Source organism: Lampetra planeri, chromosome 29 (assembly GCF_965212315.1).
Source record: "Lampetra planeri chromosome 29, kcLamPlan1.2.h2, whole genome shotgun sequence".
Classification (NCBI taxonomy): domain Eukaryota; kingdom Metazoa; phylum Chordata; class Hyperoartia; order Petromyzontiformes; family Petromyzontidae; genus Lampetra; species Lampetra planeri.
This window is the reverse complement of record NC_136135.1, coordinates 6,123,550-6,345,247: the sequence shown is the minus strand read 5'-3', so window position 1 is coordinate 6,345,247 and position 221,698 is coordinate 6,123,550. Positions and strand designations below refer to the sequence as shown.

Genomic DNA, 221,698 nt, shown 5'->3' with positions numbered 1-221,698 from the left:
TAAAATTGTACAGCAGTGGCTGGATTATTTGTATTAATACAAAAGTTATGTGTGGACCAATGACATACATCATACATTTATCATGATCTTATGATCTATCTAACAGAGAGGGTCCTTGCCAGACATATATCTGGCAGCTAGCATTTTCTTTAGACTCACCTTGCCGATGAGACACTGGATGTGGAAACCGGTGGAGCGTTTTACGTGTCTTAATTTTGGAGCTTTCGTGACTGCATGTGTGTTGACCCGACCATATTTTGTTGACCTAACTCTTCATTCTTCAACACGTGATTCAGATGGAACCATAATATAGCATACAGTAGCGACAAAATATAACGAATGAGTCACGGTAGAGACAATCATTAAACTAGTGTAGGAATTAAATGCAGGTGCAGCACAACAAATAATTATACACCCCTGGAAACAGCATTTATGGGGTGATGAAGAAACTGTTTTAGATGTCACACCTGAAGAGGTGAATAATAAAGGAAAGCTCGTGTATCAGATGGAATAACTACAGACGTAATTAATTCATCAGAACCGACTGTTGGAGCAATATTCGATATATATTTACACAAATTAAATACCACAATTGTGGAATGATAGACAATTTAATATTTCTGTTGGAGGAAAACCACTGGAAAATACCTCAAAGTGTGTATACAGTTATTGAAGGTGTGCTGGATTAATAGCGATGATTTAAATAGGCAGATGAAGGCATCCTGGAGTGCTGTTCAAAAACTTAAATCAATATTGGAAAAACAACACACCTATGTGTGTGTGTTTTAACCAGTGTATATTACTTGCTATGACATGGAACAGAAACATGGACAATTAGAAATAAAATAGAATCAAAGCTGAAACGTGTGCAAAAAAGCATGGGGATGTCATGCTTGGAATTACAATGAAAGACAGCGAAACACAATTTGGAGACATATAGTGACTGTTAAAAAAACGTGGACCAAGAATAGGTCCATGTTACATTGCTCGAAAGTGGCCGCCAAAGGTGGGAACATGCCCAGAGGACGTCCATTTCAGAGATGGAGTGATTAAATCAGCTTGGGTGCAGGAACTTGAGGGATTGTTGCCCCACAATACACACTCCGAGGTGTTTTCCAGTGGTGTCCCTCCAACTGATATATTGACTGGACATCTGTGACAAAGAGCTTCATAGTTAAATAGACTTCCTCCAGTAACACATTCCTGCGGAGGGAGCTGGTAGGTTGGGTTGCTCGGTCAATGGCCAGGGTCAACGGCGGCGTGGTGTATTCCGCAAATATGGCCGACTGTGAGGGCGGGCACAAGCCGGCGCGAGTAGGTTAAACGTTGAGTTTTATAAGGGCACCACGGGGTGACCAGCCCCTCCCCACCCAGCCCCACCCCTCCCTCCCTCCCACCCCCCCACCCAGCCCCACCCTCCCCACCCAGCCCCTCCTCACCCTCCCCACCCAGCCCCTCTCCACCCAGCCCCACCCCTCCCATATTTGGATGTACGACGGACGGACGGACACAATAATCCCCTGTGGGTTGGTGGAACCAGGTGGTTCCTACCAATATAAACAAATCCTGTATACTGATTTTGACAATATCGTGAAGGATGGCGACGGCCTTTCTCCAGCAGTGGTTAGATCATGGCTCACGATGATGATTATGTAGCACAATAATCTACAGGAATCAAATACAGTAGTAAGACTGGCCCATCACACTGCTGTTGTTGTATACCTACTCTTGATAAGGATGATGCTCACATAATATATGAAGAGACATTTAAAGCGTTCCCCACGGTCGATACTTTGCGAGGAAAACTACAATGTTGCTTGCACTGTACATACACTTAAAAATCTGATTATATATACGCTGGTCAGCAGTGCACATTCAGAACATGGCATATGACTCAACAGGGATGCTTTAAATACATGGTGTGCAATTTGGGATAATGATCCTTGGCAAGTAAATATCGTAATAACAATTCCCAGCCCTGTTTCAGTCCACCGCTGTTGGGTTTATTTAGTTGTAACATATTTCACCACGATGGTTTGAGATGGTTTAAGGGAGAATCCAAGACCACTTCAGATATCACTTGCCACTGATGTTAACCAGGGCCCGGAATTGAACTCAGGTTCAGAGTTCATAGCGCAGTGTGCAAACCACATAGCAATCGCTCCACCTTCTTGGTACTACACTAATTTGTTTACAATACTTTCGTGAAATAACAATCCTGCAATACTGTTGTGTTAATGTTTTTGCGTGACACTATCGGTCATAGAATATAATTTCTAATTATCTATGAGCCGCAACACAACGATGAAATACACCATTTATCATAAGACGTAAATTATCACACTGTTGTGTGCTATTAGCATTCACTAACAATTATGTTAAATGCTGCTTATTGATGGCAATTATTGAACGTTCCGTGACGTCAGGAGACACGATTATCGTGTTTCATCACGTGGCTTGCATGTATAGATTTCATCTTGTGACCAAAAAGTGCAAGCAAGTGTATTTTTGGCACATTCGCACAAGTAGGCATGATGTCAGAGTGTTTCCAAAGAGTGATACCTATATCAGATAACAACCTTGAAAGAGAATTACACACGCACAAACAATGCGAGGCCTCACGCACGAAGTATGTTACGTTGGTCTTCACACCCTTGGGTAATTAATTGGCGTCTGATATGACTTTGCAAAGCTGGCTGGTTGGATAAAGCAGCTCAAGGGAAATTACCTTCAGTTGCTACCTAATGAAGTGTCATCTCTGGAACATTTTCACTGATGTTTATACAACTGTTCTAAGCTTCCTATGTGTAAGTAGTAGTTGTTGTTGTTTTGATTTACCCCCAGGATTTGATTGTCATCATGATGTTTACAGATGTATTCAAGAATAATTTGTTTTTACATGAAGGTGAATGTAGTAGCCATTTGAGTCAGGATTAACCCATTAAATATAACTTGCATGAATTAAAAACATATATTCTTAAACACGTGATTCAGTGCATGTGTCGTTGAGCTTAATAATCAATATTAATTGATGACTCCATGCATCGTTACACACCTCTCGTAACAAGTCACAACATTCATTTGGAACAAATAAAAAAACGTCACATTGTTAAAGTTTATTTTGTTACATGGATGATCCCGTTAATCCAATTTTCTGGCTATTTAACAAGGGAGATCCGTGATGCGTGAGCATGGAAACAACAACAAAACAAAGACATCAATATTGCAGAGAACGAGTACACAGGCTCCTTAAGGGATATTGCACAACTAACAAAGGAGGTATTTAACGATCCTAAAGGAAACACAAATCAAAAACAGTGCAAATATAATAATAATAAAAAGTTAAGTGGTGTAAGCTTAGTCTAACAGTGACAATAGCCAATGCCGAGGTTAACATGATGTGGATATCTGTGTCAATCTTATTTTTGGCAGATTTGGGCAGTGTTAGTACTCTTCACAGTAGGAAGGGCCATTGTTCTTAACATTAGCCCTTTAGAGTTTATTATTTAACCATGTTTCTGTTAAAAGTCAGTGTTAATTGTGAATGTGGTGAGGATCTAATAATGTACAATTGCAAATAATATCCATTCATACTTTACGTTTTTACCATGGAAGATGTGTAATGCACTTTTGCAAATTCAAAATGTATTTTTTTAAATTTCAATAAGTCAGCTGAGGGCGCATCAATGTGTTTTGCGGGGTTATTCATAGCGATGTCGGTCTTCGATCACTAAAAATAAATGCGTACGAAATAACAACAGCTCCTCCAGAAAAGGTTATGCGTTACACACGTCAATATGTGTCCACTTCACCTTACAACGATGTTTGTTCATTGGCATGAGATCGAGTGTCTTCATCCCCTGGCGTATGGCAAATATTTAGTAGCTTTTTCTTCCTGCCATATTTCTCACTCGTGGGGTCGGGATTCCTGATCCTCTTTCACCATTCATTCCTGTCCTGGGCCACCTTCACGTCCGCGCCACGTGTTTATATAACGGAAATACCATCCAATCATTAAACACGTCCTCATTGGGATACCTGCAAAAATACAGGTTGTAAAGATGACAAGTACAACACACTGTATCATCTAAACTGGTAATTTAAAAAAATGGTTGGAAAAAAGTATTTGTACAAATGTTACTTGTGTTTGCTAATCTGTTTTGACTGGACTGTTGGCTGCTCCATGAAATGTTTTTACTTGGCCTGGCCAATTTCGTATCACGACACAGTCCTTCAAGGACGCCAGCAGTGCCTAGATGTGGCCAGCAAATGCAATCGTGGATGCAACACAAGGGGAGATAAAAAGGTTTTCTTATGCAATGTTTACATCGGAAATTTACAGAGGCGGGTATGTTGATTTTTCAGTTACAAGCGTGACTGTGACTCAGGCACAGCGGAACGCTTTTAATCAGGGTATACTAAAATAGACTGCATTACTGCATATATAGAGAATATTAATTTCATAGAGTTGGAAAAATTCAACACAGTACCGTACAGGCACTGTATAATAATTGAGATCTCTTTGACAAAATATCACTGCATGAAGGCCTAGCCTGTGTTGTCGTCAAGGCGGTTGTTTCGCTATAGACAACACAATGGTCAGTGCAGGCCAGTTGTGAAGGGGGGTCAGGGAAAGGTTCAGATATCACTCACTACTCATGTTCACTCGTGGCTGGAAAATAAACCTCAGGCGGCCAAGTTTATCAGTAAGATATATAAGTAGCAAACACACATTCTCCTGAGCACAGGATGATGGCAACGGCTGTGGTAATCCCAAGGTCGTTGGGAGAGATTAATACTATTACAGTATAGCACTGTAATAGTATTAATCGTCTCAAATTCCATTATGCCAAATGCACTGCGTTGTAGCTTTTCAAGTCACATTGCTGATGTCTGTGGAACATTTTTCACGATTGCATTTGTTACGTACACTCAGTTACACACCGGCTATAAGAAACAAAACTGAGACATTGGTAAAGTTTCAAATTTCTCAAGATTGTCATATTATGTGCCATCAAATATCAAAGTGACCGTACAAAACTGGTTATTACAAATGGTGGACATGCAATTACCAAATAAACCACGTCACCGTTGGCCCAACGTTGGCATTTGGTTGGCCCAAGGTTGAGACATAGTTGGCAGAGTTGGCCAAACGTTGGAATATGTTGGCACAACGTTGAATCAACGTGTGTATGTTGTTGGCCCAATGTAAAACCAACGTTGGCATGCCGGTTGTAACCTTTGACCTAACGGCCAAACGTCCCATTTTTACTGGGTATAGGCTGCAAACACCTTCGTTTGTAAATATATATTTGTATATGTCTAGTTGTATTCACGTTTCACCTTACAAACCTACTAACAGTTGTACACCTATTTTTTATATCATCATCACCAACTCCTTATTTTAGACCAGGTGAGAGCCTTTGGACAGCAAACGATGCTTTTGATAGCATTAAACAAAAAAATACTGGGGCATCATCATCAGTCTTGGTCAATCCACTGCTGGATGAAGGCCTCCCCTAATGTAATATAATAATCCACCTCGTTCCTGCACACGAACTAATTTCATTGCTCCATCTCCTCTCTGGATGCCCTCTCTGGGATGCGTTCCATTCCTTGGATATCAGTTAAATTACGTGACCATCAGCCACCCTCCAAAAGCCAAATACTGTAATATGAGGCCCGCATTCATGTTACAATTGAGGCTTTTGATTTCAAATTTATTTTAAAAGTAATACTGGAAACTATGCACGTGATAATTAATGTGAGTTAGACTGTCTGTGGTTATCACCGTTAATTTAGAAACGTGATTAACATGTCATGTACTATTACATGGCCATGGCATTAAAGGACGCAAAACAAGAAATCAGGATGCATTATCAGCCTTATTTAGGCTACATCCCACGACGTCATTCTACTAATAAGCTACCCGACTAATTAATGCTCCGAGACACACTCCTGTTAGTCACAATAATTGGTAAATTGTGACCTCTGTACAGTGCCATGTGAAAAGTATAATTAACATATCAACATCATGTTCACGTAAATACGGTGTCGCATTAACCATGCTGTATTCTCCATATGTAGAGGCGCACATTTATCCCCCCCCGACCACCGTACATGTAATTTTCAATCACGAGTTGGGGGTGCGTCTTTATAACCCTGCAGGTGAATGTGTGTGACAATCTTTGCGTAACAAAAATAAGAAGATAAGTTTTTGTTTTACCCTTTCAAGCGTTAAGATGTTCAAACGCCAAATAGAAACCCTTTTGCAAGGAACCATGTCTGCATTAATCACACTCACTTGCGGTGAACATGCAAACACAACATATGCTCTGATAATTATGATACATGGCATTGTATTTGCAACTGTTTGGCCTACACTAGAGACAGCAGCCTTCTTTATATCAGAGCAGAGAACGCCAAAAGATGAACAGTACAAAGACAATCGGTTACAAAGACTGCCATATATGATTATCAGAGCATGTTTTGTGTTTGCATGTTCACGACAAGCGATGTGTGTGGTTAATGCAGACTTGATTCCCTGCAAAATGTATTCTATTTGGTGTTTGAACATCGCAAGCCCTGTCATCTCAGTCAGCCGACCCCATGGCACCTGCTGGGTCTGCCCCGACACCTCCGCCTGTCAACAGCGAGCTTTCGACACTTCACGTGGTGGCCTCAAAGTGCACCTGGCCTGGCACAGGCGCCGTGGTGACATTTAGTGGCGAATGACGGTTGTATTGGTATTAGTGGTGGGGGGTGGTGGTGGGGGGTACAGCAGCTGGTGGTGCATTGAGGGGTGGTGGTGGTGGTGAATTGGTGGTGGTGGGTACAGCTGGTGGTGCATCGACCGGTATTCTCATTCAGCCAACCCATGGCACCTGCTGGCTCTGTCCCGAGACCTCCTCCTGTGTCAGCAGCGAGCCTTCGACACAAAATTGATATAACTTTATCGGTATAACTTTATCGGTATAACTTTATTGATACTGATCAAGAGGTTGTGGCTGAGGGGGGAGAAGGGTAGGTTGGGGGGGTGGGGGGAGGGTTGGGGGGGTGGGGGGAGGGTTGGTTGGGGGGGGTGGGGAGGATTAGTTGGGGGGGTGGGGGGAGGGTTGGTTGGGGGGGGTGGGGGGAGGGTTGGTTGGGGGGGGGTGGGGGGAGGGTTGGTTGAGGGGGTGGGGGGAGGGTTGGTTGGGGGGGTGGGGGGAGGGTTGGTTGAGGGGGTGGGGGGGAGGGTTGGTTGGGGTGGGGTTGGGGGGAGGTTTGGTTGGGGGGTTGGGGGGGGTGGGGGGAGGGTTGGGGGGGTGGGAGGGTTGGTTGGAGGGGTTAGGGGGGCATACTCGCTAGTGTACGGTAATCACGTCGCGTTCCTCATTGGGGTGGGGTTGGGGGGAGGGGTTAGGGGGGCATACTCGCTAGTGTACGGTAATCACGTCGCGTTCCTCATTAGCATAACATCGCGAGACTTGGTGGCCACGCCCCCCCCAAGGAGTGCGCGCGGTGGTCTCTCGCCCAACATGGCGGAGTACCTGGCGTCCATCTTCGGCACGGAGAAAGACAAGTAAGTAGTGGCGCCTTCACGAGGTTCTCTCGTCTCCCTCGCTCGGGGCTGTCGCGGCGGAGCGGGCGGGCGAGCGGTCGGTCGCTGTCGGTGGTGAGCGGCTGCCCTCGGCGCGGCAAAGGCCTCGAGCGTGGTGGCGCTCCCCACCACCCCACCATGGCTAGCCTAGCGTAGGCCCAGGCGGCATTCAGTGAATTCAGTTGTGAATATTACGATGATTATTGTTGTTGTTACGAATTGTGGCTGTACTGCAGTAAATCCCCGGGTTGTCCAAAGTCTCGGTGGTGTGCGCGTGCGATACGGAGCCGTCTTTGCAATGGGCGATGTTACGCCACACACACGTGTAGCTGGATTTGCTATCTTGTCGGTCGCCGGTTCCATTTCATCTCCCGATGGGGAAGCTATAAACTAAATCTCCGTACACGCCACGTAGCACTATAATTGCGTGCAGAATATTTCGTGGAGACCACGCGTGGTTTGGCAAAGTGCGTGGTTACTCTCGCCTCGAGCAAAGACGTATCAGGCCAGCGTGGAAGTAAAGTCAATTGTGTTGTCGCTTAAACACGTGGCGCCTTTCTGGCACAAACATCTGCCACCCAAAGCGAAAATTAGTTGAGTGCAAATACCACAAGGCCTCTCTTGAGCTCCCTTCAGTGGAGGCTGCGCTTGCAGCAGGCGCGTGAGCAAACAATTGCACCGAATGTAATAACACCGCATTGTGCCGGTTGTCAGATTTCAAAGGCTATGCATGGTTGAGCCTTGAACGAATATGAATAAGGCTACGCACAGTTGCGCAAACAAATATATCATGTAGCTACAGGTCTATGTAATGGGCAGTAGAGGGCAGTGAACTCTATCGTACTGTACCATTTTGTCTGGCGTTCGCAAACCCTCACTTGCCAGCGTGGCGAAGTCTGGTCAAATATATCCCGCATGTCCGACGCAGCGTGGGGAGGCCTTCATGCAGCAGTGAAGTTGACATAAGGGTTGTAAATGTACAAATAAAAAATCGGGGTGGCCTTCATGCAGCAGTGAAGTTGACATAAGAGTTGTAAAAATCGTCCAAACCATGACCGTTATTAATGTATTAAACAAAAATATTACTCCAGTCAAAGTGTTTCCTCAAAATTGTGGGGCGTTGCTAATCTGTTTAGTCTCAGATTATTCGTATAATAGTGAATACACGTTTCTAATTGCGGAAAAGTCTTCGAAATAATAACCAGTATTGATATCACAAAGTGGCATTTTATTTCATTGACCGCAAAAGGTTGATTCAAGTCTGCTCTCGAATACGATTTGACCTTAAAGATTCTGATTGTGAGCCAAGTGCCTACTAACACCGCTCCACCTGAACGAATATTAATTGTAACATAACATGTACATATTCAGCCCTTTTGTTTACGTCGTGCAGATTGTGGAGGTTATATTGGCATACTCAACTCTCAGTACGGATTGAAGGCAGGGAGCAAATATATAGTACGTTACTGCACAATGGATTTTTTTCTGTACTTTAATCTGCTGTTCACGTAGCCCCCGAGTCCCAATCGTAGTCATGATGGTGAATTATCTAAAAACAATCTGGGCGCAACACTACTCAGCTTTCGAGATTGGGCGAATTCTGTGTGATTTGGTCTTAGACAGCACAACTACGTTGAAATAAAAATACCTTGTAAGACATATCAGTAAATAATGTAGGCTTCCCACAGAGTTGTGTTATTCTAATTGATTGTATTCTGGGTTGAATCAACCACCAACTGGGATTTGAACTCAATACCTCCAAATTGTCACATCCTGTTCTTTGGGTCTTTCGGTAAAGTCACGTAGATAGGTTCAAATAAAACAACAAAAAACTACAACGTTTCGAACGCAACTGAAGACGACCGCTTGTGTTGCGATTTAAACGTAGTTTGTTGTTATTTTCTTGGAACCTATCTACGTGACTTTACCGAAAGACCCAAAGAATATAAATTTCTGCAGTCAAGAAAGCCTTAAGTTAAGATGTGTCACATACAGCTACTCGCAGTGCCTTCCAGCTGGACACTTTAATACAGTTTGAAGACGATTGAGCCAGATGGGTTGATTTTAGGGTTCTCCTGACAATAATCCGTTTAAGTCGCCTGTAATTGTAGCCCAATGCTACAGGTGGCACATGGCGTCAGGATGTGATGCGGGGCATAAACGACCGGGCCGTCTCAGATTGCCGTGTTGGTAACCTGAAGAGGGGTTTCTCGTGTTTCTTTGTCGTGTGCCACTTTGCTTTGTGTCAAGCACAGCGTTGTACGTGCCGCCAAGTGTGTGCGCGCGTGCGATTTCACGGCCAAGCCATTACACTTCGCTTTATGTTGTAGGCCGACCCTCTGCCCATGTCGTGGTCTTTGTTCTCGTGTCATAGTTTGCTTGACATTTCAAGTGCAAATGTTCACCTTATTTGCACGCTATCGGTTCACTGTGTTCTGTTTGAACTAGCGGTGTTAATTTGAATTAAACAAATTGGCGATATTGCATTGGCACTGGTGCTTAATCACAATTAAGACAAACTCTTGACACCTACCTCAATAACACTGGCCTTTCCTTCATTTCACAAACGATGCAGTGCACTTAATTATTTCATTTTCTGATGAAGTACGTGTGTACATCATCAGTTTTCCTTCCGATTCCGTTCAGATGACATACGTGTACGTCATTGGAACGGAACCAGAAGAAAAACTGAAATAAAATAACTTTATTGGTACCGAGACTCCCACAAGGCCATGCGGGAAGGTGTGTTGTGGCACAGTTTGGCGCCATCTATCATAGAGTACGTGCAGGTTGCTACAGTTCTCTGCGGTGAGCATGGCGCTATGCCTCTCTAAATAAAATTAACGCTCAACTGCTTGCGCGTTCGTGAGATTCGACGGTGAACAGGACCCACCCTGCAACTTGCAGTTGTCTCGAAATGAGTAAGGGTTAAGACGGGTATTTGCACTCCATGGCCAGCACTGTGTACACTAACGCACGGATTGCTATTCCACTGTGAAGCCCTTGATGGCTTACGACCGCCCATTTCTGAAAACTGCTTTGCCCCTGTGTATTTTAGTCCACTTTTCTCAGCTGTGACGTCTCTTCTCAGGGTCAACTGCTCCTTCTACTTCAAGATCGGTGCCTGTCGGCATGGTGACCGCTGCTCACGCCTGCACAACAAACCGACCTTCAGTCAGGTTGGACTGGCACAAGCGACTCAAGCTATTTGGTCGTGCTTTTTAACTGCGCTTGATTTAGTGTGTAAAGTGTTGCCAGTGTACGTAATCTTAATTTGATTACTTTATTAACATCGATTCCGACACTCTTGTTACGTGCATCAAATTGTAGATGTATTAATTTATTTATTTGTGAAGATCTTGCTTATTACAGAGAAACCCATCTTATCTGTGCTTATAAGAAGGACAACTATAGGTGGATACTGTTATTGGTGTTTATCCATGTAGTTTAGTACTTTTATCCACGCGAATTATTGCCGATTAACTTTTATAATGGGATGCATTGGCTGCCACTTCCTGGTCGTGCTCGTTGGAGCACAGGTTGAATGACCTTTGGGAAATTCCAGGATCAGATTAAAGTAAAATTTGAGAAAAGTTTGGAACAATTTAATACGGCAGATAATGGGAAGAACGGGTCATGGAGTGGATAAGAGAATGTTTAGTTTATATGCTAATGTTACATTGAGGTTAATGAAACAAAAAAACTCCTACACAGATAAGGTAAAATATAAATGAAATTACAATATGATTTATAAATCTGAAACTTGATCTCAAACTGTGACATATAATTGAATCGTGTGGCCGGTGGATTATTATATGACTAATATATAAAACACCAGGCAACCATTCATGTAACGCCACACTATGTTGAAGATTAGTACCTCCAATTAGCATGGTTGACTACATACGATGCGAAAGAAGTTCTACATGCATGATATGTATACAGGTAGTCCTCTACTTACGATGGAGATGCGTTACGATGACCCCATCGTAAGTAAAAAATATCGTAAGTCGAAGATGGCCTAGCCTACCCAGGAGTCTTAAAGAATGGTGATAATTTAGCAAAATAGAGCAATTTACAGTACCGGACTGTATCGAATCATATACTGTATGTATTATGAATTACAATACTGTATTGCACAGTAAAATGTAAAGTAAAAAAAAACAAGGTAAATTCTTAGCCTACCTATATGAACTGCAATTTAATAGAAAGTCTCTTCAGGAAACAATCCTATCTGCACCACACAAGGCGGGAGATGTGTACATCCCGGCAGCGTCCCAACGTACTGTATCGTACAATTTTGTCGTATCGCCATTGTAAGATCGAAATATCGTAAGTCGGACGATCGGAACTCGGACTATCTGTATATACCAAACCCACCCTGTGGTTTATCTGCTTTAAAAAAATGCTGTTGAAAACATTGATACAGAATGGCAGTAGGCTGACTGACCTCCAGTTAAATGTTACTCTATGTATTTCTTGACAAAACACCCCTCATCTCTCACGTTTTTCTATGCAATGATGTTAATTGTGCAGTGTATGATGACTACGTGTTGTACTAATTGTCATGAGGTGACCCTGTGCAACAGACCATCTGCCTGCTGAACCTGTACCAGAACCCACAGAATGTGGCCCAGACGGCCAACGGGACAACCTGTAAGTACTGCGTCACCGGGGCCTGTACATTTTCAGCGTCGGGGCCCACATTTCGAGACGCACTTGTTTCAACACATCTACACATGATAACCAGTGCAGGGAATTACCAAAGTGTGCCACCTGCTGTGATGTAAATAATGTTTCAGGGTATTTCAGGTTGGCAAGCATATTGTAAATTCCTCTTGATATGCAAATTATTTTGTCAAGGCGCTCTTCCCCCCTCCATTCCAGCTTAAATAGTCGCTCCAAGCGTGGGGTGTGTCATTCAGACTCTGTCTTCTCGACAGACCTGTTCTCCACCTGAGGACGGCTGCTTGCGTTGTGGCCGAAACGTCGTGAGAATTATTTTATTATGTTTTATTATTATTATTTCCATTTTACGTGACTTTATCGAAAGAACCAAGAAGAAGCATATTGTAGTTTGTGTGCTGGGGCCGAGTGATGGGCACCAGAAGGCAGTTGCAGAAAAATAGATTTTTGCTCTGTAGGTCTATGCCCAAACATCTATGCACACTCCACCTTTACCATCCTTCACTGGTCATGTATGGCCCAATAACCCTGAAAACCCTTGAGGCCTTCATCCAGCAGTTGCTTGACAAAGGACTTCACCCACATCCTTTCATATTTTTATTTCCCACATGTGAGAAATGGATGAATGGTATTGGAGTAATTATAGAACATGAGTAAATGATATTGGATAGTAAAATAAATGATACAAAAGAAATGTACGCCCTCTTCTGGACACAACTTTTCCAGTTCTCTTTTAAAATTGGCAAATAGAGGTTGGGTCGTGGACATTGAAGTGTTGTGTTTTGAGCCGCCTTAACACTACCACCCTGAGGCAGACATGCTCATTGCATCTTTACGAACGCATGGACTCCATCATCAGAGCAGAATCGCAATTACTCTCGGAAGAAAACACGTGGAAAGAATCTGTATTTTTCAAGTTTTGCAAACGTGATTGTTATTATTATTGTTATGCTTGTTTAACCAGAAAAGCCTCCGTGAGTCTCAACTCTTTTTCAGGTTGATCCTGCCAAACTTTCGCAGTGGCGATAATCGCTATGCGTAAACGAATTTAGTTATTCGGGGGGTAAAATGAAAAAAAAATTGCGCCATGACACCGACATAAAATTTCTAGCTTTCGTGATGACATCACGGCGTGTTTAACGTTCACCGTTAAGCAGACTGCGCGTATATTTTTGCGGTTAGTACTTCCCCCAGTAATAACCGTGATGGCCATTGGATTGCAACCATGAACCTCAACAACGCACTACAGCTGGGCCATATCGCCGCCCCCTTGTGGGGATTGCATCCCTTTGACACGCGTTTGACACGAGCATGTGACATCTGCTGCAGGTATGATCAGCGATGTCGAGATGCAGCAGCATTATGACGACTTCTTCGAGGTCAGTGAGTTTGCATTTAACTGCGCGTGTGTGTGTGCGCGCGCGATCTACACTTCACGTGGCCTTAATGTGCGCATAACCTGACACAAGTGCCATGGTGACGTCAGCGCCACTTAGTGTTGTACAACTTAAGCATCTTTATTTAGACTGGAGGAATCCGATGAGCTATGAAGCCCTTTTTCACAGATGTCCAGTATGAGCAGGTCAGCAAGTTACAACAGCAAGCAATACAAACAAATGATAGGGAGTGGAAAATCTAGTAATGAATCATAAAGAAATAATGCGTTGATTAATTATATAAGTCCGATTTATCAAGATTTGGAAAGGCAGCAAAAACAACAACAAAACCAGACCACACCAAGATAAACACACAGCCCCTCAATATAAAGGTACATTAACATTGAAGTATAGACACACAGCAATGATCACATTGCCAAATGTTTAAGTAAGCATATAGCTATGGAGGCCTTGCGGTAAACCATATCCATAAGTGACAGTTACCATGCGTATTCCAGCATTTACATGAGCCAAAGGTGCATTAGTTGTCGCTGTTGTATGGGTTTGTAGTCATTTGCAACATTTTGTTGAAAATACTGGCATTGTGTACACAGCTGTCCTGTGATTGTAGTTCCTCCCAGAACAAATTGGAAGGTAAATGCCTCAAGCGCATTACTAGAGATTGTTTTAATAGTCGTTATACTATCATATTACATTGTATTTCATTTTATTTTGTGTAGTACGGTATCATTATCAATAATTTTTTTGAAACAAAAGCCCTCCAACACATTTGTTTTATGATTACGTATGCTAATGACCTTACATATACAGTGGATAAAAAAATATGAATCATTGTCTGAAATAAAATTAAAGCCTGCATAAACAAAGCGATACAGCTCAAGTCATTGTGTGCATGAGGATAATGTAACAATGCTTTGTTAATGCCTTTAATATCTTACTGGGTTTGGCGATTTGTTCCAATTGCACCTGCACAGACCGTAGCCAGGGCATGCATATAGGCCGTCTCTTGTGGATGCACGCTGCCTTGCTGTCCAATTTAATGTATGTACTCGCGAAATGCGTACAATTGGGCATTGCGCGAACGGGTGTGTTGGCGAGTTCAGTAGCCGGCGTATGCGTGCTGCGTTGTGGTCGAGGAGCGGCTCAACGTCATTGTTGCTAATGCCTCCCACCACCGACAGGAGGTGTTTGTGGAGCTGGAGGAGAAGTACGGAGAGATTGAGGAGATGAACGTCTGCGACAACTTGGGAGATCACCTGGTCGGAAACGTCTACATCAAGGTGAGCTCTTCGCCTGCGCAGTGCCACGTAAAGGCGTCGCTCGGCATACCACTGCACGACACGCTGCCACCCACACCGGCTGGCCATTGCCATTGCTCTGAGGAGTGTCTTAGGCTGATGCTTACTTTATTGAATACTGTAATAACACAAAGGTATTGTTGTTGCTCGTGGCCAAATTATGCAGACTACATCCGTTCTTGTCACGTCTGCGAAGCTAACTAGAGTTGATCCTGGGTAATGCTTGGATGGGCTGGGCGACCACCATGCACCAACAGGTTTCCATAGGGCTACGAGGCTTACACTGGGCAGCAGAGAGGGCAGTGCATGTGACTCTGTGCAACAAAGATCAGAGGGCACGTACAGTTGGAGCCAGACAAACACAGACATATGATCAAACAAAGGGAGGAAAACAAATACACCACAAACATGACACACCAAGGTTGATATAGGGCACGGCACAGACTCGCTAATGATTTGCGTAATGTTTTCAAAATCACTCGGAATGTGCCCGATCTTGGAAGGGAAGCATCATTGTTAGTACTCGGATGGGTCATCGCTGTGCACGGCAAATTGTTATGGGTTGTAGAGCTTTGTGATGGGAAGCAAAGGCCAGTGCAACTAAAATAATTGTTCTACTTTACTTCTTGGCTGCCACGTCTATCCTTCCTGTCTTGGCTAACTTCCACCGACCAGTGGGGTTAAAGTATGGTCACAGATAACCACCATGTCTGCATGGTGTGGGGAGGCCCTCATTCAGCAGTACATTGTCTTTAGGAATGCCATAAACACGTTAGAATTAATACGTTATTACAATACATTTGAAATAATATCTCGCAGAATTATGGTTACTTGACAAAAGTGGTTATGGGCAAAGTTACCAATTTGTGTGTGGCCGTCTGTGCTTGTGTGTGGCCATTCGTAGTTCCACTCTGAGGAGGATGCAGAAAAGGCCGTCAATGACCTCAACAACCGTTGGTTCAACGGGCAGCCCATCCAGGCTGAGCTCTCTCCCGTCACCGACTTCCGGGAGGCCTGTTGCCGCCAGTACGAGATGGGGTGAGTCGCACCTGCAGACTCTCCCATATTGGAACTCGCTGCGAAAGCCTTTTAGTCGTCGTACTTATGTTGCCCGTCTTTTACCTGTTTTTAGTTTTTGCGTTACTTATTTTGACTTATTCTCAAATGTAACCATGTGTGACTGAGCCACAATCGTTGCTGTGAGCTCTGAAATGTCCTTGACCGTGTTATCTAATGGACTTTTGTTCCCCCGCCTGCTTGTTTTTGGTATCTGTAGGGAGTGCACACGTGGAGGCTTTTGCAACTTCATGCACCTCAAGCCCATCTCTCGCGAGCTGCGTCGGGAACTGTATGGACGTGGCAAGCGCAAGCGGTAATTACCAACGCGATCTACAAGCACATGTTTTGTTCCAATGAGCGTTTGTGTACTTGAAAGAACAGAGTGATTTCCCGATGCTAAATTCTACAAATACTTGTGCAGTCGTTCAGATGAGGGCCTGCCAACACCGTGCAGGTTGTGACGCTTATTTGACTGTTTTTCACGCTGGTCACTGTTCGGGTTTGTGAAGATGCTGGGTCATGGATGTGGGAGCATACACTTCATCACTTCTCTCTGCTGCCCATTACCTAGCTTGGCAGCTTATAACAACCTCGTGTGCATTGTTTAATGCATGGTCACCCATCCAAGGACTGTAGGCTCAAGCTCCCAAAATCTGACTCATTCTGGGTAATTTTGGCCTTGGTTCCAATTGCAACAATTTGGGGACTTGCAAAGTTTAACTATAAAGACGCTATCGTAGCTGAAACATAAGTGGCAGAGTTGGGCAAGATGACTAGAGAATAAATGTTAATTTCTGCATTGTGTGGTCTGTATATCCTAAAAATAGCTGTGAACTGAGAATGCATTTGAAACTGGAAACTATTTTGTTCCAATAGAGCAGGCGCTAACAGCTGGTGCAGTTAAATCCAGTTAATGACCAATGCTTTGAGATAAATCTGAATGCAGCCATTAAGTATGTACCTTCGCAACTCAAACCACCAAAATGTGCGTAACCTACCACATACCTGGTTGGGTAACTTTGATGAAAAAACTAGCAAAAAGAATGTGTTTGTAGTGGACGGGCGGCAGATAAGCATTGGTGTGCGTGCGTGCGCGCGTGTACAGACGCCGTTCCCGGTCACGCTCGCGGGAACGTCGTCGCTCTCGCTCCAAGGAACGGCGCCCGGACCGCAGCCGTGAGAGACGTCGTTCCAAGGAGCGCGCCGGCCGCTTCTGAAGCAGTGGCTTCCTTGCCTCTCCCCTCCCCTTCTTTAGCTCCCTCCCTCTCTCGCTTGCTGGCTCCCTTCCTCACCCCATCCCTCACTCCTTTTATCCCTCGCTCTCTTTCTTGCCTCCTTCCTCACTCCCACAATCGCTCCCTCCCAGAGGTCCCAAACGGCTTTTGATTCCTTACCTGTACCCGGTCGCACCAGGGTCGCAATCGGGTACCCGTACCCTACCCGATACCCGGCTACCCGTACCTGGCCGGGTATCGGGTAGGGTACGGGGATGGGTACCCGATTGCGACCTCTGGGACGAAGCCATGTTGCAGGCGCGGGTGGGTTGATTCTAGGAACTTGAATTGTGAGAAGAGACAAGACGTTGGGAAATGAGTGACAAACGGTTACTCACCAGTGACTCACGGCCTACCCGTACCCGGCCGCATCAGGGTCGCAAACGGGTACCCGTACCCGGCCGGGTACGGGTAGACGGGTATCGGGTAGGGTACGGGTATCGGGTACCCGATTGCGACCTCTGCTTCCTCCCTCACTCACTCCCATGCTTCCTCCCTCTCGTAGCCTTCCTTGCTCACCTCCCTCCCTCACTCATTCCGCCCCCTCCCCCCCAACTCGCTCCCTTGTTTGTTTACGAGAGAGCAGATTTTACGTAAACTACCAGGGCTGCAAAGGGCTTCTGTCTGCACGTGCACACTCACTCGCAAGCACGACAGCCCGCAAGGCAATTTCTGTACAAATACGAGCATTATACATGCCGCTCCCCACGTGAGCATCCGTTTTTACCGATACCATCTTCACACCACGCATGCGTGCACACAATTTCCGAGGCCGATCTTGAAGGTTGCAGATTTAACTCAAGGTTGCACCAAAGAAAGTTTGGCTGACTTAACTTGGGTCCCTTTGGCTCCCAGCGGCCGGTTGCAGTGGCCGACCTGCAGTGTTGTGTAACGCAAGTTAATTTGTATTCATCGCGAATGAAACAGTTTAACCTTGACTTCAAACCTGCAGTCTTGTTAATTTAAAATGTTGAGTCATACCCCAGCAGTTCGTGTGTGTTGCGTGTTAAACAGTCTAACATGTAGCGTCTGTGTAAGTTGCACTGCGTTGTAGGATTTCATTATAAAATCATAAAAGACCAAAAAAACTGACTGTTTTCCTCTTTTTATTTGCCATTAGGCGAACGTCGCGTGTGTTGTTAATTTTGTATCTGGAGTAATCCACGAATAAAGGCCCATTTGGTGCCGTATGGTTTCCGTCTTAAGTGGATCTATAGCATGATTTCAAGTGTAGTGTGCATTGAAGGATAGAAACCAATAGCAAGACATTTTACGCATGTACGTTCTCCGAATGAATGATAACTGCAATAAAACGGATGATTATATGGGTTATGTATGTTGAACTTATTTCGCACAGTACATAGCCAAACGTGCTAATCGGAGGTGGGGGGGGGACAAACAAAAAAACAAGTAGTTTCAAAGAAATGAGTTTTAAATATAGATTTAAAATTTTATATAAGCGAACGATTCCATGGAAAAGAAACCACAATTTCAACTGCAATAATTTTCAAGTTTCCCATAGTTGGGCCTTTTAAGCCTGGATAACTTGTAAGGCCGCCTCTTGTAATTTTCAGAGGCAATTTGTGGTCTTGATGTCTTCTATCATGTTCAGGACCATGTTCACGGACTGACGCCCCATCATGTACGTCTGACTGAAACACAGGTGCACAGAATCACGCCATTCGTTACCGATGTGGGTCTTCCTAGTTGAGGACATTGATTGAAAGTGCTTGAACTATACAACAACATCTATTGACAAAAGAATAGAATATGCATGTAGGATTTTTAGGATAAAAAATTGCTACGATATTGATTTCCACCATTATAAAACTGTTAATATTTTTTTTGGAGGGCTCGAAAAAGGAGGCTGTGGTCTCACAAACCTGCATTAATCCAGCCCTGGTCACAGCACACATTACAAGCTGTGAAGTTTCAGTGTTTAGATAACACTGGTATTGAGATAAAGTGCAAAGCTGTGTTAGCAGAACACAGCTGTTTGGCGCAGTGTTCGCTGTTAGGTTGTGATGTCGTGAAAGGAGTCGTCCACAAGATGTTATGTCGGTTGCCACGTGGCCCTTGGGAACTTCCCCTCAGTGCATGCTACTCTCTGGGCCCACTTTTTTGAGCCCTTGCCCTTTCTGAATTTCAAATTAAGTTTGATTTGTGACATGGATGGCCCCGTTTAGCCAGTTACCCAGTTATTTGTTACAACGGGGGATCCGTGGCGCGTGAGCACAGCAGCAGCAATAAAATGACACATCAATGTTGCAGAAAATGAGTACGGGGTGCTTAAGGGAGATTTACACAATTGTTAACGAGGTGTTTTAATGGTCGTAAAGGAAACGAGTGAATCAAAAACCAAACTGCTCATTGAATGAGAGCAAAGGTGCCAGAAAAAAAGTTAGGTACAAATTGCAAGTAAGCTCCGTTTTGCTTTTTTAAGGGAAATAAAAGAGGGGAAGTGCAGTGGGGGGGGGGGGGGACCAAGCTGTGGGTGAGGGACAAGGGGATTTGTCATTAACGTGGTGCGGCAGCGCGTAAGGACACTACCGGTGTTTTAGCAGGTGGAATTGTGAGTCGGAATGAGGAGGCGCTTCTGAGGCCATGGGAGGGAGAGGGTCTAAATGATGTGGGTAATTCATCTTCTTGGTTCTTTCGGTAAAGTCACGTAGAATGGAAATAATAAAATAATACAAATCTAACATAATAAAATGATTTTATGTTTAAAATGATTTTATTATGTTTTATTTTTATTACTTTATTATTTCCATTCTACGTGACTTTACCGAAAGAATCAAGAAGATGAATCCCTGCAGTCACGAAAGCTTGAAATCGAAAGATATGGGTAATTGTTGGATTTTTTTAACAGGACCTTTAGGATGAAGATAGCCCAATGGTGGCCTCCCCAGATATCCAGGGGACAGATTTGAGTTCATGTTTTGGTTGCCATGGTGAGTTCGATAGGGGGAGGGGGGGGGGTCAAGGGGCAACACGGAGAGAGCGGAGTGGAACAGTTAAGTGAGACGTTTTAATGAGATTCAGAATTTAGGCGGTAGGTGGTGTTACAAAAATCAAGTATGCGCAGGATGGTGGCTTTATTTCGACGGATAACTGGACAGCATTGGTTTCTGTATAGGAATCCAATGTTGGGTTTCATCTTATTGGCCATGTGGTCAATGTGGTTCTTGAAAGACCGTTTTGAGTCCAGGATAGAGCCGAGAGAGTTTAAGTTATCAACCTGCTCAGTAAGGTGCGAGTCCAGAGCCGCAACGTACATTGGTGGTGAGACATCCATAGAATAACATAACTTTCGTCTTTTTAGAGATGAGGAACAGTTTTAGGGCGTTGTATGTTGATATTGAAGGTTATCGAAGTCCTCTTGTTGATGCCCTTATAACTCCTCTATGGAATTTCCGGTGACCAGAGCTTTGTGGGTCTTAAAGTTTGTGACGTTCCCCAGACAAAACCCCAGATTATAAGAGAGATCTCAAATTCAAACAAAGGAGGTTATCGCATTCTAGATTTGAAGCTTTCGTGACTGCAAGAATTCATACTCTCAGGTTTTTTCGGTAAAGTCACGTAGGTAAAAAATAAATAATAGAAATATAATAATAATGACTATTTCTATTATTTTTCCTATTATTTTTGTTATTTATTTTTTACCTACGTGACTTTACCGAAAAAACCTAAGAGTGTGAGGTTATCGCAGGCTGCTGCGATTCAAGTTACAATTCAACGTCGCCAAAGAGGTTTTTTTTTTAATAGCGCTCTAAATTAATGGAAACATTTTTAATTTAGAAGGAAAGTCCACTGAAAGTGGGGGGGGGGGGGATTAATATGTAAATGGTTTGCCCCACATTGAGTTCGGTAACAGCGTAATGGACGGTCATCTGATGCCCTCTATGGTACTATCATCAGAGTGGCACTTGCAAAAATTATTGTGTAACGCTCATGAACCTGACTGCATTTAAAGTGTCTGGTTATGTATGTACTGTATGCGTGTTGAACTTCTTTCGCACCGTACGTAGCCAACCGTGCTAATCAGAGGTGCGGGATGGAGGCTTTTCCCGTCAGGAGTCAAAGCAGTTACTCACTGAAGCTTCTCTACCACGGGAGACTCGAAGATGCCCGTGATCACACGCAGGACCCCCTCCTCGATGGAGCGAAAGCCTGCCTTCACAGTCTTCCTCAGTGCCTCTTGGTTTAGGGGCAGTTTGGCTGCCATGCCTAGGGTGGGAGAGGAACGGAGAGGGGTGAAGGAAGCTGATAAGGTTTTGTGGGGGCTGTGGTTGAGACAATGTGAAGTTTAAACAAGCAGCCACAATTTTGATACTTTTTTTTTTCTTTGTAGGGGGTTAGGCCACAATGATCGGCCACATTTGTGTCGTAAATACCATCCGCCACACGACACAGCCAAACTTTGAATTGTCACGTGTACAAGCATGTCGCGCGCTAAGAATGACACGCAACCAAATTATGATCGAAATAAGGCCGCAATGATCCGGCCAATCGTCGACTCAGCCTCAAATGAGTGCACGGCAGCGATGTGTAAACATGTGTAAACATCGCCATAATGCTGGCTCACCCACCCCCTCGTGTGCCGTGCGGCCGTCAGAGGTGCTCATCACACATCACTTGCCCCAACAGTCCGTTGTGGCCATACGGGTGATCTTTGTCTTTGTACACACAAATCGCATAAGCACAGCTAACGGTGCGTTTAAACTTCAACATGTCAACTACCCATATTAATTATCCACAATAAAGATTTGAATAACGGTCAATTGTCGTCTACACATATCAACGTACGTGCATGAGTGAGTGGTATTGTCCAAACATCTCAATTTGGAGCCACTTGAAGATGACTCTCGAGACCTCAGCGAGGCCACGTCCTGGGTAAATAATTGGCGTACGTAGTCGCTGTCATGTTCTGTTTCTTTCAATTGTTATAATTATTCACGTTTGTGTGGAAGCAACTGTTCAATCACACCTCTGTTTGGGAGATTATCCTTAAATCGGCGTTATAATTGCACAGTATATCTTAATTATATAGTACTGTCGATGGAAGCATAATTATTTATACATTCCTGTGCATTTATGAATTTAATTAAAACACATTTTTTTTTACCATTAATCTAATGGTAATAAAGCCAAAGTTTTTTTTTACTGAAACTTCGTATATCTAATATTCGCATACAGACACTTCGTACATCTAATATTCGCATATCGAGGCATTTACTTTATAAGATAGACGGATGACTGAGGCTAAGCAGTCCAGTACTCACCTGTAGTCAAAAAGCAAAACAGCAGCACGGCGAAGACCTCTGCTCGTGCCATGACTTCTCTGTTGCAATCACCTGAAAATAAACCACAGTAGGTTCCGAGCAGATGGCATCAAAACCAGATGACTCCCTGTCTCTTGTCATAAGCATCTGTGGTGCGCTGTGGTGGTGGCGGCGTATTATGCACGTAGTGGCCCTTAATCCAGCACTGTGGATGATGGCACGATTGATGCGAATCTCCCTAACCGGTGGGCATTGAGGTGCCATACCCCGGGTCTTTCCAGCAGACGGCAGTACAGCAAACACTCTACCCCACACGTTTGTCTTTGTGCACACACATCGCATAAGCACAGCAATGAAGTCCACCTTCCGCTAATGGTGCGTTTTAACTTCAACACGTGAACTACCCATATTAATTATCCACAATAAAGGTTTGAATAACGGTCAATTGTAGTTTGTGTGGGATAGAGTGTTTAAAACAGAATTTTATTTTGTTTATTTTACCAGGTATGACCCGCTGAGCTACGGAGCTCTTTTCAGAAGCGACCTGGTCATCACAAATGACAGCTCGACGAAGTGGCTTTATATCACGTGGACATTTATATTTCACCTGAAGACGATTACTTGTGTTGCGATCGAAACTTCGTGATTTTTTTTATTTTTCTATCTATTTTTCTATCTACTGTATAGCAGCCAAATACTCGAAACGAACCTTGATTATAAATGTGGAGGCAAAGCACCAGAGGACCCGGAGAAAAATCTACGCGACCACGGGGAGAGAGAGAGCCACGCAAACTCCAAATATACAGCAGGCGTCAGGGTCGGGATCGGGATCGAACCCACGCCCTCTTGTATACCAGGCGAGGTAGTTAACATCTCGCCAAACGTGGCGGCCCTCGCGTCAGTTTTTTGTCCGAGTGCTCCAAGTTCCCTCCCGCCACCCCTCCCCGTATATAAACGCACATTGATTGAGCGATAGCACCTTAATATATAGAGGACGGCAGAGCTTGGGCAATTGCTGGTGCCGGCTCACTGCGTGGCTGCCGTCCTGCTTGTCTGTGGTTCCTCCGAGCGCCTCTTGAGTCGTTCTCTCCCCCACGAGAGTGAGCGAAAACTGTGTGGCTGCGTGTTACACGTTGCATTTTATTGAGTACGCTTTATTGCATTGATAGGTTTTTTTTTAATAACCAAAATCACTCATATCATTCATCAGATCTCGATGCCATAGTGGCTAGATGTTAAATACCTCGCCTGGTATGCAAGAGTGCGTGGGTTCAATCCCGACCTTGACGCCTGCTGTATATTTGGAGTTTGCGTGCCTCTAACTCTCCCCTTGGTCGCGTGGATTATTCTCCGGGTCCTCCAGTTTTTCCCTCCACAATTTGAATCAACATCCACGCGTTCGGAGTATTTCGCTGCTATAAAATGCCACGTGTTGATAAGCTACTTCGTTGGGCTATCATTTGTGTGGCCTGGTCGCTTCGGAAAAAAATATCTGCATATCTCAGCGGGCCTTACCTTGTCATGTGCCTGGTCTCTTCGTATATTCGAAGCGAACGGGATTTGATCCTGGATGGTAATGCTTTGATGGGCGACCACCATGCACAAACAGGTTGCCATATGTCTGTGAGGTTTACACTGTGGGCAGCAGAAAAAAGCAGCGTGCCCTGTGCAACAAAGATCAATGGACACGCACAGTTGGAGCCAGACACGCAGACATATGGCCAAACAAAGGGAAGAAAACAGATACGCCGCAAAACTTGTGACAGACAGAGGTTAATATCGGGCACAGAGCAGAGACAGACAGAACAATCCGCATAATGTGTTCCATGCAGCCTTGGACCAAATCGCCCGGTGAGTGTGCCCGCTCACATCAGGCTGCACAGATGGGTGACCGGCATTCACATGCAGATCGGCATCTGCTGTGTTGGGCAAGCAGAGGGGCAAGTGCACCGAAGCCCATCGTGGCACTGTGTTTCTTGGCTAAGTGCGGTGCGTAAGAAGTGCAACAGACACACACCATCACCAGCCTACACCGACCAGCATGGAGAATGGACCGTGGTCAAATGACCGCCACGATCCTCAAGCATCTTCTTGGTTCTTTCGATAAAGTCACGTAGAAGGGAAATAAGAAAATAATAAAAATAAAACATAATAAAATACAATTTTCACGACGTTTCGGCCACAACGCAAGCAGCCGTCCTCAGGTGAAGAACAGGTCTGTCGGAAAGACATTCAGACGCTGTCTTTCCGACAGACCTGTCCTTGCGTTGTGGCCGAAACGTCGTGAGAATTATTTTATTATGTTTTATTTTTATTATTATATTATTTCCCTTCTACGTGACTTTACCGAAAGAACCAAGAAGATGAATCCCTGCAGTCACGAAAGCTTTAAATCGAGATCATCAAGCACTTACCAGAGAGCGTTTCCCTTGCGTTGTGACCCCCCCCCCCCATCCAAGCTCACGTGAATATAAGCCAGCTCTGGGAACGGACATTCACATCAGCCATAAGAGGTCCCGTGCCAACTAAGCAAGGATTTTGCAATTTGTGGACATTTCCGACCGAAGCTTTGAGTAAGCAAAAGAGATGCGTGCGTTGTTGTGAGTGTACAGTGTGTTTCGTGAGTGCGCTTGTGAGCGTGTGACCGCGTATGAATGCGTCTGTCTGCACACACGTGTAGGCGCATGGTTGGGTGTGTGTGTGTGCGAATGTGTAGAGCAGTGGTGCACTAACCAGTGCACCACTGCTCTGCACATTTGCGCACACGCTACGAACCCGGCCACCCGAGTTCGATTCCCACTCACGAATATTTGAACCGGTCTCGGGCCTCTGCTGGGTCGACTCTGACGAGCACCTGGTATATGTGTACGTTGAACTTCTTTCACACCGTACGTAGCCAAACGTGCTAATCGGAGGTGCGGGCCGAGGACAACAACACTAAACACAAAAATAAGTTCTAAAGAAATTAGTTTTTAATCGAGATTTTGGAGAGACACCGACGGAGGGTGATGCTGGTCACCCTACCCCCTTGAGTTCTGTGCGGCCATTCATAGGTTCTCACCAACAGCACACGACCCAACAGTCTGCTAAGGCGACACGAGATTTTTGTTTTTTTGTGCGGAGCAGTAGCAATCGTGGTTAGCACACTACGAAACCCGGCGATCCGAGTACAAGTTCCTGGCCATGGCTGACATCGGTTACAAATATATGAACTTGCTTCTTGGCCTCACAAACCCTCGGTTGACTCAGCCCTAAATGCGACATCGTTGCGTGTGTGTAGCACATCACCCCTTTCATGCCCCATGCCATCCTGAATTTGTTGCTCGTCAACAGCACTTGCCTTACTATTCTATGTAGGCTGCGCGGGGAGATCTCGGTCCAGTTGTCGTGAAAGTGCAGTGCCCCTTTTAGTCACCATACTCACTCAAGCATCGGTCAGTCAGAGCGAATGTTGAGGTGCACTCGTGACAAACGTGTACATCCGCCAACACTTCATGTCATTTATTTACCAGGAAAGCCCGAGTCTCAAGACTCATTTACAGGAGGCTCCTGCCAAGTGTGGCAGTACCTGGTGACAATTTATATTTGGCTTTACTCAAGTCAGGGCAATTTATCATAATTTGGAGTGTAACGGCGGGACAAATATCCTACCAAAAAAAACTTCATTCGATGTTTCACGTCCACTATAAAGCAGACGGCGTGTATTGTTTTGGCTAATATACCCGGCAGTATTTTCCAGGGCGGCCACTGGGTTCGACCAGGGAACATCTGTACACAAGGGGGAGATGGGGGGGAGGAGGTTGGCAAACGGACGACCGCTCAGCCATGGCACGGCTCCAATCACGTAGGCAAGTCCCTTACAGTGCTTGGGCCAGAGCGGTAATCGGTACAGCGCCACGTAAATGTAGTAACGCTTTAAGCAATTAACATCTACTCATACGGTTACTAAGCGTGGAATTAGTTAATCGCCCCACGCATTTCACACGGTTATCTCGCAAGTCGCTGTTATTGGGCACGGAACGAAATTGCGACCACGAGGGTTACGCCACCTCGGGTGGCGCCGACAAGCGAGATATAGCTGGTCTGGGCTCTTGAACTCAGATCGCTTGTTGAAAAGCAGAACCACCGTTGACGTTTTTTTCTCAATTCCTTGTTTTTGTTCTTGCTGACCGTGCGATTATGCCCTGTCGTCGGTGACCGAAGATGGGTGTTTACATGGCCTTTAATAGCTCCGTCATGCCACTGTCGTAAACGAAAAACACATGACCAGTTTTTTTGTTGTTTGTGCCCACTATCAGAGACTCTGTATGTGTGCTTCATGTGGGTGCGATTGGGTTGTTGGGTGGATGGGAGTCTGGTAAGTGAATGCTGGGACTGCAAAACTTTGGACTCCAGACCACAAATCAATGCAGAGTGATAAGAGACTGTACAGAGAGAAGAACAATAATATTCCACCATGCCACCCTCTCGGCAACCAGGTGAAGCTAGTGCCGGGCCTGTAGCAAATATTATAAAAGCGCCCTAAATAAAAACAAAACACGTAAATATTTTAACGCAAATGTTTAACTTGCATAGTAAAGTTATTGTATTTTTTTCATTTGCTATACAGCCAGATAATACGACAAATCGCTAACCTTAAACACCCAGTCGTTCATAAAAGTTAAAGGCGGTATAGAACTATAGTAATAGAGCAAGTGCAGAATCACTGAACGGGAATTTATAGCTTCGAAGCATTTAGCGCGGGGCCCGTAGCTTCTGCTACTTTTGCTACTCGGATAATCCGGCACTGCACCCTCTTCGAGACACACACCGATGCTTTGTTTGTTCGCGAGTAGCAAAGGTTATGGGTCGGCTTTGGAATGTGAACTGATAATACGTGTTGTCCCAGAGGAGAGGTCTTTAGGTTCACATTCACAACAAACATACACATGTGTTGAACCCAAGTGCAGATGCTCACAAAGCAGAGCTTGAGAGCAGACTACACCCGTACAGTTTGTGGTACTCCTCCTGCCACTGACCACACATCAGAGGTCGCAACCGGGTACCCGATACCCGTACCCTACCCGATATTCGGCTATCCGTACCCGGCCGGGTACGGGTAGCCGTTTGCGACCCTGGTGCAGCCGGGTACGGGTAAGGAATCAAAACCCGTTTGCGACCTCTGCCACACATCGTTGACATTAACACGTGGCATGATGATACATGTTGAGTCTCATCAGCATGGCACGTTGAGATGTTCTGTTCGACATATGGGCGTAGATTCGTTGGCATGGACCCCGGGGCACAAAGGGGGACCCCCCCCCGGTCCAATTTCTTAAATTTGTCTATGCCCGTCGCCAGGGTTCTTCTGGCTTGTGGGCCCCCTAAACGTGCAGTTACAAATACAAGCTGCGCACACGCTCACAACACAAACCCACAATACAATGTCGTTTCACGTGGCATTAAAGTATTAAATAAATCCACAAATGTTATTCGAATGCTTGAAGCTGGGTAATAAGTAATACTAATTTGCAGGCCCTTTGCCAAAACATTGCTGGGTGAGGGTAAGTACACTTATAAACGCGCAACTCTTATAACATAGGTTATCGCGAGTGTGCAATATTCATACATTGTCGGCTCTACGTAAACAGTTCTGTCTCGCGTTTTCTACTGAACTGGTTTTTATGTCTGTGTAGAGTCTCGAACATCGCGCAGCGGCAGTGAGTTCCAGGCAGATACCCACGCTGAGTAGGTGGGTGGGTGAGTAGGTGAGCGAGTGGATAGGTGAGTTGAAGTGCCATGTACTACTGAGTAGGTGAGTGGGTTGGGTGAGTAGGTGAGCGAGTGGATAGGTGAGTATTCTTGGGTTTTTTCGGTAAAGTCATGTAGGTAAAAAAATTAAATTAATAAAAGTAAAATAAAAATAAAATAAAAATCACGACGTTTCGGAGGCAACACAAGCCTCCGTCTTCAGGTGGAACCGTCACAGCACGCTCGCTGTATCAAGTAAATGATCAAGTAAATGATACAGCGAGCGTGCTGACGGTTCCACCTGAAGACGGAGGCTTATGTTGCCTCCGAAACGTCGTGATTTTGATTTTATTTTACTTTTATTAATTTTAATTTTTTACCTACGTGACTTTACCGAAAAACCCCAAGAATATGAATCCTTGCCGTCACGACAGCTTCAAATCTAGAATGGATAGGTGAGTTGAAGTGCAATGTACTGCTGAGTAGGTGAGTGGGTTGGGTGAGTAGGTGAGTTGAAGGCCGATGGATCTCTGACCACGAAGATATGAGGTTCAAATCTCGCTGTCCGAGTGCGCGGAATGCTCAGGTCGTCAAGAGCAGGGTCCAGTGGCGTAGCTAGGATATTTTGCGCCCGGGGACGAACTATAAAATTGCCCCCCCCCCCCCCCCGTTTAAGCACATACCAAAATGTAATTACATGACATGTAGGCTGTGTGTGGCGGGATATATAAACTTTTAGGTTGAGGTGTAGATTTGTGCAGTAGTTTCAGGCTGCCGCGCCCGCCGCAATAAGTTATAATGTAACGTTGTAACACCTAAGAGTATGAATCCTTGCAGTCACGAAAGCTTCAAATTTAGAATTAATCCTCATTTTGGCGCCCCTTTACCTTGGCGCCCGGGGACATATGTACCCCCCTGCCCCCCCCCTAGCTACGCCTCTGCCAGGGTCTCGCCAAACCATGTTGCCCATGGGTGGGGTGACCAGAGGAACTCGGATATCACTCGCCACGAAGATTTGAACTCAAGTTGCAGGGTTCATAGCACATTGTATTCACCATTGCGCCCTCAACCCCCCTCCCCTCCATCTAATACCTGATTTCAGATGCCGTGTATTATACACCTAGTCCTTTAGTGCCATCCTCCCGCAATTAAACCGCATTTGAATAACCTGACTCGGGATATAGGCTATTGTCATTCGACGTAACCACCCCATATTCACGGTGACAGTAACCTTTATCGAGTGGAATAAAGTGATTTAACACGAGGCTCAACACTTATGAGAGTTACAAAACACTAATTGCAGAGGTCATGAATACATGGTGACTGAAACCATCAAGGATGTATTCACTATTACGCAGTATGACAGGATGCTGCATCACAAATAGACATCGCATAGCCCAAATCAATGTCATTACCAAAGAAACAAGAATAAACTCATAACAACCAGTCACATTTACTCATACGACCACTAAGCAAGCCAAAATGCCGTAAAACACAAATAACACAATGAGGATTCAACATGTTTCCCCACAGAAAAAAACAAATCTAAAGCACTACATCTAAAAATCTATACTTCACGAAAGAAAGTTTAAATAAATCTTAGAAGATGCTACGTTACGTGCTAGCTAGTTTTACTTCAGTTAGATAACTGTCCCTCCGTCCACGCCACACGAAAAATGCTGACGTAGGCGGCTAGGACAGCTAGAAGGCTTCGGCGTGTCAAAGAATACGCCCAACATGGCAAACTCGAAATCTGATTGGTTAAAGAATATGACAATCAACAACATCGTCCCCATTTGCTTCAACAGAAGAGCGGATTCACTCGGAATTCTGAAGGCCTCTGGGTAGACTTTTCACCCGGAGACAGCACAGGTGGAAAATCTTTATTGGATAAAAGCTCTAATTTATATGAGCTGCACTGGAAGCAGCGGCAACTGAAGGAGAGAGTAGCAATGAAATGACGTTAATAGACTGATGGCAACGAACTTTGTAAAATACAAATAGCATTAATTCAAATGTATATTAAATTATAAAAATAAAATTTTCTGATTCTGACAATCTCTAGGCCAGCAGAGAAGACCTTGCTGGCCCTGACGGTCTGTCTTTGTTCAGATGTATTCATGCACACGGACTACAATACCAGCCGCAAACATTGCCCGAGTCAGAAACGGCAATTCATAAATGTAATATCTTATCGGGGCGTCAAACATAAATTCCAATGTAAGCGACAGAGTGTAAGTGTGCAGGTTACCTCTGTCGGCCATGCATTACACTGGTCAACAAAAAAAACATTTTTTTCTGGCCTGGACTTTTGCAGCTGTTTAGACTAATTTCAGGGTTCTGATTCCAAATCTGATCTCAGATTTGCTCTATCACATCTCATTTTTATGCTATCGGCATACCCCATTTTCATTGATTTTACCCGAAATTAACTCTGTCACTTATGATTGCAAGTTGTTGCGAGTCAGTGACTGCTTTAGTGTTCAAATATGGTGCTGTATTTTTAGGATAGTGTGTTTATAATATCATTTTATGTAGATATCCACATTTATTTAATATTTTTCTTCTGCAGTTTTTATTGAAAATGCAATATTTGATATCTCAAAAACCTGATGCGATAGACAAAAACTGATGCCAGATTTGGAATCAGCAACCCATAATTACCTTAAAACCGTTGGAATACCTTATGCCAGAAAAAGTGTGTTGACCAGTGTTATCTTATGAGTTCGGAAAAAATAGAATAAGCAAATTAAGGTTTCAAACATACCGATTATATTTTTTTCATCACGTTAAATTTAGTTGTGTGCTGAATATGTGTTTTGAGAATTCGCGAAATGTGAAATTGTAATGTTAAAATCAGTAATGAAAAGTATTTAGCCACGGCTGAGGAGGAGCTTTATCGGTCAGAATTTGATCAACACATCGGTGTGAAAAAATAACATATTCTTGGTTCTTTCGGTAAAGTCACGTAGAAGGGAAATAATACAAATATAAAAAAAAATTAATGTATTATTTTATTATTTCCCTTCTACGTGACTTTACCAAAAGCACCAAGAAGCTGAATTCCTTGCAGTTACGAAAGCTTCAAATCTAGAATATAAATAATATCTTTGTAAACGTGGCAATCTTGTCAGGTAGTGGAGGATAAATGACAATAATGTTGCCATGAAACCTTTACCCGTGGCCTCACCCAAAAACAAAGACAGATCATTGTATTGCATAGGTGTTTGACTATTATGCGACCAACATTACTAATATGTGTGGAAGTCCTGGTAAACAAGTGCTGCCCCCTACTGTGTGGACTAGAAGTCACGTGTAGGGATTTCAGAGGTAGTTCCGTGAAATCCACTTCCGTGGGCCGTTCTCTAACATGAACGGTTGCACCGCTCTGCTGGAGATAGGCCATATCATGAGATTCACGTCTAATATCTCATGAGATGACGTATCCGTATCGATACAAAAAAATCGGGATACAATTGAGAAAGACGTAAAAAAAAATGTTGTCCCACCCGCGCATTGTTAAAGAGACGCAATGAGAACTCTGTCCCGGTTATCAAACCAGCAGTCGCAGTTAATGGTTATATACATACATTTATAAAAAAGAAAACATGCCCCGTATAGCCTGTAGATACTTTTGGAGCAAGTGTTGTTAGCGAGCACCTATTGAGGTGGGCACAGTGCTTGAGAGGGTGGTCTGGGCAGCACCGCATCGACCGCCTTTGTTTCCCCCACCGCTGATGTTTTCACACTGCACCAGGTACTAATTTAGGGCTGAGTCGACCTAGGCAATGCCCAGGACCGATTTCATTATCCGTCACCGCTTGTTAACCATGAGCAGGAATTTAATTCGGGTAGCTGGGTTCGTAGCGCACTAACAAATACGCTACCACTCCCCGCAAAAAACGCTCATAAAGATTCCCCGTGTAGCCTTAACAGTCTGTTGGGGCAAGTGCTGTTAGCGAGCACCTATGAAGGGACTGCACGGCACACGATGGAGTGGGTGGCCAGAACCACGCCCGGCCGCCTTTGTCTTCCTAGTGGCGATGTTTACACAGCGCACCAGGTACTCATTTGATGCTGAGTCGACGTAGGGCAGGCCCAGGACCGGTTCAGATAATTTTCACTGGGTATTGGTCATGAGCAGGGAATTAAACTCGGGTCGCTGGGTTCGTAGCGCTAACCGCCGCACTACCCTCACATGCACACACACACGCACACAAGTCGGATCATAGACACGTGTCAGACTTTGAGAGCAAAGTCCGTTTGGCTGCAGTGACCTCAGTACAGAGTAAAAACACACGCGCACACGCAATTAGCATCCCACACCACACGGCACGAGTGCTTAGGGGTGGCATTGACTGACGGTGCACAATCACTTACAGGGGTGTCTTAGCCTGATTCACGGTGCGTGACACAAACACGCTCATCATTCCACTTTTTTCGCCCAAATGTTCAGTATTTTAATTCTCTATTCAGTGTAAGAGCCACGACGCTGTAGTTTATATACCGTCCAGTTGTTTCATCTCCTCTCAGACATGGACAGGGTGTATGTAACCTGTCATTTTATAGGGCCTTTAAAACAACCAACAATAGAATTCATGCTGACATCATAGAATTACACTCGTCCGCGATTGCGCAATTCATAATGTCCGTAGTGACGCCAACAAACAATGAGCTGTTGTGGTGAGAATGAGTCCGGAAATTCGGGTAGAAGGCCACCTCGAATTTTCGACTGAACACCGTTTCAGCTGGCAGTAGTGAATGAAGGCCTCACCTTCACTAACCGCATCGCTTTATTATTGGGGGCTAGACAAACGGTATGGCTTCTAAAGTTCGTGTTTTTATTTAGTCTATTTTTAAAGATGTACAATATTCCACTTTTTCTTCTTCTTTCTCTGGCCTCTCTGTGCCCCAGAAATTAAGGGCAGTTAGAATCATCCTCTTTGGATCTTTCAGCAGTTCAATCTTGATTTGAAGCTTTCGTGGCTGCAGGAATCCATACTCTTTGGTTCTTTCGGTAAAGTCACGTAGGTAGAAACAAAATAAATCACGACGTTTCGGGCGCAACACAAGCGTCTGTCATCAGGTGGGAAAGCATGGTCTGCTGCTGATGCAGACTTTCAACCTTTTTATTTTATCTTTCAGCAGTTGTTTCGTGATGTGGTTGTCCCACCTGCTTGTGTTGCGCCCGAAACGTCGTGATTTTATTTATTTTGTTTTATACCTACGTGACTTTACCGAAATAACCAAAGAGTATGGATTCCTGCAGTTACGAAAACTTCAAATCTAGATTGGCAGTTAGATTTTGTTTTATTAATGAGATGGTGATCGGGCCCAGGACTGCACTGCTAGGCGGATTGTACCTCGGCTTCACGAGAACAAAAATAAAACCTTCCCACAATGCAATGTGCCAGCAGCATTTTATACATTTAACTTTGTCATATAAATTAGTTATTGTAATAATGTTTTGATTTTTGAGGGGGTTTGTCCGTAACTCGATAGCCATTATTATTATGTAACTGTTCATGTGCCAGTTCAAAAACTGTTAATCAAAAAACATTTTCTTAAATGTAATTCTCCTCCAGCCCCATGGTGTTAAGTGCGGTCACCAACCTTAGCATCAACTCTATCCCTCTGGCCTCCTCTCTATGTATGTGCTATGAAGAAGGAGCATTGCCTGAAACGTCACAAATGATATCTATTTTTCTAGTAAGGCAATCCTATTGACAAACACGTTCAGTCTGTTTTCATATTCATTGTGCTATCGCATCAGCAGCATCACCGCACACTTTGGTCCTTGTAAACGATGTGCAATGAACCGTCGGACATGGCGCCTAACAACACCATGCATGGCAGTACAACTCTCAACAAAGCACGCACATCGGTAGGCGTTGCATCACAACCACTGCGAACAACCTGCGTAGTGAGTGATGTTTTTAATATCATTAGAGTCACCTTGACGGGTAAACAGCACACTCTGCCAATCGTGAGCTGAGATTGTTAATCTGGAATTGAACCATGAACTTTTTACACACCCACACACACGCAGGCTCTTTTTGACACACACGCTGATCAGTAGGGTACCCACAACAGCAATACGTCCATAAAACAGGTGTTTTTGGGTTAGATCGCAGAAATATATAAATGTATCGTTTTAACCACCACGACTCGACACAGTTAATTAGTAAGGTTTGTTACGTTAACAGAACGTGCCAAATTCGTGACTATTCCTTATGAAGCTCATTGTAATTACTGGCTGAACGTCGTACTCAGATTGTAAATGTTGTGGCTTGGCTCTCCAGCACACCGGTGTTGCTGTACGAGTGTAGGGCATCTGCGAGCCATCCTCACGTGCTCGCACCACTCAGACATAGAATCTCAGTCTCTTAGGTTTTTTTTCGGTAAAGTCACGTAGGTAAAAAAATATATATAAATAATTATATTTTCTATTATTATTAATATTCTTTATTTTATTTTAAATAATAAAAAGAAAAATATTTTCTATTATTATTTCTATTATTGATTTTATTTTTTACCTACGTGACTTTACCGAAAAAAACCTAAGAGTATGAATCCTTGCAGTCACGAAAGCTTCAAATCTAGAATGGAATCTCAGCACTCAACATAGCACACATCAATCACACGCACGGGAAGGCACTGGACGGGGGTCAAGGGTTAAAGGGCACTGACGTCACACGGAATCGGCGTGCGAGACGGAGATGTGGATTGGGAACGAGGGTGGAGATGGAGGGTTTAAAGGGGCTGTTAAAGGGCCTGTTCGGGGTTGGTTTTAGGAACCAGTGTGGCTGTGGTTTAAAGGATAAAGAAGCGCTTAACCACTCTCTGACCCCTATTCACTAGTAACGAATTGGCACGTTCTGTTTACGTGACAAACCTTACTAATAGGCTGTGTCGGGTGGTGGCGGGTTAAACGACACATTTATATTTTTTTTATTTAAAGCTTTCGTGATTGCAGGGATTCATATTCTTGGCTCTTTTGGTAAAGTTACGTAGAAGGGAAATAATAAAATAATACAAATATAAAACAATAAAAAATTATCACGACGTTTCGACTGCAACACAAGCAATCATCATCAGGTGTGAAATCTACAGCAGTTAAACATATTTTTTTTTTCCCTTCTACGTGACTTTACCGAAAGAACCAAGAATATGACACATTTATATATTCACGCGATCTGACCCAAAACACCTGTATTATGGACGACATTGGTCGTGAAAGCCTACGTGTTAAACTAACAGCAATACGACTTCTCATGCTTTATTGAAAGACGTTTTGTTGGTACCGCTGAGTATAACCCGAGAAACAAGAGCAGTGTGTACGAGGATTAGCATCACGCTAAAAGCAAGTCATCAAATCGGTATTACATCTTTCGAAAAATTTATTTTTTTCTTGAAAGCGCGTGATCTGACCTGGAGAACGGCCAACGTGTACAATGGGATTATCATTGGAAAGCTACGGGAGCTATGCACTTTTAAATCATCTAGATTTAAAACTCATTTCTTGAAAAGCTGCTTTTCGTGTTTAGTTTGTTGTCCGTTCCCCGCACCTCCCATTATCGGGGCTGGCCAACTACGTACGGTGCGAAAGAAGTTCAACATACATATTGCTCGGCTGTGGTAGCTCGTTAGAGACAACAATTGAATGATGGCTGAGTCATATTTAAGAAATCATCATATTGCTTTGGATTTATATATATTTAAAAAAAGATGTTTGGTTCATCATCACCAAACTAATATTGATGTTTTAAAGATGTTTGCCCATAATTCCACTTTTAACTGGATGTGTCCAAGACATTGGTCCATGCGTTCATCACCAGTTGCGTGTGGACGATTGTAACAGCATCTTCAGTCGTGTGTGCTGTTCACCATCCTGCCCTCCTGTCAGTTCGAGTGCAGAAGCAGCAGGAGTGTGATGACATCGGAGTCGTGAATGATTGTGAAGAGCTGGACAAGCTTCCAGTCTCACGGTGGATCGATTGCAAGCTGTGCACGGCTTTGTAACTCTTACACCGATCAGCACCGTCCTATCTGGCCGATATGAGGGCGCCAACATGACGAGATGTTAACTCCCTCGCCTGGTATACAGGAGGTCCGTGGGTTCGATCCCGACCCTGACGCCTGCTGTATATTTGGAGTTTGCGTGTCTCTCTCTCCCCGTGGTCGCGTGGATTTTTCTCCGGGTCCTCCGGTTTTCCCCCTCCACATTTAGAATCAACAACACGCGTTTAGAGAATTTGGCTGCTATAAATTTCCACACGATAAGCCACTTCGTTGAGCTATCATTCGTGGCCAGGTCGCTTCTGAAAAAGAGCTATACAGCTCAGTGGGCTTTACCTTTAATCGTTTTAAGATGTGCGCGGTACCAGTTTCCACCTACGCCAGTCGCCATCAACTCCCCTGGTTGGCAGCGCACGGAGATCGCAGAGATGACGTCGAGATACGATCCCCGCAGTCTGGCACATCTACTCACCAACTCACCCAGCCACTCACTCACCCACAGAGCCGTTCACTCACCCACCCAGCCACTTACTCACTCACCCAGCCACTCACTCACTCGCAGAACCATTCACTAACCCACCCATCCACTCACTCATTCACCTAGCCACTCACTCACTCGCAGAGTCATTCACTCACCCATCCAGCCACTCACCCAGCCACTCATTCCCTCACGCACCCAACCACTCACTCACTCACTCAGACAGCCATTCACTCACCCACTCACGCACCCAGCCACTCACAGAGCCATTCACTCACTCACTCACCCACTGACTCCCTTCACCCCCTAACCTATCCACTCAGTCACTCACTCACCGAACCACTCACTCAATAATCCACTCACTCCCTCACCCACTAACCTCCCATGAAGTCACTCACTCCCTCACAAAATCACTCACACACTCGTGTGGTCTGGCCCACCTACGTGTCGCTGGCCGCCCCATCAGTCTGCCATTTGTCACCGTGCCAGCGAATTCTACTACAGCAGAGTCAAGTCGTAAATGTTCTCTAGAGCTTAGGACGCATAATGCTGCCACTTTCGTACAACCCTTTGTGCTATGAGAATGGCGCAAACAACCAGTGTACTTGTGTTTTTTTTGCTTAACCGACAGTGGGCCTACCTTTGTAAATACCACACGGTGGTGAGACGGTACCGCCGTAGCTCGTTATTAATATTGGCATTCAACCAGTGGCGGCTCCTGCAAAATCTCTCAGGGGGGGCAAATGTCTGGATGATTGATAAGGATAAGGTCCACCCATGCAATGGATAAATTAACAGCTAAAGCATGTAAAGGCAACTTCACTTCTTTAATATTAATGAAAAATAAAGTGACTCTTACAATACATCTTGTTTGTTTCTATACTCACTATTAAAACAAACCACTCAAGTTTCTTTTATTAAAGATTCCACTAGGTGGCGACAAATTATATTGTTGGATGAAACGTGCTTACGTATGATGACGTAAGCACGTTAGGGCGAGCCCTCCCGGAAGCCATAGAGAATGCATTGCAGCGCCCCCGTTCGAAAAAAAATATCTTTGAATATAAGTCTATGGGACCACTCGGGGCAATTCTCAGCTGGAGGGAAATCGCCCAAAAAGAGGCGGTACTCCACAGAACGTAGCATGACGCTGATTGGACTATATCCAGAGGCACAGTGACGGCTAGCGTGACTCTGTGGTTGAATGACATTGGTGGTGCGTCGCCCAATCGCCCTAATGAAGAAACCGCCCCTGCATTCAACATTTTCCATTTGTTGATCCATACGATGGATTTCTAAATTAAACGTATCTCACTGAATATGATATTATCATAAGCAAGACAAGGACAAATACTCACACCTCCTTGTTATATTTTAATGTCAATCGATCATCTCGCCCAGCTCCAACTGATTATCTATACTCTCCTGGAGGCTCAATATCGAGGAGATATGTTTTCGGGCAGAGACGCGGAGCCCAGCGATAGTGTCCGCCGCTTGTCCTTGTTGCAGAGGTTCACGGTTCGAATCCAGCGGCTTGCCCTGGTTATTCCTGCGCGTGTAAGAGCCACGGTGACACCACGCGCCGTCTGATTCACAGTGGACGTTAGAGATTGCCGTGATGGCATTTGCAAGGGTGGACCATTTTGTGCCAGCGTCAGGGTGAGAATTTGGCAAATTCTAAAATGACATCGCAAATTATTAAATTGGGAGTAATATGTATCTATGCTGTACATGCGTCCCGAGCATAACGCGCGACATGCATTCCTGAAACACAGCGCGTAAGTCGAGTCGCACTCTATGAAGCCTGTTTTCCCATAGACATGCATGTTATAAGGGGGGGGGTGTGTTACTGAAGAAATATGAAGTATCATTTAATTAAATTATTTTACACCTGGATTTACAAAATGCGAATAAGTGTAATACTAATAATATTATTAACATGAGGAAAATACTTAAAAGGGGAGTTTAATAACAAATAATGATCAGAATTAAGGTCACCTTTGCGAATGAGATTATATTATCACGGTATCTCGAGTTCTCGCGCGCTTTGAACAAAACAGAGTTCGAACCTTCAACTCTGCGTATTATCGAGAGGGGGGTATCGATAGCGAACTTGTTTTATATTCATATTCTTAGGTTTTTTCGGTAAAGTCACGTAGGTAAAAAATTTAAATTTTTTTAAAGTAAAATAAAAATAAAAACACGACGTTTCGGAGGCAACACAAGCTTACGTCTTCAGGTGGAACCGTCACAGCACGACTGCTGCATCAAGTGAGAGCTACAGCTATCGTGCTGTGACGGTTCCACCTGAAGACGGAAGCTTGTGTTGCCTCCGAAACGTCGTGATTTTTATTTAATTTTTAATTTTACTTTGATTAATTTAAATTTTTTACCTACGTGAATTTACCGACAAAACCTAAGAATATGAATCCTTGCAGTCACGAAAGCTTCAAATCTAGAACTTGTTTTAGTTTTGTTTTTTTGGGAAAGAACTGGAGCACATTCCGCACCATCACCTTTCTTCTCAAGGATGCCCACCGCATGCCCCCACATCCCGCACAACGCGTGGCTGTGACAGCACACGCACGGGCACACACAGTTTGCTCTGGTCGTTGTGGTGCAAAGCCTTCCAAAGGTCAAGCCGCGTCGGAGCGTTATCTCTGTACTTTGAGCTGCCACGCTGGCTCCGGCCAGATGAATGTTGTAAACACAAACACACACACACATGCACACGGGAATGCATGCACACACACGCACGCACGCCCAGGGCTCATGCACAGGCAATCCACGGTGGTCTTAGAACATGCGTGTCACCAGTGGTTATGTCGGCTTTTTTTCGTGTCCAACTTAGCGAATGTGGCCACTGAATACGTTGACGTGGATCCATTGCCATCAGGCACCCAGTGGCAGTTTCTGTGATGAATAACACAATTATGACGTGTATTCTAAAGGGGGCATTTACGGTCATTATTTGTGAGAGCAACTCCTTTGTTTGCCGGTATGAATGATAACACAAATCCCACGTCCTCTAAATTACAGCCAGCAAAGTTCAAAAGAGACGCCACATCTCTTTGCTTGTTTTTATGATTCATAACGTCGCGCTTTATTACATGGATCAGGCGGAGCAGAAGCACAGTGGTGTACACACTTCGCCACGAACCAGAGGCGTAGCTAGGGGGGGCAGGGGGGTACATATGTCCCCGGGCGCCAAGGTAAAGGGGCGCCAAAATGAGGCTTACAACGTTACATGATAACTTATTGCGACGGGCGCGGCAGCCTGAAACTACTGCACAAATCTACACCTGAACCTAAAAGTTTATATATCCCGCCACACACAGCCTACATGTCATGTAATTACATTTTGGTATGTGATTAAAAGGGGGGGGGGGGCGCCAATTTTATAGTTCGTTTCCGGGCGCAAAATATCCTAGCTACGCCACTGCCACGAACCCGGGGACCTGACTTTAAATTCCCAGCCGTCTCTAACATCAGTGGTGAGTGATATCAAAACCGATCATGGCCCCTTACCTAACCTTCACCAACCCGGACTGACCAGCGTGGTAAATTATGACCAAAACATCCCCGCACCTAACAGGTGTGGGGAGACCTTAATCTTGAAATTGACTGACAAAGAAACTGCACATCATTATGCGGATCATGATTACAATTTACTGTGGAAGTGGCACGTATTGCCACGTCTTTTAAAACGTTACCGTATTGCCAATGAGGATGGCAGGGCTGTAGGTGTCCTCTGCCAGCAGTAAATATATCAACTGGAGTGGAAGATGGCAGCTTTCACGCGACCCACGCTGTTAAGTGAGAAATCACGACTAATGGCATCAAATTATTGGTTCTTTCGGTAAAGTCACGTAGAAGGGAAATAATAAAATAATATTAATATAAAACAATAAAAATTATCACGTTTCGACTGCAACACACCTGTGGATTGCTTGTGTTGCAGTCGAAACGTCGTGAGAATTTTTATTGTTTTATATTCATATTATTTTATTATTTCCCTTCTACGTGACTTTACCGAAAGAACCAAGAATATGAATCCCTGCAGTCACGAAATATTTAAATCAAGATTTAATGGCATCAACGCGAAGACCGAACATCGATCATCGACCTCCTGGTCTCAAGAGCAACAATACAAGCCATGCCAATGGCGCTGTTCAGGGCCAAACAACGTACCAGATAGGCCCTGGGACAAGGATCCTCTAACTGAACATTGAGGGACTCCTCAATGTTCAGTGAACATTGAGGGACTCCTCAATGTTCAGTTAGTGCTAGTATCTCTCGAACATAACGAACACACATCACTTTGATGTCCTAACGCTCCAAGAAATCCACGTCTGGGATGCCCTACCTGCCAGTCGCGTCCAGACCCCTGGATACAACTTCATGATGAGTCACTGCCACCAGAAATATGGATTTGCCATTTACATGAAGAACACCATAACAGAGTTATACACCTTCCCACTAACTGAAAAAGAAGCCACCAGCATGAAGATAGGGGAGCTGCACATCATCAACGTGTACAAAAACCTCTTAATTTTAAATGGCCAAAGCCAGCACTCCCAAGTGCATCAATATTCACAGCCACCATAATATGTGGCGCTATGCAGTAGATCAGGCCGACGGCGACGACCTCACTGATTGGATGTCTGCCAAAGATCTGTTCCTGGTTTTAGATCCCAAGCAACAAGCAACCTTCCGCTCTGCTCGCTGGCAACGCGACTACAACCCTCACCTTCATTCCCAAAGATCAGAGTGGGAGCACACTTCACGCATCCCGCAAAATATTTCCAAGCTTCCCCAGAAGTCATCATAGGTCCATCGTCACCCACATCGACATCGAAATCCCCGTAATTGTGCCAAGACGATTAACACGATGGAACCTGCTAGAATCTGACTGGGAACACTAACACGTTCCTTCGGAGTGGGCAGCGCATTCGTGCGATCCGTGTCACGTGGCGCAAGCTGCGTGGGGCGGCGCGTCACGTGGTGCTGAGCCCGCCGGAAGCGCTCTATGAAATACAAATCGAGGGCGTGGCTATGCACGACAGACAGACAGACAAATTCTCCCTGGTGGGCAGTGTGGAACTGTTGTTCCTACCTGTATAAGGAGGCCATAGAGAGTGGTGAGCAGAATTCCCGCGACACCGGAATGCTATCACCATTTTGTTGGCCTCCTTACTGCAGCCGCCAAGAATAGCATCCCCCGGGGCTTCCGGAAATAATCCACTCCCTGCTGGATAAAAGAGAACTAGGACCTGCTCCAACAGTATAACCAGTCGGGCAACCCACAGGTTGGAAAGGCCCTGTTAGAATCTTTAGACTCAGCCAGATGGCAGCGGTGGACTGAGTGCGTTGAAGGCCCTGGACTTTACACACTCCAACCGCCGTGCCTGGGACCTACTACGACGCCTGGGTGCTGCTAACCCAATAGAATACCGGACCGCGAGAGTCCTACCCAACTCTGTAGACTCCAAACTAGTAGGGAACACAAAAGGACTGCTCGACAAAAACATCAAGCGAGAAATCCATCGCTAATTACACCAGACAATGCCCTAATTTCTTCACAAGACCCCACCATCATCAGCACAGAGGATGTGAGGGAGGATCTGGCTGCAATAAAGAAATGCAAGGCTGCCGGCAGAGATGTTATCACTCCCCCCCCCACCCCCAGAATTATTCCATGAATGAGGCCCTAGGGGACTCCAATGGCTGGCAAAACTGTACATCCCAAAAGCATGGCAGGAGGTGATGGTCATTGCCATACCAAAACCGGGCAATCCAACCGATGACCGAGAAGCTATAGGCCGATATAACTCCAGAAGAAATCCAAGACCGACGCAGCCTTTACGGATTTGTCATTGGCCTATGACACCGTCTGGTTTTAGGGCTTGATGCTAAAGCTTGCAATGACCATTCGCTGCCTCGAAATAATACGTCTGATGTGGACGATGCTGAGCAATTGGCGACTGCATCTTTATTTTGGCAACAACAGATCCAGTTCACTCCGGTTCATCAACAATGGATTTCCACAAGGTTCAGTATTTGCGCAAACACTCTTCAATGTTCACATGAGCGATATGCCATCAACCGGGTTATGCAAATGTTTAAATGCGGATGACCTTGCTCTGGCAAAGCAAAGCGCCACTTTCAACAACATTGAATCATCTCTGAACCAAGGCCTAAACACCACGGGGGAATATTTCTGGAAATTGAGGCTCAAGCCAAATCCTCACAAAACAACAGTCACTGCATTTCATCTTCATAACAGGAGTACCAGGCACACTCTGAAAGTGATCTTCTGCGGCAACGCTGTGCGACACGACCCCACTCCAAGCTGCCGTATATCGGAGTGAAGCTGGACCCTACGCCAACCTTCCACGACCACCTGAGAAAGGTAGCTGCCAAGACCAAAACAAGGGTCAAGCTACATCATGGGACCTCATTTGCCAGTACCAAAATATACTAAAGGTGTCAGTTTTGTTGCCAGAAAAAAAGGGGAAAAACCCTATTAGTATATTTTGGTACTGGCAAAGGAGGTCCCATGATGTAGCTGCTCACCCCGAGCTCTCATTACTCTGGTAGTGCGTTGTCTTTGAACTGTGCGCCTTTTGGCGTCATCTGGTCGAACACCATATGAGACTAGGCTCTAAAGAAAGCTGTCTCTGGTGTGGACCAATCAGTTTCAAAGACAATGCATAAATTGTCAGAGTATTGTTTTTTGTTTGCATTTCATTGCAAGTATTGTGGTTAATGTAAGCATGATTCCTTGCAAAAGGTGTCAGATTTGTTGGCAGAAAAAAGGGGAAAACCCCTATTAGTAAGGGTCAAGCTGGTCCAGAAACTGTCAAGCGCAAGCTGCAGAGCATCGGCACCAGTGCCACGGACGTCAACGATGGTCCTTGTGTGCGCTGTAGCCGAGTACTGTGGCACCAGTATGGACCAGAAGTAGTCACCACTCCACCTGTTGAACACTGCACCGGGGTGTATCGCTGGAACCATAAAGTCGACCCCAACACGCTGGCTGCACTTGCCGTTACAAATCTCTCACCCACCTATCCGCCGCAACGCTGAAACCCTCCGGGAAATTCCTGCGAATCGAGGAAAACAGTCGGCTTCCCATTCATCAGAGCCTCAATAATGTCCCTCGTCATTGCTTGAAGTCACGCAAGCCCTTGTGTGGACCCATGCGCTGAACCTTCAACTATGCGAGCTCAACCCCGATGAGAGCTGAATGGAGTTCAAAAAAACTCAGACACTTCGTGAAAAACCCAAAGCAGAGGTTCCCTGGGTTTGTATCTTTCACGAAGCTCATGGTCACGTGAAAGCACATCCACTGCACGTGCACAGCTGCCAATGTCCGTCAATGATGGATGGGCAGTGTAAATCCTACAAAATCACACATCCATCGGCGAACAGCTCGCAGGTTAAAAGTGGTCACTTTTTTTCTGAGAGCTCGACCGTGGAAGGGTCACGAGTCGTGCGGAGGTTTAAGTTGCACAACCCTCCGGCAAATCAGAAATATGGGGCCAGAAGGAACAGATGCCCCTCGAATCGGTAGACGCACGCACCGTGGCCTCTGCGTGCTCACCCAAAACAATCTCAGACCTCAGGTGGACTTCGGACCAATAGGACTGGCACCATAGCGCGATCACTGTCACGCCAGCTCACCCCGATGTAAACGTTTGCTCGTCGAGGTCAGAGTTTATCAAACGAACCCTATCCAGGGACGAAATGAGCTGCTGCACAATCACAGTCTTGCCGAGGACGGTGTGTGCCCTGTTTGCTCTCGGTCTCTACACTGATATGCAAGGATGCGTTCGTGTTGGCAGGTGAGGAGAACGTCGACACATCAAAACTTCTGGACAGTCCATCGTGTATTTAATAAATTAACCCGTAAAAACAAAGTTTTTCACTATAAATCCTTTATATGCTTGGCATCGGTTTTATTTTATTATTCATTTATGGTTTTCTTGAGTAAGAGTTTCATTTTTATCACATTGGTATTTTAAATTAAAAATGAAAAAAATGTTTTCCTAAAAAGTGGAAAATTTTGGAAAAATGTTTTCACGAAAATAAATTGTCACGCACAACGAGTCTGTGTGCAAAATGTCAGCTCGATTGGATCACGGGAAGTGGGTTAAAAACGATCGAAAGATTTGCACGGTCGTAAGCGCGCAAGCAAGCAAGCAAGTGAACTTAATATAAAGGATTTAATAAAGCACTCCCAACGCGAAGTGTTGCCATTCCCATCCTGTTCGTGGTTACTTTGATGCAAAGGCGCGTTGGCTATGGGGAGGCCACAACAATGAACTTTGTTCACCTAGGAAAGCCTCGCTGAGTATCAATACTTTTTAAATCCTTTATATTAAGTTCACTTGCTTAGGACCGTGCAAATCTTTCGGTCGTTTTTTAACCCACTTCCCGTGATCCAATCGAGCTGACATTTTCCACACAGACTCGTTGTGCGTGACAATTAATGTTCGTGAAAAAGTTGTTCCAAAATTTTACACTTTTTAGGACAAAAATATTATATTTAATTACCAATTGCTTAATGCTGCCATGCAATCATCTGACCCATAGGTGGCAGCCATCTCAAGCCAGAGGACGAGAGGACTCTAGCCGCCACGCATATAAAGGATTTATAGTGAAAAACTTGGTTTTTACGGGTTATTTTTTTTGTTGTTGTTGTTGTTCAGGAAGGTTCTGAATTGTGTCATTGGGCGAATCTTATGAATGACTGTTTGGCATGTGCGAAGAAAGCCGGAGCAGCTGAGATAGCCCACTCATTGGAGAGGGTAAGATTCAGAATCGTTATCTGTATGTATACTGGAGGAATCCGACGAGCTATAAAGCATTGTTTTTCACAGATGTCACTCAAGGCTCCAAACAGGCGGAACTCAAGTATCCAGATGGATTAACGTATCCATCCCTGTACGTCATCTCCTGGCTACTTAACAATAGAAGCCTACAACACATGGCATTCTCAACCAGACTCCCGTCCAGAAAACTAACATGGCTTAATCCAGCTTAGCTTCGGAGGTGCGATGAGATTTCACATTCAGGGGTGATTTGGATGTGCGCACCTCACGCTGTGCGAAACGAAACGACTGATGGATCACGGCAGGAGGCAGGTGCCCTTGCAGCCAATCTGTTTACCCCAATAATGGGCCATGCGCCTTGGCTTAATGAGCACAATCACGGCTGTTGTTTGGGAAACGGTCAGTGTGAGTGTGAGTCTGGAGAAGTCGAAGTAGCCGGTAGCTTTAGAAATCAAGCCACCTTCTTGGTGCCACATCTCAATGCTGTGGGCTCTTACCACTACAACCGCCGCCACCACTGCCACCACCGCCACCACCACCACTGCCACCACCACCACCGCCAACACCGCCACCACCACCGCAACCACCACCGTTACCGCCACCACCGCTACCACCACCACCACCACTACTACCGCCACCATTACCACGGCCGCCACCACCACTACCGCCGCCACCACCGCCACTACCACCACCACCGCCACCACCACCACTACCGCCACCACTACCATGGCCGCCACCACCACTACCACCACCGCCACCACCGCTACTACCGCCACCACCACCACTGCCACCACCGCCACCGCCGCCACCACCGCCACCACCGCCACCACACCACCGCCACCACCACTATCACTGCCGCCACCATCGTGGCAGCGATGTGGAGACACGCGTGAGCACAGCCTCAGCAGCTGAGAGACCCAAGGCAGGGCCGTGAGAATGACGGCGATGCTGACTCGTCGTGCAACGTTATTATTGTGGATTGCGCGACTGCGTAAAAAGACAGACAACATCATGTTACAGGACGGTTAAAGTTTAACCAAATGTTACAATATACGGTGGTCTTTTAAGAAAATATAACCCCAATAGTAATTCTGGTTTACAGCCTCTTCTATACACAGTGGGGGGGCGGGGGGGTGCTGGGTGCTTTCCAGATGATTTACGGCTTGTGTTGGGGAGGAGGTGGGTCAGAGGGCTTCGTCCACCCCTTTACAGCCGCAACCCAACCCAGACCTCCCTCGCCTCGCGATTATAAAACCAGGAGCCCAGCGTCCGTGTCGTTCACTCTTGCGCTGCGTTCGTTCACAAAGTCCGCAAGACACCTCGCACACCCCCGTCCCTCTCCTCGGTGAGTTACAGCGCGAAGTTCTTCCCGGTGGCCTCTGCTCACAGCGCGTGACCACATCCATCATCCTCATCATCAGGCATGGTCAATCCACTGCTGGATGACGACCTCACCCATAAGCCGGCGCCACCTCTCATCGATGCTGATAACCCGCGCAGAAGGGCTCTACTGAAACTCAACGGAACATTTTGTTAGATTGTGTTGCGAGCCATGTATTGATGATTTTTTTTTTACTTTTGCAATGAATGTGATTGCCCTTATTGTTCGCGAATCGCTTTTGTCTGCACCGAAAATTTCATTCCACACATGTGGCACTGGTGGGGGAGACGCGGGTGGTGCATCTGTCTGATCATTTCAGGCGGTCAACCCATGAAGCGCCTGGCTCTCCCCGGTGACCTCTTGTCAGCAGCATCGATCAGGCGACGCTTCACGCGACAGCCTAGAGATGCACCTAGCCTGGCACAAGCGCTGCGGCGACGTCGATGCCACGTGGTGGCGAACGACGGCGGCTGCTGTTGCTGTTGCTGCTGTCGTGTGAGTGTTCTCTAAGTGGCGTTCGCTGTGTTTTTGTTGTTGTTGCAGATCAGATCAAGATGCAGATGAAGGTGGTCGCCGTGGTCGTGGTCCTCGTGTCCATGTTCGTCTGGGGTGAGTCCTCCCAGCGAGGCGCACGCCAATTCTTGACGAGCAGATCCACCAAAGCCATCGCTCGCAATTGCATTTCGTTACCACACTGCTCGACTCTCTGCATCCCCACCACCACCACCGCCCCCACTCCCTCCCACGATCGGCTGCTGGTATAGAACTCTACTCTCCATTCACGTTGCAACCTCGATTACAAAGGCAACGCAATAACCAACGACTGGGGGATTAGTGGATGTTGTTTGTGGTTGAGTGTTTCGACGTGGTTGAGTGAAAACACTGCGCCGTGAACCGGCCGATCCGAGTTTGATTCCTGGATTACGGTGAACGTTTAGTGATACCGAGTGATATCTAAACCGGTCCCGGGATGACCCCCCCGCTCCTCCCCCATCCGCGACTCTCACTTCACCAACCCGCACTGACCGGCGTGGTGAAGTATGGTCCAACAACCGGCACGGTCAGGAGGAGGAGGAGGGCCTTCGCCCAGCAGTGGACTGACAAGAGGGGCAGTAAATGATTCTTGTGTTTTTGACACGAGCGTGATAATTGTCCGCATATGCACGAGGCGAGGGCCAGACATCGCGTGAGTGAGTGCGGTTGCGAACCAATCCTCATCTATAACGGATGCATTACGCGTACGCACACTGCTCCGAGTTTACGGACGATGCGATGGGCAGACCAGTTGGACCGATTGCCCCCGACCGTGGCTGCCAATCGGGTGCTGTTGAACAGGGCCCCGTGTGATTTTTTTGGCTTTTCGGTCCCAGCCTCGGGGCGAGGCACAGCGGGAGACGACTGCCGTTCTGGCCACACCGCACCGCGGATTTGGCCCAATATTGAGCCCATCGGTGGCCACGTCTGGTCAGCTCTGTGGTGGCCACGCGCGCGTTGCGTTGTGTGCGCTCGTGACCGGCACATGACGCTCGTGCTCCGCTTGTGCGCGTGTGTATGTACGTTGAACTTCTTTCGCGCCGTACGTAACCAACCGTGCGAATCGGAGGTGCGGGGAAGGACAACAACACTAAACACAAAAAAGCAGTTCCTAAAAGCAATTCTGCGCGCCCCGAAACCCGGCGGACCCGAGTTCGACTCCCGCTCACGGCCAACATCGGTGACAAATATCTGAACCGGTTCTGGTGGGCCTTCCCTAGGTCGACTCGGCCTCATATGAGTGCCTGGTGCGGTGTGTAAACATCATCACTGGGGAGACAAAGGCGGCCGGGCGTGGTGCTGGCCACCCACCCCCTTCGCGTGCCGTGCCGACACCTTCTTCGTAGGTGCTACTCGCCAACAGCACTTGCCCCCAACAGTCTGTTAAGGCGATGCGGGGGTGTCTTTGTCTGCCTGTGCATCTGCAGCCGAGGCACGCTACGCCTGGGATGAGAACGTGCAGGCAGAAGAACCTGACCAGGTGGGCCAGGTGCGCGACTTACTGATCTCATTAATGCGCTCGCTGACCGACAAGGCACAGGAGGGCATCACCCAAGTGCAGAACAACGAGCTCGCCCAGCAGGCCGGGTAAGTCGATTCAATCACTGGGCAACAACAACAACAACAACCGTCATTAGCCACTAAGTAGCGGTGACGTCACCGCGGTGCTTGTGCCAGGCTAGGTGCACTTAAAAGGCCACGTGAAGTGTCATAACGCCCGCTAGCAGGAGGTCATGGGGACAGACTCAAGTGCCATGGGTTGACAGACTGAGACGGCAGTGACTGAGCACACGCCCTGTCACACACACACACCTCCCTAATTCGCCTTCAAGCCTACAGGCCAAGTGTTATTTATTAGTAAGCATTACGGGTAACATGGTACACAAGAGGGAAATATTGCCAGCAGCGTCCCTGGCCACTTTGTGTCCTCCACTGCTGGTGAGGTGTTCACACCCATCCACACACTGCAGCAGGTAACTCATTCATGATGGAGTTTGTTCAAGGGAAGGCGGCTAGTGTTAACTGCTTCGCATGCTATACAGGTCGAGTGTTAACAACTTTGCATGGTATACAGGAGGTCGTGGGTTCCATCCCGACAGTGACGCCTGTATATTTGGAGTTTGCATGTTTTCCCCGTGGTCATGTAGGATTTTTTCTCGGGCCCTCCCTGATTTTCCCTCCTCACTTAGAAACGTGCGTTTCGAGTATTTGGCTGCTACAAATTTCCGCAAAAACCACTTCGTTGAGCTATCATTTGTGGCCAGGTCACTTCTGAAAAAAATCTGTACAGCTCAGCGGGCCTGACCTGATAAAATAAAACTACTACGGGTTCGGATACGACTCGTCACTGATTTTATTAATGGTCGAGAATTAACAGAGGTAGCTGGATCTGGGGGAAAAGTGTTTTTTGATCATAGTATGAAAGAAAAAAATACACAAAGATTGGTTAACATTGCAGTGTTCTGCCTTCCCTGCCGCTGACCATGATTCTCTTAATTTTCCAGACAACAACTGAAGGATGGTGCTGATGCTGTGACCCAGTACAGCCGTGATTTCCTCTCCAAGCTCTCGGAGTTTTGGTCAACACTGCGCAAGCAGTAGAGATGATACCGCATTGAAACTACACAATGCCCACACACAAATGCAGCACGCATCTCAACCACGGCTTTCATGTACGCACGCACGCACCCACGTAACAGCGACACGGTGAAAACACGAACGCAGGCGAGTCTTTTGACACCTGACTTCCCCAGTGGAAAGCCTTGATCCCAGTCGACACGTGTTTCGCAAGCATGCGAGCATTCTGCACGGATATGGTTCGGACCCAACATACAAACAGTCCAGAAGAAGAAATACAATGTTGTTGTTGTTGTTGCGAAAGTGTACGGTTATCCGTTATAACAAACATTGAGCTTTGACGCTAATGAGCGAATGTTTTAATTAAACACATTTCTAAAACGTCTCTACAATTTGTACTCATTTAGGTCACGGACACATGGACGTAATCGTTTATTAATAAAGTTTGAAATGTTTGCGCCTGTTTGTGTTCAATGCCAATGCGGCTCGAGGTTGGGTTTTTGTTGTTGCATAAGCTTACAGATTGATCAGCTTTCGCAGCACAAGCAGTGCTCGAGAACAAAATCCACTCTTAAGTGCTTCAGTGGAATCTGCTACAAAACATGCAACGCCCCTCAATGCTGCAGTTACTTGCTCTGTTGACCAAACTTAATGCAAAAGGGTTCAAACAAAAGGGTCAAATGGTAAAGTCCTTGGAACATTCATAAATGAAACGTTGAAAAGATAATTCGAATGATTTCATGCAAATTGTGTGCAAATCTGTTTGCAGTACGCGGTGGAGCAAGGCAAACACATTTTCACTCTGTATAACATCCAGAATCAGCTCTTATTTTCCGTATGCAATTACTGTAACAAGAAATGCATTGGAACGTTACAATCTATCCCAACGGTTAAACTGAAATATTGATAGGAACATTCCAGGACACTTAGTTTAAAGCAAAGGAGAGGGTCGAACCCTTCACAAAATAATCCACTAACTGCATTTGGTAATAAGAAATATTTAACAAAAACTAAAAAAAACACATTTATGTATACTCTTTGGTTCTTTCGGTAAAGTCACGTAGGTATAAAATAAAATAAATGTATTTTATTTTTCATTTAATTTTAAAATAAATGTATTTTATTTTATACCTACGTGACTTTACCGAAAGAACCAAAGAGTATGGATCCCTGCAGTCACGAAAACTTCAAATCTACGCTTTTATATAATGTACTAGTAATGGCAGAACTTCACGACTTCAGGAAGTGGCCTCGAAGCTTGCCATAACGTAAGGGACCGTGGCCAATTACAGGCAACGTTAGTTGACCGTGGACAATTAGACCCAAGCCGAAACATAACATATAAAAAAGGTTTAAAAACATATTTTTTATGATAGAATATAGTATGGGCATCAGTATGACATAAGTATACCAAGTTTGCAGTCGATACCACATTGGGAAGTGGGTTAAAATTGGGTTACAAGATTTGAGGATACGACAACAACAACAGAGTGAGTTAATATAAAGCATGTAATAAAAATATCTAAAAAAAAAGTATTTTTATGATAGAATATAGTATTGTCATCAGTATGACATAAGTATACCAAGTTTGCAGTCGATACCACATTGAAAAGTGGGTTAAAATTGAGTTACAAGATTTGAGTATACAACGACAACATCAACAACAGAGTGAGTTAATAGAAAGCGTGTAAAAATAAAGAGGACCGATTCACGTAACGGTAAAGGTTTTTTTGCGTGTAATTTACAGCAATTTTCCAATCCAATGCTGGATGAAAGTCTCCTCATGCCGTGCCGGTCATGGGGGTTAACCATACTTCAACACTTTAATCAGTGCTGGTTGAAGAGGCAGGCCGAATGAGCAAGTTTATTTTGCTGCTATAAATTGCTACATGAGCCACTTCGTTGAGCTATCATTCATGGCCAGGTCGCTTCTGAAAAATAAGCTAATAGGACAGTGGTCTTTACCAGGTAAGAAACAAAAAATTGAGTTGTATTTGTATATCTATTTCTCCCCCCTTGCTCCTCCCCCTTTCTTACCTATATAACCTCTTACCACGGCAACTCTCTCTCCCACTTCAGCAAAAAAATGTCTTGCTGTGGTTTTCCCACCTGATTATGATTGCTTGTGTTGCAATCGAAACGTCGTGATTTTATTTATTTTATACCAACGTGACTTTACCGAAAGAACGAAAGAGTATGTGAAAAAGAGCTGCATAGCTAATAAGATTCCTCCAGTATACATATTCTAATTCTAATATCACTCACCACTTATATAGTTATATGTGGCCCGGAATCGAAACAAAGTTGTCTATTATCATTGCCAGAACGATTGGCTATGTATGGTGTGAAAGAAGTTCAACATACGTATGAGAGCAAATTGCCGAGGCCAGTGGTTCTCAACTGTTTTGGATCCACTGGCCACTCCCTGGAAACCCTCAGGTTTTGTACGGACCACCTTGCAACAATGACATCCAGCAATTCCTCGTTTAAACACGGTATGTTGAACTTCTTTCACACTACACGTAGCCAACCGTGCTAATGGAAGGACGGTAGATGCGTTCCTGAAAAGCGCCACGTTAAGCGATAACAATTACACCATAATTTTACAATAAATTAAGACTGCTCTAAATCGTAGTGTGTGAAACAGTTCTGCAGAGCACTTAAAACGAAACTATTTTATGTTACCAGGTAGGGCTCACCGAGCTAAATAGCTTTTTCAGAGGTCACCTGGCCACAAATGATAGCTCAACAAAGTGGCTTATCATGGTTGAAATTTCTAGCAGCCAAATACTCAACACACATGTCGATTCTAAAAGTGGAGGGGGAAAACCGGAGGACCCAGGAGAAAATTGCACACGACCACCGGGACATACAAACTCCAAATACACAGGCATAAGGGTCAGGATCGAACCCACAACCTCCTGTTATATCAGGCGAGGTAGTTAACATCTCGCCAGGGGCATCCTTCCCCACAGCCTCGCAGACCAGAGGTTGGGAACCACTGGCCCAGGCAACATTCAAGCTTCTAGATTTGAAGCTTTCTTGACTGCAAGGATCCATGCTCTTTGGTTTTTTCGGTAAAGTCACGTAGGTTAAAAAAGAAAACAAATAAATTAAATCACGACGTTTTGGAGGCAACACAAGCCTCCGTCTTCAGGTGGAACCGTCACAGCAAAATTACTTGATACAGTAATTTTGCTGTAACGGTGGCTTGTGTTGCCTCCGAAACGTCGTGATTTAATTTATGTTTTCTTTTTAAACCTACGTGACTTTACCTAAAAAACCAAACATTCAAGCTTGTTCAATAAAATGTGAATTTGGGCATATAAGTTGTGCTGCACTCCTACCGACACACTACTCCAATAATAAATGCGGACAAGTAGTTTTCCACAATTAACTTCATTTATTATAAAGCAAAAAAACAGATAATCGTGTTCTTTAACCTTGTTCTATAAATGACTTGTTAAAAAGTCAGCATGTGGTTTCATGGTGTTACTAGCCGGCCAACAATCTTTGTAGCCTCTACAATGACAATAAATTGTGCTCACAAGAAGCCAGTAAAGTTCTTCAGCTCAGACTGTTAACGTTTCACGTGCAAGTCACCGTTATAATGTAATGTCAATACATCAACCCTGCTGCAAACAACTCAACGTGGTTAGTCTCCTGTGTCTACGACGTCCGTTAGACACAAAGGCAAAACAAAAGTGTGAAATCTGTGTTGTGAATGACCACGTGAGGGTCGTCGTGTGAGAAATCTCCCTGTGCTGGCTTATTTGTAGAACTCGTGCTCTTGTTCATCCTTCTTGATGTTGTTCTTGTACGCCTTCTCAAAGTCCTTGGCCAAGACGATGTATCGGTTTTCCCGCACTGCGAGCATGCCGGCCTGCACAGCACAAGCGATCGCATCTCAGCACACTTATACAGATACTGCAACACTTCCCGATGAGCAGTTTTTCTACGTACGGTGCAAAAGAAGTTCAACATGCATACAACACAGACCAAGTGGCTCATTGGTAGAACGGGTCCCACATTTTAGCACACTTATACAGGTACTGGACACAGGCCAGGTGGATCAGCGGTAGAATGAACGGCTCGCAATTGGAAGGTTGCGAGTTCAAATCCTTGTCGGGGGTCAACTCAGCCCATCATACCTCATGGGTCGTTAAAATGAGTACCACTCTGTGGGCAAGGTCAACAGTGGATGTCCTATGGACATTCACACCAGCTATAGAAATGAGGAATAACCTCCGTGGTGCAGGGATGTAAGCGCACCACCTTAATGCTGTTTTGCGCAGGAAATCACTTTGACTTGACTATACACACTGCTGTTTCACAAAATGCACTTACATTTTTTCCATGCAACAACTTGTATTTAGTGTTTAAATACATGCAATCATTATGAGACTTTAATTGATACAGTTCAACCGATTCACTACCCGAGGGTAATCATGTCACCCCTTCACCCCACCACTCTGACAATCGCTGTCACTTTATTACAAATGCAATATTGGGTTGTCCTTAATGTACACGTTTATTAGCCCTCATACACAGTCCTTTTTGGCAATCTACTGCTGGAAGAGGGGCCTCCCCACCAAGTAGATCGCGTGGGTGATATAACAACTGGTCAATTCAATGCGAGTTGGTAAAAGCAGGGAACATAGAAATGGGAACACAAGACATGCAGTCTCACCAGCCGTGTCTCAACAGGAGCTCCACTCCCCCTATTCCACACCCCTGCATCTCTCCTCCCTGGCTCCTCCCCCCCTCTTACCTTATATAATCGCTCGTTACAAACAGCCCACTACAGTCATTTTTTGTTTCTTACTGTGGTTGTCCCACCTGATGACGGAAGCTTGTGTTGCTTCCGAAACGTCGTGATTTAATTTGATTATTTTTATTCTTTTTTTTTCACCTACGTGACTTTACCGAAAGAACCAAAGAGTCGAGTAAAATGGGAGTTTGCTGCACTGCCCTCTACTGCCCACAATGGCCCATGGTATATGACACCAGTTTTATGCATAGCGGTTTACTATCCTTGCACTAGAGAGAAGACGTGACAGAATTGGGCAAAATGATTGGAGATTTGGGTCATAGGCGTAATGAAAGTCCTCACCTCCTGGCAGATGGAGTTGATGTCGGCTCCAGAGATCTTGTCTGGCCTTGCAACATCTGAACGATGATTCGTTAAGGTAGCCGACATAAAATATTGTAGACCATCTTTCATTTGTATTATCCGTCATTAAGTGTCAACTGTTGCCCCACTAAATCTTGATTTAAAGCTTTCGTGAAGGGAAATAATAAAATAATATTAATATAAAAAATATATCATTATTTTATTATTTCCCTTCTACGTGACTTTACCGAAAGAACCAAGAATATGTTGCCCCACTTTCTAACAAACGCTTAATCTGTTATGACGGGGCCACTATAACTCTTGTAAAGATGATCCAATATGAACCAAACTATACTTTAAAGCTCTATTGCTGTTAGGGCCTTACTATTTTGAAAACTGGAATTATTCACAAATATTGAAATGCATTTTGCCCGGGAAACACTACACGTCGGCTGCCGTAATGCCAATTCTATACTTGCGAAGAGGAACGAATCATGGAAAGCGTGACGTAATCAACTTATTTTAACATCACAAGTCTGGGCTGCACCATTGGAACCTCATTTGCCAGTAAAAATATGATAATTGTTTTTTTACCCTTCTATCTGGCAACAAAACTGACACCTTTTTTTACAAGGAGTCATGTTTACATAGACCACAATACCTGCAGTCATAATGCAAACAAAAAACATAACTCTGATAATGTGCACTGTCCTTGAAGTTGATTGGTCCACACCCGAGACAGCTTTCCTTAGAGCCTTTGGCGTCATCTGGTCCAACCCATGTGAGACTAGGCTCTAAGGAAAGCTGTCTCGGGTGTGGACCAATCAACTTCAAGGACAGTGCACATTATCAGAGTTATGTGTTTTCTTTGCATTATGACTGCAGGTATTGTGGTCTATGTAAACATGACTCCTTGTGTAAAAAAAGGTGTCAGTTTTGTTGCCAGATAGAAGGGTAAAAAAACAATTATCAAGTCTGGGCTGCTTGACAAATCATGAGCCCTCGAGTACAATCCCACGATAGATGAACAGCAGAAGGATACAATCCTCCAGATCGACCTCCTCGGAGAGGTTCATCTTGGCGGTGACGGTGGAGAAAATGAGGCGTTTCTGCCGGCGGTCCGGCATGGGAAACTCGATCTTGCGGTCAAGCCGGCCCGGACGCAGCAGCGCCGGGTCCAGGGTGTCTGCACGGTTCGTCGCCATGATCACCTGACACAAAAACAAATTAAATATTGGGAATCTCAAACGTCGTACTCAAATTGTTAATGTTGTGAATTTACTCTGCAAACACACCGGTAGGCTCAAGGAGTAACTAATTGGCACATTTTGTTTACGTGGCAAACCTTACTGGTTGGCTGTCGGGTGGTGGCCGGGTTAACGACACATTTATACTCATGTGATCTAACCCAAAAACACCTTCATTATGAATGATATTGGTCGCGAAAGCCTACGTGTCAAGTTAGGAATCTCCACCAACAATATTTGCAGAATTCTATATTTGAAGTTTTTGTGACTGCAAGGATCTATACTCTTTGGTTTTTTCAGTAAAGCCATGTAGCGGAAAAGAAAATAAATTAACCAAATAAAAAATGAAAACAACTAAATTAAATCAACTAAATGAAACATTTTGTTGTTTTCATTTCTTATTTATTTTTTACCTATGTGACTTTACCGAAAAAACCAAGAGTAATATTTGCAGAAACCGATCCATTTTTACACGCCAACAAACTCCCCGAAGATCTTCAGGATCGCCTTCTCTTAAGTACTCTGAGGTCAAGGCTCATTTTATTGGGTGATCAGCCATTTGCTAGTACAGCTCCCTGGTTTTGGAGCACTTTGCCTCTGCTAATAAGAGTATTTAGACATTTAAGTCTGTTTTTAAAACTCACCTCTTTAAATTAGCTTTCATTCCCTATTTATGGCCATTTGCCCCAGCTCTGTTTATTTCCTGCTTTCCATACACGGGGGTATATTGGGATCTACGAATTAAATGCGACTTACAAATGTCAATAATACAGGAAGTAACAACAGGTCCACACTGCCCACCAGGGATTATTTGTCTGTCTGTCTGTCGTGCATAGCCACGCCCTCGACTTATATTTCATAGAGCGCTTCGGGCCGGCTCAGCACCACGTGACGCGCCGACACGGATCGCACGAATGCGCTGCCCACTCCGAAGGAACGTGTTTATCAACCGCAATTGGTTAACCATCTCCACTTCTCAATTGTAGTAAGTGCCAAGGTCATGCTCACCTTCACATTGACAGTTTGATCAAAGCCGTCCATCTGATTTAGAAGCTCGAGCAGAATGCGCTGCACCTCTCTGTCAGCTGCACACAAGAGTGGACAATGACATACATCCACAAGGGGCATACGTGTAAACAATCTCGGCAAAACAATACAGGATGGCAATGTCATGTCTGTGCAATGCAGAAGATGCGTTTAATGGCATTTATAATAATTTATTTGTTAACTTTTACAATGTTCTTATTTTCAACAATTTGTACAAATGATTGTACCATTGGTGTCATGTTATCAGGTTTCTATTTGAGCTCTTGCATTCAGATCTTGCGCAGCAGTGCAACTCTTCGTTTAAGAGGATGGCCACGATAAGCAGATATCAGCACATCCCTTCAAGTGACCTCTAGTTCCCACACTAGACGGGAAATGTTCACCACGGGATAAGAACCCTAATATTTGTAATTATCAGAGCTGCAATTTAGCTAGCTTCTGTGCAGAACCTCATTTAACGGGATGGTTATCTGGGTTGTCATTGGTGACGGGACTACCGGTACTTGAAACTAGGATCTCAGCAGTGCCAGCAGATCAGCTCTCTGACCCGAGTTACCCAGTGACATCTAGCACCTACACAATTTTAATGGACGAAACAAATCCTATTGTGCAATTACATTTGGATATGTAGCTATATACTTGGTGCATTCGTGATTTAAGATGACTCAACGTTGTGATATGATCATTTGATGCATTGTTCTAAACTGTATGCGCGTCGCCGGTTTGGGCAACTGCGAGCGAACAATGCCCACCTCCAGTCTGCGCGTCAAATCGCTTAGTGGCGATGGCGTCAATCTCATCGATGAAGATGATGGCTGGGGCGTTCTCCTTGGCCAGACGGAAGACGTCACGCACCATGCGTGGGCCCTCGCCCAGGTACTTCTGCACGAACTCGGAGCCCACCACACGGATGAAGGCCGCTGCACACGGCCAGGAGCAGATTTAAACCATAAATGCCCGCACGTAAAAAAAAAAATCACGCGATGTGCTCCAACGCACCAGGACCACAGACATAAACGATGCACGGACAAATTAAACGTTGCTCTGTACCAAGAAACCACCGCGCCAGATTGTGTCATCTCGACGTATGTTCAGTTTTCGTCAGCTGTCTAGCAATGATGTGCCAATGTCTCCATTGTCAACAATGATCGAGCAGCTTACCAAAGCAATGCATTTCAGCAGTTTTATCACGAGCAAAAAGTCTTACTCAGATTGTAAATGTTGTGGATTTGCTCTGCAACACACCGGTGTGCTGTACTAGTAACCAATTGGCCACGTTTTGTTTACATCACAAACCTTACATGGTTGGCTGTGTCGGGGGGTTGCAGGTTAACGACACATTTATATTTATGCGATCTAACCCAAAAAGACCTATATTATGGAGTTTTTTCATGATGGAATTTGGCCCGTGGTGTTCGATTAAACAGTTAATGAGCAATGTTGAGGTTTTGTCTTTAATATGGAGCCGCACATGTTTACTTGCAAATGACCACGTGCCCAATCGGTTTCGATTTTGGAAATTAAGAAGGGTTAAGTCTGGATAGTCCTTGGATGAGAAAATAACAGGGCATACTAGGGATTGTAGGCTTGATGTCTGGGTTGGCCAGGGGATGGCAATATGACAATTAACTGCCTAAACGTATCTGGCACTGGGTGTTGTTGCTTAATATTTGCGAGTTTCTAGAGGTTTTTTTGCGAGTTTCCTCCAGTAACTCTCATTTCCCAAGATGTAGCACTCACAAATATAAGTCAGCTAATATCCCTTTGCAGGAACCCTCTTGAAATAAGTACCGATGAAGGCCAGCTTAAATGGGCCGGAATGGGCTGCTTACCTGTAGTGTGGTGAGCTACGGCCTTCGCCAGCATTGTTTTGCCACAGCCAGGCGGTCCGTACATCAGCACTCCCCGAGGGGGGTCAATCCCGATCTGGGTAGACAAACACAACTCTGTGAGAAACACTCGATAAATAAAAAAGGGATCTGCATTGGGTATGAATTGTTACGAATCCCCTAAAATCCACACATGCCTTAAGTGGCTTAAGGTTTCAATGTTATTACGTAATTAAGTCAGATGTGGAAAATTAAGATAATGTAACAAATGAAAAACAATCTGTTATTTGCAACGAGTAAGCTGTTCAACAGTTGTAGAGTGTCAGAATGCTGGCACATGCCTGCAACCAAGTGGGTTCTGGTGGCAAGTGTTGGTTTATTAGCACGGTCGGCTAAGTACAGCGCGAAAGAAGTTACACATACATATTAAAACGGATTTGTAAACATTTAAAATCCGCTCGGAGTGGAATTGTAAACCCGGCTGTGCCAAACTCTGAAGAATGCTTTCTCCTCGTACGTGTTGGATTTTCTCCAGGAAATCCGGTTTCCTCCCACATGCAAAAATGCTCCTTAAGTAACAATTAGTAAACAAAACCAAATGCAGCACTCGCCAAACAAACAACCTGAAGGTTTCACTCGTGAAGCCGGACTGGCCTGGAACAACCTGCTATAGTTAGTTGTACAGTAGAAAAGTGTAAGTGCTCTACAGAGGGTAGCAGCTCTGAGCGAGGCACCTGCTTGTAGAGGTCAAAGTGTGTGAGTGGCAACTCCACAGCTTCACGGACTTCCTGCTTCTGGATGTCCATCCCTCCGATGTCCACGTACGTCACGTCCGGCTTTTGATCTGCCAAACGTACAAAGGCGTTCCGTCCTGAGTAAGACCATTTCTTTTCCCGGTGCCTATTTCCGTTGGCATAGCTCACGAGATTGTGATGAGTAGAGCACATTACCCAGCTAACTTTGGATGGCCACCCACCATAGGTGCTGACAAGCACACATTTGAAAATTGTGCTAATCACTCACTATTTGTATCGTTTGGAAGTATTATTATGGATACCTTTAACAAATATCAAACGGGTCCAGACCAGATATTTCACTTGTTGGTTCCGCTTGTGGCGACGTAACTATAGCGGTTCTGAATTTATTTCTGGCCAAATAAAATTAATTACATGGTAGCCATTTGAAATGAGTGGGTTATAAAATAATTCACTCTTATTAGCCATAAAGATAAATTGGTCCTACAAAAGTGTTGCTACCTTACTTAAATGGTAAACATTTCTGCCCTGGTTCATGGATGAAAATATCCCTTCAAGTTACATACATACATACATCTCTCCCATAGGAAGACTGATTTGCTCTGTAAACAATTATAATTTTGGTCACTAGTTTGTCTGTGATAATGGGCAACATAAATAAACTGAAAATGTTCATGCCATAATTGTCAAGTCTGGACCGTGTTACATTCTTCTTGCAAGGTCTCCTATGAAAGATAAAACATACAAGCTGTCACTACATTCCCCCCCCACCCTCCGTTTAATCTTTTTCAGATCAGTTTGTGGCCAGCCACAAATCAGTTCCGTGTTATATTCGCCACGAGAAGCATAGCGGAACGTCAGGGTGCTAGGTGCTGCTGTTCTTGTCGTCGACACACAGGTGCAAGAACCAAAGTACCTGCGGTGAGCATAGTGATGCTGCTGTCAGCCTCGGGGGGAAGCACGTCCACCAGTGCGTTGCTGTGCTTGTGCAGTGCCACCGAGGCACTGGGCTTCAGCAGCTCGCGGTCGATGGTGCTCAAAATCCGCACATAGTAGTTAGATCCTGCATGGCGAAAACAGCAGTGGGTTCCGTTAGCCACGACATCACAAGTAGGTGAATCCAGAGGGTTAACTTACACTGGACGTGGTGGCACACGCTGCGATATGGTACTTAGGTGAAGGTTGGTGTAAAATGTTGATTTGTGAAACAACCAAACCCGCTTTGATAAATCCATAGCTTACAAATGTTAAACGTGCCAAATGAATACAGCGTTCATACTCAGTTCTTTCGGTAAAGTCACGTAGGTAAAAAATGAAACAAAAATTAATAAAAATAAAACAATAAAATCACGACGTTTCAGAGGCAACACAAGTCTCCGTCATCAGGTGGGACCGTCACAGCCAGATATGCTGCATCAAGTGAGGGAGGGAATCAAGATGCAAGCTCTTAAATACCAGTTAATACGTTGCCATTAATAAGGTCACATGAGACACAGGTTCTTAAACGATATTGTGCACAACACCAACCAGTGGTGGAGCCAACGATGCCAGTGTTCTGATCAACGGCTTCCAAGAACTGCCCAATGACGAGGGGGATGCTCTGGATTCTTTTGACCTCCTCCTGCGCATGCAGGTACTCCTTCTTGAGATTCTTCTGCTCATCCTTGATATACTCCTCCTGCACCTCAAGGAATTCCAGCTCCCGCTGAAGCTTCTGCAATGGGCACAAAGAAGAATGTGCATTTTTAGCCAGAGCTAACACATCTACTAGGAATTGACACAAATAACCCACCCGCACCCCTGCTTTAGGAACGGCCTTGATACCTTGAACTTGGAGTAGAGATCTTCCAGATCATCAGGCTCAGGTGCCAGGAAAGACAAACTTGTCTGGGGCCTACTGTCAGGCACCACGGTCAGGAGCTCCTCCTGATATAAGCATACATCACATCAAACAGAAAGTAAAGAGACATCAAACAACACAATTCAACTGTAGTAGAGGCCTGCATTATATAACAGGATTAATACCACAAGCACACTTAAGAAACAGGATACCTAGCAAACAGCATTAAGAACGAAAATAAAACATTTCAGTAAAGTCACGTAGACATAAGAAAAGAATAAAAGAACACGACGTTTCAGTCGCAACACAAGCGTCCGAAACGTCGTGTTCTTTTTTTATATCGACGTGACTTTACCGAAAGAGCCAGAGAGTATGGATTCGTGCAGTCACGAAAGCTTCGAATCAAGATAAAAACATTTCATTTTGCAAAACAATCGGCTGTTTTCATATTGCCAGTTGCTCTACGAGTTTGTTTGACGACCAAAAAAAAATAAAGTAACATTTAGCCGCATCACTGTAGAGGCCTTCTGGATCGATGCTGCCCCGCAGTATTTGTTTAAGCAGCAAATCATGGGCCGGCGTCAAGTTTGTGAGTGTTAGTTATGCTATGAACGTAACACCTCAGAGACCAAACAGGGTTAAAAACATCATGAGGCCTACTATTATATTAGGGTTGAAAAAAAAAATATTCTCCATCGACCACATACTATTATATCATATTCTGGAAAAAAGGCAATGGTTTTTAATTCAGTTTTCAGTTTCATTTATTTGGTATAGCCCTGCGAGCCATTCGGCTCTTGAATCGGGTGCAACCGCAACAAACAAAAACATGAACAAGAAAACATCTTAAAGTGACCAAGTGCAAACAGAAAAATCCAGGAAAAAACTGCTAAATATTCCAGAAATCCAGGAAAAAACTGCTAAATATTCCATTTTTGCTGTGCAAAAATGGCAGTGGGATGCAAGTCAAACCACAACCACAAGACAATTTTGATTTAAGCCATCATTCTTACTCCGTACTAAAACAAACAAACATGGCCATGCGTAAGTGGTGGCTCTAAAAAAGAACTTTTGTGTTGTGCTTTGAGGTCCGAGCTGGGCGTTCAAGCGCGCTCGCCACGGTGTGAAACCCATTGCTGTAGGGCGCCTTATACATCTAAATCATATTTATTACAAACAAAAAGCAGTCAATGAGATACAAGAGTGTATGTGATGCAACACGGATCGGTAGTAAGCCATTACAAGTCTAGATATGAAGCTTTCGTGACTGCAAGGATTCATACTCTTAGGTTTTTTCGGTAAAGTCACGTAGGTATAAATAATACAAATACTAGAAATATTTTTTTTATTTCTATTATTTTAATAATAGAAATATTATTTTATTTAATAGAAATAATATTTTATTTCTATTATTTTTAATAATTTATTTATTTTTAATAATAGAAATAAAATACTTGATTTAATAGAAATAATATTATTTCTGTTCTATTTCTATTATTTAATTTTACCTACGTGACTTTACCGAAAAAACCTAAGAGTATGAAGCCATTACAAGTCTGAGCCCCGAGGGCCGGGCGGTGATGCGGGGACAGCGGCCAAGTCCGGCAGGCGGGGTCGCTAGGAAAAACGTAAGGCTCCGTAGCGGCCTACCGTATGACTTGGCACTTATTAAAACGCGGTGAGAGTGTGCCGAGCGCGGCCTCGCGCTGTGTATCACCGGCAGCGTTAGCTCGCCCGCAAGCGACGCTCGCACGGCGCTGTTGATGTTTCTCGAGAGCTCAACGAGCTCAGCTTTACCTGGACTTTCTCCACCACCACAGGGCCGCTCTCGTCCATTGCTGAGGTGTCTGTCGAAGTCACGTGGGCGTTCGTTTTATTGGTCACTCGTCCGCCACCGGTGGAGGAAGAGGGGGGTTTGGAAGATGCTACCGGAAGATGGCTGTGCGTTTTATTCAGAGTGCGTCTTCTGCCACCGGTGTTGGCACCGAACACGGAAGATCTCCACCGAATACGGAAGATCACCACCGAACACGGAAGATCACCACCGAACACGGAAGATCACCACCGAACACGGAAGATCTCCACCGAACACGGAAGATCTCCACCGAACACAGAAGATCTCCACCGAACACGGAAGATCTCCACCGAACACGGAAGATCTCCACCGAACACGGAAGATCTCCACCGAACACGGAAGATCTCCACCGAACACAGAAGATCTCCACCGAACACGGAAGATCTCCACCGAACACGGAAGATCTCCACCGAACACGGAAGATCACCACCGAACACGGAAGATCTCCACCGAACGCGGAAGATCACCACCGAACACGGAAGATCTCCACCGAACACGGAAGATCACCACCGAACACGGAAGATCACCACCGAACACGGAAGATATCCACCGAACACGGAAGATCTCCACCGAACACGGAAGATCTCCACCGAACACGGAAGATCTCCACCGAACACGGAAGATCTCCACCGAACACAGAAGATCTCCACCGAACACGGAAGATCTCCACCGAACACGGAAGATCTCCACCGAACACGGAAGATCTCCACCGAACACGGAAGATCACCACCGAACACGGAAGATCTCCACCGAACGCGGAAGATCACCACCGAACACGGAAGATCTCCACCGAACACGGAAGATCACCACCGAACACGGAAGATCACCACCGAACACGGAAGATATCTACCAAAAACGGACGATCCCCACCGAACACGAAAGCGCACGGTCTTCCGCCCGTTTCGGTGGACATCTTCCAGACTCGGCAGAGGAGGCGTCCGGGCGCTTCGCCGTGTGTAGACTTCTTCTCCTCACGGTAACGAGTCGCCTTCGTTCGCGCTGACGGGCGGTTAAACAGCACAACGCTAAGACAACAAACAACACAATACACAACGCCAAGTAGCGGCTGTTAATTGTTTAATTTTATTTATATATAAAATCAGTACCCCCCACCCCCTCTCATCGCGGCGCTTTCGCCAGGCTATTGTGGGGGGCTACACAAGGCCGACAGGCAAGGCGCGAGGTGTTTCGCGTGCGACCTCTGGATAAGAAATAAATAAAACGTTTTATCGTTGAATTAACTCGCCGTTTGGTTCATGAATTACCCCTCAGCGCTGTTACGTTAATGTCGCGTCAAGTGCCACGGGGCGGGTTGGTTACGTGGTGGCTAGCCGCTCGTTGTTGTTGTGGTGCCTGGCGGTGCTGGCTTCAATGGCTGAACGTGGGCTCACTGGTGAACGGGAGGCAGTGTTGCTTCATCGCGTTCATTATATTCGTCGGGGTTTCCCCCTGCCACTGAAGACGACGGCAAGAGCTCGACGTTTCGATCTCACGGGCATTGTCAAACGCAAAACAAAATATGGAGGTTTTATACAGCGAGAGAGATTGAGAGAGCGGTGGCGCAGCTGTTAGCGCACTGCCACGAGTTTGGATTTCTATATATCTATGACAGTCACGGCTATCGTGGGTTGGTGGCGCATTCTGTCTTAACCGGTCCCGAACCCGAGGGAGAGAGAGCCATTCACCACTACACAACCCTCACTGACCGGCATGGACAAGAATGGTCAAGTGAATAACCTCCCCCATCTACACCGCGTGGAGAGGAAGCCCTTTAGCGGTGGATTGTCAAACACGGGGGCTGTGAATGACAATTTGACATAGGATGGGGGTGTGGAGGTGGTTTGATGAAGCACACGCAGCGTGCGTGGGTGGGTGGTTGATCGTGCCACGTAGAATAGAAGATAGCGAAGTGAAAGTGAGACATGATAACATTCTCACGAGCCTTGCGTACACTGCAAAGTCAAATGAAATGATTACCAAACTCACCGGCACTCCAGTGAGAAAATCTGCACATTTTGAAATTCCAGTAGATTACTTGAAACACTGAATTCGTCTATGGTCCAAATGTATGTAAGATAATAGAAATGTCAGCTGGCAGCTAAAGTAACAAGAACAACCGCTGTTAAACCACCGAAGTGATGATAACCCTTGTTAGGTGCACATTGATGTTTTGAAGGCTCGCTGGCAAGAATTCGCGGGACAGACCCCCAGGTGTTATGGGATGACTGGCAGATACACCACCAGTGCTCGCCACTGTGCCAACTTTTGCTGCGTTTTCGCTGCCCTGCGTTCTGCTCGTTCTTGTGAGCGTCGCTCCTCTGCCAGTTGTAGGAGGGCGACTGCCTGCGAGAGTTACCACGACAGAGATGGAGCGATGACATTAACTATTGTGCAGGCGCTGCAGGGATATTGCATCGCGGAACCATGAGGGATGGTGGTGGCGTCTGGAGGCCTTTATCCAGCATCTGATGATAGATCGTGACTGATGATAAATTCGTCTTGAGTAAAATCCAGTTTATGCTAATGATGGGGCACCCACTGGTGCAGGCAGCATCAGGCATGGGCTGTTATTCATCAGCCAGCCAACACGTGTGTTTTGCTTGTTTGTTTTACAATCGCATGCAAATTGACTGAATGAGAAGTGGAAAGATAGACGTGCAGTGGAGTCCATTCTTTAATACCCTAGTCATGAGGAAATGCCAACTAGTTGTATGGTTTATAAATACTTTTCACAATACCCTGATTGCCATTACATATGTTGCACATTGATGAGTAATTATTTTATACCATTTACATGGTGGCTAATGAACAGGTAAAATTACGCCACTTGCGATTAAATGAACATGTTTTACTCATCACCATCCCCAGCCATATTCTGTCCACTGGTGGATGATAGCGCACATCTCTAATTCAGTGCTTTGGAGGTAATGGTCAGTGGATCATACACATGTCTGAGACTTAGCAATCCTTTCGTCTGGAGATAGCAATACAGAATGTGACAGGCCATCTATGTGGACATTTTTATATCCTCGTATTTGTGAGTTTTCTATAGGTACTTTGTTTTCCTCTTAACAAGTGATTTTGTCCAAACATCCAAAAGTATAAACTTCCTCAAGTCTTCTTGGTTCTTTCGGTAAAGTCACGTAGAAGGGAAGTAATAAAATAAAAATAAAACATAATAAAATAATTCTCACGACGTTTCGGCCACAACGCAAGCAGCCGTCCTCAGGTGAAACCAGGTCTGTCGAGACGACAGCGTCTGACGGCTGCTTGCGTTGTTGCCGAAACGTCGTGAGAATTATTTTATTATGTTTTATTTTTATTATTTTATTACTTCCCTTCTACGTGACTTTACCGAAAGAACCAAGAAGATGAATCCCTGCAGTCACGAAAGCTTTAAATCGAAATTCCTCAAGTCTTCAGAATTCCTAGATAAGTCGTTATTTGATAACACTGTGGAGATGTAAAAATGTGTTTTGTTCTTCACTTGGTTAGTTTTAAAAGCGATATACCCTTTATCCAATTGATTTGAACAAATGTTTATATTGGAAACTCATTGATTGCATGTTTTTTCTGTGTGGTGGTTACAGCAACAGATAGGCTTGGCTTGGCCTGGCCAGAAGAGAACTGCTGATTCCGCGGACTCCAAACTGTCGGATTAGTAGAGATGAATGACCGTGAGAATAACAACATCTCGACCAACCCATTCGCAGCGCTCTTTGGATCAGTGGCTGATGCAGAGCGCTTTTCAGCCAAACAGGGCCAACAGCATGGTGACAAGATTGAGGGTGAGTGTGAACGAGCAACTCTTAATTATCAGCATTTTTCTCCCCCTAGGTTTTTGCTCCTTAAAGTAGCTGTATTTGATGGAGGGCATGACGATTTGGTGGAACACTGAGACAATTATCTCAAGGTCCTGAATTTAAATCCTGGTTGGTGATGTATAAATCCCCATAAACTGGGGTTAGTATTCCACTTGTCACTGTGTGAGCAGGATGTGATCGCATCTGAATAAAATGAGTCCTGTCATAGACAAGTGGAGATTTATTTATCAGCTCAGGAAAGCCATTTGAGATGAGTGCTGTATAATGCTCATCCTGCAGAAGGAGTGACATGACACTTCATCTGACCCTCAACACTCACCAGTGTATGCAAATATATAGTGGGAAAACCCATTGAGATGCCATGTTCTCCCCCTGGCCCCACATCCCATGCCCCCCTGCATTCTCCACCCTCTCCCAACCAACACCATATGCCAATACTTTGTATACTTCAAAAATGAGACTGGAGCTGACATCACATGCCAAGCTATTATTACAAACAGTATAACGGGTATATAGCACCGGATTTAATAAGCCAAATTATTGGATGAAACATCTTATATGATTAAAATCTGGACCTTATTGTAAAATACATATAAGCTTTTACATGATACCTTTTTTTCTCAAATCCATGTGTATTGGTCTCAGAGTTCTTCGGCAAGCACACGTATGTATGTTGAACTTTTTTTTGCACTGTACGTAGCCAACTGTTATTTGGAGGTGCGATGGAAGGACAACAAACTAAACAAAAAAATCAGTTGTATAACATAACACTGTACATAGCACAATATAATATTTAGCGTTATTGTGCAGAATAGTAACAATAAATAACCAGGCACTATATCTCCTTCATATGCCTGTCCCTCCATATTAAAAACAAAAGTTGTTTTACACTTCCAATCTATCACACATTATGTATTCCTGGAAGGCCTTTTTGGTTGAGTGAAAGTGTAAAATGTACTTTTATTATTAACTAGTTTTACTACCCGGCTTCGCCCGAGACTTGGATTCTTGTCTTGGATTAATAGACGGCCTACGCGGAGGGTTGGGGGGGGGATGCGTGACGTCAGCAGGCACATTGCGTAACGCTGCCGCATGCATCACAGATGTGACGTCACTGCTCACTTGCCGTGCAAAATATATCCATTATTGCGCCCCCCCATAAAATACAAAAGTATATTGTTTTGGCATTGTGTACAGTGGAAGCTGCCCACATGCCAAATTTCAAGTTTGTTGCATGTCGGGAAGTATGCTAAACATTTCGAACAGACACACATATTCACAAATTTCCCTTTTATATATTTCAATGTGGAGGGACACGTAAGTAGTAATACTATTTAAGTAATAGTATAATTGTAATTCACTTATCCAGGAAAGCCACTCTTGAGTAGTACACATTAGCCACTGATTATATCGATATTTTCTTATGCATGATAGCAGGACCACACGTTATCACTTTTTAAATTGCACACCAGTCTGCTGTACATGTGGACGGCAAGTAACGACTTGCACCTCGTAAAACAGATGAGAGCCCCACAGAGGGTTTCACGGAGAGCAGCAGCAGCAGCAGGTCAGAGAGCGCCGACGAGGAGACAGAGGACTCGGTGGAGGCGTGCAAGCGGGATTTCCGCAACCAGCAAGAGACCTGTGTGCACCTCAACCTCAACCACATGATCCAGCGCGTCTTCCTCATCACGCTCGACAGCAGTGAGTCAAAGCAGCGCCTGCCGCACGTTGCCCCGCGCCAAGCAGGGGTCAAAGATTGATTTTGCTCATTGCTAGTAACCTGCGTAAGTGTGCCGGTGGCATTGCGTGTAACGTTTGGAGGGATTCGCCGAGTCGACCGACTTCAGCGTGGCTTTGTGTGCTCCAAAATTACATTTTTGGCTTTGTCAAGCGATGAAAAGTTAATTGAGTTTTGTTTGGTTGAATTTGTTTACCTTCAGTTCAGAAATGACTGTCGTCTTTGCAATGCCCTGGAAAGGGCACTATGTAAATCCTCAATAGAATAGAATGCTGTTTTTATGCAAATTTCTGAATGTATTTTGCAATATTCTTGGTTCTTTGGGTAAAGTCATGTAGAAGGGGAAAAAAAAATATAACACAAAAAATGTATCTGCAACACAAGCAATCATCATCAGGTGTGATGATTGCTTGTGTTGCAGTCGAAACGTCGTGATAATTTTATTGTTTATATTTTTATTATTTTATTATTTCCCTTCTATGTGACTTTACCGAAAGAATCAAGAATATGAATCCCTGCAGTCACGAAAGCTTTAAATCAAAATATTTTGCAATGTTTTGGAATTTTGCCTTTTTTTTGCTTTGGATGCAGAAACAAAAGGCGTCTGCTTTATAGGCCATATAGTTTGTCTTTTTTAAACACTGCTGTTTGATATCACATTATATTTATACCCTGTGCGTCCCTTGCACAAATGTACAGTTGTCTTACTGGTCACTGACCTGGTCATAAATACTATTTATGTACTGTGTATGTTGTGCAATATTTATGGTGTTAGGTTATATCTGTTCATGATTGAACAGCTTACAAAGTGGATGTGCTATCTCCAGCTTGTGTTTTTTTTTCAACATTTCAAAAATACAAAATTCAATGCTAAAATCAAATGTTTCCAAAAACATTATACAGCATACATGTGTGTAGTTGTGCAGACACCTGTGTGGGGAGCAGTGGCACAGTGGTTAGTGCACTGCGCTACAAAATCGGCAACCTGAGTTTGATTTTTGATGCAGTGTGGAAACATCAGGATTGAGGGTGTTGTGCTAGCCATACCACCGCCCCAACGCATCCTTCATAGTTGCTAACAGCACTTAGTCTTAAAGGCCTCCATGAAGGGATATTTATATGTGTGTGCGTGTACAGGTGAACCCAGCACTCGGAACAGCAATGGGATCCCACCATGCTGCGTTTATCTGCAGGAGACAGTTGCGCAGCCAGACGCACAAGATTGGCTCGATATGGACAACTTGGAGCAGGTAAGTGGTCGCATGCAATTGTAGAGCTGCTTTCTGACGGACAACGGAAACGGTTTCCGTATTTCCAGCAGATTGCTTCGTTTTAATATCTCACAGGCACATTGTTGGTACGTGAATACAAATGAGTGCTTACAATGCGATGCTTTTACTTGTTTTGTGTGGCACATTTATTCTGAGTGCCATTGCTCATGATCAACAATTTAGCATTAGCATAGTGCGTTCATGCATCAGTCAGTGCTTGGTCTGCTCTGGAATGGATAATGTGTTCGGAAAAAATGAAGATGTCTGCATGTGTCTTTGAATATGGAGTATATGTTACGTTTTTAATGGTAATTTTTGCATTGCTTCCATATTCACACGTCATGCACTTTCACAATTCAAATGAAACGGAGTTTATTTAAAAGTGCTGTACATTTCTTATGCCAGCATGGTGAAGGATGGTTAAACCACCCCCTGCAGTCCATCACAGGTTTTATAAAGGGCTGTTGATCTATGTGTATGTATGTATGTGTGCTAATTAAATAGTATACCATGTTTCTTGGGTTAATACGGACGGTGCGCATGTGTCTGTGTGGCTGCAGGCATTGTTCACGCGCCTTTTGCTGGTGGATCCGGACAGACATGTGGTTTCCATGACCGCTGGCCAGGCCAATTTTTCAGCGGAACGTGACGCTGGGGAGCACAGCGTGCTGCACTATCTCCTCGCCTGCTACCGGCGCGCCAAGATTGAGGTGCCCGTCCTCACATTCGTGAACGCGCGGGGTGGCAGTACAGCGACTGATTCTTGAATCGGTCCGTGCAGAGCTATGAGCAATATTCCCGGCTGTGTGTGTGTGTCAGTCCTCTTCGGGAACTCCAGGTTCACATCCCATGTGCCAGTCCGCTTATTGGTTAGAATTGGCCAAACATCCAAATACTGGACCCTCATGAAAGTCTTGAGACCTGAGTGGGTAAATAAGTGTATTATAATGCTAAAACAAAACATTTATGTTGGACTGTTAGCAGATGTCTATGCCAATAACCTTTTACTGATCAAATTACAGAATAGCTTGCTTGTGTGCCTTGAATTCTTCTCCACAATTACAATAACAGCTGCAATGTAATGTATTGCAGCATAATAGTATATTCGGACTTAATATGATTGTACAATACGCACAGCACATTGCACAAATGATCTGCGAAATGAATATACAAATATTTTTGTTTGATTGAAAGGAAACAGGACACCCCGCAAAGCCAAATTTACCTCTTGGACGTAATCACAGACACAATGGAGTTTTATTGTCTCACAGCTTTTAATGAACATGAGACAAGCAACAAAAAAAGCAACCCCACTTTTGAAGGCAGTTTTCACACGCGAGTTTGTACGCACACAAAATTAGCGGTGGTGGCGGGAGGTGCGGGGTGGGGGTGGAGTCCTCCTGGTGTGTTTTGTGTGCGTTTGCTTCTCCAACTTTGGTTGCGGTAGTCCAATCGTTAGTGCATTGCGCTTCAAAGCTGACGACCTGAGTTCGATTCCCGCTTGCGGTCAACACCAGTGACGGTCCGGGGCCTCCCCTAGGTCGCCTCAGCCTTAAATGAGAACCTGGTGCAATGTGTAAACATCGCCACTGGGGAGATAAAGACGGCCGGGTGTGGGGCTGGGCCACCCACCCCCTTGTGTGCTGTGTTGGCCTTTATACTGTAGGTGCTTGCTAACAACACTTGCGCCAACAGTCTGTTAAGGTTATATGGGGCACTTTGTCTTGTCTTTGCTTCTCCAGCTGGCCAAAGTCCCGGAGCACTTGCTTGGCTCCGTGGTTCAGTGCCGCAATCTCTGCGTGTCCAACGCGCGAACGAGCCTGCTGACGCCAGAGATCTACCCTGACACGGACACGCATGCCCAGCTGCTGGAACTGCTGGCCGACTCTGCGTCCGTCACCCCCGGCGAGTGTAAACTGTTAAAAAAAAATTCCGTTTCAAATTACAACAGCGGGGCGGTGGGCAGTTGGCTGCAGGGGGTGCTAAACAGCGTGTCGGGAGCATTGGCCCCGGCACCGCTGAGAAATCCCGGGCTAGAAATCGAGGCAGCCGCATGTGATTGTACAGGGTTGTCAAGTGCTGTGTGTTGATGGTTGTCAGCCTGGTAAACAATGGCTGAACAAAAACATTTGATAAAGTTTGTATTTTTTCACCTATTTGGCTGTTTTCCAGCACTGAAGATTAACATATCTTCTGTTTGCTTGGCATACAACGAACGCAGGACAATTGAAGGTTTTGCCTTGGGCCCCTATTGAGGATTAATGTCTTTTGAAGTGACTTTAGAATTAGTTCTATGGCATCATCTTTTCAGGGCTGTTCTTTGATACAGGGTGGTGCACTGCTAGCTACAAGAATTCCAATGTAATATTTCTTCATTGTGTGGCATGGTGAAATTTGCACGATTGGAATATCGATCTAAAGGGTGGGAAGGTGTTACGCTCCTTGCCTGGTGCACAATAATATATGGGTTCGACCCCTGCCCTGTCGCCTGTGTGTTTGGAGTTTGTGTGTTTTCCTCGTGGTCACGTGGATTTTTCTCTTGAGTCCTCCGGTTTTACCATCCACATTGGAGAACACACACACACATTTAGCTTAATTTACTGCAACTATGAATTACCACATGATATAAGCCACTTGGATGACCGTTTGTGGGCAGGTCACCTCTGAAAAGAGCTATTAGCTCAGCAGGTTTTACCTGGTAAATGAATAACTTGTAGATAAAAGCAAGTGAGTTGAGTGTTATTTTCCTTCACTGCCCTCATAATAAACTAAGATGGGTATAGCTGTAACATTAGTAATTTAGTATGAAATCGATAATTAAGTGTTTAGCTAATATATGTAGAGGCAGGGTAGTGAGGGAGACACAGATGCTTTCTATGTTTTATAACGTGACTGGGAATTGGGTTTGCAGATCTCTGCGTAAAAAACGATGGAGGACATTGTAGGGTCATTTCTCTCCATGACAAAATCCTGCACGCATGGAACAAACTACATTTTTAACTTCCGGGGTAGTAAATTTCAACATACCACACTTTTACAAAGTTCTCTGATGTGGCAATGAGCAGAATAACATCTGTAAGATACACTTTTACAAACCAAAATATTGGGTTTATTTCGAACGGCTCATCTAAGATTTGTATGAACTTCAAATGCGGGTGGAAATCAGTCACGTATACAATCAGGGGGAGATGATCTAATACACCCCCCCCCTCTCCCCGGCTGTGTGTAATTTTCCGACCCAGGTGGGGAGCTAGGCGAAGGGGCCGAGTTCATGCAGGCGGTTCTGTCGGCGATGGTCACCGAGGGCGACTCCCTGGAAGACGCCTTTTGGCCAGCGCTGGACGTGCTGCGGGGGCAGCTGGAGACAACGCGTCTGGAGGGACCAGCCCTGCCGCGCTGCTTGGCGGCGCTCAGCGCCTGGGTAGCGCACCCCGAGATGGCCAAGGTGTGCGCGCGGTGGGGCTGGGCAAGCTTGTGGTTGTGTGCGGTGTGTGCGCAACGTGGTCAAGCACACAGTTGTGCAGATGCACGGCGGGCATATTGTTGCGTGTGAACGCGGCGTTACTATAAAAATGGATGCAACTGCGGCAAAGATGATTTAAAATAAAGATTTAGATTGTGAATCATAAAAAATGCTTTGTTATAACAAGCACATGCCGTTATGCTATTATAACATGTGCTTAATGTAACAGATTGCATTACGCGAGCAACGTGTACTTTTGAAGGCATGCCTCCTTCTTGTGAATTTTTTTGTGGTGTTTTCCACGCATGCATTGTGATAAAATGACCACATCTTTTTTTCATCTTTCAGTTGGGTCACGCCACACGTGTTAGCACGTGCTACAATGCAACATTTGTTTGGCTTTGTGTATACGATATGGGGTGATATAGATATTTGACAATCTTTGTGCGACACTCAAGGTGGACGCAGAAGAGATGCAGGTGGACTCGCCAAACTGCATTTAACCGCTGCGTGCGTGTGTGCGCGCGCAGGTGCTGATGCGGCACGTGGCAGTGGCGGATGGCCAGCAGGGCGCGCAGTACGACGGCACGATCCTGGGTGCGGTGCTGCGCCCCTCCTGCCTGCCCCTGAGCCCCTTCGCTCCCCCAGGCCCCTCGGGCGTCGGGCAGCAGCCGTACTTCTCCAACCCGACGCGCATTGGCCCCCACGAGCTGCACATGCAGGAGACCAACATACACCAGGTCCGTGCTTCTACTGATACGCAGGAACACCGAAAGCTATACTGACAGCTTACTTAGCAGCGAGTAATACAGCTAACCAGCCACCCATCCAGCTAAATGCCCATGCTACCACTCTTGCAATATCCAACACTGTGCCCATGGGCGCGTGCATGCAGATAATGCTTTGGGCGTAAAAAAATATATATAATTGAATTGGTATTTTCAACAACAACATTAGGTACAGGAAAGCACATAATTAGGATACATGACATCTATACAACCAGCACAAACAAGCATAACCATAGGAGCCCATACGTATAATGCAGGAATTGAATAGAAGAGCTCTAGAAAGGAAATAGACAAACAGGAGATAGAAAAGATAAAGGAATTGAGAATAGCGATGGGTGGAAGTAGAAGAATCGGCTTTGGACCTTCCCTGATTTCTAAGTTATGTTTTAGCGAAATTTTGTATTTTAGGTTCCCGTATAACAAGGGATGACTCGTTTTTTTAAGGAAATGTGCAGGCCCGATACATCACGTTGTGATGCACATACACCAGAAGGGATAATTACTTAAATAATTTCTTAGTTTTTATTTAAATGAAAACTGCATACAGTAGTTTAGTGGTACACATTGCGGAATGCCCCCTTATGGACCTCAAGGATCACACCACCACCCCATCACCACGAACGAGTGTTTGTTATGTTACGCGAACTCAAGCTATGCAGAAATATTGCTACGTGCATTATTACGCATAACACCGATCCGTATGTTTGCATTTGAACGTGCCTATATATATTTAACATTACTACTGCTATTTCCATCATCATTACTGCATGATAATCACTGTGTTTTTCACCGTGCTCGTGCTGCAGTTGATGTCGCACCTGCAAGAGCAGATGAGCCTGGTACTGCGGACACTCATGCAGAACCCGGAGACGCGGCACGAGCTGCTCTCCTGGCTCGCCGGATGCTTGAGCGCCAATGCCGGGCGGCGCAAGCTCTGGGCCAGCCAGATGCCTGCCCTCTTCCATCAGGTGCGCAACGTGACGGGGCATGCTGTGGCAGGCCCGGGTTACGTTTGTGTGCGTCTCTATGAATTTGGCTCCCCAGGGTTGATTGAGTCTGCAGTGCGAGTACTCGGAGAAGAGCTCCCACTTGGGTCCTTCAGACGTCATGAGTATTATTATGCGGCGAGCGTCCTCTATTTGGTCTATTTAGCTCAGATTAAAATAATAATATGAGATTAAATAGTTACTGATTTTGCTGCTCATGAACCTCGCATGGTGCTAAGTTCATAACCAGTCAGGCTCTAGATTCATATACAGGGATAACAAGAAAGGACCTTTTTTTCATCCGCAAAATCTTTGTTCGTATCATAACAGTTGGTCTATTTCCCATGTTGGGACTCTGCAGTTTCTGATATGAAGGGGTAGAATTGACAAACCATGCCGTGTCACCTTGCTTCCTGACCACCATCCTCACGTCTTTGCAGGGCTTCTCCTCTGATGGTATGCTGCTGAACCTAGGCGGTGTCCTTGCACGCCTCTGCCGTCCGTTCTGCCGCCCGCATTCTCCCAAGTTGCTGGGTTTCGACCCCACGTATTGTGCAGCGGGATCGCTGGAGCCGACCGCGCGTGCGGCACGTGGAGTGCACATGGCTGGTGAGCGAGCGAGGAAGGAGCTTCTGGAGTTGAAGCTTTCGTGACTGCAGGAATCCATACTCTTTTGTTCTTTCGGTAAAGTCACGTAGGTAGAAATCAAATAAAACAAATAACGACGTTTCGATCGCAACACAAGCGATCGAAACGTCGTGATTTGTTTTATTTTATTTCTAACCACGTGACTTTACCGAAAAAACCAAAGAGTAGAGCTTCTGGAGGTTTCACTTGACTTGGGAAGCACTCAGTTGGAAAATGCATCCTCAAAAAATGTTATGTATTTTAGCATATCTTGAGAAATTATTAAAATGGAATGGCCTAAACACACACTTTATGCAATATGTCATGAACCCCATTTCTATTTCATGATGCAGTCGCTCTTATTCTGGGCTTTCAGACACAGTGTACTTAGCTCGTCAATATTGTAAAGCTTGCTTTCAGTTGTAAATGTTTCTACATTTTTGTAAACCATCAAATATATTACAAATCTCTTACCTGGAGTGCTACTCTGTTGAAGGAAAGAACTGATTGTATTATAAAATAACTTGTTCCACAAGTGGTCATGGTTTTATATTTAAATTTTTACTTTAAAAAAATGAAACTTTTGAGGCTTTGTATCCATTCAGATCTCTCAGAACATTGGAACCCTTAACGTGAGAGAAAGGTCCATATAAACCGATATCACAGAAGCTACCTCTGAGATCACTTCAAGTGATCTGGCCTTGCTTCTAATGACCTGGCCTTCTCAGTACAGAGTAGCACTTTCCCACTCACTCTACCACATTGAGAGTAATGTTTATCACAAGACAGTCAAAGCAGATATTGTAATTCTCAGAGCTGGACCTTAAGCACATTAATCACAGAACCAAAATTACTGTGATCTGTTATATTTTGTGCAGTCATTGGTGACCAGGCTCAGACCATCCACTCACTCCACATAAGGACCCAGTTTAATCAGAGGTAGCTTGCCTGGATTAGAGCCAGAGGTCACAAACGGGTTTTGATTCCTTACCCGTACCCGGCCGGGTACGGGTAGCCGGGTATCGGGTAGGGTACGGGTTATCGGGTACCCGATTGCTACCTATGATTAGAGCCCAGCATCTCAGTGGCACCAGCTCAGTGCTCTGACCTCCCGAGCCACCCAGCTACTAAATTGTTGGTTATTTTAATAGGGACGGTGCTTCCGTTGTGTGCTCACAGGACTGGAGAAGGAGACATGCTTGGTGCCGAGCGACCCGGGAGAGACGGCGAATCTGGCCGAGTCGTACAACCTGCTCACAGAGATGCTGGTCATGGCACAGCTGACCCTCAGTATCGGCTTCCACAGGTAGTGCGCACGTGGGCACACAGTGTTGGATATCGCGCAAGAGTGGTAGCATGGGAATTTAGCTGGATGGGTGGCTGGTTAGCTGTATTACTCGCTGCTAAGTAAGCTGTCAGTATAGCTTTCTGTGTTCCTGCGTATCAGTATTTTTCATCTAAATGCCACTAAAGGAGATTTGAATTGTTTTTCAGAGTATTTTTTTTATTATGCAGAAAAGAACATGAAAACGCAGTTAATTTTTTCTCTCGTGATTTTGTCTCTTATTCCCAATTACATTCCAACTGTGGTACCGGCTTAATGGCATTAGAAAATGAAGTACATTTTCATTCGGAACTTTCACAGAAAACAGTGCATTACTCCATGTTGGAGGATGCCCTGTGAAAGATAACATGACAGAATGAATGATCAAATTCTTCAATTGCCTCTTACCCTACCTTTTAATATGTGCTCCAATGAGTCTTCTTTGCATAGCAATCGAACCAATCAATTTTTTGTCCTCAGAAATGAAATATGCTCAACTCAGTGAAAAACGTCATATAGTGGTTTATTTGACAACCATTGGTAACCGGTTTAATTAGAGGCGGTTACTTGGATTCAAACCCAAGTGTCATCAGTGCCAGCTCACTGCTCTGCCATGACATGTGCCCCCTAAGCAACCTAGCCACCTCTCACATCGTTGACATGAATTCTCCCTTTCAGTTCCTTGTCGTTTGAATGACTTTGTTTAATATTTACGTAGGCAACATGAGGAATACATACAAAAGACTACGGTGAAGCAGAAAGAGAAAATTTCGATTTAAAGCTTTCGTGACTGCAGGGATTCATCTTCTTGGTTCTTTCGGTAAAGTCACGTAGAATTGAAATAATAAAATAATAAAAATTAAACATAATAAAATAATTCTCACGACGTTTCGGCCACAACGCAAGTAGCCGTCCTCAGGTGGAGAACAGGTCTGTCTCCCCGACAGACCTGTTCTCCACCTGACTTTACCGAAAGAACCAAGAACAGAAAGAGAAACTTGCGGGTAAACACTGGATGTGCCTCTTGCGGCAGGATGCACGGTGAGCTGGTCAACCTGAATCGGGCTCTGCATCAGCTCCGGGCCGCCTGGCAGGACGCCACGACGGTTGGGTCACCGGCCGCTGCTGGGCTGCAGGAGCGCTTTGAGCACGCCACCTCAGCCTACCTGAGTTTAAAGGCATGGCATCCCAACACATTCCCTAACGCAGGTGGAGCCTGAGCGTGTTGTACTCTTGGACAGTGTTCATCATCATCATCACCGTAATCGGTCTGCGGGGCCACGTCCCTGTGTGGTCCTGTCTTCTCAGCCTCTATTTGTCTACGTCACACCCTCGGCCTTTCTTTTTCAAGGCCTCAATTACTTATTTTGGTCACCTTATTGGCCTGCCTCGTGGTCTTCTCTATCTGTCCCCAACTCAAAATACCATTTTCGAAATACATTTTCCTTAATTCACTTAGTGTGATCATACCTCTAAAAAATTGTTGCCTAAATAACTGTTTCAGCAGCTGTTCTTTTTCTTGCACGTGTCTGATTCAAATGTTTGTTACCCTATACCATATAGTTTTCCCCAAAGGCTATGGTTGTCAATTTGCATGGAAGCTGTCTGTTCATTGATTAACATCGATTATTATGATAGATGCATCGAACTGTAAATATAGAGAATAAAATATTATTGATGTATGCGAATTACATCCAAGTCATATGCTCATGTTGCATTTAGACTGATGGCATGCAAAACAGATCATTACCGAGACAAAAAAAAATTGATTCCTGAATCCATTCCACAACTCCGAATCGTGAGACTTTATCCAATCACCTTTGGGGAGTGATTTTTTTACATGCGTAGATGTTAAAATGTATATTTTTTCATGAGTATTCTGCCCCCATCATCCCTGTGTTTTCTGACTGCAGGCAGCCCTCACTGAGCCACAGGCACTCGGCCACTCCCTGGCCGTTCAGGCCGCCACGGCCGAGCTCTGTGTGCAGTACGCGCTGGGAGAGGGGCGGCCGGGAGAGTACCTCCAAGTGCAGTTTGCCGACGAGAACGATGCGGAGGGCAGCGCCGGGTTGGTGGGCAGCCTCCTCAAACACACACCGGGTATGCTGCAGGGACTGCACGTCAGAATCATAATCTTTATTTTTAGACTGGAGGAATCCGATGAGCACTCAAGCTTTTTTTCACAAATGTCCCACTGTAATTATTACCATCTATGATGTCAGTTTGTCCCTCCGTCCAGCTGTTTTGTACACGGTGTCCATAAAAGGTTTCGTCTATTATTATTGAATTAAGCGCAGCAGTTTGAAATGAGTTGGTAAAACTGTATTCACATGCACACACACTTGGTAGTACAAATATTTAATTACGTGAGTTTCATTCACCTATACCTCCACTTGTTCGCCATGGTGTTTATGAAACACATCATATTGAGATATGAGTGTTTCGCCATCATCTTGGTTGTGATTGTTTTGAATGTGTCTGTTCATAATACATTTCTCAGAGTGATTGTTACTAGTGGCGTATATTACAGATATACAGGAATGTTCTGAGATCGTTATACACGATTCATGAACTGCGCTTTGAGAAATGTTGGAATAACCATTTCCTGCAAAGCATTTTGAATTGACCACATCTCACGACTGCTTTGACCTGTTCAGCAGTTTCTCTGGAAGTGGTGTTGTGCCTGCTTAATGTGTGATTCCATGTCTGTGTCTCATATTTAAACAAAATATGATACCAGCGCAAAATATTATTTGGTCTCAGTGATGTTTTGCTAAACCGTCTTCGGAACGCTCATATAACTTTGCAATTTTACACACCGAATTACACATGGTTCTTCATCTTAAAAGAATGCCATTTTGTTAGATGGGACGTGTCTGACATCTCGTGGTAAAACTCTGTAGTGCATAGTGAATATTTCTCGCATTTCCACGAAGCATTTTAGATCGTCTAGATGAAATAAAAAAACCTTTATGCCCACCTCGTATAGTGAGTGAAGTGTGTATAGCACGTGATCTGTCCAGGTGGTAGTGATGGTGGCTAAGCAATACAAATAACAAAAATAGCAAGTGCACAAAGTTCGTCTTCCGAGGTGTCTTAAAAATCATGAGAACCATACACTAACATTACTATAATCGTATTTACCACCTATATTCATCAACAATTTGTATTGTACTTTTAACTGGAATTCACATTGCGTTAATTTTGGCAGTGCCGTTGTTTCCACAAACTAATTGTCAGTAATTGAGGTGGCTGTAAATATTGATGTAGTGATTGATTTCGGTTTCTCTCTGTGTGCATGTGCCTCTTCGTTTGTATGTTGTGTATAGATGCCTGTGTGGTGTTCCCACATATATATATACCATATTGCATGCTTGATGGTTTGCGCTGCAGAGTTCTTGGTGGACAACCTGGCCGACCTGCTCATCTTCCTGCGGAGGTTTTCTGAAGCGACGCTGGAGGAGACTGGGGACTCCCTACAGGACTTCCTCAACCTCATCACCCTCTTCATGGGCAGCACTCATCGGTATGTACCCACATCTTCTTGGTTCTTTCGGTAAAGTCTAGTAGAAGGGAAATAATAATAGGTTTTATTTTTATTATTTTATTATTTCCCTTCTACGTGACTTTACCGAAAGAACCAAGAAGATGAATCCCTGCAGTCATGAAAGCTTTAAATCGAAATGTACCCACATGTCGCTGCAAGAGATCTGACGTGACGCCGAGAGCATAATCCGGATAAGATTTGGTAAAAAACCTGCTCCACCATGCCTCTCACCACTGCCTTTTTTGCTCATTTGCCCTGCCCCCCGGTGGCACCACCGCATGCACAGTATGCGGAACCCCCACCTGCGGGCACGCCTGGCCGAGGTGCTGGAGGCCGTGATGCCACGCGTCGAGGAGGCGACGCCACCCTCCGGTCCGCCCGTGCCCACGCTGCGGCGCGAGCAGGCCTTCACCACTTATCCGCACGCGGCCCGGCTCGCTTGCGCCCTTCTCAACGTCTTCGTCGACATCGAGTTCACCGGTGAGTGTGACACTGGGCCTGCGAGGTTCCTCCGCTAAGAATAAGTGTAATTTAATACATTTGTTCTTCGTGTCTTTCTCAGAGCACGCAGAGATATAGTAGTTTTGTGGGAGGGGAGGGCAATTTATGAGTCATCTCATTTGATTAATTGCTGTTCATTCAAATTTTAACAACGACTCCATCACACGATTGTCTACCCTGGGAAAGGACGTCACGGGATTTTTTAAGTCCGCTGCGAAGCATGTGTATTTTATGGTTTACACCAGCAGTATTACCCAGGGTGGCCTGCCGGATTCAAACCACAAACGTCTGCAACAAATGAACCTCATGGCGGGACCCCGGGGTCCCATAAGCCCCCGGCTCTCGCGTAAACATATTATAATGTAAACAGAAACTTTGCTCTTTTTCACCAATGGGTTTGAAGGATGGTGGCAAGTGTTGTCTTGTTAAACTATGACTTTAAAACTGACAACTACTTACCTGCAGTACCTCTATTTTAAATACACTATCGAAAAAATTATTTACACCCCTCTTGTCAATCATTGTGTTTCTCAGTGTGGGTTTGTTAACACACCTTGTAAACAGTACATAAAATAGTACGCGTTTTCAATGCGCTGTTCATATTGTAACAAGCGTTTATACCAATGTTACTCTACAGAGTAGTGGGTCGCCGCTCCTCTTATCCGCATTGATACGAGCGGTATGTGGGGACTATGGCTTCACCGCAAAAAAAAACTATCTGCACAGATGCATACGGACAAGAGAAGTATTATCAAACAGGAGGAATTAACGGTGCAACGCATCTCATCTGTTAAATATCTGCAGGTAATAGGATTGTCATCGATTGATCCTGGCTGCAGACATTGGTAGGTCACAAATAATAATGAAGATAAGAGAGCAGTTTCACTGTATTATGCAGACCGTTATGACAGATAAAGGACTTAAGTCGTGTAGGCAGTTTGAGCAGCTTTGGATAAGACTTATGATCCTGCCCATACCCGAGCATGGAGTGCATTCGCTTGTTCAGCTCTTCTGCGCATTCGACCTCGCTGCAATTGGACGACACGACAACAGAATGATCCGCGCCAGGTGGGTCGCGGCGTTTATGTTTGCGGTGGGACGGAGTCGCCAAAAATAAATAAATGAATTACGATTTTGACTTCCGTTTATTCGGGACCCCGGGGTCCCGCCATAATGTTCAAATGGCGAATGTGCAACCGCTGGGCCATCTCACTGCCTCAAAGCGGGAGACAAGCAGAGTGTAGACAAAGACAAGGGTGTGATGGGCACGTTCGTCTGTTAACCTGCGTTTATCCAGGAAAGCCTCCCAGGGTCTGGAAAGTTTCTCTGGAGAGTTGGTCTTTTATTGGGATGTTAGATGAATTTCTTTTTGTGAGTGTTTTGCATTTTTATTAGAAAAATGAAGCACTTGGGGTAGATGTAAAAAAAACAAAAGCTGGTAATGAGGGGATTGCTCTCAAAGATCCACACAGATGTGTTTGTCAACCTATTTTCTGTACTACCATGTCCTAGCCATCTTGAAGCCCACCTCGATGTGGGGATTTTACAATTTCCACGATCCACCGACCCTTGACTCCAAAGCTCTTGGTTACAGGTGGATGCCACCACGCCCGGCAGAGTTCAAGTTGCTTTGAGAAACTCAAGGTGCAGCCCATAATGTGTAATAGCAGGTGGAAGAACAGGAGAGTAATTATGAATGGGAAGACCACTCCGGCCAGAAAACGCAAAACTGATCAACAACACACGAACACTTTTTTCTAACATTTTTACATGGTTTAAGAATGTCATGGTTTTTTTTGTACGTTGTATTAACAGGTGACCCGCACCATTTTGAGCAAAAGTTTAACTACCGGCGACCGATGTACCCAATTCTGCGGTACATGTGGGGTCAGGATGATTACCGGGCCAGCATCAAGGTCAGTACAAATCTCCCGACAAAAACAAAGCTACGCTGCAGCTGAGCATTACCCTGATTATCCCGGGCCGAAACATAATATAATTTACGAGTATTTTTTATCTACTACAAACTCGCCACTATAATTGGCCTTGCCTTGTGCTCACTTGTTACGCAATTGTAATTCCTAAAAGGCTGCATTAAGTTATCTCGTAAAAAAATGCCAGCTTGTATTTCTGTCACCTTCAGTATGAACGCGTTCCGTGTGTGTGTGTGTGCAGGATCTGGCAAATCAGGCATTGCAGAACATCGACGCCACGAATGCGCCCCTTTTCCTCCGATTCCTTAACTTGCTGCTCAACGATGCCATATTTTTACTGGATGAGGCCATACAGGTACGACCAACACTCCAAAAAACACGAACGCGCACAAAGGCATATATCCCCTTTATAGCCTAGAATTGTTTCGAGCGCTATTAGCAAAGACCTATTGATGCTGGTACAGCCCATGCTAGGATGCCTGGTTGCCTTTGTCTCCCCAGTGCAGATGTTTACAAACTCTACCAGGTTCACGTTGAACGCCGAGTCGACCTAGGGGAGGCCCAGGACCGACTCACATTTTCACCACTGATGTTGGCCATGGATGGGAATAGAATTAGGTCACTGGGTTTGTAGCTGAGTGCCCTGAAAACTGCCTCCACTCCTCCCTCACACACACGTACACTGTGCTTTACCTACAATTATTTCTCCTTTTTATTTTTAGTATAAATTTCTGACATGATTATATTGATGTCCCATTTGAAAATAAAGTGTCTATTTCTTAGATTTCCCCTTGGTTTTAAGGAAAGCGACAGTGCTTAGTTATCTCCACGTATAAATCGATGTCTAAGTTGTAAATTCAGTGGTTGATTGCTCCCTGGGAGAACGTTCGCAGTGGACGTGAGTTCACGATGCGTCCCACCGTCTGTCGTGATGCTTCGCAATATTTTCCTCTCGGCCGATTCTCGGCAAAAGCATGGAATTCAAACCGCATGCTCCTGTGTCGTACGCGTGGCAATGCAGTATCTGAGCCGCATCAAGGTGCTGCAGCTGGAGAGAGAGCGCGGCGAGTGGGACGGCGATGAGCCCGCAGCGAGACGCGAGCGGGAGAACAGCCTCAACATGTTTGGGCAGCTGGCGCGCTTCCACAACATCATGTCCAACGAGACGATCCGCACGCTCGCATTCCTCACACAGGGTACCACGTCCACTTGTCTGTCATCTGTTCAGCCATTCTCGGGGGAGTTGGACTTTTAAGTGTCTTTGAGTTGTGCGCCTTTTGGCGTCATCTGGTCCAACACCATGTGAGACTAGGCTCTAAGGAAAGCTGTCTCGGGTTTGGACCAATCAACTTCAAGGACAGTGCATACATTATCAGAGTTATGTCTTTTGTTTGTATTATGACTGCAGGTATTGCGGTCTATACAAACATGACTCCTTGTAAAAAGGTGTCAGTTTTGTTGCCAGATAAAAGGGTAAAAAAGCAATTATCATATTTTTACTGGCAAATGAGATACCAATGGTGTAAATGCTTACCCCGAGCTCTCATACTCTGATGGTGCATTGTCTTTGAGTTGTGCGCCTTTTGGCGTCATCTGGTCCAACACCATGTGAGACTAGGCTCTAAGGAAAGCTGTCTCGGGTTTGGACCAATCAACTTCAAGGACAGTGCACATTATCAGAGTTATGTCTTTTGTTTGTATTATGACTGCAGGTATTGCGGTCTATGCAAACATGACTCCTTGTAAAAAGGTGTCAGTTTTGTTGCCAGATAGAAGGGTAAAAAACCAATTATCATATATCATAATTTTCGGCTCTTTTGCCAATGTATAGCTGGATGAAGGCGTCACCGAAGCTTTGCCAGTCATGGTGTGGGAGGGGGGGTGTTTGATCATATTTTACTACTGTATAAATGTGTTTATTATTATGAATGAATGTGTTGTTAAGACCAAAAATGGACGATTTATCCACAAATGTGGATGTCACCTAATGAGGTTGGTTGTAATTACCGGCGAAACGTCACGGTGCTCGAATTGTAAATGTTGTGGGTTCACACCCAGGACCAGTTGGGAGATCACTAATGTCCATCGTGGGCGGAAATTGGACTCATATTGCCGAGTTCATGTGTGCTAACTAATCAACCACTTCTCAATCCCAGATTTCACTCTGTAATATAACAAATAAATAAATAAGGATACAAGAGTGGTTCACCATGTAAAATTTAATATAAAAATATGGCCAATTTGTTTATTGACTTTCCATTTTACAGAAGCACTTTCACAAACAGGCACACTTGGCTATTTCTGACCTGTTGATTCCCAGAACCAGAGTTGTAACCTGGTAATTAATGGCGGAGCCAGGATTTTCAGGTAGGGGGGGCAACCCCTCCAGCAAGGAAAAATGATAGGCGTTGTTAGTCCCTTGCTTTTTATTCGACGCATGTGCGGCGATTGCGCAGCCATCGATCGAGGGTCGAATTCGAACCGTGTGTGATCGGCATCGCGCTCGCTGAAGGCCTTCAGGGAAGTCGTGTAATGTATACGCAACTGCGCACAATTCTGTGAGTCACTTATAACTGCTTTGCTGTGACTTATTGCCAATTATGGACTCAGACTATTATCCTATCATCTCATAGAGTCCCTGGCACATAATAATATGCTACACAGTAGCAGTGGGGGTCGCAAAATGCCGATTTATTACTAATAAACCCCAATGGTCCGATCGAAATTAGGGATTTTGATCGTATCATTGCAGGGGCACGTGCCACCCCCCCCCCACTGGCTGCTTGGTTGGAAAAGTTATTGAAGGCAGGAACAGTAAGTAGGTAGGTCAGCCTGGACAGACACAGACCTCTGCATCTAATGAATGGATCTAGCCAATGGTCTCCTGCCATTGAGCGTGTTCCACTCGCTCTCTATGCGCTCACACTGAGCCCTGTCTGGCATCGCATGCTCTGGTAATGTCATCAGCACCATGGTGTTTTGTGAACATTTAAAGGGAGATACAACTCGTAAAATAATACTCAAGGCTGCGTGTGCCAGTTTGTGACATACATTTTTTAAGCCATGTTATTGAGAACAAAATACTTTCGAATCACAATCAGGCACTTGAAATTGTTGGAGCGATCTACAACAAGGAGTTCTCAATACATTTGTATAGATTAGTTGCTTATATATATCTATGAGCCCCTTATATATAAATATTCCAGTTGGGAATCATTTCTGGGCTGGGCATGATATAATTTGCAAGTATTTTTTTGTTTCACGAATGATCGTTTTCTGAATTAATTTTTATTTAATAATTTTGTTCTGTTAATTGTAATTCAGCCTGGTGTCACTGGCAAAGCGCTTGACTCACAATCATAGCATTGCGAGTTCAGATCTCTTATCAATTGTTGGCTAAGCTCGCCAATAGCTGCCACTTCAAACTAACAACAGTTGTCCTATGGAGAGGCTGGTTCCTTCCAATTGTGTCACTTCACTGAAGAATGTAATGCTGATAATCGTTCTTTTACCCTTCTATCTGGCAACAAAACTGACACCTTTATTACAAGGAGTCATGTTTTCATAGACCACAATACCTGCGGGTCGGAATGCAAACAAAAAAGACAACTCTGATAATGTATGCACTGTCCTTGAAATTGATTGGTCCACACCCGAGACAGATTTTCTTAGAGCCTAGTCTCACATGGTGTTGGACCAGATGACACCAAAAGGCGCAGAAAAGGTGTCAGTTTTGTTGCCAGATGAAAGGGTAAAAAAACAATGATCATATTTTGCTACTGGCAAAGGAGGTTCCAATCATGTAATGCTGGTTCGATGTATACGTTATCTTGATCAGGGTGCAAGCTGCCTCTCCTGTCTGTCCCTTGTCTGTGTATGGCCCCCTCTTGCCCAAACAGACATCAAGGCCCTGTTCGTGAACCCGGTGCTTTGTGACCGCGTCATCGCTATGCTCAATCACTTCCTGCAGCACCTCGCCGGCCCGCGCATGGGTGCCCTGAAGGTCAAGGACTTCAGCGAGTTTGACTTCCGGCCGCACCAGCTGGTCTCCGACATCTGCACCATCTACCTGAACCTGGGGTCAGTGGCGCTTTCGCGGCTGTATGGTGGCAGGCCAATGATTAGCCCACCCTGTTCGCCTACAAATGCTCGTGAATTAGTTTGTGAAAAATATCTCAACCCCGTTCGTAAGGCGTTTTGTCACCAGAGCTCTAGTTTGTGACATAGGTCCGTTTAGATTAACAATGAATTGGCCCTTTATCATCTATAATATAATCGATCATTCATATTTACTGTTGTCCTGTAGAAACTTGGCTTTAAGGAATTCCTTCTGTCTCAGGCACAGAATGTGGTGCCCTTGTTGAGTCAAAATTCATATTAATATTTACTTCATCAACCAATGTTTAATTGTAATGATCTTGTTTGAAAAATGTATCTTGTTTGCGACATTGATTTATAAGCATTGATCTCATTTACAACTAAACTATAAAGTACATTATTTTGTATTTTATCAGGTAAGGCCATCTTAGCTCTCTAGATATTTTTCAGAAGTGACCTGGTCACAAATGACAGCTCAGAGAAGTGGCTTATCGTGTGGAAATTTATAGCAGCCAAATTCTCTCAACTCATGTTGATTCTAAATGTGGAGGGAAAATCCGGAGGACCTGGAGAAAAATCCACGCGACCATTGGGAGAAAAGGCAAACTCTAAATATACAGACGTCGGGGTCGGGATCGAACCCACGACCTCCTGCATACCAGGCGAGAGAGTTAACATCTCACCACCTATGTCGAGCCATCAAAGGGAAATAATACTATTTGGCTCACTGATTTTATATTTGAAATCTTATTCTCTCTGAAGAAGTGTATCAGGACCTCAGTTTCATGTCTTGTTTGAGATAATCTCAGGGCCTGAGTTTAATGTCTTGTCTGAGTTAATCTGCTCTGACAGCAAAGTGGACACGAGAACCATGCTCGCACGTGAAATGTGTGAATGCCCAGCAACAGGGCACCCAGTGTACCCTGCCCTACATATTGCAGAATAATAAAGTACAATTGGAATACTATACAATTGGGCTGAAAGTAATGCAAATGCACATTGAGGTGCTGTACAGTTGGGGATGTGTATCTCTTGGAAGAAAGAGAAATGAAGGAGTTGAGGTTGTTTTTAATGGTGTGGAAGGATTATGAGACAGAGAGGGCAAGAAGATACTTCATAGAGAGACAGGTCAGTCATGGGCAGAGGAGAAGAGAGATGTCTTGACCCTAAACGGGAGGGGTGTCAGCAGTTGTGGATGGCCAGAGAGGAGTGAACTCTAGACATTGGGGGCAGCGGTGAATATGTATCGTTTGTGTTCGCTTGTGACATTCGCAGGGAGAAGGAAGCGTTCTGTGCGGCCGTGCCGAGGGATGGGCGCTCCTACTCGCCCACGCTGTTTGCGCAGACGGTGCGCGTGCTCACCCGCATCAACAAGCCTAGCGACATGATCACCGCGTTCGTTAACCTCGCCGACAAGGTCAAGGTACGGTGGGGCCTATATCGGCTTGCAGTTATTATGGCAACGCAACGGAGAGTCCTCGTATGCCTCATAGTTGGCTTTGGAGAAAATATGATTCGTATCATTTTGGGAAAAATGTTTTTCTCTCGTCGATTTTTATTATCGTCTTATTGCTGCAGTTTCTCACCGAGTTATTTTGAACTGTACTTTATTTGCACCCCACATTCTCCCCCGCGAAAATTAGACTTTTGTCTTTGTGGGTTCTCGCCTGGTTTTAAATGCAGTTCTAGGTAACGATGATATCAATGACGAGCGGAACCATACTTGGACATTTAAAAATATCGATTTAAAGCTTTCGTGACTGCAGGGATTCATCTTCTTGGTTCTCCCGTCTTCTTCACCTGAGGACGGCTGCTTGCGTTGTGGCCGAAACGTCGTGAGAAATGTATTTAATTATGGTTATTTTTATTATTTCATTATTTCCCTTCTACGTGACTTTACCGAAAGAACCAAGAAGATTTAAAAATATATTTGAGACGGTACTACTTGTGAGCCCATAAAGGCATTGCAAGACATCAGAAGAATCGCACAGTGAACGAGATGCTTAAACCTGCTGGTGTTTTAAGTTAAAGTGCAGTTTTGTAGTTTTATTGAGCAGTTCCGTGTCTCGCCCCGTTGTTTATTTTAATCCATATGTTGACTACATTGCCAAGCCACCTCTAAATGTCATTTACATTGTGGCGGAAAAAACCCAGTGTTCTATAAAACCTGCTGTTATCTCGTGCAATAAATTCCCACTACGATGGCCCATCCCCGGTGCTGTGCGAATGCATTGGCACTCTCATACTGGAAGTTAAGCATTGATGGGGAAAAACAATGATATGCATTGCTAAAGGCTGTGGTGGGTATGGCTTCGTGAATCCAACAGAGTGCATGATATGTATGAGACTTCCAATATTCAGAGATACAAGATGGCCAGTATATGGTAGTGCAATAAACAGTCAGATACCAGGTAATATTTTCTGTTGGATACAAGTTGACTTATAGTGTCAAATATTGGTCGTCTGATGGTTTATAATAACAGTCATCAGATGTTATGTGACATTGGTCACCAGGTAGTGTTGATTATTTGATGTCAGGTGGTGTTTGTCTGGTTGGAATGGTATGAACAAGAAACATTTTTGATCCCAAAAACTGCTTCTGGGATGAGTGAGCCAAGGGAATGTAGCATGATGTGGACACGTAGAAGAAGGCTCGCAGGCTACCCTCCTGCTGCTCCTCTTCCTTGGGAAAATGGGACACTGAAGGGCAAGAAGAAGTCAAAAGATCAACAATTGTAGGGAGTTGGACCCATTTCAGCCGGGTCTACTTGTGCATGAGAGGAATTGCAAGCTCTTCACATACTCTTTGGGTCTTTCGGTAAAGCCACGTACTGTAGATAGAAAAAATCGAAAAAAAATATCACGACGTTTCGATCGCAACGCAAGCAATCGTCTTCTTCACGCAAGTTAACCATCGACCTCTCAACCCGGGGCTGTGTAGTCGGTGCTGCCTGATTGCCCTTGCTGTAGCTGAGGCAGAGGTCGCAACCGGGCACCCGATACCCGTACCCTACCCAATACCCGGCTACCCGTACCCAGCCGGGTACGGGTACGGGAAGCCGTTTGCGACCCTGGTGCGGCCGGGTACGGGTAGGCCGTTAGTCACTGGTGAGTAACCGTTTGTCACTCATTTCGGGTAGGGTACGGGTAGGATACGGCTACCTGTACCCGGCCGGGTACGGGTACCCATTTGCGACCCTGGTGCGGCCGGGTACGGGTAAGGAATCAAAACCCGTTTGCGACCTCTGAGCCGAGGACAACCCTGTGCCCGTGCGCAGTCTCTGGCCGACCAGCACCAGCAGGAGGAGGAGACGTACGCAGACGCTCCCGACGAATTCTTGGACCCCATCATGAGCACGCTGATGCAGGACCCCGTCGTGCTGCCGTCATCGCGAGTTACCCTGGATCGTTGCACCATCGCACGGCACCTGCTCAGGTGCGCGCCGCCTGCATGCAACGCAACCCTCTGCTTGTGTCGGAGGCTCGTAGTTATGCTTTGACCTTGATGTCCCACATTACACGGTGTGCGTGACGGTTATTATGTTTGTGTTATACGTGGGCTTTTGTGTAAGGTAGTGAACTAGTCCACCAAGTTAAACTATGACCTCTGGCATGAAGCGATTTTTTTTTGGAGATCTAAGCTATGGAACTCCTGAAGGACTCTTTGAGTTTTCATTGGAAATTATGGTAACATACTTATTTTCTATTTTATTTTCTCATTTGGTAAATATTGCAGTTTACCACTGTAGTTTCCATCTTGTTAGTGCAAGTCTTAACCTCTTTATACTTTTGGATTGTATATAGCCCTGTAATACATTTTTACAGCCTTTGTCAAACCATTGCCTGTTGAAGACCTCTTCACAGCCAACACGGCATGGAAATGCCTTCATCGGGCTGAGTCGGTGGCTAGTGCATCCTGGCCAGTGTGGGCTAGTTAGTGTGGGCTAGCTAGTGCAGCCTGCTAGTATGGGCTAGATAGTGCGGGCTAGTTAGTGTGGGCTAGTTAGTGTGGGCTAGTTAGTGTGGGCTAGTTAGTGTGGGCTAGCTAGTGCAGCCTGCTAGTATGGGCTAGTTAGTGTGGGCTAGTTAGTGTGGGCTAGTTAGTGTGGGCTAGTTAGTGTGGGCTGGTTAGTGTGGGCTGGTTAGTGTGGGTAGTTAGTGTGGGCTAGTTAGTGTGGGCTAGTTAGTGTGGGCTAGTTAGTGTGGGCTAGTTAGTGTGGGTTAGTTAGTGTTGTCTAGTTAGTGTGGGTAATTAGTGTGGGCTAGTTAGTGTGGGCTAGCTAGTGTGGGCTAGTCAGTGTGGGCTAGTCAGTGTGGGCTAGTTAGTGTTGTCTAGTTAGTGTGGGCTAGTTAGTGTGGGCTAGCTAGTGTGGGCTAGCTAGTGTGGGCTAGTTAGTGTGGGCTAGTTAGTGTGGGTTAGCTAGTGTGGGCTAGTTAGTGTGGGCTAGCTAGTGTGGGCTAGCTAGTGTGGGCTAGCTAGTGTGGGTTAGCTAGTGTGGGCTAGTTAGTGTGGGCTAGTTAGTGTGGGCTAGTTAGTGTGGGCTAGCTAGTTGTGGCTAGTTAGTGTGGGCTAGTTAGTGTGGGCTAGTTAGTGTGGGCTAGCTAGTGTGGGCTAGTTAGTGTGGGCTAGTTAGTGTGGGCTAGTTAGTGTGGGATAGTTAGTGTGGGCTAGCTAGTGTGGGCTAGCTAGTGTGGGCTAGCTAGTGTGGGCTAGCTAGTGTGGGCTAGCCAGTGTGGGCTAGTCAGTGTGGGCTAGTCAGTGTGGGCTAGTCAGTGTGGGCTAGTTAGTGTGGGCTAGTTAGTGTGGGCTAGCTAGTGTGGGCTAGCTAGTGTGGGCTAGTTAGTGTGGGCTAGTTAGTGTGGGTTAGCTAGTGTGGGCTAGTTAGTGTGGGCTAGCTAGTGTGGGCTAGCTAGTGTGGGCTAGCTAGTGTGGGCTAGCTAGTGTGGGCTAGCTAGTGTGGGCTAGCTAGTGTGGGCTAGTTAGTGTGGGCTAGTTAGTGTGGGCTAGTTAGTGTGGGCTAGCTAGTTGTGGCTAGTTAGTGTGGGCTAGTTAGTGTGGGCTAGCTAGTGTGGGCTAGTTAGTGTGGGCTAGTTAGTGTGGGCTAGTTAGTGTGGGTTAGTTAGTGTGGGCTAGCTAGTGTGGGCTAGCTAGTGTGGGCTAGCTAGTTGTGGCTAGTTAGTGTGGGCTAATTAGTGTGGGCTAATTAGTGTGGGCTAGTTAGTGTGGGCTAGCTAGTGTGGGCTAGCTAGTGTGGGCTAGCTAGTGTGGGCTAGCTAGTGTGGGCTAGCTAGTGTGGGCTAGCTAGTGTGGGCTAGCTAGTGTGGGCTAGCTAGTGTGGGCTAGCTAGTGTGGGCTAGTTAGTGTGGGCTAGTTAGTGCGGGCTAGTTAGTGCGGGCTAGTTAGTGCGGGCTAGTTAGTGCGGGCTAGTCAGTGTGGGCTTCCTAGTGTGGGCTGGCTAGTGTGGGCTAGTGATTACTTTTTACTTACCAACTAAGTGGCTAAGCAGGGTTATACTTATAATAATATGAAAATTATGCTCTTTAATTAGCCCCACTGGATGGTGATGCTTAGCTAACTCCGTTTTTAATATTTTGCTTTTGGATGACTCATTGTAGAGGGCACTGTATTACCTTTATATTATTATTTTTACACTCAACAAAACACTTTGAGTAAACATTCCTGAAATGAATATAATGTTACATGGCATCCTAAAGTGTGCACAGCATTGGCTGATTTTCAAGCATTCGTTATCAAGAGAACAGGAGAGCATGTGGGTCGGAACACAGGTTGGATCGCAGCTTTCACTTGAGAACTTTTCCAAGGTCAACTTTGCGTAAATGTTGTATCATCGCCGCTGCGGTTATTCCCAGTCTGCCGTCGCCCTTCTTTGTTTAAAACTAAAGAACATAAGCCTCATTGCAACATCTGCTATCCTACAAGGCTTTTTATAAAGTATGCTTTATTGCTCTGCAGTGAAGCTGCAAAGGCTCCGTGAGTCGTTTTGTTGTATAGCATGCACTGTACAGGTGAACACCTCACAGTTTTCAAGGTCAAAAACTCAGTTGCTCAATTAGACACCTGCAACCTATGCCAACTTTTGTTATAGCCACTGAACTTCATGTGATCTGGAAACAGCCATACTATGGAGTTCAAAATTAGCATTAAAGTAAATAAATGGCATTGCAAGCATTCTGGCGCCTTAAGGAGAGAAAACTGCAAATGCTTTTGGTTTTCTGGTTTTGCCTGGTTTTTTATCCCAGCATCCAGAGAGGGCTGGATACTAGGTTTTCCTGGCATGTTAATGTTTAATTAACCTTCTCTTAACCCTGGCCCTCCCATTCCACACCATCCCGCAGTGACCACACGGACCCATTCAATCGCAGTCCCTTGACTATGGAGCAAGTGAAACCCGACACGGAGCTCCGGGACCGGATTCAGGAGTGGCTGCAGCAGCGGAGGCAACAGCAGCAGCAGCAGCAGCAGGAACAGCAGCAGCAGGAACAGCAGCAGGAGGAACAGCAGCAGGAGGAACAGCAGCCAAGCGGGACCTGTTAACCCCCCCTCCTTACCCCTGCTGTTTATCCAATGTACATTTATAAAGCAAACCGGAATAAGCCAGACCGTGACTATAGCAAATATAACATTTACCAAGTGTGACTTAGCAACTAACCACGATACTGCTTGACCTACAATGTGAAGCTTTATCAGCAGGGGTGACCCATTCAACCCATAGCTTGAGTGTCAATGTAATTTAACAGCACACCGTACCAGGGCAGCCTCTTAGTTTCCTCGACAGAATGCTTGGCGCTCACATCGGCTTTATTCCACACCACGGGTTGAAGAATTAAGAAGCAGCATCTTCCTTGGCTAATGCTGACCGCGAGGTTATATAAAGCAACACATCACCTTGCATTGCAGACAACTGCCCCTCTTTGCAATTGTGTTAAAAACAAAGCTGTTTTAACGAGTTCAGAATATAAAATAACGGGGGTGTAAATAGCAATATATGACACGAGGCATTTATCAATAATAATAATTAATTACTAACACGGGTAGATTGGTGGCTTGGACCCAACGATCCGATTCCTGGACATGACTAACATATTTGGTGAGTGATATGTGAACCGGTCCCGACTAACTTTTCACCTTCCCTGATCATCCGCATTGACCAGCGTCGTGCAGCATTGCCAAGCAAACCCCCATGACCGACGGAGTACGGTAGTGTTGTCACCCAGCAATGGATTGAGTAAGAGCTGTAAATTATTATAATTAAATGTATTTGCTAAAACATTTGATTTTATTAAATATTCTATGTAACATATTTAGATGGCTATGCGTTTAAGTTCCTGAAGCTAGCTTTACACACGCCTTGCTGCAAGTGCAACAATGGAAAGTTTATTGTCTTCTAAAGTGTAATCTAATGCGGCGTACAATTGGAATAGTGAATCAGCATCAAGCCAAGTAAAATTTTTCCACTTATACTGCATGTCACCGTGTAGAAGCTTTCGAGCGTGTAAATCTGCAAAATCAACACTGAACACATGCAGGCTATATCCGTAGGTGATCGTCTGCTTTATATTGAGGCACCGTGTGTGACAGCGCCGCTCAATACATTTTTGCTCAAACTTTTACAAGTCTGTTGAAATTCTTAAACACAAAAAAAACAAGCGGCATATATTTCATCGCGAGGACTTTTAACGGACTGGACGAAGCATTGCCAGTGTAACGCAAGTGATCCAGAAGTTAATGAGTCTCGTCGATGTGGGAAATAATCCTGATTTGTAAAGTAGCAACGCGCAACAAAAAGTATGGAGTAACTTTGAAAATGACCTTGCATACAGCAGGGGCTACAAGCACGTTAAAATATCTGTAATGGAGACTCAAATTGTTTCCTTGCTTTGTGTTTGATTCTCCTCCACAAGTTGATTTTATTCAGCAAAGTGCCGTTATTCATTTATATTTCTCATTTAAAAACACAGCGGCCTCTTCAGTCTTGCTTTGGACTGTAGTACTAATTTTTTAATGGTAAACATGTTTTCGGGTAGTTTGTTGTTGGAAAGCACCAGCATACCAATAGATGCCTACACAATTGCACCCCAATTTTTTTCCCCCCCAATGACCTTTTTTATTTGGTTTCTTTGCTACTGTTTGACACAGTCACGAGGCTTTTGCAACTTTTGACAGCTCCCATATCTGTATCTGTTCTTCTAAATAAATATTAATAAATTCCACAATAGCTGATTATTATTCAAGGCATTCAGAAATCTACATTTATTTATTTTTACATTTCAACGATGTGTTGTCACTCTATTGCCTCTGTCTTAGTAGGTGTAGTACACACGATTCCGCTTAGACACGAGTGCGTGTGGGTCCTTGGCTTAATTGGACTGCGAAGGCAACTTCTGCCGGTCAGCGCGCGCGTCATGGTTGGAGTGTGGAATATGCGGGAGTGGGAAGCCAACGTAGAATGTGAAGGAACTAGCAAGTGACTCTTCGCACAAACTTAAAACTTATTTGTTTAGAACTGCATTTTGTTGTTTAGTTGTCCTTTCCCCGCACCTGCGATTAGCACTACTACGTACGGTGCGAAAGGAGTTCATACGTAGACTCGCACAGAAACACATCGGCTCACATAGACACGTAGACTCACTCATTTCTTTAGAACTGATTTTTGTGTTTAGTTGTGCAAAAGAAGTTCAACAAACATACCAACTGCCTGCTTTTGAGGGCTGAGCGTTAGTGGTGAGTGGTGCGCTGGGGCAAAGTGGAATTTGGTATCTGTACCCAGTACAGGTTCCACTAGATTGGAATGCAGTTAATTGCGGTTGTTGGACTGAGTTTCATGAGGACGGCACATTTAGCATTGCATTTATAAGGCCCTATTTCATATTAGACTCGTTAAAGTTCACTTTTGTATTTATTTTACTATGTGAAGGTAACCCGAGTTTGTTAGAAGTAGGACTTTATATTTGTCGAATTTTCATTTGTTGCCATTCACTAGACTAATTTTTATATATTTGTGTTTGAGTGAATAATGGACTATCTAATTCAGGTAGAGCGGCCGTGAATGTTGCAGATCCTGATTTGAATTTTCTTGAATTAATTTTATTTCCGTTCTTAGTTTATTAATTTGGCTGCTTTAAAACATCGGAATAAATATCAACTTTCACCTTCATTGCATGGTCTTAGGAGTCCATAATGTACATAATTTATACTAGAACATTGTACATACCATACATGTGTGTGATTTGTGTTTGCACACATGAATATTTCTCCATTGTATTTTTCATTTTACTCCTAGAAAACTATTAGAGGACAATATTGGTATAGACTAAATGGAAGTGGACATGCGTGTAATTGACTGCACATTGATCTGTTGTAGAGTAGATTGTTGTGTAATGCTAAGAATTTAAGAGGAATGTTTATGTATATAAGTATATTGAATATGGTATTGGAAGAAAAATGCTTCTAATGATAATTAAACATTGTCATTTATTTCCTGATCATATGCTGCCCACACACATTCACTTGCGCAAGCGCATGCACCTCGCATTTTACTTTCAAGAGCTCATTGCCACACACTCATAGTAATAATCTGAATCTAATTTCAAAGATTGAGGCGTCTGCTGGTTTGTCCACATTGATATGGGTGGGGGGGACCCCATATTCCCCATCCTGGAATCTGCGGTGCACTGTGGAGTTTGATACAAAATATGCTGCGCTGACGTGGTGTGCCGTGCATTATGGGAGGAATTGGCCGTCGATTCCATTAATCTGCGATTGTAGAGGAAGAGTGGCACGTGATTAGCTGATGAATGCACGATACATTTGCAGATTCCAATGTTTTTCAAAGACCAAAATGGTGCAAAACTGTTTTTTGCGTCTATTTTAAAGTTTTCTTTTTTCATTTTGAGATTTTTAAAAAGCGAAAATCTCTTTTAATCTGGACTCAAGTCACATCAGAACACCTAATCTTACGTGCTGTTAATAAAACATTATTTGCAAAAAATTTGCTTTTTTCCATTCACTCGTTATCCTTGCCCACTTCGAGAGATTATGACTTTTCGGTCCGTGAAGCTTTTTCAATCTGCCGCTGATGAAGGGGAGCAGTGGCGAACCACCAATACAGTAGTCCACAAATGATTACCATTCGTGGGTTATTGGGATGCAAATTATTGTACTTCTGCTGTAATTTGACACTTCCGAAAGCACGGCTAAACATCGGTGTTTTTAAATGCTTCTTGAAACTTGTCAGAGCTGCGTTGGACTGTCCACTCATAGGCGGTAGCCCCCAGCCGAGTGCGTTCCAGACGGCTGGCGCGGACGCGGGGGGCACCGCACTCAGCTGTGACGGTGTCCAGTGGCGTCAAATCCATGGTTGACACGTGCTGAATACGCACCACTTTATCCGCATGTTTAATAATGGAAATGTTGGGATAACCAGAATGAATGCAAGTCTCATTTATCTGTTCCATATACATAAACGTGCAAGTTAATATTCCTGTTTCGTTTTGAACTTACGGAAGTGATGTCATTTGCTTCCCGTTTTTGTGCACATTCAAGATTTAGAATCATTGCAAACAGGACCACATTTGTTGCAGCTTAGTATAAAAGATGTAGTTTTTCAAATCATGAAGCACTTTGGGGTTTTGTTCTCGCTTTAAGATTTGCATGGGTTTTAATTGAGGGTCGATTATCTGGAAGAGCAGGTTGAAATGCGGATGTGTTGGTATTGAGTGTAATTACATCTGGAAGTGCAAATGATTGCTGTAATAAAGCTGTCGATGGACTCACACGCAGTCGTGTTTTTGTATTTGCATATCCCAGGTGTGGGAGATGCATAACAACAATACTGCAAGTGATAATTGTTTTTTTACGCTTCTATCTGGCAACAAAACTGACACCTTTTTTACAAGGAGTCATGTTTGCATAGACCACAATACCTGCAGTCATAATGCAAACAAAAAACATAACTGATAATGTATGCACTGTCCTTGAAGTTGATTGGTCCACACCCGAGACAGCTTTCCTTAGAGCCTAGTCTCACATAGGTTGGACCAGATGACGCCAAAAGGCGCACAACTCAAAGACAATGCACCTTCAGAGTATGAGAGCTCGGGGTAAGCATTTACACCATTGGAACCTCATTTGCCAGTAAAAAATATGATAATTGTTTTTTTACCCTTCTATCTGGCAACAAAACTGACACCTTTTTTACAAGGAGTCATGTTTGCATAGACCACAATACCTGCAGTCATAATGCAAACAAAAAGCATAACTGATAATGTATGCACTGTCCTTGAAGTTGATTGGTCCAAACCCGAGACAGCTTTCCTTAGAGCCGAGTCTCACATGGGTTGGACCAGATGACGCCAAAAGGCGCACGTGTTAGACTAGGCTCTTAAGGAAAGCTGTCTCGGGTGTGGACCAATCAACTTCAAGGACAGTGCATACATTATCATAGTTATGTTTTTGTTTGCATTATGACTGCAGGTATTGTGGTCTATGCAAACATGACTCCTTGTAAAAAAGGTGTCAGTTTTGTTGCCAGATAGAAGGGTAAAAAAACAATTATATTTTTTACTGGAAAATGAGGTTCCAATGGTGTAAATACTGCAAGTCTTTAAGGCGTGTATGATGCATTTTTTTCATGTTGAAAATTATAGAATGCAAAAAACAAAACAGGCAACCATTCAATTTGCATTTCATACAAGAGAAAGAGCCATGTCTTTCATATCTGCAATTGTGTGCTATGATGAGAAAACTAAACCTGTTCTGTGTTATCCTTGGCAATGTATAACATGTTTTATCTCTAGTAGTGGCATAGCTATTGAGTGTGCAGGTGGTGAGACGTTAACTCCCTGGCCTGGTATACAGGAGGTCGTGGGTTCGATCCACACCCAGACGCCTGCTGTATATTTGGAGTTTGCGTGTTCTCCCCGTGGTCGTGTGGGTTTTTTCTCCGAGCCCCCCGGTGTTCCCCTCCACATTTAGAATGAACACGCATTTGGAGTATTTGTCTGCTATACATTTTCACTAAGTTGAGCTATCATTTGTGGCCAGGTCGCTTTTGAAAATAGTTACATAGCTCAGTGGATGACACTTGGTAAATAAAGAAAATAGCTTTTTAGTTAAGAGAGTATTCGGCACCAGGCTACGAAGAGGGTGGAAATTATACAGGGGGCCCAATTTAATTCCTTACACCAGGGGTCCATGCCAATCACACTACTATGCTACTCATTCTAATCGTGGACTTGGTAAGAGTGAAAACACTGATTTGAAGCTTTCGTGACTGCAGGAATCCATACTCTTTGGTTCTTTCGGTAAAGTCACGTAGGTTGAAAAATAATAGATCACGACGTTTCGATCGCAACACAATCAATCGTCATCAGGTGGGACAACCACAGCAAGAAAAAACTGCTTCAAATAGTTGTGAAAACACATTATTGACCTCATTATATAACAAACAAAAAACATGCGAAAAATCATGACGCAAGAAGAGGTTTCATGTCTTTGTAGGTTCTTTATTTTGTTTTGGCTTTGCATTTTCGACAACACGGCTTTAATTTCAAACGTTATCACCCACCGCTGATCTTTAGAATTCCAATACATCACAGTCGCGTATCAGTCACGAGGGAGATGTCCCTACATGCAAAGTGAAGGCTGTGAAAGTGGATGTTATTATGTCCGATGATTTGTGATGAATATAAATATAGAAATGACGGGAGTTTGTAGTGCTGGTGATGTTCACAATGATGCTTAAGAATCGTATTGAAAGGGGGTGGTAAAAAGGCTTCGGTTTTGACCGATACCCATCTTTGTTTTGAATGACCGAACATGTGCATCAAATTGCATAAGTAGACTTCAACATACATTGGATGCATGTATAAAACATTTACTGCATTGTGGCCTTGCTGTGACTTGTCATGAGTGTATCTTCACTTAAATAAGTCGAAAACGACCTTGGAATTTCACACAGTTGCGTTGATAACTCTGCAAGTTTGTATCCGATGTTCAATTTGGCTCGAGCGAGCAACCGGCTTCACTTTTTGACGATGCTGCTGGTGGTGGTGGTGATGATGATAATGGCGGTGATCATGAAGGGCGATGCTTTTCAAAAGATGGGAGGGATGGATTTAATGACGGGTTGTGAACATGATACGGGTGATGGTGATGATGAAGAGTTACACTTTATTTTTAAGGAAACAAACAAGAAGGCTTACACCGACCAAGCTGAACAGGGTTCCCAGGCCGATGACAACCACCTTCACTTGATTCATGGTCTCCGAATCTAACAACAACAAGAAGAAGAAAAAACAAACATGAGTGATGTCGGTAGCTGACAACGTATTTTACGTATGTTAAACTTATTTCCCACCGTACGGAGCCAACCGTGCATCGTATAATAGTGGTGGGAAAATTGTCACGGTTGAGGAGTGGCCATGTTTTGTTGGTGGTTCCACTACCGTGTGAGAGGTAACAATGGGTACTGGAGTATGAGAAGCGATGCTGAACTAAATTAAACTTTTTTTTTTATTTTACCAGGTAAAGCCCACTGAGCAGTATAGCTCTTCTTCTTGGTTCTTTCGGTAAAGTCACGTAGAAGGGAAATAATAAAAATAAAAGAATAAAATAATTCTCACGACGTTTCGGCCACAACGCAAGCAGCCCTTCTACGTGACTTTACCGAAAAAACCAAGAAGATAAATTGTATTATTTTATTATTTCCCTTCTACGTGACTTTACCGAAAGAACCAAGAAGATGAATCCCTGTAGTCACGAAAGCTTTAAATCAGTATAGCTCTTTTTCAAGAAGCGACCTGGCCACAAATGATTGCTCAACGAAGTGGCTTATCATGTGGAAATTTATAGCAGCCAAATACTCTAAACGCGTGATGTTGATTCGGAGAAAAATCCACGTGACCACGGGGAGGAGAGCACATGCAAACTCCAAATATATAGCAGGCGTCAGGGTCGGGATCGAAGGTAGTTAACATCTCGCCACCGTGATGCAACGACCGATAAGGGTCTGGACAAGAAACGGCATGTCCAACAGCTGTGAGACTGGGCCCGTTTCATGCGTTGGCTACGCAAACCTGGAAATAACAAGACGACCCCGTGGTCACAGAAATATGAGTGCATGACGGCATTCCCAGACGTTTCAAGCGACACGACAACGTGACAAAAAATATAGTCACTTGGCATTGCTGCATAATGCAAAAAACTATCGGTAGTTCCTGAAGAACTGCACCGCGGTCCTCTTAGTTGCCTCGCGTTTCTTTTCACGACATTTGTTTTTGCGTGAAAATGTGTCGATGTTTCCAACGCCGATAATTGCCAGGCGGGTTTGTTTGGCAAGGTGTGGACACGATGCGGTTCGTCTTTTGCGTTGGCTTACAATCTCAACATTGCTGCTGTTATCTGACGAAACGCTGAGCTGTGTTTTCCAAGCGCAGACTGTCAGTTCAATTGAAGCGAAGCGAAATACTTCAGATTTTTACATTAAGCTGATTGGTCTTGCACTAAGCCCACCTGGCCAGATTAGGGGCCGTCCATAAATGACGTCACCCCCCCCCCCCCCTTTTTGTCACACGGGGTCACAAAAAGTGTTTGGATCAAGCACGACTCACTTCGCCCCATGACCAAACCACCCTCTAGGTGCCAAATCTCTTCAGCACCCGTAGGTTAGGCATGGATTTTGAGCCTGGATTGTACTTAGCATGGGTGACCACCACGCCTGTGGCCACATTGTGGGCATTAGAGGGCAACGCAGCACAATCCATTGTAACGCAACTTCCACTCTCTCACATCTACGCTCGCCGCCTTCACCATCCAGCGCTGACCGGCTTGGCGATGGCCAATATAGGTCCCACCCATGCCCTGCACGGCTTGACATGGCCCTCATCCAGCGGTGGATTGACTATAAATGAACTTGACAAAAGGCCTGCATGTGTACGCTTCACCAGGGGCGTACGGAGGCACGTCCACCGCACTCTCACACGCTGGAGGAGTGGGGGGGGGCGCCCGCCATTATGCTCCAATAGGGGGGCCCTGATGGTGAAGCCCGATCGAGATCAAGATGCTAAACTAAAAACTCTTTTTCGGAAGCGACCTGGCCAACAAATGATAGCTCGACGAAGTGGCCTATCACGTCGAAATCTATCGCAGCAGTAGCAGCATCAGCAGCCCAAATAATCTAAATGCACGCTTGGACGGCGGCAGTGACGACGGCGCGCAAGTGCGTCGACGGAGAAGGAACGAGGCCACGAGGTGGCCCCCGGTGCGAGATGTTGCGAGATGCACGTAGCGCCGCCTGCACCACCACCACCACCACTGACCTTCGCCGGTCACCTGCAGGTGCACGGCATCGCTCGTCTCCACGCTCACGTTGTTCTGCACCAGGCACTGGAACTCCCCGGCGTCGCCAATCCACACGGAATCGAGCTCCAGGGCGTCCCCGACATCGGACAGCGTGTAGCGTCTGTCACTGTCCACTGGCACGGGCCAACCCTTCCAGAGCCACACGTACCTGTGGGGCAGCAGGGGCAGCGCCGATCAGTCCTGGCATATTTGAAGCTTTTAAAAAGAATAAACATATAGGGGCCCGTTTGACACGTAGGCTTTCGCGACCAATATTATTGTAAATATTGTGGTTTCACGCTTCAACACATCGGTGGGCTAAAGCAGTGAACTATTTGTCTTTTGTCAACGCGACACTTGTTTTGCTGATTGGCCGTGTCGGGTGGTGGAGGGTTACGACACATTTATAAATAACGCGATCTGAACCCAAAAACTTTGATTATGAATATAGGGGCCCGACATTAATGTCAAAAAAAACTAACTAAATTTTTACTTAAAACTTTCGTGACTGCAGGAATTCATCTTCTTGGTTCTTTTGGTGAAGTCACGTTGATAGAAAATAAAATAAAAATAAATTAAAAGCGGTCTTCATTAGACCGCTTGTGTTGCGATCGAAACGTCGTGGTTTTTTACTTAAATAAAAAAAAGTGTTTTGTTTTATTTTAATTAAATGAAAATTTTCTATCTATGCGACTTTACCGAAAGAATCAAGAATATAAAAAATACACGCAATGTGTGAGTTTTTTTTTTGTGTGGGACAGCAACTACTCCCCATTTCCCAGCCCCCTTTCCTTGGATGTGGGCGGAAGGGATGACGGTAGAGGGAGAGGGCGCAGTGGGTTATGGATGTTTGTGCCTACAGCTGCGGCATCATTGTTTCGTGTTCGATATCGCGCCTCACGCGGGCAAGAAGCAAGCCCCGAAGTTTCGATTTAAAGCTTTCGTGACTGCAGGGATTCATCTTCTTGGTTCTTTCGGTAAAGTCACGTAGAAGGGAAATAATAAAATAATAAAAATAAAACATAATTAAATAATTCTCACAACGTTTTGGCCACAACGCAAGCTGTTTGCCCGACAGACCTGGTCTTCACCTGATGACGGCTGCTTGTGTTGTGGCCGAAACGTCGTGAGAACTATTTTATTATGTTCTATTTTTATTATTTTATTATTTCCCTTCAACGTGACTTTACCGAAAGAACCAAGAAGATAAGCCCCGAAGTGGCAAGCGGAATTAGCAAGCACGACTGGAACGCTGCACATGGACAGCACACATTCTTAAGGGTCCATAATTATATTTTGACCATTGTCACTTACAGCTACTTGTCCTGCCCAATGTCACTTATTTTGCTGAAACAATGATAATGACTCATTGCGTGTGGTCTCTTATCCATGTGGTCTCCGTCGTTATGTCTCTCAGTTCAATGAATCGTCGGTGAGTATTGACCAGGTTGGGAGGCAGGGACGTTGGAAGCACAGACATAATAAAAACAATGGAATTCGATTTCGATTTAAAGCTTTCGTGACTGCAGGGATTCACCTTCTTGGTTCTTTCGGTAAAGTCACGTAGAATGTAAATAATAAAAATAAAACATAATAAAATAAATTCTCACGACGTTTCGGCCACAACGCAAGCAGCCGTCCTCAGGTGGAGAACAGGGCTGTCGAAAAGACAGAGTCTGAAGTTCATTCAGAGTCTGAAGTTCATTCAGACTCTGTCTTCTCGACAGACCTGTTCTCCACCTGAGGACGGCTGCTTGCGTTGTGGCCGAAACGTCGTGATAATTTATTTTATTATGTTTTATTTTTATCATTTCCATTCTACGTGACTTTACCGAAAGAACCAAGAAGACAATGGAATTCGCTTCACTACTCCTCTCGTACAGTAGCCCCACGGCCACCTATATCACATGTCATGGTCACCCATCCAAACACTCATTCCAGGCTCAAACCTGCTTAGCTTCACGGTCCCGAACAAATTGGGAGCATTCCAGGTGACTTGGGTCACTGACCTCAACGATTCTCCGCTATTTACCCAGGAGGCGAATGAGGGTGTCGCTGAGCATATACGGATCATCGTAATGGAATTTCAAGAAAAAAAACTTTTTATTTTACCAAGTAAAGCCCACTGAGCTGTATTGCTCTTTTTCAGAAGCGACCTCAACGAAGTGGCCTATCACGTGGACATTTATAGCAGCCAAATACTCTCAACGGCATGTTTCTGAATGAGGGGGAAAAAACCCGGACAACCTGGAGAAAAAGCCACGTGAGAAAGACATGCAAATTCCAAATATACAGCAGCAGGCGTCAGGGTCGGGATCGAACCCACGACCTTCTGTATACCAGGCGAGGTAGTTAAGTTACACACGGAACCACCAAGTTGCAAACAGTCCCGGCTAGGGCACGGCCCCTTTGTGTTCACCCCGTGGACTTTTACAAATTTCCTTCCCTTGATTTGAGATCTTCCTCTTCTTGCACGCGCGGTTAAGCGAAGCCCCGGCACGAGTCGCTGACGTATTCCTGCCAGTGCTGGATGAAGCTAGTGTGGGGCCTGTAGCTTATGTTATAAAGGGTCCCTAAATAAATATAAAACACTTAAATATTAAAACACGTAAATGTTTAACTTGCCTAGTAAAGTCATTGTGTTTTTTCATTTGCTATACAGCCAGATAATACGACAAATCACTAACCTTAAGCACCCAGTCGTTCATACAAATTGAAGGCGGTATAGTACTATAGTAATAGAGCAAGTGCAGAATCACTGAACCAGAATTGATAGCTTGAAAGAATTAAGTGCGGGGCCCTTGAAAGTGCGGTGCCCGTAGCATTTGTATCTACTTTTGCTACGAGAATAATCCGGCACTGATTCCTGCATTACTTACCGCCAGTATTCCTTGGGTTGGTGCCATGATTTGAATGTTGATTTGAAGTTTTCGTGACTGCAGGGATCCATACTCTTTGGTTCACGTAGATATAAAACAAAATAAATTAAATTTTGATTTAATATATTTTGTTGTATATCTATGTGACTTTACCGCAAGAACCAAAGAGTATGATTTGAATGTTGTTTGCTACTCAAGTGTCTGCAGGTTTACGACTTATATGGCACCGCCGCTGCTGCCGCGGCTGGAGCCTCATTATTATTCCCCCAAGGTTCTCCCCCGTGGGTCATTCTTGTAAAAAAGAAACAGCTGAATGTGTCTTTCATCATACAGGTTTTTGGGTTAGATTGCATAAGTATGAATGTGTCGTAACCCTCCACCACCCGACACAGCCAATTAGCAAGAGATTTGTCACCGAATAGTTAATACTTCAGCCCACCGGTGTGTTGGGAGAGCAAATCCACAACGTTTACAATTTGAGTAGTACGACCTGTCGCTGGTGACTACATCAACCGGCATCATCGAGCGATTGGCCAGAATAGTGAAGCGATCCACCTGCTTCCGCTCTTGACTAGACAGAGAGCAGCCGGACGATTGTCGTCACCTGTCGGGTGGTGGAGGGGTCACGACACATTTACGCTTACGCGATCCAACCTTTATTAGGACCTTTTTATTAGGAATAATATCGGTCGCGAAAGCCTGCTACGCGTTAAACTGAACGTGTCTTACCCACGCGGGGGAAAAAAAAGATTCGAACAATCGATCGATCGGATGTTGCTGTAAACCGTCGCGTAGGCGTCAGTGGTGAATGGCAGCACACGCACCAGCACTCCTTAATGGCCTTGTGGTTACACTTCATCCTCACCGAGCCGCTCCGCTCCAGGACCTTAGTCTTGTCCATGTCCAGCCACGGCTTGCTCACGGGCTCTGTAGGGCGGCGGAAAAACAATGAAACAACTTCCGGTGTCCGGTTGCATGAGATGCCCTCTTGACTCGGTGGTTCTCGACCATTTTGGTGTGGTGCCCTGTGCTAGTAAGGCATTGATTTCATATTCTTAGGTTCCTGGCCCTGCCCCCCTCAACCATTATATATACGAAGTGGTATCTCCTGTAATCCCTCATTTACTTGATACAGCTGTCGGGCTGTGACGGTTCCACCTGAAGACGGAAGCTTGTGTTGCCTCCGAAACGTCGTGATTTTTATTTTTATTTTACTTTTATTAATTAAAAATTTTTACCTACGTGACTTTACCGAAAAAACCTATATGAATCCTTGCAGTCACGAAAGCTTCAAATCTAGAATCATTGGTTTCATGTTGGTGTGTCTTGTCGCCGCAATGTTTCAGTGGCATTTTCCCGCACACATTTGAAAAATGTCCTTCCCCGGCATCAATGCCGCAGCCTCCGCCCCTCTTCCCTCCGTCGCCTGAATTGAATTTCCCCTTAGTTCACACCGATTTACTTTGCAAACTTAGGGAAAATGTTGCTAGAGTTATTTTACGCACTTCACCCCTGGCAAAAGCAAATTATTTACGTGCCGGTCATTCATATCGGTGAATAAGCTACAAGGACGGTGATAACAGAACAGCTTTATCAATGTAAGTAATTAATGTACAGGCCCTTGTCAATACACTGCCAGATGAAGGCCTCCTCGGTCCATGTCGGACATGTGCAGTTGTTTGACCATACTTCACCAAGCTGGTAAGTGCGGGTTGGTGGTGGTTATGGTCGGGTAGAATCATACTAAAACCAAATTAAAAAACGTAACTATTTTTTATATTACCCGGTAAGGCCCACTAACCTATATAGCTCTTTTTCAGAAGCAACCTGGCCACAAATGATATCTCATTGAAGTGGCTTATCACGTGGAAATGTTATAGCAGCCAAAAAACTATAAACACGTGATGTTGATTCTGAATGTGGTGGGAAAAACCGGAGGACCCGGAGAAAAATCCACACGACCACTAGGAGAGAGAGACACGCAAACTACAATTATACAGGCGTCAGGGTCGGTATCGAACCCACGACTTCCTGTATACCAGACGAAGCAGTTAACATCTCGCTACCGTGTCACTAAGTAGTGTGTTACAGTTACATTGTAAACATGAAGCCAATTGTTATTCGTTATTAATGTTCAACTCAACGTCGTGGGGCGTTCAATCTCAAAAGATCAAGACGCCATCGTGGCCAAAGCCATTTCTTTAGAACTTATTTTCGTGTTTAGTTTATTGTCCTTCCCCCGCACCTCCGATTAGTTTGGTTGGGTACGTACGGTGCGAAAGAAGTTCAACGTACATACAGAGCCATTGACGAGACCACCACGGAGTCTACCTGGCGAACAATGCGTTGCAGCCTTCGCCAGCCTCCACCAGACGCTGCAAAGTCGCTAACACAGTCAGCTTCTCTACCTGTCCTCACAGTATCCCCACCATCTGGTAGGTGCTAATTTTAATAAAAATTCAAATTTTCTATCCCCACCCCCCCCGCATAATTAGTAGTACAGTGTTCCTTCGTTATTTGCAAGGGTTACGTTCTGGAGATGCTCAGGATGAGCACATTTCGCGGATAATGATATTGGCCTACGAAAATGAATGGCCTTATATAAATACATAAATATGCTTCCTCTCTCACCACTTTATCTCGCCACTTTATCTCACCACTTTCTCGCATCGCATTCTCTTCATCGCATCACTTGCTTTCTCTATCTCTCCATGCAGTCGTACAGAGTTCCAGATGCCGAAATCGCGGATAGCGAGTTCGCGAATAGCGAGCGAATACCGTACTCTACCCGCTGGTAAAGAGGAGGGGGGGGGGGGGGGGACATGTGGGACAGTCGTTAGGGGCTGGTAAGGGTGTACACAGCAGGCGAATGATTGCGGATACGACCGGCGACAAGGCGACGGCCCCACAAACGCTTGCGTTCGTTACCCTGCAAGAAGAACCTGATGGACGCCTCCATCTTGACCCCGGTGACCTCGTTGAAACCCTCGCAGGTGTACACGCCCGTGTGCTCCAGCTGGATGCTGCTCAGCATGAGGTTTTTGGTGTAGGTCTCCAGCTCGACGGAGTCCTTCTTCCACCGGATTTCCATGGGCGGGTTGGAGTTACCGTCGCAGAAGAGGTTCGCCGACTCGCCGGACCTGACCGCGAACGGCGTGGCGCTCCCGTCCGTGTGGATGGCGATCTTGTGGCGCACGGAAAGCTTCAGCGACTCGGGTCCGTCTGCAACGGCGGGGTAGCGGAAACACGTGCGGTCGCGAAAGCGATAGACGGTGAATGATTATAGTATGTCGCGATTGATTTCCCGCGGCTCCAATGAGCATTGAAGGCGCCGGTGTTCATCCTCCTGTTTTACAGCCCTGTGGGAGGATCAGCGGTGGAAATTCCACGTTTCTATGGTGGGGGCGAGTGTAACCGTAGGGCACCCACTGTTGAACGGCCCCACAAGGCGGTGCTCGTTTTGACGCTTAGGTTTATGCAGCCGCTCGTAATCCAAGCGTTGTTTGGAATTACAACCCAGTCCCGAAACAAGACACTTTGTAATTGTGCTATCGACAACAAAGGGCATGATAAGCTGCTGAGTCAATCCCCACCTGGGATTCGAACGCTCAACGATCCGAGTTTTCGCTCGCTCTACCGCCGAGCCGTCCAGAAAAGCAATCCAATGACCAATTCAGTGGACGCATTATTTTGTACGTCGTCATCATCAACAACAACAACGGCCGTGATCAATGCACTGGTGGGTGAAGACCTCCCCATGTTGTCGCCATCCCTCACCGTCTAGCGAAACAATGATCCCCTTGCTCCTACCCGTGAGCTCAACCTCATTGCTCACATCTGTGTTGTGCATGCACACCAGTGGAACTTCTACCTCGCATGGTATAATACAGGAGGTCGTGGGTGCTATCTCTGTCCGTGGTCGCGTGGATTTTCCTTCGGGTCCTCCAGTTTTTCCCTCCACATCTACAATCAACGTGCGTTTAGAGTATTTGGTTTGCTATAAAAAAAAAATCCACGTGATAAGTGACTTCGTTCGTTACCGACCCTGACGCCTGTATATTTGGAGTTTGCGTGTCTCTCTCTCGCAGAGGTCGTGTGGATTTTCCCCGGGTCCTCCAGTTTTTCCCACCACATTCAGATTCAACGTGCGTTTAGAGTATTTTGGCTGCTATAACATTTCCACATAAGCCACTTCAATGAGATATCAATTGTGGCCAGGTCGCTTCTGACAAAGAACTTTCTAGCTCAGTGGGACTCACCTGGTAACATAAAAATATTTTAGCTTAGTTTTAAGATGCAACTAAAAACCCCAAAGGCTCTCCGACACAAGTTTGAAAGTTAGTTAGTTAATGATTAAGGACGTTATAGTAAAGGTCAGAATGGTCAAACACGCTGCCGTGGTGTGCACCAGTGATGTCGCTGCGCTGGTGTGTTCCCGTTGTTCAAGTGTCATCACTGTGATGTCACGCGAGTGCTATCGTTGCTTCTCCTAACTTTGAATATGGCAGCAAATGCGTTCAGAAGCTGGGCGCCAAAGTCGACGTCCGATAGTCAGAAGGGAGTTCGTGAAGTTTGCTTTTCCTTCTCCCTCGCAATTGCTCCTCCTATATGGTCCATCGATGCGCATTGCACCCAGACCAGCATTGCACACAGACTAGGATCGCCTATCGACTATTATATTCTTGCGTACGGCAGCAATTCGTTCAGGAGCTAGTTGCCAACGTCGAGGACTGCTATCCACGATGAGAGGGCGTCGGGAGGGAGTTCGTGCAGTCGAGTTCTACGGATGCAGTTGATCGCGATTTTATGATATGTTTTAATCGCTCTCGTTGACGAAGCTTTAGAGGCATGTCGGAATGTCCGGGACACAGCCTGGGTTTATATCTACAATAAGATAAGGTCTTCAACGTATGTTTGGATTTCACCTTTATTTCAATGCAAATGTGTGGATTGCGTATGAGGCTGTTTGATGTGAACTTCGAGCACGTGGAGAAATAACGTGCGGCCCTTTGTGAATGAAGGCCTCCTCCGTGCCATGTTCATCGTGAGGCTCGTTTGACCATACCTCACCATGCTGGTCAGTGCATGTTGGTGAAGGTGAGGGGGACATACACGTGGGAGCGTGTAGGAACAGTACAACAGTGGATTTTGCCGCACTGCCCTCTGCCACTCACAGCGTGGCCCCACAGCCTGTAACACCTGATACGCATGGTGGTCGCCCGTGCAAGCACAGTCCGGGCTCAATGCCGCTTAGCATCCGAGAAGGCCCCAATCTGGGTGATTTGCAGAGGTCGCAATCAGGTACCCGATACCCGTACCCTACCCGATACCCGGCTACCCGTACCCGGCCGGGTACGGGTACCCGTTTGCGACCCTGGTGCGGCTGGGTACGGGTAAGGAATCAAAACCCGTTTGCGACCTCTGGTGATTTGGTCACGGGCTAACTCGAAACGTGAGCGTGGAGGATGCGTGGAAGATGCGTGGAGGATGCGTGCTTGGAATTGCATTGATGGACGTAAAGGGGCCCACACACGCAGTGTCATGGCATCATCCGAATTATGAAAAAAATAAAAAGTGGGTCTTGGGCAGGACACGCGCCACGGGCTCGAGGGGATGGTGGTGGGGCAACGGTCAAGAACAATAACGGAGCTGCAGCCCAGGAACGGATACGCGTCCGAGGCAGGATGTCCATCCACTCTGGAGACGGATGCCATGAAGCCGGGTTTTGCGCGCAAGTGCTGCGTGGATTGCTGCATCGTAAGATGGTGAGAGGTGGCAGTCCTCATCAAGCAAAGGGTGATCATTGCCACTGCTGATGATGCGGATGATGATGATCCCGATGATGATGATAATAATACATTTGTGCGAGCAGTGATCGGACGCGCAGCCGAAAAACAAACGCGTGCGTGCGCTCACTCACAGTGCACGTCCAATCGCTTTTCCCTCCGCAGCTCTTCGCCGGAGGGCAGCTGGGCCCGGCACGCGTAGGTGCCGTCGTGCTCCCGGGACACGCTCGGGATCTTGAGGCTGCGGTTGTCCTCGGAGAACACGAAGTGCGAGACGTTGACCCCGTCGGGCGTGTGCCACGAGAAGGTCGCGTTGTCGTCCTCCACGTAGAGCAGCAAGCAGGAGAGGGTGACCACGGTGTGCTCCACCGCGGACGAAGGCTCGACGTCGATCACCAGCCGCGGGTTCTGTGCTGCAAAATGTGAGACGCGACGTCACCGCGGCCGCCACGTTCCCGTTATTAGAGTCGGAGGAGGAATGGAGAGAGAGAGAGAGAGAAAAAGAGTAAAACAACTCGGCTCAATTCCACCGAAGCGTCGCTCACGTGAGACGAGCAATCTGGGTGGTGGAGCCAGCGGCCGCCGCTCTGACGGGTTGTGAGTTAAAATCCTGGTTGAGGGCTCACTCGGCCCCGTCATCCCTCTCGGGTCGATAAAATAGGTAACGCTTTGTGGGCAATTCAACAGTGGAAGTCAACAGTGGAGAGACTCGCCCGCGTCATAAAAATGTGGAATTTCCGCCACTGGCTCAGGGCTTTGAACGGGAGATGAGCACAACCGCAATGCTCGTTTGAGCCGGAAAGCGAGTTTCTAACGTGGAATTCGTTTCTCCCAAACAGCCACGGCTGGAGTATTTTAACGCCTTTGATCTATGACGTGGTGTATGGAGTGGTTGATCAGCAGTCGGCGCACATTGCCTTGAGTCCGGCGATCCGAACGTGATGCCTCGCCGCAGATAACTCCACTGGCAATTAGAGAGACCTCAATTAGAGAGGCTTCAATGTATCCTGAAGCCTCCCTTCAGCCTGCACTGACCAGCATGGAGAGATTGAAAACTAATTTCTTCAGAACTGCTTTTTTTGTTTAGTCTGTTGCTTTTCCCCCACACCTCCGATTAGCACAGTTGGCTACGTATGGTACGAAAGAAGTTCTACATACGCACATTATACGGTCGAGAATTAGAATGAAGCCATCACGTGCAGCTTATTTAAAATAATTTGCTCCATCTTTATTGAATGTATAAAACAATTATATATAAATGACTTATAAATGTGTATCCTTCTCACGAGAAGGGTACGTTAGTTTGAAAGGACGTGTAGATTTTTTTCTCACCATCCAATTGATTTTCCAACTTTCTTTAAATAAATGGCACTTTAATGGGGTTAAAGAGTGAACGGGGAATTTGCTGACTCTGCACTCAGCAAAGAAGCTGTGGCACCAACAGTCGTCAGTGACATTTTCAGTCCAATCTAGGTTGCGCTCTTTTGGTGCGTATTTGGCTTTTGTTTGCGAGGCACCCAAGCTATGCTACGCCTTGCCACTTGAAATCAGGCAATCAGAGTCGGTAGATATATTTGAGTCTGCTTTGAAAACCGATCCCTCTAAAGTGGCTTTGACTCTTTAGTTTAGTCGGTTGCCCTGGTTCTGTTTGTGTTTCCTGCTTTTCATGCATTGTGCATTGGGATCCTAGGATTGAATGCGCATTAATAATTTTAATTATTATTATTAATAATGTTTTGGTGATTTGCAAATAATGAGTTGACTCACTAATAATCCTTACCACCCCTATCCTTACCAGCGTCATGTTAGCAAAGGGATTTACCAACCTTACGAGCCAAGCAAGCGCCCTTGACGTGCCATGAATTATGTTATTACTCTAGCTATCAAGGTCTACATTGCCCTAATGTGTTACTACAATTGTCACCATTGATTAAACACTAACATGCTTTTGCAAAATTAATTAAGACACCAACACCTAACACCGTTTGCCTAAAACGCTGGTCGATGCAATGTAAAATGTGTAATTTTAGGATTTGTTTTTTTTAAACCCAGGTGGGTGGTACGCATGCTAATTCCCATGAGACTTTGACTCTCTTCTAATCATTACTTTTATTAAGAGCGCAGTGGTACTGGGTAATATTCACCAAACGGTATGCACTCACTCGTTCATAAATTATATTTCCACGCCCCAAGGGGTGATTTTGCAGTTTTCCCACTGTCCAGCCCTGCAGTGTTCCCTGCAAGAGAGAAGGCAAATTGCACTTAATATGCCCAGCCCTTTGTCAATCCACTGCTGGATGGATGCCTCCCTACGTCGTGTTGGTCGAACAGGTTTGTGTCACCAAACTTCATGGTGTTGATCAGTATGCGTCGGTAGAGGGGAGCCCAGAAGCGATTAAGGTATCACTGTTGACATCAACCCCGTGGTTCGGAATGGAACTGAGGTTGCCAGGTCGAATCGTGCAATGTGCTAACCACAGCACCACAGCTCCACAGAATAGCATTCTTGTATCTGCGAATTACTTGGTTTTTCAAAGAGATGAAAAAAATTCCATCAAGAAAATACGACTTCCACACTGTGCTTTTGTATCACCATATGTACAAATGGTCTGACAAACACACTTTATAACAAAGTTAATTCACATCAGCATGGGTTTACTTTTAAAGGGCTTATCTGCTGCTCATTGTCTACCGCCGTTTCTTCGTCAGCGGCCTTTAAACATGTTCCACTTTTTCAGGGCACGCCAATCAGTGGAAGATGACCTTCACACCGTTGAAAAAAAACCACTCACCACATTCGTCAATAACACTGTGGCCTTAAGATGAAAAAGTAGAGGAGAGGTGACGCGTTTTGGCTCAAAGGGGTCACTTCTTTACAGCATGTACGAGAGGCCAGAGAGGTGGAGTCTTGAACTGTGAGGTATTTTGAAACGAAACGATTGAAATATTCTTGGGTTTTTTGGGTAAAGTCACATAGGTAAAAATGTAAAATTAATCAAAGTTAAATAAAAATAAAATAAAAATCACGACGTTTCGGAGGCAACACAAGCCTCCGTCTTCAGGTGGAACCGTCACAGCACGATTGCTGTATCAAGTAAGAGAAATTCCAAGACAACAGTCCTTGTATATATACTGGTTGGGGATGGGAGGAGCCAAGGTAGGCCCTGGATATTATTATTGTGAGGTTCGATCCGGCTGAAGCAATTTTTTACCTACGTGACTTTACCGAAAAAACCTAAGAATATGAATCCTTGCAGTCACGAAAGCTTCAAATCTGAAACGATTGAACAATTTTTTTTATATATATTATACCAGGTAAGGCCCACTGAGCTACGTAAATTTATAGCAGTCGAATACTGTGAACGCACGTTGATTCTAAATGTGGAGGGTAAAAAGCACGGAGGACCCAGAGAAAAATCCACGCGACCACAGGGAGAATATACAAACTCCAAATATACAGCAGCAGGCGTCAGGGTCAAGATCGAACCCACGACCTCCTGCATGACAGGCGAGGGAGTTGACAACTCGCCACCGTGCCACCCTCCACAGTGGTGAGATTCAATCTACCCTCTGCCTCTCTGCACTAAAGAAGGGCCCTTGTGAGACATGCAAGCAGGTACTCTGCCACGCGCCCATCTCCTGAGTTGAATCAGCGGTGAGTGATATCTGAACCGGCCAAGGCCCCCACTCCCTTCTTGCCAAACTCGTACTCACCCAACACGGTAAAGTATTTACACTATGAGACCTCCTTTACCAGTGGCAAAATATAGTAGTAGGTTTTTACCCTTTAAACTGGTACAAAAACTGACAGTGCATATCATTATCATTATCAGAATTGTTTCCTTTTGTTTGCATTTTGACTGCTTGTGTTGTGGTTATTGCAAACATGATGCCTTGTATAAAGGTGTCAGTTTTTGTACCAGTTTAAAGAGTAAAAACCTACTACTACGGTGAAGTATCTTGATTTGAAGCTTTCGTGACTGCAGGAATCCATACTCTTTGGTTCTTTCGGTAAAGTCACGTAGGTGACCGATGACGACCGCTTGTGTTGCGATCGAAACGTCGTGATTGATTTTAGTTTATACCTACGTGACTTTAGCGAAAGAACCAAAGAGTACGGTGAAGTATGGTCAACGCGAACAGGACTTGTGCGTAATTTTAGATTTGAAGCTTTCGTGACTGCAAGGATTCATACTCTTAGGTTTTTTCGGTAAAGTCACGTAGGTAAAAAATAAAAATAAAAATTAATAATTTACTTGATACAGCAAGTGTGCTGTGACGGTTCCACCTGAAGACGGAAGCTTGTGTTGCCTCCGAAACGTCGTAATTTTTATTTTACTTTTATTAATTTTATTTTTTTATTTTTATCTTTTACCTACGTGACTTTACCGAAGAAAAACCTAAGAGTACTTGTGCGTGTTTCTCGTGTTTCCCCTTTTGCGGTCTCTCACGTCTCTCCAATCAGTATCACATTTTCTTTTTATATATACCGGAGGAGGAATCCGATGAGCTATGAAGCTCTTTTTTTAAACAGATGTCCATGGGGCGGGGAAAGTAAAAAAAAAAGAAAATCTACTGGACCGGACCATGTGTAGGACAACCCGATCCGTGAACCGCCATGCGCCAAAGGGCGACGTTACAAAACCGTGCCAAGGAAAAGACTGGCAGAGACCCAGCGTCAACCAGTTGATCCGGCCCCGTTACGTAAAGTTTTCTTTTCTTTTTTTCTCCCCTGAAAGTCAACGCTGAGAGGCGTGAACGAGGCGCCGGGCCGTCCTTCGCTGTCACCTTGGACGGAGGTCACCGCCCGCAGTTCCTCTAAAGGCAACCACCGTTTGCCCCTGAAGGTATATAGGGGGGGCAGTGCGTAAAACCTGCAGGGGTTGAACTGCGAACACTTACATAGCAATGTGATATGATCTAATTGTATAATTGTACAACATGTGTTTGAAGCAGAGGTCAAAGAGTAACTTCAGTTTCAGTTGTAAGTTAAAATATATATTATATATATATCTATCTCGAGTGAATTATTAACAAAACGAAGTTGTGACTTTCGCGCAGCTGAAACGTTTTAACCGTCGCTGTAGGCGATAGTCATTCATGTTGTGAAGACGATTCGGAGAAAATATTGCTTTGACATTGGTATTCAAGTGACGAGGATTCCACACACACACACACCGCTGGTGTGTTAGCGTTGCTTTATTGTGCTTGCAAACGGCTCGGATTATAGCAATGACCGTACTCAAACTGGCTTTGCAATTATGACCCACTGCGATTGTGTGTGCTCGCATAACCAACGGAATGCACGCCAGAGTGGTTATTGCATCGCGTTGAGCCATTAGAGCATGCCGTGCTAGAGGAAAGTAAGGTACACTGCGATCCACGTGGTTTCTCAACATTAATCCACAGATACGAACACACTTAATTTGACATGGCACACAAAAGTGGCAGGAATACACAGGAATAAGTAAGGTAACTTTTCACTAGTATCAAGCTGATGAATGATAAAAGGGTCATTATAATACTCTTTGGTTCTTTCGGTAAAGTCACGTAGGTAGAAAAATAAAATCAAATAAAAATAATATATCACGACGTTTCGATCGCAACATAAGCAGTCGTCGGAAAAAAATGATCCACCAGTGGAACTGCTGAACCAGCGAGAGAGCTGTTACAACACTAGGTAATTTGACTCCGTTTTGGCGTAAATCCACTCGTTACGATGTTCAAATACCAAATAGACACCAATTACAAGGCATCGTGTCTGCGTAACCACGAGAGAACTTGCAAAAGCACACAAGCATGTGCGGTTGCCCAGACTTGATGCCTTCTAATCGGTGTCTATTTTGTGATTGAACATCTTAACATCTACTCTGCATTTACACCCGCAAGCCTTGGATTCTGATTTGTTGCTTACTCCCATTTAAAAACAAAACCCCCGATATGTTATTTAATCAAAAGACACGATGAGCATGCGTGTGGATTCTGATGGCGCCGATCAGAAGCTATGAGCCACACGTCATTTATTTACACATCATAGGCTGGGCTACAGGACTATGATTCTTACATTTCATCATGACCCTCCATGTATGTGCTATGTATTTTGAACTTCTTTTGCACCGTACGTAGTCAGCGGTGCTAAGCGTAGGTGCTATGAATATGGGCCAAAACGTCACATTTTATGTTTTTTCTTTAAAGGTCACAGTGTTGTTGATGAATGTGTTATTGACGAGTGTTATTGTTGTTTGTGCTTGTGTTCTGCTGCCAATGCGGCAGCGTCACCGCCAAATGATCGATATAATGCCCCCATGGTGGTTCCTCATTTTGTTGCAAACTTTCAATAAAATTTCCCGAGCGTGCCTTGACTGTTGGGATTGCAGAAACCCATCAGCTGGAAAGGGCCCTTTCGGCGTGACTCTCACTGCGGGTGGACGCTGCATTAGCCTGCTTCCGTGGGCTCTCTGCTTCGCCCACACCTGATCCCTCTTTTTGTTTAATTAATTGATAATGATAACTAAAACTAAACTATTTTCTAGTTCACAAGATAAGGCCCGCTGAGCTATATTGATTTTTTTTTCAGAAGCGACACAGCCACAAATGATAGCTCAACGAAGTGGCTTATCGCGTGGTAATTTATATCGGCTAAATACTCTAAACGCACGTTGATTATAAATGTGGAGGGAAAAAACCGGAGTACCCGCAGAGAAATCCACACGACCACAGGTAGAACATGCACACTCAAAATATACAAGCGTCAGGGTCGGGATCGAACCTACAACTTCCTGTATACCAGGCGAGATAGTTAAAGATCTGGCCAAAGTGGCGCCTTTGTGGACTCAAACGAAAGTGTCACTGGGTCTCAAAACTTTTTTGCAAGAGAGTCCTGATTTGGAACGTTTTGAGCATTCATTGTCGATTTGCTTCACGTGGGAGCAAACGGGAGTGCCCAAAGAAAATCCATGCACAACAACAAGGGTGTGACACTCAAAGATTTGCACGGATAGATTCAAGAATCCATTGCCGCAATGGCACCTTCCAGCTACCTAGCAACCCAAGCCTATAACTCGAAGCATTCACGGCACAGGCAATGGACCGCATCCTCGCCTACTCTACCACCCGCCGTAGGGCACGTGGTTATCTGCAGGCAGCCCTAATGGCTGCGGCCTGATGGACCGTGACCGCTGGCGTTCACTTATGCTACTGCTCAGGCGTTGCCGAAAAAAAGTCCTCCAGGGCACAGGGTTGACATTTAACGTAAATATATAAATAACTCGTCGGCTTTTATTTTCGCCAATCAGTTACCAAGCGCTGTGGTTGGGAAAGAGCCGCTTAAGGGCACAAATGAGCGTAAAGGTCAAAGAAGCCACCTCTCCCCTATCCTTGTGTTGCCATTGAGCCCCCTTACTCCCGGGCTGGTTTTTTTCCTGCGGGTTTTGAAGAGTGCTTTCACTGGATTCCGCACGGAGCATCGCAGCCGAATAAACCGCGCCGACCGGCACGGACGTGCTTCCTGTTGCTATATCAAAACCATTAGTTTTTATCTTTCTCGATTGTATTATTTTTTGCTGACTGTTCTGAGACCAACGCCCGGTGTATGTTTTTGTTTCATTACGTCAGTTCATCTTTACTCTTTCTTTATTCTCGGTTCTTCGTTCATTCCGTGAATAGTCACGCTCTAGGCACCTATTGCATTAAGGGCGCTTCGGAAAGGAAGGCGCAAACACTCGCTCAAGGAATTGGTGTCAGTAACGTTATGCAAATATGGCCTCACACACACGTACTGGATTCAATGATGCACCTTCAAATGTTGATATTAATTACAGGAGAGGAACATACAACTATTTAAAACTAAACTTTTATTTTTATTTTACCAGGTGAGGCCCACTGAGTTAAATAGCTCTTTTTCAGAAGCGACCTGGCCACAAATGGTAGCGCAACAAAGTGGCTTATCGTGTGGAAATTATTTTTCGCAGTCAAATACTCTAAACGCACGTTTACAAATGTGGAGGGAAAAACCGGAGGAATCCGGAGAAAAATCCACGCGAGCACGGGGAGAGAGACATGCAAACTCGAAATATATAGGCGTCATTGTCAGGATCGAACCAAATACCTCCTGCATACCAGGCGAGGTAGTTAACATCTTGGCACTGTGGCGCCAACCTCCCCCCGCCATGACATGCATCTTATGAACCAGAGAATATGGTGCCCAGTGGGATCTGATCATAGATTTAAATAAAAACATGTAGCAGCAGTCAATATTAAATGGCTCAGTTTTATGACATATAAGAAACATATGAATTGGGGCTTTGTTATTTGAGTGAACAACTACCAACCCGCTATCAGTAGCATCAGCTGCTCAGTATTGGAGTCACAATGTGGACGACGACGATTTTTTTTTACGACTCTATAATCCTCGAGCAGAAGTGCACTGAGTTAAAACATTGCAGGAAACTAAACTGATTGTGTCCAAATTACATTTTTACTTCTGTAGTGTTAAATATCACACACACACACACATATCAAGAAAGATTAGAAACATGATTGACTATTGTAGATTCATGAAAAAAAATCTCAGAAGTCGTCTTCGACCAGCAACGGTCATCCCCACTCAAAGGGTGCTGAACCTCTGTCCTAGACAGTGCCACACTGCCAGAGACGCTGTCTTTTGGACTTGCTATCAAGGTCCTATCTACCCTGGGGCTATTAAGAGCCCATACCACTCATTAATAGGGGCTGTTAACCACTAGGGATGTGGACCACAATGTTTAGTCAGCTAAAATCCCACTGTCGTTGAGGAATATATCTGCTGGCGAAACGTCTCACGTTTATACTCTTTGGTTCTTTCGGTAAAGTCACGTAGGTAGAAAAATAAAACAAAATACAAATAATATATCACGACGTTTCGATCGCAAAAAAATAATCCAGCACTGCTGCACTGCTGGATTATTTTTTTGCGCCCGAGGACGACCGCTTGTGTTGCGATCGAAACGTCGTGATCTATTATTTTTGCTACCTACGTGACTTTACCAAAATAACCAAAGAGTATGGAATCCTGCAGTCACGAAAGCTTCAAATCAAGATTGTCTCACGTTTAGATAATAAAATGTAAAAAACACCTCTTCACGAAATAGATTTTTACAAAACTTGACTGCGTGCAGAGTGATCATTTTTCTTTTGAATATATAATTGCTAGGAAACATTGCACCATTGACGAAGACAATGCAACACCAATGTTGTTTGTATTCATGTAGCATCTCAATTAAGCTGTGGTCTCGAGACACTCAACACAAACAACTGGAATCCACGCACGGAGGCACTAATGGCATTTAGTGGTGCCCTAAAGTGTGTAGAGTTTGCGAACAGCTATGTCCAGGAGGTGACATTTGGCTGTACATTCTCTTGACCTCCAAACAACCTTTGCGTTCACCCTCACTGTACCTTTGGGTTGGGCCTACACCCCACACCACCTATTCACCTGTATCAGGGTTGTCTTGCCAACCTTGGCAAGGCCATACTTTGGCCAAATAATACCAAAGTTGCAACTTATGGTATGACAAAACCATGGTACTGCAATGCGAGGCTTATATGAAAATACGTGTTTGTGTGTATAAACTCAAACAAAAAAGAGTGCACTAAAATGGAAGTTAAACACTTTTGTGAAGATTAAAACTCCCCAAACTGCGCAGTTTTTGTTCATACGCTCAGGGTACTCAGCCACACCCCGTGGGTGTTTCCTGATCTTTGCTCATTCAGGTACTTTTATGGCTTTGTAAAGGACTTTGCCCATAATTGGAATATGATAACTGGAGGCGAGGGGAGCAGGCTTATCGATTTACGGGTTGCTTTTTCACTGTGAAGTGGTTCATTAATCTGCCTCTGTGTGCTCAATGTCAATCGCAATGGCAACTTTATTCTTCGTTCCGTTTGTTGAAACGTTTACACGGGATTCAGTGGATCGAATGCATTTTTTTTTTCATTTTGTTTTCACAAGAGCATTTATTTACAAGTTCAGTTGCACAATTTGTCATTTTACTATTTACAGATCAACATGGTTTTCAAGACGCATTTATATTTACGCGATCTGCCCCCCCCAAAAAACGCCAATCGACAGGAGAACGATGGGCTTGCATAATGCGCATGCATAAATGTACGTTGATTAATCACCATATACATAACCCAACCGGCAGTGGATACCCATAGTCATTTATATGCCTTCATTAACCCCACCCCTCCCCTCCACTTCGCGCAAGAAAAGCTCACAAGTCATGTCATCACAACCACCCCTCTATTTAAGGAAAAAAAACAGGAGGAAGATTTCTCCACAAATCTGGCTGCCGCCTGATGAAGCTAGTTGTAACTACCAGCGAAACGTCGTACTCAGATGGTAAATGTTGTGGCTTGGCTCTCCAGCACACCGGTGTGCTGTACTGGTGACGAATTGCCACGTTCTTTTTACGTGACAACCTTTACTTATTGGCTGTGTCGGGTGGTGGCGGGTTTAACGACACATTTATATATTTACACAATCTAACCCCAAAACACCTGTATTATTGACAATATTCTATACATTATAGCTTTTTTTTTTACCAAACGTGCACTGATCAGTGTGGTGAAGTATGGTCAATTAGCCCCCCATCACTGACACACAGTGGGAGTGCTCTTCATCCAGCATTGACTGGATTGACCAGGCACTGTACATTACACGATGTAAGACAATTTTTGTTCCTGGGTAGTAATTGTTATTTTTTTATTGCTTATGCCTCAAAAGTATACAGAATGGCTATTATTCCCCACAAACTTTGCTTTTGTGACCAGGACTTTATGTAAACGAAAGCCACAAATGCACACGTTTTCTCATTGAAAATAGGTACATTCAAAAATGTCACCGTCCCGGTCACAAAAGCAAAGTTTGTGGGGAATAATAGCCGTTTTTCTGTACTTTTGAGGCATAAGCAATTAGGAAACAACACTTACTACCCAGAGACAAAATGTAGTTTTTTTGTTACACAGTGTTATTATTGGTACTGTATAACGTGCATATCAACGATTCTCACCTTGAGCCTAGGTAGCTACGAAGGTCTAATGTTGCCATATTTTTTTTTATGTCGGTGTACATAAATATATGATTGAAGGTAAGTATTAAGAGTGTTGTAAAAAAATGTTAAATATTCATAGGGTTATGATATATTATGCAAGAACGTAACTCTAATAATACAAAAATAACTGTATGCAATGATGATTAGTACGGCTGGCTCCGTCGGGTGAAAAAGAAGTTCCACATACATACATGACCTTACAGAATGGCACGAAAGTATTCAATGACATTTATAACATCTGCTTTTAGATATTCTTCCACTGCTTTGAACACAACACGGTACGCTATCAAAGCAGGACAACCCCACTGATTCATTGTTTGTCTGCATGTGATCATCGTTATCATCGAAATCGATGTGTCAGCTGGTCACTCCAATGGCGACGATGCCCTTGATGCAGAGCGGGCATGTTGTCACAAGAAGGTGACCTACTCCTGGCAAATGTCACGCACACAGCCGTTCGTGGAAGCCGAGGCTTGCCAGAGAAACGTTGGTAAAGAAGTCAGTCACCAGAAAGATGGCTTTTTAACAAGGTTACTGCAACGAAAGTCACCACCTGGGCCCACAAAACGTTTTTGGAGGCTCATTGAGCCCCCCCCCCCCCCACACAACCCGCTGTCCTTCATGAGGCCCCTTCAGATGTGATGGTGAGGGTAAAATTCCCTCCCTGTCCCCGCAACTTTTATGTACGGCCCTGGACGCTTGGGTTGCCAATTGTCCCGGTTTTCCCAGGATCGTTCTAATTTTTTGAGGCAGCTCATGTCCTGGAATACCACCAAGTCTTTCCGGGACATTGAAATTCCTGATTTATGTCAGCTGCATAGTAGCAGCAGCAGTAATAGTAATAATGCACCACGCAATACGATGCATTTGCATGTGGTTGTGTGCTCTTGTGGTATTGTGAGATTATCCCTCTTCATCCCATGACGTGTGCCAGTGTTTTGTACCTCAGAGGTGGGAACCCTCCTGGTGGCACTGTTGTATATGGAAGCGATGGCCGGGCAGAGGAAAATGGTTCTTTTGAAAACGATCAATTTTCCATCGCAAAAGAATGTAGAGAACCCGATGATGAAAACATGGCTCTACCTCTTGACTTAAGGCTTTCGTGACTGCAGGAATTCATATTCTTTGGGTCTTTCGATAAAGTCACAAACATTGGTTCAAATAAAATAACAAAAATAACTAAAAACTCCAGACGTTTCGATCGCAACACAAGCGTTTGTCGTCATTTATCAGGAAGGATGACGAACGCTTGTGTTGCGATCGAAACGTCGTAGTTTTTGTTTGTTATTTTTTGTTATTTTCTTTGAACCTATCTACGTGACTTTACCGAAAGACCCAAAGAGTAAGGCTCTGCCTGCCACTGTCATCTCACCCTCAAGACACATTTGACCAATTACAACTTCATAGTATACCAGTCCCTCACACCTTGGTTTATGTAAATTCAGAATACTTTAGAAGGGTTATTGCCTGAAACGTCACCTATTATATATTGTTGTACCTTTAAGGCTACAGTCTTATTGATAAACGTATTATTGATTTTTGTGTTTGTTATGTGTTCTTGTGCACAAATGACAATGCAGAAACATCACCAAACAACTTAGTTTAATTGAGTCATATATATATATTTATCTCCCCAACTCCAGTTGTGTTATCATCATCATCATCATTATGCTACGAGACCGAGCATTTTCCACACCGGAACTTGCGCAGATCTCATTGCATCATCACCCGCTCAGAAACCGGCCCTGGAAAAATACACCACAGAACTACTTCTATAGCCATTGCAGAAGACGTCTCTAACCACACTATTTTGCATATCTAACTGTTGTATATTCCTTCACGAAGAGTGTTTTTTCACGTGATAATTATACCAATTTTTTTTATCAATCAGAAATGGAATTATCTGATTTAAGTGACAAAAAAAAATCATAATCTAAAAACAGAGTTTTGTGTGCGGTGATTGGTGACTTGGTTGGAACCATCTCTCCTCTAGCTACACTTGCAATGCTCAGTGTAACCCCAGCTGACCACCCAGACTCGAACCCAGGATGTCAGCGGTGTGAACTTAGTACTCGAGATTAGACGCACGAGATACCCAGCCACGCAACTATTCTAAACTTTCAGTGTAATAAAAAAAAGCAATATCTCATACACCACGAGATCGCAGATGGTATTCATAAGAGTAACAATTACGCATTCCTCTTATTACTATATATTTTTACGAACAATCATGACAAATTTACTTCTCATAATGCTCATAGTGACATTATCAGCGCTAAAATAATTGCAAGTACATATTTTGCTTTAACTACTACTTCTTCTCTCAATACTACCACATTCTCAATAGTACCACATTGCTCTGGATTGAGGCATTGCAGAAAGTAAGACGCACCCCAAACTTGTGCCTCGTGTCCATGAACTTACGCAGCACAGCTACCAGGGTATAAGATGCACCCCCAACTTTTTGTAATTTAAATCACAGGGTAACAAAAAAAACGTAGCGTCTCATATTCCAGAGAATACGGGCAATTAACAAAAGTAATGATTACGCTGCTGCCGCAAATGAAGTTACAAAAGCAGTTCTGAACCACTGAACGCAACTGGAAGTATCTCATGCAATGTTCTTGAGTGAATATTAATGGTCGGAGCGCGTTGTGCGACGTATTTGACAGGGGGCACGGCTCGCAATCGAGAGACGCACACAGAGAGAGACAGTGAGATCTGAGATAGATGCTGCCATCATTCGGCACAGCGTAGTGCGTCGTCTCACCTTGGCAGAGGCGGCACGTGCTGAGCAGGGTCAGTGACAGAAGCAGCAGCATCAGCGTCGGCGGCGGCATCGTGGCGGAGGCGGCGTTCGTGGCTGGAGGAGGAAGCCCGTGTCACGCCGGTCCGACTCTATTTAACGACTGCAGGTTGGGGCGGGGAGTCTCGATGGGTGGGTGGGTGGATATCGCCCCACCACCACCACCGAGAGGAGGAGGAGGAGGTCGTGGCTCACCAAGGTTCTACGTTGGTGGCCAGACAGGGGCTGGGCGTTGTGGTTGAATCTTGGGAGAGTTTAAAAGTGTTCTGTAGCGAATACACTCTCAAGCAAATAACCTCACTGGAGAAGAACCTCACTGGAAAATAAACTCTCTAGAGAATAAACTCCGGAGCGAATAGATGGTCCAGCGAATAAACACTCTACAGAATAAACTCTCAAGCGAATACACTCCACACAATACACTCTCTAGAGAATAAACTCTGTTGTCCCAACCTCAGTCGTTGAGTTTGGTGGATCTGTTTTATAATCGGATGTGTGGCGTGCCCTTAGTCATGACGAGGCTCATTTAGTCAGGGAGACCTCTTTCTGTTCTTTATTTATGGTGGCGATATGTTCAGGAGCTCGATATTATTGTCGGCCACGACGAGAGGGCTTCAGGAGGGAGGGTTCGGGCGGTTTTTGCGATTCCTCATCCCGTTGAGAGAGTGCAGACTTACAGTGGTTTAAACCCCTGGAGGGGAGGAGACCTTTGATAGATAAAGATGAACGTTAACAGTCGCGAATACTCGCGAACAAGAAAAAAACACGTAAAATCAAACATTTTAAGCGACGCAAAATAAAACCTAAATCTAGTGCAAACTAATACAATCCAAAATAATGTAATTTTTAAAAATAATAATCGGGTCTTGGTCCATCCACTACGCGACTATGCATTCTCAAGTCGTTGCCATCTCTCACAAGTCCCACGACGTCACAACACATCTCGCTCCCCTCCCCATCTTCCCGGTGATCATGATCCCTCCTTTGGGATGGCATTCCGTCACCAAGCTCGACCATTGGGCGCCATCCTATCGAGCGAGCTGTCCTGCCCAAGCCCACTTCGCAAAGTCAATCTGCCCCTCGTGATAATAATAATAATGTATACTTGTAACGTACCAGATCGCACAGTAGTCGCTCACTCTTATAGAGAGAGAACCACTCAGAGGCACGAGGAGGAACCGCATTCAAGTGAGGAAGGCAGCAGCAGCATCAGCCACGTGGTGAGCCGGCACCAACAAATGGCCAAGCTCTGCGGTCCTCTATGTATTAAGATATTATTGGCTAATTAATGAGTACTTATCTGTGAGACCTTTTTGCCAGTATCAAACTGATGAAAATAAAAATAGGTTTTAGCCTTTATAATAAGTGCTTACTAGCTAAAGACAACTGGAGCACTCAAGAGAAAGCTCGTGCGAGGGGGAAACACTCTATCCCACATTTTTGCTGTACCGCCATATACTTCACGCTCATGGGAAGAGAGTTTCGCAACATTTGTGTGAATTTACAAACCTACGACACCTCGGTGTGCAGTATTCCATTGTGAGTCAACCTTCAGCAGCAACCAATGACATTTTAAACATTCTGGACCCGTTCCATACCTTTACAAAACTTTTTGTAACACAATGACTTGGCCATATGCCAAGACCATTGATGTAATCGCAGACGTTGGCATTCGTTCACCAAAGGTGTCGGGAAAAGGAGCTTCATCAGTTATGTGAAATGAGTCAATAAGATTCAACTCACGCGCCGATGTAGATTGGGAAAATGAATAGATAGCCAATGGTGTGCTATTCAATCAAACTCAATTGGCATCACTTAAACAAGTATTATGTAATCATGATGTTCTTCATGAAGAGAAGCCTCGCAGATTCTCGAGATTAATTCAACAGCGTATTTGTCTGTGGCGCACACGCACACAAATGAAAATTGAATGTAATTTTAAGAATGACCAAATTTTGCTCGAATTTTTCGACATTCTCGTTTTGTTGATGAACCGAAGCAACTGGCACATTCGCCCACGTGACAAATGCATTTTTATTGGCTCTGTCGGGTGGTGGAGGGACATCCTTAAACATGGACACGACCTTCCCACCTCAAAAAAAACTAATCATGTTTCATAATATTGCTCGTGAAAGCCAACGTATACAAATTAATTTAATTCTATAGTTTTCATTTACAAAAGTGTTCCTGATGAATGTGTTGACTTTTTTCTGTTATTTGTGATGCCGAAATAGCAATTTTTTCTCCAGGAGAGTGACATTTGGGCCAGTTACGTTGATGAGAATAGAACAGAAAACAAACTTCAATACCGTACAGCACAAAAGACACTCCTTTACATCATTGTTAGGCAATGTACACAATATATAAATGTGACTGGGAAGCGACACCGTAGTGGCCCCTGCTGTTTGGTAAGCTGAATTGTACCCTAAATGTGGACTTTCATAGCCAATACAAGGATCCATAATTCTTCAGCATTTGGATGACTGTACATAGCGTATCAGATATTTTTCTAATTATTCGGTGAAGTAGTATATATTATTGTTATGTTTTATGAAACATCACTTATTATTATCATCAATAATATCACCATCATCTTCTTCCGTGGTAGCTCCTCGTTTCCGTGGAGCATGGAAGCCGGGCGGTGTGGTGAGGGTTGTGGTGGTGGTGAGGGTTGTGGTGGTGGTGGTGAGGGTTGTGGTGGTGGTGAGGGTTGTGTGGTGGTGGTGGTGAGGGTTTCGGTGGTGGTGAGGGTTGTGGTGGTGAGGGTTGTGGTGGTGGTGGTGAGGGTTGTGGTGGTGGTGGTGGTGAGGGTTGTGGTGGTGGTGAGGGTTGTGTGGTGGTGAGGGTTGCGGTGGTGGTGGTGAGAGTTGTGGTGGTGGTGAGGGTTGTGGTGGTGAGGGTTGTGGTGGTGGTGAGGGTTGTGGTGGTGGTGAGGGTTGTGGTGGTGGTGGGGGTTGCGGTGGTGGTGAGGGTTGTGGTGGTGGTGAGGGTTGTGGTGGTGGGGGTTGCGGTGGTGATGAGGGTTGTGGTGGTGGTGAGGGTTGTGGTGATGATGCTGAGGGTTGTGCTTGATGGTTGTGGTGGTGGCGGCGCTGACTGTTGCTGTAACAACTGGAGTCATAAAAGGTTTTACTTTGGTCTTGGCCAAACATGAGGGTTATACGGTACGGCTCCACGGTTAATCGTAAATTGCGATGGTGTTAGTCACCGTTTCGTGAAAGGTGAAATCAATTGCTGCTGTACATTGCTGCGCTGAGCATCAGTGTGCTCAGGAGATAAATTCCAACGTCGACGTCTGATAGCCATAGCGAGCGGGCTTCAGGGACGGAGACTATTCTTCGCTTTTTGCTGTTCCTCCTCCGTCGAAGGGGTGCAGGCTGTTTTACTGTAGTGGTCCATGTTGTTGGGGTCGCATGGACGCAACAATGCCACGACTGTGGCTTGCCTTACAATATTCATTCGTGAAGGCGATGTTTGCACATCCACCTGCTGTTGATGTTCTGATGCGGTTGACGTTGTCGCCGGTGTCTTTTTGGAGAAAATATCACGGCCAGGAGGTGCGATGTTTGCGTCTCGAAGAGGCGCTTATAATAATAATGCAATTTATAACACGCGCAAATTTGCGGACGTAACGGCCGCAACTCAGAGGCACGGAGCCAAGCTCAGAGTCGCTCGAAAGCACGTGGTTATAGAGGTGAGTCTTTAAGTCTCTCTTGAAGGAGGCGATTGAGGTGATGCTGCGAATGTGCAGAGGGATAGCGTTCCAGACTGTTGGGGCTGCCACCGAGTAGCGGCGCATAGACATGACCATCCTGGATCTTGGTATCAAGAGGAGGTCGTGAGTCGCGCTGCGCAGGCATCTGCCGTGTGCTGAGCTGAAAGTTGTCAGTAATGAAGAAAGGTACGGCGGGCAGGCAGATGTGAAGGCATTGTGGCAGAGGCAGGCGATCTTGTATGTGACCCTACTGGCGATGGGTAGCCAGTGGAGGGCACGGAGACAGGCAAGTGAGTCGAGACGGGGATGAGTGCGGCCAATGACGATGTGTGCCAGGTTGTTTTGTAGTCTTTGCAGTTTTTTTAGGTTACCAGTGGAGGTCCGGACTAGGATGGAGTTGCAATAGTCGAGACCCAACTATGCAACATGCCAATGTGTTGGCAATTTCAGTGGAGATGAGAGGACGTAGGTGTCTGAGAGCCTTCAGGTGAAAGTTACATGAACTGATGATATGGTTGGTTTGACGGTCGAAGGATAAAGTTGAATCTAGCATGACACTGAGGTAGCTGAAGTGATCGGTGAACCTGATGCTGTGACCAAAGATGTGTATGTGTGTTGGGAGTGCTGATGAGTTGAGACGTTGCTTGGTACCTAACATGATGGCCACTGACTTTTTCGGATTAAGGGCTATGTCTCGGCCTCGCTGTGCGCTGCGTTGCACCGCTAGCTGAGTAGTTAACCTCGCGTGCAATAAACCCTCGGAGCCAGGATGAACGTCCGACTCCAAACGTCATTTATTGAGTTTAACGAGGTAAAACTGGTGAGAAAACACAGATACAGCATCTGTTATAACCCGGAAACACCAACACAATGAACACCACAACACCAGAACATTGTCCCAGATAACATGTTTCCCAGCAATAGACCCTGGATGGACCAGGCCCCCACACTACCACTGAACAACTACACAAGAGCACAAGCCGCTGCATTGCATAAAGGCACATCGTGTATTCATCACACTGCACACCAAATGTACAGTATTACACATAACACTAAACTGTGGATGAGATACTTCGTCATCTTTGCTCTCAGGATCGCAACATAGCCACCTGGGCACAAGTCTGACTCGACCTACTAAATCACAAGTAACATCCACAATAAGGAAAGTTGCAGGCTTCGTTGCTAACTAGGCCTCGTATTTACCACAACAACTTAACAGCACCATAAAGGCATTTACATCACTATAACGGTCATTCCAACATTACAACAGCATTGCCAATATTATAAGAACATAAACAAACTTACAGACAATGCTTCTCAAAGTCCCACGATGGACAACTGCGGCTAGCTTCACTGGGACGCGATGTGTGCCGCCATCTTGAATTATGTGCGTAATGGCTGACGCCCGCGTGGTTAAGCGGGAATCTTAATTCACAACTTCCTGGTCACGTGACCAAAACCAGCATCAAAAACAGGAAATTCCTGTGTACATACGCCCCCCCCCCATCTGCCGTGAGGCAAAACTCCTGCCATGAGGCAGAACAGGCTAGGTTGTGTGCAGTGAACCACTGTTGCAAGGCGGTGGTACATTATTCTGGACATGCCCCCTTGTTCCACTCTGTTCGCGATGATCGGCACAGAGAGATGTGCTTGCCCGTCTTGTTCTTAGTTTGTTGAGTTCGCCTGCCCTCATTCTACACGTGAAGGGTCGCATTGTGAGACGGTATATGTTGCACACTCGAAATGAAGGACGTGGGCAGATGCTCCAAATCGAGGGCAAACACATTTATTGTGGTTAATCTGTAAGATGCAACAGCACGTTGTGTCACACACAGCAATCCTTAACCGAGTCGCCATCAACCACGTGGCTGGTGTACAAGTTCAGTTAATCAATAACCCTGCCAGCCCCCCACAGGCCCAATTCAGTCATCACATGCTGGTGTACACACGTGCATTGATGTACTGCACAGCACATAAGGACTTATTGGATAAGTAACATTTAAAAAACACTTTTTTTAAAACACGCTTTTATGAAATGTACTAGTAATGGAAGAACTCCACGACTCCAGGAAGTAAGGGACCGTGGCCAATTACCGCCAACGTCAGTTGACTGTGGACAAGTAGACCCAAGTCGAAACATAACATATAAAAAATAATGTAAAATATTTTTTTTATGATAGTATTGTCATCAGTATGACATAAGTATACCACGTTCGCAGTCGATACCACATTGGGAAGTGGGTTAAAATTGAGTTACAAAATTTGAGGATACAACAACGACAACAACAACAACGACGACAGCAACAATAACAGACAGAGTGAGTTAAATGAAAGCGTGTAATAAATGAGTGGTCCATTCCTAATGTGCCACATATACCGCTTGACGAATATAATCCATCTCTGGACCGTAGCCCAGTAAACGCGGCAACCCTGGACGCAAATCTGGAACGCGTTTGGGAACCGTCGGGCCTAATGTTGGCCCCACGTTCCATGTTAAAACAGGCTCAAGGCATATTAATCTCTAAAACGTTTCGAATGCGTCTAGATTAATCAGAATACTTGCCTATACTGGAGGAATCCGATGAGCTGTGAAGCTCTTTTTCACAGCTGTCCAGTAGGGGCAGGTCAGGACGTTGCAACACCAGACAATACAACAACACGATATGGCTGAAAAGTTTCGAAAAGGTAAAAACAAATCACTTAAAAATATACACAATTAAAACTTTTTTTTTATCTTACCATGTAAAGCCCATTGACACCCGTCCCAGTTAAACATTGCTCAAGCTAATGATTGCATTATTTCAAGATGTGCAATTGGTGTTTTGTTTCACCAGCGAGGCCACCAGTTTATGAAGCCCAGCTGGCACTTTCTATTATTGCTCAAAGTCCTCACATAAGGCGTTGCGGTTCGAGGGTCAGAGCACAGTCGAGCACACACAAGGGGATGGAGCAAGACCTCGTATTTAACCTGGCACGGCCGGAGGACTACGGAGAGGTGATGCGCATGTCTGAAGGCATTTACGAAGGGAAAGACTACCTGCCAAGCGTGTACCACGACTGGCTCAAGGACCCAAACAGAACCGTGATGCTCGCACAGCTACAGGGAAGAATCGTAAGTGTTTCGTCCGTTTGCCCCGTCTTACGCGTACGATTAAGTACACTTAAGTACACTTCGAGATCTTGGCGAGGCTAAACGTAGAGTTGCCATGACCGACAACTCTCACGTGGCAGATTGGGTGTGAAAGTACTGCTCTCTACTGTATTTGGTGGCCCGGAGGTGACTTGAAGGGCTGTCAGTAATCGCTCTGTGATATCTACTTCCGTGGACCATTCGCTTGACACTAAATGTTGCACTGCTCTGCAAGAGATTCCAATGTGTACTTTGTCTCGTGTCATGCCACTGATAGCACAATCAGGATGGAATTTGGGGGAAAGCACAACAAGTGATGGGAGTAAACCCATAAAGAACAGCCACGCAAAAGTTTGCCATGTCAGGAATCAAACTCAGGTCCTTCCTGCTGGTAGCTGTAACCCGAATACGAACCCACGATGTAAACTAAACATGGTTTTATTTTACCAGGTAAGGCCCACTTAGCTATATAGCTCTTTTTCAGAAGCGACCTGGCCACACATGTCAATCTACATTTGAAGTTTTCGTGACTGTAGGGATCCATACACTTTGGTTCTTTCGGTAAAGTCACGTAGGTAGAAAATAAAATAAATGAAATCACGACGTTTCGATTGTAACACAAGCGGTCGTCATCAGATGATGATTTTACCGAAAGAACCAAAGAGTATGGCCACACATTCTTGCCCAATGGAGTGGCTTATCGTGTGGACATTGATAGCAGCCAAATACTCGAGACGCACGTTGATTCTAAATGTGGAAACCCCCGGTGAAAAATCCACGCCACCACGGGGAGACCATGCAAACTCCAAATGTTGCACACTCTAAATGAAGGACGTGGGCAGGTGCTCCAAAATCGAGGGCAGACACATTTATTGTGGTTAATAGCAATCTTGTGAAGAACAGCACCGTCACTCTGTAAAATGCAACAGCACGTGTGTCACACACAGCAATTTTTCCGAGTCGCCATTAACCATGTGGCTGGTGTCCACGTCCACTTAATCATTAACCCTGCCAGCCACCTACAGGCTCAACTCAGTCATCACATGCTGCTGTACACACATGCATTGATGCACTGCACAGCACATCAGGATTTTCACAGAACCACACTTTGCCAGCTATGGCTGCAGGGTTTTGGTAGTACATGTTGTTTATGCCATTTATTGTGAAAATTCCGTCACAGTTCCTATGATCACTGTTTCATTGGTTTCATGGCTTTATTTTGGTGATTTCGAAAAGTGTATTGGTTTAGCCATGTTTATTTGTTGTAGTACAGAGTTAGACTGATGGCCTTGATCTAAGTTGTCTTGTGGTTGTTGTTGGTTGTTTGACTTGCATCCCACTGGGATTTTTGCACACAGCGTTGGTGTACGGTGTTTTTTTCTGCAATATTTTGCTGTCTTTTCTTGGATTTTCTGTTTGCACTCAGTTACATATTCACTTTAAGATGTTTTTTGTTCATATTTTTTGTTTGTTGCGGTTGCACCCGATTCAAGAGCCGAATGGCTCACAGGGATATACCTAATAAATTAACTTGAACTTGAACTCCCTTGCTGCACAAGGATATAATTAAAAGAGTGGTCCCTTCCTAATGTGCCACACAAATATACAGCAGCAGGCGTCAGGGTTGGCATCGAACCCACGACCTCCTGCAGTGGCGTAGCTAGGATATTTTGCGCCCGGGGACGAACTATAAAATTGGCGCGCCCCCGTTTAATCACATGCCAATATGTAATTATATGACATGTAGGCTGTGTGTGGCGGGATATATAAACTTTTAGGTTCAGGTGTAGATTTATGCAGTAGTTTCAGGCTGCCGCGCCCGCCGCAATAAGTTCTAATGTAACGTTGTAAGCCTAATTTTGGCGCCCCTTTACCTTGGCGCCCGGGGACATATGTACCCCCCTGCCCCCCCCCTAGCTACGCCTTTGTCCTCCTGTACACCACCAGGCGAGGTAGTTAACATATCTGGCCACCGCGGGCACCCCAGCAGTGCCAACTCGAAGCTCTTGAGCCCTGAGTTTCCTGCGTTCTCAGGTGGCACTGGAATCTTTGCTGCTGACGGACGGGGGGGCAACGGCCCTCGTCGGTGGTCTCCGCGTGGCCCCCGAGCACCGGGGCAAAGGAGTGGCCGGCCTCATCCAGCGCCACACCCTGGAGCACGTGCGGCAGCGGCACTCCGGCGTTGTGCGCAAGCACGTGCTGCGCGGGGACACGCTGGGCCCCGAGGTGCTCAAGAGCCACCGGCTGCTCTTCACGCGGGTGAGGCCGTGGCCCTGCGGCAGCTCGCGAGCGGCTCTTTGCGATCGGTGGTGGATATCAGGACGGAGGTAGGTGAGGTGGTGGGAGACTCTGAGAGTCGAGTGAATAAGCGGTGAGGACACGAGATTAAACGATCTGAACCACCAGTTTCACCCCGGTGAAGAAGAGCAGGTGGAGGGCACGTGCATTCCCCCTCCCCCACCCTCCACGTGCTAGCCATAAAAATACTTTATTTTCCAATATATGTAGGGCCCTATTTATATAGCTAGACATTTTTTGGACCACCACCCCCCCGCCCCACTTGGGAGGTTCCTAGATCTGCATAATTAGATGGGATGGTTTGAATCGCCTGCTCTTCTTCACCTGGGTTGAGACCGGTGGTTGAGACCGTTTAACCTCATGTCCTTGTGAGGGCCGTTGGCCCCGGGGTCTCCACCGCCTCCATCCCCTGTTCCCGGTTGCGTTGCCACACCGCCCTAATACCCGCTAGGGTTTCACCGGTATTCGAACGCGACGCCCCTACTCATACAGCCTCGTGCAGCGCTCCCACGCTGCGAGCGTACGTACGCACCGCATCGTCAATCAAACACCATACTCCCCCTCACGCAGCTTCGCGCAGCACTCACTCACTACTAGGATACTTGTACACAGTGCCGCGCACTCCAATCGCAACCCTTTCTCTTGCGCCGCTCTGCGCAGCGCTCCCACGTGGCGAACCACTGTATACACAGCACCACACGCGTGCACACTTCTCAGTGAGATCACACGAGGCCACGATCAGCTATTAATGATTTATTCTCGGTGACTGCACTTTACTGTTAAGTCAGTATGAATCGACGAGGCTGGCCTACGCTGATACCTCTATGCCTATTCCCGATTTATCTCCTTACGATACTATTTCACCTTGTTACTCACGGTTCGAAGTATTCGGCGTCCTGTGGCTTTTCCTCGATGCTCGTCTGGACACGTCGCACGGACGTCCCGAGGGCAGAGCTGGGAGCCGTCTTGGCCGCTGGCTTCTTGGAGTGAGAGACCATCTACCCGTTTTCGCCCCCCTTTTATCGTCCCTACATCAAAGTGTTGCCGCCCCGCCTGTTGTTATGCACTCCCAGTTTTTCTTTAACAATGGGCGCGCGCCAGTCAGGGCGCGTGCGGCGGTTCCGGGCGCCTTTGTCATGCTAATAAGATGCGCTGCGTGTTGCGGCGCTTATTCTAATTATGCTCCTCCATAACAATGCTTATGCGCGGCGCTTATTCTAATTATGCTCCTCCATAATAATGCTGGTTGGCCTGACCACGCCGGTGCACGGCGCCTTTGTCATGCCAATTAGCCGTCTCGCTCCTCCTCTGCCTGCCCCGTCGATACGTGCGTGCGTGGGGCGTGTTTCAACCGCGGTGGCCGAGTGGCTCCTCGCCGCGACCATGCAATCTTAATGCCGGTCACAGCGCCGCGGTGCGAATCAGCATCGGGGGAGGTCGTCCAATTCCCTGGCCGCAGGAAACCGTGAAGATTATCCCGGCAAGGGCTTCTCGGGTGAAAACCGGTCAGCCATGTGACCTCCCCTCGGAGCTCTATGGGGGGGGGGGGAAATGCGTGCGGGTGTGTTTATGTGAGGTGAGGGGGAAGCGGGGCTGGCTCCGTCGCTTGGTGGTGGCGAGGTCGTAGATGGGGCGCCCGCCGAGCGGCTTCGTGGCGGCGGCATCACATCCTCACCGCTTAATCGCATGCTCATGCATCATGCCTCGCTGTCGCTCTTTGCGACCCATCTCCTTGAGATTTCCAATCGTCAGATCGGCTCTCGTGGTGTCGCTGCCACCTCCTCACCCCTGTGAGGCTTTGGCGGGTGGATCGCGAGCAGAGTGGTGGGGATTCTGTTGTGTGGCAGCGTGGTGCCCGTTCTGGCTGCAAGGATTGCCCCACGGTTGTGTGACACGTCACCCTACCGTGGTCATTTCATCTTGTTCAGCTTGAGGCACGATCCGAAGTTCATAAGAATGTTTTGTATAAAAAACGTTGAAATGTATTATTATACTTTTTGTAATGTCCACTGTTTCCCTTTTAGGCTACTGATCAAAATTGACTATTAAAGAGGAGTGACTCAGATGTAATGGCAAATTCACATTTAGCTGCAGATAACTTCGGAATTATATTTGTGGATCGGCTGTGCCAGTATCTTCCCCATATATCGATGGAGATAAGAAGTTTTCTATGTACCTGCCTACATGTTGTTGATCTTCTCAGGTTTTTTCGGTAAAGTCACGTAGGTAAAAACATTAAAATTAATGAAAGTAAAATAAAACAAAACAAAATAAAATTCACGACGTTTCGGAGGCAACACAAGTCTCCGTCATCAGGTGGGACCGTCACAGCCGAATTAGCTGCATCAAGTGAAGCAATGATTCAAGATGTAATCCCTTATAAGCAAGTTGAAGGGAGGTGGAGAGGGGGGGGGGGGAGAGCTTATCAGGCTGTGGTAGCCAATGAATGGAAACGTATCGGGAGGGAGGAGGAGCGGTGATCAAAGACTGCACGCAGTGCTCAACACAATGAATGGAGACGTGTCGGGACGGAGGGCGAGCGGCGATCAAAGACTGCACGCAGTGCTCAACACAATGAATGGAGACGCGCCGGGACGGAGGGCGAGCGGTGATCAAAGACATCACGTAGTGCTCAACACAATGAATGGAAACGTGGCGAGCGGTGATCAAAGAACAATGAAGAGATTACTGTTAAACACTGTGGATGTTAACACTCGGTGAAGTAAATTAAAATAGTGCCTGTCAGATAAGATGGTCCAAAAAGTGTAATTAAGTCTTTTTTGCGTGGTTAATAACATCTTTCCAGTGATTACTGAGTTTGTACCCATCATCACGGTTGAAATTATGTCTGTGTTTGTATATTTGTATGGCTTCGTGTACAAACCTTTGATGGTAGCCCGGAGGTTTGCAGAGAACCTTGGTCTCGGAAAAGACAATTTCATGAGAGCCCGCCGAGTTGTAGCAATGATCGGCAACGGCCGAAGAATCAGTTCTGCCGTGTTTCAGATCTGACTTGTGCTCGCGGACACGATCAGCAACATGACGTTTTGTTTCTCCAATGTAGCAATCACCACAAATGCAACTCAATTTGTAGACTCCAGGATACTGTAAGTCAGGAACGACATCCTTCACAGATGGAATCAGATCACGGATTTTATGCACTGTACTGAATCGGACTTGGATCTTATGTTTGTTTAGAATTTTGGAGATCTTTTTGGTCACGCCTGCTATGTATGGTAACGTGATAGTTTTGGTCAGAGTTTCATGTGGTTGTTTCTGTGTGGTGGGAGAGACAGCTTGGCGGATAGTGCGGTCAGAGTATCCGTTCATCCTGAGGGCCCGATGTACATGTCTTAATTCATCAGTCAGGTGGTGTTGGTCAGAAATGCCATGGGCTCTGTGGTATAGCGTTTTGATGAGAGAATTCTTTTGAGATGGGTGGTGGTGGGAATCCGGTTTCAAGTAGGAATTTGTGTGGGTGGCTTTCCTGTAGACAGAATGTCCCAAGGATCCGTCAAGCCTCCTCTTAAACAGAATATCCAAGAATGGTAGTTTACCGTCTTTCTCCACTTCCATGGTGAATCTGATAGATGGGTGTCTAGAATTGATGTGGTCCAAGAAGTGGTTCAATGCTGGGAGGCCATGTGGCCAGATGACGAAAGTGTCATCCACATATCTCTTCCACAGGGAAGGACGCAGGGTGGATGTCTGGATGGCGTCTGATTCAAACTTTTCCATGAACATGTTGGCTATAACTGGTGACAAGGGGGAGCCCATAGGGGTACCCTCATTCTGTTTGTAGAAGGTGCCATTCCAGGTAAAATAGGTGTTGGTGAGGCAATGCCTAACCAGCGCAGGTACATCAGAATTCAATCCATGTTGGACTAAGTCCTCAATTATTGTTAGGGTGTCCGGTACTGGGACTTTGGTAAACAAAGATACTACATCAAAGCTGACGAGGATGTCATCAGGAGATAGTACCATGTCCTTAACCATAGAGACTAATTGGGTTGAGTTGAGTACTGCCGAAGTGGTCTTGCCTGTGAAGGGGAGCAGAGTATCTGATAGAAAACGGGCTAGTTTGTACGTCGGAGAGTTTATCGTCGACACGATGGGTCGTAGCGGGGTGCCTTCTTTATGGATTTTGGGAAGACCATAGAGTCTGGGAGGTCTTGCCGCCGATGGTTTTAGAGAGGGACGTTTGCTTGGTTCGATTAGGGAAGTCGAACTCGTGATGATACTGTTGGTTTTTGTCGTTAGGCTTTTAGTGGGATCGTTTTTAATTTTGGAGTAACTCCCATCATTAAGCAGGTCCAGGATTTTGTTGTTGTATGAATCTTTATCCATGATGACCGTGGCATTGCCCTTGTCTGCCGAGAGGATGACTATATCATCTCTCTTTTTTAAATTCGCGAGTTCAGAGCGTTCGTTTTTGCTGATGTTACTAGTGGGTTTCTTAGCATTCTTAAGAATAGTAGCTATTTCAGCTCTTGCTACATCCGCATGGATGTGTCCTATGCCTCTGAGGGCTACATCAATCTGAGAAATCATATCCTCTACTGGTATATATTTAGGGGTGACGGCGAAATTTAGTCCTTTGGCCAGTACCGTTTTTAGATTGTCAGAAATTGGAATGTTACTCTGATTAATCACCGTCTTGTTAACATCCAGCTTTGCGATGTGTGGCTCTGGTTTCTTTTTAGATAGGAGGTTGAATTTAGAAATCAGGTTAGCTTTGCATTTGGCTGACATTGAGTCAGCAGAAGCAGAAGTCATGTTATCAACGTGGTTCCAATCAGAAGGTGACATTTTTTGTGTTAACATTAGATGTGTTTGTAAGAGAGTCTTGTCTAAATTATCGAGTTCAGATCGGAGTAACCTTATTCTCTCCGAGATTAGTGATAGGCTAGCTTTAAATAAGATCTGTTTGGAGTTCGGTGAGGACACAGCAGCGGATGTGAGTGTGAAAGCGATGGGTATTACCTTGTTATCGCGGCATCTCTTGAGGAAGGCCAGCGTCTCGAGAAGCTGTGACTTCTTGTCTCGTTGTCTGTTAAAAACTCTAACAGATAGGTGGAATTCCTCCCCGTAGAGGGCATTAATTCTAGATTTGAAGCTTTCGTGACTGCAATGATTCATATTCTCAGGTTTTTTCGGTAAAGTCACGTAGGTAAAAACATTAAAATTAATGAAAGTAAAATAAAACAAAACAAAATAAAATTCACGACGTTTCGGAGGCAACACAAGTCTCCGTCATCAGGTGGGACCGTCACAGCCGAATTAGCTGCATCAAGTGAAGCAATGATTCAAGATGTAATCCCTTATAAGCAAGTTGAAGGGAGGTGGAGAGGGGGGGGGGGGAGAGCTTATCAGGCTGTGGTAGCCAATGAATGGAAACGTATCGGGAGGGAGGAGGAGCGGTGATCAAAGACTGCACGCAGTGCTCAACACAATGAATGGAGACGTGTCGGGACGGAGGGCGAGCGGCGATCAAAGACTGCACGCAGTGCTCAACACAATGAATGGAGACGCGCCGGGACGGAGGGCGAGCGGTGATCAAAGACATCACGTAGTGCTCAACACAATGAATGGAAACGTGGCGAGCGGTGATCAAAGAACAATGAAGAGATTACTGTTAAACACTGTGGATGTTAACACTCGGTGAAGTAAATTAAAATAGTGCCTGTCAGATAAGATGGTCCAAAAAGTGTAATTAAGTCTTTTTTGCGTGGTTAATAACATCTTTCCAGTGATTACTGAGTTTTAAAAAAGAGAGATGATATAGTCATCCTCTCGGCAGACAAGGGCAATGCCACGGTCATCATGGATAAAGATTCATACAACAACAAAATCCTGGACCTGCTTAATGATGGGAGTTACTCCAAAATTAAAAACGATCCCACTAAAAGCCTAACGACAAAAACCAACAGTATCATCACGAGTTCGACTTCCCTAATCGAACCAAGCAAACGTCCCTCTCTAAAACCATCGGCGGCAAGACCTCCCAGACTCTATGGTCTTCCCAAAATCCATAAAGAAGGCACCCCGCTACGACCCATCGTGTCGACGATAAACTCTCCGACGTACAAACTAGCCCGTTTTCTATCAGATACTCTGCTCCCCTTCACAGGCAAGACCACTTCGGCAGTACTCAACTCAACCCAATTAGTCTCTATGGTTAAGGACATGGTACTATCTCCTGATGACATCCTCGTCAGCTTTGATGTAGTATCTTTGTTTACCAAAGTCCCAGTACCGGACACCCTAACAATAATTGAGGACTTAGTCCAACATGGATTGAATTCTGATGTACCTGCGCTGGTTAGGCATTGCCTCACCAACACCTATTTTACCTGGAATGGCACCTTCTACAAACAGAATGAGGGTACCCCTATGGGCTCCCCCTTGTCACCAGTTATAGCCAACATGTTCATGGAAAAGTTTGAATCAGACGCCATCCAGACATCCACCCTGCGTCCTTCCCTGTGGAAGAGATATGTGGATGACACTTTCGTCATCTGGCCACATGGCCTCCCAGCATTGAACCACTTCTTGGACCACATCAATTCTAGACACCCATCTATCAGATTCACCATGGAAGTGGAGAAAGACGGTAAACTACCATTCTTGGATATTCTGTTTAAGAGGAGGCTTGACGGATCCTTGGGACATTCTGTCTACAGGAAAGCCACCCACACAAATTCCTACTTGAAACCGGATTCCCACCACCACCCATCTCAAAAGAATTCTCTCATCAAAACGCTATACCACAGAGCCCATGGCATTTCTGACCAACACCACCTGACTGATGAATTAAGACATGTACATCGGGCCCTCAGGATGAACGGATACTCTGACCGCACTATCCGCCAAGCTGTCTCTCCCACCACACAGAAACAACCACATGAAACTCTGACCAAAACTATCACGTTACCATACATAGCAGGCGTGACCAAAAAGATCTCCAAAATTCTAAACAAACATAAGATCCAAGTCCGATTCAGTACAGTGCATAAAATCCGTGATCTGATTCCATCTGTGAAGGATGTCGTTCCTGACTTACAGTATCCTGGAGTCTACAAATTGAGTTGCATTTGTGGTGATTGCTACATTGGAGAAACAAAACGTCATGTTGCTGATCGTGTCCGCGAGCACAAGTCAGATCTGAAACACGGCAGAACTGATTCTTCGGCCGTTGCCGATCATTGCTACAACTCGGCGGGCTCTCATGAAATTGTCTTTTCCGAGACCAAGGTTCTCTGCAAACCTCCGGGCTACCATCAAAGGTTTGTACACGAAGCCATACAAATATACAAACACAGACATAATTTCAACCGTGATGATGGGTACAAACTCAGTAATCACTGGAAAGATGTTATTAACCACGCAAAAAAGACTTAATTACACTTTTTGGACCATCTTATCTGACAGGCACTATTTTAATTTACTTCACCGAGTGTTAACATCCACAGTGTTTAACAGTAATCTCTTCATTGTTCTTTGATCACCGCTCGCCACGTTTCCATTCATTGTGTTGAGCACTACGTGATGTCTTTGATCACCGCTCGCCCTCCGTCCCGGCGCGTCTCCATTCATTGTGTTGAGCACTGCGTGCAGTCTTTGATCGCCGCTCGCCCTCCGTCCCGACACGTCTCCATTCATTGTGTTGAGCACTGCGTGCAGTCTTTGATCACCGCTCCTCCTCCCTCCCGATACGTTTCCATTCATTGGCTACCACAGCCTGATAAGCTCTCCCCCCCCCCCCTCTCCACCTCCCTTCAACTTGCTTATAAGGGATTACATCTTGAATCATTGCTTCACTTGATGCAGCTAATTCGGCTGTGACGGTCCCACCTGATGACGGAGACTTGTGTTGCCTCCGAAACGTCGTGAATTTTATTTTGTTTTGTTTTATTTTACTTTCATTAATTTTAATGTTTTTACCTACGTGACTTTACCGAAAAAACCTGAGAATATGAATCATTGCAGTCACGAAAGCTTCAAATCTAGAATGTTGTTGATCAGCACTGGGTAATGCCATTAAATGAGGTAGGAATGAATATGCCACTGACTTGGGTAACAAACGTAGAGTTAATACTTTAATTATTTTTTTTTACTTTACAATTTATTTCATTACGTGATCAGTGAATTTGACCACTGCGGCGAATTCTCGATTCGGTGCTTGGCCCTGCGTGGCGACGTTCTGAACGGGGACCCCTCTTGTAACGTTCGGCTACAAAGACAAAGAGCCCCCCGTATAGCCTTAACAGACTGTTGGGGCAAGTGCTGTTAGCGAGTATAGCACCTATGAAGGCCAGAACAGTACACGAGGGGGGGGGGGGGATGGCCAGCAACCACGCCAGGCCACCTTTGTCTCCCCCAGTGACGATGTTTTTATGCACCGCACCGGTTACTCGTTTGATGTGGAGTCGACGACCTAGGGGAGGCCCGGGACCAGTTCGGATACTCGTCACGACGCGAGCGGGAATCGAACTTGAGGAGTGGGGGGGGTCGCACGCGCGCTAACCGCTTCGGCACCGCTCCCCTGCAGGTGATTTTCCACCTGCACGTGACATCCGAGGCGATGGCCGCCACCGTCGCCCGAGCCGCCACCCTCACCGACCGCTCGCTGTCTCTGGAGGTGCGGCAGAGCGAGGCGGAGGCCATCCTCCTGAACGCCGCCGTCGTCGACGATCTTCTCCCCGCGCGCCTCTTCGTGCACAACTGGGAGCCCTGCCGCCCCGACCCGGTCAACTTCCCGGCTCTGAGACGTCTCGCACTCGCCTGGGCGACGGACGACCCGCGCGAGCCCTCCGTGTTGAGCGTCTGCGGCCGCGCTTTTCCCATACCCAAGCCGAGCCGCTGGTGGCGGCAGGACGTCGATGTTTTGAGCAGCAGCAGCAAGAGTAGCTGCTGCCTTGCAGCGGTCAACGCGCAGGTGGCGTTTCACTTGGCACGGGCACCGGAGGCTGCTCCTGGAGGCAACGTTGTGCTGTACGTGAGCGTGGAGAGCGCCTTGGCCGATGGGGTCCATGGCTTCTTGGCCAAGGTCCTTGGCTCGGCCGCATTGATCGATAGACTCGAGCAGAAGCTTTTGGAAGTAGATTTGTAAGGAGGTCGTGAGCTCATTTCTTGTTTTCGTAGCCGTGTATTCTCTGTGAAATGGGCCGCGTTCATTTTGGTGTCCGATTTCTGAACGTCAAATGCTGACAATTGCGTGAGGCGGGGGGTGCGTACATGATTACGTCGAATTTTAACTATTTGGAGTATGCGGGACATCGCACATAATCCGAGGCTCTTCTCCAAAATAGTCTGGCGTAGAGAGATTATAATTTATACATTTAGATGTGTGATGACCTTTGCTCCGACTCTGTTAAATTTAAATTCAAGGCTTAATAAACATTATTCTCCATTACAAATGTTGTGTCTTCGATCAGAATTGTCATCTGGGCACACAAGCTGTTGCAAATGTTATAGAGCTTAAATAATTGACGTGATTATAACTTGTGAACGGGAATATCCAGCGCTCCAGATGGAGATTTAACAGGAGGCCTGAATCTGATCTTGATTTGCAAAATGTTTTATTCCTTCAGTAAGTGTGGCCTAAAAGAACACAATTCAGTGGACGTGACGTGACTCGGTTGTTCGTGCAGTTAATGCCATGTTGGAGCATAGCCGGCATTGTTGAGAAGTGATGGTTCGATTGGGTTATCAAGTTTAACGAGTTTATAAACTATTTTATTTTTCCAGGTAAGGCCCACTAAGCCATGTAGCTCTTTTTCAGAAGCGACCTGGCCATAAATGATAGCTCAACGAATAGGCTTATCATGTGGAAATTTATAGCAGCCAAATATTCTGAACGCATGTTCATTCTAAATATTACAGGGAAAACCGGAGGACCCGGATAAAAATCCACGCAACCATAGGGAAAATATACAAACTCCAAATATACAGGTATCAAGGTTTTTATCGAACCCACGACCTCTATACCGGTCGAGGTAATTAACATCTCGTCACCGTGGTGTTTACGGTCTTAGCCGGGTCACCAATGCCTGCCCATCTCCAAAAAACCATCGCAATGAATTTGGTTCTGCACTTTAGTTGATCTAAATTCCAGCTCTGTGGATTAACATATTTGTTTTGCACAACAGGTGTGAAATCGTTGCCCTCTGCTGCGTGAACCAGGTCACTTTAAAGAATTTCAGAGGTTGCTCTGCTATGTCCACTTCCGTGGAGCATTCGCTGAATGTAAGCGGTGCACTGCTCTACAATAGATCAGAATGAGCACTTTGCCTCATGGCATGACAATCGATAGAAACATTGTGATGCAACAGCTCTGGTTAAATATAAAATAATTAAATAGTTTGATTGCTATTCATGTGTAGGACTCGTACTCGGGTTGTCTTTCTCGTTCCGTTTATTTGCTCTTTAAAGTCCACACCTTCTCCTCATCACCGCTCCGTGGTTACCCGTTCGCTCCGTCACGCTATCCGCCATCAACGGCGCTCTATGACTCTCCGTTCTCTCTCCTGCTCTCCCAGAGTCCCTCGCTCCGCTGCTACCCTACTCTGTATCTCTCCGATGCTCTGCTACCACTGCTACCCCTCACTCTGTCTCCTCTATCAGCTGCTACCGTGCTTTGTCCTATCTCTCTCCACTGCTACCCTTATCGTATCTTCTTACTCCTGCTCTTCGCTATTCCGGGCACCATCACTCCAACTCCTATCCAGACTCCAGCTCTAACCAAGACTCCAGCTTCCACCAAGACTCCCGTCTCTCTGTCGCGCTGTCCCTTTTATGCCCGTATCAATTAGTCCCTATTATCTCACCCCACGCTTTACCCCTCGCCCCCCAGGCCCCCCAGCCTCACGTGGCCTTGTTAATCCCGCCTGAGCGACACCAGTCATTAAGCAATCACCCTCTTAACCAATCACCGGCCTGTGTCCTCGGTTAGCCCTAACAGCTGTCACCCATCTTAACGACGTCCTCCTCACGCCCGACAATAACAACCTCGTCCTCAATTACCCCCTACTGTACACTGCTCGCTTGCATAGCAACAGATCCACAGAACGTGTGGCGCGGCATATTCCAAGTCCTACACATGTAATTCAAGAGAGCTGTTATTATCTTCCAGAGGGCATTGTTTAAAGCTGCTTTCTGTAAACTTGAGGTGGAAATGTCCTCAATTCCACAATATGACATTGATAGTTCAATTGACTGAAAAATTAGAAAAAGACAAAAAGCACCGATAATCTATTTTGTCAATCCACCGCTGGACGAGGATCTCCCCCTCGCCCCGTGGGTCGTTGGTAGTCAACTTGATCACATTTCACAACAGGTCCCATGATGTAGCTGCTCACCCCGAGCTCTCAGTGTCTTGATAGTGGCATTGTCTTTGTGCTGTGGTCGCCTTTTGGCGTCCTCTGATCTAACACCGTTTGAGACTAGGCTCTAAATAAAGAAAGCTGTCTCTGGTGTGGACCAATCAGTCTCAACGACAATGCATATACTGTCAGAGCATGTTTGTTTTTGTTTGCATGTTCGCCACAAGTATATTTGGTTAATGCAGACACGATTCCTTGCAAAGGGTTTATGTTTGGTGTTTTAACATCTTAACACAACTGTTTCATTGCCAGAACGGGTGAAACCTATTCTTATATTTTGATACTGGCAAGGGAGGTCCCATGATGTAGCTGCTCACTCAGAGCTCTCAATGTCCTAATAGTGTCATCGTCTTTGTGCTGTTCGCCTTTTGGTGTCCTCTGGCCTAAAACTGTTTGAGACCAGGATCTAAAAAAAACTATCTCTGGTGAGGACCAATCGGTTTCAAAGACAACGCATCATCTACTACCAGAGCGTGTTTTCTTTGCATGTTCACCACAAGTATCTGTGGTTAATGAAGACATGATTCCTTGCAAAAGCGTGATGCATGGGGGTCACGATTGTTACACGACCACATTGTCAAGCTTGCGGCCCACTGAGGCCATGGAGGGCTGCTCACGTGGCTTTCCGACTCCTCTAGGATTGTCCACCAGTGCGTCGTAGAATAAAAGTGCAGCACAGCGGTGGATTTTTTGCCACGCTGTCCTCTGCTGCCCACCATGAAGAAGGGATGAAAACTTCACCGAGTGTGCACGTTCTGCAACGCCTACTCACATAGACCTAGTAAATAAGGCCTAGTAGATAGAACTAGGACAATAAGTGTAATGCAATAGCGTGAATATTAATATTGTAAGCAGGTCTTGGTTGTCCTGGTCTCGTCAATAAAACCCATGTTGCTATGGGAGCTCACAAGTGCCATCCAAATCCAATCTATCTCACAGGCAGGTAACCATAGTACTGTTTGACACGTTGTCGGCTTTCGCGACCAATATTATTCCTAATAAAGTTTTTGGGTTAGATCGCGTTATTAATGAATGTGTCGTAACCCTCGACCACCCGACACGGCCAATCACTGTTTTACTGATTGGCCGTGTCGGGTGGTGGAGGGTTACGACACATTTATAAATAACGCGATCTGACCCAAAAACCTATATTATGAACCATAGTCCTGTGCTCTCAGTCACACTATGGGGAGTGGTGGTGCATCGGTTAGCGCGCTTGCGCTACGAACCCGGCGACCCGAGATCGATCCCCAACTCACGACCAAGACCAGGGACAATTATTTGAACCGGTCCTGGGCATCACCTAGGTCGACTCAGCCTCAAATGAGTACCTGGTGTGGTGTGTAAAACATCTCCACTCGGGAGATAAAGGAGGTCGGGCGTGGTGTTGGCCACCCACCCCCTCGTGTGCAATTCCGGACTTCATTAGGTGCTCGCTAACAGCACTTGCCCCTACAGTCTGTTCCAGCTATACAGGGGATCTTTGTCTTTTTCAGTCACATTACTGTACAAAGTTAATATTTGTCAAAAGGTGTTAGCAGGGCTTTCTAGCTCATGCAGTATTTTATGGAGCGCTGCTAGGCTAGCTTGGAGTAATGATTGAATACCACTCGGGTACACGGTACACCTCTAGTATGACTATTCCTATGTTATTAATTATCCTATGTTATTGTAACCCAGTGGCGGCTCCTGCAAAATCTCTCAGGGGGGGCAAATGTCTGGATGATTGATAAGGATAAGGTCCACCCATGCAATGGATAAATTAACAGCTTAAGCATGTAAAGGCAACTTCACTTCTTTAATATTAATGAAAAATAAAGTGACTCTTACAATACATCTTGTTTGTTTCTATCTCACTATTATTACAATCCACTTAGTTTCTTTTATTAAAGATTCCACTAGGTGGCGACAAATAACATTGTTGACTGAAACGTGCTTACGTATGATGACGTAAGCACGTTAGTGCGAGCCCTCCCGGAAGCCATAGAGAATGCATTGCAGCGCCCGCCTTTCGAAAAAAAACATCTTTGAATGTAAGTCTATGGGACCACACGGGGCGATTCTCAGCCAGAGTGAAATCGCCCAAAAAGAGGCGGTACTCCACAGAACGTGACATGACGCTGATTGGACTATATCCAGAGGCACAGTAACGGCTAAGATTGGTGGTGCGTCGCCCAATCGCCCTAATGAAGAAACCGCCCCTGTAACCAAATATTCCAATGAACAGGTGTAGACGAATCATGAGGGCAAAATAAGGCGAGATGGATGTGGCGTGCCAATACACTTCCATGAACAATGTTCCACACTGACGTAGCTGAAATTAAGCACCGGGCCGTAAAGGTGAAAATTGCATGAGCACGTGGTTTTATTGATTTATTTACGGAGCAAATTTTTGTCCTCGACGTTTAACATGGTAGCGGAGCAGTGCATAAATCATCCACCGGCATCACTCATGAAAAATACATCCTTGCGGACAGATGGGGGGGGGGTGTTAGGCATAACAAAAACAAAACATGCAGTCTGCGCTGTGTATTGATCACGCCCGTAAAAAATCCGGCACCGTAGGAGGCAGCAACGAAAGGTTGGTGGAATCGTACGAATGTTGTTGAAGCTGCCTTCCTGTGGGCGCCGCGGTGTCCCCGTGAGCGTGGCTCGCGAGGAGCAAAGGCAGCAGCAGATGCTCCAGTTTCCTCCCACATGTAAACCACACTCAGTCATTTGGCCGATGACAACCTTAATATGTGTGGAGGGCCGCAGAGCTGTGGCAGCAATTGTTGACGCCGGCCCCACCACGTGGCTGCCTTCCCGCTTGCGTGTGATTCTCCGTGCCTCCGAGTCATTCTCTCTCCCAGAGTGAGGGAATGCTGTGCGGCGCATTACAAGTTGACAATGTTATCAAACATTAGCACGGTTGGCTACGTACGATGCGAACGAAGTTCAACGTACATACATTCATGAATTATACTTATCTTTGGATGAGTAGGCACAAGCATTAACCCCCCCCCCGCCGCCCCCCAAAGAGTGTGAATCGTAGCAGATCCACGTAATAATGACTTCTTTAAAATAAAAATGAATACAGAAGGCAGCAAAAGCGTGTAAAAACACCAGATAAAACATGAATGAAAACACACGCGCACAAACAAAACATAACACAAAATGCAGCAGTGTTAGCGGAAGTGACACATCCTTTTTTTATGTATAACAAACATAAGCAAAGCAAAGCTTTTTTCACCCCTCAGCAGCGGACTTCGTTGCTTAGGCCGCGCTCTGCTTGTAGAGAATGCCCTTTGTGAAGCCGTTTCTACATTTTGCACACAGTCATCGATAAACCGTGAATGGCAAATCAGTGCAGTTCCATGGCTATAATCATGATGTGCAAGTTCAATATTCAAGACTTAACTTGCAACAACAAAAATAGGTTTAATCTTTGGACGCGTCTTTCGCCACGTTCTGTGCTGCCGTAATCGAAAACAGTGAAGCGCATTTTGAGCGAATAAAAGAATATCTGAACATTCCTGGCACGAACATGAATCTGCGTGCATGGGGCCTCAATGGCACGGTTGTTAGCTCAATGCTCGCTGAAATGAACTCGATACCAAAAGCCGTGACGGGGTGACTAATATTGAAATACTGTAAAATAATTGTGGCATTTGAAGCCAGGTTCATGGTCCGTGGTCACTGCGCACACATCCGATAGGACAGAGGTACGGGTAAAGTACCTAAATGCTGAGTAGCAGAGCAATGGCAGCTACAACCTACAGTACTGCGGAAGCATAACTTTAAAAACAACGCATTCGCAACAGTTATGTTTTGGTAAATTTGTAAGTGATATGGAAAACTACGTTTTGTATCTTACATCCTCGTTTCATGTTGCTCCTTCAATTAAAATGATTAATCACGTATCCCACGACACCTTATTTTTTTTTTTAGGTATGACCGTTTAACGAAGTTACACCATCAGTTTGACAGGGAATGTGTGAGTGTTTTGTAAAGTGGGTTGTGGGTGACAACCAGCGCTCCAGATAAGGGTCATGCAACATTACCTTTGACGTCGTGAGGACTTTAGATGAATACTGCACAATCTCTTAATGTCAACGTATGGTAAAGCCTAACATTTTAACAGAAATGGTTCTATGTACGATACAAAAAGTTGGTACAACCTCAAAGTGTCTCAATGAGAATGTTTAAAAAAAATTAGTTTCTTGTTCATTCATTGTTTTTGTTTACTCCTAAAGAAACACAAACTGCCAATTCAAGCCGACAGGCCTCAGCCCTGCCAGTGGGCCCACAGGGTTCTGGCACCCTGAGACCGTCAGACGCATCGTGCTCAACGCGTCACGCGGGCCCTCCTTTCGAGCATTTGATCGTCCTGCTCGGAGCGATATTTTTCACTAAATGAAATTGCCACGCGTCACGTTGATAATGCCACGTAAAAATAAATAATCCACGTGTGTTTAATGAGCGGAATTCCCAGTTACCGCTGCTTATTTGGAGCACTGATGACAAATGCGCGTGCATGGGTTTATCACTCTGCAAGAGCACAATGTGACCAAGTCTTCGCTAACCTCCTGCGGAAGTGTACATGGCATCCTCTTGAGTTACAATATTTTCACAAGAAAGCAGTGAAGCAACTTGTTCTTCTAGCCTCATATGTGCACCGAGTTAGTAGCTTTGTTGGCAAGGGGTGTGATGAGAGGAAGGGGTGGGAGGGGGAAATCGATAACATTTTTACATTTCTTTTACACCAACGTATTTTTGAAAGATAAAGCATTGCAATGGTGCCAATTAATGTGAAGAACACTGCAAATTAAGTGAATATAAAGTGGGATGTTATTCCGTTGCAATGTAGATAACCGTAAGATTCCCCGTAAGAATGTCGCCGATTGCAAATAAATAGTCATCCAGTTACAAAAAAAGAAACCTTCATTTTTGAAATGGTGTGATCGATTTTAAACCAGACTTGAAAACTGTATGTCTATAAAAGCTTTGTTGATTTTTTTTGTTTTCTACATAAAACGTCTTGGCCCAAAAATGAGATTTCATTAACAAAAAAAATTAACATTAATAAAAAAACAATTAACTCAAATGTGGATTACAAGCTATGCTTAATGTTAAAATCCACGGAGAAACATTCCCATTTTCCTGCTAATTTTTGTTTAAATGATAAAGGCAGTCCGAAACTTAGTTTCAGAGGTGACAGCCTTAATAATACTTTATTGATATTATTTTGATGAAAGCAGGTGATTGTTTGCATAAATGTGTTCTGAATTTTCTTAAACTGACCGGCTGGATGTGGTAATGTACAATCGTTGCGCAAACTGCTTAAGATGTACAGACAAGGGTTTTTTCATACTTTCCCAGTTTAAATGTACCGATATTTTTTTCGGTCTGAATTACAATCCATTCAATGAATCTTGCGATTGAATTGTCAGTAAACAGTACTGGCCAAAAAAAAAAATCTGTTACAAAACTAGCGAAAAGCACTTTTCGCAAGTGCTATCAATTAAACGAATTTCAAAAAACACTGAAAAAGAACAACGGCACGCGTCGTCGGTCCGGCGTTTCGTATGCTGCGCCAAGCGTCATCGGGGACCTAAACCAAAATAACCAAAAAACCGTTGATGACGATGAAGCCATTAAGACGGGCTTGCGAGCCCTTAGGAGATCAACCGCGACGTCCTGGCTTCCTCGTCCACGATGACCGAGCAGACGGACAGTGAGTCGGTGGGGGTGGCGTTGCCCTCGTAGTCGTAAATCAGAAGTGTCTCGTACGGGGGCGCTGAGGGGTCCCTGTCGGCCAGGCTCTTGGCCTAGAGAGGCAACGGAAAGAGCACGCAAGAAGCACGTGCCCATCAGTACTGCAGAAACGCTATTACACATTTGTTACGTGAAGGTTAATTGTTAATCTATTTAGAGTCGTGTAAAAGATTTAAGTTGTCTTTTTGACGGACATTTGAGAATCACATTTTAACAAAAATTACTCTCGCGAATAATTATTACAGTTCAACAATTGAACCTTTTCACACAGTTTATGTAACTCGACATTTGTCAAATGAATTTGACGACCAGTTGTGTATACGTTTTTTTTAGGCAAATATAATTGCGCGTGATTTTTTTAAGTGCCAATGGTATTGACCCAGCAAAGCTTCGTGGTGTGGGTAACACTTATTAGAAATATCACGAGCGAAAGAAAAAAGCCCAGCCGCTTCTCGAAACAGTGAAGGAAAACCAGAAGCACCAGTGATAAATGTACCCTGGGCCCATAGAGTACCGCTCTGGAAGGGTGAGACCAGATCATTAGGGAAGTGCGGGTCACTTGCACGTACATACATTGAACTTCCTTTTGCACCGTACGTAGCCAACCGTGCTAATCGGACCAATTTGCCTTCGCGTGTTGCCTGGCTTTTACACTTATCACTGGGCACGGCCACCACACTGCTAACTCACATGGGGGCGGCTGGGCAGTCTAGGGGGTCAGGACATTCGCCTCCAAGTCCATTGGTGACTGGTTCCAACCCCCATCTCGGCCCCCCTGCGATAGGGTTCTGTGGGAACATTGTCAAATACGTTCTCTATCCTACACAGGAAATGCTCTTGCCTGCTATGCTGGAGGGGGTGGGGGGCAGTTTATAACCGGTCTCAAATGCATCCCCCACTATAAATTGATTTCGGTCAATTTGGCGGTCTCTGCCCGAGTCACCAACATCCGCATCAACAAAATATAATTTGGCACTTGTAGGAACTTTCACTCATTCACTCATTGTGCCCATCTCTGTGCGTGCACAGTGATTGCCATCGATATGGGAACAAAACGACATTCCGATAATCTGCACAACAAGAAACAAAAAGTGCCGACTTGTGCATAAATGAAAGTGTCAAGGAGATGGAAATGTAAGCGTGATTTGTTGAGAAGAGACGAGGAATGATGAGGTGTTAGTTTCCAATAGATGCAGCACAACAGGAACACAACTTTTGAGTAAAACAATCCATACTCTTTGGTTCTTTCGGTAAAGTCACGTAGGTAGAAAAAAAAATCACGACGTTTCGATCGCAACACAGGCAATCGTCATCAGGTGAGGCAACCACAGCAAGAAGACTGCTGAAGAAGGCGAGAGAGCTGCCGTGACAAGAGGTTATAGAGGTCAGACCTATATATCGTCATCAGGTGTCTCACCTGATGACGATTGCTTGTGTTGCTATCGAAACGTCGTGATTTATTTTGATTTATTTTTTTCTACCTACGTGACTTTACCGAAAGAACCAAAGAGCATGGATTCCTGCAGTCACGAAAGCTTCAAATCCAAACAATTAATGTTATTTGTAAATAAAATCGATGCAAACAATGGAAATCGTTGCTATTCGGCAGCGGAGTGCTTGCGCAGCAGTTCGCAAACTGCGCTACAAACCCGGAGTGATCTTGAGATCCATTCCCGACCATGGCCAACATCAGTGGCAGATTACATCTGGAATCAGTCTTGGGTTGCCGCCCCTTCACCTACCCGCACTGACTGGCGTGGCGAAGTAAGCTTAGACAACCCCTATAAATCTTCTTGGTTCTTTCGGTAAAGTCACGTAGAATGGAAATAATAAAATAATAAAAATAAAACATAATCAAATAATTCTCACGACGTTTCGGCCACAACGCAAGCAGCCTGAGGACGGCTGCTTGCGTTGTGGCCGAAACGCCGTGAGAATTATTTTATAATGTTTTATTTTTATTATTTTATTATTTCCATTCTACGTGACTTTACCAAAAGAACCAAGAAGATGAATCCCTGCAGTCACTATACACTGATACGGTGTGGGGATGCCGACATCCAGCAGTGGATTGACAGATTTGTTAACTATTACTTTTAGTATTGCAATGATGCGTTTGCCCGCTGCTCCTAATGAAGACGATAGTCCCATGGCTGCAGTGGCATAGCTTTGCCATTCCTCGGAGACGCTGTCGTAGCCATCAAACGAATCGGAAGATCAACAGGCCAATGCACGCTTGTCCTTCACTCATTTAAGATGAACAACACAAAATCTCTCCTGAAGCCCTCTCGTCGTGCTTGGCAGACCTCGATATTGACGATTAGCTCTTCAACACACTGCTGCCACACGCAAGAATAGAACAGCGATGCGGCGTGGCTGGAACGGGCCCTGGTACGCCGAATGTCAACGGGGCCCAACCTAAACAATTTCCCCATTATAGATTTGAAGCTTTCGTGACTGCAATGATTCATATTCTTAGTTTTTTTTCCCGGTAAAGTCACGTAGGTAAAAAATAAAATAAAATAAATAAAAAGAACTAAATTAAATCACGACGTTTCGGAGGCAACACAAGCTTCCGTCTTCAGGTGGAACCGTTACAGCCAAAATCACTTACTACATTGATTTTGGCTGTAACGGTTCCACCTGCCTCCGAAACGTCGTGATTTAATTTAGTTGTTTTTTCATTTCTTTGATTAGATTTTTTACCTACGTGACTTTACCGGAAAAAAAACTAAGAATAAAAATTTCCCCATTCTTCATAGCCCGCCGCCGCCTGCCCCACCCCCGGCCCGTGTTTCCCCGACACAGTTGCACCGCCCGACAGCGACGCCACTGTACGGATTGCGCTGTTGTCACCACTCCGCATTGGGGGGTTTTATTGTTGGGTCGTGCCGAAGGCCGCTCACGTCGTATCGGCAAGAACGTGGGCGGGACATGGAAAGGCCTGCTTAGGGAGCAAAGCATCGCCCAAAGGTCTCTGTTCCTGGGGGGGAGGGTGGTGGGGGGGAGGGCTACCTCTCCAAGGAAGAGTTCCACGTTCTTGACTCCCTCCCTGTGACTCTGCAGTGAGCGGTAGTGGTACGACGAGGTCGACTCGGTGACGACGGGAGGAGCCTCCACTCGACGCAGCCTCCCCGGGTGGGCCCAGGTTCCGTGGTCCGACAGCCTGTGTCGGGCACGGACGCGATGTCAACCCTCGCGTAAAGCGTGAGGCGTCGGCGCGGGCGGTCGTGTTTGAGCAGTGGTCGAAAGAATCCCACCACTCCCATCGTTGGCATTGCATTAGGACACAAGACTGATTTACGCAATGGTCCGTATGCAGAGCAGAGAATATGCACTATTGCCCAAAATGTAAATTTATTACACGATTTTACCTTAACACAGCTATTGATAACGACTTTTTTTTTCTATGCAGATGTTAAGGGCATGGAAGGTGTAATCAATGTTTCTTATTTGCGGTCAAATATAAATAATACATTCATTCAAAATCCGTGCATTTAAAGCAACCTCTAGAGCAATGACCTAAGCAAGAGATTACAGGGCTGCACTTTAACCTTGACCCACTGTTCAAAAACTCAAAAAGAAAAGCCTCAAGGCGAAATTCATTTCTCACCCATAGTCAGCGCCGTAAACCTCCGTGCCGTCGAACCCAGCGGCGCCGGCGCCATAACGCCCGCCGGTGGAGTAACCGTGCGACCGCGTGGTGGCGTAGCCGGAATGCACGTCTCCTCCCGCTGACCTGCCCTGCCCTATCCCCGCCGCTCCTGCCATCAGAGCCGCCCCTGCCGCCCCAGCCGCCCCAACAGCCCCGGCCGCTCCGACCGCTCCGGCCGCATGCCCCGATGCATTGTGGGCCCCCGACGAGGACTGAGTCGTGGTGACCGTCTTGGTGACTTCGTTCCGCGTCTCCGACGACCCGCTGGCCCCCGCCATTCCGGCGCCCATTGCCGCTCCGCCAGCCGCCGCCGCCGCAGCAGCGCCGGCCGCCATGCCCCCGACCGCAGAGCCATCGACCATTTGGTTGAGCCTGGAGAACGTGGCGTCGGACGCGACGGAGCCCCCGTTTTTGTGCGCGTGGGCCCCATGCAGGGACGACAGGGCCATATTCTGGGGATGGGAAAAAAAGATCCACGAATGAATAAAATGCAAAAAAATAGTACGGGACATTTTAGTCAACCGATTAATAAAGTTTCTGTAAACTTGGTGAGATTTTTGCACCTGGTCAAACACTTCATATGTGCTACATTGTAAAATCATACTCCCCCCCCCCACTTTTGGGCGTGGTAGTGTTTGCATAAGCAATATCGCATATGCTTGTGAAATGTGGAAAGTAAATGCGACTCAATGATTCACTCCCAGTCACTCGCTCACAAGTGGCCAGTCGCCCTTTTCCACTTTCCCCGTCACTACTGTCATCATTCATGGTTTTTACGGAAACGTAAGTTAGTTGTTCCTCCACCCATGTTGAACACTTGGTCCCCATGACTGCACACACTGCAGGTCACAACTTTTCTCTTTTTGATCCTTCCCTCGCGCTGCTAGAATCATCGTCTCTTTGCACAAGAGCTCATAACCTTGCTCAATGAAACAAATGTATCAACTCCTATCTATTACTCATTATAAAGCTTATTTTGGGTTAGATTGCGAAATTATAAATGTGTCGTTAACCCACAACCACCCGATACAGCCAATCAGTAAGGTTTGTCGATTAAATAAAATGTGCCACTGTGTTGGAGAGTAAACCCACAACATGTACAATTGTAGTACGACGCTCCTATGTATGACACCTTTCACAGTGTAGTTTGCTGCCGATCACTTGGCGTGTTGGGCCTTCGAGCCTGGCCCGATCTTTCCCTCTCTTTCTCCTCCAGCGGTAACGGTAAACGACACTACAGGCCGACTGACAAACGCCGAGAGGAGCAAGGCGACACCCGGCTGCATCTGCAACCACGATTTAAAAACTAAACTACCAAATTAAACTATTTTTATTTTACCAGGTAAGGCCCACTGAGCAACACAGCTCTATTTCAGAAGCGACCTGGCTACCATCAATTATATCTCAAAGAAGTGGTTTATCGCGCGGACATTTTTATAGGAGCGAAATACTCTAAACGCACGTTGTTTCTAAATGTGGATGGGAAAACCGGAGGACCTGAATAAACATGCACACGACCACGGGGAGTACACGCAAACTCCAAATATACAGGCGTTAAGGTCGGGATTAAACCCACGACCTCCTGCATATCAGGCGAGGGTGTTGACATCTAGCCACCGCGGCGCGCTATAACAAAACACACGCACGCGCGCACCTTGTCCACTTCTCCGGCCCCCTCGTCGTGGTACGACATGAGGGAACCCTTGATGCCGTCGTCCGCGGGAACCAGGAAGAGCTTTCCTTTCCCGGCCCCACCGGCGCCGGCCATACCCATGGGGCAGCACTTGGAGAAGAGCAGCATGAGCAGCAGCGCTGGTGGGCATCGAGGGATGTGACGGTGGAGAGAGGGGAGGTCGGACGGAGGTCAGGGTTCAAAGAGGCGATTGACCGTCGCTCAACGAAACTGGTTATAAATATCGGCCACAATATCTCGATGGGAGGCAATATTGTCTGCTGATTTTGTTCTGTTTATGTTATCCGAAACGACAATTGTGATCATGTTGTGTTTCCCTTGGGTGCACGGGCCAGCCGCGAGGATATTCTCCCTCCATGAGCTTCTATTCTGCACCTCTTCTCTCGTCACATCCACCGGCATCGTATCGTGTCCACCACATCCTCCCATCTCACCCTCGGTCTCCCTCTACTCCCGTCTCTTTTCGCTGAGATCTGTTCAGAGCCGTTTTCAATCGCTAGTTTTCCCACATATTTTACCGGCGTTTTACACCGGCAGTGAGAAGTTAAGGGCTGACAAGTCCCGAACACGAGAGGTCATCATCAGACGGACGGAGCGAACGTATAAAACGAGGCTTCCAGCCTTAGTTAGGAGCGTGTTAAAAAAAACTAAACAAAAATCAAAGCCTGACGGCGCTCAGCCATCGCGACCCGTCCGTACCGAGGAGAGGCAGCAGGAGGAGTGAGAGGACGAGGGCAGCGATTGCCCCTGGGCTCAGCCCAGCTCCGCCCACCAGGGCAGCAGGAGGCAGGAAGGGCCACGCCTGGCACACGTCCGAGTTGTCGAAGCACTCGCAAATGCCCACGCGCACCATGTGCTCGCTGGCCTTGCCCTGCCGGTCTTGGATGCGCACAGGAACCTCGTGGATGGTGCCAGGCGCCTTCCCGTTGCGGTACACGATGTACGCCGAGCGGTCTGTGACGGCGCAAAAAGACAAAGAACCCCCGTGTAACCTTAACAGACTGTTGGGACAAGTGCTGATAGCGAGCACCTATGGAGGCTGGCACGGCACACGAGGGGGTGGGTGGGCAGCACCGCGCCCGACCGCCCTAGGTACTCATTTGAGGCTGAGTCGACATAGGGGAGGCCCAGGACCTGTTCAGACAATCGTGACAGGCGTTGACCATGAGTGGGAGCGCAGCGTGCCAAGCGCTACACTACCGCTCCCCACGTGTGTGTGATGGGTCACGCACGCACACAGGGGAACGGGAGGCAGCAGATTGTGTTCAAAAGGTCAAGAGTGAATTCCTGCTCATATGAGCATGAAAGTGGTGCACGTAATAACTATGAGTCATTTCTACTTGCAACTCGGTACCACACAGTATTTGCTCTCTCGTCGGCAGAGAACGACTCAGAGGCGTGAGGAACCACAGACATGTGGCAAGGCAGCCACGCAGTGAACCGGAATCAACAATTGCCACAGCTGCACGGTCCTTTATATATTAAGGTGTTATCGGTTACATTAATGAGTGTTCACACGTGGGAGGAAAACGGAGCACCTGGTGAAAACCCACACGTCTAACGGGGGGGGGGGGGAACATTGCATCCCACACACGTAGAACAGGTGTAGTCCACATCTTTGCTTTAACAACTTCTCCATAGTGCTTTCTGTATTGAAGGCATGCGCCGACACAGCCCTGAGCCAGTGGTGGAAATAAAAAATGTCCTATGGCGGGGACGAGTCTCTCAACCCCAGAGGGATGATGAGCTGAGTCAACCCCTCCATTCCAGGATTTGAACTTGCAAACTTCCGATTAAGAGCCCCTCGCTCTACCGCTGTGCCCTGTTACTGGCCTGAATATCATGGGAGGTCGTGGGTTCGATACCGACCCTAATGCCTGTATATTTGGAGGTTGCATGTTCCCTCCGTGATCACGTGGATTTTATCCGGGTCCTCTGATATTTGTCTCGATATTTAGAATCGTGCTATACATTTCCAGATGATGAGCCACTTCGTTGAGCTATCATATGTGGTAAGGTCGCTTCTGAAAAAGAGCTACATAGGATGGTGAAATGTATTAACGTAATTTTACCTTCTACGAAGATTTTCAAGAACGCATCTATCGTGTCAATCAGGGACTGCCTGTATGTATGCTGAACTTCCGTCTTACCATGCGTAGCCAACCATGCCAATTGAAGGTGCGGCGGAAGGACAACAAACTACGTCTCTGAAATACAGCGGTGCCTTTGTGAAATCACGACTTGATTTGATGTGTCAGTGGTAACGACGATGGCAATGCCGCCCTCACCGTCAATGGGCTGTATGGCCCACAAAGCCTGTGCCTCGTTCCCGACCACTTCAAAGCGCATGGGCCCAGCGTTGGGGTAGTTGTCCAGGTCGATGGCCGTGATGTTGGCCCGCGTCGGGTCGTCGCTGGTGCACGATGTCACGTTGCCATTGAGCAGCGCGGGCGCGTGGTCGTTGATGTCCTGCACCGTCAGCACGAGCGTTCCCGTCGAGGTCATCGACGGAGAGCCTGCGGACGAACGGGGCAGGCGGTTAGCTACGTGTACGTCATGCTGCGAAAGAAGTTCAACGTACATACATACGTGCGTATCCTGCAAAAGAATTTGAACGTACATACGTATGTATGTACGCTGAACTTGTTTTCTACCGTACATAGCCAACCGTGCTCCTTGGAGGTGTGATGGAAGGATAACAAACTAAACACAAAAAGCAGCTTAAAAAAAATTGTTTTCAATCTAGATTTAAAATCACATAGCTCCAGCAGCTGCCTAATATCAGAAAAAAGAGCGTTCCAGATGGGCGCAGAAGCGCATCTGAAAGTGTGCGATGCAGTGACCGTCTTTGTTTGATGGCGAGCCAAAAGCCGCGACTTCCAATTCATGCCTGTGAAAATGGGCCTTGCGCGACACCTGCTGGCAATAGAAGCACCAAGCCGGCCGCAAAAACACGCCGGTCCATGAGGGCGTACGTGACACGCGCGCGCCCAGTGCGTGCGTGTACGTATGTCAAACATCTTCCTGCACCGTACGCAGCCAAACGTGCCAATTGGAGGTGCGGAGATCAGCGCGTTAAGCGCCGCGCGCGGCACCGCTGTCTTAGAGCGAGGCGGCGGGGAGGCATTACAGAAACTTGCGCCATTGTTTCCCGCGTGCTGACCACCAACAGCACGGCAGCAAACCTTCCTTTCGCAGTTTACCCCGGGAAGAGATGTGACGTTCATTGTTGTAGACGTGTCTACATGTGTGGCAAAGCGGTAAAAAACTGGGTTTTTAAGTCACCTTTTTCAATTTGGTTATCGGGCGGTGCGCAAATGCCGGCTATTATAACAGACCGCGGTTATAACCGGGGCCTGACTTTCGTCTCCGCGGACGGCAATGGTTGCAACCCCTCTGCGCGGCCCAGAGCCCCGGTGCCGCTGACCGTTGTCCGTCACGCGCCGCGGCACCGCGCCCCTTCACCTACGGCGACCGTCTCTTTTCGGTGTCGTGCGTCGACAACAACCCCGGCGGAAGGCTTACCGTCCTTGATGGCCAGGATGGTGGCGGTGTAGGTGTTGTTGTACACGCACGAGCTCTCGCGGTCGAGCACGGCGGTGGTGTACACCGCGCCGGTCACAGGGTCGATGCGCAGCCAGTTTGCGGGGTCCATGATTTTCTGGTATCTGCAGCGCGAGGTGGGCTATGGATTAGCGAGTCATTTAATCAGAATGGATGTATGTTCGACTTATTTTCGCACCGTACATAGCTAACCGTGCCAACCAGAGGTGCGGGGGCAAGGGCAACACACTAAACATAAAAAGCAGTTCTAAAGAAATTCGTTTTCAATCTAGATTTAAATGCGCATAGCTCCAGTGGCTTCCTGATATTGGAAGGAAGAAGCATTCCAGACGGCCACAAAAGCGCATCTGAAAGCGAGCAATGCGGTAACCGTCTTTGTTCGATGGCTGCTTCGGGGTTCTAGCCGTTAGCTCTGGGCGTGCTCGCGCGCGCTCGCGCGTGCGGGTGGGGCGCACCCACCGAATCCGAGCGTTGGGGTCCCTGTCTCCGTCCTGGGCCGTGAAGGTGGTGAGCAGCGTTGCTATGGCGACGCCCTCGGCGATGGAGACCCGGCGCTCAGGCGGCATGAACACGGGCCCCTCGGCCTGGTTCAACACGGTCACCGACACGGTGCTAGAGTCGTACTTGTAGCCCGAGATGACCTGGCCCGTGCTCGTTAGGAGCGGCACCTCGTTCTGCACGGAGACGCCCAGTTGCGCCTTCTGCATGGACTCGTAGTCCAGCGCCTGCCAAAGGGGGACAGCCGTGAGAACGTGAGCATCGGGAGAAGGGCAAAACATGGGGTAGCCCGGGTGGGTCACAGGTCAGAGGGCGGAGGTGGCGCCGCTGGCGAACCTGGGTCTTGTGCATCTTTGAGGTGTACGTTGAGAACCATGCTACTGCCCGAGTGTGTAAAGGCACGGTTCTTCAAGTACTTTTGGCAGGCAACGTAATAAAAAGAGGCGTCTGCGGGCATGCGACGTCATGCGTTTTAGCGGCGTCTCGTGTTGTTGTGACGTCATGACATCTGTACGTGTGACAACTAATCTGTGCTCTTTGTCTTCAGCTGTCTCATCTCTGTCTCGTTCATCTCTCGTATCATTAATTGCAATCTCGTGTCTACGTCTCCCTCTCATCTCTGTCTGCTGTGCATCTCTCTATCTATCGCATCCATAATTGTCATCTCTTACCAACGTATCTCTCATCTACATCTCATTTGAAAACCTCTTTGTCTCCCATCTGTATCGCTCGTTCAATTATCGCGCATCTCACCAATATGTATCAATTTGGGCATATCCGGGCAATATCTCTAGGCCCGGCTGTAGCTCTGCGGGCAACTCTGTAAGTTTTTTTGTCTGGCCAGCTGTGGAAGAGCCGCTGGTGTCAGGGGCTGGTGTAGGTTGGTGCTGGAGGGTGGTGGGGCGGTGCGAGGCGAGACCTTGACGGTGGTGATGATGCCCTGGTTGGTCTTGGGGTCGGTGCGCACGGCGAACCAGCCGCCGCTGTTGCCGCTCACGATGGTGTAGACGGCGCGCCAGTTCGCGGAGAACTCTTCGTCGCGGTCGCTGCAGGCGATCGTGGCCACCGTGGCACCCACCATGTTTTCCACCACTGTGCCTGAGAACTGCAGGCGTCGATAGACGTGGATGGAGCGGGCGGGGGGGACAGGGCAAGACAAGAGATTTAAATGGGGAGTGGATAAATCAACGCGCAGGCAGAGCAGGACTGGCCTTGGCGGCCAGGTGATCTGGGCAAATGCCCAGAATACAAAGCTGTGGAGGGGGGGGGGCGTGCCCGATTCTGTCAGAATCAGAATCAAAATATTTATTCATCCTGGAGGAATCCGATGAGCTACGAAAATGTCTGGTCGGAACAGGTCAAAACTTTACAACAACAAACAATACAAAACACGATAGGAGTACAGAGTGTAGGAAAGGTAAACAAATCAATTCACAAAAAGATGCAAATAAAACTCACCTAAACTATAAATGTGGTGGCAACTTTCACGCAGCGGATCCCGTGATGAAGAACAAACGACAACAAACGACGAGGTTATTGTCGGAGGACAATTTAAATTTCTGGGGGGTTGGTTACATCCCTTCATCCACCCTGGGCGTCATTTACGGTAAGAACGGGCAATGCTCAAAAATATAAACAGATAATAATACAATATAATAACTGATAATAGTTTTTTTACCCTTCTATCTGGCAACAAAACTGACACTTTATTACAAGGAGTCATGTTTGCATAGACCACAATACCGGCAGTCATAATGCAAACAAAAAACACAACTCTGATAATGTGCACTGTCCTTGAAGTTGATTGGTCCACACTGTACAATTTTTGCTTGTATCGTGTCCAACTATAACGCTATCACAAAAAAGTCCAAGGCAAAGATCCCCCCCACCACCCGTGTAGCTCACACAGGCTGTGGGAGCAAGTGCCATCAACGAGCAACTCCGAAGGGTGGCATGCCACTTTAGGGGGCGGGGGGAGGGGGCGGTGATATGGTCAACCACCACCACCGGCCACCTTCGCCTTCACGTCCCCATTGCTGTCTGCACACTCCACCCACTTCAGGCCGAATCGACCTCAGTATGGCCGCATCCCACACCACTGGATTACGGCCACGTCTCACCGCGCCGTGACAAACAGCATCGGCGCCCTCCCCACCCGCTCCAACCCCCCCACCCGCTCCAACCCACCCGCTCCACACCCGCCCCACCCTCATCGGTGTCGCAAAGCAGATGGAGTCCGGCTTCTTCTTCTGCTGCTGCCGCGAGCGCACGTGCGAGCACTCACGCTCTTGCTGCTGAAGACCGGGGCGTTGTCGTTGATGTCGATGAGGCGGACGGTGTAGGAGGCCATGCTGCTCAGGCCGTGGCCGGCGCCGATGCTGTCCGTCGCCATCACGGACAGCGAGTAGCTCGACGTGGTCTACGCGAGGATGCGGGCGGTGCACACGCGCCGGCTCGTGTTACCCGGGGGGGCTGCTTCGAACCCTCCGGCCGCCCTGGTTAATACTGCGCGAGCATTCAGGCGTTAACGCGCGCCGTCCTGCTTCGCAGTGGACGTTACAGGGACCCTCTGCGAGGGTGGGCCATTGTGGGCCAGGGTTGTGGTCCAAAATTAGCTGAATTTTCAAAAATTACCAGCAATTAACTCAATTAACTCAAACGTCGCCCCATAATTGGAAACTACTGCCGACTTTGTGCAACGTAGCGCTTCCGTGATAGCCTTGCGCCGTAATACACAATGTACTTACGATGTGATTCGATTTTTAAATCCTTCCTAGCTTAGTATTTTTTTCTGTACCCATAACTAGGGGTACGAAGACATTTCGAAGGCCGTTACAAATCAGAGCTGAGCTCGACACGGCCCCCGAAGCGCCTGATTTCTCGTCCAAATATTTCAACAGCCGTGTGGTGCCGTGGACTCAGCCCACTCCCCTCTGTCTCCCCGTAGTCCCACCGCACCATTGCACCGTCACCCCACCTTCCCTCCGCTGAACAGAAGCAACATTTTATTCTTGGCATCGTTTAAAACACAGTACGTGCCGGGTTTGCTGACCATGAACCAAACATGTATTTATTATCCATAAAAGAGAGTTTTTTTTTGGGTCAGATCGCATAAATATAAATGTGTCGTTAAACCCGCGACCACCCAACAGTCAGTTAGTAAGGATTGTCACGTAAATGAAGCATTCCAATTAGTTACAAGTTCAGCACACCGGTGTGTTGGAGAGTAAACCCACAACATTTACCACTCGAGTATGACGTTTCACCGGTAATTACAACCAGCCTCATCAGGCGACAGCCAGAGTTGTGGAGAAATCCTCCTGTTTCGGTCTCAAATAGAGACCGAAATACATTTATAATGACGAAAAGTGCAGTGGACAACTCCGGGCTATCTGCCAACGAATCGTGACGACGATGATGATGGTAATGAGACCCCCTAAGCGTCTCGCCCCCTCGCTCAACACAGAATATCAGTTGGGGGGGGGGCGGCTAAAGTCAGTTGTTAACAAATGAAAGAGGAGGCAGTCTCACCTCGCGATCGAGGCCGCTGGATAATGTGGTGACGATGCCCGTCTTCTCGTTGACAGCGAACATTTTTCCTGACGGAGTCTGGCTCAGAATCTTGTAGAAGAGCCGCGCGTTTGCCGTTTTCGGGTCATCTCGGTCCGTGGCAATCAACTGCATCACCACGGTGCCTGCAAGTCAGGGGATGCGCGAGGAATGAAAATTCAAACGAGTGAAGGTGGGGGGGGGGTAAAGGTGACCGGGCGGCTCGAGAGAGAGGTCAGAGCACTGAGCTAGCACCGTTGAAATCCTGGGTTCCAACCCATTATAGAAAGAAGTTCTTATGCTGAGATTGCCATCTCACTGGGAGATCGGAGTAAAAGCTGAAAGCGCGCGGTGCCATGGGGTTGCTGCAGGGGTCGGCCTGGCTTACCGGGCTGAGATCCCTCCTTGACGGCACCCTGGAAGGAGATGTTGAAGACGGGCGGGTTGTCGTTCTGGTCAATGATGGTGATCTTCAGGTCGCATGGATCCTCCACTTGCACGCCACTGGTGGATATGGCGTGGCCTTTAAGCTGCCAGAGAAAGGCACACATTTGCAATGGGGGCCGTGCACGTGAAGACTTAGCCCCCTTGAAAGGGTCGTTTCCCTCAACGTGACGCGCAGCTCTGATTGCTGTGCCTAAATGGCGGTAGCACGACTGGGATAGCATTGGTGTGAGGGTGGAAAGACAACAGTTTTAAATGATTGTCAATACATGTCGGTCATACCCACCTGTCAGCATATGCTCTTGAACAAAGATGAAGATTGTAGAGATAAGATGGCTATGGACTCTCCAAATATCGCCTATTTCCAGCATTCTAAGGCTTAAATCAATAAAATATTTAACTTGCTGAAATGCGTACTTTGGCATCGTTGGTAGAATAGCAATGCACTTTGCTAAGGAAAGCCCCACTGAGTCTCAACAAGCTGTTATTCAGGAGGGTGTTGCATTGAGATGTGTCACCAATGTGGCATGTGCATGGGAGAAAACTGCCTTACTCAGAGACAACCCACTCAACGTGATAGCTTAAGACTAAAATCTCCGCACAATTTGTATTCATTATTTCATTGCCATGCAGCTATCTCCTGGACAGACTGCAATGCAAGTCATCCAAGTACTAGCCAGATTCAAAATTCTGCCGAGCCTTGGTGATTTCATATCGAATGCATGTAGGGTGATGTGGTCATAGAAGATTCTGCTGGCGATGATAGTTATCAATGATTTAACAAACCATGGCAGATGCGGATACCAGATGCACAAATGGAAAATTAAAAACTCTCCAGGAGTGTACAACTGTGGCCATCCATGTTGCACACTCGAAACGAATGACGTGGGCAGGTGCTCCAAATCGAGGGCAAACACATTTATTGTGGTCAATCTGTAAGATGCAACAGCACGTGTGTCACACACAGACACAGCAATCTTCAGCCGAGTCGCCATTAACCATGTGACTGGTGTACAAGTCCGGTTAGTCAATAACCCTGCCAGCCACCTACCAGCACAACTCAGTCATCACATGCTGGTGTACACACGTGCGTTGATGTACTGCACAGCACATAGGGACTTATTAAAAGAGTGGTCCATTCCTAATGTGCCACATCCAGAATAGACCGTGAAACGTATAACAACGCAATGCCCGGTCCACAAATATGAAGGAGACATCACAGCGATGACACTCCGCTGCTGCTCACGTGGTTGTCTGGCTTGAACCCCTGAATGTGAAATTGTAGTTGTTGCTCTGCAACTACATCAGCCATACGACATGAATAATAATGATTTAAAAAACAACTGAAAGCTCATTGTGAGGTGGCACCAGTTGAGAGCTCCCTAAAGCCTGTTTCACAATGATCATGATGGTACAGGTCATGATAATGATGATGGTACAGTCATATCCATGGGTATTAAATGCAGGTTGCGGATTAACCGTGCTTGTCAAAAATTAATCATTCGTTGAGCTCCAGATTTTTGACTCAGTTCCCATATCGCGGCAAATGTCAGAAAGTAAGCGAATTAATTTAACAAACAATACCAGCATAGAGCACATCCTGGCCATCACTCGCTTTCTGTGTTGGTGAGCAATATTTGCTATTACGGATGCTTCGTGTTATTCGTAAATTTGTTTTTATCTGGGCCACCACTCCCACAATTTACAGCCGGTGACCGAGAGTTGACCAGCAGTGACGTAAATCAGCAATAAAGTAAAGGCGTAGCCCTGCAAATCGCTCACTCTTTCCACTGCTGGCGGATGGGACTGGAGGAAGCTCTCGAGAGTTCACTGGAGGGTGTTTTGGCCTACTCTTCCAGACTGGTCAGACGTCTCGGAAGAGGTAGGAGTACCCACGCTTAAACCCCACCACCTGCCCATCGCCCTACTGTGGTGGAGGGGCAGGGGTTGGTGTGTGCGGGGGGGGGTAATGAGGAAACCGGCACCGAACTTTCCGCTGCTTGCCGCACTTTACGAGACACAAGCAGAATTTTGAATGAGTGACTCAGAAGGAACGAGCAGAAGGGAGAGTTTCCAGATTTGCAGCTAAATTCCATGCACCTACCCACGTACTCACATACTCAAAAGGCAAAGATGCCCCACATAGTCTGTAACAGACTGTTGGGGCAAATGCTGTTAGTGAGCACCTTTGAAAGCCAGCACGGTACACGAGGGGGTGGGTGGCCAGCACCACGCCCGGCCATCTTTGCATCCCGAGTGGTGATGTTTACACGCCGCACCAGGTACTCAATTGAGACTGATTCGAAATAGGCGAGGTTCAAGACCACTTCAGATAACCGTCTTCATGGTATGGGAATCGAACTCGGGTTGCCGAGTTTGTAGCGCAGCACGCTAACCGCCACACTACAGCTCACTCACTCAATCAGACACAAATACACAGATCCCCCGTATAGCCTTAACAGAGTGTTGGGGCAATGGCTGTTAGTGAGCACCTTTGAAGGCCGGGATGGCACACGAGGGGGTGGGTGAACAGCACCACGCCCAACCGCCTTTGTCTCCAACAGTGGAGAAATTTACACACCGCACTGAGTTGAGCAATCAGTCGCACACTCACTCACCCTGAACATCTGGTACTCCTCCCTGTCGATGGAGCGCATCACTTTGAGCTCCCCCGTGTTGCTGTCGATGATGAAGAGACCGACAGGGTCCTGGTCCGCTCCACTCCCCGTGATGCTGTAGCGCAGGTCGTAGGTCACAGACTTGTCCGACTCGATCTGCGTGCAATCCACACGGCGTCCGTGTTTGTTGTTGTAACGTTCCTACCCCTGTTCCCCTACTGGACATGTGTGAAAAAGAGCTTCATAGCTCATCGGATTACTACAGTTTAAACATTCTCATTCTGGTTCTGTCCCTCGATCGCTCTTTAGCTATCACGGACCATTGTGACCGTGCAACCCAAACTTTGGACCATGTAGTTAACCTCTGTAATCTGTGCTCCTTCAATCGAGGAGAAATAGCAAAACTACACGAACTGTCTCCCCTGGAGCATCTCTTATCCTGGCCAGCAGACCTCGATATTGGCATTTAGCTTCTGAACATATTGCTGTATGCACGAATAAAATGCACAATTGCAGCCGTTTTGTCAATCCACTGCAGGATGAGGGCCCACTCATCGCCAGCAATGTGCGTCGTGGGGAATATGTCACTAAACTTGAGGTCAGTGCCGGCTCGTGAAGGATCATAGACGTGGAAGCATAGATGTAGAGTACAGGAATTATGCTGCGTGGTTGTCCGCTGCCTACAACGTAGCACAGCCCCGCATCTGACTATGACAACCGCCTATGGTGTTGCTGTCGCTCCTGCTTCTGACGATGCTGCTGCCGATGCAGCTGCTGCTGAATTTGATTAATGAAGATGATGATGATGTTGCTGCTGCTGATGGTACCGCTAAACATGATGACGCGATTGCTGCTGATTCTACCGCTGATGATTATGATCACGATCGTCATGCTGCTGCTGCTGATGATGATTCTAATGGTGGTGCTTCTGCTGCCGCCGATAACGATGACAACGAACGTGGACCCCCCCCCCCCCATCCCTTGCACGCACAGAGACGAGGAACTCCGGGAAGGGTCCAAGTGAGTTCTCGGAGAGGCTGATGAGCGGGATGTTCCACTGGCGCTTCTGTCGGCGCGATGACCCCGTCCTGGGCACGAGCTCATCCCAGTGCAGCACGGGGGAGCGTGGGTGCACCGCCGAGTTGCTGGCTGCGCCCGGATGTTTCACCCTGACCTGCCGGCGGGGTCAATCGCAGCGATTAGCGTTTCTGGAAGAGTCAAGGGCCTGCCACAGGGGTCGAGGAACCTACTCCACGTGACTTCATTACATCCGGCCCGTGGCCACGTGAGGCCGGCCCGCCTCAAAACGACCCACAAAATGAAATGTATCTATCGCTGAGAGCATCTTGGGAGCACTGCAAATATTTTTCACCAGGCAACGACAACACTGAGTTTTTAATTTTAGCACTTTCAGTCAGCTCTTGCCATTCAAATTCGTAAAGTAGTTCTGAACACAGTCAATAAATACCGTCCTAATCTGATGTTGGCTGTGATCAGGAATCAAACTCGGGACAATGCAGTCACAGTGCAGTGCATGAAGCACTGCGCCACTCCTCATCTGACCCCTATCCAATTACAATTTGTAATTTTCTAAATCTAATGTCACCGCAGCCTTGGATCTGTGTTACTAACGGTGATTATGTTCATAATAAGCGCACACCTTTCGTAAGGGACGTGCATTCTAAAAATAACTCCATTTCTGATTTCAGTGTTCAATGCAATTCACAGAAATCCTTTCCGCTGAAATTGCCTCATAAAATAAATGTAATAGTATGAAAAAATAAGAATAAATTTTACCCTTTCTCGCAATGCAACATGCAAAAAAAATCCTCTGGTAATTGTTTGCATGTTCACAACAAGTATGTGTGGCTAATGCAGACCTGATTCCTTGCCAAAGTTTTCTCTTTGGAGTTTGAACATCTTAACCCCTACTCTTGGTTCTTTCGGTAAAGTCACGTGGAAGGGAAATAATAAAATAATAAAAATATAAAACAATAACATTCTCATGACGTTTCGACTGCAACACACGCAATCACACCTGATGATGATTGAGCATTTTTCTGTTTTATATGTTTATTATTTTATTATTTCCCTTCTACGTGACTTTACCGAAAGGACCAAGAATATGAATCCCTGCAGTCACGAAAGCTTTAAATCTAAATCTTAACCCCTGTTTTATTGCCAGAAAGGGTAGAACCTATTCTTACTTTTAATACTTTGATAGTGGCGAAAAAGATCCCATGATACATAACTGCAATGTTTGATGTGCACACGTGCAGACAAGTGCATGCACAAGACAAAGTTCAATCAGCACGTGGAAAGAAGTGAGCCATACAACACAGAAAATAATACATCGGCCTCAATGTAATAATCTCGACAGCACTGAACCAAATTTGTTTTCACATTTTCTGCAATAGATGAGAAACTCATTAGACAGAGAGCAGCAGACAGCAGGCACTGCATTTTGCCACTGCACTCAAAATCAAGATACACTCACAAAGAGCACAGCATCTTTACTTTACCTTAAGCCTCGAACAGTTTTCTTTTATAACCAGAGTGAATTTACATAAAAATGCGCATTTGTCACCATATGCCATAATATTCCATCATGTGTACCACAAGGTTCGTAAATTAATATTTACTCATATTCACTCTTCACAAGAATCGTAGATCAATGTGTGTTGAGAGCATAATGTAAAAAAGGGCCGGGGAAGATGGTGATTAATGATCTTGTTCGTGCTGTTCAAATACAAAAAAACATTTCACTTTTTCCAATTATATTTAAATTGCCCAAGAAGGCAATAAACGTGAGAAGGTAATTGCCCACGTGGTGCTCTCACAGCTATCAGTGTTTCACTTTGTGTCAGACGGCCCTGGAAGATGACTTCACCCCACTTCTTCTCAAGTTTCTTCAAAGGCGTCATCATGGACCCGCAAAAAGTGCTCGACGCATTATCATTCAAAGTAATTGTTTCGTTATTAAATCCCACCGTTGCAATGTGCAGCTCCGGTGAAAAACCAACATTTTATACGATGTAAATTTAATATAATGCATATTATGGACGATGCATATTTTCAGACAGTTGTTGGCAACAAAGCTGCGCCCATCAAGGCCGTGGCTATCGACACAGATTGGAGCCAAAGACCTGAGCGGTGCCGGCTCAGTGTTCTGGCACCAGCCTCCTGAGTCACCCGGCCACCTTCGATTAGCACGGTTGGCTACGTACGGTGGCGAAATAAGTTCAACATGCACACGTACAGAGGTACTTGTGAAAATGGGATGAGCTTTCTCTAAAAAACTGAACTCAAACTATTTTTCGATTTAAAGCTTTCGTGACTGCAGGGATTCATCTTATTGGTTCTTTCGGTAAAGTCACGTAGAAGGGAAGTAATACAATTCATTCAGACGCTGTCTCCCCGACAGACCTGGTCTTCACCTGAGGATGGCTGCTTGCGTTGTGGCCGAAACGTCGTGAGAATTATTTTATTATGTTTAATTTGTATTATTTTATTACTTCCCTTCTACGTGACTTTACCGAAAGAACCAAGAAGATCAAACTATTTTTTATTTTACCAGGGAAAGCCCACTCAGCTATACAGCTCTTTTCAGAGGAGACATGGCCACAAATGATAGCTCAACGAAGCGGCTTATCGCGCGGAAACTTACAGCAGCCAATACTCTCTACACGCATGTTGATTCTAAATGTGGAGGGAACAACCGGAGGACACCAGAGAAAAATCATCGCGACCATCGGTCAGAACAAGAAAACCCCAAATATACAACAGGTGTCAGGGTCGGAATCGAAACCCACGGCCTCCTGCATACCAGGTGAGGTAGTTAACATCTCGCCACCGTGGTGCCCTTACTCTACACGACACTGTGCATAAGTCACAGGGGTTTGGAGCAGTGCTTTGTGGTTAGTTAAATCCACTGTGTGCCTCATACCAGGTGTTTTTATCAAGGGCACGAGCCATGCCTGGGCTGGCCTAATCCCTTCATTAAAGCCACTTTTGCCAGGTGACGCAAAGTGCAGCAAAAAGTTGCAAATTTGGGGCCCCATTAAATCATGCTCTGGAATGTCTTCAATTATTATTTTTATTCTCATGAATGACTATCCCCCCCCCCCGCACAAATAATGAATAAGCTGTAATTGTTGCGTTTAAAATGCACACCCTTCATGTTTAAGGGAATGAAATCACCGAGTGATTCATAAAAGGATCACTCATACCGTATGTATGAGCGTTGAGGAGAAAAATGAATTTCAAGTAAATACCACCCATTGGGTCAAACCAATCAAACATATACGCAGGTTCATGACATCATTCAAACACGAGAGGAACGTGAAGCTGCATAGGTGTAAAACGTGTGTTTAACAATAATAATCATAAACTCACACAAGGCCTCAAAGCCCTTTACAATATGAGAGTAAACTCCTGTGATGGCTCGATATTGTGGCCAACTTCTTTGAAAAGAATAAGTCAGTCCTCAAACACTCAAATTATTACAAAATCCACGAAAGGCCCATGACCCTTCATTAATTGACCAACGGACCAAAATATAACAATGTGTGTGCGCAGCATCGGGTGAAGAAGCCATACGCATCAGTTGAATGTAATTCTTGCCATCGTCAGCCAATGTTCAATCCATCGCTGGATGAAGACCTCCTCAAGCTGCCGCCACCTCTCATGATCCTGCGATGTACGAGTCAACCTGGCACCCTCTGCACGTGACCTGAATTCATCACTCCATGTCTGTGTTGGATGTCCTCTTAGATACGTTCCATTCCTTCACTGCCACCGTGTTATTAATTTCCCGTGGGCCATGCCACTGTTATTACTTTGACTATGGGCCATGCCACTGGTATTACTTTGACCATGGGCCATGCCGCTGGTATTACTTTGACCGTGGGTGATCATGCCTTACAGCAACGGGTCCTACCCTAGCCCACTTAACATTCCTCAACTGTTTGAATTATGTCTTTAAACCTGCATATTGCTCTCTAGTTCACGTATTCGGGATCATTTCTATAAATTTTACATTACTATGAATGACCTATGGGCTATGTTAAAAAAATAAGCCAGATATAGTACTGCTTCACGAATGAGAACGTTTCTCATAACTTAAATTAAAGTTAATTAGTTTAAATTACATTTTTTAACCTTTTTTAGGGATGCAGCATGTGTTTGTCAAATCAAGTAAAGAGGCAAAGAATAGAACTCCAATTATCTGTAATGATGTGGGGTGCTATTACCAAATTAGTTTATACATGACTATCTATAAAAATAATACAATTTACAGCCGATTTTTTTAAATGTGGATAATGCAATGAATTTTCCATACACTCCCCCTATCTGCAGCCACTTTTCAGGAACTCCTCTTACCTATTATATAAACATAAAAAACAGGAAGATAACAGAAGCGAAGATAGCAGAAAGAAAACAGGACAACGAGCTCTAAAAGGTTCACAAGATTTGCCCGGGGCCTATGGTTAACAGGAACAGCGAACAATGCGGTCATGGAAAAAAGGTGTTCTACTGCACTCGTGATCAATATAACTTCAGGGCTTCTTTAATGTACGTACGTACATATGTTGAACTTCCTTAGCACCGTACGTAGCCAACCGTGCTAATCGGAGGGTACTGAAACGAGCTGCTGTGCCGATTCGCAGACGCCCGGAGAAAGACGCGTGCTTACCGCAAGCGGTTTCCTGTCTTCAAGATGATGGACCTCTGGCTGGGGTGTTCCCTCCCCGTGCTGCACGCTCTCGTTGCAGCGTCGCGTGTCTGGCAGCGGGAAGAGAGGAACACCGGGGTCGTGAGGTGAAGCGACGACGCACGGAAAAGAGATGCAACTCGCCGCGGACACCCTGGTCCTCCGCTGAGACCTCGTTTTTAGGCCATGGGTTAACGATAGCCAATTAACGTAGGCTCCTTCGATTCTTTCACCTGTAATACTGCATGCAGGGACAGTGCTCTCGATCTGCACACGTGGAAGTCGTCTCTTGAGAGGTAATATCAAAGAACATTCATCCATCTGATTCCATGAATGATTTGAAATCTACCCTGAACTGGACATAAACGGGCAATTAACATGCATCACAACAGTAGGTTGTAGTTTGCAGATATAATCGTTAAAATGTTGTTTGTGTGCATATTAATACATCACGTATTAATGTAAATCACGTGTACGACCAGTATCATGTGAAACCCTGTGTTAGGCTATGAGAGTTCATCCTTGGGTAAACCGATGAGGACGGATCATTGTTATATATATAAATACATTATCCTCATACTGCAACTGAAATTCATGGTGATCATCTATCATTAAAAAAACACAGTTATTATACGGAGTGTGAATGAGATGCAATTGCATTTAGATGCTTTATAAATCCAAATTTACATGGAAATTGTATTGTTCTGTGTATATGTTGTGTCTCTCTCTGTGTGTCTTTGTGTTGTCTCTCTCTGCTTAAAACGTCGTATTCTATTATTTAATTCATTTTCTTTCTACGTGACTTTACCGAAAGAACCAAAGAGTAATTCCTGCAGTCACGAAAGCTTCAAATCAAGTTTGAAATTGTATTGTATTGTGCAATGCCACTCTGGCCTCCTGTTAGGCATATGTTAAAAGTGTGATGGGTGCTGCTGCTGCTGCGATTTAGCTGCCTCACTCGTCAAGGCAATGAGCTCATTGCTGTGGCGCTGCTTCCATCACAGTAATCCCCGAGTACAAGCGGAGTCCAGACATCTTGGCACAGGTGTCATCGCAAGCATGGGCCACACAACATTTAATTTTAGTCTCTGCAAGGATGACCTCACCATTTAGGTCATGAGCCAACAGGGAGGGGGCAGGGTTGTGGGTACCACCTGGGGTGGCAAATGTAGAAAGCGTAGCTCTCCATTGTTCTGTACACAAGCCATCCGAGGTCGAGGGGGATACTTGACCATATTTCACCTTTCTCATCAGTGCAGGTCGGTGAAGGTGGGGAGCACAAATGTGAAAGCGTGCATGTGCAGTACGACAGATTTATGTTATTATTTTGCACTGCCCTCTGCTGCCCACCACACCCAGGCTGGTCCCCAGCTTAGCTTCCAAGGCCTACTAAAGCGACGTATGATACAAGATACGTGGTGTTTTATGATCGAGGGTATATGTGGTGCTGAGAAAAAATCTACTAATTTTGAAACTGTGCTCTGTATACCTACATGCAGAGCAATTTTACTGTGCTTCCCTATCATAAATTGTCAACGTTAAATGCATACACAATGCAGTACCGCCAACAGGAATTCTGACATGCATTTGCGCCTACAAAGCATACTTTAACGCTGAGCACAGCGAATGCCATCTCACGTCCATCAGCTTTATACATCCCACGCGGGTTATTGTGCACTTCACAGAGGCTCCAAGATATTGTCCACAGGACAAGGCCATAAATGGTCACCCCAATTCTTATCTACCCCAATTCTTATCTAACCCGAACGCTTTCACATTGACGGGATGTCGAAATTCCCAAATGACTCTCACTTGGGGTGGGAGAAAGCATGTGGGATTTGGACATTTCGAAGCCTGCTTGCCGCACGTCTACTCAACGCTAGAATTGAGGCAAAAGGCGGCTCAGATTAAAGGGTTGATTGAAGACCCGGCATTGTGTCACAGGGTGGGTGTCGTATTACCCTGTAATTATGTTCATCATCCAAAGGCGTAAAGTGGGAGATGTGGATGGAGGCCGACGGAGCCAGCACGTCGTCTCTGGCGTTTATATGAACATCATAATCCACATTAATTAGCGTGCAAATTATTAAGAAAAGAGGCGATTATAACTGCTTAAAACTGCAGTTTAGCTCGTCTGGAACGGGCGTGTGTGGGGCTCGGTAACGTCATGGGGACAATGAATGTGCTCACCTCCAAGTGTGTGTGGGTTGTTGTTATTCAACAGTTGCTGAGCGTAGGCCCAAAACGCCATTGGGGCCAGCAAACAAGCGGCACTATTAAAGTCGTAACACGGACGAGCGAATGCGTTTCTCGAATGGAGAGAAAAGTGACGTCGGGAGAGAATTCCAAAGTTGAGCAGCGCAGGGGAAGAAGTGGAAAGATAAGTGTCGTGATCTGCAGTGTGGTGAGTGTGTGTGTGGGTGAGTGTGTGGGTGAGTGTGTGGGTGGGTGAGTGTGTGGGTGAGTGTGTGGGTGGGTGAGTGTGTGGGTGAGTGTGTGTGTGCGTGGGTGAGTGTGTGAGTGGGTGGGTATGTGGGTGAGTGTGTGAGTGGGTGGGTGAGTGTGTGTGTGGTGTTGTAGTGGGGAGCGGTAGTGTAGCGGTGAGCGCTACGTTGCGCTAACGAACCCGGGGACCCGGGTTCGATTCACGTTCAACACCCAGTTACGATTATCTGAACCGGTCCTGGGCCTCCCCTAGGTCGACTCAGCCTCAAATGAGTACCTGGTGCGGTGTGTAAACATCGCCATTGGGGAGACAAAGGCGGTCGGGCGTGTTGTGCTGGCCACCCACCTCCTCGTGTACCGCTCCGGCCTTCATAGGTGCTCGCTAACAGCACTTGCCCCTACAGTCTGTTAAGGCTATAGGGGTATCTTTGTCTTTGTGTGGTGTTGTGACCTGCAGTGTGGTGTCTGAACACAGTATGGACGAGACAAACCAGTCGGTGTCTGGTGACAAAGTCCACAAATTGAGTGGAGGAATCAATTGGTGAAGAAGTTCGCGTAAAGAGTGACCGTGGTTATACAAAGAGAAGAGTGACTAGGAGGTGACTGACCACTGGTGAGAGTGAATCGTTGAGTACTGGATCGTCAATCCATCTGACTGCTTTACATTGAATTATATCGAGCGCAGCGAGGTAGGACATGGATGCTTCACCTCAGACATGATGGCAATATTCCAAATTCAGCTGAATTTGTGTTTTATATGAGACTGTAGCAATAATTATCCGGTGTACAGAGGGAAGGTTTTAGTCACTGGAAAGAAAACCGAGTCTGATGTTTACGGGTTGGTGGTGAAATGCCATTGAGTGTAGTGCGGAGGGTTACGAAGGGAATGAGTATAAAGTCCGACTCCTCTTGACTCAGGTCTGCCTCTTCCCACATCTCGCCAAAGTAACTCAGATCCACACCGCATTAATGGGATAGCAGAATAAATCAGTGATTTCCCCACTCAGTTGAGTGCGAGGCATTTTCCAATCTATTTACAAACCTAAACATTAATTCGAAATTCCACATTGGTATGGCGAGGGCAAATCTTTCCAGAGGACAAGCATTGATGTTGCTACCGTAGAAAGAGGCACCATATGCTATGGATTATAAGACATACTCTTTATTCCTCCTGCATTTAAAATCAAAAGTTGAGAGCGGGGGCATCTTATGTTCCGCTAAGTGTGTGTGCGTGTGTATGTAACCAGATTTGTATTACTTTATTGACACCTGGAACACGTTTGATGTGCGTCTTACTTTCCGGAGCTTTCTCATCATCCAGGGGAACGCAGTGGGGGGGGGGGGGGGTGAAGAGCTGAATTTACCCCCAACCAGCATTTGAACTTCTGATTGCGAGCCGCGTACTCTAATCACTGCGCGATCCGGGGCTGGGCCGACAGGTGAAGGTAGAAAAATTATAAACTATATAAGACTATAGACTTGTTTTTATTTTACAAGGTAAGGCCCACTGAGCTATGCAACTCTTTTTCAAAAGTGACCTGGCCACAAATGATAGCTCAACGAAGTGGCATATCTTCTTGGTTCTTTCGGTAAAGTCACGTAGAATAGAAATAATAAAATAATACAAATAAATCATAATTAAATGATTCTTTAATTATTTTGTCTTTTTATTATTTATTTTAAAATCACGTTAAATAATACATTTTTAATGTTTTATTTTTATTATTTTATTATTTCCATTCTACGTGACTTTACCGAAAGAACCAAGAAGATGAATCCCTGCAGTCACGAAAGCTTTAAATCGAACTGGCTTATGATGATGTTTTTAAAAAAGAACGAGCTAATGTCCGCTGCCTGTAAACTACTTTACTGCGCTTGGCTACCCACTGCCCTTCTGACAATTAGCAATGTGCACTCACAAAGGAATACAAAAGCCACGAAATCTCATTTTCGTGGAAACAGTGGCATACCACCCTCCCCTAGTCATTGCAGTAATCGGAGAATTTAAGCCACAAGCTTAAAGACAGAGAACGGGAGTTTAGAGGCTACACGGGGGTCTAAAATGAAGTTCCGCTGGCGGGGGGGTTGGGTGGAGGGGGGGGGACGACTGCTGTTTGTGGGGGGCGGCGGGGGGGCTGCGGCCCCTTTGCTGGGAACGGGCGGGAGCGGAGTGCTGCCGTGTGGGACGTTAGTTCACAAGTTTGCATGTCGCGTGTCAATTATTTCATTTTGTGGTGTTCATGAGACGTATTCTTAGGTTTTTTCGGTAAAGTCACGTAGGTAAAACATTTAAATTAATAAAAGTAAAATAAAAATAAAATAAAAATCACGACGTTTCGGAGGCAACACAAGCTTCCACCTGAAGACGTGACTTTACCGAAAAAACCTAAGAATATGAATCCTTGCAGTCACGAAAGCTTCAAATCTAGAATTTATGAGACGTCTTCCACTCTTTTGCCCTCCCTTCTCCCCCACCCTGCCCCCTGCCGTTCCCCCCTTTCCCCTGACCCCCGTCCCTTTCTTTCTCCCAGGACATTATTTATCTTTCCCCTTATACCCTTTTCTGCTCTCCAATATAAAACTGGGGGCGTCGCGATGGCGAGATGTTAACTACCTCGCCTGGTATACAGGAGGTCATGGGTTCATTCCAAATTACCTACTATAATCACCCAGAAATGTCTGTCCGTCCCGCGCGTGACGTCACTCCACATGAGGCCCACCCCTCCCTCATTAATATTCATGAGTGGGTGGATTTTTACACTAACGCAGAGGAAGGTCGAACTGAATGAAATAATTTATTATGCAAAGTCGCTTAAAATATGACGACGTTTCTTTACAGAAAGTGACGGTAAAAAATAAATATACGCAGCACAGTGCTACATCCGTGCGTGACGTCACTACAAAGAGCCCTCCCCCCTGCTTTAATATTCATGTCCGCGTGGAAATTTCCACGAACGCACAAGAAGGTCGCGCACTCCACATGCCGCACCCCTCCCCTCATTAATGATCATGAGCGGGTGACGTCACTCCACATGCCGCACCCCTCCACAATAACCATGAGGGGGTGACGTCACTCCACATGCCGCTCCCCTCCACAATAACCATGAGGGGGTGACGTCATTCCACATGCCGCACCCCCCCCCCTCATTAATGATCATGGGCAGGTGACGTCACTCCACATGCCGCACCCCTCCACAATAACCATGAGGGGGTGACGTCACTCCACATGCCGCTCCCCTCCACAATAACCATGAGGGGGTGACGTCACTCCACATGCCGCACCCCCCCCCCCCTCATTAATGATCATGGGCAGGTGACGTCACTCCACATGCCGCACCCCTCCACAATAACCATGAGGGGGTGACGTCACTCCACATGCCGCTCCCCTCCACAATAACCATGAGGGGGTGACGTCACTCCACATGCCGCACCCCCCCCCCCCCTCATTAATGATCATGGGCAGGTGACGTCACTTCACATGCCGCACCCCTCCACAACAACCATGAGGGGGTGACGTCACTCCACATGCCGCACCCCTCCACAATAACCATTAGCGGGTGACGTCACTCCACATGGGGCAACCCCCCCCCCCCCCTCGTTAATAATCATGAGCTGAACAATTTTTCAATTGAATATTTTAGATTTACTGCAATATACACACCCCGTGAATTCACAGTGTACGCGATTCGTCGTGTAGGGACATACTTCGCACTCACGCGCTATGCGTTTCGCAGTTATGCGCGCAAGAAAAACATGTAAATATAATAATGTAATAAAATTATTGATTGAATGATTATTAAATACTAAAGTAAAAAACACATTTCGATTTAAAGCTTTCGTGACTGCAGGGATTCATCTTCTTGGTTCTTTCGGTAAAGTCACGTAGAAGGGAAATAATAAAATAATACAAATAAAACATAATAAAATAATTCTCACGACGTGGCCGAAACGTCGTGAGAATTATTTTATTATGTTTAATTTTTATTATTTTATTATTTGCCTTCTACGTGACTTTACCGAAAGAACCTAAGACGGCGCAGCCGTCTTAGAAGCGGCCCACGGAAGCGTTCAAGAAGCCCTCAAGTTACTCCTCATTAAGTCATCTCTGAAAGTAGCAATCGTTTTAATCTCAATTAATTGTTATTCAACTCATTATGAAGTATTTTTTTGTAATGTAAAATTTTTTAAATTAAATATTACATTTATACGTCTTTTGTAAATGCAGGGCTAAAATAATTAAATGAGATGATACTTAATATTTTCTTTAGTAATGCACCCCCCCCCCATATAACATACATGTCTATGGGAAAACAGGCTTCATACAGCGATTCGACTTACGCGTTGTTTTTCAGGAACGCATGTCGCACGTTATGCGAGGTACGCCTGTTTTTACTAAAATACATAATTTGAGTAGATTCCATCACCGTCTTATGCACGGAAAAAAATACCGACCAATGAAAATGTAAACCGGCATATATCTACATGCCACGTTTTAAATGTTCACCTTCCTGTGTGATAACTGTAGTGAATGCGAAGGGTAAAACAAAACCTCTGGTTCCTGATTCTGCTCTTGAGCATCAACATCACAGCATCAACATCACATGCGAGCTCTAATAGTAGATATCAGAAATGTTTAACCCGCAGAGATAATTGACTTGCCCTTCACAGCACCGTGCTAGGGCTCGCTGCATGGCAGTGGTGGTGACCAGTGCTGCTCATGATAGAAATTCCATTCATTGAAATGTGTCAATTTAGCGCCAGTCCAGTTGCTGCCTCAGTGCGTTATTAATACTGCAGATGATGTGCGTGAATACTGGCTAAGAGTATTCTAAGACTGGATGCTGCAGTGGTGTAATGGTTAGCACACACACCACCGAACTTGCAGTCCAGACGTCACGACTGCTATACCATATTCCCAGCACGATGATAATTGTTATTTTACCCTTTTATCTGGCAACAAAACTGACACCTTTTTTTTACAAGGAGTCATGTTTGCATTGACCACAATACCTGCGGTCGGAATGCAAACAAAAAACACGACTCTGATAATGTACGCACTGTCCTTGAAATTGATTGGTCCACACCTGAGACAGCTTTTCTTAGAGCCTAGTCTCACATGGTGTTGGACCAGATGACGCGAAAAGGCAGATAAAAGGGTAAACAAACAATGATCATATTTTGCTACTGGCAAAGGAGGTTCCAATGGTGGTCCCAGCACAATAGTTGATAGAATGGGGCAAGTTTAATAGATCCTACCCCACCCACTCATCCAAAACGCATCTGTCCATCCAGAAATAGAAATGGGTAGAGCACAGGCAATCTGCATGCAGGTCGTGTGTCGTGGGATAAAGTGTGGGTACCCCCCCCACTCCTTTCCAAGGAGTATGGGCGAGCCGGAAAGAGTTGGCCAGGCCCTCTCGAGGGGCTTGAGGGGGCTCTCCAGAGCTTCCCTCTAGGGCAGTGGTTCTTAACCCGGGGTGAACGCTGCACCCCCTGGGGGTGCGAGATGGCCTTTCTGGGAGTGCGAGACGTGGCCAGATCTTTTTGAGAAGGTAAATCATCGAAAAGACAAATTAAGGATGGGCACGTAAGTACAACTACTTTGTTTCATCAAGCCTATGTATTTATTAGCATTATAATGTTTTTTTAAGGATTGAGAACAGCCTGCAGTAAAGGTTAAGTAGCACCGCTCTAGTTGGAGGCCCTTCCGCCAGCAGTGGCATGAGCGTGACATTTCAGGGCTGCACCTTTATTTACTTATTTTTCATTAAAAGAACATCACGTGATAAAAAAATTGGAGAAAAAAAGTTTCATCCTTCAAGCAAAATGGAAAGGTGTAAATTGCAAGGAAATACATCACAATTCACCAAATGGATTGTGAAGAATCCTATCAAAGGCACACAATCCCTGCCACCTGTATCAATGAAAATAATTTTGCTGCTGGATTTTAAGGGTTTTTTTTTGGGAGGGGGGATAGCATACAATGTTGTCAAATCCTGCTATCCAAACGATGATTTAAATGTTCTTGTGTACAACCGTCACGCGTATGTAGCCAAGATACAAATGAACAGCGATTCATTTGTATCTTGGCTTCAGATGAAAACACGTGGCCTCTGTGAGTCCCCCCTCGCCCCTAATTTTGGTTATGAGCATGGCGCATAGCATTCTGCACATCGGCAGAATAGCGACCGCGTTTGCGTGCCCCCATGCCGAAACACGCACGTGTAACCTCACTCGCGAGTGGCAGCCATGTCGCAGGGCCCCGTTGAATGTCATGTGGTGCGTTTCAGACGGACGTGCGATTCAATAAGGGACCGAGGCAACACTCACGAGTTATATAGCTAAACGTAGAACGCATGGAACAAGGAGCGAATGGGAGGAGATGTGTAAAAGTTCTAAATTGCAAGGAAACAAGCTAAATAAAAAAGGATTTTAACGGAGATAAAGTTCATGGCAATGGAAGAGAGATACAGTACAGTGATATAGAGTGGGAAAATAGTGTCCATGACACATTTTTTGGTAAGTTGTGAGATGACTGAAAGAGTTTATACTGTACACCGAGGAACACCATTCACGACCGGATTTGTCAACACCAAGCCCCAGTGTTCTGTTGATTCATAACCATGTCAGAGTACCGCTAGCCAGAGTTCCTGCCATCCCCAGGTTTGTAACTGGAGATGGAGATTCAGCCACCCTTGGTTAATCCCCCGTCCATAAGCGCAGTGAGCCGCAGTTTCAGTGAAGTCAGCCTTTTGTCACCGACAACTCCACAGGTAACCCCGTAATATTCAATGTAGTTGTTTACTCGAAGTGACGTATTCTAGCTCTGAGAATAAAAATAATCATAATAACATCATCATATATGGAGCCCTTTGTTCTATCCACTGCTGGATTAAGGCCATCCCACACTGGGCGTTATTTTACTATCCCGGCACAGGAGTGATTCAGATTGGCCTCACCACTCACGTTAGTCATTACAGAAATCAAACTCGGGTTGCCCAGTTACAGCTCAGTGCCCTTTCTACCGATCAACGTCGCAACCGCCAATGTGTTTGAAGAGGGGATTATGAAATCACTTAAAATGTGGTTCTGTGACATCATTTCCTGGGATCAATCTTTCACGGTGCGTGCGTTGTTACCTGTCGAGTTCCGATAACTCATGTAATTGAATATAATTGGAGATATATATAGATAAAAAGGATGTTCTTGAACAAATTCAAACAAATTGTTTCAAAAAAATTACATCAATCATAATTCGAGTAGCCAATTACAAAGCATTGGTCAAAAGCAATTGTTGTACATTTGCCAGATTTAATATATTTAAACTGCTGAACTGCAACACTCTCCTTATAGGCTACCGTATGTATACGGCAATTCCATGATCACCACAGTGGGAAGTCAAATCATCTGAGCATTATTTTACGCGTCACTTTTTAAGACCTACCACACGACTGATAGCTCATGTCCCGGCTGCTCCCTTTGGGGGTGTAAACTCTCTCAGCTTGTGGCATGTCACATCTAGCCGTGTTCCATTTTCACAGCTGATGTCATTCCCACAGAGGGAGAAAAAAATTAATCTCTTAAACGGTTGACAATTTAGCTCGTCGAGACTTTTACACTTACAATTACTGGATTTACCAGCTGCACACACACATAAGTTGACCGCCGCCACCCATAACTTATACACGCACGGTCGCCAAAATTCCCCCCCCCCCCCCAATGATAATAGCTTGTATTTTAAATCGTACGATCATGTGTGCGTAGAAGTGAAAGGAAAACCAGGTGCCTGATTTGGGAATACATTCCAACATTCTGGATCAATCGGGTAAAAAAAAAACCCGGAATTCGGATTGATCATAAAAAGTGCGCCATCATGGGAAATCACATCCCTAATTTTACATCAACTCCACGAATTTTTTCCATCAAAAGTATTGTCATCACGCGGCGTCGTCGGGTTATTTCGCTTTCGTTAGCACCGAGAGGCATCCAGTTACTACGCGGCGGTCGTGTAAAAACCGTCTGAAAATCCTAAAACGCAAACTTGACATTGTCCTGCTGAGTCCACGGCCAATCGTAGCAAACCATCTTCACTGTACAGAAACAAAGCAGCCAGGCGGTGCATTGGCTGCTCCAGCCACTACCTTTGATGTACCATATAAGGCAGACCACAGCAGATGTTCACACGAACAGCGTGTAGAAATTGAGGAGCTTTACGCATGGCATGTACTGTAAGTGGCACGTGTTGTCTGTGTAGGTATGTATGTTGAACTTATTTTGCGCCGTACATAGGCAACCATGCTAATCGGAGGCGCGGGGGAAGGACAACAAACTAAACACAGTTCTAAAGAAATTATTTTCAATCTAGATTTAAAAGTGCATAGCTCCAGTAGCTTCCCAATATCAGAAGAGTGATCCAGACAGCCGCAGAAGCGCATCTGATCACGTGCCATGCGGTGGCCGTCTTTGTTCAATGGCTAACCAAAAGCCACTGCAAGGATGACTGGAGTTTTGCGTGATGGTTTATGCTCCTTGACGAGATTGTGGTTCATTTGCGGCAAGCACTTTGTGTGTAATGAGCGCGACCTCGTAATGTATCGTTGGGCAACCGGAAGCCAATGCAGCCCAGCGAGATCCGACACGGTGTCGCCCATGCGCCTAACGGTGCATTGCAGCCCTGTGGGTCACTTAAGAGCGCAGCAAAAAATGGTTTACTCTGCAGGCATCTAATGTCGTCTTATTGAGAAGCGTCATTGCACATGATGTTGGCGCGAGTTCACATCCTGCCTTTTTCTCCTGTTGGGAGTTTGTTTTTTGTTGTTGTTCACTTAGCTACTCCTTCCTGCCGAAACGTGCCGCACATAAATGTCAGGAGGGCGAGCGCATCGGTTGTCAGTCAGCGCCAGAGGTGGGACAAAGTCATTGTTATGCAAGTCCAAGTCGAGTCGCAAGTCATCAAATTCATGACTCGAGTCTGACTCGAGTCCAAGTCACATGACTCGAGTCCACATCTCATAGGTGGGACAAAGTCATTGTTATGCAAGTCCAAGTCGAGTCGCAAGTCATCAAATTCATGACTCGAGTCTGACTCGAGTCCAAGTCACATGACTCGAGTCCACACCTCTGGTCAGCGCGATGTCTCATTGCGTGCCACGAGTTGGGCACATTCACCGCATCACCCGCAGGTCGACGACGCGGACTGTGCCGCAGTCAGTCGCGTGTTGTCATGTGATCTGATAGTGGTGTTTTAAGCATCGCATTTTGAAGAGTCTTGATGGATTTGCCTTCGCACAAAGGAAGTACAGCTATAGTGGAAACAAAATGACACAAAAGCGGCTGGCATTATTAGGTATCCTCAGCTGTTCATTCGACGCCATTCCTGCAGTTAAAGAACGACTGAGCACTTACCATCATGCGAGCCATCTCCGTGGTGGGAGCCCTGCTCTGGACAGGCTGACACGGATGTCCACAGCACCTGGAATTAGAAGAACATGTGCACATCATCATCATCATTCAGAAGCCATGTGGGTTTGTTGGTATGCCAGCGATGCTTGAGCAATCAACTCTCTCCACTTCCCATAGTCATTTGCAACTTGCGCAACGCAATGTATGCCACCGGGGCTCTCTGTTCCGCAACCGGTTTTTTTCCCCTCCACATTTACAAACGTGTGTTTAGCATATTTGGCTGCGATACATTTCCACTTCGTTGAGCTATCATTCGTGATGGCCAAGTCGCTTCTGAAAAAGAGCTACATCGCTCAGTGGTACCTTACCTTGTAAAAAATAAAAAAAAGTTTATAGTTTACCTAGCTGCTCCATGGTCAACCCCTCTCACTCATCCCTACGGCTGGGCCCTGCAGGGCGGGATTGGAAAGTGCATCTGGTCTTAGAGCAACATTGCCCAAGCCATTGTAGCTTCCTCCTCTTTTGTACTGGCCAGTCATGGTGATTTATTTTGATTTATTTTATACCTACGTGACTTTACCGAAAGAACCAAACAGTATGGCCAGTCATAGTTTGTGTACACTCAACCCCCCCCCCCCGCCCCCCCCACATTTTTTAAGTCACTCCCCCCCCTCAAATTGACAATTGATTGTGACTTATGTTTTCCCAGGGCTTCTTAGAATACAAATGTCTTACACGATGACTGATCAACAAAGGCTGGCTACCGTTTGTATCAGAAGCTTGTGCCCAGACGTTAAAACATTCTTATTGAACGAGCATCCTGGCATATGTGGGCAAACGTCCAATTTAGCATTCACACACTTTCAGGTGAGGCAGCCAGTGGCTCTGATAAACGTGACAAAATTGTTCAATAACTCATAACAATCTTCTCGTCTTGAGTTACTCGTAGAGTTGGCACCATAGCGTATTCATTGGGGATATGAATCATTCGGGATATGAATCATAAGATAGGTTGTGTAAAGTGATGGTTGTACATTCGAAGATGACTAATTCATACTCTTTGGTTCTTTCGGTAAAGTAGCGTAGGTATAAAATAAAATACTTTTTTTTATATAAAAAAATAAAAAATGATTTTGTTTTATTTTTAAATCACGACGTTTCGGAAGCAACACAAGCTTCCGTCACTAACACACGCTGGTACGACCCAGTACCTCAAGGCTACCGAAGCCTTGGGTCGTACCAGCGTGTGTTAGTCGCACAGTCAACTCGTTGGAAATGTTGAACTTTGACTCCTCTCTCACCATCACCCCGCACCCCCCGACCGCCCCCTGCTTCTCCTCCCTGGCTCCTCCCCCCCTTCTTGCCCGTATATATAATATCTTGTTACGAACGACTCTTGTCCACTACAGTAATTGTATTTCTTGCTGTGGGTTTCCCACCTGATGACGGAAGCTTGTGTTGCTTCCGAAACGTCGTGATTTTAAAAATGTTTTTTATTTAATTTTTTATAAAAAAAAGTTTTTTCTTTTATTTTATACCTACGTGACTTTACCGAAAGAACCAAAGAGTATGGAACATTGCAGTCACGAAAACTTAAGAACCACGACTAATTCACTCCCGACAATTATAATCATTTACGTTGTTAATCTGATTACCGGCCTTTTGTCATGCATTCATTTTACGTCCGAGTACATAACTATTCTATTTGCAGCGTTATATTAAACGCAAATATTTTGGAAGAATTGTTTTCATTCAGCCTCTACGTGTCGCATGCTGTCTGCACACGTTAGTGTTATAAAACATTATCACATGACATTGCAATCAGCAAATTTGCCACAAATTATATGCACGCTTTCTGTTGTCAATAAATGCCTTATCTTTAATGTTTTTCTCTCTCAATTATGAAGTAATGTGCAGCTTGTAATAGCCTGTATCATAATTACAGAAAGGGCCATTGCTTATGAACATCAGACAGTTAACCAACAATGGTTCAAGCAAGCTTGGCTGCGAATGAGACACCGGGTGTCAAAACCGGTCCAGAGACTTGCCCATGTTGAACCAATATTGCCGATGAAGATCCACTCCCAGAAAGCCGTTTTTCCAGATGGCTTGTGCAAACAAAATATATTTTCTTAATGTGGAGGGCCAAACACGAGAAGGAGGCATCATTTATTTTGCATTATGGATATATCGGTATAAAAATACGGATTGTAAGTTAAGAGTAACCTGGTATGGGTTAATTAAAACAATTGGGGTCTAATTATCGGATTTATCCTGTGCCTTGAATTGTTTATTACATGAGAATAGGTTTTCCCCTTTTTTGCGGCAACAAAACAGTTGTGTTAAGATGTTAAAACACCAAACTAAACCCTTTAACAAGGAATCACGTCTGCATTAACCACAATACTTGTGGTCAGAATGCAAACAAAAACATCCTCTGGTCTAACACCGTTTGAGACTAGCCTCGAAAGAAAGCTATCTCTGGTGTGGACCAATCAGTTTCAAAGACAATGCATATATTATCAGAGTATGTTTTTTGTTTGCATTCTGACCACAAGCATTGTGGTTAAAGCAGACATGATTCCTTGTAAAAGGTTTCGGTTTGGTGTTTTAACGTCTTAACACCTGTTTTGTTGCCAGAAAAAAGGGGAAAACCTATTCTCATATTTTGGTACTGGCAAAGGAGGTCCCATGATGTTTATTACGTGTTTCTATGTATTTGTGTCAAGGTCTTTTCTCTAGGACAGTCGGGCTCTGCTAAGCGTAGAATTTGGCTCTGCCAGCCAAGTGTTTGATCGCGTGCCACATTCCATTAAAGTGACCTCATGGCCTCAGCACAGCATTCTTCTGTTATTTATTTTACTTTTCCCTCCATTAAGACTTCGTTAGCCTCTTTCTCTGCATGTAGCAAGTTTTTGTTGTTGCAAAGGATCCACTGTTGTTTTTATAAAAAAAAACTTTATTTGGAACAGGTTGCCTATTTCAGTCAAGACGATTTTACAGAGAGGTTTACATCTCCCCTGAAGGGATAAAGTTGGCAGGGCACATCTGTGGCATCCCGTGGGTGCACAAGATGTCCACATACAGTACTGTCTCAACAAGGTGAACGTGAAGGAGTGTTCAGTTGATAAGATACACTCCCAGAAACCTGCTTTAGCCGATGGGTTGTGATGAGCACGACGCTTCGCGACCATCTCCGGCGACCCGAGTTTGATTCCCGCTCACGGCCACCACCAACACCAAGTGACAATTATTTACGCCGGTTCTGGGCCTCCCCTAGGTCGACTCGGCCTTAAATGAGCACCTGGTGCGGGTGTGTAAACATCGCGACGATGGAGACAAAGGCGGCCGGGCGTGGTGTTGGCCACCCACCCCCTCGTGTACCGTGCCAGCACTTGCCCCCAACAGTCCGTTAAGGCTACACGGGGGACCTTTGTCTTTTTACGCATTGAGTTTAAAGCAATTGCAGTGGATCATCGCCTGAAGACGGACGCTTGTGTTGCGACCGAAACGTCGTGTTCTTTTATTATTTTTTCTATCTACGAGACTTTACCGAAAGAACCAGAGACTATGCAATTGCAGTTGTGCGCTTCAATAGTTAATTATTTTTCGATTTAAAGTTTTCGTGACTGCTGGGATTCATCTTCTTGGTTCTTTCGGTAAAGTCACGTAGAAGGGAAATAATACAATAATAAAAATAAAACATAATAAAATAATTCTCACGACGTTTCGGCCACAACGCAAGCAGCCGTCCTCAGGTGAAGAACAGGTCTGTCGGAAAGACAGCGTCTGAATGATTATTTTATTATTTCCCTTCTACGTGACTTTACCGAAAGAACCAAGAAGATAGTTAATTATTCTATCACAGTATATCGATTTTTCAGGGAGAAACAATCACGGAAACTTAAATTTTCCCCCCGCCAAAGTAAAATGTTAACTTTAAAGCAATTTGAATCTTCAGTGTGAATTTTTTTTTTAAACTGCGTTCTAACTTAAATGTAACGTAGAGTATTTGAAATAAATACCGCGACGTTCTATGGCATAGTTACATTTAACACAACTTGACGAAGCGACCCTCCCTCCTTAACACAAGTAGACATTTCTACGTCTTTATTTGAACCCTAGCATCGGTGACCTGTTGACCGCACTGTCCGTTACGAAGCGCAAAGTACGCAAGGCAAACACGGCAAAGTGTTCCACATGGCTGATCTTGTCAACATCTGGGAGGCTAAAGCAGGGTTGTTTTTTTAAAGCCCGGAATCGTGCTCAAATTGGGCGACCACCATGCACAACAGGTGCTATAGGCTGCGGGGGCTACACAGTGGGCAGTGGATGCGTGGGTTCAACGAAAATCCCATTAAATTTCGATTTAAAGCTTTCGTGACTGCAGGGATTCATCTTCTTGGTTCTATCGGTAAAGTCACGTAGAAGGGAAATAATAAAATAATAAAAATAAAACATAATAAAACAATTCTCACGACGTTTCGGCCACAACGCAAGCAGCCGTCCTCAGGTGAAGAACAGGTCTGTCGGAAAGACAGTCTGGGTCAAATCAAGTCAGACGCTGTCTTTCCGACAGACCTGTTCTTCACCTGAGGACGGCTGCTTGCGTTGTGGCCGAAACGTCGTGAGAATTGTATTTTATTATGTTTTATTTTTATTATTTTATTATTTCCCTTCTACGTGACTTTACCGAAAGAACCAAGAAGAGGAAAATCCCATTGCTTCCTCACTCGACCCTTACGTAGTGGCTACCCGCATGCGCCAACCCAATCTGGTGCAGTGCGGTCAAGCAATCATTGCCGAGCCCTCACGGAATTGAGACCTACACAGCTCGTGTTTTGTGTTTTACGAATAACAATACAATTTAATGCGATTTCTATGTTTTTCTCTCCGTTTGTAAACAACTTTCTGAGCTTTTGAACCGTCGAGTTTCCCCTTGCAAAAGAACTATGATCTTGAATGGGGTCTCATCTGGTTAAACTGAAGCCTCTATGTATATGTACGCTGAACTTCTTTCGCACCGTACGTAGCCAACCGTGCTAATCGCAGGTGCAGGAAAGAGTGAGAGAACTGAATTGATTATTCAATTGATTTGGTTCTATCGGTAAAGTCACGTAGAAAGAAAATTTATTAAATAATAATCGAATACGACGTTTCAATTGCAACACAAGCAACCATCATCAGGTACGAATTAATGAGAAAACAAACATAGCAAACTTAGAAATACAATGCAATACAACCTAGAGAGTCGGCTAACTCAACAGTCAACATCCTACCCGGTTGATTAACGTTCTTCCACGTAGGTATTTTTATACATACGTGACTTTACCGAAAGAACCAAAGAGTATGGATCCCTGCAGTCACGAAAACTTCAAATCTAGATTGTGCAGCACATTCATTATATGTTCATAATAGTGCGGAGAAATATCTTTCAACTTAAACCAAAAAATTATAATTGTGTATGCTCACCATCCATAATAACATTAATTATATATCAGGCAATGCAAATACTGTATAAGCAAAGTCCGTTCTGTGTATGCACATATACATAAAAATGTCCATCAGCCTATTGTCTTTAGAGACCAATTTTATCAGGTAGCACTCTGGACAAGCTTAGACCTTCTTGGTCTTATCAGCAGTCAGGCCAGTGGCGACTCCTGCAAAATCTCTCAGGGGGGGCAAATGTCTGGATGATTTATAAGGATAAGGTCCACCCATGCAAAGGATAAATTAACAGCTTAAGCATGTTAATGCAACTTCATTTCTTTAATATTAATGAAAAATAAAGTGACTCTTACAATACATCTTGTTTGTTTCTATACTCACTATTAATACAATCCACTCAAGTTTATTTTATTAAAGATTCCATTAGGTGGCGACAAATAATATTGTTGGATGAAACGTGCTTACGTATGATGACGTAAGCACGTTAGTGCGAGCCCTCCCGGAAGCCATAGAGAATGCATTGCAGCGCCCCCCGTTCGAAAAAAAACATCTTTGAATGTAAGTCTATGGGACCACTCGGGGCGATTCTCAGCTGGAGGGAAATCGCCCAAAAAGAGGCGGTACTCCACAGAACGTGACATGACGCTGATTGGACTATATCCAGAGGCACAGTGACGGCTAGCATGACTCTGTGGTTGAATGACATTGGTGGTGCGTCGCCCAGTCGCCATAATGAAGAAACCGCCCCTGAGTCAGGCTTGTAACACAAATGCTGCTGGATTATGAGATATTATCGGCAAGAACATTCCGTGTAAAATATGGGAACCCTGTTCAATGCAAAAGCAATAGCATAAGGAAACTCATGATTTGTTGTGGAGCATTCATCGTGATTCTCGTCCATGGTCAATTAACTGCTGGATGAAGGCCACTTGAATCCGCTACCACCATCCACCATCCTGCTGCAATAGTATTACTAACACTGGTCAACACACTTTTTCTGGAATAAGGTATTCCAACGGTTTTAATGTAATTTTGGGGTGCTGATTCCAAATCTGTCATCAGCTTTTGTCTATCACATCAGGTTTTTGAGATATCAAATATTGCATTTTCAATCAAAACTGCAGAAGAAAAATATTAAATAAATGTGGATATCTACATAAAATGATATTATAAACACACTATCCTAGAAATACAGCACCATATTTTAACACTAAAGCAGTCACTGACTCGCAACAACTTGCAATCATAAGTGGCAGAGTTAATTTCGGGTAAAATCAATGAAAATGGGGTATGCCGATAGCATAAAATGAGATGTGATAGAGCAAATCTGAGATCAGATTTGGAATCAGCACCCTAAAATTAGTCTAAAACAGCTGCAAAAGTCCAGGCCAGAAAAAAATGTTTTTTTTGTTGACCAGTGTAATTAACCAGGCACCTGCGCATGAACTGATTCTATCGGTGGAGCATTGAGCATTATATTAAAAACTAAACGAAAAACTACTTTTGTTATTTTACCAGGTAAGACCCACTGAGCTATGGAGCTCTCTTCCAGAAGTAACAAATGATAGCTCAACAAAGTGGATTATCACGTTGAAATGTATAGCAGCCAAATACAGTACTGTAAACGCATGTTCATTCCAAATGTGGAGGGTAAAACCCAAGGACGCGGAGAAAAATCAATACAAACGATAAACATACAGCAAGCATCAGGGTCGGGATCGAACCTACGATCTCCTGTATACCGGGCGAGTCTGCGTCCTTATATGTTGGTTATCATGACGGCTTTTTGCAGGGCCTCTCTTTGAATGTGTCTGAAAGGAGCTCCTGGGTGTCATGATCGTAGGCGCTGGAAGTGAGGAGTTCTGCCTAGCTGATCACTCAACCCGCTCCCAAATGCCACCACAAGCAGTAAGGTTTGTGGTCGTTGCATTGTAAATTAACAGTGTAATACCAACATCTGTGAATGATTAAACAAGTCAATGAATAACCAGCGACTGTACGTCTAAATATTGTTGTAATTATAATATTAAAAAAATAACTTTGCAGTCTATGTTTTAAAAATCATCTTTAAGAAGTTATCTTGGCACACGTGTCAAGTAACATTGTGGATTTTCCACTTTTGATGTTTAAACAAGGCACGAAGCGGTTTGAGCCTTCACGACACTGTTATCTACATTTGAAAAAGTATGGGTTAGTAACACACCCTTGTTCTACAAGAAGGCACAAAAATGTCCTCTCGTAGAACAAGGCTGCATTGTAAGAAAGACATTTTTATATTAAACATTCTTTTGTGATACTGCATCGGCAATGGTGCATAATAACACTCAGCAAAATATCAGAAGTGTCATTGCACTAAACACTGTTTGTTACTATGTATTTAGGTCAGTGCTTGAGTAAGTGTTATTTGTAGATTGCATGCCAATTCAGTTTATTGTTTTGGTGCAACAATATTCTTCACAAGGAAGGAGCATCTGTGAAGTGCTCTATGTAATAGTTTCGGTGTTCAGATATTCATCTATGAAGTTATTTATATAATAGTTTCGGCGTTCAGATATTCATCTGCTGGCATTGAACTCTGGCCAAATGTTTACTTTGTGCATTGCATGATCAATTATTTTAAATGTTCTACATTACTTGGATTGTGGGTTTTTTAAATCTCAAAATCACTGCCAATATTAAATGAACATAGAATCTATAAAAGCACACAGTGGCTTGATTTAAACACTGCCCTTGTGTACACTAACAAATTACCCACTGGCATTACGTTCAAATACTTAATTTGAATGACGTTTTGTATGTGCAGTAGATTTTTCTGTTTTTATGACGGTACATTATTGTCAAAACACCGCGGCATATTTCTACATCACAGCTCTTGATGATCACCTTTGACCCAGATAAAATAAGATACAGTACTGTATAGCAAGGAATCATACAATTCATTTTCTTATTCTATACGTAGCATTCGTATTACTATATACGTACGTGTTCTATGTAATTCTTTGCAAATAATTCTCACGCAAAAAAAACATAACACTAAATTACCTGCAAAATAAAAAATGCATTCCAACTCAACTCAGATGGCAGCAACGTCTAAACAAGCTGCGCCTAAAATGGCCACGTAACAAAAAGAAGAGAAACACAAACATTCAGCCCAGTATTGAGGTTTATGCAAACCCACCTGCACAGCAAGCAGACTTAGCATCCACAGCAAGGGGCCTGTGCGTTGGCCCTGCATGTCTCCGCTGGGCTGGCGACGGCTGTTGTTCGGACAAAAGCGGCGCTGCTTTCAGACCCCGCGACTTCCACAAATAGTCGACGGTGGAGCGAGCGTGCGCGTTCGCGGGTCACCCCACCGCGTGAAGTGAGCAAGGGACACTCCCTGGCATTGCTTATAGGGCCCCGTGCCCCTCCGTGACATCACCTACCCAGCCCTGCGCTGAAACCCACGCCCTGTGGTAAAAAAAACCTGCGTCCTCCCCCAACCTACACCACCACCACCACACCCACCCACCCCCTTGTCAGAGATAATAGCCCCAACTGCTGTCCCCCACCAAATATAAAACCATTCCACCCTTACGCGCAAGCCCGTCCTCACGCCGCCCGTGACAAACTTCTCTGAGGACACACATACTGCACATTATTGACAAACAGCAGCGAAGGTCGTTCGTTGTGGGCCATCATCATCATCAGCCATGGTCCTATCGGTAGCTGGATGACGGCCTTCTCAAGCCGTAACAATCCCACCCGTCTCCTGCACACACGGCCTATGCAGAATCGGAAAATGTATTCGTGCAGAAGGAATCCGATGAGCAATGAAGCTCTTTTTTTCACACGTCCAATCGACATTATTTCCCCTCCATTGCCGTGGCGGGCGTGAGTTCTCGTCCACCGAGCGTCATCTGATTCGGGCGACATGCCCCTGCTCAAACCACACTTGCTCTTCCAAAACAGCTCAATGCCGTCCCGCAGCGTAAATCCACGTGTGCGCCTTCACGCTCTTAATTTGCGCACTTTTCAGCTTTTGTTCCATCAAATGTTTCAATGACCGTGTTTTTCTGTTCCGCTCACACACCCCACATTATCGCTGTCACGTCGCACTCTGTACCCACACCACCACGCCCAGAAAGTTGCCTCCGATGTTGCTTTCTTGATTGAGAAGCCCCCCGTTTTAATTCCTTGCACCAGGAGCGCGCATGCCAACCGTTCTACTGCGTCCGCTGAACATCGGCTCCAGTGGCCTTGATGGGACCGATGGACGTTGATGTGTAAAGTGACACTTGCCATGAATATCCTATGGCCACGCATTAGACCTGGCATTATACTGGGAGGAACCCACTGGTTCCACCAGCCCACAGGGGATTATTGTGTCCATCCGTCCGTCGTGCAGGGAGGGGCTGGGTAGGGAGGGAGGGGCTGGGTGGGGAGGGTGGGGGGCTGGGTGGGAAGGGGCTGGTCACCCCGTGGTGCCCTTATAAAACTCAACGTTTAACCTACTCACGCCGGCTTGTGCCCGCCCTCACAATCGGGCATATTTGCGGAATACACCACGCCGCCGTTGACCCTGGTCAATGACCGAGCAACCCAACGTTCCTACCAGCTCCCTCCGCAGGACAATGTGTTAGAAGCCTGCCCCATTTGTGCGTTAACAACTCTTACTCCACCGCTTCCACCGTCCCCGACCCCGCACGAAACTCAACGTCGACGTGGGAGAAACCCGCAGAGTCCTCTTCGGGTCTACCGTCTTCACATGGCCACACCACATATCACACGCACACACGCACGAGCACTCCTTGAACTCCATCCCATACCAAAAATATGCAGCGAACAGCAATATTCTATAAATACTATCGATGCTCCTCTCCGACTGTCCTCAGACACCGAGTTATGCACGGCACGTGATCAAACAGACATGTGTTGGTGCATGGCGTGGGACTGTTGTTTATATTTTTGCAAATGGCATTAACTGGACCGATACGAGGCGGGAGCGGTGGCGCTTTGGTTGGCACACTGTGCTACGAACCGTGCGCAACTGAGTTTGATGCTGGGCTACAGCTCACAGCAGTGGCGAGCGGTGAAAAGGTGTATCTCTGCGTAGCCAGATGGAACCAGATGTGGTGCGTGTGGTAATGCACAACACAGACAAAGACAAAGATCCCCCTGTCGAGCCTTCACAGACTGTTGGGGACGAGTGCCGTCAGCGAGCACCTATGGGGCCGTCCATAAATGACGTCATGCGATTTTGGACGATTTTTGACCCCCCCCACCTCGTCACAAGGCGTCACAAAAAGTCAGACCCCCCCCTCAAGTATGACGTCACAAAGCTCTGCCCCCCCCCCCAAAACCATATTTCCATTTTGAAAATAAAGCATGCTTCAAATCGCTTTAAACTATTGTCATTGTAGTGCGTATTTAATGTGGCGCTGCACTCTGATGTTTTAGGAGTGTTGTTATAACAATTAGTGTTATAACAATTCCATATTTATTTAAAGTTGCTCATTTGATGTGACGTCACATTTCCCAACCCCCCCCCCCCCTCTTCACACATCGTCACAAATGTCTGACCCCCCCCCCCCTCTAGGTGCGTGACGTCATTTATGGACGGCCCCTATGAAGGCCGGCACGGCGATATTTCCACACCACACCAGGTGCTCATTCGAGGCCGAGTCGACCTAGGGGAGGTCCGGAACCGGTTCAGATAATTGTCACTGTGGTGTTGATGGCCGTGAGCGGGAATCGAACTCGGGTGGTCCCTGGGTTCGTAGCGCAGCGCGCTAACCACTGTAGGGGTGTTAGAGAGAGAGCCCGTTATGCATGGCAGCCTATGGTAAACAAACACAGTAGGCGGGGCTACATGTGTGCACAAGCAGGTGCCCTCTGCGACGTCCGCGCCAGACACCCTGGGGGGTCGATTCGGTCGTTATGATCCCCCGGGGCCCCACCCCTCAGGGAGGGGTTGGGTATAAAAGGGGATTGTATCGAAGGGCTCGGGAGTGATGTTTAGCTAAAGAAGAGGAGGCGGAAGACGTCTGAGATAGAGCCCTGGACTCCCCCTGGTACGCCGTCCTTATCAGGACCGCGCAGGCTCGAGCCAGTGGCGTGGTACCAGAGCCAGAGCCAGTGCTGGTCTGGACTCTGGGTACCGGGCCCGACTGACCAGTGTCGGGCCAAGATAGCCTCCCCTAGCCCATTAGTGGAGGACTCAGAGGCAGGCTAGGGTTAGCTAGAGAGGTGTGTCCTCAGATAGACGGGTGAGGGGGCCGATACCCCCTCAAATGTGTATGTCACAACGTTGGTGTTAAATAAACCAGTGTGCCTCCAACTCCGGTGTGAACGAGTCGTGAGCGTTACTACATCTGGCGTCAGAAGTGAAACAAAGTACGAACATGGATACACGCCGGACGACTCGAGTCGGAGTACCAGGGGCGGAGGACACCGCTGCAGTCGGAGGGCCCGAGATGGCTGAAGATGCCATCGAGCAGCCGGGGCTGGGTGCATCCACGCCACAGCAGCTGGAGGAAGGGGAGCCGTCGACGGAGGGGCTGAGGCAGGCGCACGCGAAGCTGGCCGAGCTGCTGTACGCCGCAGCCGCCATGCTCGACAACATCACGCGGCTGGGGGCTGCGGGACCGCCACGAGGCGACAGCAGCCAACGACCACAGCGCCTTCCCGCCTTTTCAACGGAGCAACATTTTGAAACTCCCGCCATCGCCGCAGCTGCTGTTGAGGGCGTGGCCGCTCTAAGCATCGCGTCCAACGGCGGGAGTACAGTGCCTGCCGCGTCACCACGGGTGCGACCGGCGATGCCATCGCTGGTTCGTGCCGACGCTGAGTTGAGTGAGGCGGACGAGGGAGTGCGTTCTTCCTCTGCAGCCGCTGCCTTACATCAGCGGCTACCTCCACTCAAGGAATTTGTGGGCGAGGATGGCGACTGGGGCGGCTTCCAGCGGCGCTTCCTCGCTCACCAGGAGATGGCACAGTGGACAGACGCCGAGGCTCTCCGCGCGCTGCCAGCACTTCTCGACAGCGACGCCCTCGCCACTCTAACATCGGCTTCGAAGGAGAGGCGCTCCACGCTGCGGAAGGCGATGCAGGTGCTGTCGGCGGTATATGGTCCACCATCGGACTGTCGCCAACTCTTTTACGATCGCCAGCGGGGGACGAAGGAGTCGCCCCTGGCGTACCGCACAAGCCTCCTGGCACTGGCGAAGGAGGCCTTTCCACGAATGGATGACCAGGGTGTCGACGCCATGGTGACAGAGAAGATACTTTTGCTGGCGGACGACTTAGACATCGTCATTGTCGCACAGGACGATGCAGAGATGTGCTCCCTCCAAGCGGCCCGTCTCCTCCACGCAAACCTGTCCTCTCAACGACGGAAGGCCAGCAAGGCGGCGAGCGGGCGCGCCGTCGCTGCGGCCACCCTCCCGGCGGAAGAGGTTTGCGCCATCAACCATCAACGGCAGCACGGAGCGGGAGCGCGGGAGGACCGGGCCGGTTCAAGCCGTCTACAACGTCCATCGTCGCCACCAGCGCTTCCACGCTGTTATAACTGCGGCATCCGGGGCCACGTCGCCTCGGGGTGCCGCTCTCCTCGGCAGCGCGGAACGACACCTCAGCGGGACGCCGGCCCTCGTCACAAGCTCCACCATCATAATCCGGCGAGTCGCGGCACCCCTCATGTTTGGCCCACGCACACGCCCGTCACACACTCGAACACCGCAGCGAAGGGGGGGCAAATATCGCGTACCATGGCACCAACACGCACCGCTCTGGGTACTCACATTGAACCCAGCCAGTGGTCCGTGTTGGCCCATCGGGTTGTAGCCGCGTCATCGGGGTCGTCGGCCGTTGTGGGTCACATCGATGGGGTCGAGGTGCGCATCCTGGTCGATACAGGAGCATCGGCGACCATTATTTCGGAGTTGATTTATAACATTCTCCCTGCCCAGAGCCGTCCTTTGATGCCTGTTAATGTGCCATTCTTTGCTGCTAACGGGGGTTCACTTGGCATCATCGGACAAATTCGAGCCCAAATTTGTGTCGGGGATATTAAATTATCTGGGCCGATTTTTGTTTCCTCCTCGCTGGCGGTTCCGTGCCTGCTGGGGACGGATTTCCTGGCCAAAATGCCGATTAGGATATTAATCGACCAGGGATGCATTGAGCTCCCATCGGGCCGACGCATGGCGTTTTTGCCATCCCCCGCTACGAGCCGGACGGCGTTCGCGACGGTGCCGGCGTTCGTAGATAGAACGGTGCGCGTTCCTCCGGGGGCGCAAATGTTAATTCCTTTGAGACTTCGGCGGCCCTTCGCTAAGGGCATTGGGGCTCAAGGGGTTTTGCTGGGACCGTCTAGGGCCGGGGTCAGTGGACCTAATTTACTCCCGGCCCAGACCATAGTGAGAGGGGATGGAGAACCCTTCATCGCGGTCCTCAATGTGGGCTCGCAGACGGTGGTGGTCCCACAGGGGACCGTGCTTGCTCACGCAACGCCGGTGCCCTGTGAGGAACCCGTCGCGAGTCATGTCGGCGCTGCCCCTGCACCGCGACCACATTCAGACAGCGATGAAGGGTGGCTCGAGGCGCTTTGCGCGGGATCGACGGACCTGTCAAATTTAGAGCGCCAACGTCTTAAGACACTACTGAGGGAATTTTCCGACGTTTTCAGTCGGGATAAATACGATTTGGGCTGCACTCATCTGCTGCGTCACCATATTGATACGGGTGACAGCGCGCCAATACGCCAAAATCCTTTTCGGTTGAGTCCCGCCGAAAAGGACCATGTCAAATCGGCTGTTGATGACATGCTAGCCGCCGACATAATTTCTCCCTCCAACAGCCCTTGGGGAGCGCCGATCGTCCTGGTTAAGAAGCAGGACGGTTCGTTGCGGTTTTGCGTTGACTTTCGGCGCCTTAATAAAATTACGGTTGCCGACGCATACCCGCTCCCACGGATGGACGAATCGCTTGACGCCTTGGCGGGAGCGCGATTCTTCTCCACATTGGACTTACTTTCGGGATTCTGGCAGCTTCCTCTGGACGATGATTCAAAGCCTAAAACTGCTTTCCGTACTCCGCACGGCCTGTTTCAATTCAACCGGTTGCCGATGGGCTTACACTCAGCGCCGGCAACTTTCCAGCGGTTGATGGAATTGGTTTTGGCTGGATTGCAATGGGAGTCGTGCCTGATTTATTTGGATGACGTCATTGTCTTTGGAAAAACTTTTGAGGAACATCTCCAGAGGTTGCGGGCGGTTTTCCTAAAGATGCGGGCTGCTAATTTGAAATTTAAGCCCCAAAAATGCCATTTGTTACGCGAGTCGGTGCGTTATTTGGGGCACATCGTGGGGCGCTCAGGTATTTCTACCGATCCCGCCAAAACGCAGTGTGTAAGCTCCTGGCCGACTCCCACCTCAGTGGGAGAGGTTAGGAGTTTTATTGGGTTTGCGTCGTATTATAGACGCTTCGTCGCTAATTTTGCGACTATCGCCAAACCCCTACATGCTTTAACATCTAAAGGGGTTCGGTTTTGCTGGGGTCAGGAGGAGGAGGCTGCTTTTTGCTCCCTTCGGGATGCTTTGGTAAACGCTCCTCCCCTGATTTACCCTGATTTTTCAAAACCGTTCTTGCTCGACACCGATGCGAGCAACACGGGTATTGGGGGCGTGCTCTCCCAGGTGGTTGACGGCGTGGAACATGTGGTTGCGTACGGCAGTCGGGTGTTGTCTCCAGCGGAGCAACGGTATTGTGTCACCCGTAGGGAACTGTTGGCAATTGTCCATTTCGTCCAACAGTATCGCCCATATCTGTACGGTCGGCATTTCACCGTCCGCACAGATCATGCGGCACTGCAGTACGCCCTGAGGGTTCAACAGCCATCGGGACAATTGTCCCGATGGTTGGAGGTCCTCCAGGATTACGATTTCCAAACCACATACCGTAAGGGCGTTCGCCACACCAACGCGGACGCTCTGTCACGCTTGCCAACCACCTCCGAGTGTGCATGCCTCCTGGGGTCTGGACGTTGCAGGCCTCCAGGGGACACATCGGTACCTGTCTTGGCGGCCGCCAACGACGACGATGCAATGGTTCCTAATTCGATCGAACAGCAGGGCAAAGATTCCCTGTTGGGGTTGCCCGTCATTGAATGGGGGCGCCTCCAGATGGAGGATGTCTCCCTCCTCGGGTGGCGACGTCGCGTTGGCGGTGCGGCGGGGGGAAAAAGTGGTGGTTCCGACGCATGGGAAATGTGCCAAGGTCTGCTAATGCATTGGGACGGGAAGTCACGTCGACATCGGCTGGTTGTCCCTACTGGGTTGCGGGGTAGGGTGGTATGGGCCGCTCATGAGCGCCTCCTACACCTGGGGACCCAAAAGACTCTCGCCTTGCTGCAACTTGATTTTTACTGGCCTGGCATGACGAGGGATGTGGGGGATTTGTTGGGATCGTGCCCTCAATGTGCACAACGCAAACCGCCGGCACGGGAGTCTAACCCGCCCTTGCAATCGATCAAAGTGTCCAGGATAAACGAGCTGGTCGCTCTGGACATTTTGGGACCATTCCCCGCCACCCCCAGAGGGAATAGATATTTGTTGACGGGTGTCGAGTATTTTACACGTTGGCCTATGGCCTGGCCTTTGGCCAACCAGTCGGCAGCAGCCATCGTGGAGGCCTTTGTTCAGGGTTATGTCCTGGACAAAGGTGCTCCGGAGAGGCTGCTGACCGACCAGGGCAGAAATTTTTCCGGTAAACTACTCAGACAAGTCTGCGATCTCCTGGGCACAAAGAAAATTCGGACCTCCCCATATCACCCACAAACTGACGGGATGGTCGAACGTTTGCATCGCACCATCTCGTCCATGTTATCACAACAAGTTTCGGACTCGCAAACGGATTGGGACCTACAAATTCAGGGGGTCTTGGCGGCGTACCGGATGGCACCCCATGCGGCTACGGGGTTTTCTCCCTTTTACCTTATGTACGGCCGAGAACCAGACCCGCCTGTTCGTGCCCAGTTGCGGATCCCCGTGCCGCAGGGAAAAACTAATCTGGCTGACCACGTTAAATTTAATCTGGACAAATTGACCGAGGCACGGGATGCTGCAATGCAAAACTCTGACCTCCGTCAGAAGGCAAATGAGCGCCTCAGATTGAGTCGAGCGCACATGCTGCAGTGGAAGCCGGGGGACAAGGCATGGTTGCACTGCCCCCAGGTGCCACTGGCAACCTCCTCTAAACTTGTGCGGCCGTGGCGGGGCCCTGTGGAAGTGGTGGAGGTGTTACGTCCGCAGTGCGTGCGCATCAAGTGGGGGAAGCGGCGATGGTTCGTGCACCCCTCCAGATTAAAACCCTTCGCTGCGGTTCACAACCCCACTTCACACGCGCGTGGCCAAACATGTGGGGGGTCGGCCGACTTGCTGGGTCCGTCTCCGTCGCTCTCACCTAATGCCTTGCCGGCTGTGCCACCTTCAGGAGCATCAGGAGTGACGGGCTCACGCCCGATCACCCCTCCTGCGGATGCCGAGGGTCACGCGGAGTCAGAGGAATGCTCACCTCAAGACGGACAGTCGCCACCTGATTGTCCGCCACGCGGGGTTACCCCGTGTGAGGGGCCCGCTGCAAGGACGCGCGCTAAAATGCGCAAACTGTTGTGAGGCCGGAAAATGTGTACATAGCTGTTGTGTTTATTGGGTGTTGTGTGGATGGTGTGTTTCCCGCTCCTCGGATGTACATATGCTGGGTTCACCGTTTGTTGTGTGTGCGGGGTGGGTTCCCTGCTGGTTGTATATAAGCTGTTTTTTTTACGGAATTCGTATTTATTCGGGGGGGTGCGTCGGGTTGTTTCTCATCTTGTTGTTGCGTTCTTGTTCTGGTTCCTGTTATTGTTCAAAAATAGTGAGGCACACGCGCGGTCAGGGGGTGAAGGCACCTTTATTGTCAAATTTTTGTATGTTGGCAGCCGGGACGGCTGCATGCTATGCGGGGGGGAGTGATGTAGGGGTGTTAGAGAGAGAGCCCGTTATGCATGGCAGCCTATGGTAAACAAACACAGTAGGCGGGGCTACATGTGTGCACAAGCAGGTGCCCTCTGCGACGTCCGCGCCAGACACCCTGGGGGGTCGATTCGGTCGTTATGATCCCCCGGGGCCCCACCCCTCAGGGAGGGGTTGGGTATAAAAGGGGATTGTATCGAAGGGCTCGGGAGTGATGTTTAGCTAAAGAAGAGGAGGCGGAAGACGTCTGAGATAGAGCCCTGGACTCCCCCTGGTACGCCGTCCTTATCAGGACCGCGCAGGCTCGAGCCAGTGGCGTGGTACCAGAGCCAGAGCCAGTGCTGGTCTGGACTCTGGGTACCGGGCCCGACTGACCAGTGTCGGGCCAAGATAGCCTCCCCTAGCCCATTAGTGGAGGACTCAGAGGCAGGCTAGGGTTAGCTAGAGAGGTGTGTCCTCAGATAGACGGGTGAGGGGGCCGATACCCCCTCAAATGTGTATGTCACAACGTTGGTGTTAAATAAACCAGTGTGCCTCCAACTCCGGTGTGAACGAGTCGTGAGCGTTACTACACCACTACTACACCACCACTCCCCAACACGCCCGACAAAGATCCCCCGTATAGCCTTAACAGAATGTAGGGGCAAGTGCTGTTAGCGAGCACCTATGAAGGCCGGAACGGTACACGAGGGGGTGGGTGGCCAGCACCACGCCCGACCGCCTTTGTCTCCCTAGTGGCGATGTATACACACCGCACCAGGTATTCATTTCAGGCTTAGTCAACCTAGGGGAGGCCTAGGACCGGTTCAGATAATCGTCACTGGTGTAATGCCGTGAGCGGGAATCGACACACACACAGAGACGCGCAGACACGAACACACACAAATGCAACATTCCTGACCACGGCTTGTCGTAACGCAGCACCAAGCCACGGCACCCTTGCTTCCATCTCTCCCTCCCTTCCCCCCAGTTCTTCGTGTTCATGAGCTGCAGCAGGCTGACTCATCTCAAGGCTGAGGATACCAGACACAACAACAGCAACACCACACACATTCACATTGAGAAGAGCACCGTGACAACTTTTAACTGCAGTGGTCAGGACACCCAATCAGCCTCCTGGTCAAACCCCCCCCCCCACACAATCCCAATGCTTCATTCACATTATTACAATTCAAATAATAGAATCACACCGACGCAAAGACAAAGATCCCCAGGTATAGCCTGAACAGGCTGTTGGGGCAAGTGCTGTTCGCGAGCACCTATGAAGGCCGGGATGACACACGAGGTGGTGGGTGGCCAGCACCACGCCCGGCCGCCTTTGTCTCCCTCGTGGCGATCTTTACACACCGCACCAAGGTGTATTCATTTGAGGCTGAGTCGGCCTAGGGGCGGCCCAGGACTGGTTCAGATAATCTGCAAGCAGCTGTCTGCAGACACAAAGACAAATATTCCCCGTATAGCCTCAACGGACTGTTGGGGCAAGTGCTGTTAGGGAGTGGCACCGATGAAGGCCGTCACTGTGGCACACGCGTGGGTGGGTGGCCAGCAATCGGCCGCCTTTGTCTCCGCGGTGGCGAGACAAAGGCGGCAGACACACACACACAGACACACGTACACACATGCTGGCACATTCACCCCTATTGTACATTCGCACTCGATGTGCTCCGACAAAAAAAACACAATCTTGGCAGTCGCTTACAAAATGGCCTTAAATGCGGGTCGCTTTTTTAATCTCTCGGAAAGAGAGAAAGACGGACGGAGGTTCAAATTCACCCCTCGCCGTTGACACGCCACACGTTGTCGTGATCCACATTCATAGAGGGCCCACGTAAACCCACGATGTACAAATATGCATATCTAAAACAAAAACACGTCGATTCTTGTATCCGTAAGCTTTCGGATCAAATCGACGAACTCTCAATGGATCAAAGCATCGTCGGCACATGTGTGCACCTAATAACAACGTTGCACAAACTCCCTCCTGTTTAGCATTCTCTGTCCTGGTTTTTAGTACGAGAGTGTGTTCCATTGGTGATGTATTATGGGACCTCCTTTGCCAGTACCTTTTTTCTGGCAACAAAACAGCTGTGTTAAGATGTTAAAACACCAAACTGAAACATTTTACAAGGAATCATGTCTGCATTAACCACAAGACAAAAAACACACTCTGATAATATATTCATTGTCTTTGAAACTGATTGGTCCACACCAGAGACAGCTTTCTTTTGAGCCTCGTCTCAAAACGGTACTTCAGAGTGCCTACACGTAGTTTGTTCCAGAATGATGGTGCCACGAATGAATGATTGTGCATACGTTATGGCATGATAATCGAAAACGTAAAAATGTAGCATGTTTTATAACTGAACATGTTCAATACCTGTCGATTTAATGTGCCCCCGATTATGAAATGTATACATTATTTTCTATTGTCCATCATCTCCGATAAGCACGGTTGGTTACGTACAGTGCGAAAGAATTTCAGCATACATATGCCGTATCAGTTATTTAAATAATGTACGTGTAAAAAACTTAATATTTGTTCGTCCTCAAAATTATATACTGTAGTATGATGTCGATAGTTAAGGACATATTAAATAAGTTATTTAATATGCAGTCGATAATTGAGGATACATTACATACGTTCATTAAATACGTTGCCGATTTTACAACACATATTAAGAAACGAACGCAGCAACGGAAATAATTCCATACATGTACCACCACAGAAGCACTGCCAATGGCTGCATTCATTGTTGGCTGGTGGCCCAACCAGTGAGTGTGTGCGAGCGCGCGCGTGTGTGTGTATATGTTATGAGGCTTTTTGCAGTTCATGCAGAACGACAGCTGAACATTGCGATACGGGAAAGATCCGGGTTACACATCGGAGCAGCTGGAGAAGTATGTACTCAGGCATGCATGCGACCATGCATCTCAATGTCGACCAACATGTTCGGCAACAGTGAGTGAGTAGTTGAAATAAAACCATGATTTGTTTTTGTCTCTGACACCAGATTGGAAGTTGCACGCTGGCACGCATATCACAAGCTTAACACATTCGTTGATAACACTGTCCCCTAAAAGTTATATATTGTACGTAAAAAATGGGCGACGTTTCAGGCAATAGCCCAACGGAGAGAAGCATTCGTCAACACATTCCTGCGGAGGGAGCTGGTAGGAACGTTGGGTTGCTCGGTCAATCGCCAGGGTCAACGGCGGCGTGGTGTATTCCGCAAATATGCCCGACTGTGAGGGCGGGCACATGCCGGCGTGAGTAGGTTAAACGTTGAGTTTTATAAGGGCACCACGGGGTGACCAGCCCCTCCCTACCCAGCCCCACCCCTCCCACCCTCCACCCAGCCCCACCCTCCCCACCCAGCCCCTCTCCACCCTCCCCACCCAGCCCCTCCCCACCCTCCCTTCCCCACCCAGCCCCACCCTCCCCACTCAGCCCCTCCCCTCCCTCCCCTCCCCACCCAGCCTCTCCCTCCCCACCCATCCCCTCCCTGCACGACGGACGGACACAAGAATCCCCTGTGGGCTGGTGTAACCAGAAGGTTCCTACCAGCATTATTTTGCAAATATGTTGAGCTTTTTGTTAAACGTGCTTCAGTTTGGCTCTCTGAGCCGTATGCACGATACCCACCACGAATTTGCTCGCGACACGTATCTGATCACATTTGCTGAGATTTGCATACTGGCCTGAGAAAAGTAGCTCTAGACGTGCAAAGGCAACATATTAATGGTACTGAAATGTACGTCATGCACAAGTGGAATAGCACAAAAGTCCATACCTATACAAGTACACTCCCAGCGCTGTGGATTTTAGAAATAGTGTGATTCATAAATGAACTAAGTGGATCTTCTAACCAGAAGTAATCCCGGTGCAGATCATACGGCCAATTCTGACAACGACAATAGTGCCTCCAACCATAAAATTAGGTGCAAACAGTCACCTGAATCACTAGGATAACGAACAAACACAAATACTGCACTCTGCCCAGCTTTCTGTTGAGAGCGGTGACTCAACCAGTCGCTCGTGTAGGAGGGAGGTGTTGATGTGGAGTCACAACATTCGCATGTGTGCATTCGGCTATGAAATGCAATACTTATCGGGGAAGCAAGCGTTTTTTGGAGGTAATTTACTGTACTATTTTTTTTATTTTACCAGGTAAGGCCTCCACTGAGCTGTATAGCTCTTTTTCAGAAGCGACCTGGCCACGAATGAGAAACTCAACGACGTGGCCTATCACGTGGACATTTATAGCAGCCAAATATCTTCTTGGTTCTTTCGGTAAAGTCACGTAGAAGGGAAATAATCAAATAATGAAAATAAAACATAATAAAGACAGCGTCTGAATGTCAGACGCTGTCTTTCCGACAGACCCGTTCTTCACCTGAGGACGGCTGCTTGCGTTGTTGACGAAACGTCGTGCGAATTATTTTATTATGTTTTATGTTTATTATTTTATTATTTCCCTTCTACGTGACTTTACCGAAAGAACCAAGAAGATGAATCCCTGCAGTCACGAAAGCTTTAAATCGAAAGCAGCCAAATACTTTTAAAAAATCCGCGCGACCACGGGTAGAGAACACGCAAACTCCAAATATACAGCAGGCGTCAGGGTAGGGATTGAACCCACGACCTCCTGTATACCAGGCGAGGTAGTTAACATCTCGCTAACATGGACAATGTTGACTTAGTTTTATTAGTTTTATTACCTGCGAAGAGAGATTGTAGATTTGCCCCACCTGGAGACACACTGTTTCAATTGATTTGCCTAACTGTATGGGTGAAAACAACAGTCGTAAACAAGGCACCTTTATAATCCTGGCGTAAATGACAGTAGTCTCTGTGTGCGCAGTTAACTTTAATACTTTCTATCATCTAAAGGGACTTTTGTCTTTTCAATGCGGCAGTCACTATCACAAACCCGCATTGGGATGCAGGTTGCCTGAAGTGCGTAGGTACTTACTTGAGCGGTTATATCTTAAATATTTTAACGATGCTCTTCTTGTAATAAAGCATTTTCGAAGGAGTGGAAAATTGGAAGCGTTTATTAATTTGGAGAACACGAAACAAGGATTAACCAAAGGGGAGATGGAAGAACAAAGAAACACATGATTCAAAGTAAAGCTTTATCTCAGTGATGAGAATCAGTCAGAGCAGAGGGCTTCATCTATCAGTAGAATGAAAAAGGATGGTGGTGATAATGGTGATATTGACGATGGCTACATTTTCTTTTTCATATATCTTTCTTCATAATGGGGGAATTTATTAGATATTTGCTTTATAATAATTCATGGTTGTTACAGCTTCATCTGCTTTGAAGAAGAGCCATTGCCGACACACATGGCCTAATACAATGGTCAACAAAAAAAAATAATTTTTTATGGCCTGGACTTTTGCAGCTGTTTAGACTAATTTCAGGGTGCTGATTCCAAATCTGATCTCAGATTTGTTCTGTCACATCTCATTTTTATGCTATCGGCATACCCCATTTTCATTGATTTTACCCGAAATTAACTCTGTCACTTATGATTGCAAGTTGTTGCGTGTCAGTGACTGGTATTAAAATATGATGGTGTATTTTTAGGATAGTGTGTTTATAATATCATTTTATGTAGATATCCACATTTATTTAATATCTTTCTTCTGCAGTTTTTATTGAAAATGCAATATTTGATATCTCAAAAACCTGATGTGATAGACAAAAGCTGATGACAGATTTGGAATCAGCACCCCAAAATTACATTAAAACCGTTGGAATACTTTATGCCAGAAAAGGTGTGTTGACCAGTGATATATATATTAAAGCAGTGTTATTGGCAAATGTGTTGAGTGTTTATTAATTGTGCTTGTTGTACCACCTGACAATGCTACATCACCAAATAATTTATATAACTTCATTGGATAATCGGAGCTTGCATTAAACTTTTAAATTTGAACGCTACGAAAATCAGTCATATCACACTTGGTATCATTGTTGACCAGCCCATTCAAAGCAACCGTTTTAGTAAATCTTAAAAGTGAACGAGTGCCCTTAGCATTTAATGCCAACTGACATCCCAGACACTATTGCACTGATGCAAAGAGGCAGAAAGTGGGAATTACAGAAAGAAAGAAAAACAATACTGAAACATGAAACGGGACGGCCTTGCTGTTTCCATACGAAGTTCATGATTATTTATACGTAACAGAAAGTGGCCCAGGGCATGAACAAATTGCGTGTAGTTTACATGGCTTTAGAGCCTAATATTTAGTGAAACTTTATGTATAGCCCGTTTGTTGATGCACTGCTGGATGAGGACCAACCCCCACAGCAATTTTGTTCATGGAAATTGTTCGATCATATTTCACTCCTTTTGTACGTACTTTTTTCACACCGTACATAGTCAACGATGCTAATTTTGGGGGTTGGTTGGTGCAGGTGCTGAGGGGCAGGGCCGGATCATGGCCCCGTGAGGCCTCTGGGCACATGTGTTTTGGAGCCTCCCCCCTCCGCTTTCCTATATTGGTGTCTTTCTTGCCTTCCTCCTCGCAAAATCATCCACTAGATCGTCAAAATCTCGTTGTCTGACAAGGTCTGACTATTGACATAAGTGACAATGAGCTGAGATGTGTTTGGCACATGCTCCTCCGCAGCTCATTTTTTTATTCTGCCTAAAAGGGAAAATGTCCGCTCACCCTGGCAGTTTGTCACTGGCAAAATTAGAAAAATCCGAAGTGCCAGGAAAACATTGGGGAACACTGACTGCAGATTAAGTACCTGCAACGTCTCAAGCAATTTAGTTGGGCACTTCTCACCCTCAGAGTCAGACATGAAAGACTTGAATTGGATGAGTTCGTTGGCAACGTTTATGTCCAGGTCTGATGAATATTCAGCAGAGAGTGCATTTACCTTGTCCACTATGACATCACTGTTAGACACCTGATCTGACATAAATAGAACTCAAAAGAGATTGGTCAAAAGCTTGTAAGCGTCCAAGCGATGTTCAAGGCATGCTACTCGCTTATCAATGACCACATAAAATATTTCTATTTTGAACTTCTCCCTCCCTTCAAGTGTCACACCTGGCTCTGATCTCTCATCTGCAAATGTGTTGCGTTTCCACTTTCGCTGAAGATCGTGCTTATAAGACTGAGAGACACCTGTCACATTTAAAGCTGCCCTTTCAAAAAACCTCTAACTGGTCTCGCTGTTCCGCTGCAAAATCTCTCAACGAAGACTAAAGCTGTGCTGCTACAGAGATGTCAATGTCACTTGTCTGTAGGTGCATGCTTGTAGTGTGGAACCGGTCATTCCAATGGTTGCTTAGCTTGTACCCACCTTCTCGGTTGAAAGCGTCTGTCACAAAAGCTTCAAATCATGATGGTTCTTGTATACCATTAGCTGTTGAGGGATCGCCTTCAAAGGATGGCTCTGGGGGAGTGACACCATTACTGGAAATTTAACTAGTGCTAGTTCCTTCCTCACAGCTGACAATAGCGCGGTTGTCATCATTATTACCATCAGAGGGTTTTTGAAATAAGTTGGCAATGAGTGGAACGCTTTGAAGCAAAACTGCCTCTCTTGCCTCCTTTTCTTTTTTGGCTTTCCTTTTGGAAGCACCAGTATTCCAACGTTTGTGATCCATATTTCATAACTAGTTTCCTATTTATATTAATATATTTATAGCATATCTCAACACTTATTCAATAACAATTGAATGAATATATATTAATAATGACAACACCCTTAAAAAACTGTTGTTGGAAAATACAATCAAGTGGTCGTATTTTATAGTCTACTTGTACCTATAGGCAGCTTTGAATAGATAAAATAAAAAAATAGAAAAGCACATAAAAATAACCCTAACCCTTTAAAAAGGTTGTTAGAAAATAGCCCTTAGGAGGAATTGTTGAACTAGCCTTTAAAAGGCTGTTGTTTTAGAAAAAGATTAAAAAGTCTCTGAATATATTACAGTGACATTACAAGGAGCCAAGGTAGGTACCTGGATCGGAGTTTTGTATTATTATTGTGAGGTTGGTGCGGCTGAGGCTGCTGCTAGGAATGAGTGTTGTCTACCTGCCTGACACAGAGAGAATTATGTTGTTTGAAATTCAAAAGATAACTTTTTTTCCATTGGCTGAACAACCAACTAAGGTTTCTGACGAGTCAGTGAAATGACTTTGTGGAGACGATGCACATAGGCCACAACCCATCGATGGGGAGGGGAAAAAACCTCGTAAGAGCTGTCGACAATTTGCATGTCAACTTTAGCATTATCTACTTCCGTGGATCTAAAAACAGACCGTCTATGGAAAAAAATTCAAGGGGTTTTCCTTAATCTTTCATTATGGATTGGGTCTCTTATATATGTGTTAGTGTATGAAAAAAGATTGCTTTTGGCATTTTGTTTTAATGTTTCACAAAACCACGTTGTATTTTTTAATAAGTGATTTGTCAACGGCTAACTAAGCTCTCAACAAACGACGAGCCCTCGGTCTCACTAGCTGGCTTTTTAGTGCAGCTAATTTGGTTGTAAGGGCAGCTAGCTGGCAAAAATGTCAGCTAGCTAACTAATTTATATTAACAAGCTGAATCACATGGGCAGCTAGATAAAATAAAAGGATAGCTTGTTACAAGTAAGTCAAATAACGAACGGCTTGCCATAATATGACGCCCTTCAAACTGTCCTATTATGCAGAATGAACTGACTTGTTGATGAATATTGTATAATGTCACAGCATATTGTAGCGTGCCATCCAGTGGCTCAGTTGTACAGAAGCACTGTACTCTTCGAGAGGCTTTCGTTTTAAGCATGCACTGTGTGTACCAAGGGGCCCAGGTGTTACGCTCGATGTATGCACAGAGGGGTCTGGGGGCCCTAGTGGTCAACTCAATCTTTAAGCACCGAGAGGCGTCACATTGTAAGTGCTGCGGGGCCCAGGGGCCCTAGTGGTCAGCTTACGTTTTAAACACCAAGGGCTCTGGGAGGCCCTCACATTGTAAGTGCTGAGGGGTCTGGGGGGCCCGAGTGGTTAGCTCACGCGATAAGCACCCAGGGGCCTCGTGGTCAGCTTGCGCTGTGCGCACTGAGGGCCTTGGGGTTCAAACTTCCTTAGGAGGGCTTGGGCCACGCACCGCACGTGGCCTGAGGCCTGGAGGCCCCCTGGCAGTCCGAGGCCCCGGGGCACAAGCCCCACTGGCCCGGTCCATAATCCAGCCTTGGCGAGTCGGAGGGGCACATCGATGTAAAGCCATATAAGTAGAGTACAACAATGAATTTGGCTGCACTACCCTCTACTTCCCACTGTACAGCTCTGATACCTTATGCCAACTGATGCGTGCATGGTGGTCACCCATGCAAATACAGAACTATCTGCCCTCATATGGTCATTGGCTAAGTCAAAATATGAATATTTAATGTCAAGCATGAACAATCCAATAATTACGTTTAATGTAACTCATTGACTATGACACATGTGACTCATTAATTCCTGGGCAGGTGATGCTCTTTCTGTTCATGCCACGTGAGTATACTTGTTTTTAAATGTATCGGTATAATTGTCTAATTCTGTCATCCCTTACACTCCACACCAAAGTTTTCTATATTTTCGTCCGCACTTTCCTTTGCGTTGTTTCAGTCGATACTACTCATTTCAATGTAAAAAAAATTAACCCGTAAAAACAAAGTTTTTCACTATAAATCCTTTATATGCGTGGCGGCTAGAGTCCTCTCGTCCTCTGGCTTGAGATGGCTGCCACATATGGGTCAGATGATTGCCTGCCACCATTAAGCAATTGGTAATTCAATATAAAAACAATTTTCCTAAAAAGTGTAAAAATTTGGAAAAAAAATTTCACGAAAATTAATTGTCACGCACAACGAGTCGGTGTGCAAAATGTCAGCTCGATTGGATCACGGGAAGTGGGTTAAAAAACGACCGAAAGATTTGCACGGTCGTAAGCGCGCAAGCAAGCAAGTGAACTTAATATAAAGGATTTAAAAACCCATATCGGTTATTATTCGATAATGTCCATTCAACTCACTCAATAATTATCCCCAGCGAGGCCCCTATGGCTCTCATTCCTTCCACACACCGCAGTACGCATGGACTATCTGGTTGGCAAATCTTGCGGTGCACTCTCGCCACCTCGTTATAAACCGTACTGTAAAACAGGGGTGTCAGAGTCCATACGTTAGCACTGATGAGTGCACTTCCTGTTAAAATAAATAAATAAAACCCCCAATTCTATCCCATTGTTTTTTTTATATTGGTATCGCCATTGGGTGAAGATTTTATTTGGATCTCTTGCAGAGCAGTGTATCTCCTCGTGTTCGATAACAGCCCACAGAAGCGGATATCACAGAACTACTGCAGAGGTCTCTTCAAGTGACCTCTGGTCCACACATTTAGAGTCGGTACTTTTCCACCCACCCTGCTACCGATACAAATGTTAATAAAATAGTTTTGAATTCCCAACAGATGTTACCATCGCCAAATTAAACGCAGAACCAAATTTAACGTAACGATGTTCTTTTGTGAAGTTGTTGGTGACCGGAAAATAAAAAATAAACAATCAACTAACTGCACTTGAGAACCCAGTTTCATCTCAAGCAGCTGCCTGGATTTAAACTGAGTGAACTCAGTGGTGCCAGCTTAGCATTGACATGTGAGCTACTTCAGTTACCTCCTCAAAATGTAGACCATTCTGGATCCGTAAGTATTTAAGAGGAAGCTTTTTGTTTCTTTAATATTCTCAAATCCATTTTACACATCTATTGGTCTTCGATTTGTGATTTTACATCGACATTTGAAGCATCTCTTGAAATTTAACGGAAAAGTTCACGTGTGCATGAGTTAACATACACATACGGCTTCTTTGTGTGACGTTAAGTTGGCTCTTAACCCTGGCTGGTGTGATTCATGGCGGGCTAATTTGTCTCTACGTGGGTAAACTTTTGGTTGCCAAGCAATTACTGGTAATTCATGGCTCATGTAGGTGTGCTGAAAGTAACAACATTACGGTGATTGATTAAATTATTTTTTAAGTGCTACCAACCAGGCATGACACACAACTCATTGGCAAGTATAGGTAAACACGTATTGTATTACAATTTGTTTTGATGCATGTTTCATTCAGATTAATTGACCTGTACAGACACCTGGCTAATGTAACTATGTACCGTATGCTCAGTTAAACACGTAGGCTTTCGCGACCAATATTATTCATAATAAACGTTTTTGGGTCAGATCGCGTTATTTATAAATGTGTCGTAACCCTCCACCACCCGATACGGCCAATCAGCAAAAAAGTGTCACATTGACAAAAGACAAAATAGTTCGCTACTTTAGCCCACCGGGGTGTGGAAGCGTGAAACCACAACATTTACAATTTTTGAGTACGACGTTTCGCTGGTAATTGCATCCAGCATCATCGGGCAATTCGCCAGAATAGTGAGGCTCTGCTCTTGCTCCCGGTCTTAAATAGAGCAGCAGCAGGGTGACGTCATCATTTAACTCATCAGGTGCAACTATTTGAGGCGTATGCTCTTTATTTAAAAGATGCACTGGAAAATAAGACACAACTTCAACCTTTGAGTCATTAAATAATATATATGTTTATATGCCAAAATGTGTTGTGTGTAAATGTGGAGTAACATCACACAGATGGTGAGAACGACAGTACCTGGAACAAAATACCGTTGCGAACGTTGAATTGTCTTACAAATGATGCTTTATGTTTATTGAAAATGAGCTTAATGCACAGTACCATTACAAGTTTTGCCTCCAAGTTAGTTGCTAAAATCATTGTCGGCAGACTGAGTGACATGGAAATTTCGATGTGAGGCACAATTGTAGCTTGAGGGTCCAGGTGCCACGTTTCAGGCAACATAGCACATTCTAAGATGCACCCCCCTTAGCTTTTGCTGTAAAAGAAGAGGGAAAAAGTGCATATTATAATCCAGAGAACAAGGTAATAGCATTTGCTCGAAATGTCATTGGTGTTTTTAGATGTACAATGTGAAAACAATATAACAAAACACGACCTTGAGATGTATTAGCTACCTGCTGTGTCACGATGGTAAGACACAAAGACAAAGATCCCCCGTGTAGTCTTAACAACCTGTTGGGGGAAGTGCTGTTAACGAGCACCTATGAAGGCCGACACGAAGAGGTGGGTGGCCAGCACCACGCCCAGCCTCCTTTGTCTCCCCAGTGGCGATGTTTACACACCGCACAAGGTACTCATTTTGATGCTTGGGGAGGCCCAAGACCGGTTAAGATGATCGTCACTGGTGTTGGCCATGAGGCGGGAATCGAACTCGGTCCGTCGGTTTCATCATGCAGCGTGCTAACCGCTGCACCACCGCTCTCCCAATGGTATAACACACACACACACATAACCATGCCACGTACACACATGGCATACTTAATCACAGTTATCAATTTAGAGTGGATTTTTTTGTTATTCCATCAAAGAGTTGCAAGTTGAGTACGATAATTGAACTTCAATCTCTAATTAAATAAAAGATGACAAGAGCTGCTATGTTTGTGGGGAAACTGCCGATCGTTCATGAATACCGAACAAGTAATGTCGTACTATGGAAAATGCGTTCTTCAATAAATACGAGTTTATCATGAAATTCTGTGGAAACGTGATATTTTGAAGTCAACATGATTGACACCTGAGCTATTGGAGATATTGGCAACTCTGGGTCTCTTTGCCCCATGGCACCTCAGGGGCCGTCCATAAATGACGTCACGCGATTTTGAACTATTTTTGACCCCCCCCCCCATCGTCATACGGCGTCACAAAAAGTCAGACCCCCCCTAAAATATGACGTCACAAAGCTCTGCCCCCACCCCAAAGAAAAAAACATGCTTCAAATCGCTTTAAACTGTTGTCATTGTAGTGCGTATTTAATGTGGCGCTGCACTCTGATGTTGTTGGAGAAAACATTGATTAAAAAGTCTATTTAATTAAGTTGAACGTGTTGTCTATATTTATTTAAAGTTGCGCATTTTGATGCGACGTCACATTTCTCACCCCCCCCCCCCCTCGTCACACATCGTCACAAATGTCTGACCCCCCCCCCCCCTAGGTGCGTGACGTCATTTATGGACGGCCCCTCAACCCTCACATAGCACTAATAATGTTTCATGACAAACACCGATAACAGTGCCTGCACTGTTGAGAGGATTGCCATGGTTAAAACGAAAAAACAAACGAAGGTTCGATGTTTTATGGCTTTATGTGTTGTGTCAGAATCATGAGAGCATTGTGCTCAAAGCCAGTCATCTGGGTTTCGATCAAAGGCCATGGATAACATCCCGTAGCAAGTGGTATCTGAATCTGTTCTGGGCCTGCCCTAGGTGGACACAGCCTTCAACAAATTTCTGGTGTGATATGTGAACAGCAATGCTGGGGAGAAAAATGCGGCTTGGTCTGGTGCTGGAACACCACTCCCTCGTACACCGTTGCAGGCTTCAATAAGTACTTGCCGCAAACAGTACTAACCCCAGCAGTCTATGAAGCTATACCGGGGATAGTTTCTGTTGTACAGCTGGCTACGTACAGTGTAAAATAAGTACAACGTAAACACAGTATAATTATTATTTGGTTCTTTCGGTTAAGTCACGTCTAAAGATAAAATAATAAATTAAATTAAATAATAGAATACGACGTTTCGATTGCAACACAAGCAATCATCATCAGGTATAATGAAACAGCGACATAATATCTAACCAGAAAACTATAGACAGACATATTAGCAGACAGATATCACAAGATACATACATAGCGAGAGCAACACAGGTGACAGAGAGGGGTGATCGTCTCTGTAATATGTCTGTCTATAGTTTTCTGGTTAGATATTATGTCGCTATTTCATTATACCTGATGATGATTGCTTGTGTTGCAATCGAAACGTCGTATTCTATTATTTAATTTAATTTATTATTTTATCTTTAGACGTGACTTAACCGAAAGAACCAAATAATAATTCCTGCAGTCACGAAAGTTCTAAAATTAAGATCACATTATAATTGACAGGGCTGTGACAATCCACTGCTGGATAAGGGTCTCCCCATGTCATGTCAGGCAATGGGAGTTGTTGACCATACTTCACCACACTAGTCAGTGCAGTTTGGTGGAGGGGGAGCTCAAGCCCAGTTCACAAATGATTCGACCCTGATGTTAACTCTGGCTGGGAATCAAATTCAGACAAATATGAATCATGCTCTTTTTTTTCTACCCACCAAATCCTCACCGAGTCTAAGGACTATTTAGGAGGGTACTAAATTGGTATGTTTGGCCAATTCCATGAATTAGTGCTTGGTATGTGAGAGGACACGAGTTCCCTGAGATATCCCACAAATATGAAGAAATATATCACCCAACGACCCATGCAGATTAAATCACTAATTGCTGCCCTGAAATCTCCTGGGTGTGTGTGTGTGCTGCTGGGTGTGTGTCACCTGTCTGCTTTGAAAGTTTGTCAATGCGGTTGTCTGTTGCCCTGGCACAGTAATTAAAGTTAAATTTATACCAGTCAGGCTTTTGTAGCATTTATGTCAGTTCGTTAACATCCCGTTTGCTTCTTCAGTACATTTTCCAATTGATTCTATTATGTGACTGCTATGTCATTGCGCATGTCAAATGAGACGTGTGTTATCACTTCGTGGCAAGTGGCAGGGTTGTCAGAGGCAGATTCGTGTGTTTTTAACCTGCTGCTGGGTAAGGCCAAAAAAAAATCTAACTAACAACACAATTCCAAGCGGTGTATGTGCAGTTTGGAAATACCTGAATATGTTTAACACGTAGGATTTCGCGACCAATATCATCCTTAATATATGTTTTTGGGTTAGATCGCGTAAATACAAATGTGTCGTTAAACCCGCCACCACCCTACACAGCCAATTAATAAGGTTTGTGGCGAGTTTAACGACACGTTTATATTTACGCGATCTAACCAAATCCCCCCTCCACTATATTATGGATACCTGAATAATTTAAGATAAAATCAAGCTGGATCAAAGCTGGAATGCACCAGTATAGCCTTGTTGGTCGATGATCTAATTGCGTGTTTTGAAGTAAATCCGTATATTGTTGACACATGTCACTTGCTCTCTTACAGTACAGGGTGTAATGGAGAAGCACAGACTTACATTTTTTGAGGGCTAACATTATTTAAAATAATGTCTTGTATTGAATTATATATCGTAATCTGTGTTCTGGATCTGGCAACTTTAGTTTGATTAATCGCCATGGCGAACATCAGTGGCGAAAGATATCTGGACCAGTCAACATAACCTAGAATTACCTGATCTCATCATATCAAAGAACTAAATAGGGTTGACATTGGACAGTGCTTGGCTTGATGACCGCCATGCAGAACAGGCTATGGGGCAATGTGGTTGCGAGCAGAGGGCAGCACAACAATATATATTGTTGTGCTGTACTTCTGTGCTCTAACATCTATGCCACCCACCATCATCAACCCGCTTTGGCCAGTGTGGTCACATGGTTAAACAATTTAATTGACCGACATGGCATAGCCTTGGAAGGCCTTTATCCAAAAGTGGGTTGACAAATGGCTATCAAATGGATATGCAAGCCCAATTTATTTAACTGAATCAAAATGTGATATCATATTATGACAATTCTCATTGCTGGGGAAAGGGGGTGAATTGTTACATACATTGGTTGGAATAATGCAGGGGCTTTAGTGGCTGCAGGCAAAAAAAACATTGAAATAAGTCCCGTTCCATTGTGATAAATCCTATGTGTGCCAGAACCAAAATGATTTTGTTCGTTTTAAAATTTGATTCGGCCGTACAATTCTCGTGTATCACATTTAAAAAAGAACAAGAGCTGAAATAACCAAAGGAATTAAGCATGGGAAGGTTTGGTATCGGCATGGGGTGGTGATAAAACAGTCAAAGGAAGGAAGTGGATAAACACAGAGGGCCCTCAAAAACTATGACGGCCTTTGGTGCCCATCAAACTTTCTCTGTTCTTGATTACATGCTCCCTTGTGTCCTGTGTAAGGCTGACATATATGTTCCCAGAGGGGTCTGAATGATTTAGTGATCAAAATAAGAGCTATTTGTTCTTTGTTTTGTGTCTTCCTTTGGCAATGTGTGTTGTCAGAGCAAATCTGATCTGATATAGTTCAACTTCACAATCTGTATCCACGTACCCCGTTTACATTGTTCTGTGTATATAGGCCAGTTATTTAAACTTAGTGGTTTTGACACGTAAAGCAAACTTAAATTTGAAGTTATATTTATGGTGTGTACGGTACAAATATACATGCCCTTGAGTCATGGGAGCCTCAGTAATTTGATGAGATGTGACATGCCTGGCTGGTGAGTGCAACACAGAGCTACAGACAATTGCCAGAACAATTAGTGTGCTTGTTTGTATGTATGTATGATGCAGCAAGGCAAATGTTCAGGAATGTAGTGGATTATTTATAAAGCTTTCACTTAAAAGTAATTACTTAAAATTTGCTGCATTTATTAAGTTTGCAGTTGAGTACTGTAATTAATTAAACAACATCTACAGTGCTGTATTATTGAGTTTGACGCAATTGTAAGTCTGTGGAGTTGTATTTTTCTCCCCCGTAAAGAGTGATTGTTAAATTTCTAGCCACTGCCTTGTAACGCCACTCTTAAAGCTGTTGAAGTATTTCGTGAGGTATGTGAATAACTATCTGAATACATTTTGAAGACGTGTGTGTTTCAGCAAATTTACAAAACAATATGAATAAGGCCCTTATCTGCAAGGCTTTTGCATAAAAGTGTGTGAAGAATTATACATCATGAATATTTCTGCATCAAGGCCTATACAACTTATTGAATTAATTCAGTTTAAAAGTGGTGTTATTAATCGAGATCTGTAAATGCATCACTCCACTTTGAAGTGTACATACAGTCAACAGTTTATCTTTATTTCAACTCAACTCCATTGCTAATATCAGGCGGTATTTATTTCGAGAGAGGCCCTCAAACAGGTGTTTGCTTTTGTTTTGAATTTACCTGATGGCTGACGAAACTGAATGCCAAAAAACCAGTCGATTTGTTTTACCAATACTAACCAGATGCATTCCCAGAAGGCTGTGCAGGCCAGGGGAATGCGTAAAAATATATTTAAAATGTTCTTGTTTTAATGTGGAGATACAAATATGGTTGCTGGAGACACATTTGATACTCTTTGGTTTTTTCGGTAAAGTCACGTAGGTTTAAAGAAAACAAATAAATTAAATCACGACGTTTCGGAGGCAACACAAGCTTCCGTCTTCAGGTGGAACCGTCACAGCAAAAGTAATTTTTCATGAAGGTGAAAACGGCAAAAGTAATTTTGCTGTGACAGTTCCACCTGAAGACGGAAGCTTGTGTTGCCTCCAAAACGTCGTGATTTAATTTATTTGTTTTCTTTTAACCTACGTGACTTTAAATTTCGATTTAAAGCTTTCGTGACTGCAGGGATTCATCTTCTTGGTTCTTTCGGTAAAGTCACGTAGAAGGGAAATAATAAAATAATAAAAATAAAACATTATTAAATAATTCTCACGACGTTTCGGCCACAACGCAAGCAGCCGTCCTCAGGTGATGAACAGGTCTGTCGGAAAGACAGCGTCATTCAGACGTCATTCAGACGCTGTCTTTCCGACAGACCTGTTCTTCACCTGAGGACGGCTACTTGCGTTGTGGCCGAAACGTCGTGAGAATTATTTTATTATGTTTTATTTTAATTATTTTATTATTTCCCTTCTACGTGACTTTACCGAATAAACCCAAAGAGTATGGATCCTTGCAGTCACGAAAACTTCAAATCTAGACTCATTTGATGTTGTATTGACCCAGGTGAAAGCCTCATTCTTTTCAAGCTACGCTGACCTCGAGAGAGAGACACACACAGCGTGTGCGCCTCCTGCTGGCAACCAGCCTCGGATGAATAAGTAAACAGGACGGAATTCCAAATCAGCCCACATACAGAGAACAATTCTTTACGCACACCGAACCACTCATTAATTCGACGTTTTTCCTTTATTCAACGTGCAAATGTATTCCCGTCAGGATTCTTGGTTTATTTTTCTGGCATTGCAATCCTGACCAACAAATATGTATTATCGCTTTAGAATTAGTCTTAAAAAATTTACCTGTAAAAACAAAGTTTTTCACTATAAATCCTTTATTTGCGTGGCGGCTAGAGTCCTCTCGTCCTCTGGCTTGAGATGGCTGCCACCTATGGGTCAGATGGTTGCCTGCCACCATTAAGCAATTGGTAATTAAATAGAATTTTTTCCTAAAAAGTGGAAAATTTTGGCAAAAAAATTTCACGGAAATAAATTGTCACGCACAACGAGTCTATGTGCAAAATGTCAGCTCGATTGGATCACGGGAAGTGGGTTAAAAAACGACCGAAAGATTTGCACGGTCGTAAGCGCGCAAGCAAGCAAGCGAACTTAATATAACGGATTTTAAAAAAGCCGGTTACACCATACACACATAAATCTTATAACTTTTAAGTCAACCGGACAATGGGC

The 221,698-nt window shown here is 45.7% G+C and overlaps 8 protein-coding genes across 10 annotated transcripts; 4 read left to right on the top strand and 4 right to left on the bottom strand.

Annotated features, from left to right (window-relative positions):
• The first annotated feature begins 7,435 nt into the window (after window positions 1-7,435).
• LOC144728624 (splicing factor U2AF 26 kDa subunit-like) lies at window positions 7,436-18,621 on the top strand. The gene is made up of 8 exons (XM_078608177.1): window positions 7,436-7,564; window positions 10,674-10,761; window positions 12,172-12,238; window positions 13,598-13,647; window positions 14,847-14,945; window positions 15,868-16,001; window positions 16,240-16,335; window positions 17,128-18,621. The coding sequence occupies exons 1-8, from the start codon at window positions 7,521-7,523 to the stop codon at window positions 17,237-17,239; spliced, it is 690 nt and encodes a 229-aa protein (XP_078464303.1). The 5' UTR covers window positions 7,436-7,520; the 3' UTR covers window positions 17,240-18,621.
• LOC144728626 (uncharacterized) lies at window positions 18,386-25,212 on the bottom strand. 2 transcript variants are annotated; one of them, XM_078608178.1, is made up of 4 exons: window positions 24,993-25,212; window positions 22,579-22,650; window positions 21,391-21,523; window positions 18,386-18,948 (listed from the first exon to the last, which is right to left on the bottom strand). In XM_078608178.1, exons 1-4 carry the CDS (start codon window positions 25,030-25,032, stop codon window positions 18,867-18,869), a joined length of 327 nt encoding a protein of 108 aa, XP_078464304.1. In that variant the 5' UTR covers window positions 25,033-25,212; the 3' UTR covers window positions 18,386-18,866. The 2 variants fall into 2 exon arrangements, with proteins under 2 accessions (XP_078464304.1, XP_078464305.1); XM_078608179.1 differs by lacking the exon at window positions 24,993-25,212 and adding an exon at window positions 24,094-24,261.
• A 21,521-nt stretch (window positions 25,213-46,733) lies between these two features.
• Window positions 46,734-50,589, top strand: APOC3 (apolipoprotein C3). The gene is made up of 4 exons (XM_078608176.1): window positions 46,734-46,987; window positions 47,567-47,632; window positions 48,985-49,144; window positions 50,062-50,589. Exons 2-4 carry the CDS (start codon window positions 47,578-47,580, stop codon window positions 50,156-50,158), a joined length of 312 nt encoding a protein of 103 aa, XP_078464302.1. The 5' UTR covers window positions 46,734-46,987; window positions 47,567-47,577; the 3' UTR covers window positions 50,159-50,589.
• A 2,928-nt stretch (window positions 50,590-53,517) lies between these two features.
• On the bottom strand, window positions 53,518-63,887 carry PSMC4 (proteasome 26S subunit, ATPase 4). The gene is made up of 11 exons (XM_078608175.1): window positions 63,763-63,887; window positions 61,950-62,051; window positions 61,653-61,839; window positions 61,042-61,188; window positions 60,105-60,214; window positions 59,374-59,467; window positions 58,294-58,461; window positions 57,503-57,579; window positions 56,290-56,458; window positions 55,248-55,303; window positions 53,518-54,017 (listed from the first exon to the last, which is right to left on the bottom strand). Exons 1-11 carry the CDS (start codon window positions 63,799-63,801, stop codon window positions 53,904-53,906), a joined length of 1,263 nt encoding a protein of 420 aa, XP_078464301.1. The 5' UTR covers window positions 63,802-63,887; the 3' UTR covers window positions 53,518-53,903.
• Window positions 63,888-64,659: 772 nt separating this feature from the next.
• UBE4A (ubiquitination factor E4A) lies at window positions 64,660-98,720 on the top strand. The gene is made up of 22 exons (XM_078608173.1): window positions 64,660-64,796; window positions 67,411-67,608; window positions 69,166-69,348; window positions 70,523-70,635; window positions 71,217-71,366; window positions 72,399-72,561; window positions 73,899-74,101; window positions 74,650-74,859; window positions 75,714-75,875; window positions 76,334-76,502; window positions 77,700-77,826; window positions 78,878-79,022; window positions 79,758-79,944; window positions 81,238-81,370; window positions 81,678-81,871; window positions 83,708-83,808; window positions 84,068-84,181; window positions 84,848-85,022; window positions 87,726-87,906; window positions 89,200-89,347; window positions 91,203-91,360; window positions 94,282-98,720. The coding sequence occupies exons 2-22, from the start codon at window positions 67,488-67,490 to the stop codon at window positions 94,478-94,480; spliced, it is 3,336 nt and encodes a 1,111-aa protein (XP_078464299.1). The 5' UTR covers window positions 64,660-64,796; window positions 67,411-67,487; the 3' UTR covers window positions 94,481-98,720.
• Window positions 98,721-100,428: 1,708 nt separating this feature from the next.
• Window positions 100,429-125,964, bottom strand: LOC144728621 (cell adhesion molecule CEACAM2-like). The gene is made up of 6 exons (XM_078608174.1): window positions 125,814-125,964; window positions 112,085-112,363; window positions 109,093-109,386; window positions 106,989-107,091; window positions 103,264-103,454; window positions 100,429-101,216 (listed from the first exon to the last, which is right to left on the bottom strand). The coding sequence occupies exons 1-6, from the start codon at window positions 125,881-125,883 to the stop codon at window positions 101,110-101,112; spliced, it is 1,044 nt and encodes a 347-aa protein (XP_078464300.1). The 5' UTR covers window positions 125,884-125,964; the 3' UTR covers window positions 100,429-101,109.
• Window positions 125,965-131,865: 5,901 nt separating this feature from the next.
• On the top strand, window positions 131,866-150,278 carry NAT16 (N-acetyltransferase 16 (putative)). The gene is made up of 3 exons (XM_078608172.1): window positions 131,866-132,676; window positions 134,729-134,953; window positions 143,544-150,278. Exons 1-3 carry the CDS (start codon window positions 132,371-132,373, stop codon window positions 144,102-144,104), a joined length of 1,092 nt encoding a protein of 363 aa, XP_078464298.1. The 5' UTR covers window positions 131,866-132,370; the 3' UTR covers window positions 144,105-150,278.
• On the bottom strand, window positions 148,718-194,541 carry LOC144728618 (B-cadherin-like). Of its 2 annotated transcripts, XM_078608171.1 has the most exons (18): window positions 194,341-194,541; window positions 185,718-185,784; window positions 173,850-173,938; window positions 169,146-169,328; window positions 168,155-168,310; window positions 165,481-165,622; window positions 165,075-165,238; window positions 163,828-163,962; window positions 162,463-162,648; window positions 161,505-161,770; window positions 161,007-161,149; window positions 159,770-159,997; window positions 158,181-158,435; window positions 157,443-157,600; window positions 155,747-156,240; window positions 155,149-155,299; window positions 152,824-152,921; window positions 148,718-152,186 (listed from the first exon to the last, which is right to left on the bottom strand). In XM_078608171.1, the coding sequence occupies exons 1-18, from the start codon at window positions 194,395-194,397 to the stop codon at window positions 152,132-152,134; spliced, it is 3,027 nt and encodes a 1,008-aa protein (XP_078464297.1). In that variant the 5' UTR covers window positions 194,398-194,541; the 3' UTR covers window positions 148,718-152,131. The 2 variants fall into 2 exon arrangements, with proteins under 2 accessions (XP_078464297.1, XP_078464295.1); XM_078608169.1 differs by lacking the exon at window positions 152,824-152,921 and having other exon boundaries at window positions 194,341-194,540.
• Window positions 194,542-221,698: the final 27,157 nt, after the last annotated feature.

Excerpts from the sequence above, each read along its gene's own strand:
- LOC144728624 (XM_078608177.1), top strand. The coding sequence starts at position 7,521 with ATGGCGGAGTACCTGGCGTCCATCTTCGGCACGGAGAAAGACAA. Across the intron at positions 13,648-14,846 it reads ATTATGACGACTTCTTCGAG|GAGGTGTTTGTGGAGCTGGA; the intron begins GTCAGTGAGTTT and ends CACCACCGACAG. Across the intron at positions 16,336-17,127 it reads GGACGTGGCAAGCGCAAGCG|ACGCCGTTCCCGGTCACGCT; the intron begins GTAATTACCAAC and ends GCGCGTGTACAG.
- LOC144728626 (XM_078608178.1), bottom strand. The coding sequence starts at position 25,032 with ATGGGGGGGGGGGGTCACAACGCAAGGGAAACGCTCTCTG. Across the intron at positions 22,651-24,992 it reads CGCAAGGGAAACGCTCTCTG|GTGATTGCAACAGAGAAGTC; the intron begins GTAAGTGCTTGA and ends GTTTATTTTCAG. Across the intron at positions 18,949-21,390 it reads CCCGTGGTAGAGAAGCTTCA|TCAGACGTACATGATGGGGC; the intron begins GTGAGTAACTGC and ends CCTGTGTTTCAG.
- PSMC4 (XM_078608175.1), bottom strand. The coding sequence starts at position 63,801 with ATGGACGAGAGCGGCCCTGTGGTGGTGGAGAAAGTCCAG. Across the intron at positions 56,459-57,502 it reads ATCAAACTGTCAATGTGAAG|GTGATCATGGCGACGAACCG; the intron begins GTGAGCATGACC and ends TTTTTGTGTCAG. Across the intron at positions 55,304-56,289 it reads GGAGGTCGATCTGGAGGATT|ATGTTGCAAGGCCAGACAAG; the intron begins GTATCCTTCTGC and ends ATCATCGTTCAG.
- LOC144728621 (XM_078608174.1), bottom strand. The coding sequence starts at position 125,883 with ATGCCGCCGCCGACGCTGATGCTGCTGCTTCTGTCACTGACCCTGCTC. Across the intron at positions 109,387-112,084 it reads AAAGCGATTGGACGTGCACT|ACGGACCCGAGTCGCTGAAG; the intron begins GTGAGTGAGCGC and ends CCGCCGTTGCAG. Across the intron at positions 101,217-103,263 it reads CCTGCAGGTGACCGGCGAAG|ATTCGGAGACCATGAATCAA; the intron begins GTCAGTGGTGGT and ends TGTTGTTGTTAG.
- LOC144728618 (XM_078608171.1), bottom strand. The coding sequence starts at position 194,397 with ATGCAGGGCCAACGCACAGGCCCCTTGCTGTGGATGCTAAGTCTGCTT. Across the intron at positions 152,922-155,148 it reads TGGAACTCTTCCTTGGAGAG|AACCCTATCGCAGGGGGGCC; the intron begins GTAGCCCTCCCC and ends ATGTTCCCACAG. Across the intron at positions 152,187-152,823 it reads GACTGCCCAGCCGCCCCCAT|GCCAAGAGCCTGGCCGACAG; the intron begins GTGAGTTAGCAG and ends TTGCCTCTCTAG.
- NAT16 (XM_078608172.1), top strand. The coding sequence starts at position 132,371 with ATGTGCAATTGGTGTTTTGTTTCACCAGCGAGGCCACCAGTTTATGAA. Across the intron at positions 132,677-134,728 it reads CACAGCTACAGGGAAGAATC|GTGGCACTGGAATCTTTGCT; the intron begins GTAAGTGTTTCG and ends CTGCGTTCTCAG. Across the intron at positions 134,954-143,543 it reads ACCGGCTGCTCTTCACGCGG|GTGATTTTCCACCTGCACGT; the intron begins GTGAGGCCGTGG and ends GCTCCCCTGCAG.
- UBE4A (XM_078608173.1), top strand. The coding sequence starts at position 67,488 with ATGAATGACCGTGAGAATAACAACATCTCGACCAACCCATTCGCAGCG. Across the intron at positions 69,349-70,522 it reads CCTCATCACGCTCGACAGCA|GTGAACCCAGCACTCGGAAC; the intron begins GTGAGTCAAAGC and ends GTGCGTGTACAG. Across the intron at positions 81,371-81,677 it reads TTCATGGGCAGCACTCATCG|TATGCGGAACCCCCACCTGC; the intron begins GTATGTACCCAC and ends CCGCATGCACAG.
- APOC3 (XM_078608176.1), top strand. The coding sequence starts at position 47,578 with ATGCAGATGAAGGTGGTCGCCGTGGTCGTGGTCCTCGTGTCCATGTTC. Across the intron at positions 47,633-48,984 it reads CGTGTCCATGTTCGTCTGGG|CCGAGGCACGCTACGCCTGG; the intron begins GTGAGTCCTCCC and ends GTGCATCTGCAG. Across the intron at positions 49,145-50,061 it reads GAGCTCGCCCAGCAGGCCGG|ACAACAACTGAAGGATGGTG; the intron begins GTAAGTCGATTC and ends TTAATTTTCCAG.